The sequence below is a fragment of the Artibeus jamaicensis genome, unplaced genomic scaffold (assembly GCF_021234435.1).
Source record: "Artibeus jamaicensis isolate MK-2021 breed Jamaican fruit bat unplaced genomic scaffold, CSHL_Jam_final contig_432, whole genome shotgun sequence".
Lineage (NCBI taxonomy): Eukaryota > Metazoa > Chordata > Mammalia > Chiroptera > Phyllostomidae > Artibeus > Artibeus jamaicensis.
This window is the reverse complement of record NW_026521828.1, coordinates 5,765,445-6,053,802: the sequence shown is the minus strand read 5'-3', so window position 1 is coordinate 6,053,802 and position 288,358 is coordinate 5,765,445. Positions and strand designations below refer to the sequence as shown.

General features: G+C 45.4%; 3 protein-coding genes and 2 long non-coding RNA genes across 16 annotated transcripts; 2 read left to right on the top strand and 3 right to left on the bottom strand.

The window, feature by feature from the left end:
- Nucleotides 1–72,608: 72,608 nt before the first annotated feature.
- Nucleotides 72,609–76,302, bottom strand: LOC128627541 (uncharacterized). Its single transcript, XR_008391767.1, has 3 exons — nucleotides 75,961–76,302; nucleotides 75,618–75,783; nucleotides 72,609–73,623 (listed from the first exon to the last, which is right to left on the bottom strand). It is a non-coding gene; the product is annotated as an uncharacterized LOC128627541 (long non-coding RNA).
- A 1,639-nt stretch (nucleotides 76,303–77,941) lies between these two features.
- LOC119054377 (uncharacterized) lies at nucleotides 77,942–93,389 on the bottom strand. The gene is made up of 3 exons (XR_005083507.2): nucleotides 93,315–93,389; nucleotides 92,643–92,768; nucleotides 77,942–78,050 (listed from the first exon to the last, which is right to left on the bottom strand). It is a non-coding gene; the product is annotated as an uncharacterized LOC119054377 (long non-coding RNA).
- Nucleotides 93,390–109,469: 16,080 nt separating this feature from the next.
- Nucleotides 109,470–196,521, top strand: ADRA1B (adrenoceptor alpha 1B). 3 transcript variants are annotated; one of them, XM_037152267.2, is made up of 4 exons: nucleotides 109,470–109,570; nucleotides 154,535–154,597; nucleotides 155,129–156,269; nucleotides 195,426–196,521. In XM_037152267.2, the coding sequence occupies exons 3-4, from the start codon at nucleotides 155,321–155,323 to the stop codon at nucleotides 196,025–196,027; spliced, it is 1,551 nt and encodes a 516-aa protein (XP_037008162.2). In that variant the 5' UTR covers nucleotides 109,470–109,570; nucleotides 154,535–154,597; nucleotides 155,129–155,320; the 3' UTR covers nucleotides 196,028–196,521. The 3 variants fall into 3 exon arrangements, with proteins under 3 accessions (XP_037008162.2, XP_037008163.2, XP_053521876.1); XM_037152268.2 differs by having other exon boundaries at nucleotides 154,829–156,269; XM_053665901.1 differs by lacking the exon at nucleotides 109,470–109,570 and adding an exon at nucleotides 120,329–122,298 and having other exon boundaries at nucleotides 154,829–156,269.
- Nucleotides 196,522–217,509: 20,988 nt separating this feature from the next.
- On the top strand, nucleotides 217,510–247,379 carry TTC1 (tetratricopeptide repeat domain 1). Of its 3 annotated transcripts, none has more exons than XM_053665904.1 (9): nucleotides 217,536–217,679; nucleotides 218,650–219,009; nucleotides 235,762–235,822; nucleotides 237,226–237,338; nucleotides 238,113–238,149; nucleotides 240,129–240,277; nucleotides 242,739–242,793; nucleotides 246,782–246,920; nucleotides 247,013–247,379. In XM_053665904.1, the coding sequence occupies exons 2-8, from the start codon at nucleotides 218,680–218,682 to the stop codon at nucleotides 246,913–246,915; spliced, it is 879 nt and encodes a 292-aa protein (XP_053521879.1). In that variant the 5' UTR covers nucleotides 217,536–217,679; nucleotides 218,650–218,679; the 3' UTR covers nucleotides 246,916–246,920; nucleotides 247,013–247,379. The 3 variants fall into 3 exon arrangements, with proteins under 3 accessions (XP_053521877.1, XP_053521879.1, XP_053521878.1); XM_053665903.1 differs by having other exon boundaries at nucleotides 247,009–247,379; XM_053665902.1 differs by having other exon boundaries at nucleotides 217,510–217,679; nucleotides 246,782–247,379.
- A 7,101-nt stretch (nucleotides 247,380–254,480) lies between these two features.
- PWWP2A (PWWP domain containing 2A) lies at nucleotides 254,481–287,990 on the bottom strand. Of its 8 annotated transcripts, none has more exons than XM_037128196.2 (4): nucleotides 287,347–287,990; nucleotides 268,505–269,469; nucleotides 258,921–259,040; nucleotides 254,481–256,682 (listed from the first exon to the last, which is right to left on the bottom strand). In XM_037128196.2, exons 1-4 carry the CDS (start codon nucleotides 287,913–287,915, stop codon nucleotides 256,669–256,671), a joined length of 1,668 nt encoding a protein of 555 aa, XP_036984091.1. In that variant the 5' UTR covers nucleotides 287,916–287,990; the 3' UTR covers nucleotides 254,481–256,668. The 8 variants fall into 8 exon arrangements, with proteins under 8 accessions (XP_036984091.1, XP_036984086.1, XP_036984094.1 ...); XM_037128198.2 differs by lacking the exons at nucleotides 254,481–256,682; nucleotides 258,921–259,040 and adding exons at nucleotides 282,647–282,716; nucleotides 286,020–286,504 and having other exon boundaries at nucleotides 266,613–269,469; nucleotides 287,347–287,435; XM_037128191.2 differs by lacking the exon at nucleotides 258,921–259,040 and having other exon boundaries at nucleotides 267,772–269,469.
- Nucleotides 287,991–288,358: the final 368 nt, after the last annotated feature.

The following is a 288,358-nucleotide window of genomic DNA, read 5'->3' as shown; positions in this document are numbered from 1 at the left end:
CTGTCATGGACAACAGTCAGGAGTGTGAGGTCTGCTACAAATTTGTTGACTTTGAATTCTGGGGTAACAAGGTGGTTGCAGCAGGGCTGGGGGTGGGATGGTCCAAAGTTAGGTTGCCTATGATCTTTTCTTGTCCTTCTATACTGGTCCAGTATTTTTATTTATCCCATTGTGTGTTCTCTTTTTCATGTGGTTGGAATGGCTATGAGTCATCACTCCAGACTCCCATCCCACCTGAGTTAGGAAGATAAATTGCAACATCAGGCCCTGAGCCAATCAGATAACAGCTTTTTATTAGTTCTTCCTTTACAGAGGGATGATCCCTTGGCCAAAGAGATACCATCCCAGTGCAAAAGACCAGCCTGCTGCAGAAACCTATTGTTGCCCTCTCTTTGATTTCTTTGAGGTACAGATATTATAGATTCTGTAATGCAGGAGAGGCTTCTGGAATCATCTGGTGAGATCTAATTTTACAGATGAGAAAACTGAGGTCCAGAGGAGAGAAATGGCTTGTCTGAAGTTACGGAGGGAAATGCAGGCTGCCAGTCTTCTTGTAACACCACATTCATTTGCTTTATTCCTTGTCCAACTTTATGTCCCCTATTATAGTGATCAAACTTTCTGTGCAGGAATATTTCAACAAATAACCAATGGCACACTACAAACTTAGCAGAAAGGAGGCAACACAAATACAAAGTGACAATGACTAGCTCATGTCTCAAAAGCATGTAACAGAAAGTGACAGATGACTTGAAATGTTGGTGATCGTGTTATTCTATTAAGAAGTGTCTGCCTTTCTTAAGGCACATCAGAAGTCACATTAGACATCTTTCCTTCAGGCCCAGAATGTAACACATTCCTTTATGTGTAATATCTGCTAAGACAATATATGACTTTAGGTAGTTGGGCATTTTGATAATTTGGAAAGTTTTGACAGTTTTGCACTTGAACAAAAATGTTTTGGACCCTTCTTCGGACAAGGAATGTTGCTGGGTGTTAGTAAGACAGCGATGATAAAGCACCATCAAGCTTCATGAAACTCACAAACTGCATGGGGAGTCTAATAGACACACACACACACACACACACACACAGTATGGTGCTGTATACATGAGATTACAAATATGTATGTGAGACTCAGTGTGGCACAGAGGAGGGAGTGCTTGACTTGGGAAGGCAGTGGGACGTGTTTTGCAGAAACAACATCTGAGTTGGGTTTGAAGGATAAAGAGGAGTTCTTTAGTAGCTCTTGTGCACTGACCCATGTGATAAACTTAATATGTACCCAGTGCATTCCAATCACTGTGTTAGGTCCTGGAGGTTGCAATAAATACATAAGATAGAGTCCCTGGCCTCTCAGATCTCATAGACTAGCCAAGAGGTAAATATATCAACAAAGAATTTTATTACAGTGTGTTAAGAGCAATAGTCATTGGCTGAACCCAGGGCAGTTACAAGAAAGGCCATGTTGAAGAGTGAACTTGGCTGAACATTTTCTCTCTATGTTTGTAATGCTCTTTTTTAGTAAGTACCTATGAGTCATCCTGATAGCACTAGAATATCAACAAGAAAGTGACTATTTATAAGAGAAGAAAACTATAAAAAAAACTGATGGAAACCTAGTTATCTGCATCCATTTAATAAAAATCACTGAGTATCTACCAGATGCTTGGTGCCATATAAATATATGGAGATATGAGAGAGAGAGATATCAAGTGCCCATAAAAATCAAGGGGTTAATGGCATCGATAATGTAGTCAGCCTGTCTGGGTTCAAATCCCAGCTTCTCAATTGACTAGCTATAAGATCTTGGACTAGTTGTTCAACCTTTCCATACTTCAGTTTTTACATTTGCAAAAAATAGATGACAAATAAGTCTGATTGTTGGGATATTAAAAACATTAAAATAGGCAAAAGGTTTAACCTAGTCCCTGGTGTATAGTAAATGGTCAATAAAAGTGTTACCAGTGAAGAAACAAATGATAAACAGATGCTGAACTTGAAGAGCCTTGGAATGAGTTTGGACTTTACCCTCAAGTAATAGGAAGCTGAAAGGTTTCTCATGTGTTTGTTTCTTATTGTTTTTAAAGTATAGTTTACATTCAATATTATTTTGTGTTAGTTTCCCTTGTGCAGAATAATGGTTAGCTAATCATATACTTTACAAAATGCTCCTCTGACATTTTCAGTGCCCAGCGGGCACCATACAGAGTCATTACAATATTAGTGACTATATCCCTGTGCTGTACTTTACATCCTCATGGCGGTTTTGCACTACCTATCTGTACTTCTCAATCCCTCCACCTTTTTCACCCAGTCCCCCGACTCCCCTCCCCTCTGGAAACAAGCCTTCAGTCTTTTTTTATGTTATATGTGAGTCTGTTTCTGTTTTGCTTTTTCATTTATATTGTTCTTTAGACTCCATATATGAGTGAAATCATGTGGCATTTGTCTTTCTCTGACTGAATTATTTCACTTAGCATAATAACCTCTAGGTCCATCCACGCTGTCGCAAATGGTCAGATTTTGTTCTTTGTAGTGGCCGAGTGATATTCCATTGTATATAGATGAAGGTTTTAATCAAAGCAGTAACACAATCAGATTCGATTTTTAAAATATTTTAATTTAAAAACTTTAAATACACACAAAGCAAAGAATATAATTTAATCTCTTATACATAACCCTCAGATTCTATAGTTATCTAGATTTTGTCACATTTGCTTCATCTATCAATTTTTTCTTTTCTTTCCTTACAATAGCATATTCCCAACTCACCTTGTCTAAATTCTGCCATTTCTACAAGGATCTCTGCTTCCTTTTAATGGGAAGGTGTTTAGAGACCACAATCTAGGTCCTAGGCTTTCTCATTGTTCTTGGGTTGCTATTGCTTCTAGGTCTTTTTAGTGGACAGTTGGGAAATAAATATTTTTGAAAAAGAATCATGAGTTCATACTGATATTTGCAATTCAGTCTGAGGGCATATGCTAAGTGAAATAAGTCAGACAGAGAAAGACAAATACCATTTGCTGTCACTTCTCTGTAGGATCTAAAAGGCTGAACTTGCAGAAACAGACAGTGGAATGGTAAGTAATGGGCTGGGGTGGAAACTAGGGAGGGGTTGTTTGAGGGCACACACTTGCAACTAGTAGATAAAGGAGTTCTGGAGATCTAGTGCACAGCATAGCAATCACGCTCAGTAACACTGTATTATAAACTTTTTCTCATTCCTGCCACTCTGCTAACTGACTCATTGAAGCTTATTCCTTTAGTGTAAGGCATTGACCTCCTTAAAAATTTCAATATGGCTGTGTTTCACAGAAATACCAATGCAGTTTGACTTAAAAATAGAAGCATTCAGTTTGCTGGAAGGTAGTTAGTGATGGAGAAACAGGTCAGGGGTAATGGAGACTGATTCATCCTCAAACACTCCTTGGAGCCCGACTTCCCCATGAAAGCACTGCAGCATGGCTGGCACTAGAAAACCCCGTGCCTACAGGGCAGAGAAGAATTCTTCTTAGAGAAGCTCCTGATGCCAACCAGGCAGCCTCTCCTCCCCAACTTCTACAGCGTTGTAACTCAGAGATAACTTCCTGCTCATGTCCTTAAACTCTTGGGCTGCATGGTGCCACAGACTATGTACTTGCTTAAGCGGAAGGTCCTTCATCTCATTGGGTGTCCTCATTGTCATCACCTGCAGCCTGAAACTGTCTGACTTAGCTGCTTATCCCTTGTACCCATATCTGCTTTACTGCACAGCCTGTCCCTGTGGGAGTTACCAGGCATTTGTGTCTCATGGGTACCAATTCTGCTTCCCACACTTACCCCATAGTCTGAGCAAACCTTCTTTCCCACCCACTGGATTATTATTATTATTGGCTATAGAGCTGTCTGACCAAGGAAAGATGCTAAATCATTGCAAGCTCAATATTTTCTATAATGAGTTCTATAAAATTATGTATGGGTTAAACCAAAAAAAAATGGGTGCAAAAGTGGCTGACAGTGTGCCCGACACAGAGTAAGTGCTCACCAAAGACTTGGGTGATTACAGGAGCCTGGGCAGGGTCCCTGGTTGGGGCAAAGGATGTCACTCTGGTGAAAGTTCATCTCGTCAGGGTGAAACAATTTAGGTATCATCCTCCAGATGGACAGAGAGGAACAAGATGAGTTGTCCCTGCCAGTCTAACAAGTTTGATGTCACTGGGCTGTGAACAGTAGTTTTTTCCCCCCTTGGAAACTATTTGGGCCCATAAACCTTGTTACCACTTATGGGCCCAAACATAAAGTTATTTGATCAAACTTGAGTAGTTTAATAAATGCTACAAATTTCCAGAGTTCCAAAGCTTCTTAAAATGAGCTTGTTCCATTATTTATCAATTCTCTACATAGCATCAGCCCCAGTCAACTAATCGTTTATCTTGTCCTAGAGCGAGGAAATCAATCCATTTTAGGTAGATTGTGAATAGAGTTCTAGAATTTAGTAGCCTTTGTGCTACTAAACTCAGTTAAACAGGTCCCCAGGGATGAGGGGGTGGGAAGGAGACAGCACCGTAGTGGAAAAAGTGGTTTTAATTTTAACTTTTATTTTGTATTAACCATTTTCCCACACTGCTTTGTAAGTCACAGTGAGGAAAGAGAACAAAACAATAAAAGCAAAATATATTCAAATAAAGCCCCACAATATAGCATAGTAGTAGGTGGTAGCACCCTTGGAAGCTTATTCCTTTCAATGCCTAATTTGCTTGTGAATTTGAAATTTTAGAAGGCGTAAGAAAACCTCAGGTTGGCTTGTTTAAAAAGTAGTTTAGAGTGCTTTTGAATCAATACAAAAAGTGTACCCCCAAAGCTCTCCTCTTCCTCCAGGATACCATCCTTGATGTCCTTACCCATTTTTTAAGTAACAACCAAAGAAGATATTAACCTTGACTTTTCTAGACTTTGTTTAGGGCCGCTGTGTTCATCTGCTTCTGTGCCCAGTGGAGCTGCAGCACACACACACTGAGCTCCCTGAATACAGATGCTTGCATTTGGTAAAAGAAGAGGGAGTAGAGGAGATTCAGGAAGTGTGGGCAAGTCCACCCACCATTCTGCTTAGCCCTAGTCATTATTACTGGTTTCAGGACTGCTCTAACCACAAAAGTGCTTCTCTAGGCCAAGTGTGAGTTTGAACGCTGGCAATTAGAAATTTTTTTAAATATGATCTCAAAGCATCTTTATTTTGTGGTCAAAGGAAGAAACAGGAATGTCCTCTACACCTAGAGAGAAGAATAATAGTATGCTTTCCAAGGGTGGTGATAGCTACGTGCACCAACATCAAACCAACCCCCACAAGAGATGTGACCACTGTGTGCCAGATACGGGAGGCACAAAGCAGTGTGGCTGCCCAAGTCACAGCAGTGTCCTCTGTGGCACCTTCTGTCCTGTCTTCCATGGCTGAATCTCCCTTCCAGGAGATTCCCCCTCCCAGGAGCTGAAAACCTGAGCAGAGAGGTGCAGGCAGGGCTGTCTCTGCAGCAGAGTTACTGGAGTGGCAGCCCCAGGTACTCCCAGGGCTGACATGCCCCAAACTGCACTTTTTTAAATCCTAATTGTTTGGCAACTCTTATGATTCTGTGAGTTTTCCTAACATCTTCAGGGAAGTGAGCCAGAGTTGCTTTTTGTGTTTGCAGGGAAAGAACTTTAATTAATAAGCCGAGTATTGTCCCATTAAGTTAAAAGCTCCTTGGAATTAGAACTGAGTTACTAACAAGAGCTAAAAGGCCCAGAGGGTATCTGCTACACAAACTGCTCTGGATGGTACAAAAGAAAGATGCCAAAGGGCAGAATGTGATAATTCAATGCCCTAGGCTGGTATTTCCCAAGGTGGGTTCCCTGGAACCCCAATCCAGCAAGATGATCCCCAATGAAATTGTTCCTTGGTCAAATAAATTAAGAGAAATGCATTATACTCTATTCCTCACCTAGAAAGTCATCAAATAAGCCCTTAAGACTTACTTCAAAGCATCGGAACAAAGATATATAGTTTACTAAACCACAATTTCTAAAATTTATCAAATAGCATCTAATCTTCACCATGTCTGTCCTTCTACACTGACCCTGACCCTGACCCTGGCTCCTATTAACACATGGCTCCTATTAAAGCATTAATAGAGGCTAAGAGGCTATGCGTAGAGAATCTCTGCTGAAACATTTCCTGCAGCTTTGACTTTACCCTCACACCTCTGGTCAGAGGTGTGATCCCTCTGTCATTCCTCCGGTGAGTACTGGAACTGTGACGTGCCTAGCCCTGTGCTGGGTGTTCTAGGCCAACCACGGCATAGTGGGAGGAGCCACGCAGGATGGGTTAGAACCAGGTTGGAGTGCCAGCTCCGGTCTGGAGTTCAGAACTGGCTTTGATCCTTTAAGTGAACACTTGACCTCTTTCTGAATCAGTTTCCTTGTCTCTCAAATGGAGCTGGTAATACTGACCTCACCTCACCACTGAATTGTTAAAAATATCTAATAGGATAATGGATGTGAATGTGAGAGCACTTTGTAAGCTGCAAGGCATTAAGTGAATATAAGCTATTAGGAGGATTAGATAACTTAAGAATGATGTCAGGTGTTAGAAAGAGAGAAAGCACCGTAGTATCACGGGCTCATATCTGTGATTTTTGGTTGTTATAAATGTTTTAATACCATATCACAGCTGAGCATTAAGCATGTCAAGATAATTTACTTATCTACTGAAACAGGAATTTTTGTGTATCAGTTAGTTGTTTCTCATAACAAACCACCCCCAAACTCTGTAGTAATCAATAATCAATACTTATTTCTTGTTTATGTGTCTGAAGATGAGCTGGCGTTCAACTGCTCTGGGCTGGACTTGGCTGGGTTTGGCTCTATGCTGTGAACTCCAGGTCTGCCTGCCCTCTATGTCTCTTCTCCTCGTTGGACACTTAGCAATGATGGTGTCAGAGGACAAGAGGGCACATCAACGTTCCAAGCTCATGTCAAGCCCTGGCTTGATCATATCCATTAATATCCCATTGGACAAATCAAGTCATGTGACCAATTCAGACCCATAACAAATTACTTCCAAAAGCATTATTTTGTGTGCAAGAGGCAGGGGGAAGTAGAAATACCTGAAGACAGAAACTCTTTCTGTTTTTCATAAAAGCCTAAAAATTACTGAAGTCAATCAAAAGTAAAAGAATGGCTCCAAAGTTAACCAGCAGAGAAGGGAAGAGAGTTCACAAAATTTAAAAACAAGTCAGTGTTAGGATGGAGAGATTATTGGTTAAAGCATGGCTCCTAACTATAGAGCTGCTTTGACTAAAAAAAAATTGCCCTAGCCCTACAAGGAGCTTGAAATAGTCCCCATACTTAAAGTGACCACTGAGCCCCAAGCCAGAAGGATGTCACTGGCCACCATGACAGCTTGGAGTTTGGAGCCTGACCCCTACTCTTTGCATACCATCTAAGGTCCTAGATGAGATGGGACCCTGGGAGGATGCAGGGTCTCATAATGATCGAAGCTGAATTTCCTGCAGGCCTGGGCACTCAGAGGCAGAATAGGTTGCTCTCTAAACAATGAAAAAGATGTTACATATCTCACACACCCGTATTTATAACCTAAAATTCATACCTGTTACATCGGCTATTTTATTTTATTTTTGCTATTAATAGATGCTTTTGTTTTGAAGTTTCTTGCTAAACTGAGTGAATAAAAACACAGGACACCCAGTGAAATCTGTATTTCAGGTAAATAACAAATCATTTTTAGTATATCCTATGCAGTATTTGAGACATACTAATACTAAAAAAATATTTCATGATATGTGAAATACAAATTTAATTGAGCATCTTGAATTATACCCAACACTCTATGTAGAGTTCTGTAAGCTCAAAGCATTTTTTAAATACGTTTATTTTATTTATCTTTAGAGGAGAAGGGAAGGAGAGAGGGAGAGAAATATCAATGTATGGTTGCCTCTCATGTGTCCCCTGCTGGGAACTGGCCTGCAACCCAGGCATGTGCCCTGCTGGCAATCGAACCGCGATACTGTGGTTCACAAGCCCACGCTCAATCCACTGAGCTACACCAGCCAGGGCAGCTCAAAGCATTTTTGGACCAGTCAGTGATAACTTTTGGATGACCATTTATGGCCAAGTCAATAACTATCCTTCTTGAGGACTGGGGTTATTCCAAAGTCATTACGGAAGAAGTAGAAGGTAGGCTTCCCACCGGGGACACTAGAGGGGTGCTGAGTTCCTGTGTCCCTGGTGACGTGACTGCTTTGCCAACAACTTGTCTCTCCATTCAGAAGACATGTCAGGCAGGAGCAGCAGGAATTCTCACATCCAGCCTTCTTCCCTGACCTTACTAATTTAGGATGGTTTCCATAATGTTATGGGCATAACTGGGTAATCTAATAAAGGTGGATTAAATTACAGCCGAGTATTTTCAGATCTGAACATGGGAAAAATGTATCCTATTTCAAAAAACTGTAAACCACCCCACACTGGTTTTGTTTTTCTTTTATCTGGGAACATGGCAAACAGGAACTATCTCGGGTTATTGTGTGTGAAAGTTCTTGCAGCTGTGTTGATTTTTGTAACAGGAAGGAAGGAAGGGAGGGAGGGAGGAAGGAAGGAAAGGAGGGAAGGGAGAGAGGGAGGAAGGAGGGAAGGAAGGAAAAGAATTGTATTTTATGAAATAATAAAGATTATCAGGGACCTGAACTACAGCTTCAGAAATAAATAGTTCATGTAAAAAAATAATAAAAGCACTAATCTTGACCACTACCACACAACACCCACAAACACACATACACACATTTCTGAAGGCTCTTATGTGAGAAATGCTGGCTACCAAATCACTTAGGAAATTCTATGAGCGGGAAAAAAGAACATGGATTTGAACCAAGTGAAATATTGGCCCTGTTCAAGTTCAGCTGGCAGTATATGTAGATACAGAGATTTTGATCTGGTTCAACAGGTTTAGAATATTAGTGTGGTGAACTCTAGTTTTTGGTTCACAGTGGAGGCTGAGTCCCAAGAGAGAGAAAATAATGTTCTTTCCCACTTTGCATCTTTAAACAAACCCTGTGTTTCTCTTTATTTACTTATTATTTGGCAATGTTAGCTTTGCCCAGTGATCAAATGCATAACAGAGCATCTCTGGTGAAGTAGAGTTTGTTTGCTTAAAACTTGTGGATATTTCTTGGCCATTTTCTCATGAGCAGCATGTGATGGGCAGGACCCCTGTCAACTCAAAAGGCTGGGGTTGACCAGAAGACCATTGGAAATGCAGTCTAATTCTTTCTTGGATACCCTCCAAGAATTTTTTTTTCTTTTTGCCTCAGCAAGTGGATTTGGAGCTTTCCAGAACCCAGAAGATTCCAGATGAGATGCTCAGAGCTCCAGAAAGCATAAGGAGCTTTCCTTAATTCAGACAATACAAATTCTTAATCTATTGGCTGAAGCTGACCTCTTCATATTTTAGGTATGAAGTGTCTGAAAACAAAGTGAGACTATATGCAAAGAAAAAAAAAAACCTTTGAAGAGTATTATAAAAGAGAGACAGAGAACAAACTGTTTTAAGCACTGTAGAACTCTTTAGAAATACCTATATAGTCAGTGTAGAAATTATAAATAATCCTTAGTTGTTTATTTTTAATGTTTTCAAAAATCTTGAAGAAGAAATGGGTAAATCCTGTCCCACCACCATCCCTCCACAAACATACCTCTCACATCCAAAATATATGTAAAAAGCATGAGGGTGTCTATCCCAGTTTGGCTACATACTCAGCACAATATCCTAAAATTGCTGTAAGTACAGACTTTTAAATTCTACCACATTGAAATTTCAAGCTATACAGAGCCACAATCGTTTGGTTTTGCAGACGACTAAACTGAGGTTCAGAGAGGTGAAGTGACTTACCCAGTATCACATGATTCATGCTCTGGAGCCAGGACCAAAACTCGAACCTCCTGTCTTTCGGTCAGAGCATCAAAAGAATTGACACTCATCATAGTGTTCTCAAGGCCTCACAACAGCCCACGTCATCCCAGAGTGGTGGTCCTGGAATGACTGGCCCATAGCCACTCTGCAGTTCTTACTGGGCAAGAAAGAGAGCTCGATGCTCCGGAAGATGTTGAACAGTCCCATGGTTGGGTCAAAAGGATTTCTGCCTGACTTTTCCTCACTCATAAAAGTTCCCAACAGCCCAGTTTCCACATGCATTTATAGCTGTTTTGCATTGTTTGGGGGACATTACATTCTGTATATTCCCCTTTTCCCTATCAAAAAAAGAAAGTCTGCTCACTCAGGATTTTCTAAGCTGTCTTTAGAGAGTCCTACATGCCTACAACTTGCTTTTCATTAGGGTCCTCAGGACTTGACCTTTAGGAGCCTTCTGTTTGTTAATCACCATGAGATGATGAATCAGAGGAGGACAGGGTCTATCAGCTTCCATTCCATCCCATTCCTTCATGGCAACAGCTGTAAACCCTGACACTCAGCTGACAGAGAAGAAAAACATTTGTAAACATCCTGGGATTAATTACTCCTGGGATCTGTCTGCCCATTGTGCTAATCAAGTAGGAGACTTCCTTGTATTTCTCATCTTCATTTTCTCAGAGACCCCAGAAAACAGCCCTCCCTAACAAAGTGGAGTGAATCTGATTAAGACAGGAACACAGCAGCCTGAACTCTTCATCACATCATCAGAAATGAAACAAGTGTGTGTTTGTGGCAGGGCAGGTGGCATTCAATGGAGAATGCCTATGTGACCTTTTGTCTCCTGGAGTCCACTTTCACCAGCCAGATTAGCATCTGAGGCAGAGAGTGGAGGACCTCACCTCTAACCTTGTGTTTTTGCCAAAACTAATTTCCTTTCCAACATGTAAGGCCTTAGCCATGGGGTCCTCCTGGCAGGTCTGACTCTTCTGCCAAGGTACGAATGCCAGGGTCTTTCTTTTCTCAGAAAGGAACATGCTGTCTCACTGGCCCCAGATGCCAGGTCAAAGCCCCATTAGTGCTGGCCATAGCAAGGTTAAGGAAAGAGTTTTTTTGGAACAGAGGGGGAATGGCAGGAGTCAACAGAAGTCACAAAAGCGAGAAAATTTTAGAATCCTTAGGTCTATAACATGGCCTTCTAGGCCCCTCCTGATTGATGTCTGATTTTCCAGCTTCCTCTCTCTTCACACTCCCTCACACCCTGTGCTCTAGACACACTGGCCTTATTTCAAGGCCAAGTTTTCTGCTCCTCACAAGGCCTTTGCAGAGGCTGGTTTCACTCCTGGAGCATCCCCATTGCACCAGGGATGCCCCCTCCCCTACTCCTTTACCCAGCTGCCTCCTCCCGGCACTCCGGTCTAAGTTCCGAAGGCACTGGCTCATTTTTTTGCACGTAGCTGTCCAGTTCTCCCAACACCATTTGTTGAAAAGGCTATCTTCACTCCATTTTATGTTATTGCCCCCTCTGTCGAATATTAATTGACTGTAGAGAGTTGGGTTGATTTCTGGGCTCTCCATTCTGTTCCATTGGTCTATGTGCCTGTTTTTTTGTTTGTTTGTTTGTTTGTTTTTTTAAGATTTTATTTATTTATCTTTAGAGGGGAAGGGAAGGAGAGAGGGAGAGAAATATCAGTGTATGGTTGCCTCTCGTGTGTCCCCTGCTGGGAACTGGCCTGCAACCTAGGCATGTACCCTGACTGGAAATCGAACTGTGGTTGCTTGATTACCAGGCCCGCGCTCAATCCACTGAGCTACACCAGCCAGGGCTAATGTGCCTGTTTTTATGCCAGTACCAGGCTGTTTTGATTACAGAGGCCTTGTAATGCAGTTTAATGTCAGGTATTGTGATCCCTCCTACTTTGCTCTTCTTTCTCAAAAGAGCAGCTGCTATTCGGGCTCGTTTATGGTGCCATATAAATTTTTGAAGTGTTTGTTCTATGTCTGTGAAATATGCCATTGGTACTTTAATAGGTATTGCACTGAATCTGTAAATTGCTTTGGGTAGTATGGACATTTTGATGATGTTAATTCTTCCAATCCATGAACAAGGTATATGTTTCCATTTGTTTGTGTCTTCCTTGATTTCTTTCTTCAGGGCTGTGTAGTTTTCTGCATACAGGTCTTTTACCTCCTTAGTTAGGTTTATTCCCAGATATTTTATTTTTGTTTTTGCTATATTGAATGGGATTTTTTCCTTGATTTCTGCTTCTGCTGTTTCATTGTTGGTATACAAAAGTGCCTTTGATTTCTGGATATTGACTTTGTAACCCGCTGTTTTGCCAAATTCATTAATTAGTTCAAGCAGTTTTTGGGTAGAGTCTGTAAATGAATGGATCAAAAAATTGTGGTACATATACACAATGGAATTCTATGCAGCAGAGAGAATGAAGGAGCTCCTACCCTTTGCAACAACATGGATGGAACTGGAAAGCATTATGCTGAGTGAAATAAGCCAGGTGTTGAAAGACAAATACCATATGATCTCACCTTTAACAGGAAGCTAAATAACAAAACAGACAAGCAAGCAAAATAAAAACAAATACACTGAAATAGAGAACAGGGGGACAGCGACCAGAGGGGAAAGGGGAGGGAATTTAAGGGGAAAAAAATGGGAGGGATTTAGAGGAACAAGTATAAAGGACATAGGGACAATAACTAAGGGGGGGTGGAAATGGGAGAGAGGTGGGGGACATGGGGGAGGGGTGGGCTGGAATGGGAGAAATAAACAGAAAACTATACTTGAAAAACAACTAACTAAAAATAAATAACAAAGGTGCTGGCTCAGGTTGCCCTCCCCAGACTTTCGGACTGGGCCAGGCCCACCTGTGCAAAAGCTCTGCACACCTGTTTCCATTGTAATTTTGCACATATTTGTGGGATCATTTGAATGATAGCTACTTTCCCACAATGGCAATCTTCATGAAGCCAGTTCTGGTGTCTCGTTTCCCTGGTGTCTGCAGTTCCCAGCACACGTCATAGCACATCAGTGACATTTGTGGAATGGGTGCATCCTGGGTAGACGTGGCAGGCATGGTGAGGGCCACGGTGACTGATGAGGAAACTAAGCCCTAAAGAAGTTAAGCACCTCGACCAAGGTCAAAAGCAAGTTAATAGCAGAGCAGACACCAGGAACTTCACTTCTAATACAGCGTGCTTCCTATAATTACAAGTAGGTAGTTCATGCAACCTTGGTTTTAGTCTTGACTCCTCCATTTTCTTCCAGGTAACCTTGACCAAGTTATATAACTTCTCTAAGTCTCATTTTTCTCATTTGCAGAATGGGGTTAATAGTATACCCATACATTGACATAATCAATGGCATAACTATAAATCGTTATTCTAGGAATGCCTCAAAAATCTGGACTTTATTAAGTAATAATTTGTGATCACTTAGGCAAGAATTTGGCTGGTGTTGATGTTTTCAAAGTCTACAAAGAACTCCAAGCTCTTGAGAGCTGTTTGGAACTTGAGGGGAAGAGAGGAAAAAGAGACCAAAGATTTAGAATGCAGGAGGAAGGTCTTACCAACATTTGGGAGGCAGTGTGCTTCAACTGCTGAAGAGGACAGGTTGTTTCTAAAATGTCAAATTAGACATTTCAGAAGCGTTTATTTACAGATAATCCTGTTATAATAATTATAAATATTTTTCTCTGTTTTTCAAAGTGGGTTTCCTAAAGATTTCTGCAGTACAGTTTGTTATTAGCCTGCCTTCAATTAGCATTGGTGCTTAAAGTGACAAAAGCGCACATCTTGTGCAATGTTTTGTAACTGACCTTCTCCCTGGTCTCAGCAAGCCCGTGTCTCCCAGCTCCAGTGCTGCCACTCCTTCGGCGTCTGGCATGAGCAAGCTCCTCCTTTCCCCCCGAACTTTTGCTGTCCCCTTTGTCAGGAGCACCCTCCCCCAGATCTTCACGGAGAAGTTTTCTTCTCATCCCTCCAGAGCCAGGGCAGGGGCGTTCCTTGATGCACACCTTTCCCTAAGAATCCCCTCATCCTCACCCTACATTATTCAGGTTGCTCTGACTTCCTTCCCAGCCTCCACAGAGAATTACCTTGTATCTGTGCAGGTTTGTGGAGTGCACATAGTAGGTGCCTGGAACATATCAGGTGCTCAGGAATTATTGATAGAACTAATGAAATGTGCAGTTTCTAGACAATTTTGGAGACTGGGTTAGAAAAAGTGCTGATCCTATTAGACCTGAATAAACTGAACAGAAAGTCTTTAAATCTCTTTAGCATGAGAGTTCTTTCTCTCAGAAACAGTGCACAATTTTAGCATCTTCACAGCAGATGTGCTGGAATATTGGCAAACATCTGGTAGTCAGGGAGATGAGAACTGTTTAAAGGGTAGTTGAGACTGACTGATGTTTTAATGGAACAATTGACAATAAACGTCACCTTTCTCTCTCTCTCTCTCTCCTCACCCTACCCACACAATTCCCCTACCCTTTAGGAAAGCTTTAACTGAGAAATGCTCGTGACAAAATGCCTTGTTTTGTGAAATTAATTCAAGCTGGAAGAAGGTAGTAATGTGTCATTTATACAGTAGCACAAATTTCAGGCTCAATAAATATTACATCAATCATCTAGGAAAGCTAATATAAACAGTGTGTTGTCATTGATTAATTTATTTAAGAATATCCATCTAATTTACTCTCAGAGGAGCCTCATGGAAAGTTCATTATTTGATGATGAACATGTTGATGCAACCTTATACTAATGAGCAAAGTTACTGACCCACAAAGATAACACGCCTTGTTTAAGGAAATAAGGAAGCCGCAGGGACAGATGGGAAAGAAGAATTTGGACTCCTCCCTCTCTCTTTCTACCTGTCTACACCCCCTCTTCCTTGCTCTGGATTTTTTCTTTTCCCACTTTCAAATTGCTTCTCCTCTTTTATCCCTACTCCCCTTTCCACCATTCTCTAACTTTCATTTCAAAACCGGCTCTCAGATACTTGCCTTTGCACACACATCTGTATTGAGGGGAGGGGTAGCTGGGTAAAAAGAAGGTGGTTTCTCCAACTGGTGCTAAAAAAATGATACATATAAACACAGGCACCCCAAATCAGCCACCTAAAGAGATTAGGCAAATCATTTAAGAAAGTGAACCAGGCTGAGAGATCCAGGCAGTAGAGAGTGGTGGGGACTATGGCAAACTGGAGATGGCCTGTGCCCCATCTAGAGAGGGTAGCTGCCACCTAGTTCCAGTCCATTTTTGCCGTGATTAAATATTAATTCAGTATGACCACATATTTAAAACTAGATATCTTGTATTTTATGGGAAATTTCCCAAATTTTAAAATCTTATATAGACCCCAAATTAATATTTGGCTGGATTCAGCCTGTAGGCTGGAAGCTTATAACTTCTACCATTAAATATATTTGGCTCAGAATCCCCAACAAAAGCTGAACCCACTCCACTTCCTGGGTCCTCATTTCCCTTTGCTCTCACCACCACCACCACCCCCCACATACCTACCATCTACTCCTTTAAAAAAAATTATTTCCTTCCTCTCTCCTTACTCTCTCTGTGCCCTCTTTCTCTTCTCCTTCCCTTTGCCTCTGATGTTTACAGAGTAGCATTTCCCTAAATAATAAGAGAGTCCTGAAAAATAAATGAAGGGTGGGGTCTAGAAGAGTAGGGACTCATTCACTAGGCTCAGGCTGAAGGTCGTGAGGCAAAAGGGGACAGACAGAATGGAGTGAGGGAACTCAGCTTGGCCACAGCCCCTGGGCACTTACCAAGATCCAGCTTAGAAAAATGTGTGAAGAATAAATAAATGCCAAGGTGAGGAGGCAGGGGCTCCCAGCAATCCCCATGCTCTTACACTTCCCTTCCAGCTTTCCCCTCATGGTTCTCTAGTCCCGTAATAACAGCATCTGAAGGTTCCAGAAGGCTTTTCACACGATCCAAGAACAAGTAAACAACAGAGGAAAAAGTCTCTCCTGTGTCTTCCAAAGCAAAATTCTGGGCTTAGGTTGTGAAGCCAGAGTGGACCCCAGCCTGCAATCTGTCTGTCCTGGTGGGAGACAGCCAGCCACGTCAGAGTCCAAGATGGGAACCATGGAAGGAGCTGACCTCAGCCTCAGCTTTGTCCCCACGTCCCAAGGCACCATTTAATAGCCTGTCCCCCAAGAATGGAAAAACAGGATATGTAGAGGTCACAGGTCCTATGCTTTACATGCATTACCCCATTAATGCTAACAAGTCTCTATGGTAGGTGCTATTAGTTCCATTTTATAAATGGGGAAACTAAGGCATTCAAAGGTTAAATAATTTATTCATGGTCACAAATAAACCCTGTTCAGGATTACTATGACAACTAAATGGGATTCCGTATGTATTTATTAATAAGATGCAAAGTACCAAAGAAGTATTCATTTTAATTTTAAACTAATTTGCACAGACCTATTACTGGCAGATAATATGTTAATATATTACCCTTCCCAGGAGACTCATTCACTCAGTAAATATTGATTGCACATCCACTATTGCACCCTAGTTGTAGGGATACCTATGGAAGGTTCTAGAATCTACATGACTTAGTCCAAAGGGGAGCCATGACAGATGGATGACGAGGGTCCTCTCCTCCTAGCACGTGACCTTAGATTAGGCTTACTACTTGACCTTGTTCTTAAGTGAGTTGTTATTTCCAGAGAATGCACAGTTCAGTGGGGAGAGCTTGCCCTGAGGGCCCCCCTAATTTGCAGAGCAGTTGAGGCTCTCTACTGAATCCATCGTCTGCCAGGTGAGTGGATGATAAATCTTCAAGTCCTTGCTCCACTCAACGCCACATTTGCTACCTTTGCCTGTTCAGCATCAAGGCCCCTTTCCAGCCTCTCTTTCCCCCTGGGTTCCAGAGCCACGCCCATGATTACTTTGCACATGATTATAAATGGCAGGTTCTGGGAGAGGCCCTGAGTAAATCTGCTTTTCTTCCCGTCTCTTGTGACAAACCCTTTTCTCCTACTTTGGGACATTTAAAGGACATCCAGAAAGACCAGCGATGTGGTGGCCCAAGAGTACATATGGGAAGATACTGGGATTCAGGCCAGCTGGTGCTTGTCACTTCGGAAAATGTCTTCCCATTTTCTCCATCAGTGAACTGGGAAGGCTGGCCAGGATGTGCTGTGGGCTCCCTTACTGTTCTCACTATTATGGTCCCAGGGATTCCTTAGACACAACACAGACCCAAGGATTTTCAGGGGTGTCCGACTTGCGGCCTGCAGGCCGCATGCAGCCCAGGATGGGTATCATTTGTGGCTCAACACAAAATTGTAAATTTACCTAAAACCTTTTTTTGGCTCATCAGTTTTTGTTAGCATTTGTGTATTTAATTTCAGCCCAAGGCAACTTCTCTTCTTCCAGTGTGACTCAGAGATGTCAAAATATTGGATAAGATCGACCACTCTAGGTAAAGCCAGGCTTTCTCACAAGCAGAGTGGAATTCGCCTGTGCCATTCAGGGGTGAAAAGCTCTCCCACCTTCCCCCATGATGCCATTCTCTTCTCTGAGACCAGAAACTATCATTATTTGGGGAAACCGAATCCCTGTTAGAATGCAATATTATTAGAAAATCTTAGCTTTAAGTATTCTGAGCTCAAGAGGAAAATGCATCTTGAGACTAAGAAAATTTTCACTGTAGCATGAAGTTGGTGGTTTCCTGGAAAAATAAGTCAGATAGAACTTTTGGGACTTTGCTGGAAGGAAACATTAGATGGAGTCTCCTGGGAGGAGAAAATTTGTCTCTCACCGCTGCATCCCTAGTGTGCCTGCACTCCTCGTCCATCTTTAAGTGCATCTCTGTTTGACATACCAATGAATGAACAAAGCTCAGCTTTGAATGAAGGGAGGTGGAGAGAAATCCTGGGAAGAACCTTATACTTTCACATTGAGCAGATTCAATGTGAGCTGAGAAAGGGCAGACAAGTCCAAGTTGCTAGAGAGGGAGGTCTGATCTGTGTGCCTGGAAAAGGAGCCTGGAAGAGGCTGGGAGGGCAGAGCAGCAAGCCCATCACCAGCTTCTGTGCCTTGGCCTCGGCCTTGTTCATGCTGATGGGGCTCCTGCTAAGGAGGCCATCTACTCAATGGCCGTGAGTACAAATGTTGGAATCAGAGAGACTTGACCTGTTAACTTACCAGCTGTGTGACACTAAAAACACTACTTTATTTCTCTGTGCCTCTGTTCCCAGTATGGTAAAGAAGGATGCTAATAGTAACTAGCCCAGAGGGGTATATAATAAGGGTAAAGGTGAGACTGTCTGCAAAACACTTGGCCCAGTGCTAACACTGAGAAATGCTCAATAAATAACAGTGATGATGGTGATATTGAGAAAAGGACAAAGAACAGTTAATGCTAAGGAACTGGGTTTAGGAACGCCAGTGTCATCTGGTGTGCGTGTTGATGGGGAGGGGGAATGAATCACACCATGTCATTTGATACATAGGGTCAGCATTCTGGGCAAGTCACTCATCCCCCTCATTTTTACCCCCTGCAAAATGACTATAAGTATATGTACCTCATGAGATTTGGGGTGGGGGAGGATTCTGTTATTCAGCAAATATTTATTAAGCAACTGCTGTGTGCCAGTAGCTGCCCTGTGCACTGAGGATACATCTGTGACAAGAACATAAAGATGTCTGCCCTGGGAGCCACATGTGAACCTTTTAAAGGAGTTTCTAGCACTTAGCCTTCAGGGAATGGAAACTAAGATGGTTTCAGAGGTGGAAGAAGATAGCTACAGCCTGATATAGCTTCCCAGACCGAAACCCAGCTTTGCCATTTTCCTAGCTTCGTGGCATGGGACAGTTCTTCATCTCTCTGGGACTCAGTGTTTTCTGTCCATATAAAGGGTGTGACAAGTCCCTTCTTGAGGGTTAAGTATTAGCAGAAGTGAAGTGCCTGGTGCACATTAGGCCATCTGTGTATGTTGGTTCCCGTATTCATTTCCTAGGTGATGAATGTGGGGGCTTAATGCAGCAGTAATTTTTCTCTCACAGTCCTGAAAGCAAGAAGTCCAAAAGCAAGATGTTGGCAGCTTTGGTTCCACCTGGAAGTTCCGAGGAAGAACCTGTCCCATGCCTCTGGTTCTGTTTCTGAACCAGAGCTAGTTTCAGGCCATGTGTTGCAAGGCATCTGAGACCTGTAGCTGCGTCCCTCCAACCTCTGCTGCATTCTCATACACTGCTCTACTCTGTGTCGATATGTCCTTTCTTCTTGCTATGAGGACACCAGTTACTGGACTTAGAGCCCACTCTAATCCAGCATGACCTTATCTTAGTCACATTGGCTAAGACCCTATTTCCAAATAAGCTTACATTCTGAGGTTTCAGGTTCCATTCCAGGTGGACATGAATTTGGGGGGTCAGTGTTTAACTCACCATAGGTTCTTTCTAGCCCCTCTCCCCCATTGCAGGGCTTCTGAGCAAGGAGAGTGGGATACAGCAGCCTTCATGGTCAGAACCTCGGGAGGGGTGTGCCTCCCTGTGCCATCCGTGTCACCTCCAAAATCAGATAGAATCATGCTGTCCTTCTGCAGTTATTACAGGGAATCAGCTAGAGGCCTACAGATACTTGGGAATCATCCTGCTGGTCAAGAGGGCAGGTTTCCTCATGTGTGTCCACCACCAAGAAATGAGGCATCACTCACTGTGGGAAATGAGTCCCTTCTTTTCAGACCAGTTCATGATTTAACTCAAATAGTTGAGTAACTCATAACCCAAGGTATTAATGAGTCAATCCATTACCCTTCCTGGCTATTATATTTACATTTCAGCAGAGACCTTCTGGAGGCAAAGTTTTAAACCAAGGGAATGACTCTAATGGTGGAAATTTCAGAAACTTTGGTGGGCCACCGTGGGAAGGTATTTGGAGAAAGATAAAGCTTGGCCTTCCGGTTTCAGTCTGCCAGCATTTCTTGAGCAGCTCCCACATGCAGGGCCCTGATCCAAACACCCGCACAGAACCGCTTAAGAGTCAAACCCAATTCCTGCCTGTCAGGGATTCGTGATAAAGTAACTGCACACAAATAGCAGGAAAGCAAGGCGAGATGCATTATGAAACAAATATGAAGGGCATCTGTGGGAGAGGCAGGGATAAATTTCAATGGTAATGAGGTGGGAGGTTATATTGAAAAACCTTGAGGAACAGGCAGATTTTAAAGTGTGAATCAACAAGTGGAGGTGGCGAGGGATGGCCTTCCAAGCAGAGGACTCAGTATAAGCCAAGGCCTGGGGAAAGGCACAGAACCCCAGGCGACTGCACGCCATCTGGCCCAGTGGCTGGATTGTGGTGTGAGGCTGTGTGGGAGGCTGAGACCAGAGAACTAAGCCAGGTCTTGGAGCTGGAGGGTCTGGACTGTCAGGCTGAGGCCGTGGGGTTCCATCCCTACAGCCACAGCTGATGCATGAAAGGTGCTTAAGAGCATGTGGCTGGCTAGTATCATGCTGCTGTGTCAGCTTGGGACATCACCTGAGTGCACTAACTTCTCAGAGCCACAGTCTCCTGGCCTTACAATTTAGATGCTACCAATTCTGTTTCACAGCCTCCTCGTGAAGCTTTGGTAAAGCAATGCATGCCACAGCTTAGGAAGTGCCAGGGACACACTAAGCAGTTAATAAATGCTCATTATTAACTGTCAAGAATTTGGCAAGAGAAGTGACAAAACTGAGGGTTTGTTTGTTTGTTGTCTGTTCAGAGTGCCAGCTCATGGATAACTAGACAAAGTGTCTGGCTGGGTGAAAGAAACTGAATGGAGTGTGGAACAGCTACATTTTGGCCTAAGGTGGGGCTGGTCCAAAGTTTGGGGCAGGCTTCAGGGAAGGAGGAGACAAGTCTGCATCCAGGGGTGAGTAGTCCTGGCATCTGGCATCTTGAAGGGAATCTCAAGGTTCATCAGCAGCTGAGGGAATAGTTTGCTTTGGTTGTTGCAGGAGAAGCAGCTTCTCTTCTTGAGAGAGTAGAAAGGAGCTCAGTGTCCAGAGCTGCTTAATTGAAGGAGGCAAGGCAAAGGGAACAGCATGGACAAAGGCCTGGAAGTGGGACAGAGTGCATGGAATAGCCAAGCGGGGGATGGGCAGGTGCACTTATCTTGCAGTGTCCTGGTACCGACTGTTAACAGTGCCAGGAAGATGAGCCTGGCACCCGGTGTCCTGCATCTGTCTTGTTTATTCCAGAGCCCATGTGCCCTCCCTCTCCTACTGTCCTTCCTGTCCCATTTAACGCTCGGCCCCTCCTGAGAACACTTTTCAACAACGCCAGCCTATGCAGATCTCTCCCTTCACTGAACCCAGTTGTGCTTGACAAGCTCATGCTATTTAGCACTGAGTTGTTCTTTAAGCTGCCAGACAAGAAGGATAACCACTCAGGTTTGTCATGTAGAGCAAATGAAACGAGCCTTCTGATGTGCTCAGTAGAGTACCTGGTACCTAATCATTGCACAGTAAGCATTGGGAGTTCTGCTGCTGCTCTTCCCCATGCACATGGATATTATGATAATGGCTTGGGGACATCCTTTGGAACAACACACTCCTGGAGACGTGGGTCCGTGGGCATTAACTATTATGCCAACCTTTTCTCTCCCACTCAAAAACATTCTGAGAACCCAGTGAATGAATATGACATTATTATTGCAGTAATCTTGAATCCACTCTAATTCATGTTTACTTTTTAAATCATCTGCCAACATTGGTACCTTAGCTTCATGAGTCACAGATTGCTTGTGGCATACTTCATAATACAGGGTGACTCACCAGTGCATTGTGGTCCTGAAGGTGAGAGCTTCTGCTCTAAGTTTTAGCTTGGATTAAATCTGCCTTCTTGGTTAGATTATACATTCCTTGAGGACAGGGACCTGGCTGGCTTCTTCCTTTTCTACCATGGTCCCCAGTGGTTGGCATGTAGCTGTCATTAGCTAGTCATGTGCTGATGAACATGCTTAGCACTTTAGGCTTATATTCCATCCACAATGCTTGTAGAAATATATATGTTGCTCAAATGCTAGAACTTTCAGAGGTACATCTCTAGCTCTGCCCAATTCCTATGAAAACCTCTATGATATAAGAAAACCTGTATATTCATCAGGACTTTTGAGGGTACAAGTGATAGGAACCTAACTCAGACTTTCTTAAGCAAAGCTGTCAAGAATTGATTCATATAACTAAAAAGTCCAAAGGTGTAGTTAAGTTCAGGTAAGGCTGGATCCAGGTGTTCAATTTTTATTAGCAAGAATGTGTCTCTTTCTCTCAACTCTGTTTTTCCTCTTAAATTGTCTTTATTTTTAAGTGTGTTCTATACAGCTGGTGGCAAAAACAGCAGCCAACAGCTTCAGGCTTCTATTCCATCAGCCTGTCAACAGCAGGCGAAATCCTGTCACTTTCCCAGTTATTTTACACCTGACGTTCATGGGCTCAGGATGGGTCACACGTCTGCATACCAAACCCAGTTCCTTGTTTGACCAAGTATTGGTCATGTGCTGAGCTTGGACAGACACTGTCCAAAACAGAGAAGAAGCTTCTTTGGAAAGGATGATTTCCCAAAAGATAATCTTGATGCAGTTTTGAGAGAGAGAAAATGGATGCTGGGCAGGCAAATATTTTCAACATTTGGCGATCCTGAGTGAGGGGCAATAATTATGGGTAGCAGTAACAGCTATTTCCCTGTCAACTGCTGTCACCATGGTGAAAAAGATACCAATCCATTGCATCATCTGTGGGCAAAGGGGGGCCTCTTGCAGCATACTCTGGACCCTGACTTTGGTGCCAGCAATGCAAAGTGGCAGTTTCAAGGCCCTCACAGACAGAGCCTGTCCCTGTCAGACTGACCAGCGGCTGATGGCATTTGCGGAGCTACGTGAAGGGGGGTTTTGCATGTAAGTGAGCACAACTTACATAACCTGCATGGGGGATGCTTAGGAATAGCTGCTGGTCAGTTAGCAAGAAAGCAGATGCCCTTGTTCTGCTCTGGTTGCCCTGTCTCAGGAGGTGCCTTCTCCTGTGGCCCTAAAGAAGATGATAATCTGCCATCCAACCCCCAAGCTCAGTTTCTTGTCCATTATCTTCAATTCCCCACAAATGAGAGTTGACCCTGACTGAGAATGTAGCTGCCTCCCACCAGGGAAAAAATATGCTGGTTTGGCCAGGAGCATCTTCATCAAGATGAAGTTCTTCTTGGCCAGGGTGCTCTTAAGGAGAAAGAAAATACAACTGAAAGGTTAAGTCTTACTTGCTGTGATAAACACCTTTCCTCTTGTTGTGTTTTCCTGCTAGAGAACTATACTGAGTGGTCTTAATTGACATTGTGGCTCTTAGACAATAATTCATTGACAGTGAGAGTGATGGGCAGAACAAGGACCATAACATTTTCAAATAATGAAATAAGAAGTGACCTTCATAGTCATCCCCACCCTATAAGCTTTGTGAGTTCATCAGCTCAATCTGTCTTTTTCACCGCTGTGTTCTCAGCACCTGGCATAGTGCCTAGCACTCTGGGTGTTGTCACCATTCCTATTACTGTATTCATGGCAGACATCACAATCAATCACCTTACTCTTCCCCCTTGATCAAAAGAATGCCCTCAGAATCATTCTCAACTCAGAATCCTAAGGAGCTAATTCTGGCCCAGTCAAAACTGATTTGCCTTTTCTGACTAGAGGCTTGTCAAAAGTTTTTCAGAATCTTAAGAAAATATTTCTTTCAATCATGCAGGGGTTTTTTTTGACGTTGCTTCAGAGCTCCTTCAGTCTACATCCTTTGCATCATTCTTTAGAAGAAATGTAAAAATCAGATATTAAAAATCACAGATTAACTTCTGGGGACTACACACTCTTCCCAGCATTCTACCCCAGTGACAGGTTAGAGGTTTAGGTGCTCAGAGAAGATCCCCAGGAGTTCCTTACCTTCCTTTGGTACTGACCATTTTAGCATTTCAAGTGGTGAAGAAATAAATGACACTTGGAATGAACAGTTCACTCAAGCAGCACACTCCTTTCCTTTCAGATTTTAGCCTAAGTAGCATTAGGAAATAGTCAATTATGGACAATTTGGGCACCTGCAAATAACTGTGCAAGTCAAATTGACTTTATGTATAAGAGGAACATGTCCCTGGAAAACATCAACTCAAATGAACCTACTCAGCAGGGCCATAGAACCAGCCAGAAAAGATTAGAAATAGGCTGGTCAAATGACTGTGGTAAAGTAAGAAAGGGTCTGGACAACTCGAATAGTTGGAGTTGATAAAAAAAAAACTTTTTTTATTGAATTATAGGCACCCAGATTGGCATCAGTCCCAGTGAACAAGTTAGTCCATATTTTCTAGCAAGAAGTTCATGCTTTTAAATTCAGGAAGAAAGTAAGGAAATGGTCATTTCAACCTAGGTTGGCTTGAAGGGCAAATTCAAGGAACATAGGAATAGAGTCTGCTAGTCCAGAGGCTCCCTAAGTATTATTGGGCTCTGAGGGGCAATCAGCCATCCCCTGCTATCTGCTGGCAAAAGGCAAAAGCACCTGATGTCAGTCTTCATTCTGGGATATTACCAGAATGACCTAGTAATTGAACATGCAGGGCTCAGTAGCAATGTTCTGACTCAGATTAGCAGATGGGGGTTGGGGTAACTCTGCCCATCAGACAGAACTCACTTTTATGTCTGCATCAACAGCTGAAGCAATTGTGTTCATGTTAGGAAGGAGAAGTTTGGGAGGTAGATCCCAGCACTCTCAGAGAGAGGGAATTAACCTCTGAACTCAGGCTCTTGTACATAAGTGGTCCTCCCCTGCTTATGAGGATGAGTATAGATATCTACAAAGTTCCCCAATTTTTGGAAATTATTTTAAACCAACCTCATAATGTGCGGGGAAAAAGAGAAATCAAAAGGGAAATAAGGAACTGTTTTTAACTTAATGAAAATACAGCGTATCAGAATTTATGAGATGCTACAAAGTAAGACTTAAAGGGGAAATTTAGAGCACTAAAATGCCTATGCTAAAGGAGAAGAAAGGTCAATGCAATTACCTTCACTCACACCTAAAAATCTAACATTAAAAAAAAGAGTAAGTTAAAACTAAAGCATAAGAAAATAATAAATAAAAATCAGCAAACATGTCAATGAAATAGGTAATAGAAAAACAATGGAGAAAAATCATTGAAATTAAAAGCTAATTTTTTGAGATCAATAGAACTCATAAACGTCTAACCAAACAGAGTAGGAAGAAAAGAGAGAAGATATAAATTACCAAATATCTGTAATGAGAAAAATAACAGCACTACAGATTTTATAGATATTAAAACAGAAATAAGAGGATATTACAAACAACTCTGTTTCTATGAAATAAATAATAAATGCCTATAAATAAACTTAAATAAACTGGACAAATTCCTTGAAAGACATAATCTACCAAAATTCACTAAAAAAAAAAAAAAAAAAGAAAGAATCAGAACTTATAGTGAACAACTTTCACATACACACATGACCCCCTTTCCAAACTCAAGAACTAGATAGCTTCTTTGGGGAATTCTCTCAAACATTTAAGGAATAAATAACATCAAGCTTTTTTTGTATTATTTTTTGAAGAGGAAGTACTTACCAACTCAGTCTATGAGCTCACCATTACAGAAGACAGCATTATAAGAAAAGTATAGTCTAGTATTCCTCATTTATATGTAGCAAAAAATCTCAGCTAAAAAGTAAATCAAATCTAAAAATGTATAAAAAAGAATATATCATGATCAAGTAAATGACATTGTGAGTTTATCCCAGAAATGCAAAGGTGATTGAACATTTGACAAATCACTATAACTCACCATATTAACAGTCTAAGAAAAAAATATACATATAATCATCAAAACAAAGAAAATCTATATCTCAGCAAACTAGGAATAGAAAGAACTTTCTTAACTTGATTAAAGGCATCTCTAAGAAACCTATATTAAACTTAATGATTTAAAAAAGTGAAAAAATGCTTTTTCCCAAGATCAGAAAGAAGAAATATGGGTCCATTCTCACCACTTCTCTTTGATTTTGTACTGATATTTCTAGCTAATGCAATAAGGCAAGAGAATAAATAAATGGTATAGAGATTAGAAAGGAAGAAGTAAAAGAAACAAATGGTATAGAGATTAGAAAGGAAGATTACTCACAAATGATATAATCTTCTATGTAGAGAATCCTGTGGGACCTACCAAAAAGCTACTAGAACTTGTAAATAAGTTTATCAAAGTTCCAAGATGCAAAGTCATTATAAAAGGCCATATTTATATATAATAAAATGAATAAGCAGAAACTAAAAATGTTAAAAACAATGTCATTTACAGTAGCATCAAAGATATAAGTAGTTTGAGGTTATAGCCAACAAAATATGTGTAAGGCCCATGGATTAAAAACTGTAAAACACTGCAAAAGAAATTAAAGAAGATCTAAATAAATGGAGATATAGACAATGTTTATGGATCAGAAGACTGGATATTATTAAGATGTCAATTCTCCAAATTAGTCTATAGTTTTATTACGGCCCCAACCAAAATCTTAGCAGACTATACTGTAGAAATTGACAAGCTAGTACTAAAACCGATGTGAAAATGCAAAAAAAAAAAAAAAAATAGGATAGCGAAACAACTTTAAAAGGAATAAAAAAGTTGGAAAGATAGCACTACCTGATTTGAAGACTTATTACAAAGATACAGTAATCACCAGTATGATGGTAGTGTCAAAATAGATAATAGATAATAGGATCAGAGTAGAGAGTCCAGAAATAGACCAACAGATATAGCAACAACTGATTTTTGGTAAGGATAGAGGCAATTCAGTGGAGAAAGGATAGTCTTTTCAACAAATAGTGCTCAAACAGTTGGATATCTGTATGGGGGACATGGTGAGCAGAACTTTAATTCATACCTTCCTTGTAGCATATACAAAAATTAACTCAAAATGGATCATAGACCTACATGAAAAACCTAAAAATATAAAACTCAAAGAAGAAACCAGGAGGAAAATTTTATCACCCTCGTCTGGGAAAAATTTCCTAAATATAATATAAAAAGCACAATTCATGAAAGAAAAATTGATATATTATACTACATTAAATTTAAAACTTCTGCTATTTGGGTTCTGCTATTAAGAGAGTGAAAAGACAACCACAAAATGAGAGAAAATATTTATAAATCATGTATCTGACAAGGAAATTGTATTCAGCATCTATAAAGAACACTAAACCCAATAATAAGCAAACAAACAACCCATTAAAAAAATGGATATAAGATCTGAACTTACACTTCAACAAAGAAGATATATAGATGGCAAATAAGCAAATTTCAAAGATGCTCAACATCATTATTGTTAAGTAAACCCAAATAAAACAATGAGATACCATTACACACCTACTAGAATGGCTAAAATTAAAAAGCCTAATCATACTAAGCCTTGCCAAGGATACAGAGCTGCTGAAGCTTCACACATTGCTGATTAGTATGTGAAATGGTCTGACCATTTTGAAAACAGTTTGGCAGTTTCTTAGAGAATTCAACATACACCTACTAGACGGCCCAGCCAGTGCACTCCTAGGTATTTATACCCAAGAGGAATGAAGGCATGTGCCCCTACAAAGACTTGTACATGAATATTTGTAGGAGTTTTGTTTGTAACAGCCAAAAACTGGAAATGTTCATCAACAGGTAAAAAGGCAAACAAAACTGTGGTTTACATTGAAATGCTGCTCAGCAATGAAAACAATGGACACACTGGTACACACAACATGAATGAGCCTCAGAATCATTGCACTGACTGGAAGAAGCCAGGCAAAAAATGGGTATTTACTGTATGATTTTATTTATGTAAAAAATTCTAGAAAATAGAAACTAATCTATAGTGAGACTAACAGGCAAGTGGCTACTGAGGAGTGGGCGTGGGTTAGGGAGGGGTGGAAGGGACGGATTTTAAAGGAGCACAAGTAGATTTTGGTGGGGATGGATATATTCATAGTCTCAATTGTGGTAAGTTTTCCAGGTGTAAACACATACAGATTATTATATACATATGTCAGTTATACCTAATAAAGCTGCTTTTACAAACATGTTTAGGTTGCATGTGATTCGGTGTGGCCATACATGATGGAGGTCCTGAGGTGAGAGGCTTAGGGGTGGGACTCTGGGACCCATTGGTAGAAAGGGGACCCATAAACGATGTTCCCCTTTGACGGCCACTGGAAACTGGATTGCTCTGCCCCTCCTCCTGGATGTTGCAGCAAAGACAATTCTGGCAGGCAGATTGTTTGTAAGGTGTTTAGCACATGATAAGTGCTTTCTTTGGTTCCTGTTCTCCCCTAACTGGTTCTGGTTTTTGTTTGTTTTTCTTTCCTGATGAATCTCCAAAGTAGGGATAACTATGATCTCACAGGTCAAACCTGGATTACTGGTAGTAGCTGCACAGAGCACTGCACTGAGAAGGTGGGAGGTAGTCTGAGGGCTCCCAAAGATGTCCACACCCTAACCCCTGCAACATATGAATATACTGGCTTTAATAGCAGAAGGCACTTTGCAGATTGACTAAGGCCTAATCTAACCACAAGTTCTTAAGAGAAGACAACACTTCCTAGCTGTGATCAGGTAGCAGCATGGGAAGGACTTTGAGATGTGGGAGGCTGTGTTCATTGGACTGGAGAGAGACCTATAGACTCTGGAAAAGACAAGGAAATGGATTCTCTTCTTGAGTTTTCAAAAATGAATGCAAACCTGCCAAAACCTTCATTTTAGCCCAGTGAGACCTGTGTTGAACTTCAAAGCTGCAGAACTGAAGATAATCAAGTTGCACTGTTTTAAGCCATTAGCAAACTAATCCAAGCAGGAAGGAATGTTGTGCTCAATAATGTCTACTGTGGCTGTCACAGGGGGAAGAAGGTTGCATGCTATGTGTCTGCCATCTTGGCTTTCATTTGCAAGGTGTGCCAACATGGGAGTTGGGGGAGCTCCTTCATTTATGGTGTCTACTGCATGCCAAGCTCAGTGCTAGACTCTTTACATGTGTTCCCTCAATCATCTTCACGTCAGTCCTACCATGAGGTAGTACAGTCAGCTCTCTGTAGTCACAGGTCCAACCAACCACAGATGGAAAATACTAGAATAAAAAATATCCCAGAAAGTTTCCAAAAGCAAAACTTAAATTTGCCATGCACCCAGCACTACACTGAATCCATGCAAATGAAGTGACATGTAGCCATACCTTGCTATACCTGTATGCAAATACAGGAAATACTAATCCGTTGTATGAAAGGGACTTAATCGCCCAAAGATTGTGGTGTCTGTCGGGGGTCCTGGAACTAATGCCCACAGATATTGAGGGCTTGATTGCATCACTTCCCCTTTCAGTGGATGGGGATTAGAGAAATTAAGACCTTGTCTAAGATGTTAATGCTAAATATATGGTGGGTTTTTTTTTTTAATTCTTCCCAGCTTTCAAACAAAACATGGAGTCTGGAGAAAACCTAGGTGAATTAGGTTTCAAGTGTTGATGGAAAACAAGAACAAACACAGATGAAGAGCCTTTGTCTTGGAACAATACTCCTGACCCTGTAAGTGCTGCTCCTAATGTAATTAGCACAGCTGGATCTCTGAGAAGTGTCTTGGGAGTGGGTAAGGAGCAATACATTTCTAATATTTGGTAATTACCATGAAAACGATTTGCTCCTTGTTTACGCTTAAACTTCAGCACAGAGGAATGCCTCTTCTTTTCTCTCAGTACAATGTGTGTGATACATCCAGCCAGCTGCCTCACTGGCCCCCTTGAGCAGGGGCTTGTTTCTGCCTCTGCTGAAGGGGCCACACAGCCATGCACCCTCCTCACTCTTCCAGGAATGCTTCAGGCAGCCATCCTGTGGATAGCACTGCTGGATTCTCTCTCTCTGCTAGTGAAATTGCAACATCATGTGTTGGGGGAAGGGAGGAGCAAGACCCCAGGCATCCTTCAAAACAGAGCTATGGAACCAGGCGGGGCCAGTGTTGTTTGCAATTTCACTATCTTTATTTTGACGGAAGTTAATGAGTTGGAAAGGCAGGAAGGAAATGTTGAGAGCCTAGCTTAAACACTGATTAATTCTACAACTTAACCTCTCTAAGCCTTTTTTTAAAAATCCATAATACAAGAGTATTAACAGCCAGCTCACAGAGATGTAGGGATGGCTGCAATTGATTAAGCATGTGCGATGGGTTATGCATTGTGTGAAGGGCATTTCATGCAATCCTCACTTACTCCAACAGCTTCATGAGAGACGTACTATTATCCTGTGCTACAGATGAGGACACAGAGGCTCAAAGAGAATTAGTTACTTGCCTAAAATCAAACAGCTAGTAAAGGAAACTAACTAAGTCATTCAACTCTAGACTCAGAACACATAACCATGTGATAAAGTACTTCGCATGGCATCTTGCATAGGGAACATGTTCAATAGATGTGAGCAGGAGCTGTGTTGGCTTTAGTACTGGCATTCAGTATGAGTTGGGATCTCAGGTCTCCATGTGCCTGCCTGCCTTTTATTGCCTATTTATGGATATAGGAAACCACACAAATAGCAGCAGCCACCCATGGACTGCATCCAATCAAGCCACCCACCAAAAACAACCATGATCTTGACCTTTGTGGAAATAACAGTCTTCATCGGTTCAGGCTACCATAACCAAGTTTTATAGACTGGATGGCTTGTTAACACCAGAAATTTATTTCTCACAGTTCTGGAGGCTGGAGGTCTGAGGTCATGGAGCCAGCGCCATTGGGCTCTGCAAAGTGAACTCCTCCGTGTTGCCAATTGCCAGCTTCTTTGTGTGTCTTCCCCACTAGGAGGAGGGCAAGAGAACTGTCTGAGGCCCCTTTCATATATTAATTTGATAACAAGAAATGTTGTACATTTGAACCTAAAAATAAATGTATACTCATAAAATAGTTTTTATCAGTTTATATAGTTGGTGACTTCTACATAAAATTTGTCCACAAAGGGTGGGTTCAATATACTCAAAAAGGTTGGAAATTTATCATTGTGCATACATCCATATCCCAGGTAAGTCTGGTCTCTACAAAGGCTTCTTGGCCACCTGAGCTCATAGCAATTTCTACCCCTTAACTGTGTGTTCCACTTGTGTGACTTGGTCTAGGAGGCCATGGGACAAAGGGGAGGTTTGCATTTAGGAGTTGAAATGCGGGCTTCACTCCTTACTGGAGGGTCTGTGTGACCCCCTTATCTGCAAGATGAGGCTGGTGCTGCTTGCTTCCTATTCAGAGGGGTCGATTAAGCTAGATTTGGGGCAAAGATTCTTTAGAATCAGCGAAATGCTATGTGATTATAAATTATTAATCTTTCATCTTATGTTACTATGTACAAGGGGGACCCAAAAAGTGGAATTTTTTATTAAAAATTGTGTATTTATTCTTACATGTTTAAATTTCAGTCACCTTCAAAGTACTCTCCATTTGAGGCAGTAAACCTATCGAGACATTTTTTCCACTGCTCAAAACAGCTTTTGAACTCAAAGATTTTATGCCTTTTAATGCTTTTGTTGTTTTTTGTTTCACCTCTTCCACATCAGCAAAACATTTTTCCTTGAGGACTTTTTTCATCTGGATAAACAAAAGAAGTTGCTTGGGGCGAGATCAGGTGAATAAGGAGGGTGGGGCATGTGGGTCGTACAGATTTTGGTAAAAAACTGCTAAACACCCAGAAGGCAGGTGCTCTCGTGAATCACCCATCATGAAGTGGGCAAACATGTTGAAAGAGTCTTTGAAAGAATTCACTGAATTTGTACAGACTCTCACAACAATGCCAACTGGTACACTGATAACAGGTGGGCCCCTAGAACACTCAGGTAGTGGGGGAAGCCTGTACTACAAGGGGCCTACCCTCCAGAAGATAATTCTGGGTTTTTTGGGGGGTGCCTCCTCATATGTATGTTTATTATGTATTTATATAAGACTTAATTATCCAAATGTACATCTGTCTAGCCTCACTGCAGTAGATTAATTGCATTTATGGCCCCATTTCTTTTTTTTTCTCCCTGTTATCCACAGCCTTTATCGTGCAACGCTATAGTGCCCTCCCACTTTGATTCTGGATTTGACCATGTGACTGGCTTTGGCCAATAGTGTGTCAGCACAAGTGACCCAAACAGAGGCTTGAAAAGCACTTGTACAAAAGGGCTTGCTCACTCGCTCCTGTACCTTCACCATGAGAGCACGCCCAAGCTAGCCTGCTAGTGGAGAGCCAAGTTAACTAGTCAGTCACCCCAGTTGAGGCCACCCTAGACCAGCCAATAGTAAGTCAGCTCTCAGACATGTGAGATTAAGCCATAAGAATTACCCACCTGAGTCTAGATTAAACTGTCAATGTGCAGATCTGTGAGCTGAATAAATGCTCACTGTTTTAAGCCCCCAAATTTCCTAATGGTTTTTTCCACTCATTATTGTGGCAGTAGACAAGTGCCATACTCCCTAACTAGGAGAGCAAAAATCTTGTCTTGTATCTCATCCATCATAATGCTGAAGCTCTCCAATTTCCCCAACCCTCTTAAGAGAAGCAAGAAAAATGGAATTCTAAGATTGTTGAAAGCCTTCTAACAATCCAGTGTTCTGTGGGGTAGTTTTTCGTGAAGTGCTTTGTTTAATTTCCACAATATCTTTGCAAAGTAAATCAACATGTTCTCATTTTGCAGATGAAGAAATGAAGGGTCAGAGAGGTGAAGAACATTACCTAAGACCGTGCAGGAAGAGTGGCAGCGGGATTCTCCCCCAGGTGAATCTGTTTCTCCTGAGACTTCTCCGTTCCCACTGCCTCTGCCAGCCTTATGTCCATTGCCTTGTTCTCCTACGGTGTTGTTTTCCTTCCACTTGAATCATAGATCCATCTCTCTTGGGTTTTTTCTTCCCTCATCACACTGCAAGATGATCTATTTATTAGTATACTGATTTAACACCTAAAAATTCACAAATTATCAATTTCCTTGTAATTGTTTCTAAGAAATATTCCTCACTGTAAATAACTGCAGGGGGAGGGTGCTTTCCAAAAATCTTAAGAATCTAGCATTTTCTTAGCCCAAATTTGGCCCTCATTCTAAGTTTCTGGCCCCAATATTTGAGTTGTTCTCCTCTCCACACCCAGAAGAGGTTATTTTTAAGTTGCAGCTTTATCCAAAAAGCATTTTTAACAGAATACCTTGGAAGGTCTTGCACTTTCTCTTCAGCTAAAGAATGGCCCCTCAGCCATACTGACTTGGTCTGGGAGTTTATTTTGGTTCCTGCAAAAGCCACATGTTTTCTTTTGACGAAGTCATCAGAGTGTTTTGCTTCCAGGCCCTTGATCATATTTCCTCAAGGAAGGTTGGACTCTCTGTGAGCTTCCAGAAGCAGAGATGTGCGCACTAGTTGATACCAGGTCAGAAGTGGAATAGCCACAAACTAAGGCCATGCCCGTGGCTCTACCTGAAGACCTCTTACCCAATTCCTTTCCTTTCTTCCAACCCATTCCCCTCTCCTCCACAAAGAGTTTCTTGACTCAGGTTTCATGATACTGCCTCTCTTTTCTGAATGGTTAGAGTCTAAACACTTTATAATGAAATACTTAGCACACCCATGTGCCAGGCTCTAACCTCAACTGAAGATAGTGAAGCCACAAACAAATAAGATACAGTTGGATAGTGACAACAATAATTTGTTAAATATAATAATTGGATAAATGAATAGGAGGGTAGGGAGGACTACTACAGATAGGGTGATGCTGGAAAAGATCTCTAGGATGGTGACATTTACATTAAAGTATCCAACCCTCTCCTCCGAAGGAAGAGTGGCCTGGGTGAAGACATAAATGCAAAGGCCCTGAGGCAGAAAGTAGCCTGGTCAGCAGCATGGCTAGAACAGAGAGGATGAGGGACAGTGGTGCAGGATAGGACTGGAGAGGAAGGACTGGCCCACCAACTATGCTGGAGTAAGGAGTTTAGATTTTGCTCTAAATACAGTTAAAGTGTTGGATGGTTTTAAGCAAAGAAATAATATCTGATCAATGTTTACTAAAGACCCCTTTGACTGCTGTGTTGAGACTAGATTAACTAGAGATGGGAGAGAGTGATAACTATTTTAGAAATAATAGAGATTTGGGTAAAGATAGGAGAAAGATTGTCATGATTGTTTACCAACTTTTCTCTCTCTTTCCTCTGTATATTAAGTCTATTTACTCCTAAACTTGGACTGAATCTTGTGTTTTGTCCTATTATTTACAAACACAAATCAGATTAGAACTTGTGGTAGGTATTTAATTAACTCTGCATAGTTTTAAAGGTAGGTATTTAAATTGGGCATCTGGTCAACCCCCTTAAGCTATACATTAAATTTGGAATGTACCTGTTAAATTTGGGAATCCTTGTGGTTAAGCTAAACTTTTAATCTGCCACCTAGTAAAATTTTCCACGTCAACCTTCTTCCAGACTGATACACATCAAAAATTCCCATGATATTGTTACCATTGTGAAACGGTGGCCTACCTACTTCCAAAAGTATGGCCACCTGGGAAAATAAGCCTCCATCTTATGTATGCCATTATCTGGTTCCTGTACCTTGTGGGCACTCACTGTCCTAACTGATATAATTGGTCTCTTGAACATCGTTCAGACATGCCTCCACCTGCTTCCACTCTGTGAAACAGTGACAATGGTGGTAGTTCCTGGGGCTCTGCCAGACACCATTTCATGGCTTTCACACATTTACGAGGCAGCAAGTGACACCTGAGAAGACTCCAAGCATTTCCAATGCCTCCTCTTCATCTAGTTCCTCACTTGCTGTCAGATTTCACACCTCACCAACAGAGCTTATTATTCAAGGTGGCTAAACAACTCCAGGTGAAGTGAGAATATCTTGACCTTTATCTGTGAAGCATCACCCTTTGTGAAAACCGGAACAGTGTTGCTAATGGAGGATGAGATGGTCTGCCAAGCATTTCAGTTCCTATAGATTTCTTAGGTTTATTTGAACAAGCCTTCTCTCTGCCTTTGGTAGCTGGCTGGACCACAGAGATGTAGACCAAATGGAACCGAGGATAAACTTGTAGTTTCATCTTAAGCCAAAGGTTTTTTGGAGTATGAGACTAGTCGATTATTTAGTATAAGATTTTTAGAAACAAAGGGTTTTAGAGCCAGGAAGGGTCTCATAGGTCACCTGGTCATCTGGAAGAAAGGAGATGTAGAGCAGAAACCTTGTTTTAATTCCCTGTGATCTTGGAACTATGCAATTTTACCACCAAGGCAAGGCAATCTCTTATGAATAAGGTGTCTGTAATGTACTAGGCACTGTAGTAGGTTTTATGCACATAATCTTACTTCATACTCTCAAAACTCTCAGGAAACAATGCTAATATCAGCATATTACACATGAGGAAACTGAAGCTCAGAATGCTGTAGTAACTTGCCCAGAGCCATAAAATCTTTAGATGATATATTAGATTACATAATCAGTTGTAAATAGTCACTTCTGTCTCCCCATATTGGAGTATATTCCCCTACCCAATGGATGTTAGGCTTGGCCATTTGACTTACTTTGGCAATGGAACATGAACAAACATGGCATTAAGTCATCCAAGTAAAAATTTAAATGTGATTGTTCAGTTCAATTTTGTTTCTTCTGTGCCCTCTGCCATGAGGAGTCACGCCCCCGTTGTTACTATTCTGTTAACCTGAAGCCTGGAATAAGAAATGGACTGAACCCAGGGACTTCCGCCAAGATGGAGGCATAGGTGGAGACACAGTGCTTTCTCACACAACCAAGTTTAGAGACAACAAAATATTAGCAACAGAAAACCAGCCAAAACACAGAAAATTCAACTTTTCGGAAGTCTGATAACAACGAATTCTTCAGCCTGACCGGTAAGAGGGGCGAAGCCAGCAGCTGGCAGAGCGGGGTGGCACAGGAAAACTCAGTCAGACAGACCCAAGCATAGGGTTGCAAAGGGCCAACCCAGTGAACAACCTAGTGAGCGCAACCCAGTGAGCGACCGGCGGATCCAGTGAGGGTGAAGGGTGGCGGGTTGACTGTGCTGGCGCATTCCTGCGCAGATAGACCGGTGAGGGAGTGGGCAGTGAGATGGGACCCAGCCAGCAACAGGAGGTAGCAGAGACTGCCAACATTTCCCGGTTATGACCCCGCCCCCACATACAGCATCACAAACCCAGTGACCCCACCCCAGAGGCCCCACCCCGCTCCTAAGGCTCCACTCCTCATACTTAATGGGCGCGAACAGACCAAAAATGGTTCAAGAACATCTCAAAGCCTCAGAGCCCATAAAATCTAAGTGACGAAGAAATAGCAAAACTTTCAGATGCACAGTTCAAAACATTGGTGATCAGGATGCTCACAGAACTGGTTGATTATAGTCACAAATTAGAGGAAAATATGAAGGCTAAACTAATTGAAATGAATGGCAATGCACGGGAAACCAATAGTAATGGAAAGGAAACTGGTACTCAAATCAAAGGAGTGGACCAGAAGGAGGATAAAAATGACCAACCAGAAAAGAATGAAGAAACAAGAATTCAAAAAAATGAGGAAAGACTTAGGAACCTCCAGGATATCTTTAAACTCTCCAACATCTGAATTATAGGGGTACCAGAAGGGAAAGAGGAACAGCCACCAGTGGAAAACTTATTTGAACAAATAATAATGGAGAATTTCTCCAATCTGGCAAAGGCAATAGACTTCCAGGAAATCCAGGAAGCTCAGAGAGTACCAAAGAAGTTGGACCCAAGAAGAAACACACCAAGGCACATGATCATTACATTAGCCAAGATTAAAATGAAGGAGAGAATCCTAGAAGCAGCAAGAGATAAGGAGACAGTCACCTACAAAGGAGTTCCCATCAGACTGTCAGCTGATTGCTCAAAAGAAACCTTACAGGCAAGAAGGGGCTGGACAGAAGTATTCCAAGTCATGAAATCCAAAGACCTACAACCAAGATTGCTCTATCCAGCAAAACTTTCATTTAGAATGGGAAGGGCAGATAAAGTGCTTCTCAGATAAGATGAAATTCAAGGAGTTCATCATCACCAAGCCCTTATTATATGAAATGTTAAAGGGACTTATCTAAGAAAAAGAAGATAAAAATATGAACAGTGAAAGGACAGCAAATGCACAGTTATTAACAACCACATCTAAAACAAAAGCAAGATAAAAGGACAGCTAGATCAGGAGCAAAACCATAGAAATGAAGATCTCATGGAGGGTTAGCAACAGGGGAGTGGGAGGAGAAGGGGGAGAAGGTACAGAAAATAAGTAGCATAGATGATAGGTAGAAAATAGATAGGGGAAGGGCAAGAATATTATGGTAAATATAGAATCCAAAGAACTTGAGATACATGGTCATAAACTAAAGGGGGGAATGGTAGGGGTGGGGGGTGCAGGGTGGAGGGAAGTGAAGAGGGGGGAATAGAACAACTGTAATGGCATAATCAATAAAATAAAAATTTAAAGAAAGAAATGGACTGAAGGCCCTACCACTGCCTGAAGAAGAGCTGTAACAACTGACCTGCAGCCACTACTGAGTCACATGAGAAAGGAAGAAACAGCTTCATAAGCCGTTTAGACTTATGTTATACAGATGACCTTGTAAGCTACTAAATACAGATTGACAGAGCCAGAACCCACACCCAGGCTTGTCTGCCTCCAACTCAGATGCCCTTTTGCCCACTTCACATTCCTGTCTGTCTGTTCCAGACTGTTTTGGCCTTGGCCAACAGGTAGTGACTTTTTACACCCATGCCTTTAATCCCTCCCCTTTCTAGCTCTCAAGACATTTTCTTTTACCATTTTCCTTGTATTCAAAATCCTGCTCACACAGGTGCCCTCCTACCAGCTCTATTCAAAGAATGAATCTTCCCAACTCACAAAGAAAAAGACAGTCTGTAATGAATGAACTCCTTCAACTTCTACCCTACATTTTTCAGATTTATTTATACCATGGCTCCTCCTTCCTTTTTGCCTCTCAGCTTCACAGAAAAGCTGTCTCATCTCCTGTCCAAGGTAGACCTCTCAACTGTTCTCTTAATGCTCCTTCAGAATCCCTCTAACAGTTATCTCTTCTTTTTTCGTTCACTTCCTTCTCCTCATTTTCCCCCTGCCCACCTACAAACATACAAGTCTTCCTCTTTTTCTAAAACAAAACAAAAAAATCTTTCCTGATCTTCTCTTTTTCTCAGGCTACTTTTCTGTTTTTTTACATTCCTTTGACCCCAAAATCCCTTTGGCACAGAATTGACTTTCTCACTAATGTTGTTTCTTCACCACCCTCACTTTTTCACCATCTTTTTTGCTTGTCACCAACTCCCTCCTCCACCCATCAATTTCCAGATTCTTCCCACACTGCCATGGTGGTAACACTGTCCATGCATAGCACCTCCATGGGTTCCTGATGGTCAGAGCCAATGAGTTCTGGTCAGTCTTTGGACAACTTGTAGGGTTAGCAGATAAAGTAAAAAATTCCCAGTTATATGCAATATTTGAGAGATATATCTATATGTATTTCAGATACATGTTAACTTTATACACCATATAATAAAGTTCCACTTTATATATAAAGTTAACATATGATATATATCATAGAATAAAATATATATAAAGTTAACATGAAATATATATGTATATACATATATATACACACACAATAGGATATACGTGTGTGTGTATATATATATATGATAGGACAAATGTGAATTCTTTAATATGATATTCAAGACTCTTCAAAATATGATCTCACTCTGTTCTTTCCATTTTACCTCCTGACACATCTATTCATAAACCCTACAATGGATGATTCATTATTTCTTCATCACAAACTAGGTATATCTCATTTGCAATACTCATGTATTTCCTTTGCAAATATTGCAAAAAATATTACCATCCCCTCTACTGAACAGACTTACTCCTTCTGCCCTGCTTACATACTCTGTTTTTCTGGAAAAGTTGTATATACCCTGCAAAGACTAGTGAAATGTCATGTCTTCTCTAAAAGCTCCCCCAGTTCCTTCCAAAAGGAATTTCCCAGGATAATTCAGCACATGGTAGATTTTACATCAGATTTGTCAGTGAGTGAGTAAGTTTTCTCAGACAAGCTCATGTGAATGAGTGCATCTTATTGGACTCACAGGCAAAGAGAATTTGGTTCTACTACACACTGACCTCAGTGTTCAAGTTTAGGTGGTAACAAAGCGTGTGTAGCTTAGTGTCTGTGATGGTGGTGGTTAGGCTCTGTCACCCCACGTTGCTGACATGAATGGACTGCTCTGGTCAGCTGAGCAGATGTCCTTCCTATCCCATCTAACTCCAAATGTGCCACCTAAAACTCTCCATTTTGTCAAAGAGGGCAACTACCCGAAGCATAAAATAGGATTTGCTGGATGACAAAAGTGGTCCATTCTTGGACCAACACCTTAATAAATTAATAATGCCCTCCTCAAGTGCTATATTAAGACAAATTCTAAAGCCACATCCAGATTTACAGAGAAGAGTGTCATGCTTAATTAGTTTTGCTCTCCATAGACCTTGAAAAATGTATTTATGTCATAATTTTGCCATCTTTTGAAGAACATTGAGTAGCTACAATCCTATTCTGGAGTCACCAAAAACACTTCCATGGTTACATTTTTAATGTAAAATCTGTGTTTGCCTAAAGCCCTCATGACAGTGACATTTTCTTTAAATGGCATTTTTGTTTATTAGACTTTATAACTCTTAGGAATATTTAACACAAATATTTAATTTCAAGAAAACCAACAAATACTTTTTGAGTACATAGTGTAAGGCAAAGAAGCATGTACTATAGTCTCAGCCTTTGAGAAGATTGCTCTCTGGAAAAGAGAAACAAGCCATAAAGTCATTAAAAGTTTTTCTTTTTTACTCATGAGAGTTGAAATAATGATACAAATAAAAAGGCTAACTATATCACAATCACTGCATGGTTAATTGCCAAATGAGTACTTTGAATTAGTGATGGGGAGAGCATGAAGATATTTGTTACAGACTTGATCCCTTCTGCAATTTGAAGAAAATGACTGGTGAGATTGGGTTCTCGCTAGACAATGTAAGGCGTGATATGCACAACGCATTTCTGTGGGCTCTAACCACGGTGTCTCTGAGGAACAGTAAGATATAGATATTAGTTTTAAACAGATGACTGGCTGCTGGTAGTAATGACTGATTTACATTTTATTTTCTCTAAAAAGTTCCTCACCAGTTAGTCTTCTTGGTGGATATTTGAACTGTTTTGAGCACCCAGCGCCACTATACTTCCCTTCCCCTCCATATGGTGATACACATGGGGCTTCCCACTTCTTACCCCAGGGATAAAACCTCTGTCCCAACACTTAGATATAAGCCAGCTCCATGTCTTGGCCACACTGATGGAGTTCAGGATAGACATGTGACCCACACCAAACCAATCAATCAGTTAAAGTTAATAGAGGGACTTCACTTGCAGGGCCAAGAAGACACTCTCACTTTCCCACCAGGCTTGAACTTAAGAGGCTGACCTTGCTCCAGCTCCCTTGTCATCACACAAAGTCTAAGAACAAGGGCACCACACAAAGGAGAGTACTGCTGAGTCCAGAGATAGGGTCCTCTTAGCCTCTCTTTGTCCTGAATCTAGTTGTGCCTGAAGCAAGATTCAACCTTGAACTTTTCAATCAGATGGACCAATAAAATCTCTTTTCTTGCTCAATCTGTTGCAAGTTAAATTTAAAAATCTTTAGTGTTAAAGTCTTTAGCCTCAGTTCAATTAATATGTGGAATATAACATCGAACACACTTCACATTGACATATCTCACACTACCTCTTTTACTTCTTCCTAAGTTGGCCCACCCACTAACTTCCTCAGCTCCCACCACAATTTTCTGAAGTCAATTTGGGCCAGTGTTATTAATCCTGGTTGACAGAAGCATTGACTGTGACCCAAAGAGGCTGAATTACCAACACTCCCACTGGGAGTCCTCAGGACTAGAGCCCAGATTCTTCTGCTAAAATTTTCCCCTTCCCAATTTTGCCCCCACATTTTATTACTGCACCTGCCTCTTGTCAGAATTGTGATCCTAATTTGATTTGGGTGGAATAGAGACATCTTTCTTGCTGAAAAACTTTATAGAGATTGCTGCAGTACCAAAGAAATTTTGTTAATTAGGGCTTCTCCACTTGTAAAATTGTCCCTGTTAAAGGACAATTACAAACCTACCTGATGGGGCTTAATCCATATAATAGAATCGATGATGATAATGATGATGGTGGTGGTAATGATGATGATGGTAGTGTTGATGATGACAATAAAACATTAGAATGAGGAACAACTCCAAATGGTAGCAGGCTCCAAAAACCTAAGATCTAGAGAGAGACTGATCACATTTGCTACTTGTAGTGACCACCACTGACAACTCTTTGCTCTTAGCAGCTTTCACCCGTGGCAGTCACACTCTGTGCTGAATTAAGATGTGCTCAGGCTAGGCAATGGAGTGTACCATCACTGGAAATCAGACCCCCCAGGGGCTGGGAGTCAGTGGAGCCTGGCATATAGGCTGAGCCACTTGGCAGTACAATATCCCCCTTGGGGAGCAAACTGGAAGCAAAATAAATGAATTTAACAATATATGCCATTGTCAAGAGTAAAACTGCTTCCCCTATGCTGTCACTTGCAAGACAGTAAGATAATTCTGTCCTGCAGAGAAAGGGTTCCCAGTGAGAAGGGTAGAACTTTCTGGTGGGTCTCAGTGTCTTCTCAAGTAGATGCCAGTTTAGCATTTGTCAACTTCACCTTGCTAGTACCAAGAGCTGATTCACCTTTAAGCCATGGTAACTACTACCCATGACATACTTGTCCTTCCTCTAAGCTTTGATGGGTCTCCCATGGAAAAATTAATTTAACTCCCTCTTCTGGGCCTCCTGGGAATCTTAATGCAGGACCTCTCCATTTGACTGAAGTACTCAGAAGTACCCTCCACTCTTCTACCCCGCCCAAATCTTTGTGGAATAGTATTTACTATTCCAAAAACACTGATATCCTATGATTTGTAAAGATGATTTCCTTATGTTTAAGTCAAGTTACTACAATCAACTTCAAATTGACTATGAATGTTCATTCATTCATTTCTTTAGCACAAATTTATTCATCACCTACCATGTGAAAAGTACCAACATGTCATAAACTCAAAGTTCAGACTATCACAGTGCAGTGCCTAACCCTTGACTTGGCACAAAGCAACATTCAATAAACATTTGCTGAATAAATTACTAAGGGAGTTAAAGAAATTGAACACAAAGGCACGTGCCTCAAGGAGCGTGCAGAAAATGCCCTGCTATGTAAAACTGAAGAAAAGGATTGTTAAGATCTGCCCCCCACCCCTAAAACTCTGACTCCATGGCTCCCAGTCTTGGTTAGAAGATATATAAATCAGAAGGCTAAATGACAGAGCAGAAGATGTCACATTCAATAATAAGGCCATATTAGAGATAAGGATGGATAGTGCTGGAACTGATCAGAGGAAGGAGAGACCCCTGTGGCCTGGGGAAGGACTTGAGAAGGAGATGGGATGGCATGAGACCCTGAGGAAAAGACGTGCTTGGTGTGTTCACAGAGCTGGCAAATCTGGGATTTATTCAAGTGGAACAGAAGAAGTCAATGTCTGTAGATCCAATTGGACAGAGCTTTATGGCCAGAAGAAAAAGACACGAACAGGATTCAACTCTTCTCCATATGTGAAGTACTGTTCTACCTATCTGATGGACTATCTCTGCAAACATTCAACATTATTTACGGAGCATGTCTCCTCATGTGCTAGGGACAGTGTCATGAACAAAATGGATAAACTCCTTGCCCTCATTGACTCCATTCTAGTGGGACGAGCCATTCTAGTGAGGTGATGCCCAGAATAAATATGTAGTGGGCAGGATGGTGCTAGGTGCTATGGAGGAAAATAAAGCAGGAAGTAGGGATGGAGATTTGAAATAGAATGAAGGTGATGATCTTAAATAAAGCAGCCAGGAAAACTTCACTGGTATTTGAGTGAGGACCAGAAGGAAGTGAAGGAGTGAGACTTGCAGGTGAAGAGCATTGTCAGCAGAGAGAATGGCAAGTGCAGGGCCCTGAGGCAGAGTGTGCCGAGTATGCATGAGAAACAGCAGAGAGGCTAGTGGGCTGGAGCTCAGGGAGGGAGCACCGACTAATCAGAAAGAAGGTCCAATAGGTGACATGGGTCAGATGAAGAGGGACTCTGAAGCTATTGTGGTGACCTTTGAACCTCAGGTTGACTCATGAGCCACCTGCCATTCATTCTCCTTTACAGAGGAGAGGATTGAAGCTCAAAAAGATATTATGACTTGCCCAGAATTCTACAGAGAACAAGCAGCAGAGCCAGGGTTCAAACCCAGGCCGACCTGGCCCCTCTACTTCACTTGACTCCAACCTCCCCTCTTTTAGCTCAGTCCATTCATGCACACGTGTGGGCACATTCACACACACACACACACACACACCACTGCTTTCAGTCTTCCAACATACTACACTCTCCCCCACTCAGTGACTTCATGCACACACTTCCCTCTGACTGAAATGCTTTCACCCCTGCCCTCCAGCGGACTAGTGCACCTGTTGGGCCTTGGTTCGAATATAACAAGGTCAGAGAGGCTTTTCCTGACTCTCCACTATGAACTGGCTTCACCCCTTCCCCACTACCTTCTCTCTCAAAGCCCCCAGGCCTACCTTTGTAATTGCATATTTATTTCTGTCCATTTAACTTTTTCCTCCTCCCAGACTGTCTCTCTACCTAGCCCAGTGCCTGGCACATAAGAGGCACTCAATAAACATTTTTAAAATGAATGACAAGAGCAAAGGAGTAAAGAAAGGAAGTAGGAAGAAACCACAGAAATGTACAGGCATCTCTGGGCAAGAGAGACCAATGGCTGCAGTGAGAGAGATATGGGCCTATCTTTGGCCCTGGCTGCTTCCTCCTGGATTTTGGAACAAGACACAGCAGCTCCACAGTCTTAATACATACATCACGTGACTCATCCCCTTCCTCCAGCCTCTGGAATGAACGTTATTTGGAGTAATTGGCCAAGCACTTAGAAAATGCTAAGGTTTATTTTTAAATGTGATTAAGACCTGTCTCTTGCTTTCCAGAAAATCACATGCGCTCCTCAGAGATACAAAGTACTCATGATCGTTAAGCAACTCTTAAAACCAACGTTTTTATCTTGTCTTTACAATGAACTTGCTAAGCTGGTTTAGGGCAAAACATAACTATCCTCATGTGGCTAATAGAGAAACTAAGAATCAGGGGCAATTAGATGTGTACCATCCGAGGCCACATAGCTGGTTGCTGGGACCACGTCAGGGGCCGGTCTCTAAACCAGACAGCAGCCATGTCCACCCACCAACCTGCCTCTCACTGTAAATTACAAATCTCCGAGCAAATAATGCAGATGGTCCCCCAAACAGAGGAATAATCTAGACAAAAGGAGCCAACGCTTTCTTGATTCAGTGTTTTCTGCAGCAGGCAGGGCAACCAATCCTTCTAACTAGGCCACAGGAAGCTTGTTTCTCTTTAAGAACCCATTAGCAAGCTGGCAAAATCTCATCCCATTACCATGTAAATAAATAAGGATAAATTTTCCCATCTCAGCCTCCCAGGGCTGAACCAAAGCTCTCCCCCTCTGCACATTTTTGATAACCTGCTCATTCTGGAATACCTTGCAATTAAAGATAGCATGTGCTGGAAGTCAATAATTCATCTTGGAGGGGAAAAAAAGAATGAGATAATTAACATTTTCTGGCTGGCTTTGGCTGGGAAATACCTTAGTAAGCACAAGGACATTTGTGGGGCTATTTCCATCACAAGGGTAGAGTAAATAAAATGGATCATTTCCCTCTCTGAACCTGAAAGGCCTATGTCAGGCTGGTTGGCCCCAGGGCTCAGATGAGTTGGGTTCAGAGTCTCCACCTGGGGTGAAGGAAACTGACCAGCAAGGGCAGCCATGGGGATGGGGTGAGTGGGTTATAGGGGTTGAGGAAGGGTGTTTCCAAACCACTCCTTCTTAACCTTCTAGCCTACACCCCAAGCTTCAGCTTTTCTGTGATCTCCACTTTTTTTCTTCCCTGACTCCTTTATCAAGTCATGCAACTTCACTGAGCCTTGCTTAGCTTGCCCTTCTGTAAAATGGGAAAGAGCATGCCTAGCAGGCAGGTTACCGAATTGAAACTTTATCACCATCATCAGCACCCCACCACTAGCCTCTATGAATCATTGACCATGTGTCAAGATTTATGATGTGTTGAATGTAATTCATTTGCATCATAGTATTTGATGCCCACTGGGATAAATGGCTACTCTTTGAACCTCAAACAAAGTAAGCTAGAAATAGAGTTTTTAAAATTCTGTATCACACAGTGGGAAATAAACTAATGAAACACATAACCCCCAAGGGGGATGTTGCAGCCAGTTGGAGAGGGTTTGAGTATATTTATGCATGACAGAGCCATAAATGGATGCTGGGATATACCTAACCTTTAGGTTGACGTCAGGAGGAAAATGGCTTTTCTGTCTCTTAACCAAGATCAAGAGTGGGTACAGCATGACTGTGCCCTCTGGGTGCTCATCCCATGGGATTCTGTTGGCAGCAGAGTATCAGTCTGTGGGGACTATGGGTCTGTCCCAGTATGGCAATTCTTATATTTTATGGTGTTATGATTCCTAAGATGAAATTTTTTCAGCTATAACTCTGGTTTCTGTGCTGATCCCCTGACAACTAGCTCAGTCTCTTTCTTCCCTCTAAATTCTAGTTTCTTGATCTAAGTAGTGAAATATTGGACTTACTATAACAAGACAGCAAAGAATTGTCCTAAAATGTCTGAATGCTTTACCCAGCACCTGGAAAGTTGTCTCCCCACTCATCCTGACTTACACACTTGTCTTCACCTCCTTCCCTTCGTGCTTGAGGGAAGGCTCATTCTCCAGTCTAAGGCTAATCCTCAGTGGTACTTGGGATCCTACCCGATATGTACCTCCTCTATGACCTGACCTCAGCCCTTAACTTTGTCTCACTGTCCTTTACCCTCAGACCTTCCCTAGCCCCCAGCTGGCTCCTTTCCAGATGCAACTAAATGTATTCATGTCTGTCTTTCTTAAAAAAAAAAAAAAAGTCCTTACTTGATCCCTCATCCTTTTCCAGCTACTGTTTTATCTCTTTCTGTCAAAGTCAATGACCTTTGAAAGCCACCTCCCTCTGTGCCTCCAGCTCCTCACCCCAAACTTGTTTCTTCCTGCTGTCAGGCTAGCTGGGCTCCTGCTCAGCCTCTGAAACTGCTTTCAGCTAGACCATGCTCTCCATGATGAAATCCAACAGGAGCTTCAAGTCACCTTACAGGATGACTCTGTGGTGGTTGACGGGGGCGGTTCCTTCTTAAAACTCTACCTTTGGACTTCCCAAAACTAGATTTTCTCGTATTTCTCAAAGTCTTTCTCATTTTCCTTTAAGGATTTCCCCCGAATTGAGTCCTTTCTAGGTTGTACACTCCTCTCACTCTATACTTTCTTCCTGGGAGGTTGCATGCCATTGTCCAGTCCGTTAGCCAATGACTCTCCATCCTGACCGTATCTGCAGCCTGGATATGTTCCCCTCAGTGCCTGTAGGCTATCCCCACTTGGATAGCCTACAAGCCTCTTGCATAGTTCCCTATTGCTGCTGTAACAAGTTTCCACAAACATAATAGCTTAAAACAACTTAAGTTTATTCTCTTTTCGTTCTGGAGGTCAGAAGCCTGAATCAGTCTAAGTGGTCTCAAATCGAAGTGTCAGCAGGGCCGTGTCCCTTCTGGAGGCCTCAAGGAGAATTAATATTCTTCCCCATTTTAGCTTCTCCAGCTGCCTGAATTCTTTGGCTCATGCCCCTGCATCACTCCTGCATCCGTGGTCATATCTCCTATGACTCTTACCCTCTTATCTCCCTCTTACAAAGTCCCTTGTGATTACTGGGCCGGCCCAAATAATCCAGGATAATTTCCCTGTCTCAAAATTCTTAATTTACATTTGCAAAGTCTCATTTGCCATGTAAAGTAATATAGTCACAGATTCTGGGAATTAGGATGTGAACATCTTTGGGCAGCCATTATTCTGTCTACCACATCCCTCAAATTTAGCATGTCCAAACCTCTTTTACACCAAGATGCCCCTGCCTTGGTAGTGAACCACCCTCCACCCCACTGGGCCAGCCAGGAATGACGCATTATCCTTCACTCCTTTGTTCTCATCCCTACATCCAGATAATGAGCCAATCCTATTGATTCTTACTATCTCTCAGCAAAGTCACTTCTCTCCACCCCTACTGCTTGGTGAACTGTTCATGGCACCCAAGCCATCATCACTTCCAGTCTGGACTCCTGCCACACACTCTTCACTGCTGTTCTTGCCTCCAGTTGCTGTCCACAGAGCGTTCTCTTCAAAACATACATATTAATCATCTTAAAACTCATAAAGTTCCCCTACTACCACCATGACCTTTAGAAGGATAAGAGCCAAGCTCATTAAAGTAACTGCAAGACCTCTTATAATCTAGCTCTCTGCTTACCCTTCAGGCCTCATCCTCTGCTACCCTCCTTGCACCCTATTAGTTTTGAACTGCACAGAACCACTAGCGATTGCCAGATAAGAACTTTGGATATTGGCACATGTTGGTACCTATACCCCCATTCCCTTTTCCACCACTTGTCGCCCTTTCATTGCACAATTCATTCTTAAAAACTAGCTCAATTATCACCTCCAAAAAGTCTTCCCTGATGTGATATATGGCAAAACTGGCCTGAATTCCTTACCCCTCTCTGTACCCTCACCTTTTGCAAGGTGGCTTAACAACTCATGTAGTTAAGAAGTAGAGTCTGTTTCCTCACATCTTATTCTAAGTTTGACCATATGGCTTGCTTTGGCCAAGAGATTTTAAAAGCTGTCACACAAGGAGAAGCTTACAAAAGCAATTGTACTTTTTTTCCTCCTCTGCCTTTACTATAAGAACCTACCCAGACTAGCCTGCAGCAGAATAGATGTGTGGAACTCAGCAGAGTTAGGGCAAAGCAGACCCCAGCCATGGCCGTCTTTGACCAACCAACAGTCAGAAAAAGTTCAAATATGTAAGAGCGCCCAGCCAAGCTCAGCAAGTGTCCCACTGCATTGCAGCTGTCTGGTTACTGTCCTTCCTACCAGCACACACAGTCCATGAAATCAGGGTCTATATCTAATTTCTCCTCAGCCTCGTACCTCCATGCCTTGCATAGTTCCTGGCATGCAGTAAATATCTGATAAATAAATTCCAGCAGAGCGACTCCAACACAGTTTTTTCATCTCACTATGGTTGAATGGCAGCTGCAACTTACAAATGCTTTCGTTTGTCATTCAAAATAAATAAGCCCTTCTCTGACCCTCTAAACCCCAGAGAGCAAGAGAGCAAGTATTCAATCTAGATGCAAGAAATACTTTGCACAACAACAGAGAATGGGATGCACAAAGACATAGAGTTGGGAATGAATCTGCCAAATACATGCGTTTAACTGGAATAGAGCTTCATGAGAATCAACTGTTAGCACAACTGGGATCTCCTCTCAGCTGAGCTGCTTATTAGTGGTTTACCCTGGAGAAATTAAATCACCTTTCCAAGCCTCAATTTTCTCATCTTTGAAATGGGGACAGTGGTGCCAACCTCGTGGATGGACCTTCCCATGCCTCTAGCCTAGCAGGGAAACAAAGAGAATGGAAAAGAGAGGATGTCAGCAGCAGTTATAACAATCATTTGCCATGGCAGCTGCTCTGATTTGTAACACCCCAAGATGAAAGGGGGCCCTTATAAAACCCAAGGTAAAATTTCCTGTCAACCTTGGGGATTCAGGCTTAAAATTAGAGTGATTTATAGAAGGCTAAGGCAGTGATATTTTTTGCATTCTTGACTTTGTAGGCTACTGAAGTTCATGACTGCTAGACTAGGTCCAATTATATAAAGTCTTAAATCTTGGCACAGGGAGATGACAGATTCCCCATGTCCTAGAGAACATCCTTTCCTTTCCACCATGTGGGCCTCTTTCGACCCTGAGTTGTAGTTCTTTTCCAACATGAACTTGTGAGTTAGCTTTGGGAAGCCCCACCTATAGGCCTCACCTACCCTATTGGTAAAATGAAGGGTGTCAACAAGATGAGCCCTATGGACTCTTCTAGTTAAATAACTGGGAGCAGGTCCTGTGGACTGGCATACTGGATGTCTCTTTGACTCCACTCCAGTGTGCAGAAGTGCAGAGGCCGGAAGGCTGAAACCGATGTGTCCCTGACTGCCTTCCAGCTAGGATTCAGATGTGATTTATGTTAGTCAATGAGATGTAGATGCACAAGATTACAACTGACTCCAGGCGGAGGGCAGAGTGAGGGACATGCATTTTGCCAGTGCAGGGGGCAGAGGTATAGCATGGTTCTGGAGCCAGTGGCCGCGGTGGCAGTCTCCTCACTGTGCAGTTCTGGAGGCTCAGTTCTGGGCTGTCCTTTGCAGAGCTGTCTCCCTGAAAGCTTGCCTAAGAGTCTGTCTGTTCAGCCAACCCAAAAATTGTATGAACTATTTAGTAATAATCTTCCAACAATAGCAAAAATAGTAGTAAACCCAGCTGATTTATTTATCATTAAGTCCCTTTCTAATTAAACTAACTGGACTGGAGGAGATTCTATTATCTGCAGCTAGGACCTCTGACCATGTGGAGGAGGAGGAAGGAAAGAGGCAGAAGAGACAGAGCAGAAGGAAATAAGCAAGGAAGAGCAATCAAGTGGGCAGCTTACTTTAGCTTTAGAGATTTCTTAGCAGTGAGGTAGACCCAGGGGAAGATGTTCAGGGCATACAACATTGTTAAAAATGTGTATAATACCCATTTTTTGCAAAGAAAAATATATACACATACATTCATATCTATGCATATTAAACATTTTAAAGAATATAAATGAAATTAGTAGCTGTTATTTCAAGAGAACAGAATCACAAAGTGTTACATTACTATTAATGTTTCCATCATGAGCATGGATGATGATAGTGGATATGTCTCATCTCCTCTGGACCCCACTGTTACTCTCTAATCCCAGCCAGCTGCATGTCTATCAGACACATTCATCCTTGTAAATAGGTGAACAAATGCATTATCTCTGAAAATGAGCTCTTTGGCAAAAAAGAAAACTGAGGCTGAGAGAGATGTGTATCTGATCCAACGTAACTCCTTTTAATGCGTTACCTCTCCCAGGTACCAAACACCCATATATTGACTGGAAGCACTGGTTTCAGAGTCAGCATCTGGTTTCCAATCCTGTTTGGTCATTTAACAGTTGTGTAGCCCCAGGAGTTTCTTAACTTCTGTGAGCTTCTGTTTCTTTCATCTGAAACTGGGTGTGATAATGGTCCCTACCTCCCAGGCTGGTCTGAGGGGTCCAGTTAGACCCTGCATGTGAAAAGCTCACGACACTGCTTGGCAAATTCTGCTCAATAAATATTAGCTACTACCATTATGTTCTTACTGTTAATAGGATCCCTCTATGCATATTTCTTTAATTTGGAGAGAAATAAGGGCAAGAGCTTTTCTCCTGGGACGTGTTAAACCAGGCCGATTGAGTTCTGCAGCAGTGGGGATGCCACCCTGATAATCATCTTTGTATTCTCAGCACCCAGCACAGTGAATGCTAATTGGAATGAATGAGTAGGTAGAGGCACAGATGGATGGATGGATGGACTGAGACAAATAGATAGGTGGGAGGTAAATAAGTGAATATATGGATGTGGGGAGGGAGGACCTTAAGTGGCTTAGTGTATCAAACGCCTGGGTTGAGAGGAGGAGCTGAAGGATGGTTGAAGGGTGGAATGGGTGGGTGGGTGGGTGAGTGGGTGGGTGGATGGGTAGATGGGAGGAAAAGAGTCTCCGGTGACTTGTTGTGTGGGGAACACCTGGTTAGATGGGAAGGCTGGTGGCTGGGCCTATAACTGGAAGGATGTGTGGACAGCCGGACAGGTGGCTGCTTCCTGGTTTTCCTCCCCTCCATCATCACAGCATACCCTTCCTCACTTCTAAGGCTGTAAGTCACCCAGACCCTGCCAGGGCTCCCCTGAGGGTTGAGCATCCTTAGTGAGCTCCGTGGTGACCCAGAAGCTCTGAGCAGGCCAGGCCATGGGGCTGTGTGATGGGCGGGACAGTGGCCCAGGGGCGCCTTCCTCACTGGCCGGTTGCAATGCCCCGCCTGCACTTGGCTGGTCTGCATTTTGACATCGGCTCTCCAGAGCCTTCGTGAGTTATGATGCACATCCAGCAAGGCTGATAAAAAAAGGGGTGGGCTTCTAAAAACAAAGGGCAGTGACTCACCACTGGCTGAGGAATCCTCCACAAGCGCAGGCAGCTCCAGGACTGGATGGAGGCTGCGACACAAGGGGTGCGGGGATGCAGCAGCCAAGTGTCTCGAAAGCAAAACAGCAAGGACTATGGCGCCAGGTCGGAAGGGAGCCCAGGAGTTTTCAGGCCTATTCTGCTGCTCAGAGCTCAGACGCAGCCTTTGTTGGGATGAAGAACTCTGTTTGGGGGGTGGCAGAGTAGCAGGTGGCTCACACTGATCCTTTCCTATGTGTCCTAAACACTCTCTGGGGCTTCATTCACTTAATTCTCAAAGCGGCAGGTACAGGGAGGTAATATGACTTTCCCTTTTTTCAGATCAGAATACTAAGGACAGAGAGAGAAAGGGACTTGCCATAGGCAACACAGCTGGTACAACCAAGCCTCTCAATCTATGCAATGAAATTGTCATTTGACATCCACTGTGGAACGCCTGCTGCATGCCTGGTCCTGTGCTGGTGACATGGAGCTGGGTGAGTGGTCCTGCTCAGTGCCCATTTCTACAAGTGTTTACCTGAGGGAACTGAGTACCCCCCAAACATCTCTGAGACTCACTCTGTGACGAGCGCAGTGGCAGAGGAGACAGATGAGATTTACAATGGTGACTAGGGCAGTCCCCAGCCCCCATTCATTTGCTCATACACCAAATAATTATTAAGCATCTACCATGCGCCAGGTGAGCAAGAAGACCCTGGCTGGCCCTTGCCCTCAGGGAGCACTCCCTGCAGAGCAGACGGGTAAACGAGGTGAGAGAAGGCTGTGTAAGGCTGCTAGAAAGGGACAACACAGAGGGGGAGTGCCAGACACCCCAGGCAGTCAAGGATGGTGTCCGGAACGGAAGCAGCCTTGATGCCAAGGCTAGAGGGTAATTAGAAATTAGCACTTGGAGAGGAGGTGGGTGGGCAGGGAATTTCAGGCAGCGAACAGTATGTGCCTGAGTCCCCAGTGTGACAGACCGTGGTGGGTGAAAAGAACTGGAAAACATTCTGTGTACCTGCAATAATGAGGGCAAAGGAGGAAGAGTGGTGAGAAAGAGGAAGTGGAAGCCAGGTTAGGAAGAGAAACCACTAAGGATTTGGGACATAGCCAGAGGGCAAATGGACTAACAACTCAGCACACAGCCAGCCGCACTCACAAGGAGGAGATGACATCAGCTCTGTTTGTACTGAGAGGGCAAAACCGAAGCCAGTGCTGGTGGGGAGGGAATGCAGGGAAGGCTTCATGGTGGAGGAGGAGGGGGTGTTTGGGCTGCACCACTGTTCATTAAAAGAGCAAGAGGAGAAGAGATAAAGGAACAGTCTTGGAAGTGGCATGGATGCCAGAGAACCTCATCCAGGCTCTTCATAGACGCTCGTGAAAAGGCCAGGGAGATGTTCGGATGACCAAGGCTAACGCAGCATCATTCCTTCGGGGCCCAGGTGTAGATGAAGTTGCCCGCAGTGAGCACCATGGGAACGGAAGACACAGCCCTGGTCTTTAAGGGGCTGATATGCATGAGTGCCAGCAACTGGAAAACAAAGTTGCTTAATTCTTCAGCAATATATGTTCCACAGGGTGGAGCGTTCACTGTGGCAGGTGCTGTGACAGACACTAGAAATCCACTGGGGAACAAAAATAGACATGAAGCTCATTCTCCTGGAGACTAATTCTAGAAGAAAAAATATTAACGAAAAGGAAAAGACCCAAATCAATAAAAAGACCCAGGCATAGGTGTGGTACCGTAAGAAGGCAGGAGAGAGTCGCTCTGTTCTGGAGAGCCTGGGCAAGAATCTTCAATGATGTGACGATGGAGTTGGAGCCAAAGGATGAGAAGTTGGTAAGAAGGCAGAGATGGGAGGGGAGAGTTTGGCGGGCAGAGGGACCAGTGTGTGTTCAAGCTCCTCTGGGAGAAAGACAGTTGGGGTAACTGGGATGCAGAATGAGGCAAAAGTGAGGTTGGTCAGCAGCGTTTTATAAACTGCCATAACTATTGGGAGTTGTATCCTAGCAACAATAAAAATTGAAATGTGTATGAACTGGGCAAATTATAGGCAACACACTCCAGTGCTCTGGATGTGCAAAGAACCAGAGGAAACGGACTCACCCTTTACTGACCTCACTTGGTATTCATCTCACCTCATTTAACTTTGGCAGTAACTCTACAAGGTTCTGATCTCCATCATGTTAAGGAAAAACCTGAGGCTCAGAGAAGTTAAATGATTTGCCCATGTCCACAGCTTGTTAAGTAGAAGAAACCAAGATCCCAGTGACAGTCTCTCTAATCCCCCAACCCTTCTAATGGATGGTTAACCTCCCAGAGGTTGGGACCAGGAGTCAGTGTAGAGTAGGACTTGGATAGCCTGAAAGGAGGTGAAAAGGCTTTAGAGCTCAGGCTAAGAATGGCCTAAAAGAGAAGCAATGCAGGAGCTGCTTACATGGATTATAGCGCAGGCGAGGAACCTATACAAAGAGGCTGCTCTCAGAGGCTTACCTCTAAGGGTTATGGGTAATTCTATTTTTTAACTTTTGCCTGACTGTGTTTTCTTACTTCTCCATCATGAATAGATGTTTCTTGTGTAAAAAAGGGAAGTAGTCACAGTTCTATTTTAAGTGGCTCGTGCAAGCTTTTTCAGTTCTTGCAGGCAGTATCTACATCTTATTTATTTTTTCATCCCCCTGTAAAGCCCAGCACAATGCCTGGCACATAACAGGTGCTTGGTAAAAAATAAGTTAAAGGCTGAAGTAGTTGGAAACAAAGGTTAAGGATGGTCGAAGGTCAAATCTGGCTTTTTTTTTCCTGAAACAAAGTTCAGATCCACATGTGAAAAATCATTTTGTCTTGAGACCAACTCTGGGAACCGTGACTTCGCCTGAGTCACCTTCATAGCATGTAGTGCCTGTACCCTCACTGCGTGCCACTCACAGCCAACAAGTCCCTCATAAGTTTCAGACGCACTCCTTCAATGCGCCAGCCACGCACAGGCTCAATGGGGGCATAGAAACAAGAGCAGCATAAACCAGGGCCCCTTGCCAGATCAAATCTCTTGGTGCTGAATGATTTGGCTGCATCCAAGCAGGCAAGACCTGAGAACACTCCCTCGCTCGGGAGGCTGTCTCTCTCCTAACCAAGTGACACAGCATACCATGATGTTACAACATTAGGTTCTTAATCACGGAAACACTGGCATCTGTCTCAGCGGAAGCTCCCTCCCAGATGGCGTGCCCCCCTGGTATTGCCGTCTGGAACACTGTGCGGTTTCTTAAATGTCTTGAAGCTTCCAAATTATCCTCTACACAATGGCAGCCTGTTAATTAAGTGGTTCCTTTATGATTGCATTTGATAAATATGAGATGAGAAGAGCTTATTGAGATGGGAAAATAAAAGCAAGGCAAAGCAACAGGGAGGAGGTCTTAGGGGCAGAAAGGCTGCTGAGTGGGTGTCATCCCATGGGCTCCAAGGGAATGGTGGTAGCTTTGGATGGACAGAAAGGAGAAGTCTGGGATTCACATTCACACAGACAAAGCCCAGCCAGACGAAAGTGCTGTGCAGGACACTTCATGGCCTCCGTACTTCTCCACGGGGGCAGGGAGGAGGCTGGAGACCTTCCAGTTCTTCCTCAGAGCTGAGCAACTCCAGCCACTCACTGCTCGCCTCTGTGCAGCTGTCAGTCACACTGCCAGGCGCTGTTTTGACGCCAGTCGTCAAGATTCGGAAAGTGCAGCTCCAAAAAAGGTCTCTGCTTTGGAAGCAGTGTTCCGAGTTCTTGGAGCAGCAGATGACTGGTGACAACATATAATTAAATATAAACTCTGGGGCCAGAGAGCTTGCCTTGGAGGGTTGGAAGTTTCAGGTCTGACTTGTTAAACTTGGCCTTCACCAAAGAGGAGGTAACTTTTGCCAAAAACAGTGCTCCAGGGAATCAGGCCTAAAGATAAGTAGAGGCTTTAGATGAGAAGAGATCTCAGTCAGCCTCCCTCCTGCCTCCAGGCAGAAACACATGAGCCCCAGGCTGGAGAGAAGGACCAGTGATGACTGAGGACTTTGGCTCTCCTGCTGATTTGATCTTAATTCAACCATGCAGGCAACAAATATCAACTGGGCATCTACTAGGAGGAAGGCTGGTATCTGGGGACATGGTGACTAGGCTGCCGGGCTCCTGCCCTTAAGAACTCACAATTCTGTGAGCCACTTGGGGACAGAGGCTTTGGCTTTCATTTTTATACTCCCAACACCTAGCACAGTATCTGCTGCCTAGTATGTGCTCAATAAATGTTCGCTGAATAACTGCATGAATGAATACTATTTTGCACCCTCTCTTATAATTAATATTGTTCTATGTCTTTGTTAACTTCCTCCTTCTGCTGCTATTACTGCTTCTGTTTCTGGCTTTGGTGGCAATAGACACCAGCCGAGTCTCGCTTCTGCACTGTAACATTTCCCATACTGAGAAATAGTTAATAATTCACCTCTGGCCTTCATTCCTCCAGCTCCCTCTCGTCTTCCCCTGGTGTGAGCATCTGCCCTTGGTCACCTGGAATAAGAAAATTAATTTCTTTTGACATCTAATGGTCCTTTACAGCTTGCAATGATTTTCGCTTGTTCGAGTATGATTCCTCCTAACAAGCCCCAACATCGTTCAAACTGCACCCACCCAGACACCACCCCAGCCCCCACCCCAACTTCAAAGTCCAACATTAGCAGATTTAAACTTTCATTCCACCAATACAGTGACATTCAAGGTTTTTTTCACACTGTAGTATAAATTATACCAGACTCTATGCTGAAGGTGGGTTATGATATAGAGGCAAGAGAGCTGGAAAACCTCAGGAAAGCCCACAAAATTTGCCCCAGGTCAGACCTGCTCAGCAACAAATCTTTGACGGGAGCGCAGAGATTTAGCAGTTATTAACATCCCTTTTATTAACGCTGTCACTATCGTTAGCACTGTTACCATTCGTGTGTTTCTGCTGCCTCAACACTAGTTCTACACATTTCTGCTTCTTGGATGAAATGTAAGCTTGACTGTTGATTATTTTTTCATAGCTATCCACCAACTAGACTGATCTTTCTGTTTTTATTTGTTTTAACTGTCAACAGATACTGTCTTAAAATACTCACAAGCTGTATCCAAGGGAAAGGTTTCGATGGCTAATGAATTGAAACAGAACTGAAATGAAAAGGAAAGGATTTCTTTTGGGTAACAAGCACAAGACAGCATTGTCTTATGATGAAGGTACTTACTTCCTTGGCTGTCGTAACCAGTTTCTTCTTCTTCCCAGGAATGGGACATCCTCAGTTTCAGAGGTTGATTTTGGAGGATGTTTGTGAAAACTGGTTAAACTCTTTGTCACATGTTCCAGTGATAAGCCAGTAGCATCCTTGGCTGAGTACCTCCCTCCCACCAGCAGGAAGTTACCCGACTTTGTCCTTACTATCACAGCCACCACCAGACCTGGGGGTGTGAAATGGGGTGGTCCCATTTCACATCAGCTGTCCTTGTGGAAGAAAGCTGATAAGAGACTTTCTCACTGGTCAGATTTTCTTACTGCTTTGTGTCCATTACCCAGTCTATTCCTTTGGCTTTTGATCTCTTACTTATCAAATTCCATTTATTTCTTAACTCCTCACCTAAGGTCTGTTTGGACTTCTCCAGATGCTTCTGAGATACATGCTGCTGCCCTTTTGCCTGATTCCCTCTAGCTTCCTTCCTGGTCTCTACAAGCCATGCAATCACAACCACCACAGAACAAATTCAGAGAACACAAGCCATAACTTGTCTTACAACCCCTTGAGATAACAGAGTGTAGCAATCTGGCTGCAAATTGCTGGACAAGAAATGGGTCACAATCTGCCACAAACAGGGCCTTGCTCATCCTGATTCTTCCCATCCACGAGGTAAGCACTTCCTCTCATGACCACGGCTGCACTCTAACCCTTCTTTTCTCCTGACTGGCCTGACTGGTAAGATGCATGACACTGAAGGGCAAGTGGCAAACCCATAGAAGAACTAGTGTTCAGCTCTCGCCTCAGCCCTGCTCACAGAGGGAATCTATAATTCCCTGTAGACCCATGGAGGACAATGTTGTTGCTGTTTTAACAGACTTTATTCTTTAGAGCAGTTTTACATTCACAGCAACATGAGCAGAAATTACAGGGAGCTCCCGTATAACCGCTGCCCCTTCCTACACAGAGCCTCTCCCACTGTCAACATCCTCCACCAGAGAGGCACATTTGTTACAATGCATGGACCTACACGGGTACATCATTATCACCCAAAGTCCATGATTTACATTAGAGTTCATTCTTCGTTTGGACAAATGTATAATGGCATGTGTCCATCATTATAGTGTCATAGAGAATAGTGCCACTGCTCTGAAAATCCTCTGTGCTCCGCCTGCTCATCCCTCTTTTCTCCCTAACCCCTGGGAAATATTTATCCTTTCACTGTCTCCAGAGTTTTTCCTTTTTCAAGGCGTCAGGTATTTTGAATTATACAATATATAGCCTTTTCAGATTGGCTTTTTTCACTTAGTAATTCTCATCTAAGTTTCTCTCTGTCCTTTTATGGTGTGATAGCTCACTTCTTCCTAGTGCTGGATAATATTCTGCTCCCTGGGTGTACCACAGTTTATTGATCCATTCACCTCCTGAAGGACATCTTGGTTGTTTCTAGTTGTTGGCAGTTATGAATAAAGTTGCTATGAATATCCTTGGGGAATATTGCTTTCAGTTATATTTCTTATCAACGGTGGCCCCTTGAGGAGCAGGGATGAGTTACAACAAACACGTGACTCAGTGCGTAGGATACATTGCCAAACCAAGACTTCCCAAACACCCATCCTCAAGTTGTTTCTAAGTAAGTCACCCAAGGGCTTGTGAAAGCCATGGGTGTTTGAGCCCCACTCCCAAAGACTGATCGAGTAGGCCTGAGAAGTCACCAGGTATAAGGAACACAGGCTTAACTTCTGAAAGGAAGGAAGCAATGGAAAGTTAACATCTTTTTGTTCTCACCAAGGGGATCATGTACAACGAGGAGGCTGCAGACTGACATCCAAAATTCATTTGATGGGGACATTTTGTTCTTCTCTGAGCCTCTAGGGGAAATGACATGGTGACTAAAAAAATTTTTGATATGTGCAATCCTCTCCCATTAAAAGGAGCTAAAAAAGCCATGGGCACCAAGATGTGAACTATTTCCTTCAGGGTAGAATGGAGCCACTAAAAATAGCCTTGGAAAATAAGGAGTTGTAGAGGTTCAACAAGGAAAACAAAGCAGAAATAAATTTGGCTCTGAGTAAGAAAGGAGGCAAAAGAGACGAACCCTCACAGACAGTAGAGAGAAAGAGGCTATTAACTGAGGTTCATAAAAGCAGGTACATTTGTTCCCACTCACGGAGCTGCTGGCTGGCATTTCTGCTGCATAAATCAGTCCCTTCAGAGCAAAGGACGAGGAAGCAGAGAGTCCGCTAGCATAGGCAAAGGTATGCCAGGGTAACAAACAGCCCCCTGTCTGGGAGGCTTAAAAGCACAAAGGTTTGTTTCTCATTTATGCTCTTTGTCCATTGCGTGTTTAGTGGAGGCTCTGCTCCTTGCAATCTCTAAGGAACCCAGGCTGACAAAGGCCTGATCTCCATATGGGCTTCCAGGACCACTATGGCAGGAGTTGGAGGTACTGCACTGTCTGGTATTGATGATTCAGTGCCTCGGCCTGGAAATGACATGTAGCACATTCATTCATACTTATTGGCCAGTGCAAGTCACATGGCCCTGCTTGTGTTCAAGTGGGATAAGGAAGTGAAATCATACCATGTTTCCATGAGGAGAAGAATGAGAATAGGTGCAAACAAGTCTTCCGGTTCCTAAAGCCAGAAAAAGTTGCTGAGGGAGGGCAGGTGGGGGGAGGGCACAGTGGAGAGAAAGGTGTCTTTGGAACCACCAATTTGCAATTTGAGTTTCATCTCATTCCTTACCAATCAAGAGAAGCAGACCCATCCAGTGCCCCTGAGGGTGTTCCAGGCTCCATGTCCTGCCTGCACGTCAAAGGACAATGTAGCGGTGAGCAGCCCAGACCCTGAAGTCAGCCAACCCCGTTCATGTCTGGAACCAACTTGTCGTGTGACCCTGGGCCAGTTAGTTAATCTTTCTGGTAGATAAGGAAACAGTACCTTCACATAAGACAACAGCTCCTTCCTTTGTGGTGGTGTTGTGAGGAGTGAGTGAGATCATCTAAGAGCTTTAGGTCAGAGCTGCTTGAACAGGGCTGTGCCCCGCAACCATTTGGGAAGCTTGTTATCAAGCATGTCTGACTCAGAGGCCTGAGATCTGGCATTTCCGGCAAGCTCAGGTGACGCCGATGTTGCCAGGTCACGAGAGGTTCCAAAGGTTCCACTGCCCTTGCCCTCCTTGAATGGCAGTTACAGCTGCTTGTTGGTGCACATGTTCATGTCTGATGCTTCCAGAGCCACATGTGCCACGGAGGCCTGGTGGTTAACGGAGCAGGTGCTAGAGTCAGGGACCTGGGTGTGAACCAAAGCTCTGCTACTCATCAGCCCTCTGGTTTGGACGAGTGGTGGAACTTTTATATGTACATCTGTAGAATGAGCACAGTAATACCACCTTCCCTCATCTGTGATTCCACAGTCCAAAGAGCCCTGAAAACCACTAGTTTATTTACCAGCGGCAAAAGCTGACCTACATGGATGTGAGGCTATTTATAGCCTTTGTGTTCTCCACCTTCTGGGACTATTGCTCTCTTTCATCACAGAAGTATGAATGTGTTTGATGACGAGATGCTGCTACATGTTATCTTAACACTTACTGCAAACTGATACAGGCCTTCTAGTCAGTGTACAGAAATATTATCCTAAATGAGAGGATGGAGAGATTTCTTACTCTGTCTTAACTGAAAAATTCTGAATTCTGAAATATACCTGGTCTCAAGGTTTTAGAGAGGAAACTATGGACCAGAAGTTTCTTTTTCTGCAGTAATCGAAGGGAGTAACAAAAAACATGCTTGTGAAACATGTAGCACATACCAAGCACAAAGTAAATGCTCAACAAATGGGAGCTCTTACTGAAATTGTAGTTCCTCCAAGGCTTCTGGTGGACAGAGGGGAAGGGAATGTGAGGAGCAGTGCCTAGGCTTTCTCCTTTTAAAAAATATGCATGGAAATGAATATGTACAGTGAGTGCAGACAGGGCGGCTAAACAAAAGCAAGACTTGGGCAGGTGGAAAGGGCTCTCTCCTGTGCCTACAGAAGCCACCCAGCTGGAACTCAGCTTCACAGGCAGCCAAGGATGCTTGCTTTCCTTGAGGCCTCTCTGAGCAAACTGTGGAGAGTCTCACTTGAGCAAGAACTCCTCAGGAGGGAGGAGATGGGATCCTCAGTCTGTGCTCTGCCATTCACCTACCTGGCGGGGCAGAGCTCTGGGATCCTTCCTCATCTTCATCGGTCTCAGTCTGTTGAAAATGGGGCGATAATGCAGCCCCTGTTCCTACTGCCTGATTTTAGGGGACACATACAAAGCAGTCTCCAATGTGAATGCATTTTGAAAGGGAGAATCTGTGTTCACAAGGAGAGTATAATTACTAATTTGACAACAAGCAGGAGATGGGTGAAAGGGCTGACTCCACACGGGGAACTCTGGTTAGCATGCTCTTTAATCACATTTCTGTTGGCAACTCTAATGGCATTGTTATTTGCACTTGGCTCCCTCACCTTGGCCAGAGCCATTCGTGCTTGTCAATTAGGCCAGCCAATTGCGTTTTCACCAGATGTGAATTAACTGAGCCACTTCATCCCCACCATGGCCAATGAAATCAAAGCTTTTATGTACTGTTTTTCAGGCTGACAAATGACAATTATTTGAAAGAAGGCAAATATAAACAGGACACTGATTAGAAAACTTATCCTCCCCCCATGTCTATCTTTACTGCATCTGCAGACGTTTAGGCTAATGTCTTTCTTATTGTCTCCATGTCCCATCTTTAGCTTTAGGGTCAGACAGGCCAGAGAGAGACCCAACCCAGACTCCTCGACTGCCTTGCTGTTTGTCATTTGACAAGTCACTGAACTCTCCGAGCCTCGGTGTCCTCATCTTTAAAATGGGGGCAATTGGAGCTAGCTGGCATGCGTTTAGGTATGTAAACAGGGGGGTGAATTTAAATGTCATCAGGGGGCTGGAAGAGAGTCTGAGAGCATTCAGGGGTGCAGCTTCAGAGGTCAAAAGACATCACCTCCTGTTTGTGTCCCCCCTTGAGTTCAGCCCACTCAATAAACAGGGTACAACTACCAAGCGCTTAACTCACATACTGGTACCTGTCTCAGCTGTCAGATGATAGAGATTATTCCCATTATCTTATCTTTTTTTATAATTTTATTTATTTTCTTTTTAGAGGGGAAGGGAGGGAGAGAGGGAGAGAAACAACAATGTGTGGTGCCTCTTGTACGCCTGCCTCTTACTGGGGACCTAGCCCACAATCCAGGAATGTGCCCTGACTGAGAATCGAACTGGTGACTCTTTGGTTCACAGCCCAGCACTCAATCCACTGAGCCACACAAGCCAGGGCAACTATTATCTTAACACTCACTGCAAATTGATACAGATCTTTTAGTCAATTACAGAAATACTGTAGTAAATGAGAGGATGCAGAGCTTTCTTACCCTGTTTTAAAAAAATGTTTAAGGCTGCTGTCTTCACAGGCAAACTTAGAGCTGTCTTTAGATCAGGCTACTGTGTGATCTGTTGATATACTGTAATCGAGACTTGCAAGGGCCCTTCTCTCACCTTGGAACATCATGGCAGCATTGTGTCTGCCACCAGCTGCAGCCACAAGGTGGAAACATGGGGTTACTGATGTGGCCCGTTATCTTCCTGACACCTGGTGAAGGTGTCATGAAAGTTGGGTGCCGTTGGGCTCCCACTCATGGTCCCCCATCAAAATCTTCCCGTTCCAGGGATCCTTTCCTCCTGCTTCTGCTCTCTGCTTTCTGAACATGTCTGATAAATCAGGCCATTTGCTGTCAGAACTCCAAGAGTGCAGGGGTCCACATGCAGATCCTCACCCTGCCACTTGCAGCCTGGGATCCCGGGGCAATCATCTTCCTCTCACCTGGTGTCTGTATCCCTCTCTGTAAAGTGGGAGTGGCAGTGCCTGCCCTGTTTCTCTCACAGGGACTCTCAGGGCTCAGGTGCAGCTATGGATGTGGGCTTGGGAAACTTGAAAGCACCATATACGTGATTGTCAGGATGCTCAGGGGTGCAGCGTTCTCCTTCATGGAGCCTGGATAACACTGCATGAGAATAGGCCGGCCTCAGCGGACTTCAGAGGTGGGAGTTCTAGCAATAGGTCGGTATGGACCGCATTTTGACAAAGCTCAGGCTGTCCCACTGAACCCCCACTGCACTCCTGCTGCTAAACACCCAGTCCTGCTTCTGGCCTAGTGGCTCCCAGACTCGGTGTTTGACCTGACTCACCCTGGGATCCACCCGAAATTCTCTGTTCTTTTCTTTTTTTCGGTTACTATCAAAATAAGAAGCTTCTTGGGAATTCTCTTTGTCTCCCATATAAACACTGCCTGGGCTGGGCACTACACGCCCCACGGCAGCCAACACAGTGGCTCCACTCAGCGCACCTCTCACACCAGGGACTGCCTTTTATTTCTGGTCCAGTGCAGACCACCGCACCTGCCCATCTGGTCAGTCACCTGTGCAGCATTCTGCACTGGCCCAGAATCTTCTGAGGAAAGACCTTTGTCCCCACTGCTGACAGACAGCCCCAACCCTCTGGAGCCAAGCAAAACATTTCCATAGTCCCCCAAGAGGTAATGTCCAAGTCCAGTGTGGCTCCAGACTGAATCGAGCAATTAAATCCACATCTGCCCCTGCCCAAAACCTCAAAAATGTTAACATCTTGCACGTGTCAAGAGGGTTATTTATGAAACTATTTGCTTGTCAACCCCAAAAGGACATTCTGTACTTTTTTGCTGGAATACTGTATATTTATGAGCCATGGCTCAAAAACTAACTTTGGCAGGGATATTTATCTGGGAAATATTCTATCTGCCCCTCGTGAGGCACAGCCTGCATTCAGTCACCAGCACAGTGGCAGGGCAGGGTCCGGGTAGAAAGCTGGTCCGTGGCTCATTGCTGCCAGGAATGAATCCCAGATGTTTGCTTCTTCAGGAGGAGGGTTTTAGTTTCAGAGAAGAGGTGCTCTCTCTCCCTCTCCTCTCTCTCTCCCTCTCCCTCCTTTCTTCTTGCCTCCCTCCCCCTAAATCCCCATTCCCAATCTTGATTAGTTAGCTCTCAACATTTAGAACATGCAGTCTATTTGATTCCTCCCACACTTGAAGCTCTAGCATCCCTCCCCCTTCCCAGACCTAGTCAAGTCTCCTGGTTTGGAGGACTAGCTTCTGGGCTCCCAGTTTTAGAATCTGGTTATCTGTCCTTATGTGTGACACATAGGGCCACTTGGAGAACAAGGGAGGTTGGTGTGATGTGGGACAGACTCTAAACTGGGACAGTAAAATACCCATAAGGCTGGTAGCACCGGCCTTCCCCAGGGACAACCCCCTTGACTGTGCACCTCCAACATGTCCCCATGTCAGCTTCACCAACAAACAGAGTCTTCTGTTAATAGAGACACGAGTCCATTCATCATCCCAGAGAAATTCTTGCTCTCTCTTGAGCTAGGGCAATGAACTTATTTATTTTGCTGCTCTCTTCAGGAATGAAGGACCCAAGGGAAGAGCAGCCTGTGCGTGTGTGTATCTTGTGCAGTGATAGATAGAAGAACATGTATCCTGGGACCTAGAGAGACCCAGAGGAACAAGAGAGATCTGCAATTCAGAAGTGACATGTGTGATCGATCCTCATGCAGGCTTGGCAGTGTTTTCCCATGGCTGTAATGCCTGTATTTTTGTCCTTAAAAGCCTTTGAACCTTGATTAAGGGCTTGTTCTGAAAAGTCTTGATCTGTAATGACACACCTGGTAGGTATTCTTGGGAGATAAAGTCCTTTAGCTAGCTTCCTTACCATGCCACATAATAGTAATACTAAGTTATTACCATCATTGCCACTTATCAAGTACTTAGCATTTAGCACACTCTATTTCCAATCCTCAGAAACTACAAAGATTTTATCACCCCTGTTTTACAGGTGAAAAATGCTGAGGCACAGAGAGGTTGAGTAGTTTTCCAACAGCCACAAGGCTGATTATAAGTAGAACTGGTATTTGAACCCAGATTGCCCTGGCTCTGTGATTGGAGGCAAAAGAGATAAGAAGTTGAAGGAAGGAAGGAAGGAAGGAAGGAAGGAAGGAAGGAAGGAAGGAAGGAAGGAAGGAAGGAAGGAAGGAAGGAAGGAAGGAAGGAAGGAGGAAGGAAGGAGGAAGGAAGGAAGGAAGGAAGGAAGGAAGGAAGGAAGGAAGGAAGGAAGGAAGGAAGGAAGGAAGGAAGGAAGGAAGGAAGGAAGGAAGGAAGGAAGGAAGGAAGGAAGGAGAGGGAAAGTTAAAGCATAAAACACAGCCATCAGCTTTTGGGAGTTTGGTGTAGTTTACCCCCAACAGCTCCCCCAGCCTCGGTTGACCTTCTTGAGCGATGCACGCTGCCTGAAGGACACGTCCCTGTGGAGGGGGCCCAGTGTGTCCATCCAAGGGTGCTTGGGGGTGGAAGGTCTCTGTGGGAGAAGACACATGTCATCCTTGGGCTTTTTGGCATCAGCAGATCTAGCAGGAGGTTACTCAGGGCCAAGTCAGGAATCCAGAAATCCCTGAAAGCTTCTGGGGCTGGTTACTGGGACTTAGACTCCCCCAAATGTCTCTGTGTGCCAAGGTCAGGGCCCAGAATTCAGTTGTGTCTCTACTCTTTCCTCCCCTGCCCTAGCCTGAGCCCAGCCATGATTGGCATTTTGCCAAAGGGTGCAATGTCTTCGGGAAAAATTGGAGACTGGCTGTGGGAGGGTCCCCAGGCGCATGAGGACAGGCCAGGGTATATAACTGTCCAGACTGGGCATAGGCACAAAGCCAGAGAGCTCCCAGACAGCAATGACGCCTGGGAGGGAGGACCCCGTGAGGAAAGGCCTCGGGCAGCCTCCAGACCTTGTTGGAAGGGGGCTCTGCCTGGAGTCTTCATCCAAAAGCAACTTGTGTCTTGGAGTCACCAGTACTGCATTTCCGAGTCTCCATATCCCATGAGTTTGAGTGGAGAGAGGGTAGGATTGTATCACAAAAGCCCCATTTATTAACCCCTGGCTGGTTCTAACCTTTATCATGCTGATACAGGAATTTAAGTATATCTCTTGATGCTTGAGAAATGAGAAGAACACTGTACAATCTAATAAAGATTAGAAGGTAGTAGGCAGGTATTTTAACTCTTAATTCAGTTTCCTTCACTTCTTAGATATAAGACTTTGGATGAGTTACTTAATCTCAGTTTCCTAGTCCTTAAAATGGAAATAATGAAATACCACCTCCATAGCGCTGTTGTGAGGATAAACTAGACCATGAATATAAACAAATTTGGTTCCTGGCACATAAGTACTCGGTTACTGTGAGCTTTTTATTGTTGTTATTATCAATTTAACTTTTTGAAGATGAAATAAAACTGAGAATACGCTTGGGACACTGTATATTCATGTGGGGAATTATGAGTCCCTCTGTACAAAGAAGTGAATTAAGTTCAGAGATGTTACCAGGTTCGACCAAGCTGCCAGGCATCACTGGTTTGGGAAGTGAACTTATATTGGAGATTATAAGATAATTTCTCCCAGGCTGACCTTATAAAAGGAAAATTTATTTGCTGGGGAGGGAGGTGGGCTGGTGGAAGAGCTCAGGACGTGGAGGGATGCACTGGATTGGGCCAGCTGGAGTTGTTAGACCTTCCCAGGAGGACGAGGCCTCTGAACTGTGCCTGTGCCAGTCACCCAATGGCCCGCCCTTGCTCAGGTTCTCTGCCTAAGGGAGGGAGGACCGCTACAAGTTGGAAGGATGGGTTTTCCAGATTTGGACTGCATGCCAGGCACTGGGGATGTGGGTAGAGCAACTGCATTGGAGGTAGAGAACCCTAAATTCAAATTTTCTGTTAACCATTTCCTTGCTGACCTTGGGCAACTTATGTGGCCTCTTTGAGCCTCAGTCTCCCCAGGCTCAGCTCTCCCTCAGAGGACTTTAAAAAGAAAAATCACCACACTCCTAGTGGTGTGGGATTTTGCACTCAGTAGTTCAGAGGACCACAGGCAGGCGACCAACCATTGTAAAAGGAGTCTCTTATTTGTGCAGACTAGATTCATCACAAATTGACCAGGTCACAAATTCCAGATACAGCATTTCCACTTTCACCTGCAGACCGTGAAAAATGTGGGGATTGCAGCCCCTCCTAAACAACATGTTGTTACCAGAATATGAAGGGCAAAAAGATGTCCACACTGGGCGGAAAAAGAGTACAATAAAGATACTTGGATTAGGAAAGGCACAGGCTTTTTAAGTTCACAAGAATAACCCTTCGGGGCAGGCAAAACTGAAAGTGGTTGAACTTTGCTAAGGATCAAGCCCCCGAGTTAGCAAGTTGGCACAAGGACTTTCGGTAGAAGAGGCCTTATAACACCTGCCCCACAATCCCTGGGACATCAGTAGTGGGGTGGGGGGCATCTGAACCCTGTAGACCAGAACAAGTGCTGATGCCAGAGCCATTTTCAATTAGAAAATGCAAATCATCCTTATTCGAAAATGGTGAGGAAGTGTTTTCATTAAAATATATTTTAAATACCAAAACAGAAGAAGGAGGAAGAGGAGGAGGAGACGGCCATGACAGCTGCAAACGCCAGACTGGTTTCCCTTCCCTCTGCAGACCTGAGCTTGTGGAGGTAGTCTACGTCACACGCAAGCAGTTAGCCCTTTCCCACTGTCCTCTGTGCCTGTCCCTCTTCCACTGTGAGAGGAGGCACAGGGAGGGCCACACCCCCGTACAGCTAAGTCCTATTCAAACAGCTCCCAGGTTCTGATGTTCAAATCACAGACATGGTTGCTGCTCCAGAATCGCCGCACAGTTTCTCATCATTACAGGGGCAGCCCCATAATGGCAGCTGAAATCATAATTAACGTTATTAGAGGCAACAAGAAGGGGCCCCGGAACTACCTATGAGTAAAATCAGCCTGCAGTAAACAATCCACACCAATTGTCCAGAAAAAAGAAGCTCCCATCTTTACCCTCACATCTCCCATTCCCTTTCAATATCTGTTTCAGAAAGACGAAGACATAAATATAGATGAGAGCTCAAATAAGAGGCACATCAAAATATTTAATGGTAAGGGATCTCTGATTCAGATGCTTCTTATTGCTCTTGTAATTGCCCCTTTCATGACTAATGGGCTTTCTGGGCAAGACTGGGAAACTGAGACAGCCCCGATGTAGCAGCCAGTTTGGGGGCTCCCTCATGTCATGTGACTGTGCTGTATCAGGGTCCAGCCTCATCCATAAAGTGCCAGATGCTATGGAATAAATGTGAATGTGTCGATAGGGATGCTTGAAGTGCTGGAATATTAAAGCTAGGGCACAGGGAATTCAGGCTAGAGAGTTGTTTAGAACAGAGGTGAGGAAGGACAAGACCTGGTGTCAACCCTGCCACTTACTGTGTGACCTCAGACAAGCAACTGAACCTCTCTAAAGCCCGGGGTTCCCACCTATGAAGTTTTATGGGGCTATTGAGAGAATTAAATTAAAACACTGATACAAACCATATAGCCGAGGGCCTGGCATATAGTAAGTAGTCTGTAATTTATTCATTCAAAATGTGTTCAGCGAACAAATAAACAATGACTTGATATTTTTAATGGAAATCTCAGGCCCAGAGGAGACAGGTTCTTGGCCAAGATAACTCATCTAATCCTTAGAATTCATGAAACCCAATCCGTAGGCCAGTACTGTTGCCCTGGCCTGGGAAGTGCAGTCTCAGTCATTCCTCCCACACTAGGACTAGCCTAGTCATGGCGAATCATGCCTGCCTCGTTTGGGGGACAGTCACCAACAGAGCAGAAGAAGTGAGTCTGAGATTTTGCTCCACTTTCTGCTCCAGGGAATTTGCTGCATCCTAAGCCAGGTAGGAGTCCGAGGCCAGGAAATCAAGCAGAGGGCAGATGCTTAGAAGCTAAGACATTCACTTTCAAGAGCTAGAAAGGCAAAGATTGGCATTCATAGATGTAAGGCTGAGGGTCCTGTTTAAACCCTCCAGGCCTCCATGAAGACCAAGAATAAGGATGAACAGGAAACAGACAAACTTCCACTAACTCAGTTTAGACCAATCTCCACCACTGATTGAATAGGCAGTGGAAGAAAATTAAGTTTCCTCTGGAGAAAATAACATCATCTAGAACTGCCACAATTTTTCACATACAAAGTCCAATAGTTTCCTCACTGTGGCCCCGAGAAGCCTGTCGACTTCATAGAAGACCTAATGGGAATTCCACGGAAGTCTGAATCCCCTTGGACAGGCCCAGGCAGATCCCAGGAGCAGAGCACGGGATAGGGAGAGGGATCCGGGGTGATGAGACGACGATGACAATTTGAAGTTGTGAACTGAGAGTTCAGCTGCCTGGAATTGCACTTGGAAAATGAAAAGCTGCCTACGGTGCCGTCGGCACGCAGACGTGGAGACGCTATGCAGAGAGCATGCAAAGCAAATGTCAGCAAAGAAATGATTTCCCTTTTGACCAGCTCTAAAATTGGCTTCCAGTTATTAGAATAATGTAATAGTACAGCTAGAAGGGCCTTGAAAGTTTAAGCCAAACCTTGAAACCTTTTGCTTTTATTGACTGACTCCCCAACATGGGAACTGATCCTCCTACTTCCACACAAAAAAAATGAGTTCTTTCAGCCCTGGCTGGGTGACTCAGTTGGTCATCTTATACTCTAAGGTTGCAGGTTCAATCCCCAGTCAGGGCACTTATAAGAAGCAACCAATGAGTGCATAAATAAATGGAACAACAAATCAATCTCTCTCTCTCTCTCTTTACCTCCTCAAATTAATAGTGCTGTCTTAAACACATATGACCGGACTCCTCATCCAGCCGGGCTCTTTCCCAGCATCACCGCCTTGCTGAGGCTCTGAGCTCAGCCAGCTCTAGCCAGCAGCCCATCAACACCGCAGACAGCTTCAACAAGACTATAAATGCGATGTTAGACCTCAGGTGAGAGATAACACGATTCTCCTCAGCAAAGAAAGCCCTACTGGGGAAATGCAGCGGGATTCCAAAGCAACTGAATTCTTCATCTCCCCAAGGCCACCACAATTTGCCGTTTATAGCGCTGTCCTGATAAATACAAGGGAAGTCATATTTCACTGCCATTATTTAACTTAGTCACGATGTCCTGGCTTTTATAAAGCCACTTGGGCAGGATGTTTTCTATCAAGTAACAGCTGGGCCTTTAGAAAGCACAGAGCTGGCGCATCCCTCTGTGTTGTTACCTTGAAAGTCAGGGAGCAGCCTCCGTCGGGGAAGGGCAGCCCACGTGGTGGCGCAAGGGCCAGGTTGTAATCCTCTTGGCACTTTCTGGTCTGGGTGCTGTGGGCACCTCTCTTGAGCTCAAAATAATGTGAGCCACTTGTTCAGTTCTGTGGTGAGAGCTGACAGGGCTCCTGTCCTATCACCTCCTTGACAAGCTGCTGAGGTAGGGACGGCATTGATGAAGGCTTAGCGGACTTGGGACTTAGCGGACAATGGACTTGGGGCCATAGGAACTGGTGTGACAGCTGGGTTCAAACCCAGTTACAGGAAGTTTGGCTCTAAAACCAGAATCAGTTCGTTGTGCTGTGGTCTGTTTGTTTTTGTTTGTTTGAACCCGTGTCTCGTTGCCCTAGCTTCCTCATCTGCATGTAAGCCCAGTGTCAGCTGAAGCTGCCCATCCTTCAGGTATCTAAATAACCTTGACTCAAGCATCTTCCTATCCACAGCCTGGATAGGAAGTGGGAGGCTATAATGTCTCCAGATAATCAAGTAAGGGCTTTTCAGTGAATGTAGCTTGTCTAGATTCTCCAAATGCCTCATCATGGTGGTCTTGGAGCTCGCATCTGCCAAGTGCTTTCCCTGTTCACCCCATACCAACGTTCCCAGATGAGAAACTCAGGTCCCATCCATTAAAAAATAGAAATACATAAACAGAATTACAGCTGGGAGTCCATGGGGTTAGTGACTTTAAAACAATTTGAGAGGTCACAGCATAAAGTTCAGCCTCCCCCTCTCCATACACCATCAACTCTTCTCGGGAACAGTGAAGCTCTCTCTCTCAACTCTTCTTCTCCCTCCCCAAGGACCCTGAATGCAGCATTTCTGTCCCTTTCTCAAAAATGTTGAGCTTGGCCAACAGTCATGGACAGCAGAGACTCACCTGGCCAACCAGGTGATGCAGGTAATGCTCTCACCAAGCACCATCCCAGCAATGCCAGAGCTTCTCCAAACAGTTGTCTTGGGCATCTGCTAAGCACACAAGCCTTTTTCTATGCATGGCATGCAAAATGTAGTCAGGATGCCCAAACTGTTCTCTGGACCCCTTGGATCATGAACTATTTTCAATATTTCCAAAATCAGATAACTAGTGTACCACTATCTGCAACAAAAGTACGTACAATATCAGGTGTCTTTGTCTGGGGCTTGAATTATATCAGCTCTATGTGGTGTCTGTGGTTTGCTCCTCCGATCACAGAACTCTTGAGACACAACTATTCCTGTTTCTGGTTAGCTAAAAGAGAGCACATAAAACCCCTATTACTTAACATGTGTTCATTCACTCCTTCGGTGAAAGTTCATTGATCAGTTATTTTCTGCCAGGCTCAGGTATTCAGTGATAAGCAAGATAATGTCCCTGCCTTCAGGGTGGTGATAGGCAGTAAATAAACAAATACATTTGCATAATAGTGTTAGTGACTTGAGGACTTGAAATTTGGAAATACCTGCCTCTGTAATTCCCTCATTCAAACCCAGTCTGAAGAGTTCTAATTGGTTTTACAAGTCTTTCTGCCATGGTTTTAACCTAGAACATATTCCAACCAAGGATGTGACTCTAGGTGAGAACTGGCATTTGGCTTCATTATGAACATGAAAATGTGTCTTTTCGGAGGGGGTTTGTGGAGTTGGGCAAAAAAGGGGAGGGATGAAGCAGAAAAAAAAACAAGTCGTAGAGACAACAGTATGGCGATTGGTTACCAGATGGGAAGGGAGGGTGGGGAAGTGGATAAGGGTAAAAGAGATAAATGGTGACGGAAGGAGACTTGATTTAGGGTGGTGGACACACAGTTTACAGATCATGTATTACACAATCATATACCTGAAACCTATATAATTTTATTAACCAATGTCACCCTCAATAAATTCCATTTAAAAAATGAAAAAGAAAAGAAAATACTTCTTTGGGGAGCCATATGATGCTACATCAGCAAATGCTACAAGCTGCAGAGTTACACCTCTAGTTGAGTATGTGATTTGCCTACACTCTAGCTTGGATCTTAATTTACACCTGGGTGCCCAAGCCTTTTCCACAGAAAGGGAAGAGGGCTGAGGAAGTGGCTCAGAAAGAAAAAAGCTCCTTCACGTTCCTCCCTCCTGCTTTAATCTCTGCAGAAGCACAATTAACCAGGCAGCGCCTGCCCACTGCTTTCATCATGCTCACTCAGAGATGAGCTTTCTCCGGGCACAATCAAGTGCTTTCAAAGCTAAAAGTCGTGGCTTTTCAGTGAATGTAGCTTGTCCATTTCCATTTCATTCAGAACATGAGGGAAACAGATTGTGCTTTGTCAAGTGGATAAAAAGAGAGGGGTGGCAGGGAAGACAAAAGACCAAAAAGAATCTATATTCTAAGAGCATGTGAGTTACTCCAAAGTGATGTTTAGATCTACAGGACAGTGATCAGCCTTTTAAGATTTCATAGACCCAGAGAAGGTAGAGTTGGAAAGGATTGTAGAGACCAGCAAGTCCAATTCTGTGCATTGACATAAGGGGAGACTGAGTCCCCAAAAGAAAACACCGGTCTTCCTAAGGCCCCATGACTGGTTGGTGGCAGAGTAGTGACTAGAACCCTGACATTCTGTCCGGTGCCTTTTCTGTCACACTAGACTGTTCCCATATTCCCTTTCATCACTTACCCTCTTTCAGTTGGTTTTTCTAAATTTGTTCCAGTGCACAGAATCTGCTCCCTTGTATACTAACCCTAAAATTCTCTAGTTTTCCAAGACCAGTCTCTATTCCATGTGCTTCAAGAAGTTAACCCAGTTATTCTAGAAATAACTTCTTCATTCTTTGAAACCACAGCATTTGTAATCTGAGTCATTCGCTTGTTTGTATTGTAGCTTGCGAGTGACAATTTACAATTTAAATTGTCCTAAGTAAAAATAAAAGGGACGATTTGTTCTCTGGAAAACTGAAAAGCCCAGGGGTAAATCTCACTTCTGGCAGGACTGGATCCTGAGACTCGAGTGACAGCATCAGCACTCAGCATGACTCTGTCCACCTCTCTCCTCCGGGCGGGTTCCTGTCCCGGGATCTCCACCTCGAGATGGCAGGGTGGCTGTCAGCAGCTCCATGTCGAGTTTGTCCGCAAGAGCAGCATCAGGAAGCAGCTTCTGTCTTTCCCAGCCGTTCCACACAGTCCCCACGTAGGAGTCCGCCTCATTGGCTCTGCGTGGGTGCGTGCCCACCTCCTTCTGGACCCCAGAGGTTATGGTCATCATTAGATGGCTGCGGCACAAGCATAGTGGTGTTTGGTTGTTATTAGTTCATAACTTGTAGACAATGCAGCATGCTGCTGTTACCGGTGAATGAAATCGACAAGACTCGATAAAGTTAGTGTGGTAACCATGGTGTTATAGTATAACGCCTCACCGGGGGCCTCCTGAGACCTGTCAGGACCTCCTGGCTGATGGGCCAGTTCTGTTACCACCAACCCAAGTGCCTCTTCCATTGGGAACTGGGGCATCTCAAGTAGTTGAAGTCTTTAAACATTCCACAGCCTATTATTGTCTCATGGCATGTTCTGCTGATAATACATCCTTTGAGTTTACAGAGTACTCTATAACTTTTGTTAACAGTTTGGTTCAGAGACAGCATTTTCTGATGACCTTCTGTCCATCTTTTTTTTTTTTTACCTTCTGCCCATCTTTGAAAAATCACTGGAATGTGGTGCTCCAATTGGTCAGGGCTGGGTCACATGACTTCCTGAGCCGCTTCAATACCTACAAGGCAGAAGTGGCTATAATGTTGGATTCTTTAATAGTATAGTTTTTCTTAGAGAGTGCTAAATGCTCCTAAGAACATGGAGTGTGGAGCAGCGATTCTGAGGAAAATCAGGTTTCTTGCCAGAAAAAGAGGAAATGGTTGTTAGGGAAGAAAAATGGTGATTCATCATAGGTGGTGTTTTCTTATTTTTTCATGTGTGTAAACCTTGATTTTCCAAATCAGTTTTAAGCTTCTTGAGGGTGAAGACAGAGCTCAGTGTCTAATCGATAATCATCAATACATTCTTCTTCATTAGTCAAAAGCAAACATTTATTTGGCACCCACAGAGAACCAGGTGCTATGATGCTTTGAGGAGTCTTAAGTATCAGATTCGGACTCCAGTTCGCTACAACAGACATCTCCTGAACATCTAACATATGCCAAGCACAGTGCTAGCACTGCGGTTACAAAGTTGAACACAATATAACCTCTGCCCTTAAAGAGCCTCATCTAATGGAAATAAGACCAGTAATACCACCATTTATTGAGTGCCTACAATGTGCCTATATTTCACATACATTAATCTTAAGTCTTAGCACCCTCCCCTGGTATGACATATTATTTCATTATGATTTTAATGAGACCCAGAGAAGAACACTTAAACTCTGATCATCAAGCTTGGAGGTCAAATAAAGCATTAAGAATGTCCAAAGACACAGGGCTTGTATGTAGTAGAGTGGGGAATTCTGGGTGTAAGGCATCTCAGAGTTGGTTCTGATCATTTAGGTATGTAGACATCAAAATATATAATTTAGGTATGTAGACATCAAAATAGTAGGGGAAAGGGGAATCCATTGCAGTGGGACTTGTAGATGTCTCTCTCCTCTGAGGAATTCTAAGAAGCCCTTAAGACCTTACCACTCCCCTTCAGGTACACACCCGTCCCCACCACTTTAATTTTACTTCTGAACACACTGCATTCTCAATCTTTTTCTGTATAAATTACAAAGCCATTCAACCATTAGAGGAGCTCAGTGCCAGATAAATACAATATATTATAATTACCATTTTGATCATAATTCTTTTTTTCTTTAATGGAGCATTCTTTTTATGGCCACTGAACACTACTTCTAGTTGATTAGGCTTTTAGTATTTCATAAGTTTCAATAGGAAATGAGCAGGATTAGTACAGTATCTTGAATAATGAGCTATTAATGTATTTTTAATGACCAAGCTGTTCCAACAAGAAACTTGTTGATTTTTGTCACTGTAACATTATTGGAAAAATGACCTGCATGTGGACTGAGTGGTGTATTGTTATGTGAAGTGGGATGAGGTTTTGGTGCATTCAGGGCACTCCTTTAGAAGCCCAGCTGATTTAGGAGAGTTGTCACAGAAAGAGGGAAGAGCTTAGATATGAGACTAAAGTATGAATTGCAACGTTTTCTGGTATTCTAGCCATAAAAGTCTGTATTTATTTCTCATAGAAGTTTTCATTTCCTCTCCTTTCTTCCTTGCTTTTTAATATCTATTAACCCATTTTACAGATGGGTAAAGTGGAAAGGCTTGTCCTGCTTCTGTCTGGATCTGACTTTCAAAACAACCATGGAATCAGTTTACTAGAGTTTTGTTTTGTTTTTCATAGGAGAGGTAACACAGTTTCTCTGAGTCTTGTTTTTTTCATCTGTTAAATGGAGATAACAAAATGTGTGTTTCATAGGATGTTACAAAAAGGAAATGAGATCATTCACATGAAGTACCACTCGATCTTCTCCTCCTTTAGTCCCTACGCCAAGTCAATGAATGTCCCCATCCTAAGACAGTACTTTTGGGGGAAACTTTGTATTTTAGTAGCCTCTAATATCCTGCTTGGGTTGGGGCTTCCTGAGGTCAGGGACTATATCATGCACACATTCCTTTTTAGTCCTTCCGTGTACACAGCTCTGGGCACAGAGCAGGTGATTGATAACCATCTGTCAAACACTGCTGCCCCGGACCTCCCAGCACTTACAGGCTTTGACTGGCTCCAGCAGACTTCTCCAGGAGCACTTGGCTCATTCAGTGGTTGTTCACTGTGACATTAGAACTTTCTATTTCCATGGTAGTAAGAAATTTAATTGTAAGGAATCTGTGAATAGACACCATCTTTCCAGCAAAAATGTAGCTGCAAATGCTTCCTAGGGTTAAATTTGAAGAGTAATAGTAAATAGGGTTGACCCAAGAAGAGGAGGAAGAAAGGAGCCAAGTATCTGGCATATCTGTGTGTAGTGTTTTATTTTAGATAGCGATTTTGGGTAACTAAGTAGATTGGGTTATTTAAGGTAGTTAAACAAACAAACAAAAAAGCTATTTACATGTTGCCTCCTTCTCCTTCTCGTTGCTCCACTCTCCCCAGGGGAGGGGCACTGCCTTTATCTCCATGGCCTTGACAGCTCATCACACATCCTCACTCCATCCAGTAGGGAGAGGAAACAGAGAGGGAGTGCGTTCTTTCCCTTTAAGAGCACCACCAGAAGTTGCACATGCTTCTGTTCCTAGGTGGTTGGTTAGAATTTAGTCACAAGGCCATTCTAACCTGCAAACAAAGATGGAAAATACAGTCTTTATTCTCTGTAGCCAAACACCCAACTGTAAATCATATAAGTCAGGGGTTTTATTGCTGTAGAAGAAGAGAGAAGGGTTATCAGGATATATGACTGGAAGTCTCAGACACACGCCATTTTCATGATGTACTTCCTTGTAGAAGGAAGGAGTTCTCAACCTACCAAAACAAAACAACAAACATGACATGTCATCCTAGATCGTAAAGCCCAAGAAACTTCATGGGGTCACCTGTGATGGTTGCCACTTTAGGTTTTAAAGGTGAAACCACCTGTTACGGGCCTCAGAGGCCCTCGGGAGGCCATGGCTTGCTTGCCCGTCCTTGCCTCCTCGGCACCTGCAACAGAACCTGACTCAAGGTAGAGGTACAATAAAACTTGTCAGTGCACCTGTACACGTTTCTCAGTTTTCATTGTCTCACTGTGTGGGAATTTCTGGGTCTGGTCCATTAAAAGCACAAGTTGGGAATCATTTGGGGCCCCATTTGACAAGGAATGTTAGGAATCTTCTAAAGTGACTTAAAAAAAGCTCTTATGAAAGGGGGCAGAGAGAGAGAGAAACATCAACAATCTCCCAGTCAGGGTGGACTTCGTGAAAAGCCCTGAGCAGCGGTGGCCCCGCTTCACAACTTCCTGTGATTTCAGGCCCTCTCGTCCAAAAATGTCTCCCATTGGCTGAAATTCTGCCACTAGTTCTTTCTCCCCTGACGATGGAGCCACCAGATGAAAGGGGCCCCAGTTCTTGAACCGCTTCCTCTTTCTCTTGGTTAGCTGAAGCCCCATAGAATGCCCCTAGTTTCAGAGCGGGCACCACCACCTGTCAGGTCGCTGTCAGTTAATGACACTGTTATCCACGGCAGCAAGCAGGGGCCTGAACGCAGGAGCAATAAGAAGCCATTTTTTTAAAAGATTTTATTTACTTACTTCTAGAGAGAGGGGAAGGGAGGGAGAAGGAGCAGGAGAGAACCATCAACGTGCGGTCGCCTCTCGCACGTCCCCCACTAAGGACCTGGCCCACAACTCAGGCATGTACCCTGACTGGAGATTGAACCGGTGACCCTTTGGCTCACAGGTCGGCACTCAGTCCACTGAGCCACACCCGCCAGGGCAAGAAGCCTTTTTTTTTTTATTGTAGGGAGGAGCTTCTAGAAACAACAGACTGGACTGAGGGGAGAAGGTGAACAGACCAACCCAGCCAAGAGGCAGCCTGAGCATACCGGGCACGAGGGGTCCGGGGAGTGGACCAGAGACCCAGGCTCACAGCTACCACCCCCCTAACTTCCCAGGTGGTAGGTAGCAGGTGCTAGAGAAATATTTGTGGAAGAAGTCAGTGGGGTACAATATTTATTCAGTTAACTTATTTAATAAACACATATCACGCTTACTATGCGCGAGGCACCATTCTAAGTACTTAACAAATATTAACTTGAGTTTCACCAGCCAAAGGCCTTGTAGAAAGTCAGAGCATGAGAGCCATCTCCACTCGTTTCTGCCTGTGTGACCTTGAAGTACTGATTCATGCCTTCGGAGGCTCATTTTTATCTCCTATAGAAGGGGTACCATAATGAAAGTACCTCAGAGTTATGGTGAAGACCTATAAAGCTAAGAGCCATAAAGTTACTTTATAGACTGAAATCGTTAGCCAAGCATAACCAATACTATAAGTAAGCCTCGGACTGGCTTAGCCTGTAGAGCCAATAATAACAACAAAGATCATCCTCGTGGTACGTTGTCACCGTGGATTACCTACCTCGTGGGCTTTGGAATCGGGTGACTTCGTGCACGTCTATCAGTTGCATGACTTTAGGCAAGCTGCTTCATTCTCCGTGGTTCTGTGTTCCCCTCTGAAACAATAGGGCTAATAATACTATTTACTTCTTAGAGTTGCTGTGAAAACTTTAAAAAGATGATAAAAATAAGGTGCTTAGGACAACAGCCTAGAGCAAGGATGTCAAACTCACTTTTACCAGGGACCACATCAGCCTCTCGGTTGCCTTCAAAGGGCTGAATGTAATGGTAGGACTGTATAAACGTAACTGCTCCTTAACTAGGGGCAAGGGGCTCAGTGCTGCCACCGGGTAGAAACAAGGTGCTGGGTGGGATAAAACAAAGTGGTGGAGGGTCAGATTTGTGTTTGCCACCTGTGGCCTAGAGTAATGCACCATAAATGGTACATGCCTCTCTGCCCTTGTAAGCCTCGTTACAAAGTGGGCAATTGTTGTTATTGTCCTTATTTTCCGGAGAAGGAAGTGGAGGCACAGAGAGGTTAGGTCACTTGCCCGATGCCACATATCTAGGGAACGATACAGCTGGGGTTCCTGGACAGGCCTCTCTCTGACTTGGGCATCTTTGTGGCTGCCTAAGCAAAGATTCCCACCATCCATAATGACACACCAGAAACACTGAAGAAATTCCTGAGCAAAAGAAAGAATTACAAAGCTAGAAAAGAGATAACAAGTACCTAACTTCTCTCTAAATGCTAAGTTGTTGCAAAAGGAGAACACAATCCGTCAACACGGATGTGGGGACTGGAGAGGCTCCCAGAAGCCATCTGCTCCCAGCTCCTGCCCAACGCAGGCATGGCACAGCTGGCAGACTATGACCAGACTGAGCCCCTCGCTCCCCTGGGCCATCACCCAAACCCTGCCATGCTGTATGTGGGTGCTAGTCAGTACAGTGTGAGTGGAAGGCAATGGCTTAGCATCACCTCTTCCTTCTAACTGCTTGATGCCATTGAGCAGGGTGACCTAAAAAGCCACATTTGAAGATGATGGAGCCACCAGGCGAGAGGGGCCTGAGTTCCTGAACCACTTCCTCTCAAAGAGCTGCCTGCCCATCAAACCCAGCCAGCTAAGACTACATGAGCTAAAATAACTCTCTTTGATGACTGAACCATTGTATAGTTTGGGTCTGTTTGTCACAGCAGCTGGCATAACTAACCAATGCAGGGAGGAGGAGGAGGGAGAGCTTTCTAATGTCCCTGACCATTGGCCACTCAACCTCTGCTTAAGTCTTTGCAGTGGTGGGGAATTTATTTTCTCCTGAAGTATTCACTGGCTCCTCATCCATTCGATCACCAGCTGTTTACTGCGTTCATACTATGTGCCAGGCCGCACACTGGCACTGAAGAAGCAAGGATGAACCAGACACAGAGGCCTCTGTCCTCGTGAAGGGTGTTCCTCAGACTGGTTAGTAGACAAGTGAGCGGCAGTAAGCACAATGTTTATTGGCTCTGATAAGTAACTTAAAGAAATACACAAACAGACTGATGGCGCAGAGAAACAAGGGCGGGGGAGCAGCCGATTTGGCTGGGGAAGTGGGGAAGGAGTTCATGGAAGCCTTCTCTGAGGAGGTCACGACACCGGCACAGTTGGCAGACAACTTTGAAAAAAAAAAAAAAGTTGCGTTTGTTGTTGTTTTGCTTGTATTGACAGAAAAATGTGTCTCCTTTAGCTCTACCTCCAGTCCTAATTGTAGAGTCTGGGGTCCCGGAGAAGTCTATTTTTCAGTTGACAGCTTGTCCAACATCCCACTTGTGCAGACAGCTGTCACATCTCTCCTATCCCCCGGAGATCCATCCTCACCCCAAGCAGCCCACAGGGTTTAGTGGCCCAGACACCTGCTCGAGTATCTGCTGCAGGTGTTAGAAACAGCAAGTAGCTGGCACCAAGGACCCAGGCAAACAAGGCGGTCCCATGCAGAGGCTGTGTGGGCCACCCCCAGCACCTCGGGGATAATTGGTCCCACTCCATGACGCAGCTTGCTCCTCTCCCCAGGGCTGCTCGATGGCTGCTGGCTCCCATCAGACGCTGATTCCTGACACTGTGAGGGAGCAGCAGGGTTAGGGCCTTTGGGGGCTCCCAATGGAAGCCTCTCTTTTCTCTCTCTCCAAAAATTTATTTTATGTTAAAACCATGTCCTTCACCCCTGGTTTGAACACCAGAACAAACTTCCCTGTCCCCAGCGTTGGCCTCAAACCGCAGGCATTTGGCTGGAGAGCCAAGGAGGCAGCGGGAAGAGCTACTTGGAGTCAGGCTCCTCCAGATTCCTGCCAAGTGTCACTCAGGAGGCAGGGAGGCCGAGTTGTACAAAGGCCCAGCCTCCTCCTCCTCAGAATTACCCAGAACAAGTCTGCCCTGCCCCTGCAGAAGCTCTCAGGAGGCAGGGGCTTATGCAAGCTCTGGGGGCCTCTGGGCTAGCCACGGCCCCTGTACTACCCGCCAGCTCAGGGGCTGGACTGAGGCCTTCGACCCTAACATGGTGCCCACAGGTTCTTTTCTTGCTTGGTTTGGAGGTAAAAACTGCTGCTACTTGTTTTCTCATACTTTCCACAAAGATCATTTGGGGCAAGAGCAAGTTGAGGCTTCCAGAAGGTGTGGCATTATCAGGGAAGCGAAGAGTGGTACAATAAACACAGGACACACTCTGCCCAGCTCCTTCCATGGCAGAGTCGAGTCGTACCACCTGTACAGCTGGCCTTCCATGGTCTTCACACACCTTGTCCACTCCCTGGGGTCTTCTCCACTCAGTCTGACCTATAGATATGGGTCCCCTGACTCATGGCTGGTCCTCCTTCCTCCCCTGCACACCCTGCACTCAGGTGAAGGAGTGAGGCACCTAGGGAGCAAAATTTAAGGAAGTGCTCCCTCTCCAGGTCATACAGGTTCAGGGTCATCCCTGAGAGTAAGTGCCTCCTTAAATGTGGCTCTCTAGGCACCTCCCTCACCTCACCTATTCCGGGCCCTGCACTAGCCACCCAAACTGCTTTCCATGAAGTTCCCTGAGGGAACATTTTATTTCTTTGATCTCCCCTATCCCCTGTCCACTGGAAAGATCTGAAGATGGCTTTATACTCCTATGTAAAGTATCAAATCCAGCTTGGAGAGATAGAAGTGTTTTCTTTTGTTTGGGGGTCAGATAGTACTTTAACTTTTGTTGTTGCTGTTGTTGCCAATGTTTAAAATTCAGAAGAGCTCATATTTTAAAAAATGTTCTGGTTTGTCTTGAAAACACAGATGATAAGGCCCCTCTGGCTGGAGCTGGCCACGCTGTTCCTTTAGGCTCGTAGGCACAGCCTGGACTCTCCAGAACCCACTGTCCCACCTGTACCAGCTCACCATTTTTATTGCCTGCTCAGCCCCCTAGGCATTTGAAGTTGCCACCTTTGGTCTAAGGACAGATTATGTCTAGATATAAAGTGCAGTTTCTGGCAGCAGTGGCTGGCCAGCAAGGGGTACCAGGCCAGGGAGAGGAAGGGGGAGAATTCCTGATGTCCTTCAAATCAGGCCACGAAGGCCCTGTTCCAGCAGCCAGGGCGCATGAAGAACTGACACCTGCAGCTTGGGAGAAGAAACATGTTATGTGACAACATGAGAAGGGCTGCTGGGCCAAACAGACTAACCCTGAATGAAAACAGCACTGACCCAGGGTTGGGAGGCCTGCCTGGGTGACCCACATCTACCCCTGTAGTTGTGTTGAATACAACTCCTCCTGAGCTCCTCACCCCTTATTAAGGAGAGTTGAGAGGGATTATTTTTAAGGTCCCTTCCAGCTCTTAGTCTCTTGAATTGAGTGCTTGCTATTCTTAGGGGGAATTAGTCTAGTAGAAGAGTCTCAGAACATTGTTCGAGCTTAGCTTAGAAGTGCAATTGAGCGAACATCAGAAACGACATTTCATTGATAGCATGGAATTTTGTAACTTTCTCGGCTCTCCACTTATCCTTTTATAATTTCTCTGATTCTGCTGAGCATATACACTTACAGGAGCTCAAACAATAGCCTGACTCAACAATTTCTTTCCTTAACAATCACTTGTCTGCTTGAGAATTCACTAGGCTTGAAAAATAGTTTGCTAAAGACTGTCTCTATTTTTAAAATACCTGAGGAGAAGAAAGCTTCCTGTCCACACCAGGGTTGGCAATCATAGTGGAACCCAGTGCGACCAGCATCAGCAAATATCTGGGCAGCTGTGCACCGTGTGAGCTGAGAACCAGGAACTGCAATCAGATTAAAGCCCAGTCCTTGTCCTCAAGGAGTTTCCAGTTGGGCGGGGGGGGGGGGGGGTGGTTAGCACAGTGCCTCCAGAGGCCAAATGCAGGACAGAGTAAGATAAACGTCTACCTGACTTACAAGGGGCCAGGAGGAGTCCAAAAAAGCAAGTAGTGACATAGGCCAAAGGACAAAGAAGATGAGGATGAGCAGAAAGGAATTTGGGCCCTAGTAATTCCTTCGTCTATGGAGGATAAAGACTTCTCACTGCCACCGTCACCTGCGACACTGGGATGTAGAGGTCACAAGAGAGGCTAAGTCCTGCTGTCACAGTGCTTACTTTCTAGGGAGGAACAGATGAGTACGTCGATGTGCCCAACCATTTCAGATCCTGCTGAGTGCTATGAAGGTACTAACTGATTGATCATCAAGGTGGCAACTACGAGTTGGACAGGGAAAGCTTCTCTGAGGAAGCTCCAGTTGAGCCGTCATGAGATAGCCTGGGGAACAGCGCCCCAAGTCATGTCCAGACATTGCACATGGCTGGATATCCCTACGGGGAGGGACAAGTGCCCCCAGTTCGGAACTGATGTGGACCATATAACAGCTAACACCATCAGGCCACTGGAGCTAATAATGGGTCTTTCTTAACCCAAGAATCTGACATCCAAAATGGTTTTAGCCACCAAATCAGGGGCAGCATGAATTGCTCCCCTACAGAGAAAAAACAAATGCCCTTCTGCAAAATGTAATTTTGCCTCCACATTCTCTGGCATACCCGACTTCTTCCCCACCCACTTTAGTAAGGAGTGAGGGGGCAGGGGTGATGAAGCCCGGTAGTAAGTGGGGTACTCCATTCTAGGGCTCTTCGTCCCCAGACAAAGGGCGGGACAATAGCTCCTATTTGCTTTTTTTAATGCCAGGACCAGCCTCCTGTAACTGTGACTTGGACACAGCAGCTTCAGGAATCTATTCAAGCCTCCCCACTGTTTAAGGCAGTCTTCATAGCTATGTTTGTCTGTTTTTATTTTTATTGTGTTTTTTGAAGATAACAAGAGGAGAAAATAAAGTGTGATTTGATTCAACAGATATATTCCATGTACCTCCCTTGTCTCCATTAGACCAGCGTTTCCCATGGGCACCAGCCAAGACACCGTGCATTTGGGGACTGCCAGTCCCGGGCCTGGGCCCAATAAGGGGCCAAGCCACAGGGCAAGACTGAGGCCAGATGTGTTCTTGAACCCCAGGCTAAGAAATTTTACTTTGTCTCATAGGGTACAGACAACAGGGAGCCATGGAAGACTCTAAAGCAGGAAGCATCACTCATTCGATATCTGAGGGGATTCGGGGTTCATACGCACCTTTAGCAGAGCCAACCCCCTGACCCCCAGGCCCTGAATCTCAACTCAACCCTGTTTCTTCACTGTTTGGCACAATCCAGCGCAAGGGGCCCAGAGGTGGGAGCCAGGAGGAAAACAAGCAATGGCTTCGGTGCTCAGGGTGGACTCTTATCCCCAAAGGGTCACAGGGCCTTGCCTCTGAAGCAGGGGATGATGAGTTTCAGCGTGACTCACAAAACAGATACAGCCTTGGCAGCATTTGAGAGCATTTGGGAAACTTCTTATCACGTTTTGTTTTGTTTTGTTTTGTTTTGTTTTGTTCACAGGCCCTTAGAATAAGCTGCAGAAGTAGCCTCTGAGGGCTCGGATCCCCCATCACCCTCCAGCTGCCATGAGCTGCCCAGGGCCTTTCCGGACCTGGCACCGCCCACAGCCCTTTATCCGTGTGGTGGTCTTTCCAGAACGGAGCCTACCTACCACAGAGGGAGCAGCGTTCACCAGGTCAGCTCCGGGCAGCGGTGAAGAATGACTACAGGCTGTAGATAACCACCACCACAATCATACTTGTGACTGAGCCAGATGCCAAGATCGATATGGGTATCCTGTCATCTAGTGGCCAGAACAGCCTAACGAAGTACGTACAATTACTTTCTTCATTTGTTAAATAGACTGAGGCACTGAGAGCAACTTTCCCAGTCACGCAGCTAGTGTTTGACAGAACCTAGCTTCAGACCTGGTTCTGACTCTAAAGCCAGATCGTTGGCTCCCGAATCTCCCATTTCTCAACACTTCTTTAGGCACTGCCCCTTCCTCTGGCCACCAGCCACCCATTGCCTGGCTCCTGACTTTCCTCAGGTCCACATCCAGTTCTTCCCAAGCACAGCTCCTTTTTCAGGACATGGTGGAGTCTCAGCTCCACCACAAATTGATTCTATGACCCAGGAAAAGTCTTTTTATCCACCCGGGCCTTAGTTTTCTCATTGGTACAGTGGGGGTGCCCTGCCCATCTCAGAGTCAGAACGGGGATGAAATCAGTTCATGTCCCCCAACCCCCCAATAACCTGTGATGGGTACATAATCGGAAGGTCTTACGCTGGTGCTGCAGAGGCAACTCTCAGAGTCAGAGGCTCGAGCCCTGCCCGGGGGGCAGCGAGCACCCAGGAGGCCTCCACAAACAGTTTTGAGGGAGAGGCTTCTGCACCGGGGAAGCTTGGTACCTGCCAACTCTGCTGGCAAAGCTGGCTCTGGGCTTTTTCTACAGAGAAAGGTCACATTCCACAGCCAGGCAGCCCCACACAGGGGAACAGCCCTGCCCGAGACATTCACTGGAGAAGTGAACAGGGAAAGGGCTCTGTTTGTTTATAAAAGGTTATGAGTCTCCAAGTTCTCCTGTGTGTTGCTGAGGCGAGCAACAAACACGAGGAGGGGAGCATGCAGGCTCCGTGCTCTGAGCTGATAAACAGAAGCACTGTCTCTTCAGGGCTGGGGCCAACAGTTTTCCCAACCGGCCGGCTCTGCACCGCTGTGTTCAGGGCTCAGGCTTGGGTCTAATGAAACAGGGCCCTGGAGCGACAACCCAGGGTTTGTGTCATATCTGCTGCGTTAGTTTCCTGGAGCTTTTGTGACAAAGAAGCACAACGTGGGTGGCTTAGAGCAACAGAAAATTTCACAATAAATTTCTAGCGCTGGGGGCTAGAAGTTCAAAATCAAAGTGGCAGCAAGGCCATGTTCTCTCTGAGACCTGTAGGAGAAAAGTCCTCCCTGGTCTCTTTCAGAGTCTGATCATGTTTGTGCTCCCCATCAGGCCGAACGTCCAGTTCACGCTGCATCTGTGCCTGGAGTCCAGGCATCAGAAGCCGAAAGGAAACCAGACTGGCCTGAATGAGTCTCCTGAGAGAAGTTTAATTGAAAATCACATTTATCCTTTATTCAGCCGTTCTCAAACTTTATGTCTTCAGAACACTTTTTTACTCTTACAAATATTCAGGACCCAAACAGCATTTGTCTGTGTAGGTTATATCTACCCATACCTAGTGCATTCAAAATTAAAGCTGAAAAATCTTAAATTTTTTACTAATTAATTTCAAAAATAATGAAAATCCCACATAGCATAAATAATATGTTTTTTTAAATAATTGAATTTTCCAAACAAAAAATTAGTAGAAAAAATGACATCGTTGGACATTCTGGAAATCTCTCTAACGCTGGGGTTAACAGAAGACAATGGGTTTTCATATTCATTTCTGCACCCAGTTTGTTGCATGTCTTGCAGCCTCTAGAACACTCGACCGTACACATATGAGGGAATGAGAATGGAAAAGCAAATATTTAAACATTATTGTGAAAATGGAGTCAACCTCACAAACCTCTTGAAAAGATCTCAGGAACCCCCAGAGGCTCCCAGACCACAGTTTGAGAGCTCTTGCTCTCACCTCTAGATCTTCCATGCCTTCTCTCCTGAGTTTCAAGTCCAAGCTACAGCTGGTTCGCCCGACAGCCACATGTGCACCCTAATTGTTAGCCTACTAATGTGGTCCCACCCTTGAGAATTATTTTGTTCACTGGTCTGTGTATAACCTCTGTGTCTTAAGGCATAACTGATATTAAAAGCTTTGCTCAAAGAGTCAGGGAGCCTGGTTTTGCCACTTACTAACTGTGACACCAGTTGTCCCTTCTAGGCCTTAGTTCATCCACTTGCCAAATAGATACTTGTTTACTTCACAAGACTGCTTAAGTATTAAATTGAATAGTAGGCATGAAAATGCCTTTAACACATTGGTGTGATAGGACATCATACCATTCTTTCAAATCACTGCATCATTTGGGATGTTTTGGGTAGTCAGCAGCGGATATAATACAACTACGTGGGCATAAACTGATTGACCCGTTTAACTGAACAGTCTAGAGGGGCGTGAGCCTGTGTGTGCTTTGACCTGGTGCTTCATGATGGCGTCCGAGCTCTGATGTAGGTCTCTCCTGTGCCCCCTGCTCTGCTCTGGATGGCTTCAGTCTCAGCCCCCCTCCCTCCCGTCAGTGACGATGACTGCTAGACTTCTTCCCATCCCATCTCCTTAGGCCACACTACCTGAGGTGAAAGAGAGCATCAATTCCATAACCTTCCATGAAAGACGGAAAAGCGTTCTGACTCGGAGGTCCTCAGCAAATGTCTCCCCTTGGATGCAAACTCCAGCCAATCCCTGAACCAATCGCCAGAGTCTGGGTAAGAAGATAAGCTGACTGGCTCGATCTAATCGAAGTCCTCTCTGGAGCTGGGGATAGGATGACTCACCCAAACCACTTGGCTTGGAAATTCTTCATTCTGTTAAGGAATGAGGTTTGCCCTAACTGGTGTGGCTCATTTGGTTGGGCATCGTCCAGCAAAGCAAAAGGTCACCAGTTCAATTCCCAGTTGGGGCACATGACTGGGTTATGTGTTTGGTCCCCAGTCAGGTTGTGTACGGAAGGCAACCAATTAATTCTCTCACATCAACATTTCTCTTCCTCTCTTTCTCTCTCCCTTCCCCTCTCCCTAAAAATAAATAAATAAAATCTTTTTTTAAATGAGAAGGTAGGAATAGTTGTTTGGAAAGCAGTCAGTGAATGTCCAAGATAACATCACTGATCTGTATTTATTGACCAAGGAAGATGATCACAATGTATTTAGTAAAATCCCCATCTACAGAATTCACATGTATGCATGTATCCATGTATGTGTATAAATATATATATCTTAGTGGCCACGACTAGTGGATGGGATTATGGGTGACTATGCACTTTCGTTTATTAGTTTGTTTTCTGGTCATCTAAAAAGCTTTTATATAATAGAAAGTATAATACTTTATGTAAAGTTTCCAATCAGGGACAAGTCTAAGATCCTATAGATTTTTGAAGCGCAGTCCCCAGCCATGCCATCCTTTACTCCCAACACCCGGTAGTCTTGCCTCCTAGGACCCAAGGCTGACCTTGGCTCATGCAGCCCAGGGGACCCCTAGGGAAAGGGCTGAGCCAGTGCAGGAAACTTACATTTGCTTCAACACCTCTAAAGAATCACAGAACCAGGATCTCTTGCTCGGAATAGAAAATAGTCTATTTTCATTCATATGCAATTCTGATTTTTATTGGTTCTTTTCCCCTGTCCTCTCCTCTCCCCAAGTTCTCCGTCAGCTCCCATGACCTCATCGTGATATTTAGTGTAATAGTTTTTTCCCACAGGTCATCAACTTTTAAAATAAATATATTTCCATCAACGGAAGTTGCAGAGTCACCAAAATTATTATACCTCAGTTCAGAGTCACAAGCTCATTAAAGACTGATTATTGTGCTTTTCCAAAAAGAATGGCAATAGAAGGAGCAGGATGATTCTTTTTCATTTAACTAGGGAAAGAGATGCACAGGCAGATTCACATAAAAGGCAGCAGTCTTTGGAGGAGGTAGCTGAGATAGTTAATAGGTAAGAAAATGAGGGAACAACAACAGAAGTCTTGCTTGACAAGCATTTCATTGGCCTCTGAATTTCCCTGGAAGACTCTAACAGCAGTGAGACAGTTTAGTCAGAAGGGAAAAGATTCAAGAACAGAAGTCAGGAATTCTAAATCCTATACTGCATCTTATTCCAGGAGGGACCTTGTCCACCTCCCTGGACCTTTGAAGTTGAATAAAATCAGAGATGGCAAATGGCTGACACCGCCCCACCACCCCCCTCTTCATCCTCCTGGTGGCCATCACTAACCCTTTCCCAGTGAGCCCAGATGCGGTCTGAGAACCCGCGCTGTGCTTCAAGCAGCCATTTGCCACTTATCAGTGAATGCAAGAAGCTGTCTGATCTCCCTGGGCTAACGATTTCTAAAATGCCCATGAAATCCTGACTCTGGTTTCCCTTTGCTGACCCAGGCTTACTTCATTTGCTGAATGCTTACGACTGACATTTAATAATCAGTCATAACATTATTACCATCGTTCAGAAAAACAACGGAGAGTCCTAAGTGCTTACCATGGAGAGGAGATTAAAACAGTGGCAACACATTCCTCCGCATGTCAGAGGAATGGTCCTGTGCAAGAGACAGGAAAATCTGTGTAACCCCGAGATGGTGACTCAAGACCCTGGGCTGCCCCGTGCACACGTATTTCTCTACCTCTGGATGTATTTCCAGCAAAGCGGGCTCAGCAACACCCCAGGGAGGCTGTAGAGCAGGGTCACAGTTATGTGAGATGGACCCAGTGGAAGTGAGGCGACCAAGGGGCACATGTCCAGTCTGAAGGGGACAGGAACCAGGATGTTCCAGACAAGTGCAGCCCCGTGTTTGTCTCCCCCTGCCTCCCCAGCCTCCAGCTGTCCTACCTCCTTTCGTTCGAGCTCCCTCTTGTTGTCTCCCTGCCAGGCAACTAGCAGTGCCTGCCACAGATTCATGACTGCATAAGGAGAAGGTGGCATAACTACATAAACAAGGAGCCATTGGAACACAGAGTGAAGACAGACAGATTTGGTGTGATGGGGCTAATGGAGACCTCCTGGAGAAGATGGCGCTGGCTCTGGAGGGGCTTGGAGGCCAACAAGCAGAGACAACAAGGAAAAGGTCCCCCAGGCAGGAAAATAGCACAGGCAACAGCATGGGGGCAAGGAAATGTGGGAGCAGAGGGCCTGCAAAGAAGGGAACAATACAACTGGAAACATGGGTCCCACTCAGATCACAAAGGTGCTTGGATGCTCCACCAGGGAAACTGGATTTCACGATGTGGTTTAGGGTGTTCATGTTGCGCCCAATCCTCAGCTTTCCCAGAGCAACCCTCCTGGCCTCTCGCCTCATTCCTCACTCAGGCCTCCCTGGAGGAGAATGGGAGAGAGGCAAAACTCATCTGATTCTGTCACCCGCTACTTAATCTCATCCCAACTGGTTCAGAAGGACTATGAACTACACCACTTCCTGGGTTGGGTTTATTCAAATTATGTGGTCAGTCAACAAACTGAGGGCCCATAATGTGCCTGGCACTGGGGACAAAATGAGGGACAAAGCAAACTATGTCCTGCTTTCTTATTGCTTACAATCTACTGGAGGATATAGATGATAATTAAGTCAATAAATAACAAAATAATTACAAACTATAAGAGCAATAAAACAAATAATTATGGTGCTGAGATAAGGAATGGGAGAGGTGGAAGTGGTCAGAAGACCTACAGTAGACAGGATAGTCAAAGAAAGCTCTCTGAGGATGTAATGTTTAAACATAGGCCAGAAGAGTACAAAGGAACCAGCCAGGTGAAATGAGGATGGAGGGAGGAGATTTGCAGAAAAAAGGATGGCATGTGCAAAGGCCCTGGGGCAGGAAAGTGCCAGGTCAGAAAAAGCTGAAACTGGACCAGGGTAGGCAGGACATCAATGGAGCAAAGACAGTGATTCTCACAGACACTGGTATTGACCCACTGACAAGTGGAACAAATCTACTTGAAATGTATCCTGCTGGCCCTCGTTCTATTATACATCCTATGGGAAATAACTTCCCAAGTATAATGAATACCTCTGTGAAGCCAAGAGGCATCCATCCATGGCCAAAAGGAAGGGGCAGACAAGCTTGCCTATACTGTGGGGTGGAGCGTAGCAATGGAAAAATGGATGGTGTTCCTGTTGGGAAATAAACCTTCAAAGAGAAAAGAGTATATATCCTTTCAGTTTCTTCATAAGTCCATAAAGCTCTGCTTTCTTAGCCAAACATGCCACATCCTGGGAACTTCAAGATACCAAGTGTTAGCATCTTTCAGGAATTTCCACTAGAAGAACAGTGCTCAGTGGCTTTTCAGGAGAGAAGGGAAAAATTTTTTTAAGAATAATAAAAGTTTCCATGCCAATCAGAAGGGAGAATGGTGGAAGAATCACAAGTCCCTGGCAATTTCTCCAAACCAAGTAGTGAATATGACCTAGAGGAGAGAATTAAGCAAATATTCTTTATGAAAGCAAGCCAATACTCCAAAAGCATCGATTGGGAGCACTGAGGCTCTTGCTTCATATGTAGACACTGAGCTCAGCTCGAAGATTTGGGTTCAGTAAGAGGGTGAAGGGCCCAGAGATTGTCTTTCTCACCGGGACCAAGTGTTTCTGCTGTCACAGAAAAACACTGCCTGGCTTGGACTGGGGGAGAGGGCCATCAGGGTGAGGAGGCAGCGGAGCCAGAAGAAAGTCAGGGACAGAGATTCCTTGGGACGTCTTCGCAACTCCGGACTGTGTTCCTGTGCAGCTGGAGTCACACCTGCCTCAGCCTCGGTTCTTCGCTCCTTTTTGCCTGTGATCACTCATCACCCTCCGCATACATCCTCAACTCCTGGCGGTGCTCCCACTCTGCCCAGCCCTGAGTATCCGTATGTCCAACTCTCTGCCATGCCCATTGTGTCTTGACAAGAAGACACAAACAAGGCTTTTGGGCCACAAATCTCCAGTCCCCTCCGCTGACCTGACTAAAGCCAACACCTCCACCTGTTCAGGAAACGAACCCCATTTCTCCTCTCCTACTCAGAAACTTGGCTGACATCTCTGTCCCCATGCTCTCCCCTGTGAACATTCAGTCCTCCATTGGATCATCCCCTAGGCCTATGGACTTGCTGTAGCATCTCTCATCACCTTGGCTCCTACAGCCCCTCCAGCAACCACCCCCATTCCTCTGTCGCCCTTAGAGCAACCCTCCTTGAAAAAGTTGTCCCTACTTGCCACCTTCAGCCCCTCCTTATGCGCCATCTCTGTCGTCCTCTTCAGCCGGGTTCCAGCCATCCACTGTACAGAAATGCAGTCCTCTAGGATCCCTAGCCCCTCCTAATACCACTGCACTGGGGGTTAGGGTTTCAAAATAAGAGCTGGGAGGGGAAAACAAACATTTAGGTAATAACATACAATAATTTAAGCATCCAGGTGTATCCCCAGCCACATCTCAAAATAGGCAAAATTAGTTTGCAAGTTTCCAGTTCCATAATCATCATGTACCCCCCGTGGACCTGCTGGGTGCTCAGGTGGAAGTCAGACCCAGGCCTCCTCCTCCACAGTCAGACTCAGAGCCTAGATTGTTGTTCCTGTAGAGTGATTTGAGAAGACTTCTCTTGGAAAATGGTCTTTTAAAAAGGGTAGATACACTGTGCACTGTTTTTCTTCCTCCTCAAGTGGTCATGAAATTTATAAAATTCTAAATCCTAGGATAGAAAAACCTGCTTAATTTGGTTTAACCTAATGCTTCCCCAATTTATTTGCCCACAGAATCCCCATTTTGCAAAGTGCCTATTTGCATCCTACAAATGTATGTTCCGAGGTACAACCTTATGTAAACAATACCCCACCCTGATGCTTCCACCTCACCCCAGTCAGCCCAGTCCTAAGGGGTGGGTTCTCCAAGAGGGGTCTTAGCTAGGCCTGGGGTCCTCCTTTTCCATGGTCCCCTTCTTTTCACTTCTGCCAGCCTAGTGTCTTTGTCTGGGCTCCAGGGATCCTGGAGGGAAAAGACTGGATGTCGATCTAGTGCCAGGCCTAGGTAAGTGGATTTCGTATTCACCAGGAAGTTGCTCCCTGGAGCAGCCCAGAACATGGGGCTATTTTGGTCCAGGCAGGCGATAAATCTCCACACGGAGACAGCTGCCCACTCCTCCTGTCAGGCTGCCCTGTGAGATGTTCTCACTCTCCGCCATCCCCCTGCTGCTCTTCTCGAATGTCACCCTAGCTCTGCAGTGTTGAAATAGAGCTGGGCTTACACAACTTGCCTGGATGATGCATGCTGCCTCCCTGCCTCTTTGGACTTCCTTTCTGCCCAGAGTTACAAGAATCCAGAAGTAGAAGGAACTTATCAGTCGAGTGCATTGAACAGTTGAGGAAACAGGCATAGAAAAGCTCAAAGTCAGTAATTAGAAGCAGTAGCCCAAGCTCATGAGCCCCAGGTCCAGGCCAGTTTCCATCCTCTAATGAAGAGTTAGTAATGTCAACAGGCTGGAAACCAGCTATGCCTGTATCACTTTCTGTGGCATGAATATATACATACATATCTGGGAAGAATATATGTACATATTTATGCATATTCTTTTAAAAATTACCAGTAGACTCATACTTAGTGCTTCTGCAATTTGCTTTTGTTTTCTTCAGTTACCAGTGTTTAGAACGCCTTCCTCCCCCATGATCATAGTTTGCTCTCCCTCCGAACACAGTCCTGGTCTGCCCGCCGCAGCTTTGCCTTTCCACCAGCCTTGCTGAACACAGCAGTCAGAGAATCTTTCTAAAATGTAAGTCAGATCCTGTTACCTTCAGGCTCAGAAACCTTCAGTGGCTTCCTATTACTCTTAAGACAAAGGCCAAACTGATCTCTGAGGCCCCAGGTGACCTCGCTCCTCACTCCCTTCCTGGCCTTAGCTCGGCAGCCACTCAGGCTTCTTTCAGTTCCTTAAAGCCACCCAGCTCCTTCCCCAACCCCACAACGCACTCAGGGCCTTGTAGAATGCTTCCCCCTCTACTTGAAATGCCCCCACACATGCACACACACACATGCATGCGTGCACGTTCACATCTGCACACAGACACAAGCCTCATCTAGTCTTTTAAGATTTTGTTTACTTAGTTTTAGAAATGGGGAAGGAGGGGTACAGAGAAGTAGAGGGACATCGGTGTGAAAGAGAAACATCAGTCGGTTGCCTCTTGTCCACGCCCCAGCCAGGGGCCTGTAACCCAGGCTTGTGCTCTGACCAGGAATCAAACCAGAGACCTTTCACTGTGCAGGACAGCGCCCAACCAACTGAGCCGCACTGTTCATCAGGGCAAACCTCACCTGGTTTTGAAAGTTCTGCTCAGACATGACTTCCTCTTTCTCCCGATATCCTCTCCACTGCAGCCTCACTCTAGACTACATCAGATCTGTTACTATGAACCCTTATAGCAGCATCTATTTCCCTTTAAGTCTCTATCCAGGTGTATGTTTGCATATTAAGTATTTGCTGAATTATGTGATGAGCATGTACCTTCGCTGTGAGACTGTAAGGTCCATGGGGGCGGGGGAGGCTTTGTACACCACTGTATCCTCCACACTTAACCCAGCACCTAACAAAGAGTAGACCCTCAGTTAATATTTATGGACTGAATGAGTAAATGGAAAGGCCAAAGGATGAGTGCAAGTTGTACTGGAAATATTGCCCAAGGAAAAGATGAGCCTTTGCCTGCGGTTAAGAAGGCAAGTACAAATTGCAGGCCTCAGATACAATCTGACAGAAAGAGCACCTTCTGTATTTTTTTACTTAAAATCACTTTACTTCCTACTCTGAGCCCTCAGTCTGCCAGAGTGGATGTGGAAGGGAAAAGTCTTTATTAGGGGTTCCTGCTCCCTCCTACCCATGCACAGGAACACAGTACATTGATGTAGTACTCCAGAAACAGAAAAAAACGTCTGCAACCTCCAGCCTATCATGGAAAGCACTGATATCTTCCAGGCCCACCCCTACGTAGGGGTGTCTGATCTGTGGCCCAACACAAAAGTCATAAATTTACTTACAATGTTATGAGATTTTTTTTGTGATTACATGTCACAATGTATTTAACGTGTAGCCAAAACAACTCTTCTTCCCCTGTGGTGCAGAGACGCCCAAAGGTTGCACACCTGACAGCCCTACTTGTTCTCCGGGCCCCTCATGGGGCACAGCCCTCCACGGTGACCCAGGCCCCTAGTCACAGGGTCCTGCCTTCCGGGGGGAGGACCAGGCCCATCCCCACAAGGTCTTCTCATCTCCTCAGGGAGTTGCTGCAGGACCTCCACGCACAGCAGGAAGCCCCACTCTGAGAACGTGCCTAGGAGACACGTCCCTCCTCTGTTTGCTACCCCAGTCTGCCCTGAGCCAGACCTCTCTTCCCTTTCGTTCCAGGGAAAACTGGCTCAGTCTCTTCCCTTCTCCTCCCCTAAGGACACCTAATGGCATCTCCTCCCAAGATGCAGATAAGCTGTGGGCTGCAGGCTGCTCCTGCCGACAGGAATCCCTAAGGTAAGAGGCCCAAAAGGGCCAAGCTGCTTGCATAAAATGAGCATGGGAGAAGAGAATTGAAGAAGCTGAAAAACAAATTAATATTCCAATAAATCATCTTGCCTCACAAGTCACTTTGATACCTTACACGCCCCCACTTCCTGTCTGAACTGCTGCCAACTGCTATTTGCAAGAAAGCCCTGATCACTGGGGCTCAGACCTTATGTGGAGAGGGGGTGAGGATCTGAGGAAAGGTAGGAATTTGAAGAGGGACTAGGGGGAGGGTAAAAATACTGATAGTCATGAGGTGGGGCATCTGGTAGGCCACTTCCCAAAAGCCTACCCTAGCAGATTCTTCCCCCTCCCTCATAGGCACAGTGCCACCCCGCCCCCCACTTCCTCCCTGTACTGCTGTAAGGCACTTTTCTGAGATCTTCACGGTAGAAATGCTTCCACCTTCCTGGAACTTCAGTTGGGTTTAGCCTGGGGAAGACAAGAATGGTAGACTCAAGAAGAGGACTCTTGCAAAGGGAGGTGGGCTGGTAGGTGAAGCTAGCCCTCCCAGTATTAGACTGTGAGACAGAACAGGCATAGGTCAGCTCCTTCACAACTACTCAACCAGAAGGATCTGCTTAACCCCATGGAACAGGAAGGAGGTCGAGCTCCTGAAATGGCATAAATGTGCCTACTAGGGAAATCCTTTGAGTAAGTTATGACCTCTGGGCAATTGGAAGACAGGCCAAGGGGTGGACTGTGAAACCATGGCCTGCAGATAAAAAAGTTAGTCACACACCCTCAAGCCCAGGTGTCCTCATCTAAAAAGCCTTCACCTGAGCCCCGCTGTAACCTCTGGCAGCTCCCAACCGTCCTAGGAAGACCTGCCCAGATCCCACTATGGCGCCAGCTCTTGGGTGAACCACAGGAGGCTGGGATGACTTTTTTCCTAGCTGATCTGTAGCAGCCACTCAGTTGGCTCGTGCCTCAAAGGCAGAAATTCAGCCTGTAGTTCATCGGCACTGGTTTCTGCCAAGGGTCAGGGAAGGGGACAGACTCTGGCCTCCCACAGGTCCCTGCCTGCCACATGAGCCCAGACTCAGACTGTGGCCAGTGGAGCCAGTGATTACACAGGACCTGAGTGTTAGTCCAAGATATCATCTGAGGTGGAGTATCTCCTTACCACAGGCCTGCCCGGGCCGGAAGTCTCCACCTGGATCCCAGTGGTGATAACCAAGGGGCTGATAAGTGCCTTACCATACCTCCGCCTAGGTGGACGTAAGACTGTGGGGGACCGAATACCGACGACTGTGTCAGCCCCCAATGAATGCATGTTGAGTGACTGAACAACTGAGGGGAATACGTGGATTTGTATCCACAAACAACAGATTGAATAGACTACACAGTTCGGAACATTTTATATGCTATGGAGGATATGAAGGTGTTTGGGGTAATCTTCTTAAAGGATTACAGCCCAAGTGAAGACACCAATGAGTGATGTTCATCTGATAAACATTCACTGAGCACCCACCCTGTGCTCGTCACTGTGCTGGGACAATGTCTGTCACCAATGAGGGGTACACTCAAGAACCTCACTCTCATGAGTAGGACAAATAATTAAATGAGTAATTCACAGTAAAGTCCAGTGGATACTTCTGAGTGCTGTGAAATGCAAAGTGAAGAGAACTTCACTCGAAGGCACTGTTCAGGAAGAGGCTTCCTGGAGAAGGCCGGGGACAGGAGAGAAGGCGGGCTGTGCTACCAAAACTTGGAGAGCAGGCCATGGTGCACAGGCCAGCTCGGAAGCTAGTGCAGAAATTGAGACGTGACCAACATGTCATATTCAAACCCCACCTCTACTACTTACCCTGACTGCACCTGGGGCAACTCTCTCACGTGGAGCCTCGGCATCATCGTCTGTGATTAGATGGTGGTAATAATGGTATTTATCTCAGGATGGCTAGGAGGGATCGATGAGGTAAGTGACACAAGGAAAGATCTCAGCAGAACAGGTCTCCTTGTTCAGTAGTTAACGTTATTGTTATCGTAAGAGCTTGGCTGAGGCTGGAGCCAGGGAGATTATAACAATAGGCCGAGTCCAGACCATCCTGATGGAACACAGTCATGGGACTTAGTGACAGGCTGTGTCTAGGTATCAAGGAAGAGAAAGAACTGGTAATGACTCACTCATTGTTGATGAACAGTGTGGAAACTGCTCTGAGCTTTGAATTAGGGTGTCAGAAGGCCTGTGCACCTTACGAGGTGGTGCTAAAGAGCAAGCAAAAGGGGGGTGTGTAGGCCCTTTGGTCAAATTGTGAACCGCCACCAACCTGTGAATTACCATTATCCTGAAGGTTCTGGCTTGAGAACCTAAAAGTTCATGTTTTAGATTGTATCCAACAAGGGAGATTCTAGATTTCTTTTTCCTTGCTTTTTATTTGCCTTTAATGGCTGTAAAGCTGTGCTTTCCAAACGTGACTATCTCTGCAAATCCCCTGGGAATCTCAGTAAGTGTCGTTGGATCCAGTGGGTCTAGGGTGGGGCCTAAGAGTCTGCAGTTCTAGCAAGCCCATGGCTGATAGTGCTGCTGGCCCAAGGACCATGCTTGGAGCAGCAGGTTCACTAGGGGACCGCACAGTGGCCACATGCCTCAGGCTGAGCTAACAACATAGCCTAAGGGAAGAGAGGGCCCTGTGAAGATGTTCCCGATCTGTTGCCGCCAGGGTTCAACCTTTAGTGACAGTCACTCTGTGGTGTTTGTTCAGTGTCCAGCTCTATCCTAAATGCCTGGCAAAAATGTATTCATTTAATCCCCATAACATCCCAATTTTGCCCCTATTTTACAGATAAGGAAACTAAGGCCTAGAGAGGTTAAATTTCTTGCCCAAGTACACACAGCACAGAGTCTTTATACCTCCAACTCCAGAGCTGAGTCCAGAGCAGAGAATAATAAAATAATACATCCTGTGAACAGTTGGTCCCTCCAAACCACAGAGCAGAAAAGCAGCTGCTGACATATCACCCACTGGCAAGACTGGTTAGAGCAGAGCCACTCAGTGGCAGTGGCCTAAAGAGACAGGGTCAGATCTGCTCTGGTTCCCGTCCTGGCCGAGGTTCTTCTCCCTTCCGTGTTGTGAGCTCTGTAGGATCTGTCCAGTGATCTCTTCTTTTTGAAGGGCGTAGCTTTAAATCCTGATGTCGCCACTTCCTAGTTACCTCACTGCTCCAAGGCTCAGTTTTCTCCTCTGTAGCATGGGTACAATAACGGTATTGACCCTTTTGAGTTCTCGAGAGGCTTAAAGGTGACCGGGCATGCTGAGCACATAGCCCAGTGCCCTGTCCCCAGCATGGACTCCGTAACTGTAACTGGTATGATTATTAAGACAAAAGTAAGAACAGGCCCTTAGCTCATGTGCTGTGAATTCAGCCCACAACCACCTGGCCCCATCTTCAGATGGGGCGGAAGCCACCCAGGGTCTCATGGTGCCAGCGGCGTGAAGAACTTGTACTTCTGGCAGGAAGTTCCAGGCCACTGCACCTGCCAGCCACGTCCAACACTGCCTCTCCTAGAAAACAGGGAATGTGTCACAGTTATGGGGCCCTTTATCGCACTTCAGGGAAGCTCTTTGCACAAATATTTGGATCAACTCTTCATGACGCTGGCCCCAGGCCCACTGTGAGTCAGCCTTGCAGTCCAGCTCGGCGCCACACTGCTCTGGCAACGGTCCTGGGGTGCCAGTCTCCAGTGCCGCCTGCCTCCAACTGTCCCCTCCTACCTGCAGTCATCAGCCGCCACCCTGAGTCCCCTGGAACCTGGAATGAAAGAGGAAGGGGTTCACTGATGTGAATGACAGTGGTCCAGGAGTCACACCGGCCCTCCAGGATTTGTTGTATGCTATTAAAAGATACTCCAAGTCATTTTGTGGCCTTGTGGGTTCTCAGCCGATGCCAGCTAATCCCAGGCTCCCTTTGTGTCCCTAATAGAAGGGAGCACCTTATGTGAAAAATCCCACTTCGTGCCTTTCTTCTAAAATTTAGTTTAAGAAAATAACTAGAGTCAAATGTGATATTCAGCCATTGAAAATGAGTAAGATCAGCATGTAGGTACAAAGCAAGGGACTCGCGAAACAGAACTCTTCTCAGTGAGGTGGACGTTAGAGACAACGGACTCACAGGACGAACTAGGGGCAGAGAGGACTGAGGCACCTGGTGAGCGAATCGTCCTCCTTTGATTCTCTTCTGTGCCTTCCAGTTCCATCGGTGAGAAGCTCTCCTTCAGAGTAGTGTGTCTTTAACACCCTCTGACACAAGCCAACCTCTCTCTCTCCTGTAAAAGGGAATACCAATAGCCCCCTTTCACAGAGTTACCATGAGGACTGAATGAGTAACTTCAGAGGAAGCAGGCTTGGCACAGAGCACTTGGCCGATGCCATTGTTTGGCAGCCAGCAGCCTCCGACTGGACTGTAATTGCTTTGCTCTCATAGTTCTTATGGTTAATGTTCGATCCCATTCAGGGACGCTCTATTTGTTTTCCATTTTTAGTAGTAATATAAGGTGCATTTGTAAAAGAGAGGTGCTCAAAATTTAGCCTAAAATAGTATATTAACAGTAAAATAGATAACATGAGTTTGTAAGAAGCTCACTGAAAGTAATATTTAATGACTGAATTTGGGAAGTTCGATCCAGTTGAATTCATTATTTAACTAATGAAGACCTGAAGCCCAGAGAGGGAAAGTGACTTCCCTGAGGTCACACAGAAAGCTAGAGGCAGAATGGTTGTAGAATCTAGAACCCTAACTCCAAGCCCAGTGATTTACCCAAGTAATGTATTCAGGTCCCTAAATCCAGTGTCACAAGAAAGGACCAATAAAAGGGCACCTTCAAATTGAGTGGCCACTCCCTTTGAAGCCCTGGAACTGCGGGCATTATTGTGGGAGGCCTCGATTACGGTTACGATGAGGCACTTTCCTCACACACAAAAAAGGAAATGTTATTTTCAGGTTTTCAAAAACTTCAGGCAGGACACAAAAACAACTCAGAACCCAAGATACTGTTTTCACTGGATTATGAGCAAGATATGCCTTTGGCATCCTTTTCTTCCCCTTCATGAAAGCATATTTTGGCTGAAGTAGAAAATACTGTAATGATTTTTTTCTAAAAGCAAGAAGAGCAGGCAAGAGGGTATCTGTGTCATTGGAGAACAAAGGCAGAATTTACATGGTCCGATGTAACCACAGCCTAACGAGATTACATTGTGAGGGGAAGATCAGTCCAGTGGCAGTTGGAGAGCAAAACCAAATCGCTCCTCAGCCTTGGTCTGAGTGGTAACTGGCTCCAAAAGTGACATCGGACTCTCAACCTTCTTCATCATTTTTCTCCCATAAGCAGGACTGAAGGTATCTTCTCAGTTCTAACTTTCCTTGGCATTGATTTTTTGCAAATGCTAGTGCCTAATGAACAGGTTTCATGCTAATAAGGCCGGGTGACTAACCCCACCCCCACCAGCATCCACAGCAGCAAGCAACACACCAAACCAAGCCTCTGGAGAGGTCCTTCCCTCCGGAAGACTGAACTCACATCTCATGAACAAAATCTGGAGCCATGAGTGAAACTAGAAGAAGGGACCTCCCTGGGAGTACAAGATCCTGAGCACGTGAGGGTTGCGAACTCCAGTGTTCGTGGAAATGGGAGGAGCAGGCCCGCTGTGGGCAGTGGGGACCTGAAGATCATGTGCCCTTCGAAAGTGGCAGCAGCCACTCAGTTCTGGTCGTCATGTGTTGCCTCGTAACATGGGCCCAGCATTGCCAGATCTCTCCATCTTTAGAGAGAAGCCAGGAACCTAGATTTTACATCCTATTTTTTCTAATTTTAAATGTTGATGACTAATTTCTTTCTTATCCAGAATTCAGTGTAGGCTCAACACAGGCATCTAAGCAGCAGACCCAGCCTCCTGGGGCCTCTGCTCTGCACTCTCTTCTGGGACAGCCTCACTCCTCTCTGTGCTTCAGGCACAAAGTGTGATCAGTGACACTCCAGCCTGGCCCTCACTAAGGCTCTCAGTCTGCATGTCTCAGCACCAGCCTCTCTCCTGATTGTAGTGGAGGTGGTGGTGGTGTTTATTTTGGACCAACATTTAAAGCATGGATGGAGAAGGAGGCAATGAAAGACACACAAAGAACCTAGTCAACATTATCCAAGAGGGCAGAGAAGTCAGGATGGTCTCTTGTTCTCTCTTATAGCCTCAACCTTGAACACAGTGCCTGGTACACAGTAGGTGCTTAATTAATGTTTGTCAGTGGATGACAAATGAAAGGATAAACTGGAAGACAAATAGAGGCACTGTGTTGTCCATAAGGAATAATAACCAGGGTGTGAAGCAGACAATACCATTCACTATAATGGAATCAGAGATGAAAAAACTTGAGCTTATGAAGTCAGAGGTCAAACAAGGAGAGAAAAGAAAGGTAGAAAATTTTAAGTCCCACAGCCTGAGTCAAAGTTGGGATATATCATTTGGAGACAGAAAGCTAGATGTGAGTCATTGCCCTGCTAATTAGTAGCCTCACGATTCAAAGCAAGTCATGAACCCCACTGGGCCTTGGTTTCTACATCTGGAAACTGGGGCCAGGATTAGCTATCTCCTCGAGGTGACATGAGGACCAAATGAGATAATGGATTTTAAAATGCTCTGTAAACTGAAAAACACCCCAGAAGTGGGAGAGGGGGACAGGAGAGTCAAATCACGTAGCGGACTGTGAGTCAGAAGGACAGTGCAGGGCCAACATGTGTCTTGGGCTGTCTGCATCATTTAACGAGTCAAGACAGCTGTTGGCCTGTCCTTCGGCTTGAGTCATCCTGATTAACAGGTGCCTTGCCAGCCAGGAGTTTGACTCTAAGATGACTGGACGACTTAATGGGGAGGAGCTCCCTCCTGAACTTGGCTGGTGACCGGAGAAAGCTAAGACAGGAGCCAAAAGGGAAAACAACTTTCCCCATACAGCCCAAGGACAACTGGTTTTCAATAAAACTCATCCTATAGTCTGTCTCCAAGGGTACCCATGTGACAGTTCTTCCAGGGTCTCAGTGGTAATGAAGACAGCATGCCAACAAACAAGCTCAAAACTCATTCAGGGTGTGAATTATTTATGATTATAACATGCAAGTTTACACAGATTCATTAACAAAAATTACATCTGGCAACCACTTCCAAACAATTGCAGTAACTGTGGTTTTAAGTGGTGACTGAGATAGTAAAATAGAGCAGCCATCCTCAAGCCTGCAGAATATCTCTCCTTGACCTCAGCAGCTGCAGGCTAGATAAATGGTTCAGAATGAGGGCTCTGGAGACAGACCTGGTTCATTTCAGCTCTGTCACCTTGGGTCACTTACTTAACCTCTCTGCATCTCAGTTTCTCCAACTGTAAAATGGGAATAATAATCATAAGAGCTGCTTTGAAAGTGGTTGTAGGATTAACAGAGATGACCTTTGCAAGATGCTAGGCATAGTGCTTCTCTCAGAGAAAGCAGTCCAGACGTGGTAGAAAGCAGGTCTGTTTCTACAGCCACTTCCGAATTCCATCTTGGATTTAGTCCATTTCCAACTGGGATCTGGGGAATTCTAGACTGTTAAAGGAAGCCCCACTTAATTAATGCTAATGAGGACAGAGGGATTTTTCTTTTCTTCGGGCCAGGGGGTATCTTGAAGACCCACAAAAAACTTTGGGGAGACCTAGAGGACCCCAAATTAGAAAAGCTATAGGTCACTCATGAGTGCTTCAACCAAAATGGATCGATTTTGATCTAATGGGTTTTTTTGTATTAGAGTGTGGTATAGGATTTTGCTTGATGAAAAGTTTTCACTAGTGGAAGTAATTCAACCTCTTCATTTTATGAAAAGAGAAGCTAAAACCCTGAGATAAGTGGCTTGTCCCAGGATAACTTATGAATATGTAACAGACACAGGACTGGCTTTTATGTCTCCAAATGTTTGTTAAGCTTAATAGTAATTAGTCTAAATTATTAATTATTAGGTGATTAATATCCCCAGTGCAACTACTCTGTCAGATCAAAGTTATATTCAGTCCAGTATGCTTCTTTTCCTTTGAGACATGGGCTAAAAAGGCATGATCTCAGGTCCAGAGAGATGAGGAATGTCACTAAGGCATATATATATTCCTTGTGCCTGGGATCTGAAGTACAACCCAAGAACCTTCAACTTCTGTGGCTTTGCTCTGGCTTTTATTTTTGAACTGGCAGAAGAGCAAGCCAAGCCCATTTAAAAGAGATAGCAAGGAAGTAAAGAGGGTGGGAGAAACAAGAATGCATGGAATCCAAATTAGAAGAGTTGTGAATGTGCAGAGAGTGTCTAGCCCCCAGGAACACCATTAAATCACCATCATCCCGTCCCCATGTGCATCCTCAGAGCCAGCAGCTGCGAAGTGTTTATCAGAGCCAGGCCCGATGCCAAGCACTTTGCACATGTTTTCTCATTTGAATCTCTCAAAAACCCTATGAGGTGAGTATTATTATTCCCATTTTACAGATGAGGAAAGAAATACAGAGACATTAAGTAGATAGCACAAGATCACAACACGGGGGCAGAGCCAAAGTTAGAATTCACATCACAGTGACTCTAAAACTCTTGCTCTTAACCATGGCATACAGTGGACTCCTATACCCTACAACCATATGGAACTTGAGCAGATTCAGCTAGATACATTTAAACAAAGAAGAGAGGCAACCAGAAAGAGAGAAAAATAACCCAATAGTTTAGGTGGTTCCAGCTGTCCTTCCAACCATTGACCGTGGCCACCTTTTATAGCATTATCACCACTAAATAGGGAGAGTGATTCCAGACATGTTTTCTCATTTCACCTAAATGTAGGTCAGCTGTGTCATCTGAGGCTCCGAGAAGCAGCAGCAGTCTGGTCCAACACTGGGAGAAAAACTGCTGCGTTTTGGCTCTCATGGTGTCCAGCAAGGGCAAGTTGTTCTGAGAGATATTCAAGGGAAATTTCTACCACACCGTTTTTCTCCTGGGTGCTCACTCTAGAACCCAGTCCCCTTAGACGTTGTGCATCCTGTCTCTGAACTGATAGAGAGCCTGATGAGGCAGGAGAGCCAGCTTCTGGTCCTCACTATGCCACCAACCTGGAGGGACACCCCTTCTCATTCTCTGTTGTATGAGGGGCTGAACTAAGCTGACCACCGAGGAGCCCAATGATGAAGAAGCCAGGACCTGGGGTTTGGGGGTAGTGTCTGAAGGCTGCGGGAACCGGGTGAAACCAAGTTGAGCTCTACAAGGGGCCTGTCCAGACCCACAGGAGATTCTGGCTTTTTACACAGTAGACACCCACTAACCCCACCCTTCCAGGGAACTCCATGTTGCTTAGTGGTTGAGCTTTCTCCTGGGTCTGTGGGCAGATGAAAGGGGACAGCTTCTTGGCCTGGAGGCACAGTTGCAGCTGAGCTGGGGCTCAGACTTGGACCTGAGGAAACGAAGACAGGCTGTGGAGCCTCTCTCCATCCAAACCAACCGCCCTCCCTACCCTGGCAACTGGCCACTGATAATTCATAATCTTGCTGACAGAAGAGAGGTGGGGAGCCAAGAGAAGACAAGAGAGCCTTTCCAGCCCACTGGGATCTGAGCTGTTGCATCCAGAAGTTTCTTTTATCAAAAATGAGAAGGGACAAGAAAAAAGTTGACCAAGTGTGATTCAGAGTCTGCCATTGCACATGGCTGGGCTGCCTGGCAAAAAATGAGGACTTCCTCCTTCAGCCAGTGGTTTTGTTTTCCTCGTGCCAAGCAACCAACCACATCGGCCTTGTTTTCTTTAAACAAATTGACCCGTTTTATTCGAATAAATAGACCAATTGATTGAGTGCCATGGAACATAGCCTTCATGTTCTCCTGCAACTTAGCAAAGTTTCTCATATAACAGCTTTGCATGCCTGCCCAGGCTGATAAAACATACAACTCAATCATCTAGGGCCCTGAGCCAAGGTGATTGCTGGAGGAGACAAACAGTCCATGTAATGAAGGTCCAAGGCCCCGTGGAACCCAGTAGAAAACAGTGCTCTTTGGGGCTGGAACCTAGTAAGAGATTCAGTCCTCCCGCAGTGCAGTTTCAACGATAAATACTGAAAGGATCCAGAACAGGCAGTTCTAGATGGAACCATTCTGCTGCCCACACTGACTTTGTAATGCAATACCCCCAACTCCTGTGGTCTTCCGCTTGGAGAGGTTCCTCTGTCCCCAACCAGATGTGCTCTGTGCGCCAGCCTGCTTGACAAGCAAAGCTCCTCTCTGTCTCCAGAAGTTAAGGCCAGTACCCGTGTGCTACTGGTACACTTACTCTCCAGTTTCAGGAAGTTCTGTGTGTGTACACAAATATGTAATTAATATTAATGGTATATCACATACCTGTGAACTATAATACAACCCAAGAATCTTCCTCACTTATTGCCTACCTTTTATTCTCAAACTAGTTTGTGGGGGTAAGTCTTTCCTTCTCTTTCCAGGCTAGGAATGTCTCTTGTTTCTCTAAATCAAGAGAATCCTAGTGGATCTTAAAGTAGGGCTCGTAAAGTTTGTTTTCCCATCCCATGTTTGACTTTCTGTCCTAGAGCCCAGTACAGAATTGGCCTACAGTTGCCACACAGTAAATGTTTAGAAACTTCATCAGGAGGCTGGTTAAAAGGCTGCCTGGGGCCTGCCCCAACCAAAGGCAGTGTCAGGTCCTTGGTTCTGCTTCTTTGACCACACTAGAGCTACAAGGACCTTCCTCATCATCTAATAAACATGCATACATGACTGTAAGCTCCTCCAGTACAGTTTGGAATTCCCCACTTTCCCAGGGCAGCCCCTGAGCCAAAGACTCAAGGTCAAGTGGTTTATTTCAGAGGTGATCCCAGGAAGTACTGCTAGGGGTTTGGGGAAGTAAGATGGAAGGGAAAGCAGCCAAGATTGGATGTGTTCATGAGCAGCTGAGTCCTGTTTCCAATGGGAACCTCTGGGACAAGGTGGAGAACGTGGCCCAGAAGCGTCCCCCCTAAGGGGTATATTCTGCCAGCTCCCATCTGTGAACTGAGGGCTCCTCCTAGAGATACCAATCCTCACACTGCCAGCTCCTGGGCTGAGCTTGCTGCTGCTGCCCACGAAAGCCCTGAGGCAGAGTGGAAGGAGCTGGCACTGAGAAGCTCGTGAGTGAGGGGAGAATGAGTCCTGGGGGGAGGGGAGGGACAAGCAGGACCCTGACAGCCATGGTTACAGCTGGACTCCTGGGGCCCATCGCAGTGCCTGGCATGTAATGGCTGGTGCTCAAATACAATATTGCACAAATGAGTGCATTTATTCTATTGATTTTAATAAAACTTTTGAATATTTTTTAAAAGGAGGATACTTTCTTCAAAGGAAATCTTACGAGAAAAGTTCACAAGGTAAAGGAGATTAAAGATCAGTCGAATGACTGAAGGACCAAAGTCCCGTTGCCTCCCTGCACTGTACACAGGCAGCTGTGAGGAACAGCCAGGTGCCTCGGAATGAGAGATAGAAAGTCCCGATTTAATTCATTCCCCTCATTTTATAGACGGGATCAGGAAGGGGCTGTGTCTCTGGTGACACCATGAGTTAGTGCTGCAAACCAAAGGCTGCCAAGGAGAGTTGGTCACAGGGCATGGACATGCCTCTGAGCACGAGCTCAGTCTGAGCAGGAGCCTCTGCTGGAAGCCCCTGGAAAGCCCTGGCTCGGGTAGATGCGCTGCCTGCAAGGCAGGCGGGGGAAGAGAGAGCCATCTGTTGCAATGTCGTGACACCCCTACTGTCTCCAAGAACACAAGTGATTAACTTTGCTGTCCTTCCCATCCCATCGCTCCAGGGCCACATGTTAGCAGCCAGGAGGGATGTCAACACCTCCCATTGTCACCATGACTGCATTCACTTTCCACAGCTGCCAGAAGGGCTGTCATCTTGGACAGGCAGACCCTGCACCGCATGTAGAATTGAGTCCCCTCTTCCCTGGGAAGGGATGCCAGACGTGCTGAGGGGGTGGGCTAGAGAAAAAGTCATGAAGAACTTAAAAACACATATTTATGCTAGAAATCCAAGTTCAAGACCACTAAACTGGAGTGAACTCAGTCTGGATAGAGAAAAAGATTGACATGTAGAAGGAAGTATTTCATTAACTTTCAGGAGCTCTTGGATTTCCAGTGGCAAACTTTGGATCCACACAGCCACCCCTCTGAGTCTAGTGCTTTTGCAGCCAATACTGGAAACCTGGGCTCAGCCATCTTCCTCTTTCCAGTCCTGCCATCAGTCTGAAAACCAGGTGAGGCAGCCAAGACCACCTACCAGTCTCACCAATGCAAGAGGGAAATCCCTCTTCCTCAATCTCTCTGGAGCCCCTGGGCCTTCCCTCTGCTGACCACAAGGAGAAGAGAAATAAATGGTCTGGTGCGAACCCCGGTGGAAAACAGCTCTCCATCTCAGCCTTTTCTCCAAAGAGGAACATTCAGCAGACCGTTCCAGCCAGGGCAGCGTGCCCAAACTCCTCGTTTTCACAGATGAACATCTGAAGCCCAAAATGGGGAAAGTAACTGGACTAAAATTTTAGTTATTCAATAGAACATCTACAATTGAAGTAATAGTTTTTCCTCATTCCTGGTCCAGTACCTTTTTTTAATACTAATTTTTAATAAAATCAATCTTTTTTCTTTTTGCTCTACTTTTTCTTTTCTTTTTCATTTTTATCTATGTATTTCTGTATTATTTAATGTTTAGCTCTGTGTCTGGCACACAAACTCTTGTCCAATATCTGTTGAATGAAGGATTGTATGCCTATATGAATGAATCTCCCCTCTGAGGGAATTCTTGGGACTTCTTTTTTTGGCCTTCAGAGAACTCCTAAATGGTACAAACACTCGCTTATCAGACGAACCACATTCTCGGTAGGAGCCGAGGTTTCCAGATGGAGGGCAGTAAACTTGAGTTAAAGATTAGCGGTGATGGAGAGAGAGCAACATTTGGCAGCGTGTCCTGGGGGGTTCTTGGATCCCTTTCAATGGCCCAAGGCAGAGACAGTTCATCCAGAGCTTGCCTTGTGGCAACACTGGTATCGTTTCCAGTCCTAAAATGCTGTAATCCACTACACCAATCGACAAAAAATTAGGATGTCTCTGCTGCTGGATATGATTACATGTACACCCTCCTGATGTGATTAGGGGGGTGGTTATTTTGATCCAAAACAGCCACAGTGGTTTCCACCTACGAGAGAAGTCTCCGACATTAGCCTCTCCTTGCAGCCCAGCTTGTCTTGCGTTGGCTTTACCTAGGTATCATAAGCACTAGAGCGTTGCAGAGCAAGCCACAGGCTTTATCTTTGCTTGTGTAAGTTTTGCTATTTTCTTTTCCATAAAACAGGCTCACTGTAAACACAATTCTTTTCCAACAACACAGACACTGCCGATGAAGAAAATAAAAATCACTGTCAACGTTTTTATGAGCGCCCTCCCTTTCCCATCTCTGACTCTGTTGTCCACATGTTAACCCCATCGTCCTGGCGTTTCCTGTCCCCACACTGGGGAATGTTGGAGCACGAACTTGGAGCATGTTGGGCTGTCTTCATTTAATTCTCACAACCTCCCCACACTGTGACAATCACTATCCCCGCTTTATAGGCTGAAAACTGAAGCTCAGAAAAGTTGTGACCTGCCCAAGGGCACACAGCACTAAAGTGACAGAGCTGGGTTTCAAATCCAGGTGTACCTTATTCCAAAGATCAAGTCTAAAATATATACATCACTTTTTATATTTTTAGTATGTGCCAGACACTGTGCTAAATTCCTTATATATTAACTGAGACCCTTACAGACAGTTGATAAAGTAGCTTTTATTCTGTTGTTGGGAAATATAAAGCATAGAGAAGCAAAGTGATTGCCCCAGACTCGCACAGTTGGTAAAAGGCAGAGCCAAAAAACAAAGTTGGGATCTCTGACTCCTCAGTCCATGCTCTTGCTGGGAACCTGCACGGCGCCTCCACTCCCCTGGTTGAGGCAGATTTACATAGATGTGGATACATACTCTACACACTGTTCTGTAAATTGTCAGCTTTTCACATAGGTAAGGGTAGTGGGGTTTCAGTGCTTGCCTTTGAACTTGAAATGACATGACATGGTCCTGATCCCTCTGGCCAGCACTTGGCCCTGACCCACCTGGTGTCCCCTGCTATTTTATCACAGCCCACACCCTGACCATGCATCTCAACCTCTGGCTCCCTCTCACTCCTCAACTCCGCATGATGGTCTCGCCTTCAGGTTGTCGGTTTATCCCCACCTCTGGAACTGGGAGCTGTGTACAGGCCCTCTGACCCAGACCTCAAGTTCCCAACAAACCCAAATCCCCGGGGTTGGCCACTAGGACCACTCTGCTGTGCCACCTCACCCCATCCAGCCCGCTCCCCAGCACTCGAACTTTTAACACAAGTCCGTATCCTGCAAGCACTTGCCACCTGCCCGAGATTGGCTCTGGCTGGCTAAACAAGCCAGCAACAGAGATTCTATCCCGTAACCACCAAATGCCCTGAAGTTGAAAATCAATACCCAGTGTTGCCACCTGCACTTAGATGAGGAGATGAGGGTTTCTTGGTAAATATGCACAGACTACACTCCCCGAAGTTGTCTGATGTCCATTGCTCTGCGTAAAGTAATCTCACTGTGTGACTTTGAGCAAGTTGCTTTAGCTCTCTTGCCATTAGTTTCTCTAGCTGTCAAAAAGAAAAAACCCAAAAAAACAAAAGCAAAAAAAAACAGGTATAAATAGATGGTCCCCGGCCTTGGCAAACTCTGAAATTCTGTTATCCTATGATTAAAGAAATAACAAGCCTGGCAGATATTACTCCTTTCAGTGTTTTTGTCCAATCATTTACCAAATTAATGAGGCCATTTATGCAATCCAACTGCAAAGTTCACTTTTGGGGACAAGGGGGCCGAACGTTAAGTGGATGGTAGGGTGCTGTCAACAGAGAAAGGAAATCCAGGGGATCCTCGTGGAAATGGGGTGCATCTTGGAATGAGGGAGCACTTTTGGTGAGTAGAAATCTTATCTGGCTGAAGCCAAGATAAAATCTACTTTTTGAAAATGTTTGTTGTCTTTTAAGTTTGGCTCAATCACTTGTTTTGCTCTGTTCCTTATGTAATCTTGTGGGATGCGGTATCAAAAGTCATAAATCATTCATGGTGCTCTAAAAGAAATCACTTTTGCAAAGCAGATGCAACTTAAAATGAAATGGGAGAAGTTTCTGAATGAAACACAAAGAAAAATATAACTCATGCGGTTCGTAACACATGGATCACTAATTCTCGCAATCACTATGTGGCTTGGTTTTGTTTCTGGCTTCTTGGTGGTCTTCATTTTAAATGGAGACTGAGTTAGCCCTGGCCAGTGTGGCTCAGTTAGTTTGACTCCAGTCAGGGCACATACACCTGTTGTGGGTTTGATTCCCTGGTCTGGGCGCATAGAAGGCAACCAACTGATGTCTCTCTCTCTCTCTCTCTTCCTCCCCCGACCCAATAAAACTCAATAAAAATATGGCCTCAAGTTAGGATTAAATAAATAAATAAATGGAGACTGAATTAAAGATGTAGCCTGTCACAACTATACCGTGTTTTTTGAGGAGTCTCAGAAAAGAGGCTATATTTACCGCATTTGCACAGACAGCTGAAGCTGGCAGATTTTATTTCCTGCTTCAAGAAACCAAGAAAGCCCCCTCTTTGTCCAAAATTCCTATTTCAATATGCCCATCACTGCTGTCCATAATTCCGTGGGTTAGTTAAATTCCCTTTGTAAATATACTCTTCCCCAATACCCACATACAAAAAAATAAAAAACAAGTAGCCCCAACAGAGAGAACCCATAAAACTAACTCCTGAATACTAATGCCTTAAATAAATTTGGTTAGCTTTATAAATTCTAATGTGGCCACTAGCTGTGATGAGGTTTCTAATAAACAAGAAAATTATGGGTTTCTAGAAATCTTCCATATTCATGAACTTGTTGGTGCTTCACAGAAGTAGGGAGCACAGGTATGTGTTCATTTATTAATTCATCCCCACCACAAATTTTACTGACTGTCAAGCACTGTGCTAGGGCACTAAGGTTCAGACAATACGAAGCTGCTTGCCCTTGAGCCCCTCACAGTGTATAGGGAACCTCTGACCAGAGTTGTATGGGAGACACTCAAGTTCTTTTATGCTGAGGGGAGAAGAACAGCCACAGGTGGAAGTACCATGGAAGTGGGTGTCAGCTTTGTGTAAGAAAAGCATCTCAGTTGTTAAGGTTCCCCAGTTAGAGAAGTGAGGGAGTCCACATAGCCAGATTATTTCAGAAGATTCTGAAGAACTAACTCTCAGAGTTTCTGTAGGAGCCATTTCTACATTGCACAGGCTACAAAGTTAGCCCTGAAAGACAGATAGATAGAGATAGATCCACCTAGTTCCAAGTCCCAAAGTCCCTCAGTACTTACCATGATTCACTCATTTATCCAACAAGCAGCTAATGACTGGTACTGACTTTGGGACTCTCTGGCTGGGTTTAAATCTTAACTCTGCCACTTTCCCCCGTGAGACTTTGGGCAACTGAGCTCCTCCCTATCTCAGTTAGCTCATCTATAAGACGAGAACAATAATCATTCCCGCTCACAGAGTTGCTGTGAAGGTGAAAAGAGAAGGTTTGGAACAGCGCCCAGCACATAACACGCAGTCAGTTACTATCAGACATTGGTAGCAATAGGAGCGTGTATCGGGCACTGGGCTGCACCCTAGCTCACCAGGGTTGAGAAAAGAGCCATGAACCCAACCTTTCTTGAGTTTAAAATCAGCCAGGATGTGGGAGAAGATAAAAGATGTTAAACTAAATGTGACAAAAATACAAATACAGCTTGGAGCTGTGACAGAAGGGAAAAGAGAGTGCCTTGAGGACATATAATGGGGGGGCTCATTTAGATTGGGGGTGTGCATAAGATTTCTCTGAGGAACTGTCACTTAAGCTGAGTTGCAATACAGTTCTACTCCAGCACCCAGCAGTGTAATGAAGTGCCTCGGGGCTGGGCCTTACTTGAAGTCAACAGAGAAGGGAGCCGACCAACTCCGTGAGGGTGTGGAGTCACCTGTCAGTCTGAGTCCCAGTTTGTGTGTCAAGCCTCCCATCACACAGTGAAGGTGTAGACAGGATCTCTTTGCTTTAGCTTTTAGTTTCCATTTTATGTTGCTCTTAACTGTATAAGCTCCTGAGTTTATCCATCCAACCATTCATTTATCCAGTCCGTGGGGGTTTCAAAGATATGTAGCCCCCAAATGCAAGGAACTTTTATAAGAGAGGCTGATATGTGCACAGGTTCCTATAAGCAAAGATACACTGAGGAGGTAGAGGAAAATGTTATGGAACTTTGAGGAAGCTAGAAATGCAGCGCAGATGAGGGGATGAAGGGAGGATTGTTTTAAAGGTGGCACATTGAAGCATGCCAGCAAATTCTAAGCAAGGTGAATTTGAGGGAATCAAATCTTACTCAGCATTTGAGTTCTAAAAATCAATGCATGAAGCCAAAAAAAAGTCATGACTAGACAATACTCAGAGGTACCCTTGAAAATCCCTTCAGCAGGGACTGTGTTGGAAAAATGATGTAATCTCTCTTAAGAAATCCAATATAGTCAGTGTTTCCTCTAGTCCTGAAACCAATTGCTGTTGCCTCAGCGGAGCATCAGATGAATGTGTGAGCCTGCCTTGAGGGACTAGGTTGTGTGAAAAATAGGAATACTTAAATGCAGAACTCACACACAGTGCAAGGTCCATGGGCGAGGAGAGCAGGCTGGCCTCACCATGCCTCCTGCATCCTCTGCGAAGGGCGCTCCCCAACTGCCCCATGGAAAGTGGGCAGAACTGCTCCCCGTAGCCTCACCGTTAGTTCCCTCTCGCTCTCTGCCTCTCTGTGTCAATCAATTAGCCTATCTCTTTTTATTTTTGCCAGATAGTTAAATTTGCATGCATTAAATATAAATATGATATGCATGTCCAATAATACTATGATTAAAGACCTGAGATCAGCAAAGAGCTGGGCTTTCAGGAAATAGCTCAGTGACACAATACAGCCAAAATTCAAGATCTGTGTTACTTTTCTAGGGCTGCCATAATAAACCATCACAAACTGAATGGCTTAAAAAAAAAAAAGAAAGAAAGAAATACTCTCTCACAGTTCAGAGGCCAGAAATCTGAAGTCAAAGTGTCATCAGGACCACGCACCGCCTGGAAGCTCTAGGAGAAATGTGTTCTTTCCCTCTCCCAGCTCCTGGTGGCTCCCATGTTTCTTGGCTAATGGCAGCATAGCTCCAGCCTCCATCTCTGTCTTCAAGTAGCTGTCTTCCCTGTGCTTCTGTGCCCTCCTTTTTCTTAAGAAGACGCCTGCCGTTGGAGTTAGAGCTCGGTCTAAATCTAGGATGATCTCATCTGGAGATCCTTAACTTAATTAACATCTTCAAAGACCTCATTTCCAAATAAGGTCACACGCATAGGTACCTGGGGTTAGAACTTGGACCCGTCTTTTGAGGGCCACCATTCAACCCACCACAAGGATCAAGAAAGAGAAATAAAAATGGGTTGGAGCTCTATTTTGATGGCTGTAGAGTGCCAACTTCAGATGTCTCTGAGGGTTTAGTTGTTTGCAGATTTACAATGCTGTTTAAACATCTCGTACTGTAGGGTCTCCTACTCTACCTCCCTGCCTCCATCTGACATCCTGAAACCCTGCTCCCCATACTTTAGTCACTCAGCAGAGCCCCTGCAGTGCAATAAGCCTTGACATATTTTAACATCTGCTTTTCCATGTCCTAATCAAAATTCCCATCTCATATCCCATCCTCTATACAAGTGATGGTTAATCAACAAAAATAATCTTTATGAAGGCACTGGCTTGTCAACATTGTTAAAACTTGTACACGTAGCCCTTAAAGTGTGATCATGTTAATACCAGCTCCCACTGTGGAGATACGCTACTGCCAGAGACACTGCCAGAAGCTGATGGGGAGGAGAGAAACTCTCCCAGCTAGCTGCTTCTTCTTGTCCCCAGAGCTCCTACAATTGGCCAAACTCAGCTAGACCCAGCTGATACAGAAGTCTGGGAAAAGTAGCCTGAGAGATCAGCTCCCCGTGACACAGAGCAAAGGCATGGATCTGAGGACAAGTAGGCTCAGGACCAGCACGTACTATTACTCCTCATTTTACAGAGTAGGACATGGAGCTCAGAGAAGGTGATTAATCTCCCAGAGTCACATAGCTAGTAAGCATTAGTGTGGACCTTGGATCCAGGTCTATCTGAATCTAAAGTCTGAGTCCTTGCTCTCACCACCATCATAGACAGTTCATGGCTTTGTCCAGCTGCCTTGGTCAAGGACATAATTTGGGGTTCCAAGAGGCTGCTTCGTGGCTATCACAGCAGCAAGAGGACCGTCTCTGGGTTTGAGATTTGGATCTTGTGAAGGACATGGAGTTGCCTCGCTGAGACCTCCCTTCAAGGAAGCACTCACAGTGCCTGCCACTGTGAGTGCTATGAGCTCATCTTGGCCCATAACCCCTCAATGTACCCATACTAGGTGATGATGGGTCACTGTGGGTCACAGTGGAAACACTGGGGGTGGTGTCACCTCCTTTCCTCTCACACAGTCTGCAAGCTTTCAAACCTGCCCTCACTAAGATTTCGCTGGGTAATTTAGACTGATAGGCAAGTGAAAATACTATCAGATGATGAGGCATTTGGTCATTCTCTTGATGACCATCCTCTGAAGGTCTCTCCAGAATGAGTCACCAGGAAAGTATTTGGTCTCCAGAAACACAACCACAAACTCTTAAACCTCACATCTATTTCTTATGCAGAGGCCAGGAATGTCTTCTGAACCATTACTAACCTGGTGGCAGGAACTAAAACCCATCTCAGAATTGCTCAGCACTCCTGGAGAGGCTGGGCTCTGCCTTTCTGCAGGATGCTCATTCTGAAGAGCCCAGGGTGCTTGGAGAAGTGCTCGAACTCACTGATTTCTGACTGCTCCCCCCTCTGCCAGGATGAAGGCCTGGAGCTTGAAGGGGCTTCTGGAAGCCATCAAGTCCACCTCTCTGCCCTTGACAAAGGGCTTCTCTTGACGCAACCACATTTTTTCTTTTAAAAAATATGAAATTCCCTATTTTCTTGGTTACCCAATCAGATGGCAATGAGCTACAGAAGCTCTGTAGGACTGTAGCTGGCCTCCCCCACATACTGTTTTCTTTCTCTGCCAACTAATCCTGCCCTTAACCTTCTTAGGTGTCAGTACAGAGCCTATTATTCATTCTTCATTGACATTTCTTCTCAATCCCTGAAGCTGGCAGTGACTCACCTCTCTTCTCATCAAAGGGCAGCAGTGGGCTACACACAGCATACTGCATGGAGTCCCTGTTAGCTCTTCCCTGATGCCTTTCAACAGAGGCACTTGGAAAACTTTCTGACTTGGTGACCTAGAGGCAAACGTGCAGATTTCCAATTTCACAGCCTGTGGACTTAAATTAAGCAACTCCCTGGGTCATACTGGGGCCAGGACTCTGGGCTGGCCATTGGGGAGCAGAGTCCTCAGGTCCATAGAAAGTTACTTTAACAAAGGTCTTCCCTAGTTTGAACCTACCCCCCCACCATTGAAATGCTCTTAACACAGAAGGGGAAGGATACTTTAATGCAAGCCTCTTTCTGAAAACAGTGTCCTTGGATTTTCCATAGAATATTTTTATTTTTCTGAAAAGAACTGAGCCCCTATTAGGCTAAATGGGACTGAAGGAGCTTGCTCCCAGACAAAACGTGTGTCTCCACAGCTCTGAGGAAGTCCTATGGAATGGCTCTTTCCTAGGAGCTTGTATCCAACTTCCTAGCCTTGTGGCTGTTTGGTGGAATAGATTCTCCTCCTACCTGTTCTTGGAGCCTGAAACATAGTGGTGCTTGGGTAAGAGAAGGGAGCTTCTGATAGTGGGGCTTCGTGGAGAAAGTCAGTAACCCTTTTAGTAAAATTGCACCCAAGCCCTGTGTGAAGAGGTTTGCCCTGCAAGGTAAAGGTTTGTTGTCCATAAGATGTTCTACCTTAACAGCAGGCCAGAGTTTTTGTCTGTATCCTCCCAACCCCCATCTTCTAGCCCTCATTTCTGTTTCACCCAAGCCTGTAACCCCACAGCCCCACCCAACAGGAGAATCTGAAAGAAGTCACTGAGACCCCACAGTGGAGGTCAAGCCCAGGGAGAGATGGAATTCTGGGATTAAAGCCAAGTCACAAATGTGTGGCCTCTGGGCTATGCACAGTGCTCAGAAGTGCTGGTTTGATCCATAGAGTATCTTTATTTAAAATTTAAATGCATATATAAAATGGAGAGATTCCACGTAAAAATACAATTTTCTACTTTCTCTTAAAAAAATAAAATGAAAAACATCTGGCTCTCCTAGCACCCCTGCATGGCCACCACCAGTTGGATCTAGTAGCCAGCACCAGCCCCTTTACAAGGAGTACTCACTCTCCAGTTTGCTTCTCTTAAACCAGAAGTTTCACCTTTCTGCATTACTTCCTTGGCCCTGGCAGGCACCCAAGTTTGAGTCCCTTGGATTATGGCAGGGAAGGCAGAAGAAAGAAAGAAGGTCAAATGAAAAGAGATTTCCCTGATGTATTCATTGGGTTGCTTTGGGATACAAGTAACAGAATATCTGACTAAAAGTTGCTTAAACAACCAGGACCGTTAATACTTTAACAGAAAGGCTAAAAGCAGGCTGTTGGATGCAGGGCTTGATCAGTATCTCAGCAATTTCAAGGTTCTAGGTCAGCTTTTGTGTAGTGTCCTTGGACTTCTCCTCATGGTGGCAAGATAGCTGCCACAGCTCCAAACAACCACACCCTCACTCAATGACATATAAAAGAAAGAAAAAAGAGACCAGAGTGTCTCCTCCCGTGTCTCTCTCTTATCAAAGAGCCAGATCTTCCCAGAAGATTCCAAAACTTTGCCTCAGGTCTCATTAGCTACAGATGGACCATGTGACCACCTGTAAATCAAACATTGGCAAATGGGGTAGAGTTGTCATGTTTGAGTAAGACCAAACATGGTTCTAGTAGAGGGGTCCCCTTTAGTACATTGCTGCCCACACATTCTGCTGAAAAGGAACGTGGAGAGGATGGTACACCTACCATCTGTGAAAGGGTGGCCAGACAGGGCACCCCAAAATTCCACTGTAATAGCCCCGTGTGAACTGAGTTACTTAGGAAGAACTGAAATGTGCCTGAGGGGGATCAGCCACTGTGGTGTTTGTAGGGGATACAAGACAAGGCTGGAATACAAAGTACAGTACTATTTGTCTCTTCTTCTAGACTCTCTGTACACCCAGCTGAGAGTAAGACCATTTTGTTACAAACTCTACCAGCCTTCCCTTCCCATAGGGACCTGATTCTTGTGTTCTGGGTATTCACTGGCCAATAGGAGGACAGGTTTCTATCCTGATCCAGTTCCAGAATTTGCTCTCTCGGTTTTCTTCCTGCTTGGGTTGCATTAGAGGGCATGGCCCTTGGGATCAGGTCTGAGACTCAGCCCTGCAGCTGGAGGGCATGCCATTCATCTGGGTGAAGCTCTTTCCTGAAGGGACTGATGATGTGGCTTTTGGAATGAGGATCATGGGTCATAAATCATGGCTTATTGCTAGATCCTTTGTCATCTCATCTTTGGCTCTCTGTCCCAAGCAGCCTCAGAGCCACAGGCTCTGGGAAACAGCAAATAAAGCTTTAGCTCCTGGTCCAGTGTGCCCTGCCCTCTTATAAACCACTCAGTTAAGCTGGAAGGACTGAGCAACGCTGATGGCCTCAGAAGGCCCCGGGACAGTAGGTGGACCCTCTCACCCCTTATGCCCACTGCACCAAATTGAAATGTTATACAAGAGCCAGAACTGGAAGAGTCCATCACACCCTCTGTCAGCCAGGTGCCCAATCCATGTCCAACAGCTCATCAGTTGGCAAAGTTCAAAAACTGAGAAATAAAGTAATTATTTTAATACTCTATGTGATGTCATGCTCTTCAGCCCTCTTTCAAATATGTTCAAGTCCCTTATCTCATCGGATCCTCCTGATAACCTTGGGCAGCCCCTAGGACAGGGGTCACAGGAATAAATCTCAGACGCCATAGCCACCATTTCACTGGTGCCTACTGCACACCAGGCACTGTGCCAAGCACTTCACACCCTCTGTCTCATTTAATGGTCTCAACAGCCCTGTGGGACATGGACTGTTACTGACCCCATTTTACAAGTGAGAACCTAAAGCTCAGAAAGACGGTGCAACTCACCTAAGGCCACACAGCTAGCAAGCGACAGAGCCAGGTTTCAAGTTCAGGTCGATCTGGTTAAAAGCCTGGGCTTTTAATAACCACTACGATATTCTCTCAGCCTAGGAAGTGGTGTTTTAATGGTGGCTGGAGTGACTGCCCTTTATCTCAAGAATAGGATGGGTGTTATACCATTAAGGTGACTGTCCTCCACTTCCTGACTCTTCCCTCCCTCCTCAGCCTCACTTCCTGCTCTCTTTTGCCCTCTGTCCTCCCTCAGGAATAAGTTCAAAACACAAGTGCTGGATTTGGTGCCCTGTATCCTAGAAAATCAAGTTCAAGGTGCTTCAGCATGGTCTCCTGGGGACTCCAGAGCTAAACTAGGCCCAAGAATCAAGATGGAAACTGACAGGCAGGAACAAATGGCAGGCCAGTCTCAGGCAACCCCACCATGTTGGGGAGGTCAGGACCAGCAGACCCGGAATGAACCATTTAAATCAACAGAGTTCAAGCACAAGCTGTGACTGCTACCTAAGCCATGTTCAGGGCCAGAAGCTAAGGGCCAAAAAGAATTTGCGTGTGGGCAGAGCACAGGGTCTGCACTAACTGATGGGGTCCAGTCTACAGGGTCTCCCTCAACCAGAAACAAAGGTCCAGACACACACAGGTGCCAGTGGAGACCAGTGGGAGCTGAGAGGAGAACCCACACTCGAAACAGGGCTTCGGGCCAAGCAGGAGTGCTCGCAAAAGGCCAACACGACAAACACGCCCAAGCAGTCTTGGGGGTCCCTGTTTCCTGCCAGGTGCAATCTGATCAATTAATCCTACTGAAGTGTTATTGGCTCATCATAACTTCATATCCATCCCTCCCAGGATGTGGATATGGATCATAATGAAATAGCATACTTGCACCATCTCTAATTCTTAGCATGGTCACCAAAACGTGTAAGTTGTCAGTGAGTCCCCATTTTAGAGATGAGCAAACTGAGGCTTGGAGAGATAGGTGGCCTGCCAAGGTCTTTTAAAGAAAGGGGCAGGTTTAGAGCCCTGGTCTTCCTGGCTCCCTAGAAAATATTCTTTTCTCTCTAGCCTGCATGGTACCCAAGAACTATAACTGGGCTCCTCCTGCGCTAGGAGATTAAAGAGAATATGCATGAACCCATCTTCTGGGTGCTACCTCTATGTCAGTCAGTGTGCTGGGTGCTAGGGGTGCAACAGTCGATGAGACACAGAGTCTGCACTCAAAGAACTCATTGACCCCACCGTCATCACCACCAACCAGATTGTGCTGGTGTCCCTCAAAGTGCAGCAGAGAGTCAGCTGCCTTTTCCCACCCTGCCTGTGATGGAAGGTTGAGCTCAGCAACATTTTCTTCATGCCACTTGCTCTGCTCATTACAGAAACCACACTGTTGACAGAGGCAGAACTGTTGGACCAGCGGATTAGACTGGATCATTTTGAATCTAAACTGCATCCTCCCTGATCAGTGGCCCCTGCCGGCCCAGAGAGGTTTCTGTTTGCTCGGAGCTGGGAGGATTTGCTGGGATTAGCATACAGATTGTTGCACACTGGGGAAATGGTACCAGTGCTGCACAGCGGACCGGCTGGAGCACAGTCAGCTCCACTCCTCGCCATGGACCACAGTCCCGGAGTGACACAGCGCTTCTCAGGGCTCCGGCAGCAACAGGCGCCTGCCTCCAAGATGACACAATGGTGGGAATGACATCTCTTGGTTATCTTACCCTCACTGAAGCTCCTTAGGAATGATTTCAGCCCTCTCTCCAGCAACCAGAGCTATAAATAAAGATTCCCAGGGGAGGCCGAATCCTGCCCTCATCCCGGCCACCCATGACTCATCGCAGAGACAGATTCATCTTCCATCTCCTTGATTATAGGAAAAGGGAAGTGAGAGTCTGTCAGTGTACATGGGTGCACACCGCTGTGCTCTTCTGCATGCTGTGTGAATTTAGGTGCAATCTGTATACATGCTTGTGTGTCTGTGCATGGAATTCTCTGCGTACATGTGTCTACTTATGGCCAAGTATTTCATTTTAAGGGGGAGAGGAAAGGTGTGTTCTCATGCAAGTTTTGGTGTGGAGACTGGAAGCTAAAACTCCAAGTTAAATCTCTACTACTACTTTCCAAACCCTTCTTCGTGCACAACCCTATGCTAAGCAAGGAAAACAAGACGCAAGCTCTATAATCTGATGGACTACAGCTGCTTGAAGCAAATAAAATTTCTGAAGTAGCACCAGCAGTTCATGAGGAAAAACGAAAAAAGCCTGACGTAACAGGAAAGAACCACTCACTCACTCATGGAGCTCTCCTCAGCGCCTGGCACTGACTAAGGGCCTCACGATATACTCCTCCCCACAACGCAGTAAAAGAGAGTTTCTCATCCCAGTCTTCACAGATGAGGAAGCAACCCCAGAGAAGTTAAATAATTTGCTTAAAATCATGTGAGCCATGAAGGTCCAAGGTAAAAAATTGGAACTCAGGGCTTTGGGCACAGCCTCTGAGGCCGTATCATCCAACCTTCCCTCTGCTGTTTGCATCTCCCCTACAAGATCCCTGCACACTGGTCATTCAGCCCTTTGGTAGGAGAAACTCAGCCCTTGAGATAAACCATTCCACCTTGAGGCAGTGCCCAACTGCAGGCAAGCTCTCTCCTGTGTTGAGTCCCTCATCTCACTTTTGCCCATCAACTCCCTCATGTCCTCAGAGGCTAACGAGGCCATTCTAATTCCACTTCCTGTCCCTTCCCTTCAGATAAAGATGACAGCCATCACCGTGCTGTTTCCTCACCAAGCCAGGCTCTTCAACCATTCCATACCTGAAGTAATTTTGAATCCTTAAATATTTGTACATCACCGTGTCCCTCCTGCTGGTGTCCATGGTGTGGGCACATTTAGACTGAGTAAATATCAGTTGAGTAAATAAGGAGATGAGTGGACCCTTGTAGGTAGATGGCATCACAACGTATTTCATTGAGTCTTTTGTCTTAATTAAGTATTGTGTGGTTTCCAGGTACAGAGCCTATTTTGGCTAGTTCAAGTAAAAATTTGAGGTTTAATGGAAGGATCCAAGGGACTCTAAAGAAAGCTAAATGTAGGAAAATTAAAAGGCCTTGTGGAATGAGAACAATATCAGAAAGTGCTCACTCTCTCTCTCTCTCCCTCCTCATTTGTGTTTTCTGCTCCCTAACTTCTTTTTGTGTCTGCACCATGTCCTTCTCTTGCTACACTGATTCCCCCTCTATTGCTCATGGCCCAGCATGGCAGCTGTCCCAGAGCCATATTCTCACTTGGCTCCATGTCCATCAGCATGTAAATGACAGGAGCTCTGTGTCCCACTAGAGAGGAATGGATTGGTCACTCTTCCATGAAATGGCCACTCTAGACCAATCAGTGAGAGCTGGCAGGCACAGGGAGGAGTCAGCTAGCACCAACATTCATCCTTCAGTACCTCTTTAGCAAGGATTTGAAGGGTTTGTTAGAGGGGAGAGAAAATCTTTTGGGAAAGGAATATGGGTGAATAAAAATGCTTGTATCTCTTGTATACCTTTAAGGACCAGTATTATAAATTTATTTGAGAGGCTCAGACTGCTCTCAGAGAAGCATTTTATCCTTAGGATGTCCAAACATGAGTGCTAGGGACTTGCAGCCTTCAGAACTTCCTGTGCTTCTAGAATTCAGCTTCAGGGCCGTGGAATCATGAAAGGCTTGCCCAGTGACAATAAGTGACCTAGAAAGAGTTCAAGCTTCCCTTCTGTGGCACGTGGTGTTACTGAAATTAGTAATGACTCCTTAGCATCTTGTCAGTGATCCTGGTCATCTTCAGGTTCAACCAGCAAGTCCTAGACACATAAATAGCCCATTTTCTTCTTCCCTGTATGCATGGGGAAGGAATGTGTGTATAGCATGATGAGGGTTATGGTTGGGGAAGGGCTGGAGAAAAGGGGAATGTGACTGTTTTGCAAAAGTAATTCATTGGATTATAGACTAGAGAGTCCCTTAGAAATCATCTAGCCATGTAGTTATCAAACTGTGTTCCTCAGACCTCTAGGGTTTCTCAGAAGTCCCTCAAAAACAAAAAGAGAAGGTAACAGGGAAGATTGAGTAGGCAGACTTTCAGCCACCACCACCACCTGGCCCACCAGTATTTGTTCAGCACCCACAGCAATTTGGGTATTCTTAATATTATATATTGGGTTGCTGTTTGTTATTTACAGGTGAGGAAACTGTGCGGAGGGGTGGAGTGACTTCCTCATGGTCACATGACTAGTGAGAGCCTGAGCTTTGCTGGTTGCCTTCTATGCTGACTCCCAGAGCCCTCTTTCTGCTGGCACAGGTCATACTGAGACAAGAAAGAGAGCAATGATTTTTGACAAGGATAAGTATTATGACAGCTGACCATCTGTGTCTGCAACCTGCAGCAAAGCATCAAGCATTCACTACTGGTACGTTCCCGTCGCCCAATAGCCCGAGCATACAGCTGTGCTCGGCAGTGTTCAAGCAGGACAGTGATGAACTGGTAGCTTCAGGGCTCAAGTCTTCTAAATGGTCAAACTTACTCCTTGGGTGCCTATTTTGCAATTAGCTCATTCATAAAGGGACCCTGTAACAGTTAGGGTAATTTAATTACAATCAACAGAACCGAACTCTAACTAGCTAGATAGAGGGACTGAGAGAGAATGTTGAGGAGCTCTCCAAATTGGCAATGTCAGGACACCATGGCTGGAATAAATTAAGGTCAACCAATCTTCCTAGATATAAGGTCATCAGAGGGAGATTGACAGATGAGCTCAGTTCACATGACCACCTGCTTAGTGGCCACTAATGTTCTCTTGTCCAATTCCTATTCCAGGCTCTCCAGGCCAACATATTTACAGCTCCTCTTGTGCCAAACCTTGATGACATGGTTCTGACAGTCACAGGCTGTCTAGATCAGAAGTTGGTCTGACCCCTTCTCTTCTCTTCTCTCCCATTCTGACCTAGCTCTTGTCATGCCTCCACCACTCTAAGAATCATAAGACCAAACTGTTGTCAAGCTCCCACAGTTTCCTTGTGTTCTTAGTATCTTACAGCCTGATAGTATGTCTTTCATTTGACTCACACATACAATTTCTTACCTTGCCCTCTTTTCTAGGCACTTGGGAGAGGTTTATTTGGGGCTGGAGTAGAGAGCAAGATGCAAATAGTGTAGCATCCAAAATTATCCCCCTTCTTTCATAAGCCATCCAGGAACTGGACTCAAACTTAGAGTCAGTCCGATTCAAGAGTTAAGGGGCAGCCCCTGTTCCCATTTTGGTTCAAGAATTTTAGCCTAGAGCAAACAGTCAACTCCAACACATTCCCTCACTGGTTCTCCTAGAAGGCCTATGGGGACTTCATACAAACAGAATCTTTGCGTCAGAGTCCCAGCAGCAGACACAAATTAGACCCACCCCGTGGAATTTGCTGCAAAAACATTCACACACATAACCTCCAAAGTCACTTCTAACTCTAAGGGCTCATGATTCTCTGATGAAGCAAAGGGGATTAATTTCTAAGAAGGGGGTAATGAATATCTATTCAATGACCCATAATTCACTCTGCCAGATTCTGGAGACTTCCCGATCATGGAGAGCAATCCCATGATGCTGCACTTCTGCCATTTGCCTGGGAGTTTATGACATCAGAGAGCAGGGTCTGACCTGACCCTTGCAGGAAAAATGTTTTCTAAACTATGAGATATTGTTTCTACTCCCAGAACCAAACACATCACTTTCTGTTTGGCTCTGGCCAGTGGATCAGCCACCAAGGAGTCCCTGATGGTTGATTCAACCAACCACTAGCAACAGCAAGGAGACAGTGGTCTGTGCCATCTGCTCAACAAACAGCCTTCATAGTGGCCAAAAGCCAAGAGTAAATTAAAAAGAAAAAAAATCTATTCAATTCTGCATGTGGAACTAAGCTATGTTTCAGGATGGGGGAGCTTAAAAAAATTGGTTGTTCCATGATACTAAGGAATATTTTCCCAACCCCCAAATGGCATATCATTATGTTTTAAGTTGTTTCTTCAAATAGCAATGTTTTTTTCACCAAACCATCCACACTGGTCCTTCTTTTTTAAAAAAGTGCACAATCAGTGACCACAAAACACAGCAGAGGCATCTCAATGAGCTAAAATGCTCAAATCTACTGTTCTTCAATCCAGAACACTATTTGAGGAGGACTTGCCAGCTTGGGTAGAGGGAGGATTCTCAGGTAGGTTCCTGAATTAGAAAAAGGTGGATGCTTTGGTGTATAATCAACTATATCCTCAGCTCAGTTACCCAATTCACTGTAGTGAGTGACAGATGCTGGCATCTTGACATCAGCTAAAGCTGGTTCTTAGTAGCTTGGCTTGAGGTATTTCTGAGAAGGAAATAAAAATGGTACATTTTAGTTGCCCTCTCATTAGTAGAGTCAGGGACCAAACTTAGCCCCACTCACACTGAGAATGCTAAGTAAAATCAGGCTTATGAATCTCAGAACAGGAAACAGACTGGGAGAGCAAGTAGTCCAAAGCAGAAACTGATTTAAAAACCAGTAATAATAAAAATAACAATAGTGAATTTTAATGATGGTAGAGATTTCTGTCAGATGCCTAGCCAGCATTCCTAACTCACTTCCTTTCCCAACAGAACTTCAGTTTTCTTTGGGCACCCAACTTTCTTCCATGTACCCTCAGGGGAAACTGTGCCCCTCACATCCAGGATGAGTTCCATAGGTCAAGTGCTTCTTACAACTACAGTGTAACCTTGGTTCTCCAACTTAATGCATTCCAGAAAACTGTTCCAGAAGCAATTTGTGCAGAAACTGAAGCTCCTTTGTTTGTTGCCTGAGAAATGCATGACTGGTATCAGTATGAAATGGTTGTCAAGCAGAGAATGGAGACCTGAAGTTTTGTTAGACAACTGAGACATTTTTTTTCTGTGAACAGCTTGGTCAAGAACCAAAGTTTGACTGTAATTAGTGAGAGTAGGCATGTGACCCAGTTCTGGCTAATAAGATATAAGCAGGTTTGGTGGTGGAATACAAACAAAAAACAAAAAACAAGAAAGTTTCTCTACGTAGTCTGTGGAGATACATCCTTCTTCCCCAAGACACTGATGCATCTAGATATGGTATCTGGGAATGAGGCTGCCACATTGATATGGGCCTAAAAGTGGAGCCAACTCTCAGGATCACAAAACAAACATGGGAAGAGCATGGTTCTTGATGAGATCACTGATTAACCAACTTTGAATACATCCTCTCCTTGAACTTCTGATTACCTGAGTTATTACATTTCCTTTTATAAGCCACTCTGAGCTGGAGGTTTAGTTACCATAAGTTAGAAAGAATGCTTACCATTGCCAGTTCTTGGTACCCTAGGGGTATCATTTTCCCTAATCTTCATGGCAACCCTATAACATGCATATTATTGTTATCCCATTCTACTTTTGAGGAAACTAAGTCTTAGGGAGATCAAATAATTTGCTCAGAATCAGTTGAAAGTTGTGAAGACTAGATTTAAAATCTAAGCAGCCCAATCTACAGGGCCTGCACTCTTACCCTCCACGCTTTATAACCCAGCAAAGGGAAAGACTTACTACCAAAAAAGCACCATAAGTCAGTATCACTCCACACTTGAAACCAGGGCCCAGGGTTCTTTCAATACTCGTGTAGAAGGTGATGACTTCAGAGCTCAGGAGCCAGTGGGGACTCTTCTACCCTTTCCCCAAGGCATCCCTTCTCACAGAACCCAAAGTCTGGCTTAAACGACTGGCTCTTCTCTCTAACCATCGGCTACATGGCTGGCTCTCTGTGCTCATCTCCTTCCACCTCTTTCTTCATTGCAGCCTTTTATCTCATTAATTGACTTTCTGCAGCCATTGCAAAGAGACGTATCAGTCTCCTGGAAAATATCCCAGGATAGGGGAAAGATCATTGCTAGTAAGGAGGCCTCACCAGCAAAGAAATTAGTCTGCTGCTGGGGGTGTGGAGGATGAGTTGGCAGGTTTCCCATGCTAATCAGTTTCAGTCTTGATTCAGTGGGTCTCTCCCAAGCCAGGTGACAGCTCTATAGTGTCCAGCAGTTCCAGACATGGAAAGAAGGCAAACACTTGAAGCTCCTTCAAGCAGAGGATGAGTCACCAGGAGCTCCACCATAGGAACATCACAGGCCTGGAATTGTCCACGAGTGAGAGGACAGGCTGATGATGGCCTGACAGGGTGACATCACCACGCTAACAAGAGAAACAGGAATGAGGAGCCCACGCTTGCATGGGCAGTTCTGGAAGTGGGGCGGCAGTGGGGTGCCATAGTTGTGAGCATGGTCTTATAATTAAGCAGATGTGACTTTGACTCCAAGTTCAGTTACTTGCTAGCTGGTAAATGCAGAGAAAAGTGAGTAATGGAATTTCTGTGAACCTCGGGATTATTTCCTCTGTGAAAAATAAGAGTAGGATGGTTGTATTAGATGTGATGAGCATTATGCCTGGCACATAATAAATGCTCAATGCCTTTGAATATAGTGATACTGGCTGCAAAGATGATGACAATAATGATGAAAACTGAGTGGATGGCAAACGTGTGTTCATTCTCATGGTCAAAGTTTCTCCTTCTTAATAACAACCCCAGACAAGGCCCTGCCTCATTTGAAGGGACTCTCATCTCCTATTTTGACCCAAGTTCCCACAGTTATTCCCTTCTTAAGGAAAGCAAAATTCAGTGTACTTAAACTTTACCCAAACAAGCAACTGGCTACAAAGATGATTTTCTATCATATCAAGTTGTGTTAAGGGAGAACACCCACCTCAGCTTAGTACAGCCAATTAATCAGACGACTACATACAGAACTGGAAAAGGTGAATCAACACAGATATGGTTAATTTCAAAAGGGGATATTTTTATGGGGTGACTAAGCCTCAGCACTCAAAGCTAGTATAATGATTTTATCAGGTTTATGGTGAAAAGACTTGAACTATGTTTACTCAAATTTATCCATAGGATTCCATTTGCATCTGCCAGTGAATATGGTGTGGTTATCCAGTTGTCCAAAAGACATGACTTATTTGACATGGCTTTAGTGAAGATTTTCAACTAAGTTTTTTAATCTGTTGGTTGAAGTAAGGCTGTGCAGGCTATCATTTGAGCAGTGCATCATATTTAATTGGCTCAGCTAGTTGTTTCTGTATGTGTAAAGCTGAAATATACAGAAGATGCGACACAGTGCAAAGTTATAACTTTGCTCCACAGAGCCCTAGGGGTGTGGTGAAGGTGTCACTCAGGGTCATGACTAAGGGAGCACAGGAATTCTTAGAACTCTAGAATGCCCACCCCTGTCTTCACCCAGAGCATCTATGTCTGGTTTCTATATTAGGCTTCTACATAACGTTACTCACAACTTTAAAAAACGTTTGGAAATCAACCTCCTGATTGAACTCACTCATATTTCAGGAGAGGAAATTATGACCCTGAAAAGTCAACTGACTTGTCCAAGGTTGCACAGCTAGCTACTGTGAAATATGGACTCAAGTTCTAGACTCAGAGATCAGCACACCTGCCTAAGAAAAGCTACTGAAGCTTTCTCTTGAGAATACACACTTAGGATCTTCGTGACTGTCACTATAAACACTGCTACTGTCACACACCTAGCTGTGAGTGTGTGGCCCTGTATTTGGTACCCTGGGGCTTAGAAGGGCAGAGTGCAGGGGCAACATCAGGAGAATCAATGCCTGAACAAAGTTTTGAATAATGCATATGAGTTTACCAAATTGAAAAGTGAAGAAATTGGAGCATTTCAAACATCAAACCTCTTTGATTGGGAAACATATTATAAATGCAAGGCATGTTGTTCTCGCCAAATTATCATGTGTATGAGAGTCCAGTCAGGGAAAAGGAAGCACATTAGTATTTCAAATCAGGGGATTTAATCCAGGGAACTAGTTACAAAATATTGGAAATGCTGAAAGAACAAAAAGGGGAAAGTGAAGTCAGCCAGAGACTAGCACAGAGCAGACAGCAGCTACTTCTTTGAGGGCTGGGACAGAGATGACAGTGTGTTACTGTCCAAGTGCAGGTGTGCACTTGTGACTTCACCACTGGGGGTGCCAGAGAGTGTGATGGTACCACCAAGGAGGGACCACCTAATCAGTACCAGGACCAACAGGGAGGGCTGTTCCAGGCTGGTACCAAGCTATAGTGGCTGAGGATGGAATTATCACAGATGCTGTCACTCCCAAAGATCACATGAAGGCAGGAAGGAGGGAAAGAGGGAGGGAGGGAGAGGCAGAGAGAGCAAGAGAGAAAAGAGCAGTGCTTTCTTACCTCCTCTCACCTTTCAACTTCCTATCAATTCTTCCCATTGGCTGCACCTACAAAGGGGGCCTGAAATCTGCAGTTTGCAGGGGTCCAGGCCCTGTGATGTAGGGCAGACCATGAAAGGGCAAGAATTGTGCAGAGAATAAGCAAGAAATGACTAGCATGCCCTATTTTCTAAATCTAATATTCGTTCTGGAAATTTCCCCAGGGTCTGTGCTTCCTCTCCACTACAAACACACATTGACACACTGACATACCCACATAGGAACAAGTCTAGAACAACCCAGTAGTAGACATTTGCCATTTTTTCCCTTCCCAGTACCTGAAACTTCTTCCTATTTGGGGAAATCCCCCATGGTACAAAGGTGAAACTCTACAGCCTTAATTTCCCAGCTCCTCATGCAGCTAGGTGGTGGCACATGAGCAAGCCTCTATGAATTGATGCATCTGTTTCTGGACTTGGAGATAGTAGCTAAAGAAATGATGAAGTAGAGACATGGAGGTTCCACCACGATGGAGAAATAGCCACACCCAGTTTCCAAGGGCTTTGACTACTAGGCCTTTATTGAACTGGCTCTCTCAAGTGATTTGGCCCTTAATCTCTAGCATCCCCAGGGTTTTGAGAAGTATCCAGATATTTCCAATAATTTCATTTTGGCTTAACTCATCTAGAGTAATCGTTTGTTGCTTGCAACCCAAAACATCTACAAGCATAAACTCCTCTCTTGTTTTGTGGCTAGAGATCTTATATCTTTTTTCTTTTTTAAAATATATTTTATTGATAATGCCATTACAGTTGTCCCATTTCCCCTTTCATTCCCCTCCACCCTGCACACCCCCTCCCCCCATATTCCCCCCCTTTAGTTCATGTCCATGTGTCATAAGTTCTTTAGCTTCTACATTTCCCACACTACTCTTGCCCTCCCCCTGTCTATTTTCTCCTCACCATCTATGCTACTTATTCTCTGTATCTTCTCCCCATCTCTCCTCCTCCCACTCCCCTGTTGCTAACCCTCCATGTGATCTCCATTTCTGTGGTTCTGTTCCTGTTCTAGTTGTTTGCTTAATTTGCTTTTGTTTTAGGTGTGGTTGTTAATAACTGTGAGTTTGCTGTCCTTTCACTGTTCATCTTTTTTATCTTCTTTTTCTCAGATAAGTCCCTTTAACATTTCATATAATAAGGGCTTGGTGATGATGAACTCCTTGAATTTGACTTTATCTGAGAAGCACTTTATCTGCCCTTCCATTCTAAATGAAAGCTTTGCTGGATAAAGCAATCTTGGATGTAGGTCCTTGCCTTGCATGACTTGGAATACTTCTTTCCAGCCCCTTCTTGCCTGTAAGGTCTCTTTTGAGAAATCCACTGACAGTCTGATGGAAACTCCTTTGTAGGTGACTGTCCCCTTAGCTCTTGCTGCTTCTAGAATTCTCTCCTTCATTTTAATTTTGGCTAATGTAATTATGATGTGCCTTGGTGTGTTTCTTCTTGGGTCCAACTTCTTCGGGACTCTCTGGGCTTCCTGGACTTACTGGAAGTCTATTTCCTTCATCAGGTTGGGGAAGTTCTCTTTTATTATTTGTTCAAATAAGTTTTCCACTCATGGCTATTCCTCTTCACCTTCTGGCACCCCTATAATTCAGGTGTTGGAACATTTAAAGATGTCCTGGAGGTTCCTAAGCCTCTCCTCACTTTTTTAAAATTCTTGTTTCTTCATATTTTTCTGTTTGGTCATTTCTTTCTTCCTTCTGGTCCACTCCATTGATTTGAGTCCCAGTTTCCTTTCCATTACTATTGGTTCCCTGTGCATTTTCCTTCATTTCACTTAGTGTAGCCTTCATTTTTTCATCTAATTTGCGACCAAAATCAACCAGTTCTGTGAGCATCCTGATCTCCAGTGTTTTGAATTGTGCATCTCATAGGCTGGCTATCTCTTGTTTGCTTAAAAGTATTGGCTCTGGGGCTTTGATTTGTTCTTCTGATTGAGCCATTTTTGGTCAGTTTGCGCCGGTTTGTATGAGGGGTGGAGACTTAGGTGTTCACCAGAGCAGGGCAACCCAGTTGCTGGGTTGTGACACTATATGTGGGTGAGGGGTCAGAGAGGGAACAATGGTGCTTGCTCTGCTCTCTCTGGATTTCGGTCCCCTCTGCCACTTCCCACAAGCAAATTGGGCCATTCTGGTGCTGGTTCCCAGGTGGGTGGGCTTGTGTACATTCTGGACCCTGTGGGTCTCTCCAACAAACTCTCCTATGAGGCTGGAAGCCTCTCCCCACACCTCAACACCCAAAAGTTTTTCCAATTGCTGCTTTTAGGCTTTATTTCCCAGTGCTGGGGCCCTGGATTGAGCGGTCTGTCTCACTGCCCATTTTTGCCTGGTTTATCTGCACTTGGATGTGTGTCCACAGTCAGCCAGCAGCTTTGTGCACCTTACTTGGTTGGGTCTGCTCATTTCCTTCCTGCTCCTGGGTCTGCCAACCACTGCTTTTTCCTGCCATGACCCCTCTCCACGGGCCACTGGCTTCACTCCTGTTATAGGTCTGTATGAATGGTTCATTGTCTGACTTCCATACAGTTTAATTTTCTGTCTGTTCAGGTTGTGTTTTTGTTTCTAAATCTTTGTTATCCTTAAATTTGGTTGTGCATGAAGGCATAGTGTTTCCACCTATGCCTCCATCTTGGCCAGAAATCTCAAGATCATATATCTTGAGTCTAGTGCTTAATTGCCCATAGGTTTTAGGGAGCTTCATCTCCTACAATATCCAAGAGAAATAGGCAATGGAAGTTAAGTAGGTCTTGGCATAGAACCACCCAGAAGTCCTGAAGGGCTACAGTTTTCTGTGAGCCTCCAGCATCCAGAGTTGTAGAAACATGTTATTTCCAACCATGAAAATCAAGAAAAGTCATTTTCCTTGGGGACTAAGTTCAAAACCCAACAGCAGACACTGGGTTGTCTCTATGCTTCTCCCACAAAGATTTGTGCCATCCAGGAAGCTCTAGGCTTTGTTGCATCTCCTGCTCTTTCCCAGGCCAAACACCATCAGACATTTTTTATCTCTACGATCTCTACCCCTGCGATTTCAGAACCTCCAACCTCCTTGAAGTTCCAGCCAAGGACCTCCAATTGGTAGGATACTTGCCCTGCTCCTCCTGTGCTAAATCATCTATTAAACTGGTCATCTACTGCTATACAATGAATCATCTCAAAACTTGGTGGCTTACAACAACAGTAGTCCAGTATTACCTGTCATGGTTTCTAGGGGTCAAGAATTCAGTCAGAGCCCAGTAGGAATGGCTTATCTCTGCTCCACAGTGTTTGGGGGCCTCAGCTAGAAAACTCAAAAACTGGAGATTGCGTTCCTCTGAGGGCTGTAGGCTGGCACGGTCAACTGAAACACTTCCCACGCATGGCCTCTCCCTGGTTTGTGCTTCCTCACAACGTGGCAGCTTCCAGAGCCAGGAGGAAGCTGGATTGCCTTCTGTGCTCTAACCCCGGAAGTCAGGTGGCATCACTTCCACCACATCCTGTTGGTCAACACAGTTACTAAGATCCGCCCCATTTCAGGAGGTGGAAAGAGAGACCCCTATCTTCTCAGTGGAGGGCTGTCATTGTCACACTGTAAAACAAACCTGTGGAATGGGAGATATATTTACACAGCCATCTTGGAAAAATACTTTCTGGCACAGTCACTTTCTGTAACTCCCAGGTTAAGAAGGCCTCTCTGGACTCATTCTCTTTGGATCCTATAGCAACTCATTCTGCTCCTGTTCTACGTATCCCCACCACCCACCATCCTCAGTGAGTCCAGAACACCCTTCACCACCCACCTTCTGAGAAGGAGGCTGCACTCAGTGAGTCCCAGACTGTCTTCTGGATCCTTCTTCTGAAGAAAAACAAATAAATGCAAATATCATCTCAGTATTGCTCCCTGCTACACATGTGATCCCAAAGATATTAATTTTGAGTACTCCTCAGAGCTATGCGTGGCTTTATAGTTCACACTGTGCTTTTGTTTGCACAGACTCATTTCATCAGTAAACTCCAGCTTGACTTTTCTGACAAAAAAAGTAAATAAATGAAACTACACAGTGTTAAGTAGAAACATGGCTCAAAAATCACTCACACAACACCTTCCCAGCTTAAATTCTGCCACCTTTAATTATATTCATGAATACCCAGCACCCCCAGGGACTGACACCTCCTGGTAAAATATGTTCCACATCAGCAAACTTGTTGAGGTGGGAGAGGAAGCCAGGTAAGAAGGTGGCTTATACAACAAGAGGAGGCCTTGGCAAACTTGAGTTAATGTTCCCAAGCTAAAGATTGTGGAGAAGCTGGGTAATTTGGAGGCGGAAAGGCACCAAATAAATTGACTGTGCTTTAGCTCTCAGGCAAAGCATCAGTGATTCATCGCTAAGAGTTTTCACAACACCCTCCCACAGCCGTGCAGCCTCCGATCTTCAGCTGGAGGGCAGGTCTGACTCCATGTGAGACGAGGGCAGAGTGGTGTCAGGGAAGCCAGCAGTAGGTTCAAACTCTAGGCTACTCAATGGCAGAGAGATTGCAGGCTCCGATCATGGTAGGGGAGAGTCTCTTTTAAGTTTTTACTGTGACTGTAGAATAGGAGTCACTTGAACTTGTCAAAAAGCTTGAATTGTCAATGCTGAATTTTGAAATGGTTTCCTCATGGCAAATAGAAATAATAACTAGCCTTTGAAGAGGCTTGGTTCATGCCAGTCACTGAACTGTGTGACCTTTATAGGTATTATAGGGTCAGCTACATGCTTCCACAGAGTGCCTGCCCCAATTCCCAGCTCTTGTATCAGTTCCCCACAGCTTAATGGCACCAACCAATTTTAAGTGATCAGATGTGTCCCTAGAATTCTCAGGTGTCCCCCCCATCCAGATAAAAGGTGTGAGCTCAGGAAAGAGAGGGAAAATCTGACAATCTACTATTCACTGAACGTGGGTGTGGAAGGGCAAAGGATTAGGACCACACAAGTCTCTTATTTCACAGGGTTTAGAAACTTAATATAATGTGAAACCAATGACAAGTTGAAGACCACCTTAGGTCCTCTGTCAAATCCATTCTTGTTTTCCGATGTAATCATCTCAGGGTAACACACCTATCAGCCGCACTCCACTGGAATCTCATGTCTCACAGCTCCTCAACAAAATCCTTAAGGACAGAAAGTACTGCCCAACACCAGGAAGCAGAAGCATCTTAGTTCTCTAAGTCACCAAAATAGAAAGAGGCAGGATCACTGCACATGTTCAAGGAGATAGCAGGTGGCAGTGCCTCACTCAATGCCCGGCACATTGGAATCTAAGAATTCTCTTCTGCAATGAAAGAGCCCCAAGCAACCAAGCTCTGACCAGATCCCAAATTATTACTTACAAAACATGAGACCATTTGGAAATTGCCCACTTTTCTTTTTGCTTTCTCTCCAGCAACTCTTTGAGGCAAATTAGCAATGGCTTTATCTCCATGGAGCTGAAGAGGAAATCAAGGCTCAGGAAATCGAGGGAGTGACTCAAATTCACACAAGGAGGTGTCATGGCTGGGATAGAAGGGATGCTTTCTGGACCCCAAGGGCTATTTCCCAGGAGTCCTCTGCCTCTCCTACTGGCTGATTTGTCTGTGTCTTAAACTAGCCCCACCCATGGATGAAGCAGGTAGTCATGTAAGCAGACTGACATTTTTAACAATTTCTGTGCCCCAAAAACGTTTCATCCAATGGACTTGCAAGGTGTCTGAAATCCTCGCTCACCTCTCTTCAAGGTCAGGTGCTCCAACAGAGCTGACCCATGTGAGTCTTAAAAAGAGCCCAGGCCTGTGCTTGTTGGTGAACATTTGAGTCAAGATTTTGCTTCTGGACTCCCATTGCCTTCATCTATAAAATGAAGAGTCTTCCAAGTCTGATACTGCTGGGACATTCTCTGTCACTCTGATTTAAGCAGACATTTAAGGAGTCTGGCCACCTCTTCTTTGTTTACTTATAAAAGGCCCTGTAGCAAGATAAGGACAAAGAGCACTGGTGCCTGCAAAGAAATGTTCCTGCCAGAGTTTGGCACAGCTCCCTATTCCAGTGCCATCTAGCTAATAACACACCACCCCTCCCTGTTCTCCCTCCTCACTCTGCCTGGCCAGGCTAGCAAACCACAGGCAGACAAGTCCTGGGCAAGGCTGCTCTGGGGTGTCTCCATTGGCTTTGCCTGGTTCCACTTAGAGAAACCAGCTGTGCTGGTGGCTGTGGTCCTGCCCAATGTGTGTGGCTGCTTCTGCATTGCCAGTGAAAAGCACTGAAGGATGGCCTCCCCTGGCACCAGCCACCACCACAACCCCACGAGTTCTCTGGTTTCCTACGAACACAGACAGCCAGGGTAGGGGGAGAGAGAGAAGAGAGACCAACTCAAGGGATAGCCATGAGGCATGGGACAGAGAGAATTATCACCCCTGGACCTTAAAAGCCACCAGATCACACCAATTTCCAGAAGGGATGTGTGTGTGTGTATGTGTATGTGTGTGTGTGTGTGTAAACTAAAACTCTGGTAAATTTCTAATTCTCAGTGATATCTAGAAATTTCACCTTTGGTTTATGTTCTGACCTAAAGAAACAGACAGACATTGGGGATTGTTAGCACATCAAACATTTATTATAGGCTCTAACAAGGTGAGTTTTTAATATTTTATTATAAAGTTACTAATTATTGACCACTTGCAAGATGTCAGCCAATATCTAAGAATTTTACTTGTATTATCTCATTTAATCCTTAAAACATTCTTCTATTAATATTATGTTACCATGGCCATACTGACTGTTTTTTGTGGGACTTCTCACTGTCTGATGCTAGTATCAATGATTAGAAGCTGAGCAGAGGTTTGGGAGAGAACCATTCTGAAGGCAGATCTGAGCTACTCACTTTAGTACAGGAAAGCAAATAGACTTTAGTTCCAGTGCCAGCTACAGTTGAAAACTGGGAGCAACCGAGAAGGTTGAGAGAAATACTAAGATTAAGTCTGAGCTTAGTTGGAAAGAGTAACATAACTGACAGGCAATGCCTGTCATGGAGGGAGAAGTGTCACTACTTGTGACAAGTAGTTGCCATCCCTGCTGAAGAACAAACCCCAGGTCCATCCTCCTGTGTAGGGCTTCTGTTTTTACCCACACAGGCTGTGCTCTGTATAAGTCTAGAAGGCGCCATTCACGTGGATTTCAATTAAATGCAACACAGGCTGCCCTTCAATACTGGGCAGCCCTGCACCTCTAATCCCTCATGGAAACGAAGTAGGAGACGATGACCCAGGCTATAGAGATGGGTCCTTAGAGAGCAGGTGCTTCAGTGCAAAGAGCTCCAAATGGGAAAGAGTGTGTCCTTGGCCCTGCTCTCAATTTTTATGTGTCCAGGGCAAACTCTTTACTTTTGCTGGGCTTCAGCTCTACAGCTTATGAAATGAGCTACTCCGATCACAAGGTCTCCCCAAATTCCTGCCAAATGCGTGTGTGGTGAACTTTGTTGTTGATTTTACTCTAATCCAACATCTCCAACCTCTTGTGACATCATACCCCAATTTTGTTACAGGGGAGCTGCCCTCGTGACATTGTAGCCCAATTTTGTTTGGAGGAGCTGCTCACCTCACACTCAATTTTTAAACTTCACTGCAGCCATGAACCTATGATTAAGCTAAACAGAGCAGTGTATCTCGTCCACCCCAGACCCCAACCAAACTGACTGGTTCGAAGTCGAACCCATAATCCAAACAGGGCCAATGAGACTCAAGTCCGGGGATTTTTCTAAAGCTAGCATAGAGATGAGCTTCACCTCTCCTATTGTATATGAACTTAGAAGAATGTAGCCCCAAGAAGTGTTGGCCATAATTTGGGGGAGCATGAAGGGACATCTTGACTAAAAGTGGAGCCCTGGACTTCCGCCAAGATGGAGGCGTAGGTGGAAACACCTTGAGTCCTTGCAAAACCAAATCTAAAAACAACAAAGTTTTAACAACAATAAATGCAACCAAATCACACAGAAAATTGACAATACAGAGTCTGAAAACAACGAAATGCTCAGCTAAACCAGTAAGAGGGGCGAAGCCAGCAGCAGAGCGGGTTGGCCAAAAAGATCCCCGACCAGGGTGGTGCGCAGGTAGCAGAAGGCGTGGATCCCAGGTGCAGGCTAGCTATCGGTGGACACGGGGAAGAGGAGCGGCTGGCTGTCTGCGGTTAGTCAAGCATTTGTGTGCAGATAAACCAGTGAAGAGGCTAGCATGGAGACCGCATGGCGCAGGGCGGCGGGCTCGCACATTTCCGCACAGATAAACAGGCGGGGGCGAGCAGCGGGACGGACTAGGCGAGTGGAGAGGACCACCATTGCTCCCTCTCTGACCCCACCCCCACATACAGCGTCACAAACCAGTGACCTGGGTGGCCCCACCCTGGTGAACATCTAAGGCGCCTCTCCTCATATGTAACAGGCACAAACAGATCAAAATATGGCTCAAGAACAACTCAGAGCCCCAGAGCCAATAAATCTAAGTGATGAAGAAATAGCCAAACTTTCAGATGCACAGTTCAGAACACTGGTGATCAGGATCCTCACAGAACTGGTTGATGTTAGTCACAAATTAGAGGAACATATCAAGGCTAAACTAATTGAAATGAATGGAAATGCACAGGAAACCAATAGTAATGAAAAGGAAACTGGGACTCAAATCAAGGGAGCAGACCAGAAGGAAGGAAAAAATGACCAAACAGAAAAATATGAAGAAACAAGAATTTAAAAAAATGAGGAGAGGCTTAGGAACCTCCAGGACATCTTTAAACGCTCCAACATCCGAATTATAGGGGTACCAGAAGGGGAAGAGGAACAGCCATGGGTGGAAACATTATTTGAACAAATAATAAAAGAGAACTTCCCCAACCTGATGAAGGAAATAGACTTCCAGTAAGTCCAGGAAGCCCAGAGAGTCCCGAAGAAGTTGGACCCAAGAAGAAACACACCAAGGCACATCATCATTACATTAGCCAAGATTAAAATGAAGGAGAGAATCCTAGAAGCAGCAAGAGCTAAGGGGACTGTCACCTACAAAGGAGTTCCCATCAGGCTGTCAGTGGATTTCTCAAAAGAGACCTTACAGGCAAGAAGGGGCTGGAAAGAAGTATTCCAAGTCATGAAATCCAAAGACCTACAACCAAGATTGCTCTATCCAGCAAAGCTTTCATTTAGAATGGAAGGGCAGATAAAGTGCTTCTCAGATAAGACCAAATTCAAGGAGTTCATCATCACCAAGCCCTTATTATATGAAATGTTAAAGGGACTTACCTAAGAAAAAGAAGATTAAAAAGATGAACAGTGAAAGGACAACAAACTCACAGTTATTAACAACCACACCTAAAACAAAAGCAAATTAAGAGGACAGCTAGATCAGGAGTGAACCATAGAAATGAAGATCACATGGAGGATTAGCAACAGGGGAGTGGGAGAAGGAGAAGGGGGGAGAAGGTACAGAAAATAAGTAGCATAGACAGTAGATAGAAAATAGATGGGGGAGGGTATGAATAGTAGGGGAAATACAGAATCTAAAGAACTTGAGACAGGAGTTCATGAATTAAAGGGGGAAATGGAGGGGGGAAATAGAACAAATGTAATGGCATAATCAATTAAAATAGATAAATAAATAAAAATAAAAATGGAGCCCTTACCAAAGAAGCAAAATCAGAAAATAGTGAACTGTATGCCAGTTGCGTTGTCTGAGGCCTGTATCAAGCTACCCCTGAAGCCAGGCATTCTCTGATATACGAGGTATATATGGAAAAAAATCCAGCCATCATTAATATAACAAGAATGGTTCGTGCAACATCAATGTAACCTGGCAGCCAAGGAGAGTGGACAGAAGCACACATACATGAACAATGTCAACTTCACTGTACTAGTCAGTACGGTTGGTAGACACCCGTCGAGTAAACATGTGTACTGTGTGACCTTCACATTCAAAGTGACTGATGAGTAGAGCAATGAATCTGCATCAGATTTTGCATTAAACTTGAACATTTCTCTGAGAAAATTATTCAGATGATTTAGGGGCCACAGCTATGGGCAACTGGTGACAGACAGTGTCGTCACAACAACATGCCTGCCCATATCTCTTGCAGAGTTTTTTGGTGAAACATCAAATCACCCAGGTGACTCAGCCTTCACTACAGCCCAAGTTTGGTGTCCTGCAACTTCTGCCTTTTCCCAAAACTAAAATCACCTTTGAAAGGGAAGAGATTTCAGACCATCAGTGAGATTCGGGAAAATATGACAGAGCAGCTGATGGCAATTTGGAGAACTATGTGAGGTCCCAAGGTACCTTTTTTTTAGCAAAGAAAGTTTTTCAGGAAGTTGCCTATGTCCAAAGACAGGTGAGCCAGTGCTCAAAAAAGATATGAATCCTTGATTACTTTCAGGGGAAAATCATTCATCATGGCGACTAGGGGAGTTAGGGTTGTGGTCAGAGGCATGTTCTCTTCTGACTGGTCAGGATTGGGGTGGGGAGTAGGAGTCAGTGCCTCTGGTCCTGGTGTCAGCCGTGGTGTTGCTTCCCTAGTGTCACCACTTTTCTGGGTCAGGAGCTGAGACACCACTGAAGTCTAGATGTTATCTGTAGTTTGAGGACTCTGTCTCTGGGGTCCAAGGCTTTGTTCCAAAGATTGTTTGGCGCTGATCAGAACCTCATTGTCCTGAGGGCTTGATGATTAGAGGAGCAGACTCGCAAGGGAGAAGGAGGCAGGTGAGTCAGTGTGCAGATGGGGCCAGTTTGGATCAAAGGGAGGAAAGGAGAAGAGTTCACATTAAAGACATGAGGTTTCTATGTGGTTACATATCCTGGAAGGAAACATTTATTGTATTCTAAGTTTATTATGATGATCTCTATTTTCCTCATGTAAAGTAAAATCCCACTGATTTGGGCTCTACTACATCAGGCATTTCAGGATTCAACATGTCAACATAAGAAACTTCCAAATCTGTAGAAAAAAATTATGAGTTTATTTGAGCGGACCAAGGCGCCTACTTTGAATGGGACAGAGGCGTCATTGTCCTATGTACAGTGTTTCTTATATCTTGTATTCTCTTAAGTAAATGCCTCTATTTTTCATAGAACATGGCTGGATACCTTCTGGACAGACCTCGTAAACCAATAAATCCCTTTTGTTTAAGTAGTCTGGTGTGGGCTCTGCAATCAAAGAATCCTAACTGAAAACATGAACTTATGGGCTAAGAGAGAGCGAATGTTGCACCCTATGACTGGCTGAAACTGGTCCCAGGTCACTGACAAGAGCCCAACAGAAACCAGCCGCAGTGTGGTGCCGTGAAATGTTCAGTGTGCATCCCAGATTCCTCGTGAGCACGGTTCTCATGCACGTCCCGTGCACATAATGGGACTGGGAAGCGAAATCAGTTATTAGCATGTGTCCCAAGACTTCCACTGTGAAATGAGTGTTGTCGTCAAAGCTGTCACCTGGGGAAGGAGGCTGTGGATTTATTTCCTTATGTCAAAAATGCTTCCAGTCCCCCGTATGAAGGCCTGCAGACCTGGGGTGCAAAACCTCCAATTAGGACGCTCTCTAGGTCAAAATTTCAACAAACTTTTATTGACTGTCTATTAGGTGTAAGAGGCTATGACAAGCACTGAGAGATGAGCAAACAGCAGTGAAAATCCCAGGGCCTCAAAGCACTATACTTTGGGAGGAAAAAATAAGGCATGTGGCCAATCCATCCAAGCATTGTACTCCTGCTGGCTCATGAAACTAATCTTCAGATGTTAAGTGAGCTTTCAGGCACACCCTCAGGCTCTGCTCCATCCCATTTTGGATCCTTCTGTGCTCTGTAGTGAATCCTGTGAGGCACCTCTTTTCTAAGAACTGCTCCCTCCTTGTCTGCAGAGGCGCCATAGAAGTCACCCAGCAGGATGCAACCATTCTCCCTGGCCAAGGTGGACGATCCAGGGCTAGTCACCTGCCCAAGCTGAGGCAGTAATAGAACCGTTACCTAGTGACAGCTGATTGGTCCAAATGTAAGCTCCTGGCGCTCAGATTCACCTGATCCCTTCCGTGGGAGTTTTAGGACAAGACTTGTATAAAGGAGCCAGCTTGTTTTGTGGCTGCTTACACTCTAGAAATGTAAAAATTAGGACTTTTGTGGTCTTGTAGCTTATCATGTGGGTCAGAGAAGAAGAGGGTTTCTTCCTGTTGGGGGGCGGGGGACAAAGAAAAAATGTGCTCTGTGAGGCATTGGCCCAAGTGTCCTAAACCCGTGGGTTCAGCTGCTACTGAAGTCCAGCAGAGGTTTTGAATTGCTTATTATACTCAACTAACACAATAAATTTCTGGTTTTGCTTCCACTGAGTGGAGGTAGTTTTCTAGAACCAGGAATCCATATAAGCACATGGTCCTGAGAGCTCTCATGTCTTTAAAAAGAAAGACTTGCTTAATATCAACATGAACTAGTGAACTCGCTATAAAATGTAATTTTGATTCTATATCATTCAACTTCCTTAAAGTCAACCTTGAGAAAAATCCAGCACCTTTCTAAAAGCTCCTTAAAGGATTTCTTGTTCATCTCAGCTGTCCTCATCACCTAATAGATTCGGAAAGAATAAAGCGAAGCTGAAGACATTTGAATGCCAGCGACTGGCATGCTCACTCTTGGGGCTATCCCACATGTTGAATCCCACCCTGGTGACAGTCCCCTGTTGCATGACTGAGCCGCCTGCATAATCAGTAGCATCGTTGATGGCAGAGTCTGTGTTTCCCCCACCTTTGGGTTTTCCACACAATCCAGCACAACCTGGCACAAAGCTCAGAGAACGTTTGAGCCTTAAATGAAGTAGATGAAATAGGGCCTCCGTGTCCCTGTCCATAAAGTGGGAGCCTCAAACATCTGCCTTTTGAACAGTCTGTGAGAGGGAGGAATTACTCTCAGTCTCTCCGCCTGTGGGAGGTGAGAAGGAGGCGGGTTTCTTCCTTCTGTGCCACCCACAGGTGTCTGCGCCCCTCCCAGTGAGTCATCTGGGAGCCAGACACCATCCGTCTGGGACAGAAGCTGTCAGGTACTGGCTCAGGAGCAGCAGGGCCATAAATCTGTGCTGAGTCCCCTGTGGTTACCTAGGGAACACTGGGGCACAGCCAGGAAGGGGGCACTGCAGCCAGAGAGGGCTCTGGCCAGTGTCCAGGCCTCCAGGTGACAGCCCAGCGGGGGGGGGGGGGGGGGGGGGGGGGGCTTCCCACTCCCTAGCCTGGAACCCGTGTCCTGTACCCTGCAGAGAGCAAGGTGGCTGGCTCCCAGCCAAGAGGACCTGGAAAGCACCAAGGTCCCCCTACCAAGCATTCAAAGAGGCAAAAGGGATCCATTAGCAAAATGAGTGTGACAGGAATCAGGGCAGCTGGAGTCAGGCCCTGCGTTTCACTCCTTCACCTTTACACAAACCATCATAGCAGGTCCCTCCCCAGCTCTGCGGGTGTGGAGACTGAATGAAACAGTGTAGTAAACCACTTGGCAGCAGCCCTGCCCACAGCAAACAATTAATAAAGCAGCTGTAAGTTTAACTGTTGTTACTGGTATTGGTGGGACTAATAGTACGTTACCCTCACTGAAATCTCCCATGTAGTATCCCACTTTACAGATGAGGAAGCCGGGCTCAGGGGGACTAAGTGGCTTGCTCAAAGGCCTTCTATACTAAGACCTGGATCCACTGGTAATGGGCACTGGCTACCCTGAAGCACGGGAGTTATGCTCGTGGGAATAAGCCCTGCATGAGCGCGTGGGGAGGATGGACTACATCCCACAGCTCTGTGCAGCTCCGTTCCCATACAGGCGCCCTCACTGTGGTCGCACAGTGGCTGGAGACCTCGCTCCTGGTCCTACTTCCTTCATCTTCAAATCTCACGGCAAAGGGGTCCCTGGGCTCCTCTGGCTGTCTTTGGGTTAGGGGCCCCCTAGAAACACAGAGAAGTCTTAGCCTGGATCTGTGAGGTGAGGGACTGAGGGGATAGCTGTGGGTGCCGGGTGAGGGGTCCGAACAGAGTGCACATGTGTGTGCATGTGTGCATACCTGTGTGTGTGTGTAAAGTCTAGAAAACATTTGCCAAAATGTTTACAGTGATGTCCTTTCAGGATAATAGAAAAAAGGGCAATTTCCTTTTTTTTCTATACTCTTCCATAATTTTACCAAAAGCACAATTTACTTTGGTAATTATTTTAAAAAGCAGTTTTTTATTTGCTTAGTGATTAAATAAAGTAAATAACATATACTTATATTAAGCATATTTATTTTTGAAAGTATGGAGCTGGGCATTAGGGGCTTCAGTCCCGGTTCTGGCTCTGGGTGACCACACTTACCTCACTTGTCTGGCCTCGGTTTCCACCTGTGAGATGAGGGAAAGGCCACACTGTTTCTGAAGTCCCTTCCAGCTCTGACTCTGAATGCGTCCCTACTGTGTACACACAGCAGGCAAGGGAGTGTGGATCAGCTGGGTCCTGGGGGACCCACTTGAATGCAAAAAGAGGAATGGTTTTCAAATAGAAACCAGTTCTGAATGCAAGTGGCACTCTTATGAAGTCAAAAAAGTTCCTTCACAAGTTGGATATGCTCCCCAGAACCACAAAGAGAGACCCCTCCTCTGTGGAGACCAGCTTACCTACTCTGGCCCTGAAAAATCTCTTCATCCATTAGTGGGAAGAAGAATTAGTATGACTGAGTGGGCCTTCTGGGTGTCAGGCTCAATCTAAAGTGCACTATACACAGAATCTAATTTAAACTCATAGCATTTGTGGCTGCCATCATTTGTTTGGCAAGCAACAAAGTCTCTAGAAGTATTACTTAACTGCCATACTGCTGTTAAATATGAGTACATGGCACCTCCATAAATACCGCAAGAGGAAACATCACTTTTTATTCATCTTTGCATGTCCCTCAGGCCCTAACACTGGGCTCAGCAGACTTGCTGATCATCAGATTCCTCCCCCGTCATCAGGGCTGCTGGGGCTCCATAGAGGGTGATTCCTGACATCAAGGTTTCACCAGCTCATTGGAGCACACACCTTCGGCTAAGAAAGTGATGAGCTTAGCTCACATTAAAGGGGAGGAGGAGGGGCAACAAACTAGGTTATGATCCATGGTTGGCAGGAAGCCATCCCTTTGAAGAGTTGTCCTAACACCAGGCCTTCAGGAAATAGGTCATTGGACTGGCATGACTTTGACCAGGAATAGGAGGTTAGACAAGGTCAGGATTCAGTGGTGGCTGGAGGCAAATAAGAGCATTGGGACCTTGGGCAAAGGTCAGAGTTGAAAGGAATGGAGGCTTACATAGAGGAGAATAGATCCCCAACATTAAAGTTGCTGCAGTAATAGGAAGATTAAAGAAATGATAGCTAAAAGAGACAAACAGAAAATTCAAGAAAACAAACCTCCTCCTGCACAATTTTGCCCACAGGAAGCTGTGGTTTCAGGGATAGATGGGCAGTTGGGATCAAAGAGAACAAAAAGAAGACCAAAAAAAAAATCTCAAAAAAGAAAGCTCATTAAAAGACAAAAGTTTCACAGATTTTGCTTTTTTTGACTTTCAGTTAAGATTGCAATCAACCTGCCCTTTTCATTCATTCATTCACTCATTTGTGTACTTACTATCTAATAAATATTTATTGAGCACCTACGATGTAAGAAACCCCTGGCTCTCATTGAGCCTGAAGCCCAGGGAGGGAGGCAGATACTGATCCAATAAGCACACGGAGGCTCTGGAACCCCAAACCAGGGTGAACGCTGTGAGGGAGGAGGGTGCAGTTTTCTGAAGGCAGAGAAGGCACCTCACCTAAACTGAGGTGAGAAAGAGCAAGACAGTCTTTCCCTGAGGAAGTGACCCTGATCTGAGCTGTGAAGAACAGGATGGTCCCTGGCAAGGAACAAGAAAGAGCAAGTGGAGGCCAAAGTCATTTCCAATGGGTCCAGCTGAGGCAAGACTAACAGGACGGGTCAGCAGAAAACCTGGGTTTGAGACCTAGATCCTACAAGACCCGAGACATCAGCCAAGTCATTTGTGCTTTCTGGGCCTCCTTCGATGACCTGCAAAATAGGGGTGATGGGCTAAAATAATGTTTCTCAAAATGCGGCCTGCCAGCCTTCTGCAGTGGAATCATGCGGGTGACTTGTGAAAAATATGAACCCCTGGACATCACTCCAGACCTGCTATGGCTGGGACCCAGGAATCTGAATCGAAAGGCCCCCCCCAGGTGGCTCGTGCCCAGGGAGATTTGGGCGTCTCCGGCTGTGTGGGCAAACCTCGGTCTGCTCAGTGGCTGCATGTGTCTTTCTTCTCCATTCCTTGGCTCCCAAGAGAGCAGCACCAAGAAGCCATAAAGTGGGTCGTCCCCCAGATGGAGCAAAGGAATGTTCTGAAGTTTTCAGGCAACAACAAAGGACTGAACTCTCACACCTAGAGCTGCTTCAGGGACAAGTTCCCCAGCTTGACTTGAGAAAAAAAACACCTCCAGACTGAATACTTTTTTCCACTTGGCCCCTGGAATTTGATCAAAAATATATGTATATTCACTGGGGTCTGTTCTCTGCCCTTGTCTCTCCTTCTCTTCTTCCCTTTCTCGTGGATCTGGGCCTCTCTGTGATATTGGGGCCAGGCAGAGGTTCTCATGTGCCCCCTTTCCTTCCCTGTCTTTCTAGGGCATGAATGGTCAGAGTCTGGGGTGATAGTTTATAGTCTTTGAACCTCTTCGGTCTGATTCATGAGGAAAGTCCCTGTTGACACTAATTGTACAGTGACTGAGAGTTATGGGCTCACGGCGCTCCGCCTGCCTGCTGGACTAAGCTGTTTCCCTTTGCCTCCTCACAGAGAGCTCGTAGGGCCCACTGCCCACCACATCCTATGCCCCAAGTCCACCAACACCCACACAGGCTTTGTCTCTAATCCTGCCAGGAGTTCTCTGCATAAGGAAATATTCCAGCAACCCTGAGCATTCCGGGTGTGGTAGAGGCAATTTCAGAAACTGCATCTCAAAGACCAGATATATTACTTCTGCCTACCTAGGATTCTTGTATTAAAATGAGATAGTGTATGTAAAGCCCATAATGCAAGCCAAGCCCACGGAAAGTTCTCAACAAATGTTAGCTGTTGTTATTTGTATTGTTGCTATTTTTTCAGCCACTGGGCTCTTTTTAGGACTATTTATATGAGAGGGAAAAAGGAATCCATTATATCCATTGGCAAGTAAAAGGTTGGACGATTCACTGAGAAGCCAGCTAGGAAAATCTGTACCTTAATTCTCCAGACTCTGAGACATCTGTTGTATGTTTTTATGAGTACACAAAATACCAACAATGACATATTTATTGAGAGCTTCCTGGGTGCCAAACTCTTGTTGAATCCTGACAATAACTCAATGGGATAAATATTATTAAAACACCCATTTTACAGATAAACAAACAGATAGAAGTTTAAATAAATGAATTAACCTCCCCAAGGTCACAAAGCTAGGAAGTGCCCGAAACTAAAATTTGGTCTGAAGTTCCAATGAGCTACTTCCTTTGGTCTGACTGGCATCTCTCAAGCTGTCTCTGGAGTCTGGATTCCCTCTCTCTCTCTCTCTCTCTCTCTCTCTCTCTCTCTCTCTCTCTCACACACACACACACACACACACACACGAGTTGGTTATCATCACGGGATCAATAACCTTTGTACTCCTTAAAGACAATTATCAGGTCTTCCACTCTTCTCGGAAGACTGGAGATCCTAACCTGACATGTGACCTTGAGCTCACTTGAGTCTCCTTGCAGGAGCTAGGAGGACAGATGGAACCCCTGGACCCCACCCCAGAGAAGGGCCCTCATTTGCACTGGGCAGCAATACTCGGCCCAGGGCAACTTCCGCCTTCCTGAATCCACCCACATCCTGGGCTTGCTGAGGTTTGCCCAGATATTCCTGTAGTTTTGTGTGGCCACGAGGTCAGCCTATAGCCAAATTTGGGTAATCTGAGGGGTGAAAAGTATCAATTTTGAGTCCAAGTGCCTCTGCCCTAATCCCATCTCTGGGTAGCATTGGGCATGTTAATTCATCTTATCCTCAGTTGCCTCACCTGCAACTGGGGCCAACAGTGTCTTCCACAGACATGTTGTTGGGAGGACTAAATGGAATGTTGCCTGTGAATGAGCTTAGCACAATGCCCGATGCATCACAGCACTCAATCAGTCATATTTAATTAAAGTAGGACCATGGGAAGAGGGCAGTGCCTACCTCTCAATGGATAGCTCTCCAAAGGCAGGGGAGATATTTGGAGGCCCCTCTAGGAACTAGTGACTCGCAGTATGCAGCTAACTGCCATTAGACAAGACTGCTCCTGTGTAGATGTTTCCACAAAACCTCCCTCGAACTCCACCCCCCAAGGACAGTCTCACAAGGGGCAGAAAAACTGAGACTCCTCCTCCTTCGCCTTCATCTTTTCAGGACTCCAAAGGCAGCCTTCCAAATCTGCTGGTTTGGCATCCAGTAAACAGCTGAGAAATGCTGGGCATTTCCTGTCCCAGCATTCCTCATGCACGAAGGACATAGGCAAAGAAAACTGCCTTTCTCACACTCTGCCCTCCTCCGCCATGCCCATGGAGGCTCCAGAGTGATGTACACACCATTTCCCAAGCATGCCCCGCCCCATCCAGGGTCCCACCCTTTCATCTCTGCCAGAGAATAGATGAGAAGTCAGAAGTCACCCACTGACTCCACTTCCTTGCCTTACTCCCCAGGGGCCTAGTCTGTCCTCTCCAAAGCTGCGCTCTAGCATTTAATCCAGATACAATTTTTAGAAGCCCCTAAGGAAAAAGGTTTCCACCACTTCCTGTAGACCTTTCTGAACTTGGGCGCCACCACAAGTGAAAATTCCCCAAAAGGGTTGGCTGGTTTGGTTCAGAGGGCCACAAGAGAGGAAGAAGAGGGAGGGTGGAGAAATCTGAGACCTACATCACATATTTTATTTGTTTCCTTATTTAACTCGTATCTCTGTTCAGTGTCAGACACAGTTCTCCACGCATCCTCAGATGCACATCCCCATTATTTATCTTAGGCTGCAAACTCCGGGAGGACGGGAAAGGCTGGCGTCCATTCACTTTATTCAGTTCTGGTTCTGTTCCATGATGAATGGGGAAAGGCTGGATTGGTTCTGTTGCCCAGGACTGAAAGAGGTCATGCTGAGATACAGTTAGCAGCAGGAGAGAGACCCAGCAAACAAAAATAAGTGATAGTAGGGTGAGTATCAATTAATCAAGGGGCCCTGAGGGGAACTTGGCACTGAGGAAGAGCCCTGTAAGGAATTCAGGAAAAGTGTGGAGTAAAGTGATGTGCCCATAGCTTGCAGCAGCTTCTCAATGAGACCTAGGACCTAAAAAGTTAAAGAACCAAGGAACAGCCCTTTCCCTTATGAAATGTAGAGTGGGGAGGATAAGATTAATGCATATAAAACCACAGAGGACATCAATCTAATAATAGGAGTTGTTTGAGGTTGCATTTTTTATGAGCCAGGTCCCAGCCTATGCATTACAGACTCTTCTAATTATCACAACCACCTACTATGTGCATTATATCAAAAAATAGAAAGTATTATCCCCAGGTCTCTGGGGTCTGAATGTGTTTATGTAGCTTGTCCGGTCATATACCTGGTCAACTAAAGTTGGGATTCAAACTCAGAACCTACTCCAGACTGCAGAAATAGGTGATCCCAAAAAAGAGTCATGAGGCAAAAGCTAATCCCCAGGCTGCTGATACTGGCTGTATCTGCAAGCCCCTCCCCCTTTCTGGGCCTTGGTGCCCTCCCATGTAAAATAAGAGGGATGGGCCAGACCAAAGGTCAACAAACAATTTCTACAAAGGGTTAGAGGGCAAATATTTAAGACTTCACAGGGCACAGGGTCTCTGGTGCAGCTACTCAACTCTGCTATTGCAGATGAAATCACCCACTGACAATGTGAAAGGGAATGGCTGTGTTTCAATAAAACTTTATTCACCAAAAAAAAAGGCACAAGGTGAGATTTGCTGCAAGAGCTGTAGTTTGCTGAGCCCTGGGCTAGGCGATCTCTAGGGTCCTTCTAATTCTGAGATTCCTCAAGTCCAAAATCCTAACTATTGCAGTGCGGCCTTGAAAAGTCAGCCATAAGGAGCCTATTGCCACAAGTTTTGTTTTGTTATGTTTCCCTTTAACCTTTAATGGTTTCAGCACTGTGATTAGAAAGTACATTCTGGCAGGGCAGCACAAAGGCAGCTCGGGAGAGTTTTAGTGCCAGTAAAATCATCGGCAGCCTGCCCACGGTGTTAGGTATGGAAAATGACATTGGCCTTGTGGAGACATGGTGCAGTCACTACCGCACACTCAGCTCCAAACCAGGTCACAACCTGGAGGCCTTTCCCTGGTCAATTTTGGGGTCACTATGGATTCCTGGACAAAGTGATGGGCAAAGCCCATGGCCATAAAGGGATAGCTAGAACCATATAAGAAAATGCTACACTCTCCTCCTGGCCCTCATCTCTGCAACACCTTGGGCTGATGTGGGCAACCTGTTTACCTCGCCCCACCCTCCAAGGGAGAACAGACCCATTCTCCAGTTCCAGAGTTAGCAGGTTTAGCGCCTCCACACTCCGTGTCTTGTGCCTTCGCATCCCAGCCCCCAGGTCAGTGCTGTCCCCAAATCGAAATGTGAATGCAGTCCCTGCTGACGTGGCAGTTAATCTTCACCAGCCCACTGCCAAGGGCTGCGCCTGAGCTCCCTACCTTGCCTGGAAAGGCTGTGTAACGAGAATTTCTGAGTTGGGGGAATCTGTGCTCAACAAAGATTGACAAATTGTGATTACCAGAGGGAAAAGCAGGCTTGCCCCGAGGGGGCTGAATTCCCTCACTCCCAGAAGCCTCTGGCCTGCTGCCTTCGGAGGCAGTGGAAACGGCTCTGCTGAAGCCAGAGTCCCCTGCCCAGGAGAAAGCGTACCTCTCCTCCTCCCTTCAAGTCCCCGGAGACCCCAGTGTAGCCCATAAAACAGATGCCTCCCACCTCCAATTCTTTTTTTCATCTTTAGCCTCATTCACTGGGTGCTTTGTATCCCAGCTGTACCAGCTGCTAACCCAGTGGCCTTGGGCAACCATTCTCAGACTTGGTTTCTTTGTTTGTAAATGTCAATAATAATAGCATCCATCTCATAATGTTACTATCAGGATCAAACCTGATAATGTCCATAAGGCATTTGGGGCACCCAACCAACACTCAATAACTCTAAGCTGATATCATTCCTATTACTCTGCGCTAGGCACTTTACGCACATTCGTGCATCTAACCCTCACCTCAGCCCTCTGAGGCAGGGACCGTTACAATCTTCATTTCACAGATGAGGAAACTGGGGCTCAGGCTGCTTAGATAGATGACTCGCCCAAGGACACACAGTGAATAAATTAGTGCAACTGCAGCATAAATCCAGGCCTGTTGTATGCCAGAGTTCAGGCTCGTAATCACTTTACTCTCCTCCCCAAGGTCATTTAGCAGCTATTAAATGAGGGAAGTGGGATTGGCCTCCAAGTCAGCTCTCAGATTCTCGGCAGACTGGTGCTGGCCAAGGAAGGCCGCCTGAGGAGCTCCCCTGCAGGACCTTCTGGCCAGGACAGCTCTGCCTGCCATCCCCTCCCTGGCCTCTGCCTCACTCAGGAACCTGATCACATCCTGTCTTCTGCTGTAATTTCTTTCAAGGCGAACGCTGAACCTTCTGCTATCTTCCTTCCTTCCTTCCTTCCTTCCTTCCTTCTTTCCTTCCTCTATTCACTCACTCATTCCTTCTTTGTTTTTTTAAATCAGTCTGGTGCAGAGAGAAGGATGCAAGCTTTGGAGCCAGATGACAGTGCTCTGAATATCAGTGCTGCTTACTCACTGAATAGGCTTGGTCGTGTCACAGAACCTTTCTGGGCCTCAGTTTCCTCATTTTGTGAAATGGGGATACTTCCTACCTTGCTTTGTTGTGAAGATGTGCATAAATGCACACAGAGTACCCAGTACAATGCCTGGCACATAGTAGGTACTCTCTGAAGACTGCTCTACCATCCTACTCCTTACCCCTGGCACCTAGATCAGTGCTAAATTGTTTGCTTGATTTAGTTCATCTTTGATCGGCCCACAGCACCTAGCATGGTGCCTCACACAGAGCAGAGGATCCTGTATATGGCCGCTCAAATGGAAAACTGGAGAGAGCTAGAGAGGAAGAACCACGCAAAACTGCATGGCCACGCATGAGAGCTCTCCTCTCAGAGACCCTCTAAGCAGATCTCCAAATCTCCCATTGCCTTAGTCTCCCCAGAGGCCAAAGTCAGTGGCAGCTTCTCCTAGACGGCTCACAGAAATGGGAGCCTGCAACATCAGAGGTTTGTAATGTAATCACGGATAATGAAAAGGTTCTTCTCCAAGCCTCGAATGAGTCAGAGCTCTGTGCTTGGCTCTGGCCCAAGGAGTACCAAGAAAATGAAATATCGTCTGTATCCTCATGACACCTAAACAAATGGTCAATTCCATGGGTCAGATATCAGCCGGGGGGGTTAAGAGGCATCTCCAGTGACGGGAGGGGAGGAACAGCAAGGAAAGGACCATTAGCAAAGGTTGCTTTAGTGGGGTCCTGGTGCACGGCTGCTGCTCAGGCTAATACCTGTCTGCCTTATGGTGGGATGTTTGTGGTGTCCTCATGAAAGACACCAGTAAATGACAACACGTCTGAAATCAACAAGGATTTCAAACCTCTCGAAATGGCTCAACAACCTCTTCCACATCCTGACACCCGAATCCAGCATAAGTTCTCATCTAGGTAACATACTGTTCTCTTTCAAAACAAGTATAAACCAACCCTGAAATCTCAGATCTGCTCTTTTTCTTTCCCTGGCCTTTTGCCACCATAGAAAAATGTCTGATAGGCTGAGTTTTCGCACTGCAGCTGGTGACCGTGATTATGTAGACACAGCCTCCGTAAATTCAATGGTGTGTTGCTGGCTGTTCCATAGCTGGTGAGATTAGTGCCCAGGGAAGTGGGAAATGGGCCACTGCCACCGGTATGTGGCTCGGAACTTGCTCTTCATTCTGTGCCACCCTTTCTCTCCCACATCCCTGCTTTTGTGCTAATTGCCAGCTTCTGCCAACTTCCTGGCATTCTCTTCCTCCCCCCACTCCCCAGGGGAATTGACTAGTTCAAGAGAAGCACCATCATCCTAGACTGAAGAGACACAAAGTGGTGGGAACTGAGTGTGTGATGCTCCGCTCTTCCATCATTGTGGAGGAAGAGGAGGAGAAAGGGCAGCAAGGTGCCTTCAGGGCTCACTTGACCCGCCAAGGGAAGCTGATTACCTGGGGCTTCCTCCCTCTGGGGCAGAGGAAGGAGCCCCGCCCTGGGGGCCAGGGAGCCGGGTGTTTGATAGCCAGCTCCGCACCTGCTGCTGGGGAGCTCACCAATCCCCGCTGCCGTGGACCACCTCCCAAGTGGGAAAGTGGCAAGAGAGGGTTCCAATAGCTCTTAAAGAGTGAAATCACTATAAATCTGTGAATCTCTTATTTTAAAATCTTCAAAACCAACTTAAGCCAGTTTAATTAAAACAGGAAAAAAATTCTGTTTTCAGGGCTGTCTCCACCACAGATGTCTTGATCTCAGGGAACTCCTTGAAACTGTGTGTTTTGTGCACTGGGGAGTCTGTACATTTGGGTGGGAAAAGGTTAAAACTGTATGTGTGTGATAACCACCTACCCTCCCAAAAATATATATTAAAAGTAAGGAGGAATTCAGGGCCTTCCTCTGTGTCAAGGAGCTGAAATGTAAATCGCCCCGAGCAGGTCCCTTGGCCCTGCAGCTCAGGTGTGGAGACGGTCACCGGGAGAGGAGAGAGCCCTAGGCCCGGCTGGTGGACGGGAGACGGAGAAGCATCGGGCTTTGCTTTTCGGTCTCCAGCTGTCACAGCCCATTGCTCTGCCACGTGTCCACTGGTCACACAAACTCAGGATATACAGACTCTCTCCGAATCACAGTTTCCTCGCCTGTCAGTGGAGACAGGTTATGCTTCTCTCAATGGGATGTTGGGAGGAATAATGGCAAATGAGCAAGGACTCGGCTATCAATAAATATGGGCTCCCTCCAGCACTCATAGCTTGGGGGCCCCAAATTTACTACGTGGAAGTATGTTCCTTCTGTAACCATCAATTCACTCCCTATCTCAAATTTATATTGTATAGTCACTATGGAAAACAGTATAGAAGTTCCTCAAAAAATTAAAGACAGAATTACCATATGATCCATCAACACCACTCCTCAGTATATATCCAAAGCGAATGAAAGTAGGATCTCAAAGAGATAGCTGTACTTCATGTTCGTTGCATCATTATTCACAATATCCAAGATATGGAAATAACCTACGTGTTCAATGGATGGATCGATAAAGAAGATGTGTATACAATGGAATTCTATGCAGCAGAAAGAAAGAAGGAGCTCCTACCCTTTGCAACAGCATGGATGGAACTGGAAAGCATTATGCTGAGTGAAATAAGCCAGGCAGTGAAAGACAAATACCATATGATCTCACCTTTAACAGAAAGCTAAACAACAAAACAAACAAGCAAGCAAAATATAACCAAAGACACTGAGATAGAGAACAGGCTGACAGGGATCAGAGGGGAGAGGGGAGGGAATTTCAGGGGAAAAGGGAAAGGATTCACAGGAACAAGTATAAAGGACACATGGGCAAAAACTAACAGGGGTGGAAATGGGAGGGAGGTGGGGACCACTGAAGGGGTGGGCTGGGATGGGAGTAAAAGACAGAAAACTGTACTTGAACAATAATTAAATTTTAAAAATGCTTTAAAAAAGATGTATATATATATACAATGAAATATTATTCAGCCGTGAGAAAGAAGGAAATCCTGCCACTGAGAGCATTGTGCTAAGTGAAATAAGATAGACAGATGCTGTGTAATGTCACCCATATGTGAAATCTGAAAAGCCAGACTCAGAAAGTTGAGCAGCAATTACCAGGAAGTGAGGGAGGGGAGCAGGGAAATGCTGGTCAAGAGGCAGAAACTTCCAGTTCTGAGATGAGTGAGGTCCAGGGATCTGATGTCCAGCGTCACGACGGTAGTTAATAGCATTGTGCTATATATTGGAAAGTTGCTAAGAGAGTAGATCTTAAAAGTTCTCACCACAGAAAAAGCTTGGTAATTACGTGACATGATGAAGGTGTTAGCTAACGGTATGATGGCAACCATTTTGCAGTTTACAAGTATATCACATCAACCTGTCATATGCCTTAAATGTGTACAATGTTATATGTCAATTATGTCTCAATAAACTTGAAGGGGAAAAAGCCACCACCTACCTCGCTTCTGGGGGAAGGATGTGACACAGCAGCCAAGTGTTCCACTTGGGACAGACCCACAGTTGGGTTCAGTCCCCGGCTTCTTTCCTAATGGCTGTGTGGACGTGGGCAAAGAGTCCAACTCTGCTGCATCTTGGTGTCCCTTCCACAAAATGGAGAGGACACTGAGGAAGCTCCTCCTGTCATAGGGTCATGAGGAAATGCAGAGAGTGCTTAGCACTCTGTCTATGACCAAGTACCAAGAACTGGAGTGTCGTTCCATAACATCCGGCTCTCCCGGGGCATCTCTTGGCCCACGCCTTCTTTCCCAAGTACCGTTCGCCCACCTTTGGGAGTGTGTCCCTAGAGCCGAAAGTGCCGTGTGGCCAACAGGCAGGAGGAGAGGGGATCCAGGCATAATCCAGATTCCCCAAGTCCCTTCCCCCTTTGCCCAGTGATCTCTTACCCCTGATAGGCCACTAGCTGGTTCCTCATTTCTTGCAGGTCTTGGCTCAAATACCATTTCAGTGATGCCCTGAGCACCCATTCAAACTTTCAAATGCCACCCCCCACACACCATTTCCCCCTCCTAGCTTTATTTTCTGTTATACCTGTTGGCACACCACACGCCTCAGGGTGTGCTTGCTTTTTAATGAGTGTCTTCTCCCGTTAGCATGTAAGCTCCTGGGGGCAGGGGGCAGGGGTCTTTGCCTGCTTGGTTCGGCGCTATGCCCCCAGCACCTAGAACAGATCCCTGAGCAGAGCGTGGGTTCTCAGTTAACAACCTGTTGAATGAATGAGTGAGTGAGTAGCTGAGTGAATATGTGAGTGAGTGAGTGAGTGAGTGAGTGAGTGAGTGAGTGAGTGAATAGGAGAAGAGAGGCCTTATTTTTATTTTCATGGGGAGGTAAAGGATAGGGGCTGGTGTCTCATGTGACTCAAGTCCCTCCCACCTGCCTAACCTTGGAATTCTTCCTCTTTTAGGTGCCGCACAAGTTGCCCGTCCCCCTAAATCTGGGGGTTGACTCCAGACGCTCCCCATTGGAGGTAAGCACCCCCGCCCCACTTTTTTAAATGAAGAGTGAATAGGAGGGGAAAGAATCCCAGGGGGGCGCCTCGGGGTGGGGCGCACGGCATCCCCGCGCTCAAGCCGCTTTCCCTCACTCCCCCTCACACACGGGCGCGCGCGCACACGCGTGCACACAAGGCTGGCCCTGGGGCGGCGGGGGCGCCGCGGCGGGGTGCGGGCGCCTTCGCTGGACCCGCATTGCCCCCTAGTGCCGCGCGGAGTCAGGGCGCCGGGCTCCCCCGCCTGATGTCACCGGCGTGCAGTCAACCCAGCGGAGGCTCATTGAAAGCAGACCCTCCTCGGCGCTGGCTGGGCGGAGGCGCCGCTGTCCGCAGACCCGCCGCGGGCCCGGCCCGGCCGAGCCGAGCGGGCGCCCCCCGCCCGCGCCCCTCCTCCCGCGCTCCCTCGCGAGCCCGGCCGGCGCGCCTGACGTGGACCATTAACTTGGAGCTGCCGCCTGGTCCCCTCTCTCCTCCTCCTCCTCCTCCTCCTCCTCCTCCCTCTGACAGGCAAGCGAGCGGCGGTGCAGGAGCAGGCGCGCGCTGCCGGCCGGGCTGCGTGGGGAGATGACTCCTGGCCGGGAGGGCGCCTCTGGGAAGAAGACCACCACGGGGGAGGCAAAGTTTCAGGGCAGCTGAGGAGCCTTCCCCGCAGCCCTTCCAGCCCTATCAGCCCCGTGGCTATGGAGGGCGGACTCTAAAATGAATCCCGACCTGGACACCGGCCACAACACATCAGCACCTGCCCACTGGGGAGAGTTGAAAAATGCCAACTTCACTGGCCCCAACCAGACCTCGAACAACTCCAGACTGCCCCAGCTGGACGTCACCAGGGCCATCTCCGTGGGCCTGGTGCTGGGCGCCTTCATCCTCTTTGCCATCGTGGGCAACATCTTAGTCATCTTGTCTGTGGCCTGCAACCGTCACCTGCGGACACCCACCAACTACTTCATCGTCAACCTGGCCATCGCCGACCTGCTGCTAAGCTTCACCGTGCTGCCCTTCTCGGCCGCCCTGGAGGTGCTGGGCTACTGGGTGCTGGGCCGCATCTTCTGTGACATCTGGGCCGCCGTGGACGTCCTGTGCTGCACCGCCTCCATCCTGAGCCTGTGCGCCATCTCCATCGATCGCTACATCGGAGTGCGCTACTCTCTGCAGTACCCGACGCTGGTCACCCGCAGGAAGGCCATCCTGGCGCTCCTCGGCGTCTGGGTCTTGTCCACAGTCATCTCCATCGGGCCTCTCCTCGGGTGGAAGGAACCAGCACCCAACGATGACAAGGAATGCGGGGTCACCGAAGAGCCCTTCTATGCCCTCTTCTCCTCACTGGGCTCCTTCTACATCCCTCTGGCGGTCATCCTGGTCATGTACTGCCGCGTCTACATCGTGGCCAAGAGGACCACCAAGAACCTGGAGGCCGGAGTCATGAAGGAGATGTCCAATTCCAAGGAGCTGACCCTGAGGATCCACTCCAAGAACTTTCACGAGGACACCCTCAGCAGTACCAGGGCCAAAGGCCACAACCCCAGGAGTTCCATAGCTGTCAAACTTTTTAAGTTCTCCAGGGAAAAGAAAGCAGCCAAGACCTTGGGCATAGTGGTCGGGATGTTCATCTTGTGTTGGCTGCCCTTCTTCATCGCTCTGCCGCTTGGTAAGTTGGGGCCCTTGGCACTTTCCAGTCTTGGCTTTACCGATGAGCTTTCTGTAAAGTTTTTCTTATGGGTTTTGTGTTTTCATGCAGTGTGTGTGTGTGTGTGTGTGTGTGTGTGTGTGTGTGTGTGTGTGTGTGTGTTTGGAGCCTGGAGAATACCGTTCATTCTACAAAGGCTTTGCAGATTGGGTATCCGGCTAAGACCCAACTCAGGTGTTAGTGGAACATGCTAAGGGACTAGTCACTTGAAACAGAACCACAGGAGGAAAGCCTGGTATGTGGAATGACTCATTCAGCAGCCTCGGTTTAATAATTAAAAAGGCCACTGGACTTGAACATCACACCAGCCTTATTTCAGTAGTAATCATGTGTCGGCTAAGGCAGCGTCACGAATGCAGCATACAAAGTAGTTTGTAGTTACCGCAGACGCGGCATTTGGAAAGGAGGGAGGCAGCTTGTACACAGAGAGGCAGCTTTCATTCAGCGTCTCCAGGGCTCTTGCAGGGAGCCCCACGCTGCTCAGGAGCTTTGCAGAGGCTGTGTTCCCCTTCCTCCCTTCACGGCTTGCCATCACCTCAGTGCACTCCTTTCATGATGCGTTAATAAGAGCATTTTACAGCCCCACGGCCCCACAGCGCCGTTAAGTTATCTAAAGCCAGAGATTCCAAAGAGCAGGAAGATGACCTGAGGATCACACACTCTCACACCCCAAGATGTTCCTGACTCTGGTGATTTTGGAGAAATCGCCAGAATTAAATGATAGCTGTCCTTCACCTTCAGCTGCCAGACACCAGACCCTGCTAAAATGAAACTGAGTCCTTCCCCTCCTATAAAAACATGTCCATCTTCTTTTGTTTGGTAGTCCTCCTGAGTTGTTCCAGAGACTCCCCCCGACTGAGTTCTTCTAAGGAAAAAGAGGTCTGGTTAAGAGGCAAACCTAAAGGACAGCGTGACATGCTATCTGCATGGCCTGGGGGACACTTGTCCCTCCTCTGAGGCCCCGGTCCAGTGGGATTTCTCCTCCTGTCTCTGGGGACGCTCCGGAAAAATGAATGGAGGGAGGCGATCACGACCAAGTCATGTGCCCTGGTACCAGGAGAGGCACCGGCAGCTGCATGCCGTGGACCACACGCACCTGCAGTCACACCGGCGGCCCGGGTAGAGCTCCACACAGCGGAATTCCTCAAGTAACCGAAACCCTGAGACACGCTGCTGCTTTCAAGAGAAAGAGACAAATGAAAAGAAAGCAAATTGATATCAGGAATTTCCCTTTAAAAAAGATAAAGGGAAAAGGCTGTGTAACCTTCTCTCCACGGTGTCATTTCTAAGGCCAGCTAATGTCCGTCAGAAGTGTTTCCCATGTGTTAAGTGGACAGGGTTGAAGGCTCTGCCCTCCCCGACCCCCACCAGGAGTGAGCACATCTCACTGCGGAGAAGGTTTCTTTCCTTTCCCAAGGTCTAGGGGCCTTTTACAGGCTTGTTGGGTTAAGGTGGGTGACACTCAGACTGCATTGGGCCACACAAAGATTGGGGTTGTATGTGGAAGTGATATGGCCACCTATTGTTAGCTAAGTGACCTTGGGCAAATGACCACTTCTCTGTGGGCTTCAGTTTCTGCATCTGCATAATAGGGCTAATTACGATGTGCTCCACGGGGTTTGCACGGACACATGCAAAGGACTTAATACAGTGGTGCACTGACGATGCTCAGGGAGAGTTAGCTCTTAGTACCACACTCCCAAGCCCAGGCAAGCCCTCGGCTGTACTCATGTGCCAACCCCACACCTATTACTGAAGGCTCAGAAGAGAACTGGGCCCTTCTTCCTTCTGCCCCTGCCCCCTGGCCCGCAGAGGCTAGGGCCAGAGCATCCTCAGGAAGGAGCAGACCCCAGCAGGAGTCCGGGGGTGGGGCAGTCAAAGGTGCAGGCTCTCACTTAGGGGGGCAGGGGAAGCAGTTCCAGGTAGGAGAAGAGGCTGCCAGCCTATTGAAATGCTCTGGGGCTCAGGAGCAACCTGCTTGTCATGAGAGCTCTGCCATCAGGTAGATCTGTGACCTAAGGCTTGTTGCTTTACCTCTGTGGGCTTCACAGGCTGCTTCCGGGGAACCACACAGGGTTGGACTAGATCAGGGCTCTCAAACTGCAGTAAGTATCAGAAGCATCTGTGGAACTTGAGAAACTTTCAGCTTCTTAGGCCTAACCCAGAGAATCTGACTCAGTAGATCAGGTGGACCCCAGGAGTCCATGTGTTTAACCAGCCTACCAGGTGATTCGGAAGAGGTGGTCCACCGACCAGGCTCGGAGAACCACAGGTGGGACAACCCGCCGGCTCCGTGCAGGCTCCAGCCTCCTGGAGGCTGCAGTTTTAAATGCTGCAAAGCTTAGCCCTTCCACACAGCCCTGCCCTTGGTGGTACAGGGTGCTGTGGCCTCTCTCTGGGCCCTGCCATCAGGGCTGCCCTGAGTTTCTTCTCACTCACATCCTCTCCACTTTCCCCATTGCAGAGACCGTGTCCCCCTCACATCTCAGGTCCTCGGCTTCCATGCCATCGAAAGTGGGACGTTCTTGCTACCATGGTGCCCTCAGAGCTCGTTTCTCCTCTCCTTGCCATGAAAGCATCCATGCCGTTGTCTCCCCGAAGTGTCCCAGTGTGCTGTCCCTGACCCCTCCCTACCCATACTCTTCTCCCATGGAGACCCAGGCCTTAGCAGGTGGGGAATCTGGACTCCAGGCTTTTGGGTTTGGGATGGGCTCTGAGAGGTTCACACGAGCTTCAAACAGTGAAGGTGCCTAATTAACATGTTCTTAATATATCAGCAAGAGCATCCAACCAAAATGTGGGTTTCTACTTCTTCTGAGTTCAGATAACACCCAAATAAAAGTAGTGTGATATAGAACAATAACTCCTTTGGAATCCGAAGAAGGTTCCAAATTCTAAATTTTCCATGAAAGGCTTTCCACTCATAAGGCGAGAAAGCAGATCTGGGGGACGGTGGTTGGCCAACACAAGTGCAGGTAGGAGTACCTTCCAACTGGTGACTTCCGGGGGCCAGACGGCAGGAGATTTCCATAGCGTGTCTGTGCCCTCCACGGGAGAGAAGGGTTGGGATTCCTCTGGGAAGGAGGGCAAATAGCCATGCCCCCTGCAGGGTCCTGGTTAGGGGCCCCGTTTGTTTACCTTCCTCCCTTGTTTTTATTTTTGGGAGCAGGGTTGGGCTGCCTGCAGAGCAGGGTGTCTCATCTCCTGCAGAGCCCTCCCCACCTGTAACACCCTCCCTACCTCCTCCCCTCCCTTTCCCTGAGGCCTCAGACCAAGTTAGGCCAAGGACCAGCTCTTACTTACTCGGGAGCAGGGATGGACTCCACCAAACAAGGACCTCTTTATTCAGCCCCTGGAATCAGGCCACGCAGGGACAGGGAATAATTGGAATATAATATAGCAGCATTGCTACTCACTGGGTCATGTGCGAGATGTCCGAGGAATCTCCAGCTGCCCAGCATTAGAGTGAAGGCCAGCTCCCACCTGCCTGGGAAAGGCCTGGTCAGGGTCTCAGAAAGCGGCTGGTCTGTGGAGGAGGCACACTGCATTGGGGAGGATGGGGTTGCGGGGTGGTTAGGGGATAGCAGGAAGTGCTGGGCAGCCAACTGGTAGCTGGGCTTAGTGCATTACTTAGAAAACACTGGAACCTTGCCTTGCTCCAAATCTTTCTTCCATCTTTTAAAATGCTGAAAGGCACCAGGAAGCCATTATTGAACTAACTGCTTTCCCCTCCAAATAAATGAAGGTCAGTTTCAAAGAAACAGTTGTACTCTCTATATACTGGAACCAAATAGGAATTCCTCTCGCCATGGGCTTGTTCCTCCAGTCCTCTTATTCAAAGTGGGGCTGATGAATCCCCTCCTCCCACGAGAGCACAAGGGAGGGCGAGGGTCTCAGAGATGACTCAGGACAGAGCCCCCCCACAAACACACACTAATCCTCCAGCTCAGAGGGTTCAAAACACAAGGATTTGAGTTGCTCACAAGGAAAGCCGTTAGTTTAAGAGAGAAGAAATTTTTACGCATAGGGAATCCTTCCTGGAAGAGGGAACTCCTACTGAAGAAATATATATTTGATCCCTAATGAAATCATTAAGACTTCCTAAAGCATCTACTGTGTGCCAGACACTATATTAATTACTGGGCTGTTGGGCCAGAGTCAAACATGGCTCCCGCCTGCTGGAGTCTTACAGCCTAGTGAGATCTTATTATCATGGAGCACATCCTGTAAGGCAGACACTCTGTTAGGCCCTCTACAGACAGCATCTCATTAATCCTCACAGCTGCACTGCAGGACAGAGTACTTGCTCTGTGTCTACAGATAAAGATACTGAAGCTCAGAGAAGTTATCTTCTCACTCAAGGTCACACAGTAAGGAACTGACTGCATCAAGAGTTGAATCCAGGTCTGTCAGAACAGGCACCAACCTGTTCTTCTGCACCCAGGAGGTGTCTGGTCTTTCTGCTCTCTGGTTTCAAGCTACTCTCATTGCAGATGCTCTCCAGGAACCCCAGAGCCACCTTGCCGAAAGATGGTTATTGTACTTTTGTTATAAATCCCTACCTTTCCACTCACCCCTGAGAAAAAGATGCACGTACAAAATGTCAGGGACATTCATCCAACATCCCAGCCTAGGGCTGGATGTTCTCCACACCTCCTGCACTGTGTGGGGTGTGGGTCTCTCAAGGTTGGGCCTTTTACCATTCATTCACTCCCTCATTTCACTGAATAAGTATGTATTTATAGCATGCCTACTATGTTCAGGCATGTGCTAGACATGTAGTGATGAGCAAAACAGCCATGTTCCATGTTCTCATCGGATCTAGTTTTAGTGGGAAACACAGATAATTCGGAAAACCCAAGCACACAAACGTGAATGCAAATTAGGATACGTGACTTGAAGAAGGGGGGTGAGATGCTATTAGAAGTCTATAGCGGGAATCAGAATATCATAGGGGTCCCTGGGTGACATTTAGGGAGAATCCTGAACAGTTTGGAGGAGCTAACTCAGTGAAGGCAGTGGGTAGAAGAAGAAGGGTCTGGGCAGAAGGAAGGGCACACGTGCAGAGCCTGAGGCAGGAGCTGGCAGGAGGCTAACAGAGCCAGGAGAACAGGGGAGGTAGGTGCAACTGCAGACTGGAGGTGTGTTCAGAGGCCAGACCATGCAGGAACTTAGGCAAAAGTTATATTTTATCTTAAGTTGCATTGGCCACTACCAAAGGGTTCAAAGCTGACGAGACAGGATCTGAATTATGTCTTTGAAAGACAACTCAGGCTCCCACATGGAATGCAGACCAGAGATGGGGCAGTTAGACGGCCACAGTCCCAATGAGAGCTAGTGGCAACTTAGACCAAGCTGATGGCTGTGGAGATGGAGAGACGTGGACCAATTCTAGGGCTTGGGGTTAGGTTGGTTCTGATGCAGAAGGGTTCGTGGGAGCAAGAAACGTGTCTGGGATAACTCCGAGGTTTTCAGGTGATGAAGGTACCATTTGTTGAGATGAGGAAGGTAGGAAAGCGGGGTGGCATGAAACACACAACCAAGAGAATTCCTCCCAGGATCTTCCTCGGGCCCCATTCATGAGGGCCCATAAGACACTACCCCAGGAATGAGCTGCCAGACATTCTTGTGAGTTGAGTAGCCAGAATGTCCCAACCCAAAGCCAGAGAGCAGTGATCAACAGTTAACCTAGCTGCTCACCAGAAACATGAGGGCTTGGACCCCCCGCAGACCTATTCTATCAGTCTCTCCTGATGGAGCTGAGAATCTGGATTTTTAACAAGTTTTTGCAGGTGACTCATGCAGCCAGCACAGATGGCATCAGTCCTCTCCACGCCTGGGAACCCCTAAATCAGCACTCCATGGAGAGCCCAGAGAACTTGATGAGGCCTCCCCTGGCACAGCCAGAAGCATCCCATCCTGCCCAGTCCCTCTGAGTGCACCTGGTGGAAGGCAGGACGGCTGGTAGGGCGGAAGGTGAATTCTTTCAACTAGAGCTCCCCTAAAGAAGTGGGGGAGGGCAATGAGCCCTGTGGAAGCAGCATCTTCAATGTGGCAGGTGCACTGCTCAACCCTGATACGCTGTACCACCGTAATGCTCACAGCCGCTCTGCAGAGCAAGCGTCTCCATCCCCAAGTCAGTAGGTGAGGGAACAAGAGTTCAGAGAGGTTCGGTAACTTGCCCAAGGTCACACAGCTAGTAAATGTCAAAGTCCGTTCGACTCCACTTTTGGCACTCATCACACGTTCATGATTATCATTCATTTCGTAATTATAGTGCTTCTAGAACATTTTTCTGGTGTCTGGTGCCATGGGTGATAAAATTTTCACTGCTCATGACCAAATGAGAAAAAAAGTAGAAAAATTCTGTGTTTTTCCAAATGTATTTAATACAAAATGACTGTCTTTTTATTCTAAAGACTATGTCCTTTCTATTTTGGGACACCGAAATAGCATTTTTTAGTAGAATCATGCTTTTTTTGATGGAATGATGGTAATAAGTGGTGGTGATAGAGTGTGTGTGTTTCATGTCTCACTTGCAAAATAAGGAATTGGTAATTCTGTGTCCCCTCCAAAAAGACATTTTTTGAAGTTTCACTGGGAGAAATTTCTAAAGCCTTGGAACCGTGAGACACCGTGGCGGTTGGGCGCAGTAACTATTTGTGGAAAGGAGCAATGAGGGAGGGAGGGACAGGATAGAAAGCAGGGAAAAAAGGAGGGAATGGGTCAGTGTGAGCCTCGGCCTTGCCTTGAGATGCAGAGGGAGGGGAAAGGTGGCAGTGGAGGGTCCTGCCTTTCAGGTACAGCAGGACGAGGGCCCTTTGTGGAGGTGCCCTGTCCTGCTGGGGCAGAACAGGCCACAGCAAGGCCACGGGAGCGTGTGTAGCTGCGGTGACATCACAGATGGGCCTGTTCAGATCTGTAATACCGGAGATGCCTTTACCTGAGTACATGTGTGGCTCGTGAAAAGAGCCAGGTGGCCCCAGGCCACACTGGGAAATCGCTTTCTCCCGTGTCTGCGGGTGTCACCACAGTCCCCATGCTCCCTGAGCACGTGTGATAATAATGGTACCAATAGCGACCATTTATTAGGTCCGGCCGTGCGCCGGGCTCCTTGTGCTGCATCAGGCTCCAAGCGCGTCCTGCATGTTCTCCCCTGACCTCCTCTCCAGAAGCTTACAGAGGGGACACGGTTATTGTCCCCATTTGACTGATGAGGAAACTGACACCCAGGGAGACTGTGGGATTTGCCTCGGGTGGCCCAGCTGATTAGTGACAGGACCTGGATTATGCCTAAGCAAGGAGGTAATGCTAAGCAGTCCATCACTGGGGATACCCTCCGTGCGGGGCTCTGAGCTCCTGTATGGAGATGAGAGCCTGTTCCGAGAGGGAAAGGGAGGGTGAGGGGCTGCCTACGTGTCAGCAAGCAAGAGGCGCAGTATCCCGGTGAGCACACAGAAAATGTCAGAAGAAGTGGGTCTTCCTTCCTCTAGCAAGGGAGGCCAAAGTTTCCCTTTTGTCATGGGTACTGCAGACTTTTTTCAGCTTCACAACTTATTCTTCGTCATGTCACATAACATTTTTAAGATTTTAATGAAATTTGGGGAACCAACAAATTTGGAAGACTTTTTCACAGTTTAGTTTCTGACTGCATGCCTTGCAGACCTTGATTGACCTCCACCACCCATACCGGTGTGGTCTTAGCACAGCAGGACCCTCTCCTGTGAGGGACCAGCCTCTGGTCCTGCCTTTCAATGTCCCAAGTCCAAGAGAGTCGGCATTGTGGACAAGGGACTATTTCTAGAAGCTGTTTTTCCACTTTGCCCTGACTCTGGCTGGTGATAACCTAGTTATACAGAAAGAAAAAACTGCAAACCACATATGTGTATTCAACAGAACTGAAAATGTCTCTTAACTCTCAGCTAGTTCCCCCAAATGCCCACGGCTCTATACCAACCCCACACAAGGGAAGATCTGACAGGGGGAGGGGGTCAGAGTGCAAGTAGACAGTGGCCCTAACCAACTACAGTAATAGATTTTACTTTTGAAAAGTTCACAAAATCATACAGAGAAAATAGTGCTGAGCTTCCTCCCAGGGCCCTGGAGGGCCCCTGAAGAGAGACCGGAGTAGGTGCCCCTCGTCCACACCCAGGCACCACAGGGGTGGCTCCCTACAGCAGCCTCGTGACTGGTGGGCTTCCCTGTCTTCTCTCCAAACCAGGACCTTCTCCTAAGCAGTGGCCACAGCTTGCCTCTCTGCCTGACTCAGGTGGTCGCAAAAGCTGAAGGAAGGCGTGAGTGCACAGCTCAGCGAGTTCAGAATAAGGAGCATACTCTCAAACAAATTTGCCATTTCACAAACACACCTCGTATTTTCCTGTCCCTGCGCCTTTGTTCCTCTTGTCCCCTGTTCCAGGAACAGGGTGCTCATCCTGCGCCCTGTGAACAGCCAAATGCTGCTGCCTGTCAGCCCCCGGTCCTGTGGACGCCATTCTCATGGCCGTGCCTGGTCCCCACTCCCTTTCCAGTGAGCGCCCCAGGTGTGCCTTGTGGTACTGGCCACATTTGTCCATGGGGACCAGGACTGATAGGGATACTTTTAACCAAGGAAACTGTTGCAAACCTCTGGAGGACAGGGTCCAGCTTTGACACCTCTTCTTGTTTCCCAGCCCAGAGATGAGTACCTAGATGACTCCCCGTAAACACGGCAGTTGAAGCTGTGATTCAGGATGAGCCTTTTCCCCCGTTTGGTAGGTCAGGAAGTGGGCTCAGAGGGGTAAGTGACTAGTCCCATTCCCTGAAGCCACCGCCAGCACAGTGAAGGGAGCCCCAGGGGGGAGGAGAGAGAACCTGGCCCCTCAGCCGCAGCCGTCCAGAGAAAGATTAATAGTGGCAGAACAAAGTGAGCATCAATTAACAGAGAAAAGATGCAACTTTCACGTGTGTATTTTCTGTGGGAAATAGGAGTCACTGTCAATGTGGGTTTGACCTTTTTAAATCTTCAGTTAATTTACCCCAGTTAACACGAGTGAGTGCCTGAGCCGGGATCTGAATCCATGGCTGGCTGACCCTATGTACTTGGCGAATGAGTAGATGAAGGAATGGATCTGTTTCAGCACAAGGCAAATGGTGTGATCGGAATGATGAGTGTCTCAGGAATGGAGGGGAGATAGAAAGAAGGGTGGGCTGGAGCAAAGTTGCGGGGGAGGAGGAGGCGAGCTCTGTCTGAAGGACTTGTAAGGCTGGAGTGGCTACAGGGGAGGCATCTCACCCGACCCGTCACCCTCCCTCCTGGCATGACAGACCGTGAGTCAGCCCAGGGCGCAGTCCTCCCTGGCAGGCTTGTGTTCTCAGGACTCTGGCAACATCACACTGGTGACCACACCTACCCCAGCACATCTGAGCCCCCTTTGGACACTCAAGTGCCCCTCTCTGATGGGAGCACACAGATCAGGCTATAAAAGTTGCACCAATGAGCAGTTCAGACCAAAATGTTCAGAAACAGAATGTTCTAGCGCATGTGAGTGGACCATCCCTCACAGAGCCCCATTCAACCTTTTTTGTAATATAGGCCCACAGCGACTTGTTCCCCTGAAGCTGGGATGCTTCGCACGCTTGGCTTCGCACACTTTTTGAAATTCTTTAAGACCGAGTTTCCTGTCAGGCTGACGTGCATAGCTCAGAGGCTGAGCTCAGCACCCTGGCCGGGCCCCAGAAGGAGGTTAAAATGGGACCAAGGGCAAGTCCGGCTCACTGTCATTCACAGGCACGGGCCCCAGGCGCCTTAGCACCAGCTCGGGGCTGGGCAGGGAGCCAGGGAGGCAGCTGGTGGGGGGGGGGGGGGAGGTTCCACCAACTGGAACAAAAAAAATTACATCTCCAATTTATATATTCAGGCCATAAATTGCCCCCTGGCATCAAGAGAAAGTGATAGGCCCCTCTTTCTGCTGGCAGGCACACTGTCTCAGTGTCCCTTTGTGACTTCGTGTCCCCAACCCTTCAGAATTCATCTTAACACAAGGGTTCCGTGAGCCCCTGTGACAACCTGGTGAAGCCCCTTTGCAGAGTAGACATGTAAAAGAAGAGGCATGGGATTTCAAAGAAAACCAGTTAGGTGGAAATAGTTACTATAATGTTGAAAAAGCAAATTTATTATGATAGAGTAAAACAATGTTCTTCGTTACTAACACATTAAATAAACAAGATCTACAGCAAGTCAAATAAACAACTTCTATAATTTTGAAGTACTGACAAGTGAAAATATTTCAAGATATCTGCAATAAATGTAATGTGATATCATAAATCTGATTTCTTTTGGTGAAAAATTCTGCTAACTGTGGCTTGTTGCCCACATTCCTATTGAAGGAAATGCTAATTTACAGCCAAAGGTTAGTTTGGGGGGAGTTTTATTAAAGATAATGTTTCCCATTCAAGTTTATGGTCCCCCAAAACAACAGCCTGACTCCCGACATAATAAATATCTACGTCAGGCAACGAGTTTTTTTTTATCTTTTTTATTTCCAAATATATAGCCTTAAGACCACAGGGAACTAGGATTATACCATTGTGCTTTGTAACAACTTTGCATGACTACTTGTAGCAATTTTAGTATCTTTACTAGAAAATAATGCATAGACTTATTTAACGAAAAGGGGAAAAAGCAATGAGAAAACTCTGCCCCCACCAGACCCCAGGTTCACTGCCATTGTGAATCCTCAGTTTTTTCTCCAGAAGCAACACTTACCAGATTGTTTCCGGAAACATCCTATTCATCTGTAAACACATATGGAAGAATGTGTGTGTATTTGATGTGTACACATACGAAATGTGTGTGTTTTCATGCTGTTTATTTTTGCACATGGTAATTTATAGATGATTTACGCATAGCAGCATATCTTGGGCATGGTTCTGTGTCAGAATGTTTAGGGTTCCTGCTTTCCTTTTTGTGGCCATATAGTAATCCATTTTATGGACTACTCTCTTTTACTTAGCAACTTCTCAATTCAATGGCACTTAAGCTATTTTACCTTTTACTATAATACACATCATTGCAATGAATACTTTTGTATATCCATCTGTGCCCACATATTCAGGACAAATTTAAAAAATGGAAGCACTGGGGCAAGAAATATTGGGTATTTTAGGGCTAAGCTAATTATGTTCAATTTTACTAAGTAAGGAATTTAAAATACAGTAAAATGTGAAGTTGTGTTAAAACACATAGGTTAGCCCTGGCGAGGTAGCTCAGTTGGTTAGAGTGTTGTCCCAATACATCCAGGCTGTGGGTTCGATCCCCAGTCAGGACACATACAAAAAGCAACCAGTGAGTGCGTAAGTGGAACAACAAAGTGATAGTTCTCTGTCTCTATCTCTGTCTCTCTCTCTCCCTCCCCTCCTGTCCCTTCCTCTTTCTCTCTCAAATCAATACATAAAACACACAGGTCAAATCTATGTATACTAAGCTATCATTTAGGAGGGTCGCTCATGATATTTACATTTAAAAAGTTAGGCATAGAGTAATATGTAATCAATCCCATTCTTAAAAGCTACTAACTTAGTCACCTCAGGGGGTAAAATGAAGTGAACAGGAATAGATTAACTTTTTCTATATACTTGTGTATTATTTCATATTCAATTTGTGATTAAGAAAATGTAATATACTATAAATTGAGTTTTGATAAAGTTATAATGAGGACTATTTTTTTGTATTTTTTATTTTATTGATTATGCCATTACATTTGTTCTATTCCCCCTTCATTCCCCTCCACCCTGCACACCCCCTCCCCCGCCATTCCCCCCCTTTAGTTCATGAACACGTGTCTCAAGTTCTTTAGATTCTATATTTCCCCTACTTTTCTTACCCTCCCCCCTATCTATTTTCTATCTACTGTCTATGCTACTTATTTTCTGTACCTTCTCCCCCCTTCTCCTTCTCCCACTCCCCTGTTGCTAACCCTCCACGTGATCTTCATTTCTATGGTTCACTCCTGATCTAGCTGTCCTCTTAATTTGCTTTTGTTTTAGGTGTGGTTGTTAATAACTGTGAGTTTGCTGTCCTTTCACTGTTCATCTTTTTTATCTTCTTTTTCTTAGGTAAGTCCCTTTAACATTTCATATAATAAGGGCTTGGTGATGATGAACTCCTTGAATTTGGTCTTATCTGAGAAGCACTTTATCTGCCCTTCCATTCTAAATGAAAGCTTTGCTGGATAGAGCAATCTTGGATGTAGGTCTTTGGATTTCATGACTTGGAATACCTCTTTCCAGCCCCTTCTTGCCTGCAAGGTCTCTTTTGAGCAATCCTCTGACAGTCTGATGGGAACTCCTTTGTAGGTGACTGTCCCCTTATCTCTTGCTGCTTCTAGGATTCTCTCCTTCATTTGAATCTTGGCTAATATAATGATGATGTGCCTTGGTGTGTTCCTTCTTGGGTCCAACTTCTTTGGGACTCTCTGAGCTTCCTGGATTTCCTGGAAGTCTATTTCCTTTGCCAGAACGGGGAAGTTCTCTTTTCTTATTTGTTCAAATAAGGTTTCCACTCGTGACTGTTCCTCTTCCCCTTCTGGTACCCCTATAATTCAGATGTTGGAGCGTTTAAAGATGTCCTGGAGGTTCCTAAGCCTCTCCTCATTTTTTTTAATTCTTGTTTCTTCATATTTTTTTTGTTTGGTCATTTTTTTCCTTCCTTCTGGTCTGCTCCCTTGATTTGAGTCCCAGTTTTCTTTCCTAGTTTAGCCTTCATATGTTCCTCTAATTTGTGACTAAAATCAACCAGTTCTGTGAGCATCCTAATCACCAGTGTTCTGAACTGTGCATCTGAAAGTTTGGCTATTTCTTCATTGCTTAGATTTATCGGCTCTGGGGCTCTGAGTTGTTCTTGAGCCATATTTTGATCTGTTTGTGCCTGTTACGTATGAGGAGAGGCGCCTTAGATGTTCACCAGGGTGGGGCCACCCAGGTCACTGGTTTGTGATGCTGTATGTGGGGGCGGGGTCAGAGACGGAGCAATGGCGGTCCTCTTTGCTAGCCATATCCGCCTCACCGCTCGCCCTCGCCTGTTTATCTGAGCGCAAATGTGCGAGCCTGCCGCCCTGTACTGGGGCCTGCGTAGTCTGTCCCAATGCACGTCTCTTCACTGGTTTATCTGCGTGCAAATGTGCAACCTCAGACAGCCAGCTGTGCCATGCCTTCCCGTAGCTACCCTGCACCTGGGATCCGCGCCCTCAGCTGCTTGCGTACCACCCAAGTAGGGGATCTTTTTGGCCAGCCCGCTCCACTGCTGGCTTCGCCCCTCTCACCAGTTTAGCTGAGCGTCATTGTTTTTAGACTCCATATTGTTCGATTTTCTGTGGTTTGATTGCGTTTATTATTGTTAAAACTTTATTGTTTTTAGATTTGGTTGTGCGAGGAAGCAAAGTGTTTCCACCTACGCCTCCACCTTGGCGGAAGTCCCATAATGGGGACTATTATATTTTTACGATTTTAGGAGAAAAATCTTTTTTCAAAAAAGAAAAAGATTATTGTCCTTAGTCATTTCTAATCTTGACATACATTAATATAATTTACTTGATTAAAACACACACAAGCACACACACACACACACACACACATCACCTGCTATTTGATCTCCAGCTCTAGAACAGTTAAAAACTCCTTTGACCACTTCTGCTGCTGCATATAGTCCTGCCCACTCCCCCAGTTCAAGAGCATGTTGTTTGTTGATTTGTTGTTGTTTTTTTTTAGGAGGAGCTTTTTAAAAAAGATTTTATTTATTTATTTTTAGAGGGAAGGGAAAGAGAAAGAGAGAAAGAGAAAGATCAATGTGTGGTTGCCTCTCACACACCCCCTACTGGGGACCTGGCTTGCAACCCAGGCATGTGCCTTGACTGGGATTCAAACCAGTGATCTTTTGTTCACAGGCACACACTCAACTCACTGAGCTACACCAGCCAGGGCTGAGTTTTTGTTTTATTTTTTTCAATGAGAAAATATTTCACTCTTGGTAGCAAAAAAATAATTCACACACAACAGCAAGATATAAAAAGAGAGGAAAAGTCACCTATAATCCTACCCTCTGTATAACCATGTTTCATATTTTCCTGTGGAACTTCCCAGAATATTCCATGTGTATGAGTATGTGAGTGTGTACACAGATAGGATCATCTAGTACTTTTATCACTGAACATCAAGCGTGGATTTCTTGACATTTTTACAAATATGAATCTTTTCATTTTCATTTCTTTTTCACATCTTCTTAATGCTGCATCACATTCCATAATAGAAGGTATCATGATGTACTTAACCAAACCACTTATGACAGCCCATTTATGTAGATAGGTGAGACATACAGAGAGCACAGGGTATCACATCCACAAGGCCCAAGTGTAGAGTGGAAAGAATGTCCCTCTCACTTTGCTGTTCCCCAGCTGTTCCATCTCACTCCCACTGTGAGACAGTTGATGTTACCAGTTTTTTTCTTATCTTTCCAGAGCTATTCTATGCACAGGTAAATATATTTGTGTGTCCTTTTTTCATGCAAATAACATACTCTAAACACTATTCTATGCCTTGCTTTTTTCACTGAATAATATATATCTTGGCAATCTTTTAACTTCAGTATAAATAGAGTCACCTCAATTTTTAATAGCTGTATAGTATTCTATTGTAATTTTTTCAGATAGACCTGTTTTGAAACATATTTATGTCATTTCAAATTGTTTGCTATTACAAACAACACAGTAGTAAACATTCTTTTTTGTTTTTAAATACATTTTATTGATTATGCCATTACAGTTGTCCCATTTCCCCCCTTCATTCCCTTCCACCCTGCACACCCTCTCCCTCCCATATTCCCCCCTTTTGTTCATGTCCATGTGTCATACGTTCTTTTAGCTTCTACATTCCCCACACTATTTTTGCCCTCCCCCTGTCTATTTTCTTCCCACCATCTATGCTACTTATTCTCTGTACCTTCTCCCCCCTCTCTCTTCCTCCACTCCCCTGTTGCTAACCCTCCATGTGCTCTCCATTTCTGTGGTTCTATTCCTGTTCTAGTTGTTTGCTTAGTTTGCTTTTGTTTTAGGTGTGGTGGTTAATAACTGTGAGTTTGCTGTCCTTTCACTGTTCATATTTTCTATCTTCTTTTTCTTAGATAAGTCCCTTTAACATTTCATATAATAAGGGCTTGGTGATGATGAACTCCTTGAATTTGGTCTTATCTGAGAAACACTTTATCTGCCCTTCCATTCTAAATGAAAGCTTTGCTGGATAGAGCAATCTTGGATTTAGGTCCTTGCATTTCATGACTTGGAATACTTCTTTCCAGCCCCTTCTTGCCTGTAAGGTCTCTTGAGAAATCCGCTGACAGTCTGATGGGAACTCCTTTGTAGGTGACTGTCCCCTTATCTCTTGCTGATTCTAGGATTCTCTCCTTCATGTTAATCTTGGGTAATATAATTATGATGTGCCTTGGTGTGTTCCTCTTTGGGTCCACCTTCTTTGGGACTCTCTGAGCTTCCTGAACTTCCTGGAAGTCTATTTCCTTCACCAGATTGGGGAAGTTCTCCTTTATTATTTGTTCAAATAAGTTTTCCACTTGTTGCTCTTCCTCTTCCCTTTCTGGTACCCCTATAATTCAGATGTTGGAATGTTTGAGGATGTCCTGGAGGTTCCTAAGCCACTCTTCATTTTTATGAATTCTTGTTTCTTCTTTTTTTTTTTTGTTTGGTTGTTTCTTTCTTCCTTCTGGTCCACTCCATTGATTTGAGTCCCAGTTTCCTTTCCATCACTATTGGTTCCCTGTGCATTTCCCTTCATTTCAATTAGTTTAGCTTTCATATGTTCCTCTAATTTGTGACTAAAGTCAACCAGTCCTGTGAGCATCCTGATCACCAATATTTTGAACTGTGCATCCGATAGGTTGGCTATCTCTTCGTTGTTTAGTTGTATTTTTTCTGGAGCTTTGATCTGTTCTTTCATTTGGGCCATTTTTTTGTCTTGATGTGTCTGTTACATATGAGGAACAGAGCCTTAGACGTTCACCAGGGTGAGGCAAGCCAGTTGCTGGGTTGTGATGCTGTATGTGGGGGTGGGGTAGAGAGGGAACAATGGCACTTGCTCCACTCTCTCTTGGATTTCTGTCCCCTCTGCCACTTCCCACAAGCAAACTGGGCCCTTCTGGTGCTGGTTCCCAGGTGGGTGGGCTTATGTATGTTCTAGGACTCTGTAGGTTTCTCCAACAAACTCTCTTGTGAGGCTAGGAGTCTCTCCCAGCACCTTTTCAATCAGCACTTTTAGGCTTTATTTCCCATTGCTGGGGCCTTGGGTTACATGGTCTGCCTTGCTGCCCGTTTTTGCCTAGTTTATCTGCATGCACGTGTGTGACCGCGGTAGCCCTGTGCTGTTTGCACTCCTGGGTTCGGCTGCCACAACTTTTTCCTGCCATGACCCCTCTCCGCTGGCCACTGACTCCGCCCCTCATACTGGTCTGGTTGACTGGTTATCGGACTTCAGCACAGTTCAATTTTCTGCCTGTTCTGATTGTGTTTTTGTTTCTAAATCTTTGTTGTCCTTAAATTTGGTTGTGCAAGGAGGCACAGTGTTTCTACCTACGCTTCCATCTTGGCTGGAAGTCCCAGTAGTAAACATCCTTGTGCCTACCTCATTATTTTCCATATTATCTGTAAGATAAAATTCAGGAAATGGACTAATCTGAGTTAATGTTTTCACATTTATAAATACTGCCAGATTGTCCTCCACAGAGATTTACAGTTCCCTAGTGAGCATGTGCAAGAGCCCACACATTCACCAAGGGTGTGGTACCAAACTCTGTAATACTTGCCAGCTTGGTGGGTCAAATATTTGTGAATGAGGCAAAGCATCTTTCTACCTGTTTAAGATAAACTCTCCCCTCGTGATCCACATTCATCCTGAGTTTGTGGCTGTGACAGATATTCTTGTACACACATTTTTCGTCTTTTGTGCATCCGACCTTGGATCTCCTTAGGATAAAGTCCACTTTGAATGGCTAGATCAAGAGGTAGACTCGTGTGAAAGGCCTCAGACACATACTGTCAAATAACCCCATGGGAAGGTGTAGCAGTTTGCACTTTGACAGGTGTCTCTTGGCAAAGCTGAAGGGACAGCTCTTTATACTGGTAGCTCCTCACTGGCTGAGGCCCAAGAAGTTTCAGGCATCTGGGTGACAAGTTAGCTTCCCTTCGGAGGTGACAAGGCGGCTTGAAAACTTCAACTCCTTCCAACTAATCTGGTGTCAGCTTCCCAAGTTCAAGGCTAACAAGCTGCCCTCTTGGAATACAACACCCTGTCCATCAGGGGAGCCAGAGCAGGCAGCAGCCTTGGAATGTGTGTACTTTACCCCGGATCTGAGAACAAAAAGCAGTCACCCACGGTGTGTAAACGGATTTGATCTTTCTCGGGGCTGCCAGGCCCGGCACAGCCCGCATCAGTGGTTGAAGGCTTTGGGGCTGACTTCCCAATTCAAAACCATAACAAAATAAAAGAAAACACTGGAAAACCATCGAGTGTGCAGCCTTCGGAGGGCGAGTTCATCAGGAAGGATTCCTCTGGGCACGCCGGCTTGCCCCACCCCACCGTGGGGGCCGTGTGGAGGGAACACAGTGGACCGCCTATATTTAGACAAGGGCAAAGCAAATGCACCACCTTTTACTTGCAAAATTCAGATTGGCTCTGGAAGATGCCAGCCTCACGAATTAAAAATTGAGGTGAGCACCATTCAAAAGCAAAGGAGATGGCTAGTTGAGCAGATTCTGCCAGGAAAAGAGGCTTTTTGAGAGGCAGTCAATGGGCCCCGGCCAGTCAGGGGAATAATTTAATCCTGACCTTGAACGGCTTGCTCTGGAAAGAAAAGCAGAGTTATTTTCAGACTGTACTAACTCTAGAGGTGTTGGAACCAACATCTAGGACAAGACAGGAGTGGGTGAACTTTGACCCACTGCCACAGGGTCTGGAGATCAAGTCGATGTTAAACCAGGGGCCTGGGATCAATCAGGGATTCTCAGAACCTGACCAGGACAGCCTCCTCTACCACCCGCCTCTGTCACTGCATCCCACCCCCGTCCGGTGAAGAGGGCGGGCACCTTCCCTTCCCTGGGACATCCTTGTTAGCCCTTCAGGAGCCCTGTTTGTATGGCAGCTTCAAGTACTAGAAAGAACAAGAACAGAGAAATCAGACGAATCCTGGTCTGAAGTCCCAGCTCCGTGGCTCATCTCTCCAAGCCTCAGTTAATTTGTCTGTAAAATGCAGGTGAAATCATCTGCTCTTAGGACTTTAGTGAGGAATAAGTAAGCAAATGGCTGAAAAGGACCCAGCCAGTGCCAAATCCTAGTAAATATTTCATAAACATCAGCTGTTAATATGAGAAGCCTCTAACGTACTATTGACTTTGGAGGAGGTGTTTAATAAGTATCTGTTACATCATTGTGATCATGACTAATTCTATGAACGGGCCCTGTCTTTGGGGGTAAACAAAAATGCGACCAGTTGCTTCTCATTTAAAGGTTATGGCATCCCTTTCTTAAGAAGGACGGAAAGAATGAAAAAACTAAGTAAATCGAGTGCCGAGTGTGATGATCACATGCTCAAAGTATCAGACGACTTTCACCTACACTTCTGCTCATGCTTCCCTCTTCTTAAAATTGTTTCAGTATTTAATTATAAGATATCTGTTATTTCAAAAATAACAACAACAATAATTTAAGAGACACCCAAGATTCCTCTACCCAGATTTAACAAATCTTAGCATGTTGAATTTGCCAAATAATCTTTTTTCTCCTAAGAAGTGAAGTGCTACATCTAAAGCCCCCACTCCCATTCCCATTCATTTCTCCCCTTCACAGTGGCAGCCATCAGGATGCGTGTGAGTAATGAACTCCTTCTCTACACCTTCTTAAACATGTTCTCTCAGAAGCAAGGAGAAGAGTGGACAAGACTGGAACTCTGGATTATGTCCGTCCTGAGTTCAAATTCTGCTCCTGCTTCTTTACTGGCTGTGTGGCCTCTGGCAAATTGCTCGACCTCTCTATTCCTCCTTCCCCCACTCTCTACAAACAACACTTCCCCTGGGTCATTGTGAGGATGAAGTAAGGTTACTCATGTAAAGCAATGGTTCTCAACCAAGTGGGATTTCTCTCCCAACCCCCCAGGGGACATTTGGCAATGTCAGGAGACATTTTCAATTGTCACAACTGGGGTGTGCTACTGGCATCTGGTGGGAGAGACCAGGGATACAGCTGAACATCCCCCAGGGCTTGGGACAGCCCCCGAGACAGAGAATTATCTGGCCCAAGATGTCAATAGTGCTGAAGTAGAGAAGCCCTTGTATAAAGCGTGTGGTCACTATTTCATAAGGGTTTGGAAAAACTGTCCCATAAACACAATAACAAAAGGATTATTTTTATTTACAAGGCATCGTGCCAGATACTTTCACATATGCTATCTCACTAGTACCCGGTGAATTATCTCTTCCTGGTTAAAAAAAAAAGAGGCAAGCACTGTTGCTTCTGCACATCTGAGAGTATCTATCCTAGTCATTCAGTCAGTGCTAAGTGTACTTAAAATGTAAAATCTCAGGCTATTAGATTAACTGGAAGTTGGTACTCGGAGCCTAACCTTCCTTGCACTCCAGGAAGAACCAATTGTATCAGCACTTTCAGTCACAAAATTGGCTCATTTAAACCACAAATATACCTTCCATCTAAGCAGGCCCAGAGAGAGACTGGCATGGCAAAATATAAATAAGTCATCGTGATTAAGTGAATTTTCGGCCCCTGTTTACAAGCACTGGCTCTCAAAGGCTCAAGAAACCACAGAGGCAGGGTGGGAAGTGAGGGAGAGGCAACAGCCCAGAGCCCTGCTTCTCTGAACTACCCGGGCTCGGAGGGCTCAGCGGGTTCTGCCCACGGCTGTTCCCCAGGCCACAGCCTCTGCCTGTGTCTCTGAAGCCGACTCCTCTTCTCTGTAAGCTGTTCTCACCTGTAAATCAGTTGTGTTACTACATTTATATTAAGGTTACTTAGAGAATGAAATGGGGTAATCATAAAACTATTCAGCCCAATGCTTGGTGCATACATAGTAGAAACTAGTAAACTCTCGGTTTTTCCCATCTTTTCCTACACACCAACTGTCAAAGCCACTCAGTTCAGGATTGATTCTCTCGGAGTCTCCTTTGTTGGCCATTATATTAGCTAAGAAGGTGAGTTAATCCCCACCAAGGTGTTAACTCATAATAGTGGTTTTCTGTGTTTGCCTCCAGAACACCATCAGCATTTCAACCAGGGGCCCTCAGTCCTCAGAATTGTGTGGGTTGGGAGTGATGGATGGTGGGAGTGTTAGGGAATATGGTCGGCCACTGGGGAGCCGTTCCGCATCCTTCCCGTCGCTCTGATACAACTCCAGCGGGCAGGAATCCCAGGGAAATGGGAAAGGAGGTTTTGACATTTATACACGCCTTCAAGTTTGCACCTGGCTTTGAAGAGGGAAAAAAATGAATGATAGGCATTTGAATATCAGGATAGTTGGGGATGATGCAAAAAGAAGCGAAATCAAAGACTAAATGGGTCATTTGCCAACATTTAATACAATTGCTTGAAACCTGCGTCCTCGAATGTAATAAAGCTTCACTAAAAAGTAGTTATAACAACTAATAAGGCCCTAATTAAATTAGCTTTCACTGGGCAAGCTGCTTGCTGGGTCCTAATTAGGTTACTCGCTGCCATCGGCCTGGCTGGAAAACAAAGGAAGATTCTGTCACGTCTCCAGTGATGTCTAGAAAGCCAGACCCCTGGCTTCACGCAGGAAATGCTTGAGAGGCTCTAAGTTTGGGGGGCAGCCAGTCCACGGCTCTCTCACCTCCCCCCAAATCATGGTTTGTGGCCGGAGTGAACACCTTCAGAGGCCGCACTGCCCCTGCGGGCCAGCCAGTGTCGAAGATGGGCAGAGCAGTTAGAGATGAACATCCCAAGAAGCGCATTCTACAGAAGAGGCAACAGGCCACGAGGAAGGGATTTATCTAAGGTCCCGACAAGGAGCAGTGACCGTCCCCTTCCCCTGGTCTTCACCGGGGGCTGGAACCAACCAGAACTCCTGCCACTGGTATGGATTTTCATTTGGGAAGAGAGAGAGAAGCAAACAGTTTTGGATTCCCAGAGGCTCTTACCTTTGAAGCCGTGTGCTTGCATGCGTGTGCGTGTGCATGTGTGTGTGTGTGTGTGTGTGTGTGTGTGTGAAATGATTCAGTCCCAGGTGAACTGCTGCCCTGTTTGCAGGGAGGGTTGAGCTCTCCCCAAACCTGTCTTTGCATTGCTGCCTCACGGATGGTCGTAAACCACAGACCCGGTCACGCCAGGACCCTGCCCACCTTCCCCCGGGGAAACTTCTGAATTCCTGCACGTGGCAGAAAACTCTCGTCACAGCTGGGCTTCCACCGACCTCGTCCCTCACGATCAAGATGTTTAAGGGCTCACCAAACAAATGCCTCACGGAGCAGGGCAACCTCAGATAAATTACTCCATTTCTCTCAGCTTCCACTTTCTGCCTATTCGATGGGGATGACATTTTACTTATCAGGCTACTAGGAGAAACAAATGGCAATAAATCAGATAAGCCGCACGTGACCCGCACAGGACAGCCTGTCTTCCCTCTGCAGCCTGGCTCATTCCTGTCCTGAGCCTTCGCACGCGCTGTCGGCTGTGTCTGCAGCCCCCGCCCTCTTCTCTGCACCACGGATTCTTCCAGTGCAGACGCCCTTTCCCCTTTGCAGCCTCCCGGAACCCCTCAGGCACTGCCTGCTCCCTCCTGTGCTTTCCCCGCCCTCCCTCCATCTGCCCCCAGGAGACCGGGCCTCACCCGGCCCAGGCCTGGCACTCAGTAACAACTCAGTCCATGGACACAGTCTTATCACAGGAACTGTGAGCAGGAACGGCGACCGGTTCCCATGTCACTTCTGCCCTTGTCCCCAAAACTGAAATACAAATGCTGTGCACACACACACCAGATACCAGAGGAACAGCCCTGGTCGTTTTTTCCTTCTCGTGTTTCTCTGTGGTGAACACGTATTGCTCTTGTACTAAGAAACAAAACAATGAAGACAGGTCTTTAAACCGAGCGAGCCGGAAGCACAGAGGAGACGCACGAAGTGGCAATGTTCCAGGCTCGTCCCTGAGAAAGTCAGGAGTTGCCCGCGTTTCGGTGCGGTGCCTCTCTGACTGAAGGCGTCTCGGCCTCTGAATTTCTTCTTAGTGGTCCCGTGACAAAAGCTGCTTTGGAGCTGCGAGGTGACCAGACAGAGGGAGGGTCCCTTCCCCAGGATCTTGAAGGGGACTTTTGGGAAGCTGTGTTTATGGACAGGAGAGAGTAAATACTGTGTGTCCCACACAGTAACCACTGGCCACAAGAGGTAAATCAATTTCAGATTCGTTAAAATTAAATTAAAATTCAGTGCCTCGGTCACGGTGGTCCCGTTCAGTCGTCACACAGGACTAGCCGGTACGCTGGACGGCGCGGGTTTGGAGCACGCTCACCCCCACCGTTGCAGGGGGTCCCCCCCCCAGGGGTCCCCCCCCCCCGACGGCTCTGACTTAGGGTTTCTCAGCTTGCTGCAACCGTGGTGGGCGGTGCCTTGAGGAGACGAGCAGGTCCATCTGTCCTGTGAACGTGCTGGTCCTTGTTTAAAATAATTCCTTTGTGGTGATGTAAAATGATGCGGCTACGTTGGAGAACAGCTTGGCAGTTCCTCACGAGGCTAAACATAGAGTTGCCCTCTGACCCGGCCGCCCCACTCCCGCTAAATCGCCAGAAGAACGGAAAACATCCGCTCACACAAAAACCTGCACACAGTGCGTGATTGACAACTAATTTTTAAAGCTCTTTATTAAAGTAAATGCATACACTGAGAGAATCTCTGTAGGAGATAAAAAGAAATTGAATAAAGAGCAAGTGTGAAAGAAAGAGACTACCCAACGATAATCAGATGTTTTGTTAATTGAGCTCTTCAGCGTCCCGAGGAAAACAAACTTCAACTTTGCCTTGCCCTGAACATCCCCACAGGGCTATTTCCTCTGATTTCCCCTCGAAACAGCCCCAGACCTGAGGGTCCCTAACTCCTGCTCCAACCTGATTAAAAGTTGTTGGTTGGATGACTTCCTGTCTATGTCCCCTCTCACGAACCAGGTCTATCTAGGCAACGCCTGCAGAGTCTTTGATGCTGCTCCCTGTGGCCTGTCCTCTGCCGAGATGACTGAAGACTTTGCATGTGACCTACTTAGGGGGTCAGGGGAAAGAAGAGATTTGGTTTTCATTTGATTTTTCCCCCAATTTTTTTCAATCTTTTCTTCCCCAGATCACAAGGGGGAAAAAAGGAAAAGATAAAATGCAAAGGAACACAATGGAACACTTTCTCATTTTTGTAGCTACAATTCTGTGATGGTGTTCTTCCAATCAGTTCGTTATTACCTGGGTGACTGACTGCGTTTCACAATTGGCTCTCCCTCCCTCTCTCCACCCCCCACCCTGTCTCTCTGACTCTCACTCCCCGATTTTATTTTTCCGGGTTCTCTCTTTTGAATCAGTAGCTGTTTGTCCTTCTATGAGGTTCTTCATCCAAGACTTGCCCTTTGTTTACACTGGCATCTTACAGAGATCCCTTTTACCTTTGTGAACTTAAAGCAGACAGGTCCTGTTCCCTCTGAACCTTTCTAAGTGTTTTTTTTTTCTTTTTTTTAATGAGGCACTTCTAAAGATACCGATGTATTCCAATGCCCCAGGAACAAATGGCCCCATTTGTTACAGTGAGAGCCTTGGCAGGCTGCTCCATCACCACCCAGCATCTCCTGGCCCGGGGTCGCGCTCCTGTGTCTTTGCTTCTCACCTGTCCAACTGTGATGCACTGTCCCGTGGGCCGCTCGTTCTTCTAGGTGCAAATTCCATCTGCCCTGTGAGCAGTGATCGAAGTAGCACAAGGTCTCTGTTCGTCAGTCAGTAATTACACAACATACGGAGAAGGGCCAGGACTTAGCCAGAGACACTTCGGAATAACACTGGGAAACCTGGTCTCGCAACACGCCAGATTACAACTGTATCACAGAGCCCTAATAAGAGACGGTTGTTTGCTGGTGATAAATGAGTCAGAGGCCTCTGGTTGGGAGGAGATTAGCGGAGCCTTGCCTGTGGCACCGAGGGGGCACGGCCACTGTGGCACAACGTGCCGGGTGCCTCGCCTCACACCCACTGCCTCCTGCAGATGTAAAGCTGCCTCCCCGGGGTGGGAGGCAGGCCTGTGATCAGTCTGATCCTCACAGATACGGAAACTGCAGTGTAGAGATTGAGAAGTTTATGAAGATCACGTGGCCAGCTGTCTAGGAAGTACCTGTGACGAGCTGGGCACTCTTTTAGGCACTCTTGATACAAAAGAGAACAAGATGGGCAAAGCCTCCACCTGAGCAAAGCTTTCGGTCTTGGGGTGGTGGGGCAAGGAACAAATAGTGCCTGCGTGCACGGACGACATGCTGCTCAATCACTCTGAGTGCTGCGGTGGAGAGGAACTAAATGAGGCGGTGTGCCGGGAGGGGCGGGTGGTGCAGATCATGGAACGGCCCAAGAACCTGGAGGGGAAACGGTTCCCTACAACTGCAACCTGAGTGACTAGAAGGAGCCGGCCATGCAGGGATCCGGGGTAAAAGCACTGCAGGCAGCAAAACGGTGGATGCACCAGGCCCTGACGTGGGGCTGTGCTTGGCACAGTCGAGCAGGAAAAATGGCAGCCAGAGTGCTGGAGTGAGGAGAAGTGACAGATGATGTCAGATGGAGAGGCAGTGTGGACGTCTTGTACAGCCCTGTAGGTCAGGATCAAGGGCAGAGGTTTCAGTAAGTGCGGGAGAAAGTCACTGGAGATCTTTGGAAGGGGAAATAATATAATCAGATTTACATTTTTTTTTAAAGACTTCTGTGGGCAAACAGAACGGACAGTAGAGTCAGGGAGGCCAGTCAGGAGGCTGGAGCAGGGTCCAGGAGAGAGGCAATGGTGTCCTGGGGCTATGCTCTGTCCTTCGGTCTAAAGGTCTAGACCCCTCAGGCCAAGGCGGCATTTAGGGTTTACAGAGAGCTCTCTGCCTTCCGGAATAAGTTGACATGACACCTCTTTGGGCCGTATCCCATCCTAATGGACATGTACAAAGTGTGTGTTGCTTATTTTATTTAAACTTTGTATTAAACCGTGACATACATACAGAAAAGTGCACCAACCATAAGGACAGGGCCCGATCCGTTTTCACGGAGTGAATGCATCGCTGTGAGCAGTGTCCAGGACAGGAGAGAAAAGACTGCCTGCACCCTGACAGCTCCCCTCATGCCTCCTTCCAGTCAGTCTCTGGGTCCAAGTGTGTTTTGCCAGAATGATGTTCTGTTAATCCTTTTGCTGAGTCTTACTTAACCGTGACCCCTTTTTCTAAGCTGAAAGCCACGTGCCCTTCGCATTCAGAGATTCTCTTAAACCACCAGCCGAGAAGATCTGAGCTTTGCATTCCGTGATTCGAATGACGAAAACAGCGTCTTTGCATTCAAGATTATAGATTGTAGAATAATATTGAATGCACTCTTTTCAAACTTGACATAAATTCTCAACCCCAGACCCCCACTTAAGAACCACATGGCACAAATTCTGGGGAGACTACAGATTGCCTTTGTCTGAAAGAAGAGTCTGGAAACCCAGTGGCATAAACTGGACTGGGATCCATGAGTTTACAGTGCAGGCCGATGGCATGATTCCGGGTCTCCGCTCAGGGGGCAAAACACTGGAGGAGAACTAATATTTACTGAGCACTTATTATGTCCCTGGCCCAGAGCTAGGTGTTTTAGTGTGTAATCTTAGTTCATCTTCACAACCCTTTAATGGTGGTAGCATTCCCTGCATTGTACAGATAAGAAATCCAAGGCTCAGAAAGATGAAATTACTGACCCAAGTTCTCAGGGCTTCTAAGTGGCCAGACCTGAACTTGGCCCCATCCTCTGCTCCTTTCCATCATTGAAAGCAGCCTCTCTCGCGCTTCTGTTCCTTTGACCTAGACTGAGTGAATTGGAAATGTTGGTCTCCACATTTGGCTGCTGCAATAAGCCTCGTTTCTTCTCATGGTTTCTCTTCTACCTTCTTTTTTAATACACTGACTTCCAAATTAGCAGAAAAGCTGTTCATAAATGAAGTAGGGCACCTGGCTGTAACTTTGCTTCTTTCCAGACACCAAGGGCCCTATAAGCCTGATGAAGCGTAATGCTTGCTATAAACGCAGGAAAGAAATGAATGAGCACAATTTATATCGCCCAGCCCAGAGCCTGGCCGCATGCGGGGCACAGGAGCCTTATTGCTTCACCATGTTGTCCGTTACTGAGAAAAGAGGCAGCAATTAGTAAAGCAATCCAGTTTAACCATGTTAGCATCTCTTGGGGGAGCGGGTCATGTTCCCCAGCTTTCTGGAAGCTCTTCCAAGCTCAAGCTGTCCCTGGGTTTTTTGGCTTTGCGTCATGAAGGGAGTTGATTTGATCAATTACATTGCTGGTGTCTAATTAGTAAGCATTGCCACGCTTGCCCATCGGTTTCACAGAGATTAAGCTTGGGATCCTGACTGCAGACCAATTTTTGTACCTGAAAGTCACTGTACCTTTTATCCTCAACCCATACCAGGTTCCCCAGAGCTCGTCGTCACAGGACTTTAGCCCAGCGCTGGAGGCAGGTTTTCGCCGTCGTCCGGGTAGCTGGGCCCCTGGGGCCCTCCCGAAGCACAGCCCAGACTGTTCACAAAAGCGCCTCGGGGTAAAGCCCTGCTTTCTGGCACCTGCCAGCTGCCACGCGCTTTGCAAAAGGGCTTTCACCTTCACCCTTTCATTTGAGTTTCCCTGTATCTCCAGAAGGAAAGATGGTACAACTTTCATTTTAGACATAAAGAAAGGAGCCTTCACCGAAGTGATTACTCAAAGCCACGGTGTTTCTCAACTTAGATTAGTCATCCTTTTTTTTTTAATCCTCACCCAAGGAAATGTTTATTGATGCTAGAGATAGAGGAAGAGAGAGACAGTGAGAAACATCGATCGGTTGCCTTCCATCCGTGCCCAGACGGGGGGACCCAACATGAAACCTAGGCGTGTGCCCTGACCGGGGATCAAGCCTGCAACCTTCCATGATACACGGGACGACAGTCCAAGCCAATGAGCCACTAGCCAGGGCTCATCATCCTTTTTTAAAAAAATAACTTTTATTGGGTTATGTTTGTCTTATTCCATAAGGTATTTGTATTCCTTGCAGACAATTTAGAAGATACAGAAAATCAAAAACAAAATAATGAAAAGCCATCCTCAAACATAACCACTGAAATATTTAATGCACATCGATTCAGCCATTCTTCTATGGGATGATATTGCACATACTATTTTGTAACCTCCTCTTTGTCTTTTGATGTACTGTGAATATTTTTCCCAATCATATCACTAATTTAATCTTTAATGGTTGAGTTGTATGGACCATTAAACCAATCACTTATGTTGGATATTTGGAGTCATTTCCAGTTTTTAGTTACGATAATCATGTGGCAACAAAACCCTTGTATCTATATCATCACCAACGTTCATTTAGTTTGTGTCGTCTCAGGCATTGCACTGTTTACCATGTATTATTTAGTTTAACCCTCCCCAGAATCCTATGCATAAATAATACTGCCTCCACTTTACAGATGCGGAGACTGAGGACTGGAGCCGTTAGGTAACTTGCCCACAGTGACATAAATAATGACCACAGAGCCAGCAGCTTTGCCCACTAAGATAAATCCTTCGAATTTTAATTTCAGGATAACGAAATGTCTGATATTGTGAGGTCTCTGAGTCATATTACTTCAGAAAGTGCCCCAGTTTATACTGCCACACTCCAGGTGTGACTGCCCATTCACTTACATCATCGCCAACACAAGGAACTGCTCATTTTCTTTGGCTCGTTAGAGAAGCGAAGCCCAGACTTCTCAAGGCCTTTGCCCACTCGTCAGAGCACGCGTGCCACCCAGCTCCCGGCTGAAACACTGCTGTTCTTTCAGTGAGCGCTGCTTATCCTTTTTGGTCCATGGGCCCCTTTGAGAATCTGATGGAAGCTATGAAGAAGCTATACAGGAAATGCACATACACACATCACATGACCCTTTAGTTTTCAGGGGTTCGCAGACACTGTTAAGTGCTCCTGTGCTTGCCAGAGTGTTGATACACCACCAACATTGAGCCTAAAACTAAAAACCCAGTGAAGTGCTGGTTTGACCAGATTGTTTTTAAAACAAACAAACAAACAAACAAACAATCCTGCAGCGTAAGGAACCAGCTCAGAAGAGGCTCGAATAAAATGCCCAGGCACTATATTGGTGCACTAGCCATGTAAGGAGGAGGTACCAAGGTCAAGTCTCTGGCCTTAGGTTGTGCTGTCCTCTACCAACCCAGCAAGACCTCAGAGCGGATGGACCTGCCTCCATTTGTGCACTTGACCAGCCACCAAAGAACAAGTCTGAGATCATCCTGCCAAACGCACTTCCTCAACACTCTGGTGCTTTTTATTATCTCCCCTTGTACCCTGCTCCTTTGTGATTTGTGAAGCCTTGTCCCAGATCAGTCGAGCCTCCACCAGCCCTCCCCCCCGCTCCTGTCACAAGCACTGGATTAGGACAGTGGGGGAGGGAGTGTGAGATCCAGAGTCTCGCCCGTCCATCTGCTGTGAATGCTGCTTTGCCAGGCAGATCTTTCTGGGAGTCCTTCTTGGCGTGAGCACGTTTCTGAGAGTGACGTGGCCGTTTTTCGTAATGATCCATCGAGGCTCGGTGTCATTTTCAGGATGGGGGAGATGGAACATCCAGTCCCAGCCTGCAAGGAAGGAGGTGGACAGAGGAATTAGGTGGACAGAGGAATTAGCACAGTCGAATGAGTTGCCCTTTGGGGTGACCCAGTGGAGCATGTAGCTCCATCTGGATGGACAGGCCGGGACAGCCAGGGCCCCAGGAGACCCACACAAAGAAGGATGCAGGCAGCTCCTCCAGCTGGACCCGGTGTTGTCCTGGCCTTGCCACCCATCCAGGGCTACCTTTTGAGTCTTGTTTTACCACCTCCTTTTCAGGAACTTGGGAGGAGTGATGATGGGTAGGGGCTGTCTTGTCCTTGTATTACCTGGCTTAAATCTGTTTTAATCTCTGTTTTTCTCCATCCTATAAAAACCAACCCTGTGCCTCCTCCCCTTGCTTTTGTTCCTGGCGTTGCCGGTCTGCCAATGATGGAAGAATTTCTGAGTTAAACATCCTTCTCCCCCCACCTTCCCACGTGCCCGGGACTTACCTTCACAAGGCCAGGAGATGGCAGGAGGATGACTTTTCAATTCTACATAATTGCTGCTCCTTGGCTGGGCAGATGAGCCACCTGAAAACTATTTTCACGCCCAAGCCCAGCTCTTCTTTCCCCCTGCACCCTGCACTCCCCTGCGGAATCGACTCCACTTTTTAAAACATTCTTTGAGTCCTTGGTTTCTCGGTGGCCCACCTCACAAGGTCAAAACAGCAGAAGACAGACAAGGAGGGACTCATGGGTTCTGATGAGAGACTCTGCTACTTAGTAGCCCTGTGACTCTGAGCAAAGTGCTTCTCCCCCACCCCACTCTTCCACTCCAATCGCTTCTCTTCCAAGCCTTGATTTCAGTGTCTGTAAAATGAGGACAGTGACTGTGTCGTCCACATAGAATTGTCTTGGGTACTGAGTGAGATCGTGCATGTTAGGGGTCAGGTACCGCACTTGCCACCTATAAGCTCTTCAATAGAGGGTAATTGCTATTGTTGTCGTCATCAAATTCAGATCACTGCCATCTCCCAGATTTTCTCTGAAAACACCGTGAAGATGGAAGTCACATGTAACTGTTCTGAGAGTCAGCATGCGTGCTGCATGCTCCGTGGCCAGGCCTCCCCTCCCAAGAGCTAGAGAAGCTGCCAGCTCTCTGAAACACACCTGCCCCGTGGCACCCCAAGGGCATGGGGTACTGTTCTCTGCCCTTCCAGCGTCTGTCTCCTCGAAATGTGTGACGGTGGAATCATTTCTGCAGCAAAATTCTCAGAAAGCAGCAAAGCCAAACCAACTCTCTGCCTCCTCCCTCAACTCTCTACCACATACGTCTCTTCTTCCCTCCATAGAACCTGCGCACCCTGGTTTTCTTCTAGGCAGCTGCACCCCAGCTGTTCCAGGGGCCGTCAGCTTGTAGGAGTTGCCCTTGGGGTGGTGCAAGCACCCAAGGCTCTGGGCTCAGGCCAGGAACTGAGCCCGGACTCCAGCACTGCGTGATCTTGAAGCAATTTCCTGAATCACTCTGAGCCATAGTGTTTTCATCCATGAAGTGGGCATAATAATTATATTCACCGAATAGGTTTGTGGGGACTGACTAAAGGAATCACTGAACTCTTGCTTGCGTGGCCAGGGTGATCTTCTGGGCTAAATGCTCGCCAGCTGCAGCACCTCGGAGCTGCTAGTAAAGTCGCCATAACATGGGGCAAAGCCTGAGGACCTCCCACAGCCAGCAGGACTCTAACAACGTACATCAGAGTGAGAACGGAGCCTCTGTTTGCATGGAACGAGGTGGAGAAAATTGTACTTTCTGAAAATCTAGATTTTCTTTGGGAAAATACCTGAGTTAGAGCTGATGGTGGGACATGAAACCCGTCTGTCCCACCACGATCCCCATCCTCTCCTCCCTGCTGCCTCAACAAGGCTGATGCCAAAGCTACTGCAGAGAGAATAGAAATGCTCACCTTTTAAAAAAAAAAGTAAGAATTTGGGGCTTTGGAGCAACCTGGGAGGAGAGGAGCTGAGATGGGAGAGGGCAAGGAGGGCTCATTGCCGGAAAGTGCTAGAAGCAGAGCCCAAGAAGGAGAGACAGGAATGAAGTGAGTCGGCTGCCCCACTCTGGAGACTCCTCTGAGGGTTTTGGACACCCAGGAGTTATGGAAAAGGGACACTCGAGATAGTCTCAGCCAGCTTTCAAAGGGCGGGAAGCACCCCCCACCCCCCACCCCTGCCACTGATGTGTGTGAGCTACCCACGTACAAACAGCACCGGCAGTAACATCGCACATTCTCCCGTGGCTGCAGCAAGCCCAGCCAGCTCTCTGCCCTCCGTGCCATCTCTGAGTCAAGTGCACTATCGTCCTTCAGGCACGTCCACCTGAAAAGTCTCCTGGTGGGCAAGGAGTCTCTGGACCATGACAGGGCTCTAGTGAGAAGACAAGACACCGTAGAGAGAGCCAGCTAGCATCTCTCACTCTGTGGTGGAGAAACTCTGAGGGCTGCAAGTGACAAGGAGGACATGGCCCCCGGTGGGAGTGTGTCCCAGACTAGGCCAGATGAGTGCCAAGAAGATGCAGAGCTGTCCAGAGGTCCCAGGCCAGCCTGGGCCCGGCCAACCAGTTTGGATGTAGGGGAGCGTTTGGGTTGTCACCCACCAAAGGACAGGGCAGAGGGCCGAGCCGGGGAAGTCAGCGGACCGCTGCTGGGAGAAGGCGTGAAAGGCGTGCGCCGAGCCTGGCAGCCTGAGGGGCCCGATCTCCGCTGATTCCCCGGGGCCTCTAATTGTCCCTGTTCTCTGGTGACTTTCATCCAAAGACACCAGGCCTCTCAGCCAACCAGCAGGTTCATCTGCTGCCTCAGAAGGAAGGATCAAGTGACCCGAGGATGTGTGTTCCAGGTATAGGAACGGAGTTCAGAGTCCACAGCTCAGTGACACTCTGGCTGCACGTATATTTCTGTCTTTCCCCCCTGATTTCTATTCCACCTCTAAAATGAGGTGAACACAAAGCTTACAGTCTGAGAAGAAGGGGCTCTACTGACTAATGCGCCTTGTTTCATACATGAGGAGGGTGGGCACCCAAAGGTGGTGATCTGGCCTGGAGGTTGACCAGCTGCTCGCCTATTAGCCTCATGAGCTGGCTCTTTTGTCCCTCTGTTTTCCATCTCTCTCTTCCTCTCTCTCCCTACATCTCTCTCTCTCTCATTACAAAAGCAATGACTGTTCAGTGCAGAAAGCACTTCAAATACAAGGTGAAAATCTTGCCGTAGAGCCACCCTCCAGAGATAAACACTGCGAATAGTTTGATGATTTTTTCCTATGAACATACTGACGCTCACATACACACACACCACATTTTCTGTAAAAGTCATATCACACTAGGCATTCTTTCCTGAAATTTGCTTTTCTCCTACTTAATTCTGCCATGAACATTATTCCATGCACCATAGCTGACCACTTTAACAGGTGTACGATGTGTTATTTCATAAATGTATTTGCTGTGGTCATATTTCGTAGTTGTCTTTCCATATTCCATATTGGAATCTAGGTTATTTCCCATTTGGGGGGAGCTCCTTGTGTTTTTATTTCTGCTCCCTTTTATGGGTGACACTGTAGGATAAATTTCTGGGTGTGGAGTGCTCAGATCAAAAGTTGTGCATATTTTTATTTTAGTACGTAACACCACTTTTCTACCCCAAATGTATACCCCTACCCAGGACATATATCTGGTGGGAAAAAAATATCTGTTTTCCCACACCTTTACCAAATTGAGCACAAGCAAAAAAATTTTTTGGCCATTTCCCCCATTGTTCCTTTTTACACTCTGGGCCCCCTGACGTCCCTCACTTCCAGGAACACATGAAGCTCCTTTGTGGGTAGAAAACTTTGCACATTCTGACCTTCCGCCTGGAGTGCCCTCCCCCGCAACCCTTCTGCCCGGCCAGCTCCTGCTCACCTCTTCAGTCCCAGAAAGGTCTTTCCCTGGCAGTGCTACGACCGCCCTGCCCCGCCCACTTTACTTTGGTTATGACTTTTTTTCCATTATATAAACATTTACACTACCTTCTAACCCCACTATCTGAGTATTCTCAATTTCATTTTTTTATCTCAAGCAATTTTTTAAAAAGCTTCTAAAGTAATAGACCTGTAGGATTTTTGCCACTTTTTAATTTACATTATTTATTTTCTAATTTTATTGTGTTTTCATTCATCCTTGGCTGTACATTGTACTTACTGGCTTATCCATGTGATTTGCTTTGTTCTCTATCGCGTTGTTGTTTTTTTTTCTCTTCTTGATTTGAAACAGAACTTTGTGTGTTAGAAATATTATTCCTTTTACCATTGTTTGAATTACAAATGTTCCTCTCAATTCTTCTTTTAACTTTGTTTTTGAAGTTTGTGACATTATAGAAATGTTTCAGTAAATCTCTCAGTACTTTTCTTTACAGACCCTGGGCTTCTGTTATGCTTATTTCAAAATTATGAAAATATTTACTGACACCTTCTAATATTTTGATAATCTTTACACTCAAAATCTTGGATCCATCTGGGCTTCTTTTGATGTAAGAAGAAATAAAGTAGAACTCCAGCTTTATTTTTTTCTAAATGGCTAACCCGTTTTCCCAACCCTGTTTTCAGAATAATCTCTTTTTTACCACAAATGTTGAAGCAGCATATCCATAAAATTCTCATGGATATATAGTTCTCTCTACAAACTGCATAATTTCATTGCTTTAGCTGCCTTTTCTTGCACTTCCTGCTGTAGTATTTCTTTCTCACGTACCGTGATTTTATGGCAGGCTTTAATATCTGCAGAGACAAGTCGACCCATCTTCCTAATCCCACCCCACCATTCTCCTTATGTGTTTCAATTGACCTGGCTGTTTTTCCATGGTTATTTTTTCATATCTCATATACTCCATATATTTATCTTTGGATCATTTAGGTTGCCCCCTACAAAACAACACCACCACCTCCTGTTGGTATTTTAATGAGATTGTCTTCAATTTCCCCATTCACTTGGGGAGAACTGAAGTTATCTTGGATAGAGACTTCCTGTACCAAAGCTATTTCTCTCCTTCATGCATATCTTCTTTTATGCCCCTTTACCAAGTTCTATAGCTCCCTTCACGTAGATCCCACCAGTGCTCAATTTCTAAAAGTGTTCTACAGGGAATTGCTGTTTTCGGTGAAGTCAAAGTGTGGAACACTCAGTTTGTCATCAAAAATGGACCTTTAACCGCTGCGGACCCCACACCACCCCATCTGCTCTCAACTCGGGGCTAAGCCGGGAGGTAGCTTTCCTCCTGGAAGATGGAATGGGTCCGTCGATCAGTGGGTAGTTGATGGCACGGCCATGTGCTCAGACCCGTGCTACAAAAACAGGACACAGACCCCATCGTCAAGGAGCTTTGACGCTGCCTGCCTAACCAGTGCAACATCACGTCCTTTAGCAATGACCTTCCATGTCAACCCATGTGCTATGGACTCTGTTTTAGTGGTAAATAAAGGAGAAGAGCCTGGAGCAGTCAAAAAGATTTCAGGAAGGAGATGGGAACCGAACTGGGCATTGGCCTGTGCTACCATTTAAATAAATAAAGAAGGAGAAGACAACGGAGTGCAAGCAGGGGGTCACCCCACAACCACTGAGGCAGCACCTGCGTGAACACAATACATGAAGAGCAGGTTATGTGCTTAACAGATCTTTTTGCATATTCACTGTAAGCTAAGCTCTGTGTTGGGCGCTAGAGAAACCAAGGCACAGAAGATCTTGGCCTCAACGAGCTTGAAACAGGGAAACAGACTCTAAAATTTAAAGTCAATCCAATAGCTCTTAAGATAGAAATCTGTGGAGAGAATAGCACAGACCCTTAACATGGTGACTTGCACACCTTGTGGGTGCCTGCGGCCGGGATTCAGCAGGTCTGTGAGACCCTGAAATTATATGATGTGAAATGATTTACATAATCAGTATTGTTAGGTTAAGAACAACTGAGGCAGAGTGATTCAAAATTCTTGGCCTCTAGATACTTGTGTTTTAAAAACCAGAGAAAATATATGTAAAGACACTGTTACAAATAGCAAGTAAACAATTTTAGCCTTCCCTCAGCCCACAGGTGTCCCAAGAGTTTAGAGGCAATCTTCTCTGTTGCAGAAACTGACCAGGTTGCAGCCAGGTGGATCTGGCTGTGAACCCCGCTCTACCATTTAGTAGCTATGTGACATTGGGTGAGTTCTGTACATTCAGAGACTCGATTTCCACATTTGTTAACTGAGAATTGAGAATTACAGAACCCACCCCTCCCTCCTGCCTGTTGTGAGAATAAAATTAGGTGCAGTGTGAGGGTCACTTGGATCTTGGCAGGTTCACAGCCAAATCATTCCTTCCCCCTGCTTTCACACTTCAGAGGGAGTTGTGCATCGTGGGCTGTGGTTAGGAGAAGAAGGCATCTGAGCCAGGCCTGGAAAGGGTGGAGAAGAGGAGGGGAGAGGAAAGGGCTTATCATAGCAGTGGACTGCATGGATAAAGGGTTAGGAGCCAGAGGAGTCTACTCACGTTGCAAAGAGTCAGACCATCACAGCCAAGTTGAGCAGGTCTTAAATTCCAGTCTAAGCAGGTTGAATTTGATCCCATAAACTCTAGAAGCTGCTGAAGAGTTTGGGGCAAGAAGTCAGTCCCATGGTGAGGTGGCTCTCAGCCCAGCCTCTGCTCATCCATGAATCCCAAGACACCCAGAAAAACCATTTTTAAAGTAAAATTGAAATGTGGGCTAAGGCCATGCTTCTCACCCTGGGATCTTATTGCAAAGAAGAGTCTGACTCACTGGATGTCTGAGATTCTGCATTTCTAACAAACACTGGCTCATATCCACGCTGCCTCTGCAGGAACATCACTTTGAGCAGCCAGGGGCTGACATACTTCAGTTTTTTATTTTTTTTCACTATTATTATTGTGTAACCCATGTCGGCTGAGTACCTGTCATGTGTCAGGCACTGTGCTCAGTCCTTGGGGGAGAGAGACAAATCAAACATGAACTCTCTTTTCTGAAGCTTACGTTCTAATCAGGGGACCTGAGGCATAGCCCTAAGCAACTGGAACTCAAGGTAGAAAGTGATAAATGCTACATTTGAGGTTCAGTTAAAGTGTTGTGACAATTTAGCAAAGAGAGAGATTGTTCCCATTTGAGGAAGAAATTGCCTAGTACTTAAAAAAATAAATAAAAGCTTCTTTTTCTCAATATCAAGCAATGAGTAAGATAGGACTTCGGAGCTGAATTTTAAGTCTAGCTCCACCACTTACTAGACACGTGACTTTGTTAATCTCTTTAACCTCAGTCTGCTCATCTGTGCAATGAGGCACAACGAAACAGGGTTGTGTGAGCGAAGTGTTAGGCAGAGCACCTAGTAACTGGTTCCTAGTTCATTATAAATGGCAGCTCTGGTGATTATTATTGTTTTCAGCATTTGCTTTAAAACTTGACATGAATCTGTTGGCCCCAAGGATACTGTATTTGTTGGACAGTTTTATGATCTCATTCCAGGGTTAAGTGGCAAATGAAAATGGAAAACCCTTGAAGGGACTTTCCAAATCCAAGGAAACCTCCCTTACAAAGCTGGTACTGAAAGACTCAGCAACTGTTTTACATGGCTTGCATGTTTATCGAGCCAAACTGAGGAGACATGGCTTGGCTGTAGGTGCAGCAGCTCACCTTCCCTTCCTCGGAGGTGTAGTATCACGGCCTCCAGCAGACCCAGGCGGGGTGGGCACAATCACCAAGGGGTGCTGTGGACTGGAGTGTGGAATGGCGCCCCCTAGGGCAGGGCACGGTCGTGCCAGGCTGCCTTGGGAGCGGTGACTGTTGGAGGAGGAACTGGAAAGAGCCGGCTAAGCATTTAGCCCAGCGGCTGGCACGGAGTCAGCTTGTTCAACGGTAGCTAGTGTTCCACAGACATGCCCCATGGTTTAGAAAAGCGGAAGTTCACAGAGACCTTGTGTTCACTGTCCAGATTTGTCGAATGGCCTCTTAAGGATACTCACTGGGACCCTGTCCAGCCAAGAAATGCTTCTCCCTGTGCTGATCCTGCTCAGCTTTAGCTTTTGATCTTTGAACTTCACAATCCCTCTAAATCGCCTTAAAGCAGGCAAGGCCCAAGTGATGGGGTGGGCTCACCGCACCACCTGCTTGTGCTTTTACCCATCCCCCTCAAACTTCACCTCCTCCTCCCCCCACCCAGGTGTCCAGCTTCCAGCCCTCCCGAGCCCTTTCAGAAGTGTTGTCTCATTTGACCTGCTTTAAAAGCCTCAGTAAGAGGCTAAGGGAGGCATCGGAATGCAGCCGTGGGGCCACCGGCAACTGCTTCCCCAGGGTTGTGCCGGCTACTCCAGTTCAGTACAGATCTGAGTGGTGCGCAGACAGCTTGCCGTGACAGCCAGACCGGGCACCATTCTGTGAATCGCGTATTCAGTCAATCTGTCGGTCCCTGAGTAAATGTTTATTTAGCCCCTGACCATGCGCCTGGGGCTGGATTCTCCAATGAGGACATTATCCCACGTTCGCTTCGGCCTCAGTCCCTCAGGTTCCTCAGAGAGGAACGTCTCTCCGTGCAGGGCCAGCTAGTCCTCAACACCCTTCAACCCCGAGAATCTCCCTTTCTGAAAACGAGGGCAGACCTCAGACCCACTGCTGTCTGGAGTGTTATTTTTCTCTACCAGGACATTCTATTTATAGCAAATAATGCAGGTTTTAAAATAGTGATAAAAAGCTTCCTCATTTTTTTTAAGTTTAGGTACCGAAAGGGAGCGGACTTCGGGGCGGTACGAGCAGGGTAAAAGCAGGCGGTCTGGGTGGTACAGTGACTGAGGCTTAGGAAGCCAGAGACTGAGGTGGGCGAGGCTTAACCATGTGAGGGCTGCGGACTCCTTCAAGCCCGTGATGACAGCTGCAGCTTCCCCCCCAGAAAAATGCATGAATGCCGCATACAATTTCAGCTGGTTCAAGATCCACCAGGACCCACGCTTGGGTCTGTATTAGAAAGAGCAGTGACATAAGAGTCCTGGCACTTGGTCAGCACGACTCGCATCCCCTTCCTCGTCTTTGCAGCAGCGATGCTGGCCGTAACGGCAGCGTGGACGACAGCAATAGTCGTTGTATTTGAAGCAGTCAGGTAGCTGCACTTGAGGGCTCTCAACGTGCCCGGCACTTACTGACCCTAAGTTCATTCGTCCACACAAAAGAGAACTGCCACCTTCACTATTTTCCAGGAAACTGCAGCTGCGCTGCCCAGGGAGCTTCTCCCGGGCCACACAGCTGGGAAGCCAGATCTCCCTGCCTGTGACTTCTGAACAGGACCTTACCCACTAGCCACCAATGCCTCAATAAGTGTTTGTGGAACCAAGTGAATGACAGCTTGAATGGATTCTGGTGCTCCTTCTGTCCTTCACCAGCTGAGTGACCTTGAGCAAGTCACCCATCCTCACGGAGCTCCCATTAAGGAAGGAGGTTTCCAGCCCTGGCAAGCCATGATTCTAAGACACGAGCAAGGAGCACTGGACCACTTCATAAGCATGAGAAGGGGAGCCAGGCTCAGGGACATGCACAGGGAGTTTGTGGCCATGTCACAGAGCTCAGCACAGCCCTGACATAGCAGAAAGCAGGCTTCCAGGATCTCGCATTTCCTGTTCATATGTGCTCCCTTCTCCTGGCCACTTCGTTGCCCCCCAAAGGTCTTTTTGGATGCCCAGAGAAAGGGACCCCACCACCGACCCTCTTTCATGCCAAAGAGGCTCAGGACCTTCCTTAATTAATAGGCCTCTCAGCTCCCACCAGGGCAGGCCAGTGTGGCAAAGAGGGCCCCTATTTCCAGTAGCTACTGTACGGCCCCAGAGAGAAGTGAGGGAAAGGGCGGGGCGCAAAATACGCCGGGAATCCCAGGCCCCTGGCGGTTCAGTCCCTGACTCACACTGCCCCTGTGTGGTGGGTCTAGAGAAATCTAGAAATATGGGAGTTTAGATGCTGTTCAGCTACGGCAGGAAAGCTTTCATGGACTAAAGGGAAGTTATGGAGGTTGGCCCTCAACGTGAACGTAGGATTCATTCATTCTGAAACAGAAAGGCGAGCAACCCAGGCAAAGGAGTCTGGCAGCATCCTTCGTGTGGGCAATGTTCAGGTAGAGCACGCACAGGAGAGGGCCTGACTACTCACAAACTGCTGTCTTTCTGCCCCCGCCCACCCCACCCCCTCCCCCTCCAGGCTCCCTCTTCGCCACCCTGAAGCCCCCTGACGCCGTGTTCAAGGTGGTGTTCTGGCTGGGCTACTTCAACAGCTGCCTCAACCCCATCATCTACCCGTGCTCCAGCAAGGAGTTCAAGCGAGCCTTCCTGCGCATCCTCGGGTGCCAGTGCCGCGCCCGCCGCCGTCGCCGCCGGCGTCGTCGCCTGGGCAACTGCGCCTACACCTACCGGCCGTGGACGCGCGGCGGCTCGCTGGAGCGCTCGCAGTCGCGCAAGGACTCGCTGGACGATAGCGGCAGCTGCCTGAGCGGCAGCCAGCGGACCCTGCCCTCGGCCTCGCCGAGCCCCGGCTACCTGGGCCGCGGCGCCCAGCCGCCCGTCGAGCTGTGCGCCTTCCCGGAGTGGAAGGCGCCCGGCGCCCTCCTGAGCCTGCCCGAGCCCTCCGGCCGCTGCGGGCGCCACAATTCAGGCCCGCTCTTCACCTTCAAGCTCCTGGCCGAGCCCGAGAGCCCCGGGACCAACGGCGGCTCTAGCAACGGGGGCTGCGAGGCCGAGCCCGACGTGGCCAACGGGCAGCCGGGCTTCAAAACCAACATGCCCCTAGCGCCTGGGCCTTTGTAGGGCCCCGCGCGCCCCTTCCTTTCCCTGGGGGGGGAAATCTCGGTGGGGGCGGGGGAAGGGAGGGGTGTGTCCGCGCCTGGCAGACCCGGGCCCGAGGGCCAACGGGGGCGGGCGGGGGCGAGAAGAGGGGCGGCTGCTTTTCTGGCAGGGGCATGGGTGCCAGGTGCAGAGCGGAAAGCTGGGCCGAGCATGCTGAGAGCCTGGGGGCCCGGACGCGGGCCGCGATTACGCCTCTCTCCCTCGGTGTATATATCCCCGCGTCCCTCCGTACCTGTATTTAACCGTGGGTACACGTGCGTGTGTTTGTGCGGTGTACGTGTGGTCTGCATGTGTGCGTGTGTGGGGCAGAGTGAGTGCGCGCCCAGGAGCCCGCGGGGGCCTTGTTTGTCTCGTGACTTTGTACCTCTCAAGCCCCTCTGACCTACAGGGAACGCTGGCACTTGGGCGGGATTGGAAACAAAGTCGGACATTAAAGTTAATTTCTTCTCTGTGCCCGTGAGTAGTTTCCGGTCCGGTGGCAGGCAGTGTCTGGTGCTTCCTTTCCCTTCCGGTTCTTCTCTGTCCCTCCCACTGCCCTATGGACAACAGTGGTGGGGGGCCCCCTGGGATCCATTACTGCTTTCCAGCGCTGTACAAATCAGTCCATGTGGCTGCCAGTGACCCCTTCCTTGGACTTGACCCATAAATCCTGTTTGCCTGCTTTGGGCTCAGCAATATTCTAAGTCCTCCTACTGTGGGCAGCACTGGACAATGTCTAGCCTGGCCCTGACCTCTAGGGCTCCGATCCTGGCTGGGGCTTCCTGGCTGGGACCCTCGTTGTGCCTGTCACCCAAAAGGGATGGGACCCAGGCAGAGGAATGGGTGGGTTCCCTTCCAGCTGCTGCGTGACCCCAGGCCAAGCATCCACTGTTTGCCTGTGCCCACAGAACCTGAAAAAGAAGTCCAGGCTGCAGAGAGTTTTCTGGATAAGACACGGACCCATGTGGCCAAGCAACACAGTAGGCACAAGAACCCTCCTAAGCTCTTCTGACTGGTCAGCCTGCCTGGGAAGGAAGCTGAGGAGAGTCACACAGAGGTGGGTCCTACCTTGGAGAAGGGAACCTCAGCTCTGGGGTCAGGCCTGCTGCCCCTACCGTCCGACTTCAGGAAGGCACATCCCCGCCCTAGAGCTCAGGGTCCCATCTGTGCAGTGATGGGGTTGATTCCAAGGTCTTTGCTACCTCTGGAAGCCTCCGGTTTGCTCAAGCAATAACCGACAGAGAACAAAACTAGGGACATTTTTCTTGTCTGCAATTCAAAAACTTCATGAGAGGGACATTCCCACCTCAGTCCCCTTTTCTCCCTGCTTTCCTAAGTTAACCCTCATAATTTTTCAAATGGCAAGAGTCCTTTCCAATAATATTAACACATGGATTGTTTATTCTGTCATGAGCAAAATAGAAAATGCTTTAAGGGACTAGAAGCAGTTGTTCATGCTGATGAAAAATGGCAGGGGTATCAGGCATGGCTGGGTCTAGGGGCTAGAACAAGACTGTCAGCAAACTCGCAGGCGCTTACTCTTTTACCTAGCTACCACTTTTTAGCTCTTTGTATGTCGTCCTTGTTTTCCTTTCTTCAAAGAGCTTTCTCATAACATTCTTACAACTTGAATACCGCCCCCCCAAAGAGACTTCCTACCAGTTCTGCCAGAAAAAGTCCTGAGAAGCCAGAGGTTTTATATCACAGTCCTCTTTAAGACTGATGAAAGCTACTGATACACTTTCAGGAAAATCCACACACTAAAAAATTTTACGTTTTCCTACGATGTCTGGTGACTCGCCTGTGTAAGATCTGATGAACGAATCCTGATAGCCCAGGCCCACAGGGTATTTAAGCTCAGCTGGGTTTTGGGAATTATCTAGGCCAAGCCCCTCGTCTGTACAGAGGGGGAAACTAAGGTGGATAACTTGACCACATCACAATAACTGGACCCGGGGCCGCCGCCTCCCTGGCCAGTACCCTGTACAGTCCCTGTGCTACCATCTCCGGATAGAGCACATCGTCCAACAGAGGGCAGGTCTCTTCTTGCCCCTGCAGAGAAAAGGTCCCAGGGGAGAGGAGCCTGCATCCAATTCTCAGGGAAAAAGAACAGTTTGGCACAGTCGTCTGAAAATATTTTGTTAGCAGCACAAATCTTTCAAAGCCAGCCTTATACGGAATCCTGATACAGGTGTGGCCCAGAGTGAAGGGGGGAAAGGGACACAGCCTCACCCTTCTGGCTGCCTCTTCCCCCTCCTCCCCCTCCGCCCTCCGCCCGCGCCTCTGGCCTGCCCCAGCCCCCAAGGACTCCACACGGTGAGGTTTGAAAACTGCTGGTCTAGTTCAAATGAACAGGACTGGCAGTCAGAGAGACCTGGGTTCAGGTCTGTACTCTTTGTGACCTTGAGCGATTCGACTTGCCTCTTCTGGTCTGCTTCCCCATCTGTCAAATGGATATGATCGTCACAGCCCACCAGGGAGCAAAGGGGACTCAGTGAGATCATTGTGGTATAAACACAGAACCGTAAATCACTGGGCAGATGCAAGTTATAATTTGGACCTCGGGATATCTGAAGCCACAGGCACTGAGGGCATTTCCGGAGCCACTCAGCTCCGATGACCTCAGGCCTTGCTGGTGTTTGGAGGCCACCCAGGAGGCACAGGGAGGCAGGGCCGTCTCCTGCCTCTTTCCAGAAGGAAGGGTTACCAGGCAGTGGCTCGCATTCCCAGAAGATGCTGGGTTCCAGTTTACCCCCGGCCGGAGCCTGCATCATGCTGACCTCTTCAGGTCACCTCCCTGTGGTGGTGGAGGTGGGGAGGCTCAAAGTTCAAGAGCCCCGTGGCGTTGTACTCTGACCTCTGGGTGGCAGCAAAGCAGCCCTACTTTCCACCCAAAGGCAGGCTGAGTCCTTTGTTACCACGGAGGCAGGCAGAGCAATGCATCTGCCAATCAAAGAGGTAAGTGGCTCAACGAGGTGGGTTAATAGTTAATCCTCCAGATCTGGGCTCAAATCCCACCTCTGCCAGTTGGTAGCTGTGTGGCCTTGGGTATCACGTGGCCTGGGTCTAAGCCTCGGTTTCCTTAACTATTTAATAAGGAGGATTACAGGGCCCACTTCACAGGGACATTGGAGGATCAAATGAGATCCTGAGCCTAAGAAACCGCCATGCCAGTCACGTGGACAACATCCCAGCAACAACGTACCGCTGCTAAGGTAGTTGTTACTTCTTTATAAAGTTTAGAAAACCTGAATAGCGCGACAGCAAAAACACATTCCATGTAATTCATCAGATGCCAGGGTTTCAGCAGTCAGGGTCCACCCTGAAGAAGAAAGACACAAGCGTACGACAGAGTGAAAGAATCCCGTGTCCCTCGGTGGGAAGAAACACATTCACTCAAAGAGGCAATCAAACCTAAACTGAGAGCAAACATGAAATCTAATAAGTGTGAGTTTGTTACAGCACAACAGATTACAAAGGGAGGGTCTAAGATTTCTACCAGTCTGACCTTGGAATTCACTTTGCTAACCATCACCCCCCAGCACCTAACTGCAAACGTCCATTCACTCTCGACAGACCTAGTGAGATACTGGGCAAGATTTAAGGTCTGCACCTTCTGGCCTTGACTTGAAAAGTAGACAGAGGAGGTGATAGGGAAAGATAGAAAATTGGGCCTGGAAGAGATAGATGTGCTTTGTGGTTTGATTGGTTTTCCCCAGCTTCATTGAGGTATCGTTGATAAATTAAAATTGTATGTATTTAAGGCTAGAACTTTATGTTTTCATATACATTTACATTGTGAAATTGGATTATCACACTCAAGCTAATTAATATACCCGTCACCCCACATTACCTCTTTTTGTGTGGCGAGAACATTTAAGAACTACTACTCGCACCCTGGCTGGTGCGGATCAGTGGGTTGAGCGCCAGCCTGCAACTGAAAAGTCGCTGATTTGATTCCTGGTCAGGGCACATGCCTGGGTTGTGGGCCCGGACCCAGGTTGGAGGGAGTTTGGTTGGGAGTGTGAGAAGCAACTGATCAATGTTTCTCTAGCACATCAATATTTCTCTCCCTCGCTTTCTCCCTCCTTTACCCTCTCTCTAAAAAAAATAAATAAAATCCTTAAGGACAAAACGAACTACTATTTTAGCAAATTTCAGGTGTACAACAGAATGCTATTAATGAAAGTCCCCATAGTGTACGTTAGGTCTCCAGAACCTATTCATCCTGCATATCGGGAACTCTGTGCCCTTTAAAAACATCTCCCCTGCCCCTCACCCCAGCCCCCTACCATTCCACCCTCCGCTTCTGTGAGTCCACCCTTTTAGATTCCACGTACGAGTTTGGTCATGTAGTATTTGTCTTTCTGTGTTGACATTTCACTTAGTAGAACACCCTCCAGGTTCACCCGTGTTACAGCCAATGGCAGGGGTTCCTTCTTCTTTAAGGCTGAATAATATTTGAAATTAGGGCAGGCAGCTCGGTGCACCCCAATCTTGGGGACCTCCACAGTTTGTTTAGCACTTTATTGGTTTGCTGCAGCAGCCATAACAAAGTGCGACGGATGAGCGGCTTCAACAACAGAAATGTGGTTTTTCCCAGTTCTGGAGGCTACAGGTCCCAGATCAAGGTGTCAGAGGGTTGATTTCTTCTGAGGCCACTATCTTTGGCTCATGGATGGATGTCTTCAACGTGTGACCTCACACAGCCCGTCCAGGCTCCGTGCGTGTGTGCAGTTATATTGAATTACGGCCCACCCTAATGACCCTGTTCTCTGTTACCTCTTTAAAGACCCCGGCTCCACACACAGTAACAATCTGAAGTGTTTAAGGTCTAAAGCTTCAACATACGAATTGGTGGGGGGGCCACACCTCAGTCCATAAACACTATTAGTGGCTCAGAACAGTGGGGACTAAAGGCATGTTGGGACACGGCAATGAGGTAGCACTGTCTCATTTTCAGGCTTAAAGAAGTTTAAGTAACTGTCCACGATGGTGTTACTTGCAGAGATCCTGGAGGGGGCAGGATTTGAATCAAACAGCCCCCCGACCTTGCTCTGCACACTTACAGAAATCCTTTGTGTGTGGGAGGAAGTTTCTCACCTTCTTGTTTCTTCAAGGGCCCCTCTCCCCCCACCTCCACCTGCCCCAGCTGTGCCTCTCTGGTCTTGGGCTTCTAGAAAAGTCAGGAAACCTCACAACTTCTGCTCCCCCTTTTATCCACACCTTACCTGAAGATTTGAAGCACAAAGCCTACTGCCTGCTTGAAATACCGGAAAGGGACGGGTGGGGGTGGGGGGCAGAAACATACATCACCCAGTCTCACTACCCAACCGCCTGACCGACCCCCACCTGGAGGGTGAACAGTATGGCAATGCTCCTCGTTGGTGCACGCTGACTCAGCCGGGCACAGAGCTAACGCAGCCCTGGGCCACCCCACACAAGCTCTTGCAGAGCAGGGACACGTGAAGAAGCTTCTGCTGCAGCGTTCAGGGTTGAGGCGACCTCCTTCCTTGCCTCCCTACCTGATTCCAAGATGAGCTCAGCAGGTTTCCCAGGAAGGGCTCAAGGGCTTTCGCACCACAGCTGAGTGTGCAGGGCTTCCCCCATCCCTACTGGGTCCCCGATGCTGCCCGGCCCGGGCTCTGACCCCTGCACCCTAGGCAGGGCTTCCCTCTCCCCCCACCACTTGGAAAACACCTGGAAGATGATGTCAGAGGAATAAGATGCCCTCGTGACAAACTCTGATCTTGAGTTAAAAACAGGAGAATTGTGCTTGGCACAAGGCATGGTGAGAGCACTGTGAGACGTGCAGGGCAGACACTTCCATCTGGTACCCGCGGTTTGCAGCTCTGAGAGGCCTGGGTCTTTGCCCCAGGGAGACAGCGAACTCCTGAAGCACCACTGTGGTCAGCCTTTCTCAGCTTGCAGGAAGCAGTCACTAGGGAGGTGGTGGGAAAAAGGGAACTCACAGGGGCTCCCAGGGAGTCTTTCTAAGAGGGCCTGCGGTTGGATAGATGGAGGCCGCTAGCCAGAAATATTAATTATTCACCTGCACATGACCTAGTGTGTTCCCTCTGACGACTGGGACCAGGGCTGGCCAAGTTGGGAAGGAGAGCGGCTCAGCGGCTGGCTCTGGTATCTGAACCAAAAGCTTTCGGCACCAAGACCTGGGCCTTTGGCTCTCAAACTCAGAGAGTAAAAGAACCACTTGGGGTCTTACTAAACACACAGACTCCCTCCACCACCTCTGGCCTCTTCCAGCTGATTTCGTAGGTGGAGGGCAAGCCCAGGAATCTGCACTTTAGCAAATGATCCCAGTGGTCCTTAGACCACATTTTGATAAGCGCGGTACTTCACATGCACCTCGTCAGGAAAAGGGCCAGATTTCATTCCCCTCGAAATCCTCTACTGCCTTCTGGGACCCGCTCTACTAAACACTGAGTTGGAAGAGCCGCTTCCCCCCAACCCCAAGGCCTGCTAGCTCTCCGCTTTAAGCCAGGATGGCTTCGGGGGAGAAAGCTCTCATCTGACCCTCACTTCTTAGATTGTTTACTTCCTCACCGAGCCTCCCTGGAGGAGGGAGCCGGGCCTCAGGGCAAAAGGGCGGTGTTGTAAGAAGCTCAGGGAGCCTGTTTGGAGAAATCAAACAGCAGTTGTTTTTCATGCCTTTTAAATCACACCGGGGAGGTTTCAATTTCTTCCTTTTGCAGGCTCATACATATTTGGCGTTCCGCTTGTTTCCTTCCACTGCCGTGAACCCTGATCGCGGGCCCCCGGAAGGGGGCGCAGTGCGTGCCTAGGTGCGCGGGTCTCTCCTGCGGGCCCAGCGAGCCCGCCCTGCGGCGTCTCCGGCTGCGCAGTCTCTCGAGCCGCTTTTCGCCTCCCGGAGACTGGCGTCCTTCCTCGGTACGTGCAGAGCGTAGGAAACAGTTCTTTAGACACCGCAGTGACCGCTCCACGCCCCCCTTCCCCTGAGCAGGTGTTCGGAGAGGGGCAAACTCGGCTTTCAGGCAGACCCGGGCGCCACCTGCTGTCCAGCGCGCCGCGGCAGCCGGGCTGTAAAGGAACAAAGTTGCTTTGCAATTCGGCCTGCACCGCTCTCACTACTTCCCCCGAGACCCCCTCCGGTGTCTCAGCTACAGCTAGACATTCTAGAAATCTAGATGCTTAACTCTGGCTTCAGCGGATCTGGGAGTCCCCTAAACAGCTTTGAAGAAGGTAGCATCTCTCTACGTTTTTCTGTAAGAGTGATATACAGCTTTCCTGAGTTAACTACCATTTTATGACCTGGGAACCATGTCAGACAACGTGCAAGCCGTGGGTGGTCAGTGGTAACCAAACAGGTCACTTCTCATGGACCTTAAGTGACCTTTACTAGAGTCTGTAGTAGGCTGAATAATGGCCTCCAAATCTAGCCAGCTCCTGATCCCCAGTCTTGTAAATATTACCTCTTCTGGCAAAAGGAACTTTGCAGAAGTGATCAAGTTAAAGATCTAGAGATGAGGAGATTATCCCGGGTTATCCCAGTGGACCCAATGTAATCACAAGGGTCATTGTAATAAGAGGGGCGCAGGAGTCAGAGACAGCCAGAAGGTGAAGTGACAACAGACACGGAAGGAGGGAAAGGAAAAGGTTTGAGGATGCCGCGTTGCCCACAGTGAAGGTGCAGAACAGGGGCCCGGAGCCAAAGAATGTAGGCGGAGTCCAGAAGCTGGAAAGAGCCAGGAAACAGATTCTCCTGGAGCTGCCAGAAGGACCTGCCGTCCTTGTGACCTGAACTCCGGGAAATGGCTTTCTCGCTTCCAGCCCCCCAGTCCTGTAAGAGAATACATTTGTATCATTTATGCTATTAAGTGATTTGTTTCAGCAGCAATAGGAGCTAACGCACATCTTAGCAGGCGTCAGACCCGGAGAGTGGGGAGGCCCCTCACTCACAGTCCTTTTCAATGTTGGGGACCTGGGTTGAGCAGGAAAGGTAAATTTCAGATTGCATTCTTCCGCCTGGGCTATACAGAGGTGTGCCGGCGACCCCACAGAGCTGCAGGGTAAGCGTCGGGCCTCTCCTTGAGCACCAATTGCCCTGGAAGAAACAAATTTAAAAATGTGAAACACAAGCCTACCTCGGCCATATTGCAGGTTCAGTTTCAGACCGCTGCGGTAAATCCAGATGTGATCTTTTTGACTGATGGAGGGTCTTGCCTCCAATTTGTAAAATAACCATCTGTGAAGCGCAAAAAAGCGAACCACAGCAAAACAAGGTATGCCTGTATATAACTAGAATGTTAAGACAAAACAAAGGACTTCAATGAAATGTTTCTCTTTTTGTCCCAGACAGTCTGAGTTATACATTCATTCTCCCCTGCCCTTGGTGATATTTTGGTGGAGAAATCTGAAAAGATCGGATTAAGGAAACAAGTGACTTGGAACTAGCTTGGAAGGTGCCGTTAGATAGATCTCCGCAGCTCGGTGGAGGCCTCCAGGCAGAGAGTGAGGCAGGAGAGAGAGGCGGGAGCCCGGGGAAGACTGCTGAGGGCGGGAACCAGGCCTATGTGGAGGACCGTGGATGGCAAAGCGGAGGGGAAGGTGGGAGAGATCCCAGAACGCAGTGCAGCCCATGGGCCGCTGCGTCGGTAGGAGAGGTGTGCAAGGTGGCCTGGGTTCTGGAGGCCTGGGAGGCACAGAAGGAAATATTTTGTAAATTGATCATCTGTTGAGAGTGTGGAGACAGAGACAGCCTCATACAGTGCTGGTGGGTGGTGTGAGTTAGTGCCGCATTTTTGAGAGCGGGCGACTTGGCAGCGCCTAAAACATTTTAAATGAACGTTCCTTCAGCAGAGCGCACATAGGCCTGGGAGCCGCAGGGGTATTCCCACAAAGCCATATGAGGATGTTTCCTGCAGCGTGGAAATCTTGTAACTGTCTGTCCAGAGAAAAATGCTGAAATAAGTTATGCACATCCATGCCATGAAACTGTGCAGTGGTTCAAAGAAGGACATCACTCCCTATGTGGCAACATGGGAAAATCTCTGAAATATGGCGGACACGAGAAAGGGCAGGCTACCTAGCCACACCCAGAGCTTCATTCCACGCAGACAATTTTCAAGCCGCGCGTACCCGTGCATCTCAGCAGGAAATGGGAATGAGAGCACCAGGAAGGGAGGGATGGGATGTTTTCTCTTTTTACTTCATCTATTTCCTATCTGCTTTGTTTATTTTACACAGATAATATAGTCCTAAAGTAGTCAAGTAAGGTTTATTTTTCAACCGTGGTAAAATACACTTAACATACAATTTACCATCGTGACTGTTTCTAAGTGCACAGTTCCACAGTGTTAAGTACATTCCCTTTGTTGCACAAACTGCAGAGCTCTTTCATCTTGCAGAACCGAAACTCTGCTCACCAAGTAGCAACAGTGCACCCACCCTCCACCTCCCCACCCCGCCCCTCCACTCTCCCTTCTCCCTTCTATTTCTGTGAGTTTGCCTCCTCTCGAGGCCTCGCAGACCAGACGGTGTTTGTCTTATTGTGACTGGCCTCGCAGACCAGACGGTGTTTGTCTTATTGTGACTGGCTTATTTCACGTCATAGAATACCCTCAAGGTTCACCATTGCCATAGCCTATGTCAGAATTTCCTTCTTTTTTAAGGCTGAATAATATTCCATTGTATTTATGTACCACATTTTGTCTATCCATTCTCTCCTTAATGCACATTTGGGTTGCTTCCATCTTTCGGCTTTTGTGAATAATGCTGCTGTAAACATGGGTATAAATATCTGTCCCGGAACCTGCTTTCAGTTCTTCTAGGTAGACATCCAGAGTGGAATTGCCGGTTCCTATGGTAATTCTCCGTTTAATTTTCTAAGGAACAGCAGCACCATTTCCCGTAGTTGCTGCATCGTTTTACGTTCTCACCAACTGTGCAAAGGGTTCCAGTTTCTCCACCGCTTCACCAGCCCTTGTTATTTTCTGGGGGTTTGTTTTTGTCATGTAATAACCGTCTGAAAAAGTGTGAGATGATATCTCCTTGTGGTTTGATTTGCATTTCCCTAACGATTTGTGATGTTGAACAGCTTTTCATGTGCTTCTTATCCACTTGTGATTCTTTTTTGGAGAAACATTTATTCAAGTCCTTTGCCCATTTTTTAATGGAATTACTTACTCCTTTGTTGCTGAGCTTCAAGTAAGTTTTTTTCGTCAGTTTTATTGGAGTATAAGTTATATAAAATAAAATTCCCTCTTTATTAAGTGTACGGTTGGATGGATTTTCACAGTCGTTTGCAGTCATGAAATCAACATCACAGTCAAAATATAGAACATTTTCATCACCCCTGAAATTTCTCTAATGCCCCCCTCCAGTCCCAGCCTCAGTCCCGGCAACCTCTGATTCTTCCCATAGTTCTCCTCCCCAGTACGGAGCAGTGAAGCCCTCCGTACATCACACCCTGCCAGGTCTGGCTCTGTCCCTTTCGCACGATGCTTTGAGATTCATGCATCTTGTCGCACGTGTCAGTAATTCATCCCTTTGCATTGATGGGTGCTATGCCCTTATGTGGATAAAACACAACTGGTTTATTAGTTCCCCACTTGATGGACATGGTGCTGTTTCAAGTTTTAGGTTATTATAAATAAAGCTACTGTGAACATTAGCCTGCAGGCTTTCGTGTGTGAACATATATATGTTTTTCTTGCTCTTGGGTAAATACCCAGGAGTGAAATTTTTGAGTCGGATGGTATAAAAACTTCCAAACTGTCTCCCAAATCAGCTGGACCATTTTGTGTTCCTCCCAGCAGTGCCCGGGGTTTCTGGTAGCTGCACGTCCCCACCAGCACCTGGTGCTGTTAGTCTTTTTAAGTTCAGTCATTCTAGTAGATGCGTAGTCTCTCTCATGGCTTTAATTTGCATTCTCCTAATGACTCATCGTATTGACCTATGATTCCATTTATATAAAATACCTCGAGTCAGCAAATCCATGGAGACAAAAATACATCTGTGGTTGCCAGGGCAGAGAGGAGTGACGGGCCATTGGCTCGGGTGGTTTTCCAGGGATGGTGAAAACGTTCTGCAACTCGGCAGTGGTGAAGGCTGCACGACATTCTGGAGGTACCAAATGCCACTTACGGTAACTTTCATGTTCTGTGTGCTTTACCACTATAGAAAACTGGAAGTTACTTTGCCCTCGTGTCCACTTTAGGAACCCTAGTTCCTTCGCCAGCGCAAGAAGGAAGTGGATCTCATTCTGTGCTTCTGATCCTAACTGTTTAAGATGCCGTAACCAACTGCTCAGGGGTGGGCGTGGCTCTGCCTACATGTGGGGCGGTGGCAGTAAAACAGGCAGTACTGTTGAGCCATGAAATGAGGCTGTGCTCTCTTTTCAGTCTTTTACTCCATCTGATCATACCCAGTTGTCAGCCTCAGTCTGAAGCTGAAGCTAGTAAATCTCTAACACTTGCCAACCTTTCTCTGTCTCGTGAATATATATTTATTTATTTATTTATTTATTTATTTATTTATTTATTTAAGTAAAATAGCAGGCTTAGGCTGAGAGCTCGAAGTTAATAGTACTGTTTTCATCGTATTTACTTTTACTGAAAACCCTTTAGAGCAAGCGGCACTGACAAGCGGGTGACATCACATTTTCCATTTAATATAAATTTTATTAAGTGGAAAAGGGTGAAATTATTTCAGCATTCCGATCGATAACAGAGGAGCACAGAAAGAGCAAAAATCACAGTGTGAATGCACTCGTGACCGAAGTACACTGTTCGGTCACTGCTGTTACCTCTCGGGAACTGCAGCCCCTCGAACCTTGAGACACCACGGGCTGCGGACCACGTCCTGGCTCAGCACTCAGACTGTCCCAGCCCCCACGCCCCCTGCCACTCTGTCACCACAGTGACACTCTGGGAGTGGGCCAGAGAGGCCTGCCGTTTGGAAAGGAAAGCTGAGGAGACCGGAGCTGGCTTCTGGTCCTAGGCCTTTCTAGCTGACGCTGACCGTGATTAGGGGTCTGCTGTGATTCCATCACAATATTTCCCAGCAGGGAAAGGGGGGGACAGGCAGAAAAATGCTCGGTCACCCTCACTGCCTCCCCAACCCCACCCCACCCTCCAGAAGGGGCCACGGCAGCCACCCCTGAGCTAAGGAACTGCCAGGGCTGACCGCCCGCTTGGTGAAAGGAGGAAGGGAACGAGGAGTTCAGCACCACGCACCACTTTGAGAAACTGTCCGGCTCACGTACTTATGTGATTAAGTCCGAGTATTAGTCAGCTCTGGCGGCCACAACAAAGTACCACGGACGGGGTGGCTTAAAAACCAGGAATTTGTTTTCCCTCGGTGCTGGGGGCTGGAAGTCAGAGGTCAGGGTGTCAGCAGGCTGGCGTCTACAGGGCCTCTCTCCTGGCCTCGCAGGTGGCCCCTCCCCGCTGTTTCCTTATCTCCACGAGCATCCCAGGTGTCCCTTCCTCTTCTTATCAGGACGTTGTCAGCCCTATTGGATGAGGGCTGCACCCTTATCACCTCCGTTAACCTTCGTTATTCCTTGTAGGCTGGATCTCCAAACAGTCGCAGCGGGGGTTAGGGTTTTCACATATCACTGTTCAGTCCGCGGCAGTCAGGTTATGGGGATCTTCTGGACGCATGCACGGCACACGGTTGTTACTGTCACTTCCGGGGGGTGCTGCTGGGTTCCGAGGTCGTCCTGGCTCAGCACTCAGACTGTCCCAGTCCCCAGTCCTGCTCCTCCACCCGAATTATTGTAAATGGTGTTCTTTTAAAAGGCGGTAATGATGATAAAGGGATATTAATGGAAAGAGGTGACAAATTTTAGCCTGCCTAGTACATGTAAAGAGATAACCCAGCCCTGAGTGTCGAGAGCCCCGGACCCCACTTCCAGGTGTCTAGGAAGCCTGCTTTGCAGGCACTAGCACGCCAGGTGGTCCCCAGCCCATCAGTGGTAAGATGAGGGGGTCTGTGGGAAACACCACCGTCCTGTGACCAGACCGTAGGCCACACGCATCTTTAGGAACCTCCCCTGCCTCTGTCCCCTTAGACCTGTGGGCTCACACATGCCCTGCACTCCCCCTGGGTCCCCAGCTCTGGTGGCACAAGGTCCAGCACAGTGGCCACTGGAGCAAGGAGGAAGGAGTGGGGTGGGCTTCGGGGTCTGAAGGTCTGCAGCCCCCCACAACCCCTCCACTCACTTCTCACCCTTCATTCTTCCTGTGAAGTCAGCCCTGCTGGCAGAAATAACAGCTCAGGAGCTTAGGCAAGAAGTCAGAGGAATGAAGAGAAGTTGCTTCAGTCCCCTGGATTCATGTAAACCTCCTAATTGCCTCCATGTCTGTGGTTGTCAGCCACTAATTGTCAGGTGTTTCGTCTCTGTCGGCATTTTCATACACTGTTCCCCTCTGTGAGTCATGATCAGCATTTAACCAGGGCTGAGCTGCCGTGGAGGCTGCGTACCCGAGCCACGACCACAGTGGGCTGGAGGGTGGGGCCGATTTTGAGGCTGTGGTGGGTTTTTGAAGCTGTGAGCCAACGTGGTAGAAAGCGCAGTGATGTAATAACATCTGCATTTTAATGTGCTGGGCACCGCGTCATGTCCTTGGTGTCCCCTAATCCTCGCCAAGAAGCCTCAGATGGCGCTCTTCTGGGCAAGAGGCTGAGTCCCCAGCTGGGCAGCGGGGGCCGTCAGTGGAGACCTGTGTTTGGCAGCACAGAACAGAGACAAGTGACAGCGGTTTGGACGCGTCAGAAGATTTTTTGTTCCTCTCACTTGAGGAGTTTGCAGGCAGCCAGTCCGGAGTAGTGTGGCTACTCCGCAGTGTGGGGAGAGGCCCCTGTCCCTTCTGATGCCTGCCTGTCCCCTCCTTCCAGAGCGGCCATCATGTCCCTCTTTTGGGCAGGAGAAGGAAAGGGACAAGAGCAGAAGCCACGGACAGTTGACTCTGTCCCCCTTTCAGGGGGATTTCCAGGAAGTCCTATCTGTGCTCTCCTGTTGTCTGCGAGATGGCCGCTCTGTGCCTGATACTGTGTTGACCATCACCCGTATCATTGCACTGAGTTTCCATAACAGCCTTTGAAGGAAGGCGTTTTCATCCCCTGGGTCTTGCATCATTGCTGCTCCTATTCTGCTAAGTAGTCCGAGGTCAATCACTTTCCCTCCCTGCCCCTCAGTTTTCTCTCTTGTTTCGTGAGGAATTGGAACAAATAAAGGAGTTCTTAACTTGGAGTCTGCAGGCCGCTGTGGGGACATGGATAAAATTCAAAGGGGGTGAGTCATGCATTTGGATGGGGAAAAATATTATATTCCTGTTTTCACTAATCTCTAGTTCAAATCAAGCTTTTCTTTCTATTATGACTATAGGAATCTTAGCAGAACCTGTGACTTTCTCACCAGAAGGAATCACAGATTTTAATAGCACCTTTCAGTTTTTCAGCTATGTTTAAATAATGTTTTTTCTCATCACTACTTCAAAATGATGGTAGTTATTACACCTACCACATGTAATGAGATTAGAGGTACACATATCTCCATAATGTGATTTATGTCACCAAAATACGTTTAAATCTTTCAGTAACATAATTTTATTCCTTTACAATCCTGTGTGTTTTGTTTTATGCACTAAAAAACATTTTTCTAAAAAGGGGTCCATAGGCTTCGTGGCCTGCTGGATGAGTCAAACTCCTGTGCTAAGAAATCTCTTAGCCCCTCTGGCTATGAATGAAACTCTGCCACTAGCTATCACGGTCATCCCAAAGAAGTCCCTTTATCTCTCGAGTTCCTCAGTTTTCCCTTCTGTAAGATGGGAATAATACATGCTTTGTCTAGCTCAGAGCTTCCAGGAGAACCAGAGTAATCTATATTAAGCACGCCCAGTTGCAGAGTTTATGCAAATGCCTTACATGGAGTCAGCTTCTGAAGTACTAAGCAAATGCTGAGTGTTACCAAAGTATTCAACTTTAGCTCAGTTTCCCAGAGATGCTGATGTCTTTCTATTGCTTCTGGATGAGTGTCCTGCCACAACCATATATTTGCTGATGCCAGATTGGGATTGAACTAGTAGAAAATTCAATAATAAAGATGGAAGTGCACCTTAAGTGCACTTGCATGAACCTACTTAAGAACAGAAGGAGATAGAATGAGATTTCACCAATGAATCATACAGCTTCAATAGTCTAAGGCTCTTTGGAAAACTTGAACCAAAACACCATGGTTTTAAAAAGTCGTAGATCAGCAAGTCATTTTCTCTTCAATCTCAACATACAGGGATAATGGGACAAATGACAGGAAAGTTGGTTTCCTTTATAATCTGTGCCTTTCAAATATCTGTACCTACTTATTAAATATTTATTCACCCAAGAATTCTGCTGAGATGGCCATAATCAATATGTGAAATGGGAAAGTAAAGATCTACAAATATCTTAGTTGTTAAATTATGTTTTAGAAAGAACCTTAAATTATGTTTGGCACCTTACAGAATGCTTGCAGACTTGAACTCAAAGACACAGGCAGTCGGCGTGGCCAAGCCGGTATTCTGATCAGTGTCCTCAGGGATTTATGGAAACACTTAGGGAGGCGTGTGTTGGAGAGGATGTTTGGGCTGTGCCATGGAAGCCGCCCTTTTCTCTGGCTTCGAGAGAATTTCAGTCTGAGGCTGAGATCTGGGCGGTATAGAGAATCCAGCTGAAAGTTTGGCTTGGAGGAAAGGTTTATGCCACCAAAAAAGAAAAAGAAAAGCCTCTTATATTTAAATAAAGAACAACAGAGAATAAACCCTGTATTGTTTTGTTTTTTTGTCTTGGGTCTAGTAAGAGATCACTCATTTATTCATGCATTTGTTCATTTGTTCACAAGTGTTTCTTCACTGCCTCCTTTTGCAAGACGCTGTGCCAAAGCACTCGGGATAAAACCAATGTAGCCCCTGCCCCAGGGCAACTTAAAGGCTATTGTCGATAACATTCAGATGTTTAAAAGACAGGCTCTGTTCTGAGTATTTTAACGTTCAACCTCTCTGAGCCCCCACCTTATCATTTGTAATAATAATACCTAACAATGTCATCCTTTTATACAATATTTGAGTGCTCATTGTGCACCAGGCGCTGTGCTGGGCTCTGGGAATTTCAAAACAGGGAAGAAAGACAAGAGGTCGATCTCTGTGGCTCTTACAGTCTAGTAGAGGGAGTTACAATAAGTAAATAAATACTCAGGATTGTTACAGATGTGATACTGATATGAAGGAGATGTACAGGGAGTTTCTTTAAGTGACACTGAGGCAAGACCTGAAGAACGAGAATGAGCAGCCTGTGGGAAGAGCATCCAGCAGAGGAAACGCCGAACGTGGGGTCTGGAGACAGGAAAACACCACGTTTTGGGAACAAAGCAGCTTTGTGTCCGAGGGGAAAGTGGCACAGGTGAGGTCAGAGAGGCGGGGTCACATGCACCTTATGGATCGAGAACAGGAATTTTAGATTTGTTCTGATTGCCATGGGAGGTTGATGAAGATGGATGAGGCTCATCTGGGATTATGTTGTTAATGATCGGCTGGTGGCTGAATGGTGAAGGGACTATAGGAAACAGGGTGCAAGGAGGGAGGCCAGGGGCATTTTAAGGACTACGTACAATCACAACTGTGAAATGATGAGCACGACCCCTGACACACAGAAGTTCTCCGTGAAGGTCGCTGGCTGCCGTTCCGGGGAGTCCAAGCCTGCTCTGTCTAACACAGGTGGCTCCTGAGCATGCGCCATGGGGCTAGTGCAGCCACGGAGGGAAACTTCTCATTTTATGTCATTGTAATTAAATGAAACTTAAATTTAAAAACTAATATTTGATTCAGTCATTGGGAAGTAGATATTTTTTAAAACTTGGATACGTGAATCTACTTTTCTCACCATAAGTGTTATGAAACCTGAGTACAGACTCCAGTGTCTTCGATGAAAACGTGATGTCTGGGTTGCAGGGCACTGTAGGAGTGAAATACACATGTGATTTTAAAGACTTGGTTTGAAAAAGGGAATGTAAAATATTCTTTTCATTTTTATACTGATTACATATTTATATGATACTATTTTGGACATACTGGATTAAATAACCTGCTACTTAAATTCATTTCCCTTCCTTTACTGTTTTTAATGCTGCTACTAGAGATATGAAATTACATCTGTGGCCAATATTTTATTGCTATTGGACATGCTGATCTAAGGGAAAAAAGAAATATGGAACTTTAAATGCTCAGCGTGTTAACTCTTGATTGTATCTCCTAACCAGAGATCTCAGTGTGAGGAATAAAAAGCAGTAGCATCTTTGGGAAACATGAAAGAAATACAGGCCATAGCTCTTCATTGTGTATTTCATTAGCATCTCGTCAGCACCCCTAACTGTTTCTGGTATCAGACCTGCTTTGGCAAGTTCAGGTGCCCAACTCTGGGGAAGGTGAAGTGCCGGGGTCCAGCCTCGGCAGGTCTCAGGATCCCCGAAGGATGGACGGCGCAGGTGACAAATGAAGAGTCAGACACCAGATTGGATGCCGGAGAACAGCCAGCCTCTGTGGGTCTGACCGAACTCTCAGAATTTGATTTAGGCTTTATTTTTATAGAGATTGTTACATAACATTAAATGAACAGGTGCATGGCATGATCAGTTAAGCAGAAAAACCGATATGGAGGTATCAAGGAAAAGTACAAGAATTTCCATAGATTCAGTTACGTTAAACAAAGGTTGTTTTGACCAGGAGGCCCATTAATCAGACAATTAGAAATAGCTGTATGTACAGAGTTTAAATGTCTTATTGTTTATTAAAAGTTCTTAGAATTTGGCATGGGGCAAAAGGATATGTTAGACTGAGCAGAGGTTATAGGAAATTTATCATAAGGCCTTTGTGATGTCTAAGGCCTATCTTTCTGTCTAAAATGTTTATGTAATATGACTCTGACTCTTTGGTAATTGTTTCTACGTGCTTAGTTTACAATAGCTAACCAGTTTCTCCTGGTTTTTTTTTTTTTTTGCCTAATTCTAATTAATATATATTCCTGTCCAGGGTAGGGAAGGGGCTATTCCTCACCAACTTTTAGATGTTCAGGGGCTATCCCATTAGGGGGGGACTTTTGTTCTATGGCCAAGAAATCATTTTGTACAACTTCATTGGAATCATTGGAACATTGGACCTGAAATGCAGGTGTCTAAAAATCCCACCACCTATTAATCTCAAAGACAAACATGCAGGGAGAGATAGACAGGAAATCCAGCCACAGTTGCCTCTGCTGTGCAGATGCATCTCATCCGTCCTGACTGTGTCAAGGGACGACTGTTGGTCGGCTCCCAACAGTGAAGCATGATCCCAGCGTGCAAAAGCTTCATTCCCAAAGCCGGGCTCAGTAAACCTCGTGGCATTAATATATCCATCCACTTTGGGCACAGAAAGGACTGAGTCAGTCTAGCACAGATGTATTAAATCTCTAGCTGCAGGGAGCAGAGAAGCACAGAACCTCCCAAAAGTTTAGCACAGCACATGCGTAAGAAGTCGCTGGGGAGGCAGGAGTGATTTCCATTTCTGCCTGTTGATTCTCCACAAGGCAATTTATTGTAAGTTCAAGTTTGTGCCAGGGTCTGTGAAAAGTGGTTTAGGTTTGTTATCCCATTTAAGCCTCGTGAAACCTCACGAAGTAAGTATCAAGGATCAGTGATTTGTCCAAGGTCAGGTTCCCCGGCTGCCAAGAGGCGGAGAGGGGATTCAAATCCAGGTTGTCTGACTTTAGAACCTTCACTCCTAACCACCAAACTGGACAGCAATCCTGTTGCCCTGCCAGTGACCCAAAGGGCCACCCTGAGGACAAATCTCCTCCTCTAGTATCTTCCCTCGCTTCCTGCCGTGCTGGGGGTTGCTCACCTCTCCCCAGTCTTCGCCCTGCTCCCAGCAGAGCCGGCCACAGACCACGGGGGCAGCTCCTTACTGACTGAGGGGCAGGTGTGGGCCATTAAGACCGGCTGCTCCCTCAGGTAGAAAAGCAGAGAAAGTAGCGTCTTTGCGACTCTGATTTATTGCTGTCCCCACCGCAGGGTCTAGTCTGAGGCCTAGCGTTCACTCATGATTTATTTATTCATGTTCAGCTTCCTTTCTTTCAACAAACAGGTGCTCAGTTCCCGGTCCGAGGGGCGGGGTATGAATGAAAGCTGCACAAATAGCATTATTAATGACATTATTGGTTCTCACTAGCAACACTAGTAATAATTAAATTCCTATCACTGTTAATAATTGATCATAATAGTGGGAATACTGTGACGCCTTCAAGAGTAATAATTACAATGACAGATGTTTATTGACTACTTACTGTGCTAAGTGCTGTTAATAGTATTTTTTACTTTTTCAAGCACTTCACTTTCTGTGTTTCAGATAAGCCACGGCACCATTTAATTCTTACAACAATCCCGTAAAGTAATTCCAGAAGTCTCCAAATCTCTTTACGCAATTCATCAGAGCACTGAATGTCCAGTATTTGGACTGTAATTCCTTGAAGAGGATCACTCACCCACGTGGTAACAGAGGATATTCATTTGTAAGCAAGGCAGACATGGTCTCTACCCTGGGAAATAACAATAGAACTACCCTCTCAATGAAAAAAATTTTTTTCCCTTTTACAGTGTGGCCGTCAGTGCTAAGACACACAGTCTCCAGGGTTCTAGGAATTGATCCGTGAGCTTCCATCTGTAGAAACCTGTTTCTTGCTTTGTGCTCTATGCTTTAGCAACATCCAACAATTTATTGGCAAAATTGGAAGCAAATGGAGACCAGCCTTGAAGTTTCCCTGAGCAGATAAAACCAGTTTAGTCATTAATTTAGCTTATGGCCAATCACTGGGGAAAATAAACAGTCGCTGCTTCCTCACTCACTATATAATCTGCTTTATAAGACTGTACGCTGAGCCTCATTGTGTTTTGAATGCTGCTGGTTTGCAAGCTGTCTTTTTGGTGTGTGCATGATACATTTTTACTAATCACCACTTCAGTGACTCATGGTCTTACTTAGGCTATTTCTGGACCTTTGACATTTCATGGCACCTGAACAAGGCCCAAAGGAGATGAACCCCTGCAACCCCGGGGCCGGTGAGCAAACCAGGTGCCAGCACCCAAAGAGCTCTTTGTGCTCGCTACTTTCTCACCAGCGTGGGGCTCTTGGGGTAAGTGCTTCTCCGTTACAAGCTCCCCTCTCTTTGCCTTCAGAGCTGTCCAACTCTATTGGGCATGTTTGCTTTCCATTTCTGGGTTTTTTGTTTTTTTCTGGTATGTTTCTGTTGAAGTTTCTAGGGAAGTCACCTGAGCTGTTTAGAAGTAGGGAAAACACATTGGAAAACAGGGCCCCTTGTAAGTAAACTGTTTTAGGGAATCCAAAAGCGAGACAGGTTACACCTTGTCCTTGGACCAGGGTTTTGTGCTGTTCTTGAAAAACGGGTGAACCTTTGGATATTTGGAATTATAATGGCTATTCTGGGGAAACTTGGTTTCAGGTAAGTCCACCTTAAGGAGCACACTTGAAAAGGAAAAAATCTCAACGGAAGGCATTGGTGTGCAGAAGCTTTTTAGATACGAAATGACTCCAAACATAGCTCTAAAAATACCTTACGGCATGCAGATATGAATCTTCAGTTACAGACTCTGGACATCTGAGATGTCCAGAATCTGAGATGAAACAGAATGTGGATGTAACGCTCCTTTTGAGTTTGGTACCTGAGACATGGCTAAAAAGTTGACAAGGTCTCTGTATCTGTCCATTTATGTATGCCCATATATGATTGTATAGATATGTGACCTTTCTCTACCTCTGGATGGTATTACCAAAGTTAACTTGTAAAAAGCTCTGTTCCATTGGTTTAAAGACAAGCAAGCTCTATACAAATTAAGTATGTGCTCAGAAATATAGAAACTAACCCAAATATTTTTCAATTTTGCATGACCTGGGATAATCTTTGATACTAGTTTAACAAAAACAGTCATGTCTTAGAGTTCCCAGTATTGAACGTACTGCAAATGTACAGCTTTATCTGGGTTTACTAATCAAATAAACTCATGTTACCTCTGTTACAAAATTAATCAACAACAAAAATAATGACATGATGGTCAGCTGTTTAATGTCCAATCCAAAAGCAAGTGATTTAAATAAATTTAAATAAAAGTTTATAAGTTCAACTAAATCATTAACATCCAAATCATTTCTAAATAAACTTTCCCCCAAATGCTCCGAATATATTCATAATGTCCTCTTGAAAGGCACACGTTGAAGACCATTAGAGGGGAAAATTTTATTTTTGGACAAGGTTTATGCTTCAGGATTCTTCTATACACTGTTAGAATATGAGAGGAGTGGAGGAGGAAAAGGAACACCATAGAACCAGCCTTCCTCTGTTCTTTTCTTCCTGAGTCCTAACGCGCAGTCTTGCCGTAACCCAAGATGGCAACCATCACTCACTTTGCAGTCCGTACGGTGACGTCACACAGCGTCGTTCCACTACATTTCCCAGGATGCTCTGCCAACAGCGACGCCATTGGTCGGCGCCGACGGAAATGCACTCGACTGAACGGAAGTAAAAGGATCTCAGAGGCTAGGAAGGTGAAGAGGAGAGGAGCTGCGAACCTGTGAGTAAGCACCTGGGTCTTTCTATTTGGCAGTGGGGGTCGCAGTCGAGGTGCGAGGTTGGGGAGCGCGGGGCGGTCCTTTATTCTGGGGCCTTCAACTCCTGCGTTCTTCCGGTAGGCCTGGGAGTGCGCAGAAGCAAAACATTGCTGTGCCAGTTAAGTCTCCTCATTTAAATGTTGCTGTTTTAAGTTTGGTTGGGACGAGCTGGGGCGAAATTGTGTAGCTTGTCGCGACACAAAGGTCGTTAGCGTGGTTTTGCTGCGACCGGAGGGGTGGGGCGGTGACGGTGTGACTCAGCTTCTCGCGCAGTGGTTCTCAGTTGGCTGCATATTAGTATCACCTGGGACGCCTTTGAAAACTACAGATGCCCTAACTCAACGCCAAACCAATAAATCAGAATTGTGGCGTCTAAGCTCTGGGCCAAAGCGTTCCAGGTGTTATGCTGTGCCTAATTTTAACCCCCACGGGGATCCTGATTTGGAACAGCGCCAGGGCTCCCTTTCCAGTATAACCAGCATGGGCTTGATCTAACGGATTTGGGTGAAATTAATGATCCCTGGGCACCGATTGCATTTTGAGCTCCATCAGAAACTTATTCTTGCCCTTCGTGTGGTGATGTTGGAAGGACGAGGAGTATTTTCTTATTTACAACCTAGCTGTTCATTTGAATAAAGATTAGGGTCGTTTCCTGTATCTTGGCGTTTTAGCTTGTGCCTATTTCTTGTTAACCCGACAAAATGCGAGCAGTGGGAGTGGAAGAGTCACGTTAAAATCGGTCTCTTTTGTTTATAAGAATTTCTGAAAGGGATATCAGTTTGTCATTATTTATAATGGGACTCATATTATTAGGACTCATAATAACCTAATATAATGAATTCTAATGAAAGGAAGTTAGGGTGTGTTTTGAAACATGATAGGATTGCTTATCAGAATAAGCACCATTACCAAACGTGTTTTCTCCTTTCCCAGAGCCATCTTCATCCCCCTCACTGATTCATCATGGGGGAGAAGTCAGAAAATGGTGGGGTTCCAGAGGATCTGTTCAATGGTTTGAAAGTTACAGATCCCCAGGGAGCAGAGTGTGCCGTCCCTCCCGTTTCTCATCCCAAAGACCACCAGCCCCAGAGCAAGCTGCTCAGGGAGGTTGAGGCTCATCCGCAGGAGGACCAGGGAGAAGAGGAGCACTTTCATGACTGCAGCGCCTCCTTTGAGGAGGAGCCAGGTGTGGTCAGGGTTGAGGACAAACCTGATGATGGTGTGAATTCCTCTGAGTTCCATGAAGAATACCTGATGGAACTGGAAAAAAATATGCCAGATGAAGAGAAGCAGGTAAGTAGTTTGGGGATTGTTTGTTTGTTTACTTGTGCATGATCTTCCATGTAAACTGCTTTTTAAAGTGAGTAAATGTGGCTGGCCCTGTTATAGACCACTTCATCTGTGGTTAAGAATAACTTGCCCATCTGTATCTTCATTGCTTTAGTACGGATGCATGCAAGATAAATCAATAGCATGATAAGGAAGCCTAGAATGTGTCTGCTTAGCAGAAAAGTTTCCATTTTTTCGTGGACTTCGATTTTTTAAATTATATTTTACTGATTATACTGTCACATTTTCCCCAATTTTTCCGCTTTAATCCCCCCTCCACCCCCAACCCTCTAGCCTCCTCTCAGTTCATGTCCATGGGTTGTACATACAAGTTCTGTGAGTCCTCTCTTTCCTATTCCATTTTTGACCTCTCCCCATCAATTTGATGCCTACCGATTATGCTTTTTCCCTGTACCTTCCCCCCCATTTCTCCCCTCCCCACTGAAAACCCTCCATGTTATGTCCATTTCTGATTTTGTTCCTCTTCTAGTTTGCTTCGTTTTTGTTTTTGTTGCTTTTATTTTTTTTAGGTTCATTTGCTGATAGTTGTGAGTTTGTTGTCATTTTACTGTTCACGTTTTTGATCTTCCTTTTCTTAGATAAGTTCCTTTAATATATCATATAATAATGCTTAGTGACGATGAACTCTTTTAACTGAACCTTATCTGGGAAGCACTTTATCTGCCCTTCTATTCTAAGTGACGGCTTTGCTGGAAGGGTAATCTTGGATGGAGGCCCTTGCCATTTGTGACTTCAAATACTTCTTTCCAAACCCTTCTTGCCTCTAAGTGTTGGGGGGTTTTTGTTTTTTAATAAATCAGCTGATAGCCTTATGGGATCTCCTTTGAAGATAACTCTTTCCATCCTTCTTGCTGCCTTTAAGATTGTCTCTTTGTCTTTAATCTTGGGTAACTTGATGATGATGTGCCTTAGTGTGTTCCTCTTTGGGTCCAACTTCTTTAGGACTCTCTAGGCTTCCTGGGCTTCCTGAAAGTCTTATTTCCTTCACCAGGTTGGGGGAGTTTTCCTTCATTATTTGTTCGAATAAGTGTTTGATTTCTTGTTGTTGTTCTCCTTCTGGCACCCCTATAATTTGGATATTGGAACATTTTAGGTTGTCCTAGAGATTCCTCAGCTTCTCTTCATTTTTTTGGATTCTTGTTTCTTCATTGTGTTCCCATTGGATGTTAATTCCTTCCTTTTGTTCCAAATTGTTGCTTTGAGTCCTGGTTTCCTTCCTGTCACTGTTGGTTCCTTGAATATTTTGCTTTATTTCACTTTAAATATCTTTCATTCTTTCATTTTTCAGCGAAGCTCAACCAGTTCTGTGAGCATTTTGATAACCAGAGCTTTAAATTCTCCATCACATAGATTGTCTATCTCCTCCTCGCCTAGCTCTTTCTGAGGTTCTGCACTTTCCTACATTTGAGCCGTATTTCCGTGCTCAGGGCCCCTGATAAATTGTAAAGGGGTGGGCCCTGGGCAGGGCAACCCTCCTTGCTGTGCCTGGTGCTGCCTGTGGGGGAGGGGCCAGAGAGGTAACTGGTCGCCTGCTCTTCTCTATCGCACTTTCCAATGAACTCTCATGTGAGACTGGGAGAGTTGGCCACTGTAATCCATAGCAACCTCTGAGTCTCAGTTTCCCCGTAGGTCAGCCCCTCCTACGCAGCCAGCCCTGCCCTTATGGTCCGCTGCTACTGGTCTGGTGGTTCTGTTTGACTGTTTAATTCCATGGTTGTCGGAGTTCCATGCAGTTTGGTTTTCTGGCACTTGTGGTTGTTTATTGATTTTAAATTGGTTTTTTCCTCCTTTTGGTCAGGTGAGAAAGCAAAGGGTTTCTATCTACGCCTCCATCTTGGCCCGAACTCCGACTTTGATTTCATATGTTCATCTTGTGTAATTATTTTCTAACCTGTATATATATATATACCTTTTTAGCTTTTTTGTGACCTCATCTATGGTTGGCTGCTGAAAATCACATAATGGGACATTGTTTTGTCAGACTTTAGAATTAGGGAATGCTGCCTGTTTATGTTAGTCCCTTGTTAGCAAAAACTGACTGCCTGGATATCCTGGTGGTGGTTTGGCCACAGAGAGGAGTGATTGGGGTTTGTATCAGTTACACAGCCTTCTCAAGGACCAGAAATGTGTGTGGTAAGAGCTATAATTTGTTAAGTACCTAGAATGTGCAAGCTGTTAAGCCTAAAATGTTAAGCTCAAAATGAAAGTGTTTTCATTTTGTCTTCACAACACACCTTATGAAACATACTACAGTGTTGGCATTCCTTGAGAGAACCGTTCCGAGTGGTAAAGTAACTTGCCCAAGAACACACAGCTGATAAATGGCAGGACTGATTCTAAAACCCAGATCTGCTTGATTCCAGAGCCAAAGGAAATATAATGTGGAATTTAATGACAAAATTAGCTGTTTCCTTACAAAGCTGATACACTAGAAAATGTACACCTTCCTGCTTCTTTGTCTCTGGGCCTCATCCTTCACTACGCAAGCTTTCCCTTTTGGAGACAGAAGTCTTGGTGCTCTACGCGTCCCTCTGATCTCATAAGCAAGGTCATTTGAAGAGTCACTATAATGTCTCAGCTTATGTGTGGAGAACTTGAACAAGATTTGTAGCTTAGCCTCTGAAGAGCCGCCGCGCTGAGCATGTTGGGATGGATGGGTAATGGGCTGGGGTGATACACGCGCAGCCACAGCGGGAGTGGACAGGTAGCAGGAGGTGAGAGGAGCATCTCTCTTGGTCCCTCCTTAGGCGCTTGTTGTTACTAAATCTGTTGGTTTCAACATGCTCGTGTTAGCCATTGTGCTAGTTGTGTGCCACCAGAAGAGGAGGGTAAGGGGCAAAAATGAGCCAAGTTCAGAAACGTAACTCAGCAGAAGTGACTTGGAAGATTAAATCAATATCTGATAGCGTCAGGGAAATGATTTCTCAGAAAGTGTTTGGTTTAGCTTTCCTATCACTGATGCAGGCTTTTTGGAAAAATTTTTAAATGGTAGCAAAGCTTTTCTGATGCCTTAATATATTTTGCTGATATTGCAGTGAATTTTCTACAGTGCTGTTGGCTCTACAGTCGAGTGGCGTGGCTCAGGTGTTATACACTCTCTGCACCCCATTCTCAATTTAACAGAACTGTGTGTGTTTCCTGGCCAGGAAATCACATTTGAAGTTCCAGAAGTATTTAAAATTATTTTTACTGCCCATCAATTAAATATTCTGAACAACACAATACTTCTTAAACTTTAAAAAATTTATAATTTACGTACAGTGAAACTGTTTCTGTTCTGATGTGTGCAGTTCATTGAGTTTTGATACTTGTGTGCACCTGTGTAACTCACACCCTGTCAGGAAGGAGAACACTTCCGTCCGACCAGAGACTCCCTTTGTGCATTTGTCCATTCATTCCTCTCCCAACCCTGGGACCACTGTTCTGGTTCCTGGCCCGTGGGTTGGTTTTTCCTGTTCTAGACTTTTCTGTAAATGTAATCACTTTTAAAATATAAAAGTTTGTAACAATATCTCCTGCGATGATAGCCATTGTTAATTTCAAAGAGAGTGTAAACCATCAACTCCGCTGTAAGAAAACACCCGTGAGAATGCAGACCGCCTCTCGCTTACTGAGGAGCTCTTCTGTCAGCTCTGTTCCTGCTGTCCTGATAAATGTCTGTGTGAAGTGCTCATTGGGAGACCAGAGAAACAGTGCAAGTGTCTTCTTTGCTACACATGGTTGGTTAGGTTGTACAGGTCATTGGGAACAGGATATCTTTAAACTTGACTCTTAAAATAGACAAAGTTTAGATAATTCAGGAACAAAAGTAAGCACAAATGGCCAAAAAAATGTGAAAAGACTTTAGCTTTTCTAATAATGTAAATGTAAATGAAACCGTACGTCTCATCTGTCAGAACATTGATCTGATATTGACAAAAAGTGGATATAAGAACTCATGCTGGGAGTTTACATTGCTACATCATTTTCGCGGGATCCAGGGAATGCGTTTTTATGTGAACTTCTCCATAAACCAGGGCTGGCAGAGAACCTCTGCCGTGCTGAGAATGCTCTGCACTTTCACTGTCCGGCATGGCAGCCCCTGGCCTTCGGCGGCCGTGTTTCCACAGTCACCTGGCTGGTGAGCGCTGGAAATGTGACCCGTACGGCTGAGAGGCTGAAATATTTTATTTTCATTCATTTAAATAGTCACGTGTGGCTGGCGGGTACTGCGTTGGACAGAACAACTTTAAACCTCTGATTCTCTTCTAGTGATTAAGGAAGTTACTAGAGACATACACACGTATATAAGATGTGTCGCAGCATCGAAATTTGGGAAACTAGAAATAATGTTAAATAGAGGGTATTACTTTAAATATATTTGGCATTTCTAATGCAGTAGTGTACACTGAACTCATTGAAAAGGAGATAAGTCATGGCAATGACATTTATATTGGGCACCACGGGGGGTTGAGGTGAAAGGGGTAAATTTTTTTTAAAGCTACAGGGTGGGGGTTTGGCCAGAAAAACGTTTTCGTACCTGTCAGCCCTTGGCTGGTGTAGCTCAGTGGATTGAGCGCGGGCATGCAAACAAATAGGACCACGGTTCGATTCCCGGTCAGGGCACATGCCTGCGTTGCAGGCCAGTTCCCAGCAGGGGACGCACGAGACGCAACCATACATTGATATTTCTCTCCTTCCCTTCCTCTCTAAAGATAAATAAAATCTTGAGAAGAAAAATGCCTGTAATGTAGTGTTACATGAATTAAGCAGATGTGATAATATGATTTGTAATAAATTTATAACTGGTGTTAGTCCAGTTCTTAACCACGGAGTACCTACAACCCTTGGGATTTCCTAAGTGAGAAGAGGTAAACGTGTATTTTATTCCTAACAATCCCCTTTCAGCCACATCTGACTTAATGTCAACAAGGTGACTTTTGTAAAACCTCCAAAGATGAGGCCTGGTTGTCAGTTGGGGGCTTTCAGCCCCACCCCACCCCTTAAGGGCAGAAAGGGGCTGGCGGTTGAGGTAATCACTAATGAGCGATGATTTGGTCAGTCATTCTTACCTGATAAAGATTTCACTGTGACTCCAAAGGGATGGGGTTCAGAGAACAGAGTTGATAGATCCTTGAGGGCACTAGGGGGGTGACCCACCCAGGGGCATGTATGGCCCCTTCCCGTGTGTCTTACCCTGTGTGTGTCTCCCATCTGGCTGTTCCTGAGTTGTATCCTTTATACCAAACCACTAGCTAGTAAGTCCATTGTTTTCCCGAGTTCTGTGAGCCACTCTAGCAAATTAAGTGATTTTGCGGAACTGTGGCCACACCGAGGAGACAGAGCCAGACGACACAGATGACTGAACTCCCAAAGCAAAGTGATGACCTAACCAGTGGGCTGACTACATCCGACATCAGGAGGGTAGTTTACTAATAGTGTGTTTTCCTGTAACCCTCACCTGTGCTCACGGTCTAAAAAGGGCTTATTTGGGGGCAGATTTTAAGCAGTACCAAAATGAGGAAATGTATCTCTATTAAATTGAGTTTTGGGAAATAGACTTTTTGAGTCAAGAAACAAGGAAGTGTTTTCAAGATTAATCCTCAAAGATCCATCATCAGTCCTCATAAGAAAACCTTTCTGATCAGACTTAATAGGAGTCAGGTTCTGACCACAGCTTAAATCCAGAGATCCTCCCTCCAGACTTCCTGATGGCTTCTAAAAGTGATTTGTGGAAAGAACAAAGTGTCTGATTTCGGACAAAACTCGAGCTTTCGCTTATTTTTAATGATGAAGAATTCCCTTTCGGAATAATTCACAAGGCCGCTGGCCCTGGCCCTGTCGGTGTGGCGTTTCCTCATCCCACCTGCACTGCTCTAAAGTGAGTTTTGTTGCAGGTGCCTCCACCTTCCAGCCCTTTAACAAGTATGTGCCTTTTAAAACCCGTCCTTTTACCCAGATGCAATTGATCTCTGTTGATCTCTGGGCCACTGACTCTGACTTAAAAAGTTTATGCTGTTTTATCTTGTAGCAATTACTCTGCAGAGCTGCAGTGGGCAGCAGAGAGCCGCTTATAGGTTTACAACACGGACATGGCTGATGTTAACCTCTTGGCTTTTTCCCTGTTGTCTATTAAACACAAGCTCACTGCAGGATTATTTAAGAGAATTATTTAATGCCAGCACTTATCACTTAATAACGATAGAAGGCATATACACTTGTAAGTGCCAAGTCAGGTGTGTTTCTGTGTATTCACTGACCCGAAGTGCAGGGAATGTTCCCAGTCAGCCGCTGCACTGAGAGGTCCGTGGAGGGGGGCGGTGGCTTTAGGATTGACAGAGGATTGGAGGCCCACCTTTGGACATTTTGCCAGGTTGCACAAGGATTTAAAGTTGTATCAGTTGGAGTTCTCTAGGATTTTGAGTACAGTCAGAAAGCCATTTCTACACACCGAGGTTAAAGTGGAATTTACCTCTGTGTTTTTCCTAGTACTTGTATGATTTCACTTTTTACATTTAGCCTTCCAACCTATTTGGAGTTTACTCTTGTGCATGGTGTTAACATACAGCTCTGATTTTACCCTTTTCCAAATGACCACATTGTCCCAGACCATTTTTAAGTCATCTTTGCCTCAGTCATCTGACTACATTTTAATGTCATCTAAGACAAAGTCTGTATCCTTTTCCAAGTGCCCAGCTCTCTACTACGTGTTTGTCAGATTATCATTTAAAGCCTAACTTAGTTTATAAGGGCACTGTTATCAAAATAAAGAACCTTGTTTAGACTCAGATTGGATCACCATTCAGATTTGAGTGATGATAAAATTGAAAAGTAACTAGAGAATCGAAAGGTTTAAGAAGTAGAGAAACAGACATCCAGTCAAAGGGGGGCGCGTAGGTGAACACACCCGCCTCCACGCGTAACCATAGCAAAAATACAAGCAGGCTACAGAGTAAGTGTCGTCCAGAGTTGTCAGAAATCGAGCTGTGTGGAAGTCTGACAGCCAGGGATTTAAAGAAGCCACACTCATCCACACCGGCAGGAGGAGCAGAGAGGTGGAGGGGCATAGGGACAGAAACAGACGGTCCCACATCCACGTGTGGTAGATAAAAATTGGGAGGGATGCCTCGGGAGTGAAGGATCCCAGCCCCACACCAGACCACCCAGGCCAGGGTTCCGGTGTCAGGAAGATAAGTCCCCATAACATCGGTCTGTTAAAATTAGTGCGTGTTGGGGTGGCAGGAGAAACTGCAGGATTCTCCAGAGACTCCTCTTGAAGGGCTCACAACAGACTTGGGACTCAGTAGTCCCACCCACTCTGGGGTTCAGCATCAGGGCACCAGTAGCACACGGGGAGACGGTGAAGTGACTGGCATCAAGGTGAGTGCCAGGAGACATCCTCCTCCTGGGCAGAGCTCCAGAGGCATTGTCTCCTCTCCGAGCCCTCTGCCCCATACAACTTAATAGGTGTGCTGGTCTACAACAGGCCACACTAAGACAGAAGGTCAAAGCAGCTCTACCTAATACACAAACACACACAGGGAGGCTGCCAAATTGAGAGGACAAAGATGTATGGCCTGAATGAAAGACCAAAACAAAACTCCAGAAAAAGAACTAAGTGAAATGGAGATAAGCAATCTATCGGATGCTCAGATCAAAACACTGGTTATCAGGATGCTCCAGGAACTCATTGGGTATTTCAGTGGCATAGAAAACACTCAAGCAGAAATGAAGGTTGCATTAAGTGAAATAAAGAAAAATCTGTAGGGAACCAACAGTGGAGGGGATGAAGCCGAGAATCAAATCAATGATTTGGAACACAAGATAGGAAAAAGTATTTAATCAGAACATCAAAAAGAAAAAAGAACTTAAAAAAATAGGAGGATAGGACTACAGCCTCTGGTACATCTTTAAATGTACCAACATCTGAATCATAGGGGTGCCAGAAGGAGAAGAGGAAGAGCAAGAAATTGAAAACTTGCCTGAAAAAATAATGAAAGAAAATTTCCCTAATTTGGTGAAGGAAATAGACATACAAGTCCAGGAAGCACAGAGAGTCCCAAAGAAGTTAGACCCTAAGAGGACCACACCAGACACATCATAATTAAAATGCCAAAGGTTAAAGGTGAAAAGAGAATCTTAAAAGCAGCAAGAGAAAAGCAGATAGTTACCTACAAATAAGTTCCCATAAGACTGTCAGCTGATTTCTCAAAAGAAACTTTACAGGCTAGAAGGGAGTGGCAAGAAATATTCAAAGTAATGAAAAGCAAGGACCTACAACCTAGAGTACTCTATCCAGCAAAGCTATCATTTAGAATGAAAGAGCAGATTAAGTGCTTCCCAGACAAGGTAAAGCTTAAGGAGTTCATCATCACCAAGCCATTATTACATGAAATACTAAAAGGAATTATATAAGAAAAAAATAAATGGTGAACATAAAATGGCAATAAATTCATAACTATCAGTAATTGAATCCAAATAACAATTGAATCCAAACTAAGCCAACAAGCAGAACAGGAACAGAATCATAGATGTGAAGGTCATTTGGAGGGTTGTCAGCTGAGGGGGGAATGCACAGAATGGGGGAAAAGGTACAGGGAGTGAGAAGCATAAATGGCACGTACAAAATAGATGGGGGTGTTAAGAACAGTATAGGAAATGGAGAAGCCAAAGAACTTACATGCATGACCCATGGACATGACCTAAGGGGAGATTGTTGGAGGGAATGGGGATACTGGGAGGAGGGGGGAAGTTGAGACAACCGTAATAGCATAATCAATATAACATATATATTTTAAAAGACTTATTTATTTTTAAAGAGACAGGAATGGAGGGAGAAAGAGAGGGCGAGAAACGTTGATCTGTGAGAGTTGAATTGTTGCCTCTCACACACCCCAACTGGAGTCCTGGCCTGCAACCTCGGCATGTGCCCCAACAAGGAATCGAACCAGTGACCCTTTGGTTCAGAGTCTAGTGCTCAATCCCCCAAGCCATACCAGCCAGGGCACAATAAAATGTTTTTTTGTTGTTTTTTTTTTAATGGAGAAACATACTGTTGAATGGTCTTTTGTAATAGAGTATTTCAGAGCTCTTTAAGTACAGTTTCCTTTGTAATGCAAAATTCTTTTACCCTGTGTCCAAGAAACTCATTTCTTGGAAATAAGTTACCTTTCTTTAGAACAGTGAAGCATGTAACTCTACTTACCTTTTTACAGCACTTTCTGTGCCTTACTCCTGCAATTTTAGTCCCACACTTTGGAAGACAGTGAGTCGTCTCGTGGTTAAGAACATGAAAGCTTAGACACATCTGTCCTGACCATTATTTAACTTGCGATAATAATAGTACCAGCCTCATGAAGTCATAAGGATTGAATGGCTAGCACATAGAAGGAACCAGAAGGTATTAGCCATAGCTGTCAAGTCAAAATTCAACATGAATAGAGACTGCAAAATACCCGTAGGGGTCTGGAACCTCTAAGATCTCTTAAAAGTCATTTTTGAACACGTTACCCCCAAGGTGTCAAGCATAAGTGAATTCAACAATGTTTTAGAAGTATGCTAACCTCAGTCAATTGTCCATGAACTTTCCTTAAGAAAAATGAATTGAGTTTTGGTTGTGGCTGTTGGTACGGGGTGTGGGAGATAAGTGTTTTGAACTTGAAAGGGGCACATGAGAAGCTTCTGAGGTTCTGACAGTTTGTTCTGTTTCTTTTTCAGTAGTAGTTGTGTGGATAAATGTTTTACAGCAGTGTATTAAGCTGTACATTGTGTGTATTTCTCCATGTGTTTGTCTGATTCTATCAATTTCTGAGAGTGAGGTATTGAAATCTGTAACAATTGATGTTGGGTTGTCTATTTGGAAGAGAAACAAGGGCATTCCTTGCATAAGCAAAACAAAATGGAATGAAGACTGCGCACACAGAGTTAAAGAGATCAGGCTGTTGATAAGAGAGATTTGTTTGTGGAGGGTAGAAAGAGGAGTTAAGGTTGGATAGGCTGGAAATTTGATGTCATATAAAGAACAAGAGATTCCTAACCTGGATGTTCTTACCCATAAAATGGATAGTTGAATAATTCCATGCCCACCTCTTAGAATTTTATTGAAAAGCAAATAAGCTAATAATGTATGTGACAGCGAATTTTAAGCAGTGAAATGCTATGCTAGTGTCAATATTGAACTTTGACTACCAGGCTGAAAAGTCTGTGGTTGTGGTAATGTTGACGCACTCCATTTAACCCTGCCCGGCATAACTCAGTTGGTTGAACGTCATCCCGCTGCATGAAGGGTCACCGCTCCAGGTCCTGGTCAGGGTGCAGGCCTGGGTTGCACCTGTCCTGGTTGCCTGGTTGGAGGTGAAGAGACAACCGATCGATGTTTCTCTCCCACTTTCCCTCTCTTCCCCTCTCCCTAGAAATAAACTAGTAAATCTCCCCCCCTCTCTCCCTCTCCCTCCCCCCATATATATAATCTCCCATTTATCTCCCATTTATCAAGGTCATTGTCTGGGGTTTCCCTTGACACTGCCAGTGGTGATTTTACAATGCAGAACATCACTGTTTCCCCTGACTTTTCAGGGTTGGGGAGGAGTGAGGGGTAAAGAGCCCTGTCAAGTTCCTGGGTTCCCGCTGTTACGGAGTAGGATTCTAGAGCAGGCGTCTGCCTGCGAGGCCTCCCTGGAACGCGTGGAAAGGCACTGCTCGAGGCCTGTGAGAGGGCTCCTAACTATGTCAGACCCGAGCCTGGGCAGGTCTGCACCTGATGGTGCTGCAGAAGGTCGGCGCCCACTTACGTGTGACTGCACCCGGCACTTGGCGTGGTCTGTGGGACTTCCGCACTATAAAGTCTGTCCTTGGATTCCAGTAACATTACGCAGTATGCATGCCGTCCTTTGGAGAAAGACTATGTTCCAGCAGCAGAATAAACCCTAGTCTTTGCACTGGGATCAAGTTGATCTCTTGGCACAGCTGGGAGAGAGTGCAGCTTTCTGTTCAGAGTGCTATTTTTAGCTGTTTCCAAGGAGATGTTCAGCAAGATATTGATAATTGCATCAAACCTCAATTTACACAACCTGTGGAAGCAGCAGCTCCTCTCCAGTGTTTGGTGCTTAATGTGTCACTGGGTTGTAATTGATCAGCCGAAAAAATAAAATGCCTTCCAGAGAATAATTGGCCTTAGAAATATGTCCTGGAGCCCTTCCTTCTCTTTGCCAGTTCAACTTTCAGTCCTAGTTAATAAAAGGTGCCGTGTCCTGTCTTGGACTCGGGTTCTCCCTTGAACAGTAAATCCCTCTGGGTGTACCTTGGATCGAGGCTTTGCCCATGGGGGTCCTAATGTTCCAAATGTACCAGAGAATGATGAAACCGCTAGCACATGCGCACTCACACACACTTCACAAGAGCCTGACCTGGCAGGCTGAGGGGTCGCCTGTGGCCGCGGAACACTGCGGTGAGCCGGACCTGGGGACCAGATTCCAGACAAAGAGAGTCTTGAATTAGAGTCAAAGGAGAAGAGGTTGAAATTTCTTAAAGGATGGACCTCATACTCTGTTAACTTGATGAGTTGCCTTTCTCCAAAGAATTTTTGGTTTTGAAATAACTTTTAAAAAAATATTAAAGGTCTTTATGACCTGTAGTGCATTTATTTATGAGATCATCTGACTTTCTCTTTTAACTTAGTAACATATGACCTTGCATTGAAACCAACTTTTCATTTCACTACCAAAACTTTATTGAATAGTGATGCATTATATGTGTATGAATTTAATATTAGTAGAATGCATTCCCTAATATTTGTAGGGTTTTATTTTTACCTTAATTGAAGTTGTTCGTAATTTTAAAATTAGATGTATAGGGGTTACTGGTTAATAACAGGTAAATGTTATATTTCGGATGTACATCATTATAATTCAACATCTGCATACTCTTGTGTGTTTGCCACTCAAAGTCTAGTTTCCTTCCCTTACCGTGCATGTGACCCCCTTTACCCACTTTGCCCTGCCTACCACCATTCTGTGGTCTGTGAATGCGAGTTCATTTTGTTTGCCCATTTGTTGCTTTTTGTTACATCCCGATATGACTGAAATCATAGTTTTTGGTTTTTCCCCTCTGACTTATTTCACTTAGCATAATACTCTTCAGGTCTGTCCATGTTGTTGCGAACAGCAGTATGTCATCTCTTTTGTGTCTGAGTGGTTTTCATTGTGTGTGTGCACCGCGTCTTCTTTGTCCACTCACCTGTCGGTGGGCACTCGGGTTGTTTCCATTTCTTGGCTACAGTAAATCACGTCGCAGTGGACACAGGGGTGCATGCATCTTGCCGAATAAGTGTTATTCAGATTTTAGGGGTAGATACCCACAAGCTTGCCGCATCACATTGTAACTCTATACTTCAGTTTTTGAGAACCCTCCTGCCGTTTTCCACAGTGGCTGCACCAGTTTACATTCCCACTGGCAGAATAAGAAGGTTCCCTTTTCTCCACATCCCTCCTAGCACTGATTTGTCTTTTTGTGAACTTCTATTCTCACAGGTGTGAGGTGATATCTCATTGTGGTTTTGACTTGCATTTCTTTAATAACTAGCGATCTTGAACATCTTTCATATATCTGTTGGCCATCTGTGTATCTACCTTAGGAAAATGTTTGGGTGCTCAGTGTTGGGAACTGCTCTGCCTGGTTTCAGGAGTTGTAACTGCCCCCATGGCTAAGGCTGAGTGAGCGACCTCCAGAATTCGAGCCACTGAGGAGACAAAGCTTGTCTCCTGTCCCCAGTGCTTGGTTAGTCTTTGATGGGTACGACCCCTCAGAGGAGGGGCAGCCTAAGCCAGACACAATCACTTGGGAGGCCATCATGGAAGGACTGGGGTGGGGGGGCTGCAACAAAGAGGGAGTGATGGACCCTAGTCCCCTGGCTATCCTGACATAGCCCGAGTCCCCATGTCCTCTGGGAGAAGCGCTTCCTGGCTCTAATCCACTTAAGCCTGAAAACCTATGATGAGGAAGGCGGTGCAGCCCTTTGCTAAGTGGGATCCAGGGTAATCAGGCCTAAGAAAGAATATGTAAAATCCTGTGAAACCTGCTTTGTTTAGAATGCTCTCATTTAAATAATAAGGGTCCAAGCAAGAAGTTTGTTCCTCAAAGGTTTATGGCTCTTTAGCTGTCGGACCCTGACTGAGAAAAAGCCCTCATAGTTGTTTGAATGCTATCTATTATTTGATCCTTACCCGTATTCTTGTGCAAACAAACCCAATAAAAGCCCCTTGAGGAAGGGGCTCTTGGTCTTTCTCCTCTGAGAGATTGGCCGCCTCTCCTCCCCAAGCAGATCATGTCTTGGTAGCTTCACTTTTGGGGGGGGGGGGGGGGCTTTGCGAGCAAAGTTGCCCCCACAGCTCAGCCTATTTTTTAATTGAATTGTGGTTTGTTGCCATTAAGTTGTGTGAGTTTTCTAAATGTATTTAGATGGCAACCCTCATCAGAGATGCAGTTTGCAGATTTTTTCTCCTACTCAGTAGGTGGTTTCTTCATTTTGTTAATGGTTTTCTTTGCCATGTAGATGCTTTTTAGTTGGATGTAGATCTGCTTTTTTTCCCTCTCCTTTTTTCCCCACTTTTTTGCCTTTGTTGCCTTTGCTCTTGGTGTTAGATTCAGAAAATCAACACCGACACCTCTGTTAAGGAGCTTACTGCCAGTGTTTTCCTCTGGCAGTTCTGTGAATTCAGGTGTAGCATTCAGGTCTTTAGTGCATTTTGAGCTAATTTTTGTGTGAGGTAGTGGTCTGGTTTTATTCTTTTGCATGAAGCTGTCTAGTTTTCCCAGCACCATTTTTTTTTTTTGAAGACAGCTTAACAGGTTTGTTTGTTTGTTTAAGATTTTATTTATTCTAGAGAGGGGGAAAGGAAAAACAAGAAAACATCAGTGTGTGGTTGCCTCTCATGTGCCCCCTACTGGGGACCTGGCCCACAACCCAGGCATGTGCCCTGACTGGGAATCCAACTGACAACCCTTTGGTTCCTAGACCAGCACTCAGTCCACCAAGCCACGCCAGCCAGGGGTCCCAGCACTGTTTATCAAAGACACTGTCCCTTCCCCATTGTACATTCTTGGTTCCTTTGTCATAAATTAATTGACCATGTATGCCTGCGTTCATTTCTGGCCTCTACTCTGTTCCATTGACCTGTGTATCTTTTATGCCAGTGCTGTATTTAGTACTTAACATTGCTTTGGCTCTTCGGGGTTGAGATAACTTTTAATTAGATTTATTGTGGGGTTTTCTTGGCTTATACATCCAACAGCCCTTCATACTTAGAGGAGTTCTCCTCTGTTGTAGTCTTGTTGAGTGACAGTATCCCATCTCCCTCATTTTGTTTTCTGACAACCAAGGTGTGTGACGTACACTTGGCTCATTTGATGCTTCTGATTAACACTGAACGTGGGGCAAAGAAAGGGGAATGGTTAGGATTCATTTGCTCCTATTACAAGCCTGACTTGGCCAGATTCTTCCACTAAAAGACACTAATGTCTCCTTGCATCTTGACTTGACTGAGCTGCTTTGAGTCTTGCCTGTTTTATAAGCTTATACCTTAGGCCTCTCATTGATTCTGTAAGCACCCCATATCTCTCCAGTAAATCTACCCCCCTTAAAATATTTTGCCTCAGATAGTCTTTTTGCTTACATCTAAAAATCCTAACCAGAACGGTAGAGAACACTGAAATCCAAGCACCTCCCTCCTGGGTGGCACCACGTAAGTATAGCCACGTTCTACCTTTGAGTCCCATCCCCACTTCCCATTTTACTTTTTCTCCACTCCCTTAGAGTAGCCCTTCTTCAGATGTGTTATATCTTAAAATGAATGATTTTATCTGCTGTCATATGGCACATAGTAGATACCATTAAGAATTTGATTCAGGCTATACCTCTGTTTTAGTTTCTGTATTAAAATTCATCAAGTGCTCTGTTTCATATACAGAGTACAATAATAAGGCATTCAGGAAGCACCCAAAAGCATATTTACAAATCCCCAAAGACATAATATTTTTATTTTGGTTCCTAATCTTAAGAGTACCAGTTGTTTGGGCTCTAGGCTTCTCCTGTGCATGCAATACCCTGCTAACTGTATTTCCTCCATTTGAAGTGTGCATTTAGTCTGAAGCTTCAGGTATGAAGGAAGCGGCAGACGGCTCCCGCCTGCCGGTTCTGCTTGTGCCACGCTGCACAGACATCAGGGCCGAGGGCGCATGGAGACGCAGCACGGGTCGTCTCTGCTCTGCAGAGTCACGTGCACTCTGTATGCGTGGGGTGGGTGCAGGGCCACCTGTGTGAGTTTCCAAGCTGTTAGAAGAACTAAGAAAAGGGAGATTGGTTTATCTGGGTGCCCTCAGATTTCCTTGTGTTCTCCTGCTGACAGCATACTGCCCTGACCCTGCAGATGAGGTGTGTCCCCCCATAATGCACTCGGCCGTCATACCTGTGCCACCTTCCTGACATAAACCCCAACTGTAGCTAAATAAGTATAAATGACTCCTTCTGCAGAAGAATTATAGCTCATATATGTGGAGCCCTTCCTTGCCAGTCACTGTATTGGGAGCTTTACAAGTCTGTAAACAGCCCAGCCATTGTAATATAACAAGAACGATTTGCTCCACATCGATGTAACCTGGCAGCCAAGGAGAGTGGACTGGAATGCTCATGCGTGAACAGCGATGACTTCACTCTACTAGTCAGTGGGGGCAGTAGGTGCCATTGAGTGAGCATGTGTACTGTGTGGCTGTTGCATTCAAAATGACTGAGCAAGTAGAACAATGAATCTGCATCCAGTTTTGTGTTAAAGCTTGAACATTCCTCTGTGGAAACTATTTGGATGATTCAGAAGGCAGCTGGTGATTGGCAGCTTCATCATGACAGCGCATCTGCTTACGCATCAGATCTTATGCAGAGTTTTTTTGTGAAACATCAAATCACTCAGGTGCTCAGCCCCCCTCCCTCCCATAGCCAGGATTTGGTGTCCTGCAACTTCTGGCTTTTCCCAAAACTAAAATCACCTTTGAAAGGAAAGAGATTTCACACTGTTGATGAGATTCAGGAAAATACAGTGGGGCTGCCGATGGCAATTGGGAGAACTGTGAAAGGTGCCAAGGTGCCTGCTTTGAAGGGAACTGAGGCATCATTGTCCTGCATACAATGTTTCTTGTATCTTCTTCAATAAATGTCTCTATTTTTCCTATTACATGGCCAGATACTTTCTAGATGGACCTCATCATGTGTACATTATTACGTTTATCCATAAATGCATTACATCGCTTATCTTCACTTTTTAGAAGAAAAAAATAAGGCTCAGAAAGATCTGGAAGTTGTCCAAGGTCATGTGATTAATAAGTAGCAGATCCAGAATTTGAATTTACACTGGTATGTGTACCAGTGGGTATATTGTTTAGTTTCAGTTTGAGTAAATAGAAATTAAATACCTGAATTACCATTTGTGCAAAAGATAGCAACATAGGAAATCCAGATTTCCTGTTCTAAACACAATCAAGAATGCAGTTGATGATTAGCCAGGTGATTGTGTTTTTCTCTATATCTGTTAGAGATTTAGAAAGAACTAACCCAGATCCGAAAAGTCAAGTTGCTACCTATTAAATAGCCTGATGTGTAAAGAAACCTGACCTTTTCATTCACTTAAAATAATACCGTGACAAGTTACGTGATTCTCTGTTCTCTCTTAGAAAAGGAGAGAAGAAAGCACTAGCCTGAAGGAGGAAGGAAATGAGCAGTTTAAGAAAGGAGGTAAGAGAACTCTTCCCACGCTGATGTCTGCTCATCTTGGCTCCTTGTTCTTCTGCAGAGTCTGTGAGGAAACCCCAAAGAGCATTTGGAATCAACTGCCAAATAAAGTGCCCACAATACACTGCTTCCCCAGGCCTTGGCATTTTGTTTTTTACCAGGTTCAAATTGTTCTCAGCTGACAGGAACCAGTGAGCTTGTGTCTCTTGGCACAGGCATAGTTCTTCTTTTTTGTAACCCACTGTCTGTAAATCCCAAGATGGGGAGGGAAAACCGTGCAGCTGTTGCTTTGGAAAAGTCTAACCTGGAATGTTAAAAGGCTCTTTGCTGCATTGCTGTGAAAGCAGGGCCCCGTCCTCGCTTTGTGGCAGTGCTGTGAAACCCAGCCCAACGGTTCCAGCAGGGCCTTGGAGGAATTTCGCTTGTACCTGGGGGGGCTCTTCGTGGGCCTTTTTTGTGGATGCTTTGAAGAGTCTCGTGTTGTCCTTCTGGATTTCCCACATATGCTTAGGAATGCCATATTTTGCTGTGTATAATGGGTGCTTTTCTGCCCAAATTTTTGAGGGAAAAATAAGGATGTGCATTATACCTGTTTAGTACTAATTCTATATCTATATAAGTGTTTTTAATTATTTTATTTATGCTTATGCATTAAAAGTGTAACTCTAGAAAGCAATAAAAATGTCTGTATGTTCGAAAATAAATGCTAAAATTCCTTTATAATACAAAAAAGGGTATCTAAATGTAAATAAATGAATTAAAATTAAAACAAAAAATTTTTTTTCTGAAAGTTTGGGCTAAAAACATGGGTGCACATTGTGTATGGCAAAATATGGTAAGTTGGGTTCATTCTGTTAGTTCAGGGGAACTGTTTAATCTTCTAATAGCCTTCATCACGACGTAAAGTGTAGATGCTTTAAGAATCTGGGAGTAGTGATATTTTCCCCCAGTCACTTTTAGGTTTAAAAGGTTTTTTTTACCTTCTGGTTTAGCAGTCAGTACTTCTTTTGTTCTAAGAGAACCAAATGCTTCTCATATTGAAAACATAACTCTTTGCATTTTAGTGCTAAGTATTTCTAACCTAGAAAGATGTCAGTAGGCAGTTTTCCTTCAGGATCCTGACCGTCATTCTGTGTGTATCGGTGAATATATGCATTTATCACCACTTGGTCTTTAGTCAGCGGGCCGTTGATTTCACACTTCCGTCTCTTTCATCTGTCCAGTGTCCAAATCCCCTCTCAGAACTCCTTACTAAATTGATAACTTAAATGGAAGCTGAACATTTAGAGTGTTCTTTTGGCATCCTTTGTGCAGTGAGTGGAAGGCTGTGCACTCCGAGATCCTCTGGAGTATGGAATGTCAGGAATAAAATCATAATGACCTCTCTCCTTTGACCTTATCCTCAGATTACATAGAAGCCGAAAGTTCTTACAGTCGCGCCCTTCAGATGTGCCCATCCTGCTTCCAGAAAGACAGGTCCATTCTGTTTTCAAATAGAGCTGCTGCGAGGATGAAACAGGTATGTAACTCCGGCCTTTTTTTAAACAAGCACATGAACTTGCAGTGTTTTCGTAGGGTAGCCTCTCCCTAAAAACTAGCCTGGGACCTTAATCAGTGCCTCCTTTTTCCTACCCATATACTTCTCTGCTATAAAGGGCACGGGAAAGATAGAAATGTATTTTGAAAAACTGGAGTCAGATTGCCGTTCACATTCTTCATGAAAGTGGCTGAATGAACACTTTGATGGCGAGAAGGCTGGCAAAGTTTCTGCCAGACCCGGGCAGGCTACTGAGGCCAAGGCCCTGGTGGTGCGTGGCCCTGGTGGTGCGGCTCCACGGCCCCACGCTAGGCCTCTGGGATTCTAGACAGAGGCCCAGAGGGAGACACTGATTAAAATCTGGATTTCACGATGCTTGTTCCTGAGACTCTGATTTTTCTGTTGAAAGTATGGATGTGTGAAGAAAGGTCCACCGGTTGGGGTGGGAGCCTAAATGCAAAGTAGGTCTCAGGGGAAGTTCAGAAGCATTTTGCCTTTCCGTAGGGTGGAGCACCTGGTGAAGCAGGGCGAGTGTAGAGGGGCTCTACTTGAGTATTTTGTTGGCAGAAAACTTTCAGGTTAGAGCTGTCACCGTGTTTGAATTTTAGCTGGGAAGTTGCGTGGTTTTTGTGTGATTATTTGAGGAGAATTCTGCATCTTTACGAGCAGTTGTTAACGATCGGCTCACGTCATTGAGCTTTGGGCCATTATGACTGAACCAGGCTGACACGTATTAATATTAGCATTTTTTTTTAGGACAAGAAAGAGATGGCCATCAGTGACTGCAGCAAAGGTACAACTTTTTTGGTCTTGTTACATGTCTATATCCAAGAGCATCACCTCAGCTAAACCAACCAAGAGGCAGGCAGTCAGGTATCCCCTTCCTCTGAGGCCTCTAGAGAAGAAGCTTTCTGCCCTGGCTGGTGTGGCTCAGTGGATTGAGCGCCAGCCTGCAAATCAAAAGGTTGCCAGTTCAGTTCCCAGTCAGGGCACATGCTTGGGTTACAGGCCAGGTCCCCGGTTGGAGGCGTGCAAGAGGCAACCAACGGCACACACCGATGATTCTCTTCCTGTTTTTCTCCCACCCTTTCCCTCTCTCTCTAAAAAAAAAAAAATCAAACAGGCAGAAACCTTCTGGTTTGGCCCTTCTTAGAGGGATTATATAGTAGTCATCTTAGGGTCTTTTCAGATGGATATTCACCAGTTTTTCTGTCTTCTGAGTGTATAAATGTATGTGAAGAAAACTCAAAAGCACTTTGGTGGCCAAATCTGATGGAACAGAATTTACCTCCCGTTGGGTCCGAATTACTTTACTGTGAAACGGAGGATCTTGGCTGCCGTGAGGGCATCTGGATCTGCGTTTGGGGGTCAGTTTCTGTTAGGGAGCTCGTGCTCTCCTCAGACGTAACAGTTCTTCACACCAGCTGCCCATCATTTTAATGACCCTTTCAGGTTCCACACACTGAATCTGCCTTTGCTGTCCGTCACCTGAGTTCTCTCTGGGTCTTTGCATCCCACCAACAATACGGAGACACCCAGACTTAGGGCCACTGTTGTTCGTTTGGTTTTCAAAAGTGTCGTGATGGAACAGGCAGCTTTTCTTGCCTTTCTAACCAGCTCGGTGTAGAGAGCACAGGTAATCACTTTTCCATCATCTTACTACTCACCCACTCATGAATTTTTCTAGCTAATTATTACTTCTTGTAATTTGCATTTTTTGTTTTCCTCTGTTTGGTTAATTTTTTTTTTTTTTGAGAGGATTAGAAAGAACCTTATGTTGTCTAGTCAAACCCTCATACGAACCACAGACTCCCTTTTCTGTTATTTTCTTTCATTTGTCAATCTCTCTACAGGGGTTCTCTTTTCTTTATATCTGGTGCTTCTTCATAGTATCTGAATGGGACCATTAATAATACATTAGAATGTAGCTAACTACTTGTGGTCTGATACTCTCTTGGCCTGGAACTAATTCTGAACATACTGTTTCATTTGGAAGACAGTGCTTAACTGCAATTCATATGTGATGTGTAGGTTTGAAAAGTTCGGTTTTCGGAGTTCCTTTCTCTTATAAGCAAATGATGAGAAAATGCCTGGTGAGCTTGATTAGCAGGGCCCTAGTACACAGTAGGAAATGGTTCCTTTCCAGCTGTAGCAGCCTTGTCAAGGAAAGTAGCAGCCTTGTCAAGGAAATAGGGGGAAGAGCGTGTTTTCCAGATGTGTGTTTGGATCTGATTGAACCAGTATCCGTGTGCTTGTACGTAGTCACCATGGCAACATGCACGGTACTGTAGGCAGAGCACACTGACACTGGGGGGGGTGTTTGGGGGTGTGTGTGCGTGTCCTCACCCCACCCCAGCGCGCGCACAGCAGAGCACTTCACATCTTCTTTCTGGGGTCACGTCAGAGTTCATTACCACCAGTCATATGGGTCAGCATTTAACACCTCTCACCTGAGGGTTTTTAGCCTTGGTTAATAAAGAAACTTGAGCCCTGACCAGGTAGCTCTGTTGGTTAGAGCATCATCCTGATACGCCAAGGTTGCAGGTTCATTCCCTGGTCAGGGCACATGCAAGAATCAACCAGTGACTGCATAACTAAGTGGAACAACAGATCGATCGATCTTTCTCTTTCTCTTTCTCTTCCCTGCTCTCTCTTTCTCAAAATGAATTGGTTAAAAAACTTTTTTTTTTTTTTTTACGAAAAGAAACTTTCTATAGCTGGGTATGTATAGGTCCCTTTCCTTTGTAGTAACAGCGATCTCTCCGGTTTCAGCCATTCAGCTAAACCCCAGCTACATCAGGGCCCTCTTGCGGAGGGCGGAGCTGTACGAGAACACTGACAAGCTGGACGAGGCCCTGGAGGACTACAAATCCATACTAGAGAAAGACCCGTCAGTACACCAAGCAAGAGAAGCTTGTATGGTAAATCTCATTTTTTTTTTTTCTTTTGCTCGTGTTGCTACGCAGTGAAGTTTAAATAGTCCTTTGGGACACAACTGCATTCCATTTCTATACTTTTGAGGAGCTAGGGGCTGATTGAAATACCTTAGCACCCTGGCTGGTGTGGCTCAGTGGGTTGGTTGTCGTGAAGGGATGCGGGTTCGATTTCCTGTCAGGGCACATACCAGGGTGTGGGTTCGACCCCCCATCCAGGCACATGCAGGAGGTAACTGATCAGCCCTTCTTTCACATTGGTGTTTCTCTCTCCCTTCTTGTCTGTCTAAAAGCAATGAAAAAAATGTCCTTGGGTGAGAATAAAATAAATATAGATGTGGTAGAATTTGGAAATGGCCGTGTGTCATTTAAGCTCCATTCTCAAAGCGTTACCTGTGTAAATCGTTAATCTCTAGGTTTGACAAGAATTCTGTTTCCTTGTTACCCCTGTGGTTATACTATAGTTCCGACCAAAGTGACTCTAAGTGTTATAGGTAATAAATCTCTGGTTTTCTTCCCATCCTTATTCAGTCTCAAGTTTGTACTTCCTGTCTCATGCCCAACATGTTGGCAGTTGAATGTATCCTAAAGTAACCTTCTTACTTTTCTTAATGATTTCTGTTCTTGTTCGTGACGCTGCAAATCCTTTTACTTCTAAATGTTACAATATTTAGGTCAGTTGTAAATTAACTACATGTTACTGCCCCACCCCCCTTAAAAGTAACTGTAGGTTTGTACTTCACCTTTAACAACTGTCTTCGTCCCTGATGCACAGAGCAGGGCACACTCCGGAGGGTGTGCTACTAAATTGGATGTGTGACCCAATAATATGGATCATTGGATGTTCGACCCAAAATAATGCGCGATCAGAGCAGTTTGAGAAACGCTGGCTGTGACTAAGCAGTCTTCGCTGCCAGGCTTGGCGGAGGGCCACTGGGTGGGGGGGCCTGTCGGGGTCCCCGCTGCACAACAGAGAGATCGCAGGCCCGCAGGCTGGTGCAACGCCGCAGGCATGTTTTAGTTCATCCGACTTACTGTTTGTTTTCAGTGAAGCCGCTTACCGACACTTTAAAACAGGGTTTGCTAGATAAAAATCGAAGCACACTCTTGAAAATACATTGGAAGATATGGGCGTACTGGATTCTTCTTAAACTCCCGGACGGTGGTACTTGTCGGGGGCTCCCCAGTCCCACTGCCGGCCACATGCCTCCCCGCCCCTCCTCCGGTCCCTGCCCTCGTTTCCATTCCCTGCCCTGCTGGGTTTCCCACTCACCTCAAGGAGTGGCTGTTCCACCCGGCAGACCTGAGAAATGTCGGCTGCTCTTTCTGCATTCGTATCTCGGTGGTTCGAGTTTTTTTGCTCTGTTTGTACACATACTGGAGGCGGAGTCCTTCTGTGATAGCAGATGTGTCGTTTGTCTAGAACTGGAGTAATGCAGGACAGCCTGGTTTGGATAATTAAAATTCACAAGCAGCTGAAACCAGTTGTAATCCTCTATTTGACTTTTAACGTATCTCTGGATTATGGTAAGATCGACCAGATTTGACATGAGGAAAGAGAATACCTAAAATCTTGGCCAGATTCTTGCTAGCCTTTATCCTTGTCATAGTAGTGTTAAGCCTTTTGTGAAAGGAAGCCTTTTATGCTAGTTAGGTGCATAAAGAATTGTATTTTAAATTATTAGAACTGAGTTATTACTGGAATCTCAGAGTACATGGGGCCAGTTGCAGAGCTAAGTGACCTTAGGAGTCTAAACGAGATCAGTGGTTCTCGGCCTGGGATGATTTGGTTCCCAGGACATTTGGCAGTGTCCGGAGACGTTGTCATGACTGGGAGGGTAGGGGGTAGGGTACCACTGACACCTCAGTGGGAAGAGGCCAGGGATGCTCCCAACATCCTGTCGTGCACAAGACAGCACACCCCCCCCCAGCAGGGAGCCGCCTGGTCTGAAATGCCAGGAACGCAGGGTTGATGGGCACTGAGCCAGAGGACCATCCGGGACCATCCACTGTCGATCTGACCCTTTCTCGATAAATTAGATCATATAAAGGAAAGAATTCAATTTAAATATAAATGAGCAAAAAAACTAAAGATACGAATACCACCCAAATCTCACCACCTAAGTGTATACATTATACATACTACTGTAAAATTCTGATAGGTGTTTTTTCCCCCAGAGTGTTTTTGTATATGTATTTATTCACCAGATTTTTAATGGAGGTTTTCTTGGGCCACCATTGCCAAGATCTGGGCAGAGAGCAGAGAACCAAACAAAACTGCCTTCCTGTAGCTCGCCCACCAACAAATGCTCGGTGTTTCTGTAACATCACGTGTCTTGCTTATCCTTGTCTCACTTGCACGTTCGTGTTTAACATTTTTCAAATTCAGAATAAGCTGAGGGATTTGGGGGGACTTTTGCCGACACCTTTCTCTCCTCTCTCCCCTCAGAGATTACCTAAGCAGATCGAAGAACGGAATGAAAGACTAAAGGAAGAGATGTTAGGTGAGTTTGCTTCCCTTCTTCTCTCTTGACCCCGGGAGCCGGGAGCAGGGTGGGCACCACGGTGCTTCTCTTCGCTGGAGGCAGACACAACCATCCGAGACAACTTCCGGGCCCTTGGCCTGTTGTGGGCAGCAGTTCTGGAGCAGCTGCTTTTACTCCAGAGGGACTGCTGTGGTGTACAGAGGCTGTCAGCTTTTCAAAACCGGGCTGCCATTTTATTTTTCTTGGAAAATGTCCCTGCCTTCAACGTGCAAACCCAGTTCAGTTCCAGCCTGGGTGCCAGCAACCTGTGTCTCCGGTTGTGAGTGTCATGCAGACAGCCGAGTGTCTGCACTGAGTAAACATCATCAGGGTCTCAGCCCATTGGGATACGGTCAGGACAAGCCAGTGCCACATCAGACCCGAGGGCAGTGTCGTTCAGAAATGCAGGGACTCTGAGAGGCAGGAAGCAGGAGCGAGCAGGGCGGGGAAAGGGCCATGGGTGGGGGGCAGGGCAAGCACATTCCTTTGATCCATGTTTTAGTTCTCTTGTTTGCCAAAGCGGGTAGTTGGAATAGTTAGAGAACCCCTGTCGTGAACAGTGCTTGACTGAGGGGAGTTCAGGTTCCTGACTAGAGACCTGCCCAGAATGTTCTGCTTAAAGCCTGTCTGGTACTTCCCTGCTCAGGGTCGGCTCTGGGGTCTTCCTTGTGGATATTTTCCAAATCTGCATGTGAGTTACATTTAATGTGTTGTAGTCACATGGGCCTAAAGGATAAGTTATGTACAGTAAATTGAGCCTGGCCATTTGTGACCTCAGGGCATTGTGTCCAGAGTACAAGAACAAATTTTCCAGCAGTTTGCTCTGACAGCGGAGCTGGCCGCAGGGATGCCACGAACCTAGACAGTCCGCAGCACCTGACCCTGCTGGCTGGACTCGGACCACAGGGAGAGCCGTCCAGACTTGGACAACTTCTAGAGCCTTCCCCAGTTTTTTCCCCAAAAGGCTCTTGCCCTAATTTACATATTTAATTAAACTTTACTCTGTGTTTGAGCAAAAAAATTATTTTGGAACTATTCTTATCAGAGAGTGAAAAGAGCATTTTCTCTCCTATTCTAATTATGATGCTTTATTTTAGCCACAATAAAATAAGTATTTGCATTTAGCTGAGCTGGACTTCATGCTAAAAGAGCTACTTTGTGAAGACGGCCCTGGGCACGGAGCAGACGCCTGGGCACTGGTCTCAGGCTTCCTCACTGTCTCTGAGCCCGCAGGAAACCATAGGGGTGGGTGCAGACCGAATCCTGCTGCGCCGTCAGTTCCAGCTGGAACCGAAACGTCCATCTGTCCCTGTAAATTCTAATGAGCCGAGGCGTCCTGTCCCTGGCTTTGGGTTTGCCATGTAGTTTCCCTTCATGTGAAATGCGCACATTGAATTCATTCTGTCAGTTGCTTCCATAATGAAATATCCCATCAGACTTAAACAGCTTAAGTTGCTTGGTAAGTAACATGTGGGTTCGTTGTTACATAGTAATAACTATGAATCGCTAGGCTCTTTTATCCTTTGTGACTGCAAGGCCTGTGAGCTGCCCGCGTAGGAGAGCCTGGGGGGCAGGAGCCACTCCCCACGAGCTTTCTGCCGCCTTTCCCTCCCTGTTGTGGGTGACGGGCCACGGTTCCGAGCCGTCTGGTCTGGGAGGGCAGGCGCTCTGAGTGCAGGACGTCACTTCCCGAGAAGAGGAGCAGGGTTTTGGCAGTGGATACGTGAGGTTTAGTGCTTGTGTCTGTGGGATGCTGGCTTCTGCTGGGGGACTGGCAGTGAAAGATTTAAAAAACTGCTTGGTGTCATTGGTCAGTTCATGAAATTGTGTGATTATTTAACAAAAGGAGCTTTTATTTAGGTTTGCTCCATAATCTTTGACTTGCTCATTCCTTTCTAACTTCCTTCCTGTTAGAAGACCTGGCCCCCCACCCTTGGGCAGCACACGCTTGCCCGTCCCCTCCTGGCCTGCCGGTTACAAACGCCACCAGGAGTGGGGACCGGGACCGGCAGCCTCAGTGCTGCGGGCCTTGCCCAGCACAGCAGGGCCGCGCCGGCCTCAGCTGAGGAGGGCAGTCAGCGGCTGAGGGTTTGCATTTGTCTTTTTCTTTGGGAGGATTAGCTCATGGCCCCGAGAGCCAGGGAGTGTCAAGTTTGAAAGGACCTGAGGGGCGTGTGTGGTCCATGTGATGAGCTTCAAACAGGTGCCCTGGACAGAGCGCCTCAGGAGACTCGGGTTCTTTTGTTGGTTTTGAGCAGCTGGTGGTCCTGGTCATCGATGCCGCTACTGGTCTTTGCTCTCATCTAGCAACCTTCCCACTTTTAAAAATACTAGAACTTTGTTGTTAAAAAATTGCGTATGAGCCCCGGCTGCTCAGTCGGTTGGGAATCGTCCCACAAACCAAAAGGTCTCCGGTTTGGTCCCCAGTCGGGGACATGTCTGGGTTGCGGGTTCAGTCCCCAGGTGGGGCACGCACAGAAGGCAGCCAGCCCGTGTTTCTCGCTCACACGAGTGCGTCTCTCCCTCTCCTCCCTCCCTTCCCCTCTCTAAAGTCAAAACTAAATTTTAAAAAATCCTATATGAAACCATTTGAAGTATTTTATCTGTATAAATTGAAATGTATGTCATTTATAATGAGTGTAGATAGTGAAACACTTTGAAGGAAAACCGATGGGACATTTCAGGAGAGCTGGGTGGGGGAGGCTCTGCCCACAGGAGGGGCGAGGGGGCCGATCGCCGGGCAGCCCCGTGGGAGACCGGGCGCTGGAGCTGACGTGGGTCTCTGATGAACCAGTTTAGGTTACACATGACAGGGTTGTGGGATGAGACTTTTGTCACCATCATTTGCACATTGTTTTATCCTGTGTCTTGGCCCAGCCATGAAATCCTCAAACAGGTGGAATTGCTAAGATTCTGTAAGTTGGTGGTTCTTCTCGGATCTTCTGTTGCCTCAGTGTGTCGGACTGTGAGGGAGAAGACAGAGCCATCTCTCTTCTCCAGAAGTAACTCGGGCTTCCTTTCCTGTCACTGTTAGAGGGACACTGCTCCCAGGCAGCCCTGTCCCTCTTTGTGACTAGAAAGAGCTGTTTTCAGTTTTTAATACCAGCCTTCCGATCAAGATCCCACTCAGCAACAAAACAAGTTATCTTTCGAAGCTGCTTCTCAAAATACAGTGCCCAGACCAGCCTCACTTGAGAGCTTATCCAAAAAGACACATTTCCAGCCCGCTGAACCAGAAATCGGGGGTCGCGCCCAGCACTGTGTCGTAACCCCCTGGGTGTTTCTGATGCGCACGCCGAGTTAGTCCCGCAATGGTGCGGGCGCCAAAAGCAGAGCAGGGCGTGGCCACGGCCGTGAGGCGGTGTGAAGGGGCTGGCGGTCAGCAGCTCTGCCCCGAGCTCCCTGCTGGGCAGAAGCAGGCATGTCACTGAGTTTCATCTTCACCTCCGTGAGCTGTGACTGCAGCAGAGGAAAAACAGAAAGTAGACCCATCAAAGGACACAGGCTCTGGGACGAGTGCTGGCCAGATCACCTGCTGCTGAGCAGAATTAGCGAGTGGCTGCTGCTGTGTCACAGGGAACGGACTCGGAGGGACCTCTGTCCTCACTGCCAGGCTGCAAGCAGGGCTTTGGCAGGGTGCCTTCGTTCTCCAGGGAGCAGCAGGTGATCTGGCCACCACTCACCCCAGATGCTGTGTCCTTCGGCCGGTCTGCAGTTCAGACAGGAAGCCCTACTCTCCTGGGAGACAGCCGGGCCCCTCACACTCATCTGCACAAGTGCGGGCTCCGGGCTGGACAGCAATGAAGTGACCGCACTCCCAAGGGGAGGTGGAGGAGAAGTGGTGTCATCCTTTGAAAAGCAGGAGCTTCTGTAACCACCAGGAGCTAATCCATATTTTGTAATCAGGTAGGAAGACACGCTCTGTCCATTCCCCGTATTTATTTGAGTTTCTGCTTTTACCTTGCAGGTAAACTAAAAGATCTTGGGAACTTGGTTCTCCGACCTTTTGGACTCTCCACAGAAAATTTCCAGGTCAAACAGGATTCCTCTACTGGCTCCTACTCCATCAATTTTGTTCAAAATCCAAATAATAACAGATAACAAAGGTAACTGTAGCTTTTAAAGCCAGCTGGTACATTGTGTGCGGCTCGCTGGCAGCTGCTGTGTTTACCTTCTAAAAGCATCTTATCAAAGACAGGCTCTCCAGTGCTCCCGGCTCCCTCTCCCGGTCACCGTCTGGGAGAACCGCGCTTCCTCGTGTGATGAGCCTCATTTGGTTTCCGTTTTAATCGGTGTCTGCGCAGCTGCCGTCTTGGGTTCTGGCTGGCCTTTGTTGTGTCCAGGACGAAGCCTGTGGAGGCTGACCTCCCGAGCCTCACAAACCTGCAAGCGCAGACCCGGTCTCTCCTGGACCGGCGGACCTGCTTGCTGGTCAGAGACTGCGCAGACGGGGCTGGTGGCGCCCTGCCTGCTGCCCCCGCTCCCTGGTCACGCGCACTGCCCAGGCTGCCGTGTGTGGGCTCCTGATTCTGTCTGTGGTAATAAACGCTTCTGTGATGGTCTGAGCTGCGTTGTGAACTTTTTCCCCCCTAACAACAGCCGAGGTGGGCAGCCCCCCTGAGTGCCACCGGGTTCCACAACTGCCCAAAGTCTGAGTCCCCGCCGTGAAGACGACCTGGGAGAGTTGACCGGTCTGCCACGGACCGAACTCGGAAACCACCTGACAAGCTTTTGGCCTCTCCGGGTCCTCGCAGAGACTTGTTAAGTCATTTTCATTTTGACCAAGCATCTAGCTTGATTCCAACTTAAAGTAGCTTCTTTCAGGAGTGGTGGTATGTGAACCCCAGAACAAAGCCTTTTTTAAGATGGTTTTTTTTTTTTGAGAGACATTGATTTTTGTTGTCCAGCTTATTTGTGCATTTGTTTCTTGATTCTCGCATGTGTCAGAGGTCGAGCCTGCAACCTTAGCCTGTCGGGACCCCCCTCTAACCACCGGAACTACCCAGCCAGGCCCCCAGCTGCACAAACCCAGGGGTTTCGAGGGAGTTTGTTGTTGTTTGTATTCACTAACCGATGCTGGTGAGCAGCTTTCGGCTGTTCTGCTATGATGTCACAGGGCAGTGACTGCAGGTCTCCTCTCAGAAACGAGGTGTGTGCGTGGTCTTGTGGATGCAGTAGCCCCACCGAGCTAAGGGCCCTGCTGGTTCTGTGACCTGCGGCCAGAGGCCCTTCGTCTGTGTTGGTGTGTTGTAGCAAAGTGAGCGCAGCCTGGACTCTGATTTGCTAAGCTTGTCTACCAGATCGAGGTAAATTCTTCATAGAGTTTACTAGGGGAGAAGGAAAAAGAACACGGTTAATGTTGGTTTGCTTTCTTTATGGTAAGTCTGACACCTGGTTTTCCCAGGAAGGTGTATGTGAGAAGTCCCACGTGTTGTGCAGGAGCCTCAGTGGAAGCCGTGGGGCCGGCCGAGCCGCCGTGGCGGCCGGAGCGGTCCTTGGAGCCCGCGGCCTCGGTACCACGTCCCACTCAGTGTTTGCAGAGCGTTTAGGGTCGTGGGCATTACAGCTGTTGACATTTACCACCTTAGAAATTAAAACTGAGAGATTTCTTAAATATTTAGTTAATTCCTTTAAAAGAAATACATTTCCAGTTAATATAAATATTTTTAGAAAAATATCCAAAGCAAAAACACATTTTACTAAGAGTAACATTTTACATTTCTGCAAATTTTTCAGCATGAGGCTTGATAGATTCTCATGTCTGCATCTGTACTGATTGTCACAATATGTTGTGTAGTCTGGAAAATTCTACTGCATACTAATGACAGGATGAGTGAAAAAAGCAAATAACCCCCTAGTAGTGCTACGAATATATTATGAAATGGGCTATATTTTGAGAACCGATGGTTAGATTATGACTTGAGTTCAATGGCTGCCACCAAGCAAAGGTTGCGACTGAGGTTCCGGAAAGGCTGAGCTCCAAGCAATAGAAGATGGACTTGTGTGCCTGAAAAGAGCCGTCCTTAGGGTACCGGCCACCCTGCACAGGTGAAGAAGCGCTGCTTCTCAGGCCCCCTCTGCTCTGCTCTCCTCCCCTCTCCCCGCCCTTCCCCACCGCCCTCCTGAAATCTTACAGGACGCCGAGCAAGGCCCACGTTCAGTTCTAGTGAGTGGGCCGCATAAGACGCCTGGAAAGGAGAGAAATGGAATCTAGGTAGGTGTGAGTTTACTTAAGCCAAGAAGTTTTTATCTACCACTATCACTTTTCTGCTTCTGAAATCTGGAAGAAAAGTAGAGATTCAGACTTTTCGAACATTGGACAATAGATAAACCCTGAAGCAGTTGAAAAATAGGTGTCAGTGTAAGGGAGGAAGGTGGCCTGTATTTGCCTACTGTTGCTGACGTGTATGATTTCAAGTTCTGCGACGCCTTTCTCCAAAAAAAGTATGCCAAAATTTACTTTGAAGGTAAATCACAGTGTGACATTGTATATATTCCTATTCCAACAACATTACAGTGGATCAAAGTAATTCTGGATCTCTTTATAGAATATTTCTGAAGACTCAAAAGACTTTGGGGGGGGGCATAATATGACTGATCCCTGTCTGTCTCCATGAGCAAGCAGACCAAGAGCTCCTAGGAGGCAAGGAAGGCCCTGTTTATATTTGGAACAGCACCGACACCTGCTGCTCCCTGGAAACTGAGTAAATTGGTCTGAAAGGACATTCTTCAAGTCCCGCTGTGGACCACAGCTACCCAAAAGTCTTCCGGTTCTGGGCTTTCTTAGTACCTGTGTTTTCCAGTGTGTCCTTGGCTGCTACTTGTTATGTTATCTCAAGGTAAGTAGAAACTTGTTCTAGCAAATGATTCAAATGTTAGCTTAGAAGTTTATGTGCTATGTTCACCTTCTAAAGAATGGGGTGGGAAGCAGTGAAAGGCAGCCCTGGATCAGTCAGGGCCAGTGGATTGATCTGTGACTCTGGGCACTGCTGCGAACGGCCGCAGCACCTCGCTCAGGGTTCCAGTTACCTTTTGGCGGTAGAGGTCGTCCCGATAGCTGTGCTGTTCCAGCCACTTTGCCACAATCCTCAGCTGGGATTTCTCAAGTGAACCCTATAAAGAGTCAAGTGAGCCCATCATGTGTAGCCGTGTAGAATGTGCTCAGATGCTGAACGTCGAACTTGGCTTCTGTGGTTTTTGTAATTGAGAGAGAACATTGATTTGTTATTTTGCTTGCTTATGTGTGCACCCATTGGATGACTCTTGTATGTGCCCTGACCAGGGGTCTAACCCACAACCTTTTAACGGGATGGCACCGTAACCGACTGAACTACCCTACCAGGTCTTTTCTGTTGTTGTTTTTTTAATTGTCATGTTTGTATCTTGGATATTTGCAAGGATTTGTCTTGAGGCTTTCAGAAACCCCCAACTTGTCCTCCGGTTTCAGCTTCCCACTTTCTCCCACATTTGCATTGCACCTTGGACTGCCCACTGTCCCCTAGCCACCTCTCCCACTCTCCCACTCGCGGTTTTCCCATCCACTGGAGCCTCTGCACAAAGCCTGCCCAGGGAGTTGGGACTATTGCCACAACAAAGTCATAGCCAACGGTGGTTTTTCTGTACAGATGCACGTCACAGATCCGAGCTGTGGTTAAATTGTTCTTTAAATCCAGCCTCTCTTCTAAGAACCCTTGACTTTTTCACAGGTTTCCCTTCCATCAAAAGCAGCGAGGCTGGGTTTTTTCTATTCTCATGCCCTGTGACTCACCCCACATACCCTCCTGCCTTACATGTTATCATGCTTATAGGAAGACACTTACTGCACCAGGTGGAGATGTGGAGGCTGCGGAGTGCCTGGACCTACTAGCTAATGACCGGAACACTGCAGCCCAGGCCTGCATCTGGGCTTCAGTACAAGGACGGGACCTCATACTTCGGACCTCAGACTTGCTCAGGTGTAATCAAGGCACAAATGTTTGCTTAATCCATAAATGACAGGCAATCCATTTTCGACAACATCTTGTGTAGTTAAGGTAGGGAACCGCTTTCGGAAATGCTGCTAGGCCTGGAGATTGTTTCTGGTGCCCCTCCGGTCTTGGAGCTGGCCTCTGGACCCGTGCCGAAACACGTTTCACACGGCGTCAAGCTAGGTTCCAGACTGAGTAAGAAAGAGCAGATGCATTTTACTGTCTGCACAGGATCCTGGGATGGGAAGCAGGTTAAATGTAAACCTGACTGTGAATGTATTTGCCAAGGTTGTCTGATGCCCAAAGCTAAGCAGACCTGCAAATCTTGTCTTTTACAAACTGGTTTAGGAAAACTTGGGATGTGGAGGGGCAGGCTCTGGTAGGAGACCGAGGAAAATGGAAACAGCCGTGCAAGTTAATAGCTTTTCTCTCTTTGGGAAAGATCTTTGAAGGGAGAGGTCCAGTAACCCTCCAAGACCAGGTGCACATCTGAGGCACTGCACAGGACAGGAGAAACCCGGGCTAAGTCTGTCTCCACGCCATTACCTTCAGCCCACCGCTGAGGTAAGGGGGGAGCCTGAGCTGCAGGAGCTCAGTCTCCCAAATGACTGCCGTTCATGTGCTGTGACCACTGCCCGGTCTCATCCCTCCCTCTCTTCTTCAGGCATTGAACTCTAATGCTCCTGTCGGTGCTTACCGTGTACTTGGTACCCACCCCCACCTCAGAAATAGCTCCTTGGGTCAACTTCAGTGATACGTCCCTTTCAGCCTGTCCCCCTCGGTACTGCACTAGCCAGACAGTCCTTCTGCCATGTGGATTTCCTTTTAAAAAGGAAGTATATGCATGTTGTACCAGGAGGGACTAGAAAATCTGTTCCTTCGGGGAACTGCACAATTAAAGCTGTACAGGGAAAGGAGGTGGTCGTTTCCACCCACTTCCTGTGTCCTGTGGAGAGCTGTCCTGAGCCCACACTCCACTCAGTCCACTACTGCTCCCGAGAATTAGAAAGGATTCCTTGCTACCAGCCAGCCCAGGAGGTGTGGCTAAAACCACTGCAGAGCACCAGAACGGCTTACAGATTGGTGAGGCTGCCCTCGTATTTCAGAGCATCAACAATTTCAACCTTCCTGACTCATTAAGTCGGTAATTGCTGAAGTGAGGGGTGAGTACATAGGATCTGCTGTGCTAGTGTACAGGTGTTTAAACCATGCATTTTCTTCTAATTTTCTAACCCGCTGAGGTCCGCCTGCTAGGAATAAACTCCGTCACACGGGCATGATACTCCACCAGCCAGAACTAGAACAGGACTCCCTCCCTTCCTGTTCCTTTTCCTCAAGGGGACACTGGAAGCTCCCGTTTCCCACTTTGCTAAAGCAGAGCTTGCTGCCCCTCTCTCTGCCACTGTTAACAATCTGTGGCTGAGTCAGTCCCAGCTACTGGTTTCTGGCTTGCTGAAAAATACGACCTACTCAGGTGGGAACCCATCAGGCACCGGGGCTCCGAAGCGGTCAGGAATCACAACAGATGGGAAGGGAAACGACCCAAAGCCTGGCCAAGAAACTCAGTCTCAGCTGTGAGGTGCTGTAACCTCACTGTCCCTGTGGGGGGCTCTGTGCCAGACACCCCACCTGCACTCACCAGGCAGCCTCCTTGGCACGCAGATGCGCTCCAACTCCTCAAACACAGAAAGCCACAAATGCACACGTCTTCAGGCACACCAGAGACAGAAGTCCTCGGGGAGGCCAGGGAATGGAGTGAGCTGAGGGGAGCCGTGTACGTTTCAGAGGATGGGGGCTTTGTTGGGCTCACCCGGACACATGGTCTCGAGCACACCAGACTTTGGTAGGGAGGTGTTAATGGCCCCCAGAATAGGATGTACTGTTTGCAACTTTTACCTGGAAGGAAAGGTCTGATTGCCTAGGGCTGCGTGATGTTGGATTCTGCCATTGGCAGAGCTGGCGTCAGAGGCTGGATTTACAGCTTCAGCTTGTCTACAATAGCTCTTCCAGGCCGTCATTTCCCCCAGACCTGTGAGGACCATGCTTACTGTCCCTTGTACGGTGGTCTGGTGTCTCCTGAAGCCCTGGCAGGGCTCTTCCAGGGCCGTGACACTTCAGGACCCCTCTGCCTTATCACATGGGACATGCTGCCTTCTTTAGAGCACAGGTTTCTGCTTTAGACTCAGGATCCACAGGAGTTAAGGTGTGAGCTTTAGGGAATTCAGAAACATGAGATTATCAAAGATTTCTCTCAAGGGGGATATCAAAATCCCTGTCTCCTGCGTTTTGGGTTTTGGTTAAATAGGAGCTGAAGGGCTTGCTGAGCGAGACCCCTTTTCCACACCCCGTTTTGGCCTGTGCACGACTCTTCTGTCAGGAAGGTCACTGATAGAACTGAGGTAAGAGCCCCCGTCTCTGCCTTAGACTAACGCAGTTATTCGTATAGAAGCATCTTTTAATATATCACCAACTCGCCTTCCCTCCTTCACGTCAGAAGCTTCTACTTACGTGCCTCACGGGAATGAGGAAAGATCTAATCTCCAAAGTATTCTTAACTCTTAGGGTCAATGACCTAGTCACTTCCTTCCTCTGGCACAGTCTTCTTGAGCCTTCTTTCATCCCAGATTTCTTACCTTATTGAGATCCAAGCAAAGGAGTTGTTAGGCCATGAAATTTCATAAGCAGAGATTTAGCAGGACCCTCACCAGTGGAGGCAAATATGCTTCAAAAACACTGCTCTATTCAAAGCACTAAGGGAAGCGTCATCACTGAAAAGAGGAGAAACGAGCTCAAATACAAAAGCAGCAAAACAGTCCCCGCCTGCTGTGCGTATTTGCGGTGCTGGCGCAGTCCACGCCCGACTCCAGAGCAGGAATCTGAGTCTGCTGATCTGAAGAGGGTACCAGAAAGATCCTAAGTGTATCCAAGGGTTTCATCCCTCGTTCCCTGTATCCTGGAGTTGTGTCTATACACACACTGGCGCACGTATAGGACACCATCAGCTGCTGGGGGGTGAGAGGGACAGACTCATCTGGGCCTAAAGATAATGAGCTCACGGCTTGTTTACCTCCCCTGGTCCGCTCTACCTCCCTTATCAATAGTGGGAAACTTGAGAAAGAAAAGATATTACCGGAGCCAGATTCCAGTGGCCTCCTTTTTACACTCATTTAAATAGGCTGAAATGGGAGAATGTTCGATTATTAAAGACTCCATGTACACTCTGGAACACCAGGCAGCCTTCCAAAGGGTTGCTTTACACAGATGGGGGGAGAGTTTTGGGGCTTGGGTTAAGAGGCTAATTTTTTCCTAACAACAGTATTTCTGGTCAAATACTTGCCCTCCCTTTCATATTGCATATGCTGGGCTTTTAAAGAAGCAACCCTTTATCCATAGACGGGACTCCTTAAAATTGAAACAAAAACCCCACCAGTAGATGCTTATTTACTTACATCCAGCCCTGTGCTGGTTCCGTGAGGAAGCAGTCCTGTTTGTGCAAGGGTCTCACCGCCCAGCCTCCCCTCCAGCCTTAGTGCTGAAGGACCTACAGGTTCTGCGAAGGAAGCAGTGCCACTTAAAACAGCTCTCTAATGGACAACTAGTTGGATTTTAATAGTTAAAAAAATAATAACCTTAAAAACCTAACTCCTAAAAGATAAACAAATAGTCTTTAGGTAACTAAATTTTTAAAAATATCAAGACTTTATTGGATAAATGTTACACAACATTCTTTAACATTTGTTTCAGCATACTTTAGATGAAAAACGGTTTTTGTCATTCAAGTCTACAAAATGAAATAGGCTTCTGAAGATTTGAAATGCAGACAAAAGGTAGCATGAAGCAAAGCTTAAATATTAAGCAACTAAAGCAATGAAAGTGAAATAGCAACATGGTATATCTAGATTTTAAATACCACTAAATTTCATTTTTTTTTACAAGTGAAAAATCTGGTTTATAACAAAACACCCTTGAGAATTTGTCATGAGAAAAAATTAGGTATTTAAAACCTGATCTCAATTCTTTTGCCTTTACCTTACTCCTTGGTCATTCCCATCACCTGCAACGAATAACCCTAGAGCTTGACTGAAACTCCTGACAAAGACAGCCCATCCTGACTTGGGATGTCTGGTGGCTAAAGTTAATTCTAGCCACAATGCAGCACGTCGGGAAGGGCACCTGGCGGACGGGACGGCCAGACTGGCCAGGCCTGCACCCCAGGGCCGTGGGGTCCGGGCCACGGAAGGACGCACACTCCCGGACTCCCTGCTGGTGTAGTTCCTGAGCGGGCTTCTTCACAGGTGTGCTGACTTCGTGATGAATGCTTCCCCAAAAAGACAGTTTTAGAAAGCCAACAGAACTTTTAATCGCTTACAGTGTAATTAGGATTTATATTAAACTCACAAAAGCAGAACTGCCTACCTTTTCCTCTTGATTTGTAAAGCAAATCCTTGGTCAGGTATATTAAATGTTCTGAAACTCCCCCAGATCTTTTACTAAGCCTGAGTGTGGAGCCCAATGATTCCAAATGTGTCCAGTGAGAGTATGGAAAGTTTAAACATTTAAGCCAAATGCTCAGTTATCTGTTACGTAGCTTCAAATGATTTGTTTTTTGGCATTTTTTCCCCTTTTTTTGTATTAAGTAATCAATAAGGATTATCTTTCTGGTTTAAAAAATAAATCAAGTATTGCCACTAAAAAACTTGTTTTATTATTATTAAAAGTACGGCACCATCAAATATAAAATGCCTTAAAAATGCAGTACTAACAGGTCGATCTGGTTTCTCATTGTTTTCTCCACTCAATAAAAAAGAAAACTTTCTTTTTAAATATGTAGTTTCCAAAGATAAAAACATTACAGTCTCCATTACTGACATACTCTGTTCATGAAAAGCCTGACACCGTCTTCGCAGGTCTGTTCCTGCTTATTCCCCAGGCCAAGGCCCACCTGACACCTGTAAGAATTTCTCGCACTGAGATGGAAGGAGGGCTCTCTGTAAAGGCCCACATCACAATTCAGATTTGTCACCATTTCTGATCGAGATAAAATTATTGATGGTAGGAAAATAAAAGCCTTTCCAGCTCGGTGTAGATTTAAAAACTAGCTCTTAGAGTATACATTTTCACTCCAAGATCAACACTAGCCCATCTACTTTGACTCAGAATTTAAAAGTATGTAATTATGAAAATGTGCACAGAATGTTAAAATACTGGTGTCAAATAAATACATCTTAACATGTTCTAACAAGCAAACATATATTCAAGGTAATACAGCCCTGCTTTTTCAAAGAAAGGAAAGATCCAAATTTTCAGGGTGAGTGGGGGTACCTTGCCGTCCTTTCAGTACAAAGTCAAACCTTTCCCGTTGTCTCCACTTGGCACCCTGAGGGGAGCACGGGCCTCGGCGCATGTGACGACTGCGGTGTCACAGGCGAGCCGTTTCAGAAACGCCTTGGCTCGTATCTGAACTGAGTAACGTAAACCTTGGAGAAAGCACAGAGTTTCAGTATGAACGAGAATCGCCATCTCTGCCGTCTCCCGTGCCTTTTAGGCCTGTCCGAACTATTCCGACAACAACTTCATAATCGAAAGAAGACAGCGATTCTTCGCACGTAAAATTCAAATGAGTTCCTTGCGTATTTCACATCACTCTTCTCATGCATAATTTATTGCAATAGTTTATATTTTAGAAAATATTCCCCTACTACCTTTTCTTCGGTTTAATATAGCACCATTTGCAGGTGCCCCTTGAGAGACTGTGGGTTCCGACCACTGCCTGAACATTCCACTTCTTTGTGCAGCGTTACCAGTCTGAGTCCCCCATTTCCCTCGGTGCTGGTGTTCCGGTGTCCTCCGTGTCGCTGTGGGATGGGTCTGTGAGCCCGGCAGCCTGCTAATGTCTTTGTGCTGCAACAGAAGAAAAGGAAGTTAAGTAATTCTATGAGAAAAGTGATGTCCTTGTTTAAAGTAGTAAGCCCTGTATAGATTGTGGGATCACACCTTTCTTTTAAATCAGTTAAACTTTATGACTTTTTTTTTTAAACCACTTACTGCCAACTTGAAACCAGCAGAAGCAATCATTTTTTCTGAAGCATATCTGGACAAATTTCAACACAAAATTGTCTTCTTCACATAATCTATCTGTCCTTGAAGATTTCTGATGAAGGGAATTTCAGCTGTGTTCTTTCTACTGCCATTTCACAGGTTACAAGACTAAGTCTGGGAGTCAGCTTAGCTGCTGTGGACTGCTAGGGAGTTCCAGCAGCCTTCCTTTAACATAGGCTACCTACAGGTAGGTAAGAGCCAATTTACATACAAAACCTGGCTACGTAAAAATCAGCTGCAGATCACACTGCACATGTGCAAAGAGCCAAAAAGAGGAGGGTGGGAGTGGCCTCCCCGGAGGAAGACACGGCGCATCCGAAGGCATCAACGGCACCGCCGTGCTGCTGGAGGCCCACCGACACGGCCCTCCTTGTCAACACGCAAACGTCAGCAGAGGCGCTCTGAAACAGACCTACTACAAAGAGGACTCTGAACAGAACACTTAGAAAGGACAAGGCTTAGGGAAATTACCGCCAAATGGCATGAATAGAGTGCCTACTGTTCTGACCTCCCTTTATTACCAAAAAGTAGCAAGAACCCCATTGACACCCTCTACGGTCCCTGGAAGCCCAAGTAACAGTAAGTATTTCAATACCGAAAAGAGGTGATTCAATAAAGAGAACAACAGTGAGGGGTTTTGGGTCAGATGTATTTTTAAACCAAAGATAGGGCATTTTCAGTGGAGTAAGTAACAGACAAAACAAATACAGAATTCAAAACGGAAAAGAAAAGCCATCCCCACCCTTCCCGATATTCGTAATAGGCATCTTTCCTGTACCTGAACTCTTTCTAGGTTTACTTCCAACTGCTCACGGGCCTCACTTACTGGATCAAGGCCTATAAGTACAGTTCACGTGTTCTATCACATTCCTTCTCAAACAATGAAAATTAATTCTAGCCACAATGCAGCACGTCGGAGTGGAAAGGGGAATGTAGTCCTGGCTTCTGAAGGACCAGAATGATTAACACTTAAAATCTGACATTCAGCTAAGGAAGTTTTTCTTTTCTAAAGCTATTATACTAAAATTCAGACTCAGAACTTTGGTAATAAACATCTCACTTTATAAACTGAAGGAGAAAAATAGTAACTAGCCAGTCCCATGTACGTTTCCATTTCCTTCTATTGATGACTGTCACTCTCTGACTTCATTCCGAGTGAGGCCTACTCAAGTTGGCAGGAAAGTCAAGGACTAAAACAGATCACACTACTCATACGAGAGGTGCAGAAAACCGAAGACACTACTCCCTCAGGAGACCATTGTAAGGGGAGCTGCCAGCCCTACACATTTAAGAATCCCGAGTATCCCAGCCTCAACCTCTTCCGAGATGTGCCATTCTGACCCAGCTCACACGCAATGGTCCAGCCCAATTACAGCTCTCCACTAGCTGCAAACACCAGAAGGTTAAATAGCCTTGATTCGGGGAAGCAAATAACGATCACAAATTCAAAAGCAGCACAACAGAATCCCTCAACCTTTCCTCCTGTCAGCCCAAAATGAGCCTTTCAGGCATTACTCAAGGTTTTCATAAATGTGCTTAGATTACAGCCACTTTTCCACACTCTTTTGCCACCCTGTGAGTTTTGTAAATAATGGTTTTGAGGTTAATCACTAAGAATATATATGCTTATACACATTCTTATATGTACATTAAGAAGGAATGACTATTAAGAAGTTAAAGTAATGAATACAAAAGTGACAAAGAAAGGCTGAGGTAGTGAAAAGGTAAAGAAATCCACTTTTGGCCGTCCAGGGAGGCTCAGCTGCTGTTTGACATAATTCTACAACCTGACGCCCACCTCCTTCCACCGCAGGAGTCTCGGAGGAGGCCGGCTCTGCCTCTAGCTCAGCAGGGAGAGCAAATGGAAAGTTGTTTTCACTCATTAGAACGATCACCTAATGACGAACACGCAGCTACTGGTGAACTCTAAGGAAAAAGAACTAATGGATTCTTTTACAGCTAGCCTAATCTACTCGGGGAATGACCAAGTGATGCCATGGTACCCTCTTCACTCTGTGGCAGGGCTTAGCACAGACAGACCTGCCCGTTTCACTGTTAACTTCAATGCTCCCAGTCTGAATCCACAGTGGTCTGTCAGACACTGTAAGGGAGCAGCAGGACTCGTCACTGTCTGATGTAATAGCTGCCATTTGTTGAGACCTATGGTAGAAAAAACCAAGTTAACAAAAATAGAGAAGTCATTTGAGTTCTTTTTAATCCATTTTACAAAAAAAAAATTTTAAAAAGACCAAAATTCAGTTGAATTTTCATAATGAATTTATTCTACATAACGTGCTTGCTTCACAAAACGTGAAGCTTTGGCTATAAAATAAGGGAAACGGACTTGAGGTGTATGCACCAGCCTTGGCCAGGAGAGGGCACTACTTGGCCGAAGACACTCCGGCCCAAGTCAATTCAGCAGCAGAACACCTTCAGCCACAGCCAAGATGCTGCCCTCACATTTAATGTTCATGACAAAAAGAATTTTTACTAACCTAACACTAGCCTCCTTCTGGAATATCCCTGACCTCAGTACTCAACAAGGGGTGAGGTCCCCATCCCTATCGCATTATAACATTAATGAGACCCTGTTTTGTAGAATAATTAAAATGTGCCTGAATCCCTTTCTCCTCTGAAGCCAATGCCCATCTCTGCACAGTGTTCAGACCCTGAGTTAACACCTGCTTGAAATAAGCTTGAGAAGATCAGCTTTCTCACTTTGGCTTTCAGAACTGAGACTTCACTTACTAAGCACAATTTGAATGAAAAAATTGCTATTTTAAGATTAACAAACTGTATTTGCTAGTCTGCTGCACTCCCTACTTTAAGCATAAATTTTTTTAAAAAGTCATCTACCGCATCACTATAGTAACTCGAGTCACTGAGTTAGATACCGTTTGGTCCTTATAATTTTTAAAATGCTAAGTTAGAAGCAGTAGTACATGATCAAATCTTTTAAAAAGACTTTTCTGACTTTGAACAGGAGCAACTGTACACACCTGATCAATAAACATAATTTCAAACTTTAACCTAGAGCAATTTTCTTAAATGAGGCTTAACAGTGAAGGTGTTTCCCCTTTTGTTCATGGGAAAACTTAAATATACCACTAAATGGAACAGCAATCACACCAAGAAGAAAAGGAATCTGAATGCACATGAGTTTACCTTTTGAACCTCTCCCTCCACAAGTAAAACTTGTTAGGTCTCAACAGTCATTCTCAAGAATCTCCTTTGCAATTCTAGGCAAGAGAGTCAAGAAGCCGCAACAAAGAGTGACCGACGGTTCCTGGGCATTTCTCCTCAGACCCCAGCGCTTGGCTCATGAGCCTTTTGTGCCAATGCTGAAGATGAAGTTGGGGGCTCAAGGTTTCTCTTTAGAAACTGACCACACCTACAAGATCCATTACAAAAAGCCAGAGAGCCCCTACGGTGATACAGTAAACGAAGGGACCCCCTCTGTAAAGCGATTTCACTGGAATTACTCGTTTGCCCATTAAGACACAGCTGACATGTAACGGTGGCAACTGTTCCTGGGAGGCAGCAGGGGTATGAAAGGACAACTCGGAACAGGGTGAGTAAACGATCCCTGTTTAGAGCACGTGGAAGAAGGAAGCAGAGGAGGTCACACTCTTAGAGCACAGCCCAGGATGGGAAATAAAGAATTAAGATTATACACATGGACCTGTTAGCTTGCTGAACACTCAACATTAAATATTCTCTTAATACAATGCAGTACGGTATAACATGAGCAAGCAGGAAAAAGCATGAACACTACTCGTTCACAACAGACATTCTGGCTTCTAGCCTTGGTGCTGTTTTCCCAACCAGTTATTTCCAGGGTTTTCTACAAACTGAGCCTAGTCCTTCCCCGCACACCTGCATGTGGCACCCCAAGCCAGGGGCCCTGCTAAAAGCTGAACTGTGGAGGAAAATCACAGGTTTGTCAACAGCATCTGAGAAATAAGTAAAAATGACTACCCTCTGGAAAATGTGACCACCACGCACACAGATCAAGGCCTTGGAATGTGAAGTATTTCCCTCCTAGAAGGGGAAACAATCTCCTACTCAATCATACCAACAGCAACAAAAAATAAAATGTCCAAATTAATGTCCACTTTTCACCATTCAGCAAAATATCGTTAAAATAGTACACCACCAGGGTCCCAGGGGAACACATCATCCACGCAAGTCAGCAAGTTCACACAAACAGCTGGCCAGGGTAGCGCTGTGGTTCGAACAGCTCTGGAAAGCTCCCTTCAGGGGACCTCTGCTCCACGGACGCCGGCTGCTCAGACGCTCCTCACGTCTCTGCAAGGATGTGGGCTGTGCTGGGACTCCAAAGTGGTGACTGGTCACCAGCACATCAGTGTCGGAACAGCAATCACTTCCCTCAAGTAGACTATCATTTCTACGTCAGGCCCCATGCTTGGCCTGCAGGAGGGTAGAAATCAGAGAGTAACAGACTCCTGACTCCTAGGATTTATGTGATACATAAATGAATGGGGCAGGTGCTGAAATGTTAATGCACTTCTCCCTTCACCGTAATTCCCTCGACCTCCAACCCAGCCACTCTCCACACATGCCTGCTGGAAATAATTCATGCCTACCTCTAGGTATGAATGGATGGTCATCCTATGATTATTGTAATTTCCATATAATGTTGCTGGTAACATTTTTTTCACTTACACTATGTTGCAGGAGGATATTATGAAAAGCTACCTGAATGAAATTTCAATACTGTGCAAAGAAAGTGGTGGCTGTGGCAATGATAGCAAGTATTTGTATGTCTTGTACTGAACACTTTCTAGCTTTAAATGTTTAAATGAGTAAATTACCTTATGAGGAAACAATAATACTATTATTTCCATTTCACAGACAAGGACATTGAGTAATCTAATGTCACACAGCTTTAAGCGGCAGACCCCTTCGAATCTAGGAAATCCGGCTCAAGAGCCTGTACCTGCAACTGTGTGTGTCTGACAGCTGGAGAACGGCCTGGCCTGGCTCAACGAAAGCCCGGTGTCCGGTGCTCCTGGTGCACAAACGCCCGCGGACGCCCCACCTCACCTGCGTCACTGGCAAGTTACCAACCCCGAACCATTCATTTCCACCTTTCACACTCAATGGGAAGGACCCTCACATGTCTACAGAACATTCTCCCCAAGCAATAAACTCTCTTATATCTTATGGGGGGGCCCGGGGTGCAGTATTATTCCTTCTAGGCTTTTTCAATAACTTTTAGGTGCATCTTTGTGTTGAAAAGAACTGAGACAGAGGATTACAAAATTATCTGAAATATTTTTTAAAAGACCTCCCTAAAACTTGATATGCGATATTATTACAAACTTTTTAGTTTGTGTCAAACAAAGAAGTATGATAAAAGCATAGCACTTCAGCTATGAAGTAGCTGGTTTTCCTTCTAAATACTGACTCAAGGGTAGAAAATAATTTTAAGAAGTTTTAAATCATTTTTTCTGGTTAAGACTCAGATATCTAAGGCAACAAAAGATCAACTGTCACATTCTTATTACACAAGGAAAATTTTTTAAAAATCTCAACTCATGTTTAAACCAAGTTTTAAGATCAAGTATTTTTAAACGGGCCTGTTTTCAACAGCAGAGCTCTAAGAACTTGTTTCACAAGTGTCCACCAGAAGAGGGCCCATAAGTCAAACATGTACTGTGAACATCTCACATATTGTTAAAAAATGAGAACCTGACTCACAAATTCAGTATTTTGATAAAATCCTGATAATTGAGTCTACAGTTTCTTCTTTTCCTTTACACCTCCCAACAACCAACCTTTAATTCGTGGCAGGAAATAATAAGAAAAAACTCAAGTTTTGTGATTAGTCTTTTTCAGATTAATTAGATGCATTAAAATTTGATTCAGCCCTGGCTGGTGTAGCTCAGTGGACTGAGTGCGGGCTGCAAACCAAAGGGTCGCCAGCTCGATTCCTAATCAGGGCACAGGCCTGGGCTGTGTGGGCCAGGTCGTCAGGGGAGGCCACAGGAGAGGCAACCACACACTGATGTTTCTCTCCCTCCATTTCCCCTCTAAAAATAAAAAGTAGTTAAAAAAATTTTTGATTCAATTCATCCCAAGATGGATTTAAAGAAATAGTATAAAAAGCCACTCTTTCCTACCAGTATGATACAGAAGATGATCGCAGAATTGTATTTTAAGTTATCTATCTGTCAAGGCACATTTGTTTTCCATTAGTTGTAGACATAAAAAAATGGAAAGTATAAATACACAAATTTGAAAATGTGGGGAAAATAGGATGCCATGTAAGTAAGTTTTGGCATCTAATTTAATTAATTTTATAACAAATAATGTAAATGGTTTCCATATTCACGCATTTATCCAAAACAATTTTTTTTATCACTGAGAGAGAAAGGTTTTGACCTAAAAACTTACTCTTAACAGTATTTACTGGGTAAATGCAACCACGCTACTGCACCCAGAATCTCACTCAGAGGCAGCTCCAGCGTTAAAGGCAGGACCGGCGTGAGCACGTGGCGTGAGCACTTGGCGTGAGCACTGCGCAGGGACCCTGGAGGCCCGGCGGCCAGCAGCACGTTGCCTACCATCAGTGCTGACCGCGGAAAACACTCCTGTGGCTTCATTTCCAAACACCTTCTAGACCAGCATCCCAAATTGAAAAGATTTCTATCGAAAACCAAATTATAAGCCCTGGTCTGGTAGCTCAGTTGGTTAGAACACCGTCATGATTTGCCCAAGTTCAGGTTCAATCCCCAGTCTGGACACATACGAGAACCACCAATGAACGCACGAACAAGTGAAACAAGTCCCTGTTACCTTCTCTCTCCCTTCCTCTCTATAAATAAAAATAAATTGAAAAAATTTTTAATTACAGCTGGTGGTGATGGCTACACAGTGTGAATGTACTTAATGCCATAAAACTGTACACTTTACCTAATGGGTAAAATAATAAATTTGAGGTCCAATGTTTAACAACATAAAATACAAAATAATTACAGTGATCTATTAATATGACAAGGAAAGAATTTCCATCTAAAAATCACAAGGAAAGTAAAGGAAAAAAATCCTTGAGTCCATAAATGTTAAGTCTCTTACCTGAGTAAAAATTTTTAAAAGAGTTGAACTCTTTCTCTTCTTGGTGTCAACTATCTGTGATAAAGGTACTGTGACATCTTGGAAAACTAAGAATATACAGACCATGTGTATCACTACCACCTTAAACTTCCTATTCTTTTATTCAAAATAGCGTATCAGAATATTAATTGCTAAAGCTTCCACTTAATTCTATTCCCTTTGTTGAGGTATAGTTAAGTGTACATACACTATATATACAGAATACGAAGGGCCTATGAACCAAGTCAGAACTAAGCACAGGTAACTAATGCAGCTCAGCCGTTCTCTCTCCCCCGGCCAACTGGCATGGCATGGACCAGCCTCCTGTTCCATTTCTGAATTCCCTGTGTCAGGCACTTCAACCACAACGTAACCCCCAAGCAAACCCTAAACGTGCCCCAACTTAAAACTAAGGTCTTCACTGTCCCTGCCAATTCCCAATTGGAGGGCATCCCCTGACTCAAATCCAAACACCCCGGAATCAATGACATTTAGACAGCTGCCAGTCTCTTCTCTGCTTTGACTACTTAGCAAAAGTGAACCAATGCAGCACAAGCCACAGAAAAGTCCACAATTTAAGGGGAAAGCTAGTTTTTTATCCAAATTATACTTTCAAAATCCCAATTCAGCTATATAAAGGATATATACAAAGGAAATGTAAAGATGTAGCTTTCCTTCTGCAAAACACATTAAGTAAACCCGCTCAAAGAGGGGTAGCAACGCAGTATTTTACAAATTAGAAACTCAATGTATAACTGGTTTTACAATTCCTTATTTTATTGCCTGCAGTCCTATATTCCTATCATACTTAGCACTAATATAAAATTATTATTTATAGATTTCTCATCAAAACCACATCAAGGCGCTGGTCAGGTGGCTCAGCTATATCAGGAGGATGCAGCAGGTTCAATACCAATCTGGCCAAGTGTGGGAGGTTGCCATTAATGTTTTTGTCATGCCCTTCCTCTCTAAAATCAACACATCCTCCATTAAGGATCAAAAAAAAAAACAAAACACCTCAGGACACACTACTAGGCAATGTAAATGGCCTTCCCACTATGTATTTTTAGGTCTCTGGTTCCACATCTGAGTTGAATGAATCCTTCTAAATGAAGTCAGTTTTCTAGTCTACAAACCCTAGAAAACTAAAAAGGAAATAACTCTCACAGGTTTAATTTCTGAGAATTTCTGGAATTAAATTCATCTTTGGCTTTGACAGCTCTTCTCTTGCTTTCTCCCCTTGCTAATCCTTGGTTTTAGCCACTTAACCACTGGAGATCTGGCCCAAGCCTAGTTTTCGCCTTTCAAAGGGAAAAATTACCCATTTGGTTAGTTCCATGCAAGTAAATGACTTCTTTTATCATTTTAAAGAGAAATGTAAAGAAAAAGGAGCTACAATCACCGAGTTCTACTCTAGATCTGAAAATTTATCTAGCTGCTTAAGAAGTTATTTCAACAAGACATTAACATAAAGCTGTTAGATTAGTGTGCAGCAGTTCTTTAAAACTTGTCTACTGAAATTCCAAATGAAATACGCCAGACTGCTAGTTGATAACAGAGGGACCGGTCTGCTTAACTGGAGATCATGCATTGTGATTATGCTTCAAAGGGATGGACTACATCAAGTTGAGTGTCATTTTTGTACTCAACAACCATGACTATTTCTTTTTCCCTATGGCTTCTGAAACCGATCAAATTTGGTTTGTCACTATAGCACACTTGCCAAAGCACTTGATTTTATTAGCAGTTATCACCGTCGAAACCAAGATGTTAACACAAGACTCACCTGGATCATTACAGGAAGCCTTGGAATTAAATATTTTAGGTGACCTTTTGCTCTGCCTTGTTAAACTCTGAACCTCAGAATCAGACTTTCAAAAATATCTGAACAAGTTCATTAATCTGAAACATAATAAATCTTCTACGATACTTCCTTAAAATTCCTCAATCATGTGAACTTTCGACCTGTTATCAGTTTTTTGAATAGTATACTTATTTCTGTTTGCAGGAAAGAATATGTTCTATTCAAGTGAAACATCTTTTTTTTTCCAATTGTGTGTTTATTATAATCAAAAAGCATTGACTCAGTTCCCCAGAAGAAATTCTTTCTTTTGCAGAAATCAGTATATAAATCATAGAAGTCCATAACCTTCAGGAAGCTGACAGAAGTCTATTGGTTTTAAATCTCCATTAATCTTTGCATCATTAATTCCATAGTATCTAATGCATTTCAAAGTGGATTACTTAGAAAACCACAAAAATATTGCTCTTTAAAACGCAGTTACCAAAAGTGTTAAATTGACATCAAATTTACAAGTTAGACACAAAAAGTACAAAAGGAACTTAATCTTTGGATCAACTTGCCTTTCATGGGCAATCTTATGTTTTTCAGACACAAAGCTAAAAATGGAAAATCATATCAAATCATAGAAACGCATGGACCATGTAGAAAAATTAGGAGCTAAGGGACCAGCCCCAAAAGCAATGATACTGGAGGCAGAAGACCAAGGAGAAGAGACTGATTGGAATTATCCAAATATTAAAAAATGAAGCATGTAATAATGAAATATTAAGACTAAATATGAAAAAATTAAAACCCATACATTTATGAGAAACTGGAGAAGGGTTTCAAATCTGTAAGCGTATTAGACCTTTGTACTACAAAACCTCATTTTAAGCATATTGTCTATGCTCAGATACTATACTCTGTGAGAGCAAGTAAGAAATAAGTTTGGTTTTTCACCTCCTCTATAGCTACAAAGAAGTTTTCTACCGTCTTGAAATTTTTCAAAGCTTTTTGAGAAACACACACAAATAATTTGGATTTAGTCGATTTTATTTACAGTTTGTGTTTTTACATCAGAGCATTACACAATTACATTTTCTCATTTTCTGACCTGCAAACAGATACCTTAAATGGAAATATTTTTTAAATTATCAAATTAGGTACATCCAAAATGCAACAATTACACATATGACAATTAATTCACAAAGTGTAATTCATCAGGACGTATCCTAAGAATTTAGGAACAGCCAGTCAGGAGAAATCTGACCAAATGTAGCAATAAACTATTTACATATCCAAAGACAAACAAACCTATCTGAACTCCCAAACCTTAAGTTTGAAAGTTTTTGTTAAATCCCCACGGAACAAAGGAGAGTGATGAGTCAACCCTAGCCAGCCTTGACAGTCGGAATCCCGAACACTGGGCCAGTTCCCCAGTGTGCGGCTGAATAGCAAGCATCTCAGTGTCAAACACCTTAGTGTCAAGAAGCTCTTGCGCCACTATGCCCACAGAAAAGCTAAGTGTTCATTCATTAAAAAAACAAGTAGTCATTTAATATGCACACTACTCCCTCCCAGCACACCAGCCCTTACTGCAATCCCAAATATGCAACCTGTGTCACACGGTGACAGGTTATATTTAAATATAGTATGTGTGTACACATACACACATACACACAGTACTAAGTACAAATGGCAATTAATAGTCCCTGCAAAAATTCATTTTCAGTTGAGGCTATGGCTCCTATGCCTTGGGATGGTTTTAGACTTCAAAACCGAAAAATACTGCTAAAATCTCACTTCCTTAAGATAAAATTTGATTGCTTGTTCAGTTTAGCTTCTCAATCTAAAAATGGCTATAAGTTTTTATTTTTAAAAAGCAGCCAACTGAGTGCAATTTCTCTCCAATTTGGCCACACTATTTCAAAGACGTTATCCCTAAGTAGACTAGAAAATCTGTGGCGCCTTTCAATGGTTCTTGCCTACCTTACTGTCCACGTTCACGTTTCAAATTGTGTCAACAGAGCCCGCACTTCGGGGGTCAGCTGCTTGGCAGCCTTAGCTGCCTCTGTGATGGCCTTGCGATACAGGCCCTTTCTCTTCTTATTAAAGCGTGTTTGGAAGTTTTCTAAAAAGGGGGACAGTTGCGAAAGAGCAAGGAAAGATGTCGTTGGAGACCCGAACCATGAAATACGGGCCTCCTGTCGAACTAAGAGGCCGTTATCTTTCCGGCTCACAGTTATAGTAAGAATACGGGCTGGCCACCAAGGGAAGCCATATATCTTGGCCCAAACAATGTCCCCTACACATATGGTCCTGCCATCTGGTGTGACGCATTTAGAGACGTTTTTGGAAAAGACTTTCATTTTCAAGGAATTACTGAGCTTTTTCTCTTCCTTTGAAGAGGAGGATGTGGAGGAGGTGGAAGGTGCATGCATACTGCCTGGAGGAAAATCAAAGCTTTCAGAAGAACTACACTCAGAGTTGGAGGATTTCAAATCATCTGTGCTATCAATGCTACACACTGAAGCACTGGAAGAGTCAGGTTTCTTTTGATTTAGGGTCATGTAAACAGAGATATTGCTTTTGCTGCCCTTTTTGCCCAGTGTCTGTGGTTCATCCTGCTCACCAGGCACAAGCACTTCCTTTGTGTCCTGAACCTCACTGCTGGCCTCTTCAGGGCCTTTTGAGGGACTGTGATTTTCTGAAGGGGCCTCACCTGCTGAGCGGGTAGAGGTGCAACGAGACTGGGGCTTGGGTGCCAGCTTGCCACTCCGCATTTTCTCAAGTCCTGTCTTCAGAGAAGAGTCATTTTCTTCATTCCTGTACCTTTGTGGTTTTAAACGAACCCGGGGTGGAAGGGAACCTGAGCTAGGATTCTGGTATCGACGTGTGAAATGGACTTTTGAATGTGCATTTTTGGACGTAGAGGTTTCACTTTGCTTCTTTTGTGCCTTTTCTTTGGCAATTTTCAACACTTCCCGAGCTTTCGCATGATCCATGTTCTTACTCTGGAGCACTTTTTTAGTACTTAACTGAGCTTTTGATGTGTTTGCCTGAGCAGAAACTTTGACTACTCTGCCTCTGCTGTGAGCAATATTTGAAACCTTAACCACAGCATTTCTTTTCTGGCTTTCATTTTGGTTTTTCCCGTCTACTTTATGGTCAGTTTTCAGTTTTTTGTTCACAGTAGTTACACTTTCACTTCTCCGTTTTTTATCTTCATATTTAGAAGAGTCACTTGCACTACTACCTTTTCTAATTTCCTTTTTTTCCGCAACAACACTGTTTTTGCACTTGTCACACAGGACTTGCCTGGGTCGTAGTTTAATAGCATTCATTATTGAAGTAGGTTCTTCCCTGTACATTTTTCGTTTGGGCCGTTTAATTTTCCGAGGAGGTGGCTGAGGTATCGACTGGTTGTATGTGTCCCTGATAAACAAAGGGGGAGGATAAGGTGCTCCTTCATGGAAGAGAGGTGGTGGTTTAGAAGTCCACAAGCTTTCAGCCAGGCTCGGCTCGGGCAGCGGGACAGGAGAGGGGTCATCGGGAACAGCACCATTCACTTCACACTTAACTTCCGTCCCCTCTGGGAATGTATTACTTTGCAGCTGCATGGCTTCGGGCTTATCCTTATATTCCCTTTTGGGAAATACTGTCACGGGGATCCCATGGGGCCCAAACCTTTGAAAGAAATGGAAGAAAAAAGGATAAAAAAGTTAATGGCTATAATACAATTTCTTAAACAAGATCTAATATTTATTTGCACCTTTTCTGGAAATTATTTCATATTAAACAACAAATACAAAAACCTATTAACTACCTCCCCTCCAAGACCCCAAAGCCCTCCATATTTTATTGGTCCCACATTTTAGGTTAAAATAGAAATAAACACTTTCTCTATGCAATGCCAGCATAGCTGGACTTATTTAGAATAGACCTTTCCAGTATTGAATCAGAAAGGATACCAGGCACCTTAATATTAAACATCTGACGTACGTTCACTGAACTATACGCAGAATGTCCAATAAATGCAATTATAAATTTACAACATACACATCTTCCTCTGATTACACGGCTTTCAAAAAAGCTTCATAAAATAAATTCAGCCTTAGCTACGCCCAAAATATTGAATCAGTAAAACCCCATTTCTACTTTATTAATCACTAAAGTTTCAAAGAGTTGCCCCTTTAATCTCGCATCCGAACTCTTAAGCCATTCATCCATACCAACCCCATACAAATACTAGAAACTCAGATACTGAGAAGCGGTACCTCAAAAGCAGACAGATACAGAGCTGTGGATTTCTAACTCTTAAAAATCTTATCACACACTAAGAAATACAATGTGTAGGCCCCACTACTATGGCTCACCGGGTTGGCCATTATCCAGGAAGCCAAAGGGTTGCTAGTTTGATCCCGGGTCACCACACATGCCTGGGTTATAGGCCAGGTCCCCAGTTGGGGCTATGCAGCAGGGCAGCCAATTAATATTTCTCTTGCACATCAATGTTCCCCTCCTTCTTTCTTCTTCCTTTCCCCTCTCGAAACAAAGGAAGGGAAGGGAATAGGAGAAGGAAGTTTATTCTTGTACTATTATAATTTATTAATTGTTGTATTTTCCATACATAGTTAATTAATAAGTTATAATACAAGAATAAACTGTTTCAAGTACTTAAAACCGTGACTCTCCTTCTGCCCCAACATGTACTTTCACATCACAGTCCAATAAAAATGTTTATGTATGTGCACATGCCTGCGAATATACATAAACACACCCTCTCTTTTCACGCTAGTCAGATGCATTAACCCCTTACAGGTCCAAATTCATGCAACACAAATCTATACCATTCTCAGTTTCTATTAAAACAGGGTCAATAACCTTGTTTTTTATGTACAATTAGAAGTTAACTAGCCCTGGCTGGTGTAGCTCAGGAGATTGAGCGCGGGCCTGCGAACCAAATAACCACGGTTCAATTTCTAGTCAGGGCACATGCCTGGGTTGCAGGTCAGTTCCCAGCAGGGGACGCATGAGAGGCAGCCATACATCGATATTTCTCTCCCTCCCTCCTTCCCTTCCCCTCTAAAGATAAATAAATAAAATCTTTAAAAAAAAGTTAACTGTGGCTTAATCTGCCTGGGCTAAACATCAAAGCACCCTCACTCTAAACTCACTATACTCAGATTCCTGCACATAAAAATAAGTCACACTACTAAATTTCATCATGTGCATGTTATACATATTAATTTTAAACACTATGAGTCAAACAGCATTAAACACAATACAATTATTGGACTGGCTAAAAAGTCCTTTTATTTTTTCCATACAATGGCTCTAGTAGTGCTTAGTTGTCTTTAACTCCATTCAAAATAATATTGGTAAATTGTATTGTGACAGCTGTCATATCAGCTTGCATTAAAAAAAAAAATCAAGCCCTGGCTGGCGTAGCTCAGTGGATTGAGCGTGGGCCTGCGAACCAAAGGATTGCAGTTCAATGCTCAGTCAGAGCACATGCCTGGGTTGCAGACCAGTTCCCAGCAGGGGACACACAAGAGGCAACCATACACTGATGTTTTTTTCCCCTCTCTCCTTCCCTTTCCCTCTAAAGATAAATAAAGAATCTTTAGTGCTGCACATGGATAAGGTGCTGTGACTGACCAAACGTGTCAAAAGTGGTTTGTGAACTTTATTGGTACTACTGACATTTTGGCCAAATAATTCTTTTCTGTGTGGCCTGTCTTATGCATTGGAAGATGTTTAGCAGCACCCCTGGCCTCTGCCCACGAGAAACCAACAGTGAGAGATAGCCGACATACTCAAAATATCCAAATCCGTAACGTTACTGGCGAAAATGAAAAATATGTCTTGTCTTTTACAGAAAAATCTAAGCGGGGCTTTCGCCCAACCCAATATAATGCCAACCCTTAAAGGCAGAGGTGCTCAGAACTCAAGGATTAACTTCGGGTAGTCAGGCAGAACTCAGACATTAGATGCAGATGTTTTGTATGGGTGTTTTCCCAAAAGGTTCAGAACATCTGTTAAAAAGAAATCTTGACATTAGGCAAATAATGGCTAGGCTGTGGACACACCTAAAATCGGGCAAGGATACAGGAAGGGCCAACACTGCCAGGGCATCTGCATCTAATAGTTTTTTTCCTGAAGCATTATTAGCTTGACGACCACAAACCAGCAACCTACAGCAAATACTCAGAAACCACAGAGGAAGAGGAGAGCCTTTTTAACCTAAGGTGGGGCAATTCAGGGTCTAGGCCAGCCCACAAAGGAAGGGCACCCTCCTCACTGTTAGACTTTGCGAAAAGTGGCTTTTTATTCTAGCACAGCAGCTGGTACCTAAATGTTTGCTTCCTGACTACTTAATTGCAAGGCATTTTGAGCGTTTAGCCTTTTCTTATATTAAGTGCTCAACCACCTTTTCAAGACGACAGGACAAAGCAGAGGTGATTCTTGCATTTTATCGTAGGGCTACGTAAAATCATACAACTTATCTGAGGTAAGACTACTATAAGTATTAACAATAAAAGTTTCTAACTCATTAGAAGCCATCCTTTTGCCCCCATTATATTTTCAAATATTTCCACAGCTGAACAAGCAACAGATTTTCTTCCCTTTTTTAGGAATAACTAAACCATAGTTACATTAACATCTGACATTTCACAGCCATCTCTTATCAACCCTGTACACTTCAGGTGTTACTAACCCTCTCTAAACTCAGTTTTCTCATGTATAAAATGGGTTAACATTCTTTCCTACCTTCAGGATTAAGGCCAATAAATGCCAGCCATTTTTCTTGGCTAAAATTTACTTCATTTTAAGTAATTTGAATTAATTTTCAACAATGAACTAGATCTTCCTATATCTTAAAATTTATAATCTCAACGTGAGGATAACCCAGACAATCATTAAAGTTGTATATGTCAAAGTGTGGAATCAGATGTGTTTACCCTCATGGGATTAAGAACATTAATTTCTCACCTGGGTTTTTTCCCCCTTGCCTCTCCCTCCTAAGCAGATAAAATACAAGCATTAAATGTTTTAATAACACAGGAAGATGCTTAACTGTACAGATAAATGGAAATAGCACCTAGAGAAAAAGAGAAAAATAAGTACAAACTAGTAATTCTGGGTTGTGGATGATTGGCAAAAGCTGAAAAATAGTTTTAAGTAGTAAAGAGTCCCCGAAAGAACCAGAAAGATAAAGCACTTCAAGGGGGATCAATATTCGACTCCATCCCAGTCACCAGGCCGTCACCCTCACGTGGGCAACACCACGCACGTTTCCACTGAGCGTGGAGAGGCTGGTTGTGAAATCAGTTTCAAGGGTTTTGCAACTATGATTAAACTTTGAAAATCAGTGTAAATATATGTAACAAGAATGAATCTGCTTCATATATGTGTATATATATGGATTCACACATAAAATGTATTTGTAACTATGCTCAAAAGTTTGAAAGCTATTAACCTATGCAACTGTAACTTTAATAAGAATATAAAGTAGCAACAAAGCTACGGTGTCTTAAAATCCTCAAATCTAATTTCTCAAGAGCTGTCTTTGGAAATCTGCCACACAATACTCTGGGTGTTTGAAAATAGATTCCTAAGCCTGCTTTCCAATACCAGATGCCAACACTCGCCCAAGGTGGAGGCCAGGACCTTAATTTTTAGCAAGCACTTTTGCTTTAGCTTTTCCTAAGGTGAAGACATTTCTGTCCCACATGAACGCTCAAAGGGTAACCTCAGCAGAGGAAGATTTTAATGGCAGTAGCAAGGTAGAAGGCTGATCAGAATCCCTTGCCCGAGCTTCTTCTGTAAGAACTTGCAAATATTCCAGGAGTTGAGTAGTAAGATGCAAAATCTCTCTCCTCTTTTTCCCACCCCTTCTTTGTACAGCATGACAATATTAACATTTTAGAGACTCACTCTACCACTTCCCATTTTCAGTCTTCTTTAACCACTACCCAAAAGTTCTGAAGGAAAACCATTCAGGTGTTACGGTGTAAATAAAAACAGCATGTGGGGCCCTAGCTGGCGTGGCTCACTGGACTGAGCATGGGCCTTCAAACCAAAGGGCTGCCAGTTCAATTCCCAGTCAGGGCACATGCCAGGGTTGTGGGCCAGGTCGCCAGTGGGGACACGCAAGAGGCAACCACACATTGACGTTTTGCTGCCACTTTCTCCCTCCCCCCCAAAAATAAACAAAATCTTAAAAAAAAAAATCTTGTGGGAAAAACCAGATGAATTGTATAAGAGACCTCTCTGGCCCCGGCTGGTGTGACTCAGTGGACTGGGCGCTGCCTGGCAGACCGAAAAGTAGCTGGTTCAATTCCTGGTCAGGTCACACGCCTGCGTGAAGAGCCAGGTGGTACGAACGGCAATCGATGCTTCTCTCCCTTTCTCCCTCCCTTCCCCCTCTCTAAAAATAATAAATAAAAAATTTTTTGAAAAGACCTCTCTGTATGATCTTTGCCACTTCCTGTGAACCTATAAAATGTTTTGAATATAGCTATCTTCTCAAATCATTTAGAAGTAACGACTGCCAAAATTTTGAGGGAGAATACTTGGGCTTAACAGTTATTTTGTGTCAAGGCAAGAGAAAGTTGCTGTGAAAAAGAATCCTGATTATATAAAGGTGAAATAAATGTAAATGTAGAATATTAAGCCAATATTCAAAATGTGACTATTATAGGAAGTAGGAGAATATTTTCTATTATTTGTGTTCCACTATAAATTATACGTTTTATTGATGATTCTAGCTTTGACTAAGTGAAGCCTTTATTGCCCACTGATAAAATTATGGTATTTGCTCAAGATTTCTAGCATTACCAATCAATCCTACACCTAAATATGCATCACTTCTTGGAGTGAAGTGCATAACCATCATCCAAATTCCCTTTCCAAAAGAATACCTCAAGTAAAACAAAAAATGTTACCAACTATTCGATTTTTTAGAAAGCCAGACATAGTGATAATTCTTACCTCTTATTTTGAAAATGTTTTTCAACAGCTAATACAGTGTTCATCAGCTGTAAGTTCATAGCAGCCTCAAACAACTCATCGTGACCTAGGGTTATATTCTCTTTTCTCTCCTTCCTGTTTACAAGTTTAACAGTGCACAACTGATTCTCATTTTCTTTCGTCCAACTCTGTTGCCAAGCTCCAACTGCAGGAGATTCTTTCTAAATACTATAAACTAAAAATAAAGAAACAAAAACTAAAGCATTACAAACTTTAGGCACACAAACATTGAGTTCTGGAGAATTCAATGCTCAGAACAGCAGCAGCTCAGGGGGTCAGACAGGCCCCCATGTTCTGGGTGGACTGAACCTCTTGTCCATCACACAAAAGACAGAGAGAAAACTTTCCCTCCCAGAACTTTTTTCCCTTAAAGAACCTACAGTAAGAAAAAAATTACATTCAATTAACCACTTAAAAAGTATCCAGATTTACTCCATTCTAAGGAAGCTTTTAGTAACTACCCCTCCTTAAATGATAAAGGAGGGAAAACTGTGATGCTTATTCTGGTTCACATTTCATCTGATTGGTTATGTACAAGTTAACCTCAGCACAAATGAATTTCAATAGTCAGCCACATGCAATAGAAAATCTTACAAAATAAACATGCATGTCTATGACTCAAAAAATTAAAAATATAAACCAGCATACCCATTTCTGGGTATATCCAAAATAACTGAAAACAGGCAGAGCTTTAGTTTTGCAAATGAGAAAGTCCTGGAGATGTTTTCATAACGACGTGAATGTACTTAACATTCACTGAACTACGCACTTAAAAAATGGCTAAGGCGATGCATTGTATGTGTCTACCACAATTTAGAACTGTTTTAATCGTGTGTCTACCTAATGGAGAGTGAAAAAGTTGGGTGAGAAGCAGTATACTTTCATGGTGCAAGGAAACTACTACCTGGGCAGGTGTGGCTCCTTTGGTCGAGCATCATCCCGTAAAACCAAAGGCTGCCAGTTCAATACCCAGTCCGAACACAGGCCAGGGTTGCAGGCCTGGTCCCTGGCTGGGGCACAGAGGCAAGAGGCAATCAACAGATATTTCTCTCCCCTTCTTTCTCCCTACCTTCACATCTCTCTAATAAAGTCCTTAAAAAAAAAGAAAAGAAAAGAAAAGAAAAGAATAGTAACTACACTGGAGAATAGCAACAAGACTGACCTGAAGGAGAATCCAAGCGAACATCACCGATGGAGAAAATCATCATCCCATGACCACAGGTGAGGTACCCTGAGAACAACCCTCAGTGAACCCGAACCTCTCATGAGCAAGTGTCAGGCAAACCTCAACTGAGGTATAGTCCCTATTACATAAACTCTACTTATTTTTTAATGATTTTACAGGGAGTGAGGGGGAAAAGAGGGAGAGAAAGGAAGGGAGAGAAACTTCGATTTGTTGTTCCACTTAGTTATGCCCTCATTGGTTGATTCTTGTATGTGCTGTGGCTGGGGATTGAACCCACAAGCTCTAGCACATTGAGTCAATGCTCAAACCAACTGAGCTACTTGGCCAAAACACATGTGCTCTATTTTACATTGCAAATAAATGCAATACATAATCATTTACTGAGGCGGAAAAAAGCTTCAAAGAACATTACTGGAAAAAACTGACAAAATAATGAACTATGCACTGCAAATTAGATACAAGTAGTCTTATCAATACTTTGAATTTAAAGCTATATTGTGCTTATATAGGAAAATATCTTTGATCTTAGGGAATAAGTGCTGAAGTATTAAGGGATAAAGGAGGATGACGTGTATAACCTACTTTGAAAGAGTTCTAAGAAAAAATGTTTATATGAAGAATGAAAGCAAATGTGGTAACATTAGTAAATCTAGATAGTTGATAATATTTGAAAAGATTTCATACATAAAAAACTTTAAGTATAATCTTAAATTTAGTTTACCTCAGTTCCACCAAAATGTTTAAGCATATTAAAAACATGTGTCCTGCCCTGGCTGGTGTAGCTCAGTGGACTGAGCACAGGCCTGCAAACCAAACAACCGTGGTTCGATTCCCATTCAGGGCACATGCCTGAGGTGCAGGCCAGTTCCCAGCAGGGGATGAACGAGAAGCAACCATACACTGATATTTCTTTCCCTCTCTCCTTCCCTTTCCCTCTAAAGATAAATAAATTTTTTTTAAAAAAATGTGTCCTATATTAAGCATAAATCCCAGCAAACCCACCTAAAGTACCCGTAAGCACAAAATCTACATTCAACTACAAGTATGCTAGTTATAGTCAAACAGCAAAACCCGAGGTCCAAGCCCTGGGACCCACCTCCGCAGATGGGATTAGGATGGGAGAGTCATTGCCAAGAGGCTGAAACTTCAGAGGGAAAGAAATGCGAGTAGAGCTGTGTGAGCAGGCAGCAGGCTGTGCAGGAAATGGACTGCTCCTTGAAGGGCTGAAGCTGATTGGGTGAAGAGTGAAATAAGGAATGGCGAAGACTGGTTACCCACTTTTGAATGCTGGTAACCAACTAAGTGGATTTAAAATGAAGAAGTAAAACACTGCACAGGTGGGTAAAAGCCAACAAATGACCATACTATATAGCCACAGGAGTCACCAGTGAGCAAGGTGATTCCTTCCTCCATAGGAGATGAAGATTCAGAAGCCTGCTTCAAGTGAAAAATAAAAGATAATCATCCATCTGGCAGAAAGGAAGGAAGGTGTGTTGTAAGGTTAGGTAAGTGTGATGACTCACAAATACTAGTCTCTTAACTAGGCAAGGCCAATGAAAGGGCTGAAAGTGTCTAAATCACTTGGTTAAAAACTTAAGCTGTTATACTAGTCTGGATCCATCAGTTAGTAAATACATAGAAAATTCCCATTCCCAAACTTCCAAATGTGCCATTCTCAAAAGTGATTCATTTTCAATTAGGTTTTTAAAGCATACAGGAAGCAGAGAGAACATAAGGACTCAATTTCCCTAATGAGACTTTAATTTTCTCTCCATGACAAAGACCAGAATTTCCTCCCAAAACCATCCGCCCAGGTGTTAGTGGCAAGAAAAGACTGAGACACATCTCCCACCCTCCACTTGCAAACAGCTCCTAGTTATTTCATCCCCAGGAAAATGTAAATGCCATGTGGTCTTCCTTACTAATTTAAAGGGGAAAGTATACTTCACCAGTATCACCTGAAGTTTCTCCATTCTTTCAAGATGTTTTAAAGATGCAGATTACACTGTAACCCACAATACCGCAGGATCTAGGTTAACTGGCTACTCAAGCCAACCCATATTAAATGACTATACTAGCCGTTGTCACATTCACCGGAATTCCGCCACTTCCTACCACTTCCTAATAGTTAATGCTTATGCAGCCTTACTATGTGGTACGCACCATTCTAAGTATTTACTCATTTACATTAATTGATAATCATCACAACTGTCCTATTAGAAGTGCTGCTGCTATCCCCATTTTGTTGTTGAATGAACTAAAGAACAGACAGCCTGTGATCTTCCCAAGATGACACAGCTAATCAGCAGCCGAGCTAGGGCATGAATACCAGCAGTCAGCTCCAAGTCTGGTTCTGAAGGACTGCCCGCCCTCACTTTCCCCTCCGCCCACTTCGCCACTAAGGAAGCGGCTGTCCACGTGCTCTTTTCTGAATCCTACAGATGCAGGCAGGCTTCACAATTCATGATTTTTCTGGTTTGCAAAAGATGATAAGCACCCTATTATCAAGCATATTAATATTTCACTAGTAAAATTTGAAGCATTTATACTCAATGGAACAAACAGACCTACTAGCCTCACATAATTTCAGGTCAAAAAAGTAACAAAGTTCTGTTTTCAGAGCTTTAGGATTTTGAAACTGCAGTTAAGTAACTTAATAGAATTGTCATCAAGATAACAGAATATACATAATTGCTTACCATAAGGGCATAGTACACAATAAGTAGGCAAAATATATGTGAACAATTACTATATTAAAATTAAAATGTATTAGATTTTATTACTTGTAAGTGACTAATGTTCTTAAACACCCCACATATTACAAGGGCAATCTGCAAGGATATGGGTACCCAAATAGGTGAGAAGGAAGGATGATGTTAGCAAAATAAAAACATAGGATACACCAACTATGAATAAGATTCCAGAAAATCTTTTTAAATTAATGGGTAAGGAAGGGGGCTGCATGAAAGTCTCATAAGAATCTCTCTCTAACCATAGAAATTTACTCAGTCTTTTAAATTCTATTCAGTCCTCGTATCACACATAGCTTTTGAAGATGGAGGGGGGAAATCTAATAATGTGAATTTCAAGCTCCCACGCATGTACCTCCTAACAATCCTCTTAAATACTTGCCTTGATAACTAGGCTTGAAAATAAAAGTGAAAACTATGCAGGGTGACTAATCTCTTGGTGTCTCTGGGCCACAATGAAAGAAGAGTTGGCTTGGGCCACATATTAAATACATTGTAACATGTAATCACAAAAAAAAATCTCAATGTTTTAAGTAAATTTACAATTTTGTATTAGGCTGCACTGATAGCCAACCTAAGCCACATGCGACCCACAGGACACAGGTTGGACACCCCTGCAAGAGAGAAAACCTTTATGCGTGTCTTCTCAAAAGCAGAGATAGAAATAACATCTATATAGTGTTCAAATTATAACAATAAACTCTTTTAAAATAAGCATCCAGCTTTGACCAGTGTCGCTCAGTCGGTTGGGCGTCATACTACAAAGCAAAAGGTCACCAGTTCGATTCCAAGTCAGGGCACACGCATGGGTTACCTCCGGTCAGGGCACGTGCAAGAGGCAGCTGACCGATGCTTCTCTCTCACACTGATGTTTCTCTTCCTCTCTCTTCCCCTTCTCCTCTCTTTAAAAAATAAAATTTAAAGAAAAAACTATCTTTAAAATAACCACCCCCAGCCCTGACTAGGGTAGCTCAGTGGATTGAGCACAGGCCTGCGAACCAAAGGATCTCGGTTTAATTCCCCATCAGGGCACATGCCTGGGTTGCAAGCCAGTTCCTAGCAGGGGCCAGTTCCCAGCAGAGGATGCATGAGAAGCAACCATACATTGATGTTTCTCTCTCTCTCCCCTTCCCTTACCTTCTAAAGATAAATAAATAAAAATTTTAAAAAAATAACCACCCCCCAAAAATGGTAACAGCCACAAAGTGGCAAAATATTTTTCCAAGCTGATACATCAGACTCACTTTTGTACATCACTTAGAGCAACATGCTTAATATTTTCCCAAAAATGAACACTGCCAAAAAAGGACCTTTTAAATTATTAATGTAAATACTCATCACAGTTTTCAAACACTTAAATAGAATTCCATTGGTCCTGGCTCTAAGATCCAATAAGCAGTTTAAAGCAGTTAAAATTATATGTTTCCATTATGATTTGTATGTACTTTTTAATATTCCTTTCATTGTTATGTTCTGTAGGGTTCACCACACAGAAGTCTAATTATTTCTCAACAGAAGAACTTTTTTAAAAAGGAAAATGTAATCAATTTATTTCATTATTCCTATTTTAGCATAAACAGGTTGTTCAGCAACTTGTAATTCAGTCTTTAAAACCCTTTTCCCACCTGGTCACCCAGCACTTCAATAAATGCCGGGCCTGTGCTCCAGAAGCTCGTCTCCCTCTCCTTGTGCACACGTGACTCCAGTGTTGCCAGGGCCAGGCCAATCAAGGCGTAACAAATGATATCTAATTTAAGACCCAGGACCATAAATGAAGAAATTCCAACGCCAAAGTGCCCAAAGAGGTCACTAAATTGCAGTTTGCATTTTCAAAGCAGCAGCTGTTGCCTGGTTGAGTGAGGAACCGAGCCCTATCAGCCTACCGAGGTGACACACCACCAAAAATCGTGAGCTAAAATGGTAATGATAAAATTTAGTTAGGTGTATTATAACGGGTTATCACATCTTCGAGAACTATCACTCAAAAAGGCACTGTCAATATACCCACTACTATCTGCCACTTATATTTTAGGCCATTTACTTAAATCTCTCGGAGCCTCAGTGAAACTGGATTAGAATTTACTTCATTCACTGGCTGTTCAGAGTAAAAGGAAACAATGCATCGAAAGTGCCCGACACAGTAGCTGAGTGAAGTGGAAAATACACTGTAGCTATTATTAATTACGGAAAGTAAAGCCTGGCCACTTTCTTACATGTTAGGAATATGAAGAAAAGTGAAATCAAATATTATAAGCACAAGTTTTACAAAGGTAAAAACTGCACTATTCTGCAGTAAAGTGACTATATAAAATTGGTCCATAGAGGCCCTGGCCAGGTGGCTCAGTTCATTGGAGCATCGTCCCATGCACTAAGGAGCTGAGGATTCTATCCCTGGTCAGGGTATATGCCTGGGCTGCGGGTTCGATACTCAACTGGGAGGGCGTGTATGGGAGGAGACCAAGTGATGTCGGTGTTTTTCTCTCTCTACCGCCACCTTCCCCTCTCTCTAAAATCGATGAACATACTGTATCCTCAGGTGAGGATTTGAAAAAATTTTTTCCCATTGGTCCAAAGAGAAAAAGAAGAAAATTATGGTCTACCTAAATTTCTAGTGGGCAGATTTAATTATTTGCAAGTTTAATGACCAGTTATGTAAAAAAGACCTACATCTACCACCCAAGGGGCCCACACCTACATGTATTGCTTCTTTGTAATTTCATCCATTTGAAAGTAACCACTAACTTTTCAAACAGGCTTAACAAATTTATCACTCTACTATCTTGGCAAAACCCCTTACCCCCTAAGAAAATTAATTATCTCCAAACACGGTCTGAGAATCACCTGCATCAGAAACACCTTGTTAAAAATGCAATGTGAGAGAGAAGACCCCAGAGATCTTGTGCACGTGTCTGAATCAATTCAAGAATTTAAGAACAGGGCCAATAAATACTAAGAAATAAGGGTGCACTTTATAGTCACAAACACCACTGAGGACATCTTTCAGTTTTTTATCAATGTGAAATTAACTCGGCCATAACAGAGAAGATGAGCACATGATACATAACCTCTTTAAAAACCCTTCACAGGAAAACTGATCTTAGGAAGATTCAAACTAGATGCACTGAGAGCACAGTACACAGTGAAGTATTTACACAACACACACCAGAAAAAAAAAAAAAAAGAACTGAAAATTAACTTCATTAGAAATCCCAAGTCCAATAAAACATTCCTGGCATAGTTTGTGCAGAACACATCTAGTTATCTAGTTTATACAATTTAGTTAAATTTATTTTTAATCCCATGACATGACAGGATTCTTTACACTCAAAACTAGGTATTTAACACTGAACGACTAATCACTTTAAAAAAAATTTCAGACCCTGGCTGGTGTAGCTCAGTGGATTGAGCGCGGGCCTGCGAACCAGACAATTACGGTTCGATTCCCAGTCAGGGCACATACCAGGGTTGCAGGCTGGTTCCCTGCAGGCCAGTTCCCAGCAGGGGATGCATGAAAGGCAACCATACATTGATGTTTCTCTCCCTCTCTCCTTCTCCCCTTCCCCTCTAAAGATAAATAAATAAAATCTTTAAAAAAAAAAATTTTTTCAGTCTAACATGCATTGCAAGACCTCACTCTCAGCACAGCGTGTATACACCAGCACGGCAGTGGCGTCCTACAGCTGTCTGGGTCAGCAAGTGGCTGGCCCTCCCCTTGTGCTCGTCTACTGTGCGAGGCCTTTATCAGCACCTTGGAATATGAGCAGAATCAGCACCAAAAAATAGTTCAGCGTTTTAAATATGCACAACTCAACACAATCATTTAAGCATACTACCAGAGAGCCTGAATTCTCAACCTGGATGCTTAGTATAAGCTACTGATACCACTACTCACTGCTTCACCAGAATGGCTGTATATTTTTCCCACCAAAAGTAGGGCTATTGCACCATACGTTTCATGGTCTCTGTAAAGAAAAAAAATCATTGTCTTGGTTTATATTTCCTTTAAAAAAAAACAAACAAATTTTCTACAAATTAAGAACTTAGTGAAATATGAAGTTTTCTAAAGAAATTACCTCAATTCTTTTTAATGCAATAGTATACTATATACACACAGTCAATATTTGTAAAAGATCAATTCTGAAATACAAATAACTACAACCTTTAATAAGTATGTACCACTAAGTTAAAACACACAAAGGTTTTTTAAGCATTAGTCTTTACTTCATGATTCCTTAATTTATATCAGGCCCCAAAATGGAATTCAAAGAGCTTTTTCAGGATTTCAAAGTGGCTTGATAATTATTTTTTAAGATACGGGGAACAGCACTAAACAATGTAAATGATCCAGCCCTGGCTGGTGTAGCTCAGTGGATTGAGCGCGGGCCTGCGAACCAGACAACCGTGGTTCGATTCCCAGTCAGGGCACATGCCTGGGTTGCAGGCCAGTTCCCGGCAGGGGATGCACGAGAGGCAACCACACATTGATATTTTTCTCCCTCTCTCCTTCCCTTTCCCTCTGAAGATAAATAAATAAGTAAGTTGTTCTTTAAAAAAAATTTTTTAAAGACAATTAACAACTTGAAGGAATGCTTATTATATAATGCTAAATGAAGAAACAAATGTACACAAGTCAAAATCTCAAAAGCATATTGTTAAAGAAAAGGAAATAGAAAAACCAAACTGAACTTATGGGTTACTTGATTATTTTTACCTGTTAGTATTACACTATTGTCTGATTTTATCAATAGGCAGGTAATTTAAACTACCTAAGAAAGCTGGGTATAAAACAGTGGAGAAGCCTAGCATAAACTAGAGAACAGACTGCTCACTTTAAAGGCCTTCAGTTTCCAATAAATACTATGATACATAAAATCTGTTTTAACCCGATACTCAAATATCCTCATCTTTAGGGTTATCAGCCACAGCAATCTACACTGAAGAATAAGAGGAGGAAGTAATCATCAAAGCAAGATGAAACAGGAAAACCAGACCCCGTCGGGCCACCCTGTTCACTTTATGTATATAGAAACTGAGACAAGGTTTGTTTGCTTGTTTATGTTTAAACAAACAAGCTGCCTTTTTGTCGGCTGCCTACAGTCAGAGTGAATTAGCCTCAGAAGAACTAGAGACTGGAGTCCAGAGAGACACAGATTTACCCAAATTCACAGTGCTAATCAGAGGCCAGTACTAGAACCCAAGTACCCTGACACTGTCCAGATCTACACTATTCAGAACCACTTTTCGTTCTGTTTTTTAATCATTTGTGTCCTGCTTCTTTTTTCCCCATAAAAAGATTATCCTCAAAAATGTGCTATTCACCCTGGCCAGGCAGCTTAGAGTGTTGTCCTGATGATAGGCCACAATTGCCAGTTTAATCCCTGGGCAGGGCACAAACAAAAAACAACCAGTGAGTGCAGAAAAGAATGTTTCTCTCTCTCCCCCTCTTCTCTCAAATCAATAAATAAAAATAATACCTAAAGTAAAAAAAAAATGTTCTTCAATCAACTAAGTCTAAAATTAAGGCAAAAAAAAAGTAATACAATGAGCCCTGGCTGGTATGGCTCAGTGGATTGAGCACCGGCCTGCGAACCAAAGGGTCACCGGTTCAAACCCAGTCAGGGCACATGCCTGGGTTGTGAGCCAGGTCCCCAGTGTGGGATGTGTGAGAGGCAACCACACGTTGATGTTTCTCTCCTTCTCTTTCTCCTTCCCTTCCCCCTCCCTCTCTAAAAATAAATAAAATCCCTAAAAAAACCTGTAATTTAACAATGATAATAATACAATGACAGGAAAGAGAAGATGTCAGATGGTTGACAAAAGCAAACTCTTGATCAATCCACATATATATGAAATCCTGTAACCTAGGATCAAATGCTATCTACATGGTGAACAACTCTTCCAACCTTGAAAGACATTTGTCTACCATGCATAATGTTGGAATAAAATAATTAATAAAAGCAGTAACTAGCCTTTTTTTTAAGACTGAAGAAAAGTACATACATTGAAGCGCTTAGTGGTGTCCCAAACATTAACTCTTTCCAACTATCACTGAACGGGCAAGAACCAAGACTTGGAGCCTAGTGTGCATTCGCGCACACAGCTGAGGAAGTGAGGGGTCTCCAGGTGGAAGCTCTGTGGTGATTAGCTGACTGAAACTCCACTGAGCTCTGACACCCACAGCCTTGGAGTAACCCAGACTGCTACTGAAATTAAAAGAAAATTTGCAGGCCAACTAACTTTTAACGTGAAAGTAGAAATACAGGCCTTTTAGATTCAGATCAACCTATTCATATTTGAAGCTCTTTGTCATTTACAAGCTAAATGACTTCCCGAATTAAATGAACCTGTTTCCTCCCCCCTAAATGAAAATACCACGAGCGTTATAAAGACTAAATAAAGCATGTGGTGCAAGGCCTGATACATAACAAGCACTCAACAGGAAGCTCTTACTTTTACCTAAAGGTCTACTTCAGTGGCCAAATTCGAAATAGGACACAAACTGTTCTTAAAGCTACTGATGACTACAGCCATGGTCTTGAGAGTCCACTAACCCCAAAGCGCACATGGAGGTACACAGTCAAGATGAGCACAGATTACAAAAGATACTGACAGTTTCATTTTTCCAAATTATATTATGAAAAAGGGATACCCAGTTAGTCAAGCCCTGGACCAATAATAATTCCTTTAAGTGCTAAATTTAAAAAGCCCTGTATTTAATTTCCTTCCCACTTCTAAATTGGGTGCCTCCCAGGTAAATTAACAGAAGGCAGAAACTGTGCCTAATCCATACCCAGATATACCTCTGACATATTGTGGCTCAGTTACAGCCCGCTGTAATAAAGTGGGCATCACAATAAAGCAAGTTTTAATCTGTTTCGTGGCGGAGGGCTTTGCCTTCAAGCTTGTAAGCAACACCTGTGAAGCACAATAAACCAGGAGTACTTGGGAGGGTGTCTCACATACAGCTGTGCTCAATAAATATCTGTTGACTAAAAAGTTGTTTCCCTTAATTGCTTTTAAAAATTGCTTTATTATTAACCTTTTACATATTAATGTTTTGAAGTGCAAGTACTAAAAAGTTAAAGGTTAATAATAAAAATAGCTGCCCCGACAAAAGAAATTGCTGTTTATAAGAAACATTGTTAGCAAAATAGATAAAAACTTTAAAAATTACAATTTGCTCACAAAGAAAATTTAAAAAAATAAAACCATGAGCACCTCAAAACAGGAAAGCACCATCCATTCCATTTCTAGAAACAACTTACCTTTTTGCACCTTCCTTTTGCAGATTTGAAATCCAGATTCTCACACAATCACCGGCCTTCACTTCTGTTTGATTCAATAGCATACACACTACTAGCTCTTTCACTATTGCATACATCAGTACAAAACCCACTGGTGTTATGCTGCTAACTATGAAAACAAAAAATGAAAAAGTCCAAAGTCAGCATTTTTTTAAAAATCTCTTTTAAAAAATGAGATTAAACAGCATGCATAAATAATTGTAAAGGGTCCCCATCCTTTCACCCCAAACATCATACTTCAGAATGTATTTTAAATAGTTTGTTTTTTTTTCCTCAAATGGGAAAGAATTCTTGTGCCTTGATGGAAGGACAAGAAGTTCAGAGTGAAACACACTAAAACAAGCCATTTCCACACAGGCGAGATGCCGTCAATGTGTGTGTGTATGTGTGTGTGCTGTTGTAGGAAACAGAACGGAGAGCGGTGAATGGGAGTCTGCACTTCAGATCTGCAAAAGAAGAGTGAAAAGATTAATTTTAACTCTAGACTTAGACTATCTCGTCTTGCCTGTTTAAAACAATGCTCGTAATCACTTGTTAAAAGATAAAAATGTGCGAAGACAGAGGTTTGTCTTTGATACATAAGTTCAAACTATAGTTACAGTGTTATAAGTCTGTAATCAGACACTTTGATGCCGTACTATCTTGATACTCAAAGTATTTTAAAAAATCAGATCTTTACAACTACCGTCATAATTAGTCAAATGTGTTTTCTGCTGAACAATTATCTAAGCAGAACTGGTGCTAACAGTTAAGAATAACCGTCAAAAGGCTCATTTTAAATAAACGCTCATCCCCATAAGGAGTGACAGGTAACCTTTTGGGAACTCCAGTGCGGACACCCCTTTCTCCAACTTCATTAAGGGCTAATTTGAGAAGTGCCTCACAAGCAATCTCCCCAACACCCCGTTTTCCGCAAAAAATCCTCCGTATTCTACATTAGCCACCCCCTGCCCTCGCCCAGTGTGGGTGAGTCGCGCGGAGGGAGACCAGAGGTGAGGGATGAGATCGGTGAGAGCGGTGCGATCCGCCAGCCCGCGGTGCACCTACACCCCCATCCGGTGTCACACCTGCGCTGGCAGGCGCTCACCTGGGGCAGGGACCGCCCCCTCCCGGCCTCCCGCGCCTGCCCCACTCGGAACGCGCGCCACGCGGGGCCCGAGGGCGATGCGGGCAGCGGGACACTGGGGTGGCGGCAGGCGGGGGTGAAGGGGCCACCCCAGTACACACCCTCCCTAGGGACCGAGCGGACCTGGGCGGCCAAGGGGCGTGGTGGGGGTGGGAGAGGTACCTTTTGGACAGATCCATGAGAACCCCGGAGAAGAGCTTCTCCCCGAGGCGGAACGACACGACGAGCGCGTCCTCAATGATGTGGTCCAGCGTAACCCGCACCTCCGAGCCGGGGATGAGTTGCGACACGGCGGAGTCCCCGCCCGCGGGCGGCACGAGCGCCGGGGTTGCGGGCTGGGGCAGCGGCGGCTCCGGGGTCTCCTCGGGAGCGGGGGGCTGCTCGGGCGGCGGTGTTGGGGAAGGTGGAAGGTCAGGCCCTTCCTGAGAAGCGGCTACCGCCGGCTCCACCACCCTGGCGGGCTTCTCTTCAGCCTCCAGCTCCGGCCGCGCCGTCTCCGGGCTCCGGGCTCGCTCCCGCGGCGGCGAGAGCGGAGGCTCGTCGGCCTGAGGGGAGGACTGCTTCCCGTCGGCCTCGCCGTCGGGCACAGATGCTTCAGTGGCGGTGACCGGGAGGGTGTCAGTACCGGCCTCGCTGCCGGGTATGGGCTCCATCTCCGGCTCGGCCTCGCCGGCGCCCCCCTCCCCGGGGGACGCTGCTGTCGCTGCCGCCTCTGCAGCCACGGCCGCCATTTTCTTCCTGGCTTCTCCCTCCTCCAACTCCGGCTGCAGCGGCACCGCTGCTTGGTTCCCTGGGCCTTCCCCTCCCTCCCGCGAACAGTCTCGTCCCGCCCTTTATCTGATGCTCGTTATTGGCACCACGCCATTGGTTCTGTCCTACACTCCTCCCTCACTTGTGATATTCCATTGGCCAGATCCGGACGTCTATTTTCCAGTCAGTCACCCCGCCCATGCAGAGTAGGAACTTCTCATTGGCCAGGTAAGTTGTCAAATGTCGAATCAGAGTGGAGGAGTGGAAAGGCGAGCTCAAAGTGGGCGGGGGAAGTCAAAAAGCTCAGCCATATACGTATCGCTTCTTTCTATTGGCTGGAAGGGGAAATAAAATTTTAGGGTTGGCCTACATGCCTGCCGGTTATCAGCCAGGCTTTCAGAGGAGGGAGAAAGGAGGGAATCAC

Coding starts and splice junctions, on each gene's coding strand:
- ADRA1B (XM_037152267.2), top strand. CDS start 155,321: ATGAATCCCGACCTGGACACCGGCCACAACACATCAGCACCTGCCCAC. Junction 156,270..195,425: donor CTTCATCGCTCTGCCGCTTG/GTAAGTTGGGGC, acceptor CTCCCCCTCCAG/GCTCCCTCTTCGCCACCCTG.
- TTC1 (XM_053665902.1), top strand. CDS start 218,680: ATGGGGGAGAAGTCAGAAAATGGTGGGGTTCCAGAGGATCTGTTCAAT. Junction 235,823..237,225: donor TGAGCAGTTTAAGAAAGGAG/GTAAGAGAACTC, acceptor CCTTATCCTCAG/ATTACATAGAAGCCGAAAGT. Junction 238,150..240,128: donor CATCAGTGACTGCAGCAAAG/GTACAACTTTTT, acceptor CTCCGGTTTCAG/CCATTCAGCTAAACCCCAGC.
- PWWP2A (XM_037128191.2), bottom strand. CDS start 287,915: ATGGCGGCCGTGGCTGCAGAGGCGGCAGCGACAGCAGCGTCCCCCGGG. Junction 269,470..287,346: donor CTCATGGATCTGTCCAAAAG/GTACCTCTCCCA, acceptor TTTCTTTCAAAG/GTTTGGGCCCCATGGGATCC.